The 282672-nt window shown below is 46.4% G+C and overlaps 1 protein-coding gene across 1 annotated transcript; it reads right to left on the bottom strand.

The window, feature by feature from the left end:
* Positions 1–61686: 61686 nt before the first annotated feature.
* Positions 61687–210498, bottom strand: GEMIN2 (gem nuclear organelle associated protein 2). The gene is made up of 10 exons (XM_069208611.1): positions 210207–210498; positions 187344–187428; positions 182287–182376; positions 180434–180493; positions 144394–144513; positions 125108–125152; positions 116505–116573; positions 102859–102969; positions 80013–80071; positions 61687–62943 (listed from the first exon to the last, which is right to left on the bottom strand). Exons 1-10 carry the CDS (start codon positions 210377–210379, stop codon positions 62901–62903), a joined length of 855 nt encoding a protein of 284 aa, XP_069064712.1. The 5' UTR covers positions 210380–210498; the 3' UTR covers positions 61687–62900.
* Between the last annotated feature and the right edge of the window lie 72174 nt (positions 210499–282672).

Raw genomic sequence — 282672 nt, 5'->3', positions numbered from 1 at the left:
TACCTATGATTAAGGCTGCTAGTGACAGCCGAAACGCGTCAGGAAAAGAAAGCAAGAATATTTAATTTTGGAAATAAAGTGCTCCACATCACAGTTCACCGGAGTACGGCGTTTCTCTACTGTGGAGAAGTTTGATGGAATATATTTGCGAGGGTGCTCCGTCCCTGCTATGCCGTTGCCGCCCTGTAAGTGATTAAGCTCCTAAATACGGAGAAACCTGTTGGAATATATATATATATATACACAGAATCTTTGACAGGTAAGTATGGAACTTCAACTGTCATCCCCGAGGTCTGACAGAAACAGTGTTGCAAAGTGGGACATATATTACATCAACTAATTTAGGGTATGTATCCTGGCACATGGACAGCTACCTGTCACTGATGAAATTTACCTCTCCTGTTCCAGACACATTAGTTGTACTGGTGCTCTCATCTGGGAAAATTCCCGACACTTGGTTCTGACCCATACATGCCATATGTCAACTTGCATGGACAGCTGTTCAATACATGTTTTGAAGGCTCAGTAAGTTGATTGTAGTCCACAACACCATCGGTCAACTTTTTCATGCTACAGTCTTAGTGTGTGGCTTCTGTCTGACAGTAAGCCACACATGTAAATAGGTTCAGCTGACATAACTTTACACAGTGCATGCATTTAGATGAGTTAATGGATCACAGTAAAAGTTGACATGATATATGTTATTATGGTGATTTATTTACATGTGCAAGTGTATATTCCTAACAATACAATAGCCAATTCAAAGACCCCATGAGAGATCCTGAGCCATTTGTTGTACATTCAGAGACCGGGGTCAGGGACATGTCATGAGACATGGGTAGGAAAAGTGTGCATTAGAGTGGAGGTGTCCAAATTAGCAATAGGTAGGAATTGAGACAATGACAGTCCGTAGCAGAAACGTCAACAGTGGTTGAGTGAAGAGGGCACATTGGCAGATGTCACAACACTGGCATGATCTTAAGCACAGAACTAAGGAGATACTGTCCATGTGGCACAGACATGTGCTACCGAGTGGTTTTTCGTGTGAATGTTATTCCTTCCACATTTTCATCCTCTCTGTGTGGTGCCTCCTGTGCCATGGGTGGTGCTGTTTTGAGGTTGAGAGGGCCACACATGCATCAGGGGATACAGATGTGGAGTCAAAGGTCCCGGCAGCTGCCATTTGTGGGAACACAAAAGGCATCACTGCAGCAAGGAAGAACTGCTGATTTCCAAACACTGCAGCAACATCACAGTGATAGCTGCCATGGTTTTCCTGAGGGAGGCCACTTCCTGCTATATGGCAACCAGGGTATTCTGTATAGCCCCCAGCTGATTGTCTATCATGCTGCTGCCACTTTGGGAGGGCAGTTGTTGAAGCAACTGCCTCATGACAGCAGCTATGTCGGCCAGGGACTGCTGAAGTCCACATAGCGGGGATTGGGTGCCGCTGATGGCAGCTGAGTTTTCCCTAGTTGGACTGAGGCACCTCTGCACCCCTCTAGGCTGCCTGCCATGGTCTCCATACCCACCTGCACCTGCTTGGCCAGCGCAGTCTGGCACAGACAAGCCCAATCTTCGTACAGGCGCGGTGATGATGTGGCGACCTCCATCTCGCAAAGGGTAGAACAAGAACTTGTAATGCAAGTTCCTCAGCGCTCCAGACAGTGCGTCCATGGTATAAAAATATGGAAAATTAGAGGGTGAGTAACAGCCTGAAAAAGAGAGTCAAATGTAATGGTCCCAGCCTGGCCTCTAACAGTCTGACGGGCTAAAACGAGCCCAGGCACGCACCTGGGTGCGTCCTGCTCAGCAGGCCCCCCTCCTTAATTTGTGTGCCACCTGGCACTAGCCTGGTTACATCGGCCTATCCCTGCCGCTGGAAAAATGGGAAGTGCAGACTTCAAGGACTCCCCGGTCATCGGTAAGCGCATCCCATGCAGCGGGGCCCGAGCCTTAGTCACAATCACTCAATACTCGTTGGGTTAATGGTAGTTACTTCTTTCAATCTAAGCACGGTGGTTGAACAAAATATTACCTCCTCCATTGGTAGCAAGTGGCAACGCTTTGGCATTGGCAATCTTTTAATCATTGATCGTCTGGGGCTAGGTAATGATAAAAAAAAAAAAAAGAAAGGATAGGTAATGGCATGTGAGGGAGGCAGGCATTTTCTGTAATGTCCTGAAGGGAATCTGGGTGCATCTTCACAGCACACAGGTCCAACTCCAATCCAGCCATATAATTTGTGACTAAGAAATGGTGGGGCAGCATAAATCTGACACAAACATAATGCTCCACTAGCAAATGTTTTTTTTGTGCAAAGAAAGAAATTCAACGAGAAATAATTAAAAAGCTCTATGGTGGCACTGGCATACTCGTTTCAGGAAGTTCACCCAGGTTCACACAGAAGTTGGTCAAAAACACTTGATTTTGACCAATCATATTCTTCCTCATCCTGTGGTGTTTCGGAAACAGTGTAATCATGTGGTATAAAATGCTGGTTCATTTTGATCATTGTTAATCACTCCACGTTTGTAGGTGAGAGACTGCCTCTTCTCATTGTAATAACTGCACCAGCTGCACTGAACACACGTTCAGCAAACACACTGCCTACAGGACAAGCCAGATACTTTATTGCCAACCTGCTGAGCTCTGGCCATTGGTGCATCTTCCCATACCAAAACACCAATGGGTTTTGATCCACATTCACCTCTTTTGGGTCATCCAGGTACTCCTGGAACATCCTCTGAAGTGCCATTGGTGCTGCTACTTGCTCAACCTTTTTGCGTTTGCCTCGGCACTGGACTTATGACCTCCCACTTGAAAACAAGCCAATGGAGAGATTGGGTCTGATTCTTCTGAAGCTGTTGTTGCTGGTGTTAGCTGCTTTGAGACAAGACTACCCTCTCTGGAAGTTGAAGGCGGTACCCCAGAACTGCAGAGTGGAGCTCTATGTTCCAGCCGTTCTTCTTCCAGTTCTCCAGCTTGCTCAACAATCAATCACTTGCATTTTGAAACATCTGCTTCAGAAAAAGGAATGAAAGAGGAAATGATTTTTTTGTAGCATGCATCAAGTAAGGTGGCACAGTTGTACTCTTTGGACGAGATCATGTCATTTTGCAGCCTTGCATTACAAGTCAAGCAATAGCTTAGGCTTTCAACCAAGGCATGCGCTTCTGGGTTGTTGTTCACACCTCGAGTGCAAACCTTTCAGTCGCCTTCTTTATCTGGTCCTGTAGCAGATGCAACAGCAGGATAGCTTGGCCAGTATACTATCCTCATTACTAAATTCCTGTAAGAAAACCTCAAAAAGGAGCAGCATCTGTGTCAGGCATTTGACTATGCCCCAATTGTCCACATCCATGGTCATAACTTTCTCAATTCCATCCCCTCCTCTTAGAACGACATAGTAATTGATCTGTCTGTACTGCTTTAACAGATGATGCAACACTGCCAGTATCAGGACTTTAACTGGTACTCTGTTACCACACTGAATAATCTGCAACTGTTTGCGGGCTTTAAAAGATTTGCTGAAACGAATTCAGGTCCGTCTGCAGGTGGTCAGTATGTTACTGACTATGGGGGTCATTAAGAATTTGGCAGACTCAGGACTACCATGTTTATGGTGGCGGTCGAACCGCCAACAGGCTGGCGGAGAAGACCATGGCGCTATTCCCAGAACATAGCTGTCTGCAGGCCAGCAGAGACCATCTTCCCATCGGACATTTTATGAGGCTTCACTCCACCAAGGTTTCTGCCGCAGTCTCACCACCACGGAAACCCAGGTGGAAATCAACAGTATAAAAGGAGACACTCACCTTCAGGAAGCCATACCTGTCTGGAGCAGCCATGAAACCAGAACTACACATCTTCCCGCTGCTCCTGCTTGCCCAACGACTTCAGACCCAGCGACAACTAAAGCAACTGTAAGTACACACACTTGCCTGTCATTGTGGTAAAATGTCAGAGTGCCTACGCACACACAACATAACAATCAGTAAGGGGTGGTGAGGGCGACCCACAAACGTAACCTCACCTTGACATGCACACTTATACACAGTCACATACTCACACTCACATACATAGTACTCACACTATGGCCAACACACACACAGTTGAAACACACAACAACCTCCAGATAAACAGCACAGGCACACAAAACAACACACAACACCACCAAAATACACAACTACACCACAACCGCAACACCACCAAGGCATTGTCAAGCACCCACAATACACACTTGACAAGTCATACATACAAAACAACATACCAACACCAGAGAACGAGCACACACAATCACACATCTAAGCAGTGAGGCATACGTCATACCCCGCAAACACACATGACAATGGATTTGACATACCAATCTTCACACACACTACAACCAAAGACATGCAACACTGCAAACAACACATCAAAACAAACACCACACAATACCAACACAACAACATGTCCCCAACATATACATGCCCGTCACACAATACACACAAATGCAGTGCACCCAACCACACATGCTGCCCAGACACAACTGATAGCACAACCACCAGTCACACAAAACTTACTCACACACAAAACAAAATCAGCCATGACAAAAAGTGCCTTAAGAAAATAAAAGCAGGACAAAGATGTAACCTTTGAACCAACAACAGGTTGGCCCTAATACATATATATATATATAGATACACACACACACCCCCATTATATACAAAGATGAAGGCCATAGGCCACTCCAAATCAGACAAGTGCAACTTGCACATATGGTACTTCTTTGGACCCCTAACTTGACTCCTGACTGCCATATAACCTCCACAGGTAGGGGCATCCAGGGGGCGGCAAGCACCTCAGGGATTGGGGGGGGCAAGAGAGGGTGGGGTTTGAGCTTAGGGTTGGAAGGGGGATCTTTGGGCTTGGAAGGGGGGCTTGGGTTGAGGCTTAGGGAAGGGTTGGGAAGTCTTGTGAGATGCAGACTTCTTGGTGGGGAGGGGCATGGGTACTTGCAGGGGGGGCTAGGGAGGTGGTGGAGGTGGAAGGGCAGGACTTGGGGAGGGACACAGAGCGTTTTGGGTCACACTGGGTGGGAGAGGAGTAGGCAAAAGGTTTAACTCCAAGATGAAAGCTTTCTTTGACTCACGGGGACGGTCATGGCAAAAGGGTTTGGGTGTGGAGGGAGAGGGGGTGGGTGTCTGAGGTGTTTTGGTGGATGTCTTGGGTGCATGTGTGTGCAAGTTATGCTTGTGGGTGCTGGGTGTCTGTTGGGTGGGTGAATGTGGGCCTTTTTGTGTCTTAGAAGGAGGGGGGTGTAGGTGCTGGGAGATGCCTTGGTGGATGGGTGACTGTTGGGGTGGTGACTGCAGGCATGATGGATGTGTTGCATGTAGGTGCATCTGTGGTTGTGAGGGTGGATGTATGATGGTCTGCTATTGTGCTAATTGTGGGTCGAACAGGTAGTGTGGTGCCTGCAGGAGTGTCAGGTGTTGTGTATGTAATACTAGGGGTGGTGGTAGTGTCAGAGCAGGTAGTGACTGCAAGTATATGTTGCTTTTGTGCATGCCTGTGGTGGGTCTTGTGATGCTGTGTTTGCGGGCACTAGCCTTGGATGTTGAGGTGGATGCATGCTTGTCTCCTGCATGCTGTGGCTGGGTCGGGGAAGAGGGGTTTGGGAAGAGGAAGGTGGAGGGGGGGACAGAAGACAAAGGGTGACTGGCTGCCATCAGTGTGGAGGCCAGAGCCTGAAATTATCTCTGTAGGCCAGCGAGTGCACCGTGAATGCCCTCCAGGAAAGCATTACTTGGTTGTATCTGAATTGCCAGTCCCTGAATGGCATTTAAAATGGTCAACTGACTCAGAGATCCACCGAGGCCAGCAGGGCAGTCTGGGGCAGGGGCAGAGGTGCCTGTGGCAAAGGAGACACCCACCCTTTTAGGTGAGCGGGCACGGATAACTGGGTGGGGAACTACAGGAAGGGCGGTGGTAGAAAGGGGGGTGGCAGACAGAGATGGTGCTTGAGTGGTCCCACTCCAGGGAGCACCCACTGGAGGAGGATTCTGAAGATGATGTGCTGGACCCAGTCACCCCAGTGGCACTCCCCTCACCCTCCGGTCACTGGGTCCCTCACTGTCAGTGGTATCAGCACTCCAAGTCCCGTTGCCGGCCGCATCCCCACTCACCTGTGCCCCGTTTCCTTCACATGCTGTTGCACACAGAGAGAGAGGGAGAAAGGGGGTCATTACATTCTTCACATACACACATTACAACATACACAAAAGTAGGTATACATCTCCTGGCAAGGTAATCCCATTTTGAAACTCATAGCTCCCACATCATGTCAAAACATGTTACTTCTATCTACCTCATTTGTCATCTCTCTCACCTCGTAAGGTAGCACAACTGGAGCACCCCATCAAATCACCTGTAAATCTATGTCAGCATGTTCATCATGCCCTGGCTAAAGCTGATAATCCAAGTTGTAACTCTCTATAATCTTATCACCTTTAGGCATGAAAATGCTTGGTAAGGGCAAATAGACAAACTCAGACACCCATAGTTGGATGTCTTTCCGTTACAACCTTCACATACTCCATAGTATGATAGACAATGGGGACACCTCCACAAACCCATATGAACAGTCCATTAGTGGCAATACCTATTGACTGAATGAGATGCCAGCCTCACATGGAGTCAATACCTAAACCAGAAAACAAGGTAACTAGGCCCTGTACCAAATATGTCAGGCACTTTGTAGCACATACAGCTGATCTTTACAGATGTGAGTGGTCTCACACCTTAGAGCTACATAATCATATATTTAGATTAATGGACCTGGAAATACTAGATGGGTAGGATGATACAGCAGCTTACCGACATATATATGGCTGGGTAGAGTCACATTTGTGGCACTGTCAATTGTGCATCTCCACATGCAGTCATAGATATTCTTTGACATAGGTGATCCAAACATCCACATGTGCAACCCTAAGGCCAGACCTTCATCTTTTAGTCGGGCAACTTGTGTACTATGTATTCCCAGTAACCAATATGCATGTAACACCTCCTACGTGTCACAGCTGCTAAAGTGTGACAGCAAACACCTATCTACCAGAGTAAAGTACATGGTGTCAGTCAGTAGTAGTAGTAGTAGTAATTTACTTAATTTTGGTACAAAAACCATAAAAGCACACAGATGTATAAAAAGGTACATTTGTAAAACAGTCCATAAAAAATACACATATAAATTTAATAATTTAGGACAAAAGAATATATTATTTTAAATTATTTAAATTGACGACTTTAAATAAATGTACAAATAAAAGGAGGGAATGCACATTTAAAAACAATGCTAATCTAATAGATCGTCAGCTCCCCAAGACAGAATACATCGAACTATATTAATTACCTAGAAATGTGGCATGATATTTCTTCCATTTTATTGTGCATAGGGACCCGAGATTCTACCTTAATATATAAAGGGGAAAGGGGACAATTCCCCTCCAGAATATGTTATTTGGAGATACTTAGAGTAAAACCTTAAAGTGCGTATGCAAAGAATAGACCAGGGACACATTTAGTGATAATAGAGCTCGAATATATCATCACCTGCCGGTTACTTGCCTCTATAAACACTAAAGATGCAATATATACAGTCAATTGTTTAAAAATTCCATTAGGGCAACCCCCTCCGTCTAATATGCCATGCATGCTCTGGGTATTTAGCGACTGCATATATTATCACAGCCTTTGTGTTGTATATAAGAATTCTCAGGGCCTCCCTATGATGCTTGACACTCAGAAGTTTGTAAACTGCAATTAACCCTTTTCTGAATGGCTGTATATACTGGGGGGCAAGAGAAGAGAAAATGAGCCTCAGTTTCTTTATCCAATTGACCAAAGGGGCAGAACACTGAGAAATCTTGCTTGACCCATTTGGCCCTTACGGTTCTTAAAGGTAAAAACCCATATCTAAATTGGAGATAAAGCTGTTTGGCAATGGGTGGGTAAATTTCATCCATAAACTCTTCATAAGCTGGAGAACATTTGACATTTAAAAATTGCCCGGTCAGATTCTCATTATCATAGTTCAGCAAAATCTGTTCCAGGGCATGAGTCCAATAGTCACTTTTCACTTTCTGCCTAGGTCCCTTAGCATCAACTGCTGGCAAGTTTCATGGGTCTATCATGTTTAGCTTCTTGCACTGCATCTTATGTCTGATCCATGGTGTAACTATCCTTGTATCACAGGAAATCAGATCATTAAGGGAGTCCCTATAAGGTGCTAGCTCCTCATTTGACCACAGTCTTACCCACTACAATAAGGGTTTTAAAGCTACCTGCAGGTTAATAGCTTTAAATGCTAAATGCAACCACTGTGGGATTAGGGGCATACCCTTGCCAATCTTAAATAAACCCCTTATAAAGTTATTCTCCGCCACTAAGAGGGCTGTTGCATCCACAAATCCCCAGATTTTAGCCTCAGAAGTTGCTGCTGGTAAAAATTCAACTTTATAATCTTGAAGGACCGAGGAGACCGCCCCCCTCCCCATCCACTAACTTCTGTTTCCTATTAATCCGATAAATTCTCTGATTAAGAAGATCTTTACTCTTCTCTATTTGGTGGCTCCAAGTCAGTATGTCAGACAGCTGAACCCCTAGATAGTCAATCAGTACTTACCCCTTCTGCCCTCAAACGCCCATCCAACTTAGGCTAGGCCACCGCCAAAATACAGACAATTAAGGGGTGGGGTCAAGGTCCGACGGTCATCCTTCCCTCATTGGGAGAACATCCTCAGGTAGGACTCAGCGGTCTTACGGGCCCAGCGTCTTCGGTTTTCCCACCGCTTTCTGCAATGGGTGCTCTGCTGGCTGTGGACCCCCCGGAACACACTTGCTTGGCGATGGCATACAAATTCCCTTTCTTCTGATGGGTGTTGACTTGCGTTGGATGACACAGACAAGAGGAGAAAGTCACGTACACATGTCATACCAATAGGAGTGTTCAGTACATACCAGTCACAGCAAGTAGGCACACATACCCATCATCTCTGCGCACACACCTCCACATTATGCCATCTGCATGCATCAACACTTTCACAAGTTCACATGCCTGATGCAACGTCACACAGAACACCTATAACACATAGCTAGGACATTGGACCCACCTGCTCCTCTGGTGCCCCATATAGCTGTCCATACATGGGTAAGACATCCTCCACTAGCCTCTCAAGGTCTTCCGGGATGAAGGCAGGGGCCCTATCACATGCAGGACGTGGCATGCTGGCTTCCAGAAGCAGTACACAGATTCTCACATCGTGGAGGTCTTGCTGGCAAGTGTCAGGAGTCAAGTGAGCAGTAGTGCAGAAGATGGCAGTCACGGCCGCCACATACATGAACGTCACTGCCATTGGACATCGCCATTGACCCAAGTCCACCAAAGGCAGCAATGTTTTCCAATGGCACCTTCCACCTGACCACTCCAGTAGGTCAGATGCCTGACATTTTGGGCACAAGTCATAGATGGAAGTGTTTACTAATCTGCGTCATTCACTTACTCCCCTAAAGTGCTGTATATCTGTATGTAGTCCCATCATGTTTGTGTAACATATTGTACAAATGTGAAGTAAAAGCTGTGTTGAGTGAGTAAATATGGTGATAACTATGTACTGCTAATCAGAGGTGCTTAGGCAAAAGAAAGACAATGATCGTTACCAAAACTGTGTGATTAGTGAAGGACAACTAAGTGTTACACACACATACTCTAACAGTAGTATCATATGTATAATCCCATTGTCATAGTTGCCAATGTGCACCAAGCAGGTTGAAATTGGTGCATATCTATGGGCTGTACTGTATATGTCAGATGTGCTAGGCGTCCTCTAGAGGTGTTAGGTAATAAAGTGTACAGTGTATTGTAAAACTTTGTATTGTAAAACTTTTATAGAGCGCATTCCGGCAATAGCATTGAAGCGCTAGTCCTGATGAGATATAGGGAAACCAAGACCATCCATAATAGACGGTACTTAGAAATCCAAACCTAATGGGGAAAAAAGCCACGTTTTTACTTTCTTTCTAAAGCCAAAGTATATCTCTGTCTGTCTGATTTACAGGGGTTGGGAGTTCCAAAGTCTGGCCGCCTCCACAGAGAAGGCTCTCTCTCCCCCCCACCTAACCCTATAACAGCGGGGTACCAAAATAAGTTGTCTAGAGGAGGATCTAAGAGTCCGAGCCGGTTGATAGTGCTGTAGAACTGATCTCAAATATTTACAGCCCTCTAAGGGGTGGGCCTTGTAGGTTAAGCAAAGGGATTTAAACTTGATCCTTTAGTCTAACGGTAACCAATGAAGCTGTTTAAGGCAGCTGCTGGCAGATGACGAGCGGGGTAGATTCAAAATCAGGCGAGCTGCCGCGTTCTGAATAAGTTGAAGTTTGTGACGAGCAAATTTGCTAATATTTAGCATTAAGGCATTACAATAGTCTAGTATAGATATAACTAGCACCAGGACCACAGCAATTTTCTAATTTTCATGCAAAAATTGAAACATTTTCTTCAGGGTTCTTAAAGCCCGATAGCAGCCTTTAACTGTCTGGTTGATCTGTTGCTCAGAAGAAAGGGAACTATCAAATACAATCCCCAAATTTCTAGCTGAGGTGCGTGGAACCGGGCACTCGCTGCAAGACTCCGGCCACCAGCGAGCATGCCAAAGTTTGCTATCTAGACCAAAAAAAATGATTTCTGGCTTGTCTCCGTTTAGTTTGAGCCAATTGTTACACATCCAGCTGTTAATCGCTATCATACATTGCTGAAATCTGTCCCTAGATTCCTCCCAGTTACAAGAGACCGGGATAATCAGCTGCGTGTCATCTGCGTAAGACACGATGTGGAAGCCAAAAGAGCGCACCAGGCTGGCTAATGGGGCTATATAAAGATAAAATAAAGTAGGACTAAGAGAAGACCCCTGAGGGACATCGCAAGGCAACTGAAATGGGATTGCCCTGTGGTCCCCGCAGGACACTGTAATAGATCTGTTGGTCAGGAAGGACTTGAGAATATCTAGTGCTTTGTCTCTTACTCCTGCCTGATGTAGGTGCTGGATGAGGAGTTGAGGAGATATAGTATCGAAAGCGGCGGACGAGTCCAGCAACACAAGAATGGTACCTTCCCCCTAATAAACTCTTCTGCAAATAATATCTGCCGAAGATATCAGCGCGGATTTCATGCTATGAGCTCGACAGAATCCGTGTTGGGATGAATCCAAGCTGCCATTCGCCTGTAAAAAGTCAGCCAGTTCCATATTCAGGTGCCTTTCCAGGATCTTGGCTAAGGTAGGTAACAGAGAAATCGGTTGGAGATTTGTCAGATCCGTTGCATCCTTGCCTGGTTTCTTAATTAATGGAATCACAATAGATTCTTTCCAGGTGTCTGGAAAACGTCCTTCCTGCAAGATGTCTGCATATACTGGTTCCACAGCAGTTGAAATAAGGACGGGGGACTAACTTGACAATCCGCGGGGGCAGGAATCATTCAGAGAGCCAGATTTAACTACAGCTAGTCATTCAGAGATTCTTTTGGCCAATAAAGGCTGAAAGCAATTTAGCTTATTGGCAGCATCTAGAGGTATAGAATCCTCCTGCATGCCCCACTCTTGTTCTGGAGTAGTTTGTGTAAAATTAGCCTGCAATTGCATGATTTTGTTTTTTTAAAAATATGCAACTTTTTGCCAAATGTATCTGAATTCTCAAACTGGAAGGCGGGGGTGGAAGAGTCAGACAGCGTACTACTTTTAAGAGTTCCTTCGGTTCGCTCTGTGCCTCTCTAATAATATGGGAGAAATATTCTGTTTTTGCTGATCAGATGGCAAGTTTATAGTTCTCAAGAGTACTCCTAAGTTTATCCCTCTCCGTCTTGGTTTTGTTAAGCTTCCATTTGCGTTCCTGTCTACGATAAATTCTCTGCACAATTTTGAGTTCCTCGGAGTACCACGGAGCAGATAGGGAACGCCCTTGTTTAGGTTCAAGTACAACCAGAGGAGCCATAGTATCGATGGCGGCTCTAGTTCCCGTTTCAAAAATCTCTAATCTAGAGCAGCCCAACGCTTTTGCCTGTTCCCAGCCCGACGTAAGAGCCTTGACAAGGTTAGTCTCCTGTACCTTATGCCATGGTCTCCTAAATCTTGTTGCAGGAAATGTTTTAGTGGCCACATCAGTGCCTACTACCTTAAAGTACAGCAGGTGGTGGTCTGTCCAGCACAGGGCCCTATTATCTGACCTGGTGCCATTTCCATGCCGAAAGAAAATGCTATCCACTGTGTGCCCTGCACAGTGTGATGGAGTCAGATCCAAGATATGCCATTCCAAACCCAACATCAGACTAAAAAATTCACGGATAGCTGGATCGGACAGATCCTTCTACATGAAGGTTGAAGTTGCCTAAGACAATTGCCTTGGGAGATAAAATCATAGGTTCCAGTAAAGAGGGCCAAGCCGAAAATAAATCCTTCTTGGGGCCGGGCGGTCTATATAATAGTAGTCCCTCAAGGAGAATCGTATGCTGGAGGTGAAGCTTAAAAAAAGTTCCTTCACAAATGGTCTGGCTGGTGTTAAGCCCCTCCAGCGTACAGCAAAAATAATTCTTAAAGATAACTGCAAGCCCACCTCCTCTCTTCTCCAGCCTATTTAGTCTGGAAAAAGAGTAACCTGGGGGAAAAGCCAACAGGAAATCTGGTTTAGAATCCTCTTTAGCCCAGGTTTCCGTGATAAAGAGGCAGTCAAAGTGAGCTGCTTCAATCAATTCCCTGATTTCAAGAGTGTGCTTACCCAAAGAACGAACATTAATTAATTCACAGATAATGTGGATACTGCATAACTCATAGCATTTTCACTTGTCTCAACATAGTTATCCTGCCATGAGGAGAGTGAGACAACCACTAGTGTACCATCCACTAGTAGACCTGGACACTATGGCGGAAAGGCATGTCAACCAGACAGATCATCTTAATCGTCATACTATTATGGATCTTTGTACTCACTTGGAGCAAGATCTGAAGCCCGCCATTCACAATCCAACTGGCATACTTCCCATTGTTCACGTTGGGTCAGTGCTACACTTCCTAGCCACAGATCCTTTCAGAATACAGTGGCTTTAACAGCAGGAATGTCTGGTTTTGAAGGTTGTACTGTGTACATTGTTGAGACACCTGGACAGCTACATAAGGTTTCCCCACTGTAAGGAAATGCCTCCTTGGCATGGTTACCCCCTGACTTTTTGCCTTTGCTGATGCTATGTTTTGATTTGAAAGTGTGCTGAGGCCTGCTAACCAGGCCCCAGCACCAGTGTTCTTTCCCTAACCTGTACTTTTGTTTACACAATTGGCACACCCTGGCACCCAGGTACGTCCCTTGTAACTGGTACCCCTGGCACCAAGGGCCATGATGCCAGGGAAGGTCTCTAAGGGCTGCAGCATATCTTATGCCACCCTGGGGACCCCTCACTCAGCACAGACACACTGCTTGCCAGCTTGTGTGTGCTGGTGAGGACAAAACGAGTAAGTCGACATGGCACTCCCCTCAGGGTGCCATGCCAACCTCACACTGCCTATGCAGTATAGATAAGTCACCCCTCTAGCAGGCCTTACAGCCCTAAGGCAGGGTGCACTATACCATAGGTGAGGTCACCAGTGCATGAGCACTGTGCCCCTACAGTGTCTAAGCAAAACCTTAGACATTGTAAGTGCAGGGTAGCCATAAGGGCAGACCAGGGGGGTTTTGTAGGGCACCGGGGGGGACACAAGTCCACACAGAAAGTACACCCTCAGCAGCGCGGGGGCGGCCGGGTGCAGTGTGCCAACAAGCATCGGGTTCTCTGTAGATTTCAATGGGAGACCAAGGGGTCTCTTCAGCGGTGCAGGCAGGCAAGAGGGGGGCTCCTCGGGGTAGCCACCACCTAGGCAAGGGAGAGGGCCTCCTAGGGGTCACTCCTGCACTGAAGTTCCGTTCCTTCAGGTGCTGGGGGCTGCGGGTGCAGGGCCTTTTCCAGCCGTCAGGACTTTAGGATCAGGCAGTCGCGGTCAGGGGGAGCCTCGGGATTCCCTCTGCAGGCGTCACTGTGGGGGCTCAGGGGGGACAACTTTGGTTACTCACGGTCTCGGAGTCGCCAGAGGGTCCTCCCTGAGGTGTTGGTTCTCCACCAGTCGAGTCGGGGTCGCCGGGTGCAGTGTTGCAAGTCTCACGCTTCTTGCGGGGATTTGCAGGGGTCTTTAAATCTGCTCCTCTGTAACAAAGTTGCAGTTCTTTTGAAGCAGTGCCGCTGTCCTCTGGAGTTTCTTGTCTTTCTTGAAGCAGGGCAGTCCTCTGAGGATTCAGAGGTCGCTGGTCCTTTGGAAAGCGTCGCTGGAGCAGGTTTCTTTGGAAGGCAGGAGACAGGCCGGTAAGACTGGGGCCAAAGCAGTTGGTGTCTTCTGTTCTTCTTCTGCAGGGGTTTTTCAGCTCAGCAGTCCTCTTCTTCTTGTAGTGTCAGGAATCTAAATCTTTAGGTTCAGGGAAGCCCTTAAATACTAAATTTAAGGGCGTGTTTAGGTCTGGGGGGTTAGTAGCCAATGGCTACTAGCCCTGAGGGTGAGTACACCCTCTTTGTGCCTCCTCCCAAGGGGAGGGGGGCACATCCCTAATCCTATTGGGGGAATCCTCCATCTGCAAGATGGAGGATTTCTAAAAGTTTACCTTAGGGGCTGTCCTGACTGGCCAGTGACTCCTCCTTGTTGTTCTCATTATTTTCTCCGGCCTTGCCGCCAAAAGTGGGGGCTGTGGCCGGAGGGGGCGGGCAACTCCACTAGCTGGAGTATCCTTCGGTGCTGGAACAAAGGGGTGAGCCTTTGAGGCTCACCGCCAGGTGTTACAGCTCCTGCCTGGGGGAGGTGTTAGCATCTCCACCCAGTGCAGGCTTTGTTACTGGCCTCAGAGTGACAAAGGCACTCTCCCCATGGGGTCAGCAACATGTCTCTAGTGTGGCAGGCTGCTGGAACCAGTCAGCCTACACAGATAGTTGGATACAGTTTCAGGGGGCACCTCTAAGGTGCCCTCTGGGGTGTGTTTCACAATAAAATGTACACTGGCATCAGTGTGCATTTATTGTGCTGAGAAGTTTGATACCAAACTTCCCAGTTTTCAGTGTAGCCATTATAGTGCTGTGGAGTTCGTGTTTGACAAACTCCCAGACCATATACTCTTTATGGCTACCCTGCACTTACAATGTCTAAGGTTTGGCTTAGACACTGTAGGGGCACAGTGCTCATGCACTGGTGCCCTCACCTATGGTATAGTGCACCCTGCCTTAGGGCTGTAAGGCCTGCTAGAGGGGTGACTTATCTATACTTGCATAGGCAGTGAGAGGCTGGCATGGCACCCTGAGGGGAGTGCCATGTCGACTTACTCATTTTGTTCTCACCAGCACACACAAGCTGGCAAGCAGTGTGTCTGTGCTGAGTGAGGGGTCTCCAGGGTGGCATAAGACATGCTGCAGCCCTTATAGACCCTCCCTGGCATCAGGGCCCTTGGTACCAGAGGTACCAGTTACAAGGGACTTACCTGGATGCCAGGGTGTGCCAATTGTGGATACAAAAGTACAGGTTAGGGAAAGAACACTGGTGCTGGGGCCTGGTTAGCAGGCCTCAGCACACTTTCAATTCAAAACATAGCATCAGCAAAGGCAAAAAGTCAGGGGGTAACCATGCCAAGGAGGCATTTCCTTACACTACTCCTTTGATAAGCCTACTGCTCGACCACACTACCACAAAATAGAGCATTAGTATTATCTCTTTTTGCCACTATCTTACCTCTAAGGGGAAACCTTGGACTCTGTGCATACTATTCCTTACTTTGAAATAGTGCATACAGAGCCAACTTCCTACACCCACCAAGCGGATTTGGCTTATGTGAAGGCAGACCTTTATGAGATGGGACATGTGGTAGGAGCCATTGATGGCACCCAATGAGCAGGTGTATAGAAACAGGAAGAACTACCACTCAATCAACGTTCATATGGTATGTCTGGCAGACCAGTACATCTCACAAGTCACAGCCAAGTATCCAGGATCTGTGCATGATTCCTACATCATGCATAACAGCAATGTCCCACACCTAATGGCACAACTCCACACAGAGAGGGGCCTGGTTGGTTGGTAAGTTTCCATTGTAGTGTGTGTTAGTGAGTTATGTCTCCTGTCATCACAATACAATCAGTCCCACATACATTTTTGAGTTGTTTAAACATTGTGTTCAGGGTATCCAAACCATCCTTGGCTGTTGACACCAGTGAGGTACCTAACCACGCCAGTGAAACTCCGATACAATGAGGCCCACGGGAGGACAAGGCATGTAATAGAGCATACATTTGGGCTCCTGAAGGCAAGATTTAGGTGCCTGGACCTATCTGGAGGAGCCCTCCTCTACTCCCCCCACAAGGTATGTCAAATAATCGTTGCCTGCTGCATGCTGCACAATCTAGCCCTGAGACATCCAACACCATTGATAACAGATGAGTGGGAGGCAGCTGGACCAGTGGCTGGAAATGCTAATATGGCAAATGATGAAGAGCCAGAGGAAGAAGGAGCAGATGATTCTAGGGCAGATTTCATCAATCAGTACTTCAACTGACATACAGGTATGTGAAGATGACCTTTTGTTGTGATGAATGTGCACAACTTGTAGTAGATGGCTGCCATTACACCTCCTTTCTTGCTTCATCAGGTTCGGGGTAATGAGCTTGAATGCCTATGTATGAGTTGTGGATGCAGACTTACAAACTGTAGTGTGTACAGGACAGAATGGTCTGCTTTTTAATGTATTGTTACAGTAGATGCTAACCTTCATTTCTGGAAAACACTTCTCAGATTTGAGGTATGTGTTGTGCAATGTCCTATACTCTTTTCCTTCCGCTCACTGATTTAGCTATATCGTGTTTGGCTCTGCAACCTAGGCTTAAGGTATTCAGTGTCAGTAGCCAATGTCTTGTTGACAGACATGAGAGGTGTACCTGACAGATACCTGGTAAAATGAAATTAGTTTCAGTGGGGTAGTACCTTCATAGTTTATCCTTCATACAAGTGGTGTGGTAAATACTTAGTCCTTTTGATTCAACTGTGGGTTGAGGGGGATGTAAAATGGTGTATAAAGTGTCAGGTGACGATTGTGGCACATGTGTGAGGGTTGGATCATGGCCTCTCGCTTCACAATGGGGGGAGTACTTTGTGATGGGCATGGAACCTAGCTGTGTTTGTGTTCTAACTTTGCTGTCCAAAGTGCATGTAACTGTATACTGGTATAGGTGAGTGACAATCCTACTGGTATGGGGGCCTATGTTGGTGTATGTTTTAAATACTGGGTTCCTCTGTCATGTTCTTTGTGTCTTCCGTGGAATATGTGATTTTGTAGGTATGGTATGGGTATGTGAAGAGTCACTACCTGGTGATATAGAGGACCTATCTGTGTGCCCTTGCTTTGTAGGTAGATTAGCATGAGCCTGACTTTTATAACCTGTGTATGTTCGTTGTATGACACCATGGCTTACATCCTTATGGTACTCTCTGTCATGCTCTGTTTGCAGATTGGAATACGGACTACACAATTGTGTTGATGTGGATTTCAACCTCTCTGACATCTGACCTGCGAGATTTCTGTTGTAATGTGTCCCCTGCTGAGGGAGCCTCTGTCTGATGACCATTACACTGGCTGCTCGATACAAGGGGCATGACCAAACCACAGTTGGCAAGCATGACTATTGTACATGTATTTTAAAGGACACATACACAGTAGCTGTGTTTAATTGTGATTTATTGTGCATATCAAAATACTATCAGTTACAATTAAAGTGCATAAATGAAACTAAATGTGATGATTGAAGTCATGTTGATTCATCAGGGTAGCTGCTACACCTGTTGGTTGCACAAGTCCAGAGTCCTTGTACCATGGGAAAATAGAGTTGGGTTTCTGAACAATCAACAGGGTGTATCTGTGGCACACAAGGATGAAAAATCAGGAGAGGTCTTAGCATCTGCTCCAGCTGGATGCCTGGGTGGCCATCTACGTTTGCGGGGAGCTCTTCAGCTACAGAGGGAGGGGTGTGTGAGGCATGTTCTTACCCTGTCCACCGCAGACGGGGCAGATGTAACATTGCTAGTGGAAGGGGCCTGATGTTGGGTGGTGAAACTAATCAGGGTTGTATTGATGTCCCTCAAGACTTGGGAGATGGTTTGTTGTCAGCTGTGTCCCTTTGAGGCCCCATCCTCTGGCCCACAGCATCAGTCCTGGCACAGAGTGCTCACTCACAGTGGTTGGAGGTCCATCATTGTTAGGGATGTCAAGGTTAGACTCAGGTCCCTGGACTGTGGGATACACAATAGATTGAACAGTCCTTGGGGCACAGGTTTGGGGGTGAATGGTTGCCTGTGAAAATGCTACAGTGTTGGGAGGAGTTGATGTGGGCAGTGTAAGGCTGAGAGTGGTTGACTGACCACATGTCCCAGATAGTCCAGGTTGTTTGTCAGTGTCCAGACATCGAAGTGTGTTGTCCTCATAGGGGCCCTCATCCTGAAAGGGACTAACTGTCTCAGGTACCCTCTCCTTGGTGGCAATGGCAAGGTTACCTATGGAGGGAGTGAGAAACAGAGTTCAGGTTAGAATATGTGTTTGGTTGCTTTTGTTTGAGACGCAGACAGTGGCTTAACATGATTTCCTGCAATGACATTGACGGATGCTGCACAGCATACCTTAGTTGTACATAAAACTCTATTACTTGTTTTCCTTACTCCATATTGAGAGCTGTCATACTAATTGGGTACAGAATTTTGTGCAGATTAAATCTGTTTATGTCTGATATATGACATGACTGTTCCGCACTGTTACCTAGTGTATAGTCAGACTTGTTATATGTCACACATTACATCTTCACAATGCACCATGGTGTCCTAGTGGGAACACAATATATGAGTATGCAGGGGAAGTTTTCCTGTAACTAGATGTTGTGCATGTGCATCGACTATGCCATATTACTTTCCAAACCATGTCTGTCTAATTCTGGTTAGGGATATTTGGTCAGTGGTCAATGGGAATGGTCACGCAGCTATAGCTATGTTTTACTTAGCTTGCTATTTTGAGTGTGCCAGTGCACTGCTGTCATTGCCATGTACTGGCCCTCACTAGAACAATCTAGATGATGTAGCTAGTACTTTAGTTATATATGCATAACATGTGATGTAATGTGCACAATCCAGGTTTTCACAATGATGGATTAGTGCATTCTGGGAGTCGTAGTGATCTGAATAGCCTATAGTTACCGTGCCATTTCCAAGGGCTGTGGGGGAGGTTGGGATGAGTGGAGAGGTGCCATGCCAGAGAGGGGTTTTAGGTGATTAGGTGAGAGGTGTAGCGGCTGCAATAGTTAAATAGGGAGGATTTAGGTGGTGAGAAAGTATGCAGGACTAGTCAATTGTGTGAGAATAATGTTTTGGGTACTTACCAGACTCCAGCTCCCCAGGTATTCCTGTCAGGCCCTCAGGGTTCAGTATGTACAAGACCTTCTCCTTCCATGATGTGAACTGTGGGGGAGGAGGTGGGGGCCCACAGTCAATCTTCTGCACAGCTATCTGGTGCTTGGATGCCATGGAACAGACCTTGCCTTGTAGGTCGTTCCACCTCTTCCTGATGTCCTCCCTTGTGTGTTGAAGACTGCCTATAAAATTGACCCTGTTGACTATCCTTTGCCACAACTCCATTTTCCTGGCAATAGATGTTTGTTGGACCTGTGCTCCAAATAGCTGTGGCTCTACCCTGACAATTTCGTCCACTATCACCCTCAACTCATCATCAGTGAAACGTAGGTGTTTTTGTGGGGACATGGTAGTGGTTATGTAGACGGTGTGTGGGGGTTTTGTGAGTGTAAGGGTGCAGTGTTAAGTAATTGGTGAGGTGTGGGTGCTGCGATGTGAGTTGGAGATAGCCGTTCCGGATTGTGTGTGCTAATGATGTGTGTATTGTGAGAGTTGTGCTTATGTGGAGTGTGTGCTGAGGGTGATGTTTATGTGTGCCTCTAGTGTAAAAGAGCTATATCTATATAATTGGTTTCTCAGAGTATCTGAGTGGCGTTCTGTTGGCAAAGGATTGTGGATTGTGTAGGGGTGTGTTATATAGTGCATTGAGTAGGTGTGTCAGGTGTGGGGTATTCAAACTATCCAATGTGGTGTGGTGTTCTGACTGTAGTGAGTTGTGACAGCCACGGTTCTTACTGCCAAAGGATTTCCACCATGGAAGAACCGCTTTGGTGATTTTTTTGTCTCATAATCTGGTGGGAGGATTTTTTTCGGGCTAGCGGTGGGACTGCCTCTTTTCCGTCCTCCAGTGTCTTGGCGATTTCAGATTTTTGGCTGTTTTTTTCACAGTCTTCACAGTCACTGCAGCAATCTTGCCAAAAGACCGCCAAACTCGTAATAAGGCCCTATGTCTTCTTTTTTAGAAAGTCTTGCACAACCAGGTTGGTGCAGTATGCCAAACACAGGACTCTGAAATAGCCACCGTCTGCCACGGCCTTGACTGTTACTGCCATTGTCAATGGCAACAAGTCCAATTTAAAGACCTCTGGGCCACAGCCATTCAGACACAATGCTATTAAATTCCTCCAAGATGTTTGCAGCTGTGTGTGATTTCTCCATGGTGAACACAGCTACTGTTGCATGCTGCAGAATTCTTCACTGCCAAGATGTGTAGGTAGCTTTTGCTTTACCCCCACAAAAGAGATCCAGTGTACAGCGATGTACATGTAATCAGTCGCCTGACAAGTAGTCCCCATGTCTGTCGTCAGGTGGATATTGTGGACAACACTTTGCTGCAACGTTTGTCCAACCAATTGCAGCACATCGTGAAGCAGTACTGGAACAGCAACTCTGGCAAAATAGGTCCAACTTCGAACCTTCCATTTCGGGCAGATGGCTGCCACAAACTCTAAGAATCCCACTCCTTCCACAAAAGAAAAAGGGACTGGGTCCAGCGCGAACATTTTTGCCAGCTTCCTGTTGTACAAGCGTCCCATTTGGTATTTGTGGTTGTAGGACCCCACCTGCCTAAATTTGCCCATAATTGTAGCCTGGATTTTCTTCTTTTGTGGGGCCACTGATGTAGGTGCCTTTTGAGATTAAGGTGGTGGTAGACTCAATGTGCGTCGTAGTTCATTCATCGTATGCTGTGGTGTCTCTATCTGACTCTAAGTCACCTGTGCTGTTGTGAGGTCGCTGAGATGGGTGATTCTGCTGCACTGCTGGGGACAGGGCTGCTTTGTGTGAGGATGTCACCCTCTACTTCCTCACCTTCCACTATGATTTGACCAGTTGTAGCTGATGTTTCCCGGCTCTCCTCACCTTCACCACTGCAACCACGTCCAGCCATTTTTTTTAAGGTGCTCCTCCCACCGGTTTATGTGATGTTTTTTCATATGGGTCATCTGGCCTCCAGTACCATAATGTGAACCAAGCTTACCTCGACAAACACTTGTGTGACAAATGGAGCATATTGCAATGTTCTCCTCCTGTTTGCTAATTGTAAAAAAGTTCCAAACTGGGGAGGAGAACTTTCTTATTGGGCCAATGCCTGAAGAAGAACTGGAGGTAGCTGGTAGTGTTGATTGCCTCTCTGCAGTGCATACTTCTACTGAGGTATGGGTTGGTGCAGGTCTCTGCTGGGGCCTTACAAATATGGGAGCTGGTGGTGCTGCCTGTGCCACATCCCTCGGAGAAGGTTGGATAGTAATGCGGACTCCTCTCTGCCAGCTTCCACAATGACTGGCTCGTCGTCGTCATCATCCTCCTCATCATCACCCCCTTCCGTGATTCTAGGGCTTTCTGGAATTTTTCTTTTCCCTTGCTTCTCCTGGCATCTCCCGAACTCTCCAGGGTCTACTCCATGTCCCTATCATCGTCATCAGAAGTGGGGCTTGGAGAAGATGATGTGGAAGTATCCTTCCATTTTCATGCTGGAGATCTGGGAATTGATTGATTCTAAAAGAGGAGGTTCTTCCTCAGTAGGAAGCTCAACCTCCTGTTCTGCTCCAATTTCGGAAAGATTTATTTTTGCTGGCTGCTGTTCACTTTGCTCTGTCTACAGAAATGATTGGATAGTACTTTGCGAAAGGGACAAATCCAATTCAACGTCACTGCACATCGGCACCGCCTTGATTGCCATGGCTGCCTCATTGAAAAGACATGGTCTTTGGCTTAGGTTGGGGTGGTACTGTTGATGCAGGACTGCTAATCCAAGGTTCCTCCCGAGAGGCAGGTGTGGCAGACACACGTCTCCTCAAAAAGGTTGCGGTTGACATGCCACCGGTGGAAAGCTACTTCTGTTCATTCACCACTTTCTTGAGAGCAACTTTCTTTGGGGCCATCTTAAGCTCTAAGTTGACAGTGGCACTAAGTTGCACAAGTTAAAGAGTTTGGAGGACTGAGGTAACTGTAAAGCCTTCTCTTTGCCAGTACTTCAGGTGATGTGAGATATCCTCTCTTGTGCACCTAAAACTAACCAAGCAAGAAAAACATGTAGTTAGTGAAACATGGCATTGTTGCAGGTTGTTATGATACAGACAAATGTAATCTTAGTGTGGTTGGATACTTATTTAACAAATACCAATTTAATCAAAGATTGTAAAGTCAAACCACACCACAAAATGTTATTTCAAATCAGTCAGCACAACATGCACCTATAGCTCTTTGCTTTATCTCCATCTGTTTTAAAGGAGACACCAGAAGTATTCAGAGACAGGTACTTGGGTAAATGAAATAATCCTTTAAAAAACCTATGGGGGCAAGGTGGTCCAGGGGAAAAATGATAATCACAAAAAATGAAATAAACACTTGAATTTAAAAATAATGGAATAAAAAATAAAAAATAAAATATAAACTAAAAATAAACAAATGATCAATAATTAATGATGTTTGTATATGAGCCTATGCAAAGACACACTGGCTGCACGCGCAAAATGGCTGCCAGCCACATGGTCAAAGAAGCAAGGAGACATGGCAAACAAAGAACACATGCAAACCTATAGCAAAGGGACACTGGCTGGGTTAACAAAATGGCCGCCAGCCACATGGTCAAACAACAATAATACGAAGGCATGGGGAATATAAACAGAACACATGCAAGCCTATGGCAGAGGAACACTGGATGCATGCACAAAATGGTTGCCAGCCACATTGTCAAACAACAACAAGGATTAAGGAGGCATGGCAAACAAAGAACACATGCAGGCCTATGGCAAAGGGACACTGGCTGGATGGACAAAATGGCCACCAGTCACATGGTCAAACAGCAACAAGAGGCAAAGAGGCATGGCAAACAAAGAACACACGCAAGCCTATGTCGAAGGGACACTGGCTGGTTGAACATAATGGCCGTCAGCTACACGGTCAAACAACAAGGAGCAAGGAGGCATGGGGAACAAATAAAGAACACATCCAAGCCTATGGCAAAGGAAGACTGGCTGCATGCACAGAATGGCTGCCAGCCACATGGTAAAAAAAGGAGCAAGAAAGCATGCAAACAACACATGCAAGCCTATGTCAAAGGGACATTGGCTGGTTGAACAAAATGGCCGCCAGCCACACGGTCACAGAACAAGGAGCAAGGAGGCATGGCAGACAAAGAACACATGAAAGTCTATGGCAAAGAGACACTGGCTGGATGGACAAAATGGCCACCAGCCACGTGGTTAAACAACAAGGATCAAGAAGGCATGGGAAACCTAAAAAGAACACATTCAAGCCTATGACAAAGGAACACTGGTTGCGTGCACAAAATAGCTGCCAGCCACATGGTCAAACAACAAGGAACGAGGAGAACAAAGAAGAACATATGCAACCCTATGGCAAAGACAAACTGGCTCGATTCAGAAAATGGTCAAAAAACAATTGAGGGCAAGGAGGCATGGAGGACACAGGACATATGCAAGCCTATGGACATAGACTACAAAAAATAGCCTCTAGCCACACGGCATGGAGAACAAAGACAAATGGTAGACAATGACACACACCCACACAAACACACACACAGGCCATAAGGAGGCATGTTGGTAACACTGAAAAAAACACTAACATTAACAGAACAATGCAAAACACGAAAATTGACTGAGCTATTAAAAAATGCACAACAGTACACACATCCTCCTATGCCATCAAATATTACCACACAATATATACACTTTTAGCTAACAAAATGAAATGCAAAGAAATAGCCAACATTTGAGTACGTTGTAGACGTGGACTTCAACAGTATGCTCGGGAGGAAAGAGGGGAAACAAGGACGGACAGGGGACTGCAACAACAAGCACCTGGGGGGGGAGGGAGAAAAAAACTAGTACCTCAATCAGAGCGTGACTAGATAGAAATCAGCCATACGTGGCCCATACTTGATCGAAGGAACACGCACCCCAAGACAAAAGTAAACGAGGTGCAATGACAAATGAAAAACAATAAAATGAGAGTGACAATGAAGGCAACCTCTGGTAAGGGGCCTGATCTAAGCACTTTCTAGTTATTTTTTTTGTTAAAACATTGTTGCATGTGCTGTATTGAGTGAGACGTAAGAATAAGAAAACCTAACATCTTGGCTGATGGGAACATGCAGTGCTTTGCTTGTCTACTTAGTGGTGGATGCTATACGACGGCTTGAGAGGAGTGATACAAAAACCACTGGGGGTCAATGCTGTACCTGGAGAATAAAACCCATGCATTCAAAAGCGTGGTTGCTGTTTAGGATATTTAGCCCTACTGGTCAGCGTTACCTCACTAAAAGCTAGGAACAGTCTGGTTGGTAGAATCTGGAAATTAATTTGGCTGCCGGATGACTCTGTGCAAATAAGCTTCAAGAAACACCTGTGGCACCAAAATCAGTTAGTCATATGCATCAGACAAGAGAGACTGTTACACTATTTCACAGTGTCCATGGCAGTTGGTGCAGGAGTGGTCACAAATATGCAGGTGTATTGTTTTATCAGGAGCCTGCTTTTTTAGGCCTCAGTTACAGAAAACTTTAACTCTGTTGTCAGACCTATTGTTTCCAGTACATAACTGGTAGAAATGGGGTCTCAAGTTGGCAGAGGTATGCACCCATTCCAAGTATGGGCCACCACTCTATTCAGGGTAAGTCAGATGCACACTAAAAGATAACCTGTGCCCACCCACTGGTAGCATGGCACAGAGAAGTCAGGCTTATCTTAAAAGGCAGGCCCATATTTATACTTTTACACGCAAAACTGCGTTAGCGCAGTTTTGCTTGTAAAAGTATAGCGCCGGCTAGTGCCATTCCTGGATGCTGGCCGGGCGCTATATGGCGCTTGCCAGAGGTAATGCCCGGTTAGCGTAATTTTAAATGACGCTAACTGGGTAGGGGAGGCGTAGGGGGAACCGGAGGTTGTTCACCGAATTATGGCGCTACACTGTTTAGGGGCAAAGAAATGCTTCTAAGCAGAGTAATGCCATTCCCTGGCGCACAACCCTCATGGACATGGCTCCAGTCTTAGGAAAAACAGGAGTCATGCCCACCACCCCAATGGCCATGCCCATGCAGGGGGCCCCAGATTAGGGCCCTCGAGAGGTAATAAAAAAAATATATACACTTACCGGAACCTACCTGGGATGGGTCCCCCGTCCTGCGGGGTCCCTCTGGTGTGGGTGGAGGTGTCCCTGGGGCCAGGGAAGGGCACCTGTGGGCTCTTTCCATGGCCTCTGACCATGGAAACATGCCCACAGGTCCCCTAATGCCTGCCCATACCCAGGCGTTAAATAATGGCGCTAAGCAAGCGTAGTGCCATTATTTAAGGCCCCCATCCTCCGTGCTTGATTTTAGCACGGGGGTAAATATGGCACTAGGGCCATATTGTCATTTTTTGTCCGGGAACGCCTACCCTGCATCTCATTGACGCAAAGTAGGTTTCCACATCCAAAAAAAATAACTTTGACTCCATTACTTTGGCACTAGGCTTGTCTAGCGCCAAAGTATAAATATATAGTTAGGTTTGCGCTTAATTAGCGTTAAAAAAAGTATGCTAATTAAGTGCAAACCAAGTATAAATATGCCTCGCAATGTGTAAAGTATTTGTACAACATACATACACTGTAACACAATGGAACCACTACAAAAGAACTCACACAGGTTTAGAAAAATACACAATAATTTTGTAAATCAAGACAAAAATGACAAATTTAATGAGTTGAATTTGAGATATGAATTTTATAAGAATAACAGTGTTCTAGTACTTAGAAGCAAATAGTGCTTTAGGAGTTATTTGAGGTCATGCTGCAGCGGGGCAAAGTCAACAGTTTAAGCTGACCGCGATGGAGCTCAGGCTGTGTACAGGAGCCATGTAGGACCGGGGAACAGAGTACCTCGATCCTGCTCACAAGTACGAGATGCAGGGATGATGTGTCAGTAGATGAGTCGATGTAATTCCGGCAGTCGAGGGATGCATTGATTTTTTTTTCATGTGCGTGAGGGTGTTCATTCGTTTCCGAAGACGAGTATCAAAGCTGCAATGCATTGATTCTGAAGCAGATGCACTGGATTTCTCCATGCTGTTGATCTCCCTTCAGCGATGGCAGCGATGCAGAGGATTCAGTGCTGCATCGATGTGCTGCGCCAGGTGCCACCTCCAGCAGGCTGGAGCAGGCTTTCTCAAGGTGCTGCCCCCGTCTCAAGTGCGATGCGTGAGTTTTACCCCTGCAACACAGTTGATGTGTCAGTTGTTGTTTCCAGCAGGCAGGAGGTGCGTTGGTTTCACTGTTGAAAGTTTCTGGGTCCACTTCCAGTGAACCAGGCACAGGAGAAGGGGAAGGGACTTTGAAATCCTCAAGTTTCTAGCAACAGGAGCCATGCTAACAAGTCCTTGGAGATCACTTTGGGGTGCAAGGCTAAGTTAAGCTCTTCCTCAGGACGTTCGGAGAGCAGCAAGCAGCAGGGCAGCACAGCAGAAAAGCAGTCCTTCCAGGTGAGCAGTCCAGCAAAAAAACAGTCCTCGATGCAGCACAGAAGTTCAAGAGCCAAGACCCCACACTTATACCTAAATGTGTCTTTGAAGTGGGGGAGGGTTAGGGGGGAACTTAAAAGAAGGGTCTTTGAAGTGCATGTGTCCTTTCTTCCTCAGCCCTGGCCCCAGACTATCAGAAGGGGTTAATCAGCCCTGTTTGTGGGGGCAGGCACTCCCTATTCAGGTGTGTCACCCCCTTCAGTCCTTACTGCCCAGTAAGAGCCGTCAGAATGCAGATGAATGCAGATGAACACTCAGACACACCTACCCTTCCTGTGTTTGTGGCTGTCTAGAGGCTGAAAATGGCAGGCCTGCAGACACAGTTTGCATGGGCTCCCATGGGTGGCATAGTACATGCTGCAGCCCATGGGGGACCCCTTGTGTACCAATGCCCTGTGTACCTAAGTACAACCTACCAGGGACTTACAGGGGTACACCAGTATGCCACTTGTGATGTGTAAGCAGTACCAAGTCAACCAAATTTAGAGGGAGCACTGTCACTGGGGTCCTGATTAGCAGGATCCCAGTGAAACCAGTCTAAGCACACTGACATCAGGCAAAAAGTAGGGGTAACCATGCCAGAAAAAGGGAAATTTCCTACAGGAGATGTTTTCTTCAATGTGATTATTAAGCTGAATATAGAAATATTTCTATGAAACTTGTTTTAAAATTACTTTATTTGCATTTAAAACAGAATACAATACAGCAATCTTCACAACAGGGGAGGAAGGGGGTGGGAAAAGGGACGGCTGGGGCCAGGTATAAAGGGAGAGACCAGGGCAGAGGAAGGGTAGGGGAAAGGAGGGGACGAGGGGTGGCATGGCTTAAAAAACAATTTTAGCATTAATCTGTGCATGTCTAGTGTACTCTCCCCACAAGGCTGGATATAGGTTAGGTGGCAAGCATTGTGAAAAGAAGCAAGGCTGTAAGGAGGTGGTGTGAGACTGTCATGCTAGCAAACATTTCTTACATATTGGAGGCTTGCTCCTAGCAGAATGTTGCGGTCAATCCAGGTGAATACACACTCAGTTTGGAGGGCTGACAGCAGTGACATCCACGGGTGCAAGATTATCAGGTGAAGGGTTGTTCACAAAGATCAGGTAGAGGGGATGTCCCCACCTAAGATAAGGGAGGAATGGGTCCATATGTTCCTGGGATGCAAGCACGGGATGTAAGAAAATACCCTCTTTTTGGCATTATTACCCCCACTTTTTGCCTGCTGTATTTTGACTGTATTCACTAAGATCCTGCTTACCAGGACCCCTGTGACTGCTCTCTCCCTCTAAATTTGGATACTTAGGACTTAACACACCCCACAATTGACATACTGGTGCCCCCATATAAGTCCCTAGTATATGGTACCTAGGTACCCAGGGCATTGGGGCACCAGGGGTTCCCAATGGGCTACAGCATGTATTGTACCACCCATGGGAGCCCATGCAAAATGTGTCTGCAGCCCTGGCATGGCAACAGGTCACTGCACCAGGTCACTGTAAGTCACCCATATGGTAAGCCAGGCCCTCCTAGCCGAGAGGGCAGGGTGCAAGTCACTGTGTGTGAGGGCACCCCTACATGACCAGAGGTGCCCCTACAAACTCCAGCTCCATTTTCCTGGACTTCGTAAGTGCGGGGAAGCCATTTTACCCATGTACTGGACGACTGGGTCCAGCTACATAATGGTAACTCTGAACCTGGGCATGTTTGGTATCAAACATGTTGGAATCATACCGCAATACTGTTGTCAGTATTGGATGTATGATTCCATGCACTCCTGGGGCTCCTTAGAGGACCCCCTGCATTGCTCCTACCAGTCTTCTGGGGTTTTCCGGGCAACCTGCGCTGCTGCCACCCCACAGACAGGATTACCAGCTAAGGCAGAGGAAGGAAGAACAAAGGATTTCCTTGGGAAGGGGGAGGCAACACCCTCTTCCCTTTGGAAATAGGTGTTGGGAGGGGTAGCATATGGTGCCCTCCTTGCATAAACTGGTGTGTACCGTTCCAGGAACCCCCAGTTTCTGCTCTGGCATGAACCTGGACAATGGAAAGGGGCGTGAGCACTCCCCTATCCATCACCACCCCAGGGGTGGTGCCCAGGGCACTTCCAGGTGCCCACTTGACTCTGCCAAGGTGAGCAGGGGCCCTTGGGAGTATCTGAGTGGCCAGGTCAGGCAGGTGATGTCACAGCCCCCTCCTGATAGGTGGTTAACCTGCTAATTGACCAATCCCCCTTACTGGGCTATTTAGGGTCTCCCTCCAGGGTGGGTCTTCAGATTCGATGTGCAAGATATCAGCAGGACTCCTTTGCATCATTTACTTAATCTTCTGGCCACCAGGACTGCAACTGGACCCTCAAGAAACCGATAATCTGCAACTCCAGCGACAACTCCGCTTTGCAACATTGATTCTCCGGCTCCTTCCATCAACTGCAAAATTTCCCTGGCTGTGCATCCTCTGAGGGTGATGAGACTTCAGCCTGCACAAGAAGCAAGAAGAAATCTCCCTTGGAATGAAGGAGTCACTCCTCTGCATCCGTGGGCACCAACTCCAATGACGTCTGGCTGCATGGATCTTCTCTCCTGCAAAACTGCTTGGAACCTGCAACACAGGTGGTAGTCTGGAGTGGTCCCCTTGGTCCTCTCTACCAGCTGTCCAACTCAGGAGACGGTAAGCCCTTGCCTCTCCTTGCACGACAGTACCCCTATGCACCGTGACTCTTGCAGCTACCAAGGATTGTTGGCTCTTCTTCCAAGGGACCTTCAGGCTGTGTGTCCCCAGCCTCTGGCACCCTTGCCTGCAAAGCACAGTCTCCTGCCTGCTGCTCCAGTGACGTGGGACTTCTCTTCAGACGTGCTGAGTGGGCCTCACTGCAACTCCTGTGCCTGCTACCTGTGAGTTGCCTGTGGGGGTTGAAATCTTCGTCTTCTGACTCTCCTCACTGCCGAGGATCACCTAGGAGTCCCCTCCTTGGGTTGAGTCCCCCTGGACGTTCCTGGTCCCCGGCAGCTCTGCAACTCTTCATCTGCAGCTTTTGCCTTTGCCAAGGCTTGTTGGTGTTTTTTCCACACCACTGACTGACTGCAACTCTTCTTCAGAAGTGGGACATGACCTGTGCTCACTTCTGGAACTCTTTTCCTGCTCCTGTGCTGCATAGCTGACTCCTTGTCTTCACCATCGACCTGGTACTGCATCTCCAGAAGTGGCTCCTGCCCCAACCGGACACTCCAATTCAAACTGGATCTGGTCCCCTTCATTTGCAGGTCCTCTTCTGTGAGGATCCACCTTTGGTGTCTCCCAGTCTTGCTTGATTCTTGCACAGTCCTTTTCCAAAGTTTACCTGTGGTTTTACGGAAAAAACAGATACTTACCTCTTTTGTCCTGGGTGATGGGGGGCATCCTGGTACTTACCTTTTGGGGTTCCTAGTTCCTCCAGCTCCCCTCTACAGATTCCACTTCTTTGGGTGGGGGACTGACTTTCGCATTCCACTTAATAAGTATATGGTTTGGTCTCCATTATTTTCTGTTATTTCACTGTTTTCTATTGCTTGCAATGCCAATCCCTGACTTCTAATGTGTATATAAGTGTGTGTACTTACCTGCTAGTGGGGAATTGCCTATACAGTATTTTAGTAATTGTGTTACTGTAATAAAGTACCTTTATTTTTATAACACTGTGTGGTTCTTTCATGTATGCGAGTACTGTGTGACTACAGTGATATTGCATGAGCTTTGCATGTCTCCTAGATAAGTCTTGGCTGCTCATCCACAACTACTTCTAGAGAGCCCTGGCTTCCTAGACACTGCCTACACCTCACTAATAAGGGACACCTGGGCCTGGTATAAGGTAATAACACGATAGGTGCTCACCACACACCAGGTCAGCTTCACACGCATCAATTCCCAGAAGGTGGACAATTGCTCCTGACATTACACTACATCCCAAAGCCATGCCTTTATGGTTGGAGCAGGCTTCCGACCCTAATGCATGGCTACCCTGCGCTTGGCCAATGGAAGCAGCATAGCAGTAAGCCAATGGGCCTCAGCTGGCATGTCTTTGACATAGCCCAGCAATCCCACCAGTGAGGTGCGGGGGGAGAGGGGACAAGATATGTAAAGGAGGCCTGAGGTAGAGCGCATCTGAAGCAGCAGGGATCAGGGGCGAGTCCCATTCTGAAAAGTTGCATGGGGGTGCATTATAGTCTATGGGGGAATTTTAAGTGAATGAGGCAAAGTCTGTACTTTGGGTGTAATGCAGGAAGTTGGCTGCAGCAGTAGGCCCACTGTGTGTCAGGGATGGAGGGTTCTGTGTCTCCCTCCCATGCTCCATGTGCAGCTAGAGGCGCAGAGGATTACATATTAGTGTAAAGACGAGTTACCTACCTGCACAGGATGGGGTGGTGAGAATATGTTCCAGAGCAGAAAGGGAAGGGGGGAGGCCAGGAATTAATTGTGTAGGGCTTGGCAGGTAGCTCTGAGTTAATGATAAAGTAACATGTCTAGCATTGTAGCGGGCGGTGTAGATGTGGAATCTGATGGCAGTGCGAAGTGATTCTCACGGTATAGGTCAGCATATGTTACAATATTATGGTTGCAAGCTCTTAATCTGGTCGCCATTGTAACAGCGGTCCTTGTGTGTCATTGGCAAGGGGGATGCAGGGGACATAGAGACAAGGCAGATGAGCTCTCTTTCTCAGGCCCTCCCACGCCCAACGTACCATCTGGACCGTGTCTATTATCCTTCCTCCAGGCTTTATGCAGTTCATCTAGTGCAGTGGATAAGGGCGAAGGGCTAACGTGATCTTGTTCTGTGGCGGCATGAGGTTAGAATGGTGTGGGATGCACCCAGTAATGTAAGTAGTGGGCTTGTGAGCATAAGACCTATAGCTGCATATTAGGTGCCACCACTTCTGCTTGGAAGTTTCCACTTCACTCTTGGTTGTTTGCTAGACCAAATCAAAGTAATCATGGCGAATTAAATGTTAAGGAATGTTAAGCAAGAGGTAGAGGAATTTTGGTAGGACTAAAATTTTTGCAACTGCTATTCTGCCAGCTAGTGACAGTGGCAGTTTGGTCCACACCGGCAGGCTGTCCTCAAGCCAACCACTGGCGCGACCATAAATTATTCGCAGAACTTCAATGCGGTCACTGGTAAGCCATATACTGAGATAGCGCACTGGGTCTGTAGCCCAAGTTAGTAAATGTTTGGTCTTGAAAAGGTGAGTGCTGTCCATTAAAGCAAACAGAATGGACTTGGACCATTTTATCTTGACTCCCGATATTTCACCGAAGCTCACTCAATCACCAATGTTGGCAGAGTCTCATCGATAATGGCCTCATCACTATACGAATAATATCGGCAAGAGTGGGCAGCACTATCTTGTGGCTTGTGTAATCTGGAAAGGGTCAGACAGCATTCCATTCACTCCCACCAGCGCAGTGGGCAGGGTGTACAGTAGCCTTATTAGGCAGATGAAGCATGGGCTAAGGCCAATCCGCCAGAGCAATGGGAACAGGCCGTGACCTCGAGGGCAAGGTGATGGATGGTGACGAATTACAGCATTGAAGGTCTTCCAAAGCGTAGAGGTCCACTGTACAGAGCCTACATTATGTGTGAAGAACTCTGCGATCTCCTTGTGGATATCCTCAGGGAACACAGTGTCAGCAGCGTGCCTAATGACAGCTACCAAGTGAAGGCATAGGGTATGGCTCAAGGAATCAATAATACAAGCTTGAGCAAAGCATGATCCGAGAGAGTGCTGGGTAAATGGGACACACACTCAGTCCATGTCTGAACATCACAGAAGATTAACCAATAATCAGTTCTGGACCATGCATTGAATTGTGTTGTGAAAGCATGTGCCTTCCCTAATGCCGGTGTGTGCATGCCTTCACATATCCTGCAGGCAGTTATCCTAGACAAGTGTGGTAAGGGCCAGTGCTGCCTGAGGGTGTGGACGTCTGGGGTCTCCAGAGTGATCCATCTGGTTGTCTAGAGCCACATTAAAGTTGCCACCGCAGATTATAGCACCAGGACCCAAGGTGGCAATCTGCCTCTAAACCTCAATGAAGAAGGTAGGATCATCTGTATTCAGGCCATATGTGGCTGCTGGAATCACAGGTTGTCTATGTAAAGTGCCCGCTGCAGTCATGTTGCGGCCCTTCTTATCCATGATGACACGCTCTAGGTGCCAGGGTAGGCCCCTATGCAGGCGTATAATTAGACCCCTAGCATAATTAGAGTAAAGAGGACATAGGTCTCACCACACCGACGAGTGTGCAGCCCAGAGCAGTTGAGTCTGTGAGGTGTAACTCCTGTAAGAAATAAATATCTATCTTATGTCTAGCGAGGTATGCATGAATCAAACTGGCTTTTCTTTGATCATTATGCCCCTGGATATTCCAGGTGAGGCATACCGTGAAGGTCAAATCACAAGGACAAAGGGGATTGGGATGCAACAAATAGTATTGTAATGATGGTGCTCCAGTGTGTAAAGTTATAATAGCGAGGCATGTCAAGAAAACAGAATAAAGAAGAAACATCTGCAGCAACCAAACATAGCAAACAGTACCCCCCCCTCCAACTCCAACCCATGTCGATTGTTAAGGTAATCCTGTCCCTCCACCCTCCTAGCCCTCCCGCAGTAAACTAAAAAGCACAAGTGGGAATCATCCCTTGGGTTGGAGGGATATCTGGACAAACACACCAGTCAGTCATGGCTGGGTGGCCAAATGGGGAAATCCACATTTAGTAGCACACAGCCACAGTAAGAGTCCTGAGTGTGACGGATGAGTTGCAGTGACAAGGATATGGTTCAGGAACATCTGTGTAGCAGCATGGACTATGAAAATGTCAGTGTCCATGTGGTGGTTCAGCACTGCTGGAGCAACAGGGCGCACAGTGTTGAATTGATCAGTCATTGTCTCAGAGGGGGTTGGTCTCCGACCTGTGGGGGGAGGTCCCAGGCGATCTTTTGCATTTAGTTATGTGCTAGGTGAATTTCAGGGCAGATTTTGCATCTGTGAGAAAATGCGGCTTGCCTTCAAAGGAGATACAGACTTTGTCTGGGTAAAGCATTGCATGAGGGACACCAGCCTGTTGAAGTAGTTTTTTGGCAGACAAGAAGTCTCAGCGGGCAGTTTGGACTCACACAGGGTGAAGTCTGGATAGAATGAGAGGTTATTTTCTTGATAGTTTGTCCTGTGGCGTTCACACGTGAGTTGCAATATTGCATCGTGGTCCCTGTACTTCACCAAAAGTCCAATGATGGCACAAACCGGCGCACCAGCTGGAGATCTTGCTCATAGCAACTGATGGGCCCACTTGACTATGAAAATGGAGGAAAGAGGCTCCACAAAGAGATCACGCAGCAGGGTCTCCATAAAAATCCTCTATTCTGGTTGAAGCGGTGGACTCCGGGACTTCCACTATCCCATGATTGTTGCATCTAGACCTCTCCTCTAGGTCTTCATTTTTCGCTTTACTATGTCAAGGACTTTGTCCATCTTCTGGAGATGTTCTTTGGACTCAGCAAGGTTGTTGTCCATGTCGGATACAAGATTCTCCAGCAGGTCCAGTCTGTTATCATGTTTATCAACCCATTGCTTGATGTGATCCAGGTGATAAGTAAGAATGTCCAATTTCGCATCAATGATTTTGAGAATGGTTTTAACATCAACTAAGAGCTCCTTGAGGTCGACATCATGATGGTTTTCTCCCCCAGTTCTTTCCCAAGAGGTCCCAAGTGGTGCGCCCTTGTCCACCTGCTGGGTAGAGCACTTGCCCTCAAAGCTCATTTTGGCCTGGCGGGCCTTGTTTTTGCTCATGGTCTGAAGCAGTGGAACACAGATAAGGAGACAGTGCGTAGCCCAACAAACAGCAAAGGCCACAAGGTATGGGCAGGAGGAGCCCCCGTCAGTAAAGCAGGTCAACAGAATGGATGCACAAGTCCGTCTGGGCACAGGGCCTGCGTGAAGTCATCCAGAGCTCTGCCACGCCCCAGAGCGCGCTTGAGCCTGGAGAGCATGAACAGGCCTAGAATTGGCAGGAGTCAGTTTGGCAGATATAAGTTATAAAGAAGATGATTTAACGGCATGCCCCGCTGATCCATGAGCTCCCCACAGCTTCTGGAGGGTTGGCAGGGGGCCCACTGCTGGAGGGAGGGAATGATACAGTGCTGCAGGGCCTGCCCTTTGGAATGGCATGTGGTAGTGATATGGGGCCCCTGGGCGTACGTCAGGGCACAATGAAGATGGCACACAAGTCAGCACTCATCGGTGTTTACCAAGAAGAATTGGTGGGCCCCCGGCTGTCTGGCAGAGCCAGATGGTTGACGTAGGTGCAGCTGCATCATGCGGGTCATGGGAGGCAACCAGGAATGGTCCCAACATTGGTAGCACCTTAAAACTTGTCCCAGGCCTGCCATTGCAGCCATGTTGACTTGCCATTTAAAATCCCTGGCCAAGCCTTAAACACCCATTTTATTACCTATATCACCCTTAAGGTAGGCCCTAGATAGCCCATAGGGCAGGGTGCTGTCTTAATAAAAGGCAGGACATGTACTTTTTAAGTTTTACATGTGCTAGTAGTGAAAAACTCCCAAATTCGATTTCACTACTGTGAGTCCCACTCCTCCTTAGGATTACATTAGGGATTCCGTATAATATTAAATAAGCTGTATATTGCCTAAACCAGAGATAAACAGTCTGACAGCAAAGACTGTGTTTGTCTTTGCTGTCAGACTGTTTGGTCTTTTCCTCCGAGTTGCTTCAGCCCAGGCTGGAGTCCAGGGAACATTCACATTGTTGTCATGGACAGTCTTCTTTTCAAGTATTTTTGTACAGTTTCAGCAGATGTGAACAAATGTTTTCTTGAAGGCTAGGTAGAATCCAACCATGTTGAATAGTGTGAGCGTTGATGAGCCCTTCTTTAGTGTAGTATGACAAACTTAGATGGCCTCGGCATTTGTGTTTTTACTTTTTATTGCTTTTTAACTTGAATGATGCTGGCCCTCTCTTTTAAGCTGGTCCCATGTTAACAGAAGAAGGTACTGACATGATGCATTGTATGGTGTGGTTATGTAGTCAAAATTGGGGAAATGTTTTTCCCCATTGACTTTTATTGAAGCAGAGGCAATTTCAGAGGAGCGACAGAAATAAAGCTGTTTCTGGTTTTTAAAAAAATCTCAAGTCTCCTGCCTGATTCAGGTGTGTTGGCATGTCTTCTAGTCAAATCTGGTCTGCCAAAGGTTGTATGACATGACCACACATGCTTTTACAATGCATGCCTTTACCATGCATCCCCTACAAAGCATTGCCTTTACCATGCATGCCTTTTCAACGCAACTTATTTATAAGTGAAACCCCTACATATATATGCCCCATTTTTAAATAAAACAAATATATAAAAATAAATATGGGGGGGTGAAATTCCCTCCCCCTTTTTATAACCGTACCACCATATTCCCTTACTTACCCCTAAAAACACCCTTTGCCACCCAATTCCTTTACCCGACCCTAAAAATACACTTGCCACCCAATTCCCATTCCCATCCCCATCCCCATCCCAGGACCGTAAACACACCCTTGCCACCAGTTCCCACCCCTAAACACCCCCTTACCACCCAATTCCCTTACCCACCCCTAAACCCCCCCAAAAAAAAACTTAACTACCCTATACGCTGAACCACCCTTAAACCCCCCTTATATATGCTTACCATTTCATTGTAAAGGCATTGTGTTGTAGTTCCTGCTTGGTAAAGGGTGTTTCCCCTGCCAAAATACCCACCATGGAGAATGCAGTTGAGACAGATGAGCAACACGATCTTGCTGAAACATCTAGGGAGTATGGGGTAGTTAATACCACCTGACCTCGCCATTTCCTCAGTGCTACACAGTTTAGCAGAAGCCAACTTCAGTTATGACTAGAGTGGCCAATCTAACTCCTTATCGTGGGCTTTTCCTTCATCTGGGTGGTTTGTCCCATTGCCCATAGTGAGTTGGTATGGGATGCTAAATGTACCACATATTGCTACTTACAGGATAAACAAGAAAAATAAACAGGAGACCACAAGCTGCCTGGCAGTGTTACGTTCTCTTGTTTCGGACTTATATTTGCAGTCAAGCTTTAGTCCTGGTTTTGCTTTGTCCCTACACCCACTCACCCACACACTTTTTGGTTAGATTTTAAAAAGAAAAAAAATATTTGTGACGATATTTTTTCCTTTTTTTTTTATTTTTATTTTTTAAAGATCCAACTCAGGTCGGTAACTGAAAGAAAGGGATGTGTCATTTTGCAGGCACATTAATGCCTAGTGCATTAAAAAAAAGGGTGCAGCTTATGACGGAAGAGTGTGAGGTCCTGAATGAGTTAATGAATGGTGCTCCTAGTTGTGTACATTAGTGCTGTGCTAAGGCTTATATAAAAGTGTCTCTATGAATTCAGCAGCTCTCTTAATCTGAGTGTTACTACCATAATCCTAATAGTCAGTCCCTATGACTGGTCTTTGTAGAAGTTCTCCTGAGAGGCGTATTGTGGAGTATAATTGAAAGCTGCCTAACACATGTAAAGATGAGCAGTCAAATGGTACTAGATTGAGTACTGAAGGATACGTAAACAAACATTACAACCTGAGAAGGTCCCTATTTGAGTTGCAAAAGAACTCCGTCACCCATGCAGTACCACTCACACAGTTTTGGGCAGAAGCAGTTACCATCTGGATTTTGTAAGATTTCGTTGATTCGGGTAGTTTTCTGGTGGCTGGTTGTTAAGATCCATAAAACACACAAAACGTGATGGAGGAATGCTTGCAATTTGCCTAACCGTAATCAATAGCTTGGGTTAGCATCCCAACCCATCAATCTTTTGTTCACCATGCCACCTCAGTTTGGACCTAGCCACATGCTCAACTGTTTTCACACTGCTCCAAGAGGAATAGATCAGTCTCAACTACTGCCAGGTCCTCTCTGAACCAGAACAAAAGCAACCCAAGACCTGTTTTGCCCTAATTAGGGCTCATCAGTCAGGTATAGCTTGGTTCCAATGGAACAGTGAGTAAAGGACACATGTCTAGGGATACCATTTTTTATTTTTCTTACCACCACAGTTTTCATAGTGGTGAGGGAGAGTAAAAACTCAATTGGGGGTGGGCAGTCAAATGGCTGGCTGTCATATGACAAGACAGACGGACCTTCAGTTTTGCATAAAGAGTACTCCCCCTCTGTTGTTAAGGAGTAACCTCTCCACCATGCTCTAAATCAGCCCCCCTTAGTCCTTCAAGTTCCAACCCACTACAGGATTCCAGTTCTAAAGCCCCTCAAGAGAGGCAGTTCATGATTACTGGGAGCCAGGCAGCGTCCAATGGTCAGCTGGGTACTTCCAGGAAAAAGCCTCATGTAGCTTGTGTATCCCGTAGCTTTAACAGGTGGTCAGTCTTATGACACTTGGGCCCATATTTATACTTTTTTTTAGCGCCGCATTTGCGCCGCTTTTTGACGCAAAAGCAGCGCAAACTTACAAAACACAATTGTATTTCGTAAGTTTGCGCCACTTTTGCATCAAAAAATGGCGCAAATGCGGCGCTAAAAAAGTATAAATATGAGCCTTGGAGTCCACTTCTTTGTCAAGGATACAGGAGGGACCAGGTCCTGTCCTTCAGGGCTCTTCTCAGGTCACATACAGCAGGTCAGTCCTCTGATGATCTCCCACAGCTCGAGGAAGTGTTCTGAATTGGATGCCTGGAGGTTACGCATTTATACTTGGCACTAGTTAGTGGGTGTGATGTAATCCCTACCCGCATTGGACAGTTTATTTGTTTTATTTTTTTTTAGATGGCAAAAGTCTTCAGCCACACTCAACTTGGGTACTGGGAGTGTTCTACAGTACTACAGTAATACTAATATCTTCCCACATCTAAAACTAAAATCCAGTTTGAGGTAGCCACTGTACTCACAACAAACCCAGACAGAAGTATGGTAATACAAAAACAGAGACCTTGAGCAACCAGACAGTGGATCCAAAAGAATTATTGATATCCTGTTATTTCTCCTTTCAAGTGTGCCCTAATCGTTATATGTAACTCAGCAGACCTGTCAAGTGGAATTTGACAATGTAATGTCAAAAAGGACGCCCACATCCCTCACCTCGCTTATTTTGTTTGCTTCAGTGGGGAGTCATCTCTGCCCATTATTGTCTGCCTATTGTTTGCTCCTGGGAGGCAATTCACACCTTGCCCAGGCAAATTAATGACAGAGATTAAAAAAGAAAAAAAAGTCCATCCCAGCAAATCTCTGATCCATGTCTCCCTCCAACCTATGCCTCCTCAGGACCATAAACTTTAAACAAGATATCTCAGAATGGACAACCCATTGCAGTAACCAGCTCAGTGGACTAAGAAAATAAACACCATTAGGGACCCCCAGACATGCTCAAAGTTGCCACCTTACTAAAAACCATACTAAAATGCGCACTGGTCTCACAATTCTTTTATGAACGCCATAGCAAAACTTCCTGTGCCAGATCAAACAAAGACAACATCCATCCAACCCATGTAGGGAAGCTCTTCTATGCCCCCACATAGAAATTGTGTAGGAAGCTGGCTCTTTATATAATGCACCAAAACGAGGTACACTGTGTAAAGAGTCCAAACAAACCCCAGAGGAGTTACAGAGACACAAATGACACCCCAAAATGCTCACTTTTGTGGTAGTGTGGGTGAGCAGTTAGGCATATCAGAGGATAGTGCTAAGCATGTTTTCCACACACAAAGGCAGTAAGCAAGACACACTTAAAGGAATCCAACATCAATTAATAAAAAATAACACTTTTATATAAATTTAGATACCAAGATCACCAGGATCAGGTAAGTACTTTTCGAGTTATGAATTTTTACAGTTTCCAAAAGATGACAATGCAATTTTTGGAGCAGTAATGTTATCCTACAGGGGAAAACATATACTGCATGCAGCTACTTAGCGGTGACGTACAGGACCCATCTTCTGGTGTTAGGGTAGGTATGTGGCACAGTCCAAAGCAGCACCAACAGGTCAATTCAGGAGGCCTGAGGCATCCAGGTGCAGAGGTGGTTTTCAGCCTCAGGTGTCCTAATGTTATGCTATGGGAAAGGAACAGACACAGCATATGGGTACTTTGCAACAACATACAGGACTGTTCTTCTGGACTTGAGATGAGTATGGGGCATGGTCCAAGGCCACACCAACAGTTTACCTTGGGGTGCTCTGTGGCTTTCGGTGCCCATTTTCTTCAAAGAAGATTGGTCTGGTCAGAAAGAAGGTGCAAGCATGGACAGAGTGGCCAGTGTGGGGGAACCCACGGGAGGGTGTGGGGGGTGCAGGGTAAGGCTCAATCCTTTACATCCTCAGTCATGTAGGTACACCATTGGCACACTTCTCCTTGGGCTGTGGGGCTCAGGTGCAGTGGTATCTTTTGGCATCAGGTCACGGTGCAGGGGGTCCCCACACTTGGAGGGGGCCTGCAGAAAAAGGCTGCAAGTGGCATTGGGAAGTCCACAGTGGGCAAAGTCAAGGTGAGCTTTGTCTCTGGAGATCCTGGGAATCACGTTGACAATGTTTGCCCACTTCCGCTCGGATTAGGCAGCTCAGGTGCAGTGGTGATATCCAACGTTGGGTTTTTGGCAGTCCTGGCCTCACAGTTCTTTCTTGGGTTGCCTGCAGATGTAGAGAATCAGCTCTTCTGCTTCAAGGGAGTCCTTGGCAACTTGCAAAGCACTGGTAGCTCTCCTGGTTTCTTAGATGCTGCAGGACAGGTCAGTTGCTTCTCAAAGGTTGGGTGCAGCAGGCAGGGTTGGCACCAAGTCAGTCGTGCTCCTCAGTTCTCAGGACAGCAGGCTTCATTGTCTACTCTTCCTTTTGTGTTCAGTGAAGATCTAAAGTCCTGGTATAAGGGGGTGTCCCCTAAATACTCAATTTAGGGGGGCATTAAGGGGAGTGAAGGGTAGTAGCCAATGGGCTACTTACCCTCGGGTCACTACACCCCTAGATGACCATTTCTTTGGGGAGTAGGCATCACCCTGTCCCAGAATTCCTAATTTTATCTCAAAAGATGGAAACAATTCCCAAGTGTATTTTTGTTTCAGGCTGGCCACCATAGGGATGTGTCCAGTCTGGAAAAGCAACATGCCTCCTACATAGTTAATGTTCCTACATATCCAGGTGCCAGATGAACCCTGGGGCAAGTGGATCGACATCTTCCTCTGAGGCAGGCCAGATTTGCATACCAAAGTCTCCTACCTTGGAATGCAGATTTGCACTGGTCATCCTGTTGGGAGTGGTGTGTAACACCGCTCCCAGAGAAGGCTTTGTTTCGGACCTCCAGAGAGCAAACACTCTCACCCTGGTTGGGGGGGGGGAGGGGATGTTGGGGCGGGCAGCGGTTAGTAGGTTTTTAGGGGCACTTCTAAGGTGCCCTCTGGTGCAAGTATTAATAAATCCATAATTGGAATCAGTGAGGGTTTATTAATACGAAATGTTTTATACCAAATATCCCTAGTTTCAGTGAAGCTTTCATGAAGCTGGGGAACTCATATGGACCAATGTCCAGCACATGCATTTAATATGGCTTCCCTGTACACTAACTATATCTAAGAATTGACAAAGACATAGAAGAGGCATATCTGTTCTTGCAGATATGCTCAGAAATGGAATATAACACACCCAGCATTAGGGCTGTAAGGCCTGCTGTAGGGGTGACTTACAAATATTACATGCAGTGTTTTAGGGGACGTGCTGAATGCCATGTCGTGTTTTCACTTTTGGGAGCACCTTGTCAAGTATCCTGCAATGACAGTCTGCTTGAGGTTGGCGATGGGTCCCTTACAGTGGCACAAGTTATGCTGAAGCTCTTAGGGACCCTCTTTAGTATCTAGGTACTCCAGTTATCATTTACTAGAAACTTACAGAGGTGCTAAAGGGCCTGACCACTTGGGGATCAAGTGACCAGGTGCCTTATCTTGGGCAAGGAACAATGGCAATGGGGACCTGCTTCCTTCAGGTAGTAAGTGCGATTTAAATGTTGCAATAAATACAATACATTAACGAGATGAATTCTCACAATGTCCTGCACTGGAAAGTGTGAGCACTTCCATGTATGTGATGAGGTCTTCACTTTCCTCCTCTGGAGGGGGCGTTGGTGAATGACTGAGAAACTGTGTACAGGGTGACCAGTGCTCAATGGAAGACACAGTGATTGCCTGCACATAATGGTGCTCTTTTGTCCTTCTCAGTGGATTTGACAACCTACCTGTCACTGCAGCTTGGACACTCCTCCAAAGACCCTGTAAATGTCTGAGAGGTTGAGTGTCATGTAGGAACAAGGGATAAGACAACACATTCCTCTTTCATTGCTGGTTCAATAGTCCAATCCATAGGCTGCAATGCATACTGTTATGCAGTAGTGTTTTCCTCCACTACGATCTTATCAGACCATAAAATATGACAACACAAAATAGCAGATGATCAGAGACAAATGAAGGGTGATACCCTGAAACTCGTCCCAGGATATTTGTTTTCAGTCCAGGGATGACCTGGCCTGGCAGTTCGGGCTGGACTGTTCCCATGGGGAACAAGGTCAAGACTGATTTGCATATGGCTGGTTCCAGACTGGGGGGGGTGGGGGGGCATAGTGAGGAAATGAATGATGGATTAAACCCAGCTCTGTGACTTGAGTGTTTGAAAAATCTCAGCACTCCGTCAACCATCATTTTGTGTTTGCAACCAATGACACAAAATGGGCTGCTGTGGGTTTTGGTCTTTTGTAGCAAGCTCTGTTCCAAGCTACACAAGACAATCTCAACTTCCACAAGAAGTAGCAGCAACATGAGAGGAATCTCTTCAAGGTGAGGTGTGGCAGGTAGGTTGGAGAGGTCCAGAAGTTGGGGTAAAAGTGCAGCATAGGAACTGGAGAAGTTCAGAATTTGCTATGCACATACTATAAGACTGCCCATGCTGTACAGAGTTTGAGTGTGAGGGCCAACGAGGCCAGATTATGTGCTTAACTGAACTCCTACGATCCAGACATTGCATGTCTTTAGAAGATCACAGTCGTCGTTAAGGATAGGAACAACTTATCTAGACTAGGATGCAAGCCATATGATATTTCACAGGGTTCTTCAACTAAAGCATAGGGTTTTTGATATTTGTCAAATCAGAGTGACTCAGAGCTTTTGGCTACAATCAGCTGCAACTCTTTTTATTTAATCTGTATTCCATCTATGGTCAGATTCAAGACTTCCCCAGGATTTACTAACTCTTCTAGTAGCAGTGTTCAGAGATCCACTTATTCTGGAAGGAGATTTTAATTGCATTATGGATTTGAAACTGGACCAGTTCACAATGTAACGCACACATGTTGAATATGTTTTTAAAACACTAGTGGAACTGCTAGGGTTATTGGTTTGTTGGCAGGAGAACACCTATGTTTTAACTTCTATGCATAACTAATAATCCCTTACTGGCTTATTTTTTTCCATCAGGGGATAGCACCAAGGGAAAGGTTAGACTTTGGTTCCCCCATTATATCTCTGGCAGCCTTCATCCTTCACACTGAACAAAAGTCCACATTCATCTACTCATTAGACATTTACAAAATAAATAAAAGCATTTACTCAAGGTGAGGCATTAGGACACCACTGTAAATGCTGCATCTGTATTCCTTTCCACAATTACTGACACCATGCGCATTAATAATGCCAAGATTTGGGAATGTCTTGGGATAGCAATTTTTATTCTGAGGCTCCTCTAGGAAATGGGTACTTAAGGAAATCAGGAATACCACACCTCAACTCCTTTTGTAATGCTGCAACAACTTAACCAGCTTTTAGCAGTGGGGGAAATGACCAGACACGCAGTATTTCCAACAGCTAGTGTCATTCTGTTTTTATTATGCCTAAAACAGTTTTTAGCTAAATATAGGATTATACAGCCTTATGTTGAGAAGTTACCTAAATCTGGAGTCCCTGTGAGGGCAAAGTTGCAACCACCATCTTAAGGAATACACTGAAGGTAATGACCAGATGGTTGACAAAAGCGTGGCTCAGCAGCTTCGGAGTAAAGTTTTCCTAGAGTCTGATCTTCATATGCAGTTCCAGCATGTACAGAACATGCAGGTTCAGTTAATTGTGGACAAGAGTAGGCTCTTTGTAAAAGGTAGTGATAGAGATGGCTTGGTTTGTTCCCAAATATTTTCAATTTATGCTGCCCAAACATATGCATGCCAATGCTTTCATAATTCAAGGATTTTGAGATTTGGGACATTAGTGCAAAACTGGCCACAATAGCCAATGAGACCACCTCAAGAGCATCTTCTCAAGCAGAGCTCAAAGATGTAGTTCCTTTACTTTAATGTTCAGTTACAGGTTGCTGAGCTTTCACTCTCAGGACACATACAATGTGATAAATGACCCAGGTACATGTGAATTCTGTGATCTCTCCAATCAACTTTGCCAAGTCTTAAAGGATGATTCTCTCTATACCCAAAGGTAAAACATAAAAGCAGACAATTCAGGGTGAGTTCTAAAAGCTTCTCGCAAGGTGCTAGAACCACTAATACTTCTTTATGTGAAGATGTCTTCATGGGGCAGCTACTCAGCAAATCGGCCATGGTTATAACCCTCTTAAAACAGTAATTGGATTTCAAGGTGCTGTCGAACAGCAATTTTTGTCTACTTCCAAGGTACACCTAACTAAAACATTGGTACACAAACAGCTGATGGTGTTCCTGCAACCAAAGGAAATTTTTACACAGAAAACAGTCAGGCGTCTGTAAATGCCATAGTATGGAAATTGTTCTTATGAAGGAAATGGATGCGAATACACAGATCAGAGACAAAGTAAAGTGTCTGGCCTGATTTTACTAGATCTATCAGAGGCATTTGATGCCCTCAGACTCCATTCTTTTCATACGATTAAAGGAAGTGGCTATGGCAGAGTCAGTTTTCAAATGGTTTATGTCTTTTCCTTCAGCATCGGACGCAAGCAATAGGACTTGCAAATTATAGCTTTACTTCCAAAGCCAGTACAACAGGCGTGCCTCATATTTCAGTCCGCGTGGGGCTGGTTTAGCATGTCTGAATAAATCATTTGATATCTTTCCTTTTTTTTTTTTTTAACCTATGCTGATGATACCCAGCTAATAATCAGACTGGATAAGGACCTGGAGAAGGCTGACCACTTCTGAAATGGCCTATTTCAAGTGCCCATTCGGAAAAATTACAACTCCCGCACTTTAAATGGGGGGTGATAAAGTTGATGTGCTAGTGTTTGGTCCTGACAATGCATGGGCAACTGAGAGGTGGACGGAAAAGCCAGGAACTCTAGAAATGCCCATATGATCAGTTTGAAATCTAGTGATAACTACTGACAAATACCTCCATACAGAGATACATTAAAAGCACATGTCCGACAGGGTTCTGGCTGCTCCATGTACTAAGAAAGGTTCTACCTTTCATTTCTCTTTCTTTCAGAAAGGATTAGGTACAAATCTCATTATTTCGTGCCAGAAGTCTTGTAACAACGCTACTTTGTGCTTTAAATAGCTCACCCACCGTAGCCTGATGGTAATGCAGCAGCCAGATGGATTTTGTCTCTGCCACAAAACAATTTACAATCATACTAAAACAAGAAATCCATTTATGGTAGTACAGTTCTGCTAGAGAACTAAGATCTAAACACAGTGCTTTGATTGCCAAGCCAAGGTTCAGGAAAACAAGAAGGGGATGTTCCTGGATTGCAGTAGCCACTGTCAAAGTTTGGAATATTCTTCCATTAACCATCAGGGCACAACTACATTTGCTACATTTCAGGAAACAGATTAAAACCAATTTATTCTCGTATAAACTGAAATTTGCAGGTGTTTTTATGGGCTAATATGAACCGTTAGGTGCCTACTACAAGCTGTATCACAATGTGTTTCTTTTGCTGCAGGATACTTCTTAGGCGGCGGCTGTTCACTCTTTAAACATGGCAGAACAGAATCAAATCATGGTTATCCAAAAAAACAAAAACACACGCACACCTTTTTGGTTATAGGACATGCCGACTGTCTCAATAGCATTTGATGCAAACTAGACATTTGATAGGGTAGGATGAACATTTTTGGGGATGCTGGGTAGTTTTTACTCAGGCTTTTCTAATCAATTAATCCAATGGATCAAGGCTCTGCACAAGTTGAACCACTCTCAGATCAATTTACTTAATGGTTCTTCAGCACCCATTCATATCACACTAGAAACAGATGAATGTTTCTTGAACCCACTTCATGCCCCAGCATAGTGCCATTTATTGACATATTACAATAGTCTTCCAAGATACCATGAGCGGTCTGTGTAAATATGGTCCTGAAATTCTCAGTATTTGCAGACAATGTACTAAGTTGCAGTGCAGATCCCTGTAAACATCTCCATGAGATGGAAATACTTGCTTCAAATTTTGGGTAACATATGAAATACAAAACAAATGTCCATACAATCCAGACGCAGAGGTTGGTAATTCACAAGTTTGGGATATCAGGGTTGTTAGAAATGGGGTCTCTAGTTGTCAGTCGGTCTGCACCCTGTCCAAGTAGGGACCCTCAACTCTAGTCAGGATAAGGGAGATACCCACTCAGATAACCCCTGGTCACCCCCTTGGTAGCTTGGCACGGGCAGTCAGGCTTATCTCAGAAGCAATATGTAAAGCATTTGTACATAACACACAGTAATACAGTGAAAACAGTACAAAAGGACACACCAGTTTTAGAGAAATAGCCAATATTTATCTGTGTAAAACAAGACCAAAACAATAAAAATGCAACTTACTATGCTAAAGATATGAATTTTGTAAGATTTATCTTAAAAATACAATTCCTTGAAGTCAATAGCTCCACCTCGGACTATCGTGGCATCGTGATCAACAAAACCAATAGTTCAGGTCGACTGTGGCAACGCGGGCCAGCTACGGTGTCGGGAAGACCCGCAAACAATACCTTGTATTTGCAGGGTGTCGTGATCCTCGCCGTAAGTTCCAGAGAGGGGTGTTGCGGTGTTGGTGCAGGAGTCGTTGGGCCATTGTGGTCGCACACGTTGCGGACTGAACTCCGGGCTGATGAAGTCAGAAGCCCTGGCGTGGATGGCATTGGGGCTGCGGCGTGAAACAGGATGATGCGACATGCGGTGCCAACATGTCACGGTGCAGGCAGCGGCTTGGCGACGGCATCCAGCAAGACCTGGGCTGTAGTGTGAAGCAGGACGGTGGGACGTGTGGTGGCCACAGGTCACGATGCAGGCAGCGGCGTTGCTGAACCCTGTCATCGGTAGGCCGATGAAAGCGGGACGGGACGGTGCTTAGTGACCCTCGCGAGCGGTGTCCACAGGCCACAGTGCAGGCAGGGATGCCTGGTGACGACACTGGAGTCGATGGTGCTGACGGCGGTGGACCGGGGCTGCGGTGCTTCGTGACCCTCGTGAGCGGTGTCCACAGGCCAAGGTGCAGGCAGGGATGCCTGGTGACGACACTGGAGTCGATGGTGCCGACGTCGGTGGACCGGGGCTGCGGTGCTTTGTGTACCTCACGAACGGTGTCCACAGGCCACAGTGCAGGCAGCGGCGCCGGTGTCAGCAGGAGCGTCGTCGGGGAGGCCCAGGGGGCAGTGTGAGCAGGTGATGCCGGAGGGCGGGGCCCACAGGTTGCGATGCGAGCAGTGGTTCGGTGAAGTCTGATGATGGCGTCGGTGAGACCAGGGTCGTAGTGCGAAGCAGTGCAGTGGGCTCCATGCAATGTCGGCAGGTCACAGTGCGGCCAGCGGCTTCGTCGCATTGGTTTTCCCTATTGAACACCACAAAACACACAGTTCCCAGTGCTACAGGTCGAGGAACCTGAAGTCTTTGATGCCCCGGAGGCTTCCAACATGAGGCAAGCTCTACTCCAAGCCCTTGGAGAACTTTCTCAGGCAGGACACACAGCAAAGTTCACCCTTTGTACTCTTTTCAAGCAGAAGAAGCAGCTGCAGGCCAGTCCAGCAAAGCAACACAGCAAAGGGACAGTACTCCTCCTTCAGCTCTTCTCTTCAGCAGAGGTTTCTCTTGATTCCAGAAACGTTCTAAAAGTCTGGGGTTTTGGGTCTTCTTATACCCTGTTCTGTCTTTGAAGTTGGCAAACTTCAAAGCAAAGTCTCAGGTGTTTTCAAGATCATTCCTTGTCCAGCCCAGGCCCCAGACACACACCAGGGGGTTGGAGTCTGCATTGTGTGAGGGCAGGCACAATCCTTTCAGGTGTAAGTGACCACTCCAGCTCAGATGGCTCATCAGGATATGCAGGCTACACCCCAGCTCCTTTTGTGTCACTGTCTGGAGGAGAGGTGTGAACAGCCCAACTATCAAACTGACCCAGACGTGGAATCCACCACCAAGCACAGAATGGTTTAAGCAAGAAAATGCCTACTTTCTTAAAGTGGCATTTGCAAACTCTCAATCTAAAAACCACCTTCTCTAAAAGATGTATTTTTAAATTGGGAGTTCAGAAACCCCAAACTCCATATTTCCATCTTCCCTCAAAGGGGGGAATTTGCACTTTAAAGGTACTTAAAGGCAGCTCCCAGTTTAACCTATGAGGAAAATAGGCCTTGCAACAGTGAAACCTGAATTTGGCAGTATTTCACCACTAGGACATATAAAACACACCAGTGCATGTGCTACCTTTTAAATACACTGTACCCTGCCTGTGGGTCTACCTAAGGCCTACCTTAGGGGTGCCTGACATGTAGTCAAAGGGAAGGTTTAGGCCTGGCAAGTGGGTACACTTGCCAAGTCGAATTTGCAGTTTAAAACTACACACAGACACTTCAGTGCAGGTCTGAGCCATGTTTACAGGGCTTCTAATGTGGGTGGCACAACTAGCATTTGATTTACAGGCCCTGGGCACCTCTAGTGCACTTTACTAGAGACTTACCAGTAAATCAAATATGCCAGTCATGGATAAACCAATCAACAGTAGAATTTATAGAGAGCATATGCACTTTAGCACTGCTTTAGCAGTGGTAAAGCGCCCAGAGTCCTAAAGTCAACAAAAACTGGTCAAAAAAATTTGGAGGAAGGAGGCAAAAAGACTGGGGATAACCCTTCAAAAAGGGCTAGGCGCAACCAGGGTCTTAACTAAGATTTGATACATGGGAGTAAACTCTCCCCAATCAATTTTCCTAGATACTTATTTAGTGTAATTATGGCTATTTGTTTGAAACATGAGTATTTTAATATAAGAAATAAAGTTAGAACAATGGTTCCTAAGGAGTCATTCACTAAAGTGAATAATGGATTTATAGAAAACCAGGTGTGTTCGTAGTACAATAAGACTCAGTAACTACTTACTAAGTTACCTGAATTGCAACAAAATACTTACAGAAGTGACTCAAACTAATTGCAAGGGGTCCATGTATATTACTGAATAACTCACAAGGTATCACTAAATTCGGAAACCTATGTAAAAAGGGGATGATAGCACAGTGCACTGTGATTTCTTGAGTGATCAGTTTATATGTAGTGCAGCCGAGTAGTACATGAGCATCTAAAGGGTTTATGCAGAACAGGGGTCAGTGTCTGTCTATTCAAACACTGTATCAATCTCATCACATCCAATTATTGAACTGAAACTGTTTCGACAATTGATGGAGATAGTCCAAGGGTTTATCTGGACATGAGAAAAAACACCATTGGTCAGTCTCACATCTGTGAGGTTCCCTGTTAAACGAAGACATGTTATCGTTGCAGTCATTCCATCTTCTACTAGATATAACATTGCCATTTGACAGTGGCGCTTGTGAAAGGATTTTTTCTATGATAGCAGTAATGCCTGTTGTGCATGCTGAGGAAAGCACTGACTAGCAGACTCTTTAAGAGTCCATCATAATTTCTTTGCTAGGTGTCATGTCTGCAGTCTGGAAAGGTTCTTGTACCTTTTCCTGATAGAGTGCCTTTTGAGCAACCTGGGGAACACTCCAAGCAGCACAGTATGTGGCCTTGGAATGCATTCCACTGGCACTGAGTGACTATGTGGGGTATTTGCAAATACATGTACTTTCACACTGCATGTGCAGTATTTTTGTATTAATGCACCATCACTGGCATCTGCAGTCGCTCCATTCATGACAAACTCATCAGCCACCGGTGCTTGCAATAAATTCTTTATTGATCATAATCACACAAAGTCCTACTAAGGCAACAGCATTTCCGCAGTGCTTAGTAAGTATACATCTAACCGTGATAACTTAAATAAGGGATTTCCAGTCTAAGATTACGTATGCATCCCCAACTGTCCATCAGTGATCACAAATTGCGAGGTTGCAATGGCAGCAACTGAGGACCTCACAGATCCAGGATATAAACGTCAAGAATTGTTTCAAAAACTGAAAGGAGGATCACACCTTATAACTCATTCTGAAATGTAACCTTAATGCCCAAGAACTGAAGATCCCCATTAAAGAGGGAATGCGTGAAAACTATAAACATTTTGAAAAAGCCTCACTCACCCTTTCCAGAGGCCATAACACTGATTTACAGGCTTAACGAACACAGGATCAATCCTGTTAAAGGTTACTAACAGGAGTCTTTACCAAATAAGAACATGTTGGTATGACCAAAAGTCCAGGACTAAGGACAGAACTAAGAACCAGAGACAGAAGGCAGCAGCAACTGGAGGGACGCTCAGTACCAGGACACAACCATGACCAATGCAAGAAATCACTGAAATTAATTTCTAAGCAGAAGTGGCAAGTAGAGTTTCTTCTATGGACACACCAGCTCCAAGAACACCACCACTAGGTGTGCAAATTTTATGTTATTCAAGTTATTAAAGTTGCAAAGTAGTCAGTGAGGCATTTTTAGTCTAACTTCAACTTAAGTAGACTGACATTTGTGATAACTATGTTCAGACAGATCAAATATGCAAGTTGAGATTGTATGTCGCAGTGCAGTTTTAGAGAGAAGCCTTGCTCAAATAATAAATACACGAAGAAATGCAGACAGATAATGCTGCAAGCAGGTACAACACAACACTAGTAGAAAGCCAAGAAAAGGGTGTCTTAGAAAGTACGGGCAGGCACTAGAAAGATAAGAAGGAGCTACAGTGGGCACGGAAATTTTAGTGCAATACAGTGTGTCACAGAAAGAACAATTATTGTTGGACCAAGTTGCAAATAAAATGAAAATCTACGGTACAAATGTTTTTTCCTCATGTTTAATTAAAAAAAAACATAAGTTACTACTTAACTATCATTTATGAACCATGCGATTGGCTATATCCTGTATGAATATTCTTGTTACACATTTTAGTAAATAAAAAATAAAAAAATGTATAAATGAAAAACTGAAAACTAAAATCTAGTGCACCTTAAAAGTAATTTTCACAGTAGCCCTGTAGGCACGTCTTTCTATTGCTTTTGTTGTATCCAGTCCCTGGGGTAGAAATTTAGGACAGCATTTCCCAAACTGTGGGTCGAGAGACGATTTGTAGTGGATCACAAACGTTCTGGGCTATATGTAAGAAATATTTAAAAGGATTAACCCCGTTTGTGGACCATTACAAAGGAGCTGGACTATGTCCCCAAGTACAGTTTCAAAACAAACTATTGCAATTATTCCCAAGCAAGACTCTGGGTGAACCTTCCAGTATCTGTTGGTGCTGTCTTTTTATTTCACAAAGCGAATTCAACAGAGAAAGTGCTCAGTATACATGATCATCATACACAACCATACTATTTATGCATGACTTTCAAACATAAATTGAGAAATATGGATGTGGCCTAATGGCCAGAGCTGTTGATTTCGGGTCTAAGGAATCAGGTTTGAGTCCTGGCATTTGCTCAATATCCTTTGATTCTGGGCAAATCACTTACTCTCCTGTGCTTACAAACAAATTAATCTAACTTCGTGTAATGTAATCTGGTGCCCATATAAAGCGCTCCAAATGCACTTGGGCCTTGTTTGTGCTATATATGGAAAATGTCACTTACCCATTGTACATCTGTTCGTGGCATGAGATGCTGCAGATTCACATGCTGTGCACTGTTCCTGCCATCTAGTGTTGGGGTCGGAGTGTTACAAGTTGTTTTTTTCCGAAGAAGTCTTTTCGAGTCACGGGACCGAGTGACTCCTCCCTTTCGGCTCCATTGCGCATGGGCGTAGACTCCATCTTAGATTGTTTTCCCCGCAAAGGGTGAGGTAGGAGCTGAGTATACTAGAGGTGCCCATGCAATGGAGTAGTAATGTATGTACATGGTGTGTATTAAAAATAATATTTATTTACATATTTACAATTTTCATGCAACTAAAAACGGCTACAGGCTCCCGGGGAGGTGGAAGGGCGCATGTGAATCTGCAGCGTCTCATGCCACGAACAGATGTACACTGGGTAAGTGACAATTTCAGTTCGATGGCATGTGTAGCTGCAGATACACATGCTGTGCATAGACTACAAAGCAGCAATCTCCCCAAAAGCGGTGGTTAGCCTGTAGGAGTTGCAGTTGTCTGAAATAATGTCCTTAATACAGCCTGTCCTACTGTGGCTTGTTGTGTTGCTAACACGTCTACACAGTAATGCTTAGTAAATGTATGAGGCGTAGACCAGGTGGCTGCCTTACAAATTTCTGTCATTGGTATATTTCCAAGAAAAGCCATTCTGGCGCCTTTCTTTCTAGTGGAATGTGCCCTTGGTGTAATGGGTAATTCTCTTTTTTGCTTTAAGGTAACAGGTTTGAATGCATTTAACTATCCATCTGGCAATGCCTTGTTTGGATATAGGGTTACCTGCGTGAGGTTTCTGGAAAGTTACGAACAATTGTTTTGTTTTACTAAATTGTTTCGTTCTGTCAATGTAATGCATTAGTGCTCTTTTTATGTCTAATGTATGCAAGGCCCTTTCAGCTACTGAGTCTGGTTGTGGAAAGAAGACTGGGAGTTCCACAGTTTGGTTTAGGTGGAATGGTGATATGACCTTTGGTAAGAATTTTGGATTTGTACGGAGAACCACTTTATGTTTATGTATTTGTATAAATGGTTCTTGAATAGTAAATGCTTGTATTACACTCACTCTTCTAAGTGATGTGATGGCTATTAGAAAGGCTACTTTCCAAGTCAGAAATTGGATTTGACAAGAATGGGTTCGAATGGTGGGCCCATGAGTCATGTTAATACAATATTAAGGTTCCACGAAGGTACTGGTGGTGTCCTTGGGGGTATGATTCTTTTTAGTCCTTCCATAAATGCTTTAATAACTGATATTCTAAAAAGCGATGTTGTATGTTTAATCTGCAGATAGGCAGATATTGCAGCGAGATGGATTTTAATGGAAGAGAAAGCTAGATTAGACTTTTGTAAGTGTAATAAATAACTTGCAATGTCTTGTGTTGTTGCGTCTAGTGGCATCATTTGATTAGTCTGACAGTAGCAAACAAATCTTTTCCATTTGTTTGCGTAACAATGTCTTGTTGTAGGTTTTCTGGCTTGTTTAATGACCTCCATACACTCTTGTGGAAGGTTTAAATGTCTGAATTCTAAGACTTTAGGAGCCAGATTGCTAGATTGAGCAATGCTGGATTTGGGTGTCCGATCTGTTTGTGTTGACAGATCTGGTCTGTTTGGTAGTTTGATGTAGGGTACTACTGATAAGTCCAACAGTGTTGTGTACCACGGTTGGCGAGCCCAGGTTGGATCTATGAGTATTAGTTTGAGTTTGTTTTGACTCAGTTTGTTGACCAGATAAGGAATGAGCGGGAGAGGGGGAAAAGCGTAAGCAAATATCCCTGACCAGCTGATCCATAGAGAATTGCCGTTGGACTGAGGGTGTGGGTACCTGGATGCGAAGATTTGGCATTTTGCGTTTTGATTTTTGTTGCAAATAGATCTAGGTTTGGTGACCCCCAGAGGTGGAAGTGATCTTGTAGGATCTGGGGATGTATTTCCCATTCGTGAGTTTGCTGGTGATCTCGACTGAGATTGTCAGCTAACTGATTTTGAATGCCTGGTATGTATTGTGCTATTAGGCGAATGTTGTTGTGAATTGCCCAATGGCAAATTCTTTGTGCTAAGAGAGACAGTTGTGACGAGTGTGTCCCCCCCCTGTTTGTTGAGATAGTACATTGTTGTCATATTGTCTGTCTTGACAAGAATGTGTTTGTGGGCTATTAGTGGTTGAAACGCTTTTAATGCTAGAAATACTGCTAGCAGTTCCACATGATTTATGTGAAGTATTTTTTGTTGATTGTCCCATTGACCTTGCATGCTGCGATTGTTGAGGTGTGCTCCCCACCCAATCATGGAAGCATCTTGTGATAATGGCGTGAGGCACTGGGTCTTGAAATGGCTGCCCTTTGTTTAAATTTATAGGGTTCCACCATTGAAGCGAAGAGCGTGTTTGGCGGTCTATCAACACTAGATCTTGTAGTTGACCCTGTGCTTGCGTCCATTGTTTTGCTCTGCACGGTTGTAAGGCCTGCATGTGTAGCGTTGCATTTGGGACAATGGCTATGCATGAGGAGATCATGCCTAGTAGTTTCATTACAAACCTTACCGTGTAGTGTTGGTTTGGTTGTAAGCTTGATCTTACATTTTGGAACGATTGGACTCTTCGTGGACTTGGAGTGGCAATTGCTCTTTGTTTGTTGTGTTGCTCCCAAATATTGTTGTATTTGGGATGATTGCAGATGTGATTTTTGGTAATTTATAGAAAACCCTAGTTTGTGTAGAGTTTCTATGACGTATTGCGTGTGAAGAAGACACTGTTGTCGAGTGTTGGTTTTTATCAGCATGTGGAAATACGTGCATGTGCTGTCTCCGTATGTGAGCGGCTACTACTGCTAGGCATTTTGTGAATACCCTGGGGGCTGTTGTTATGCCGAACGGTAGCACTTTGAATTGATAGTGTATGCCGTGCATTATAAACCTTAAGTATTTTCTGTGAGGATGGATGGGTATGTGGAAATACGCATCCTTGAGATCCAATGTTGTCATGTATTCCTCTTTTTTTAATAAGGGAACTACGTCTTGAAGTGTTACCATGTGAAAATGGTCTAATTTGATGAAGAGATTCAGTGTTCGGAGATCTAAGATCTAACATTTTGTCCTTTTTTGGAATGAGGAAATATAGTGAGTAAATGCCTTTCTGGTGATTGGGTACTAGCTCTATTGCTGGTTTTGTAACAGTGCTTGTACCTCTATATGTAATAGCTCTAAGTGTTGTGGAGACAGTCTGTGCGGCTTTGGTGGCACATCTGGAGGGAATTTTGGGAATTCTATGCAATAACCATGTTGGATAATTGATAGGACCCATGTGTCTGTGGTAATGTGTGTCCAATTGTGGTAGTATTTGGTTAGCCTCCCCCACTGGTGACAAGTGTTGGGGTGTTGTGACATTGATGTCACTGCTTGCTAGGGCTTGGTTTGGCGGGCTGGAATTTCCCTCTTCCTCTTGAGAATTGTCCTATATAGGAACCACGAAACCCCACTCTTTGGTATTGTGATTGATAGGAGTGTTTTGTTTGGGAGGTGGAAGGTTCAGATGTTTGTTGCCGAAACCCCCCTCTAAATTGTGGTTTCCTAAAAGTGCCTCTGAATTGTGGGGAGTAGAGCACGCCCATGGCTTTGGCCGTGTCCGTGTCTTTTTTCATTTTTTTGATGGCAGTATCGACTTCCGGCCCAAACAACTGATGTTGGTTAAACGGCATATTTAGTACCGCTTGTTGAATTTCTGGTTTGAATCCAGAACCGCGCAGCCATGCATGCCTGCGAATTGTTACAGCCATGTTGACAGTCCGTGCTGCTGTATCTGCAGTGTCTAATGCGGACCTTATCTGATTGTTCGATATGGCCTGTCCCTCTTCAACTACTTGCTGGGCAAGTTTTTGGTGTTCCTTGGGCAAGTACTGTATGATGTCTTGCATTTCGTCCCAGTGTGCCCTGTCGTAGCGTGCAAGTAGGGGTTGCGAATTTGCCATTGATTGGCTGCCTGTGATGCCACTCGCTTGCCTGCTGCGTCAAATTTTCGACTTTCTTTGTCAGATGGTGGAGCATCCCCTGACGACTGAGAGTTTGCTCTTTTCCTTGCTGCCCCTACAACCACTGAATCCGGTGTGAGCTGTTGCGTTAAACACTGGGTCTGTTGGAAGTGGTTTGTATTTCTTCTCGACCCTAGGTGTGATAGCTCTTCACTTTACAGGCTCTTGGAACACCTGTTGTGCGTGCTTGAGCATGCCCGGAAGCATTGGCAGGCTATGATAGGATGCGTGGGTGGATGCCAGAGTGTTAAAAAGGAAGCCATCCTCCACTGGCTCAGTGTGCATCGCTACGTTGTGGAACGTAGCTGCCCTGGCTAGTACCTGCGTATATGAAGTACTGTCTTCTGGTGGTGACGGCTTGGTTGCATTACACTCTGGGCTGTTATCCGATATTGGTGGATCATATAAATCCCATTTGTAGGAAGTTGGCTCTGTATGCACTATTTCAAAGTAAGGAATAGTATGCAGAGTCCAAGGGTTCCCCTTAGAGGTAAGATAGTGGCAAAAAGAGATAATACTAATGCTCTATTTTGTGGTAGTGTGGTCGAGCAGTAGGCTTATCAAAGGAGTAGTGTTAAGCATTTGTTGTACATACGCACAGGCAATAAATGAGGAACACACAATTCCAGGCCAATAGGTTTTTGTTATAGAAAAATATCTTTTCTTAGTTTATTTTAAGAACCACAGGTTCAAATTCTACATGTAATATCTCATTTGAAAGGTATTGCAGGTAAGTACTTTAGGAACTTTGAATAATCACAATAGCATATATACTTTTTACATAAAACACATTTAGCTGTTTTAAAAGTGGACACAGTGCAATTTTCACAGTTCCTAGGGGAGGTAAAGTAATGTTAGTTCTTGCAGGTAAGTAAACCACCTACGGGGTTCAAATTGGGGTCCAAGGTATCCCACCGTTGAGGGTTCAGAGCAACTCCAAAGTTATCACACCAGCAGCTCAGGGCCGGTCAGGTGCAGCGTTCAAAGTGGTGCCCAAAACGCATAGGCTTCAATGGAGAGAAGGGGGTGCCCTGGTTCCAGTCTGCCAGCAGGTAAGTACCCGCGTCTTCGGAGGGCAGACCAGGGGGGTTTTGTAGGGCACCGGGGGGGGGGGGGGGGGGGGACACAAGCTCACACAAAAAGTACACCCTCAGCGGCACTGGGGCGGTCGGGTGCAGTGTGCAAACACACGTCGGGTTTCCAATGGATTTCAATGGGAGACCAAGGGGTCTCTTCAGCGGTGCAGGCAGGCAAGGGGGGGGGGGGGGGGGGGAGGGGCCTCCTCGGGGTAGCCACCACCTGGGCAAGGGAGAGGGCCTCCTGGGGGTCACTCCTGCACTGAAGTTCCGATCCTTCAGGTGCTGGGGCTGCGGGTGCAGGGTCTTTTCCAGCCGTCGGGATTTTAGAGTCAGGCAGTCGCGGTCAGGGGGAGCCTCGGGATTCCCTCTGCAGGCGTCGCTGTAGGGGCGCAGGGGGGCAACTTTGGTTACTCACAGTCTCGGAGTCACCGAAGGGTCCTCCCTGAGGGGTTGTTTCTCCACCAGTCGAGTCGGGGTCGCCGGGTCTTTAAATCTGCTCCTCTGGATACAAAGTTGCAGTCTTTGTTGAACAGGGCCGCTGTTCTCGGGAGGTTCTTGGTCTCTTGGAAGCAGGGCAGTCCTCTGAGGATTCAGAGGTCGCTGGTCCTGGAGAAAGCGTCGCTGGAGCAGGTTTCTTTAGAAGGCAGGAGACAGGCCGGTAGGACTGGGGCCAAAGCAGTTGGTGTCTTCTTTCTTCTTCTGCAGGGGTTTTCAGCTCAGCAGTCTTCTTCTTCGGTAAGTTGCAGGAATCTAAATTCTTAGGTTCAGGGGAGCCCTTAAATACTAAATTTAAGGGCGTGTTTAGGTCTGGGGGGTTAGTAGCCAATGGCTACTGGCCCTGAGGGTGGGTACACCCTCTTTGTGCCTCCTCCCAAGGGGAGGGGGTCACATTCCTATCCCTATTGGGGGAATCCTCCATCTGCAAGATGGAGGATTTCTAAAAGTTAGAGTCACTTCAGCTCAGGACACCTTAGGGGCTGTCCTGACTGGCCAGTGACGACTCCTTGTTATTCTCATTATCTCCTCTGGCCTTGCCGCCAAAAGTGGGTCCGTGGCCGGAGGGGGCGGGCAACTCCACTAGCTGGAGTGCCCTGTGGTGCTGGAACAAAGGGGGTAAGCCTTTGAGGCTCACCGCCAGGTGTTACAGCTCCTGCCTGGGGGAGGTGATAGCATCTCCACCCAGTGCAGGCTTTGTTACTGGCCACAGAGTGACAAGGGCACTCTCCCCATGTGGCCAGCAACATGTCTCGAGTGTGGCAGGCTGCTAGCACCAGTCAGCCTACACGGGTAGTTGGTTTAAGTTTCAGGGGGTACCTCTAAGGTGCCCTCTGGGGTGTAGTTTACAATAAAATGTACACTGGCATCAGTGTGCATTTATTGTGCTGAGAAGTTTGATACCAAACTTCCCAGTTTTCAGTGTAGCCATTATGGTGCTGTGGAGTTCGTGTTTGACAGACTCCCAGACCATATACTCTTATGGCTACCCTGCACTTACAATGTCTAAGGTTTGGCTTAGACGCTGTAGGGGCACAGTGCTCATGCACTGGTGCCCTCACCTATGGTATAGTGCACCCTGCCTTAGGGCTGTAAGGCCTACTAGAGGGGTGACTTATCTATACTGCATAGGCAGTGTGAGGTTGGCATGGCACCCTGAGGGGAGTGCCATGTCGACTTACTCGTTTTGTCCTCACCAGCACACACAAGCTGGCAAGCAGTGTGTCTGTGCTGAGTGAGGGGTCCCCAGGGTGGCATAAGATATGCTGCAGCCCTTGGAGACCTTCCCTGGCATCAGGGCCCTTGGTACCAGGGGTACCAGTTACAAGGGACTTACCTGGATGCCAGGGTGTGCCAATTGTGGAATCAAAAGTACAGGTTAGGGAAAGAACACTGGTGCTGGGTCCTGGTTAGCAGGCCTCAGCACACTTTCAATTCAAAACATAGCATCAGCAAAGGCAAAAAGTCAGGGGGTAACCATGCCAAGGAGGCATTTCCTTACACCATGCATCAGCATCATCTTGGGTCATCCCAGTATGTGTGGGTGACTGCATTATTGGTGTTCCCACTGGTGACAATTGTGGTGAGTGCAGTGGGGATGGTTGTGGTGTGACCTGTGGTGTTGGTGACTTGTCTCTAACCACTTTGGCCTTTGGTTGCATTTCTGTTTCTTGAAATGCAAGTTTTCTTTTAGATTTGAGTGGAGGTAAAGTCTGAATCTTGCCAGTGTCCTTTTGGATATGTAACCTCTGTTGTCTTTGATCAGGTTCTTCTATATCCAACTCTTGGTCAAATCTATGTCTTTCCTTGAGTTGTTTGGAAAGCCCTTGCTCCTCTTTTCGGCTCTGAGGCCGCTTTTTTAGGTCCCGAAGTTTCAGATATTAGTCTTTTTCGGTTCCGAGGAGCGATTACGGGGTTTGTTCGATTCGATCACTCGGTGTCGAAATAGTTTGGTGCCGGAATCTTGACCGGAGTCGCAAGTCTTCGTCAACCCTTTGACCTTTTTCGGTGCCGATGTCTGGTAACCTTCCTTTCGGTGGGTTGAGCCATGGCCTGCTGGCGATGGCATCCCCAAGGCCTTAAGTTTTTTTGGTGTGATCCTGAGTTTGGGACGGGGCAGGTTTACTCACAGTTTGTTGCACCGTCGAGGGTCGTTCACTGTCTGATTCATCCGAGTCCGTCTCTTGGATGGAGATTCTTTCCTCCTCCTCGACAGAGCTGTTCTTTCGGTTTCAACGCCATTTGCAGTCTTCTTGCACGTCGATCTCTCAAGGTCTTTTTTGATCGAAACGCTCGGCAAGCTTCACAAGTATCCTCTCTGTGTTCGGGTGACAAACACAGATTACAGACCCAGTGCTGGTCTGTATAAGGACACTTTGGGTGACACTTAGGACAGAATCGGAAGTGGGTCCGGTCCATTAGTCTGGGACGATGGGTGTGGTCGGGCCAATCAGGCCTCAGTGAAGAGTGGAAGCCCCGAAGGGCCGCCGAAGCGGTCTTGATGTCGGTGCCGATACACTAAATCGGTACCGAGCGATAACAATACCGTCGAATTTTCAATGCTGTAGCTAACTTTCCCGATTCGAAATACGGAGCGAAGAGGAACACATCCGAACCCGATGGCGGAAAGAAAATAATCTAAGATGCAGTCGACGACCATGTGCAATGGAGCCGAAAGGGAGGAGTCACTCGGTCTCGTGACTCGAAAATACTTCTTCGAAGAAAAACAACTTGTAACACTCCGAACCCAACACTAGATGGCAGGAACAGTGCACAGCATGTGTATCTGCAGCTACACATGCCATTGAAATATATATATATATATATATATATATATATATATATATATATACATACACACTGAAAAAAGGGTATAGGGATGTTATAGTTAGGAAATTCGCCAGTTATAGTTATCTCAACTAACTATAACTCGTACCCTAAGGTAACTATAACTCGCACCCCTGCCATGCATCCTAACTATAATTACCTAGTGGCAACTAAATATTATATATAAATTTGTAAAATATATACGTGGGGGATGTAGAGCGAGGGCTCCAAGCTCTTTATTGTAAATAATAACCACTCGCACAAAGCACATGCTCTGTCACAGGTGAGACCTAAAACTAGTTTCTGAAGGCAACAGTAAAATGGTCCTAGCAGTTTTATATTTAATTACCTCATAGTAGCCAATTCATTTGGCAATGTACTGCTAAGGGCAACCAGAGATTTGTTGCATAGTTAGAAAGAACCTGCAGAACTAGGGACATACGTTACTGTAGATCCAATCAAGGGTATCTCCTCAATCATCTGGAATACTGCATCCTGTTCTGATGGCTGTTGATCAAACATGGATTAACAAAGGAGGTAGGTGTAAACTGGCAAAAAGTGAGGTCTGTGGAGAACCAAGGGAAACCTATGTATCACTAAATTAGTCTGGAGGGTTAAATGCCATTATATTGTGTTAGCCTACAAAAGCTAGCTTCTACACAACAGGGTTTTAAAAGCGACAGGGTGATATTTATGTGAACATTATGGCAGTAAATGTATATATATATTTTTTTTTGCGATGAACTGAGGCCAAAACACTTAAGGCCTGATTACAACTTTGGCAGAGGGGGTTAATCTATCCAAATGTGAAGGATATCCCTCCTGCCGTATTAAGAGTCCATTATATCCTATGGAACTCGTAATACGGTCGGCGGGATATCCGTCACATTTGGGATGGATTAACCCCCTCCACCAAAGTTGTAATCAGGCCCTTAGTCCTATCACCAATGGCTATAAGAAAGCAACGGTTTTCAGATGGCACACATATAATTCAAACAATGATAGATGTCAATGCATCAACACTTATTATCAATTAGATAATCGCTTCGCCTTTCACCATTAAAGGAGACTTTATTCTCATTGATTCAACACTGGAGAATTAATGCACCTGCTGAAATCATTAGACAACATTCATTTGGTGAAAATAAAAAATAAACCTTCTAAAAGTGCCTTTTAAAACAAAATAATAGATATTGTTTAACTCAATATTAAAATTTATTTACACAAGAAGCCCAGGCAAGCAAAATGAGCGCGTTTGGATTCAAGCGAAACATATATTCATTGTGTTGTAACATAAAGGTACACAAGAGACCAAATGTGTGGAACAGTTTCCTATGATACAAACATCTCTTATGTGATGTAATTGTAAAAAGAAGGCCTTGTAACCATTTTCAGGCACTTGTCTTGTATGCCGTCCTGCTAGTGTGAACCAGACTCTTAAAGTCACTGGAACACTCAGAGTAGCCCTTTAACATACAAAAAAGTAAACTATAAACCCAGAAAGCTTTGGAAACAAATTTAAAATAGAGTCTTGGGCACTTCTCAGTAACCCGTATGATCAGGTTATCCTTTCTGAACGTTGTTAAAATGATGGAACTGTTCAATGAAATCAAATAATTTAAAGCCAGATGTACTATGAAAGTGGTTCCAAAAACAGTTTTATTTTGCGAAGTGGCCTAAGCATTAATAGGTTGGTTCACAAAATAACGAACCACGATCCTTGTGATTGCATTCCTAAATGAAAAACTTTATTTTTCTTTTAAATGTAGCTTGTGTTCTTTAAGGGAACCAGGGCTCCTTTAAAAAAAGCACACACAAAAAAAACCTTCCATTTTGAAACAGACATAATGTCACTAGATTCCCAAAGGAGAAGGGTTATAAAGGCATCTCTTCAGCCTTTGTGAATCAGGTCCCACCCCAACTTGGAAATCTGTAGCTGAGCCAGTTGCAAACCATTGATACATAGGTTACCAATTGCAATCTGGAAGGAATGGTCGTAACAGGCCTCTTCCAAATACTGATTTGGTAATGATTCCTAAACCTATTTTGCGATTCAGAAAAACATTTATGAATCACAAAATGGGGTTAGTACATATGTACCACTTTTTAAAAATGTTGCAAATCATGTATTTTACAGAATGTGGGGGTTTGTGATTGCATAATCGTGAATCTGATCATTAATCTTAGTGAACTGGCATTGACTAAAATACTAAAAAAAAAAAAAAAAAAAACAATGTTGATGATCAAATGGACAAAGAACAAGCATGTGGTACAACGTGATAGATGGATATCACTGCAGTTGATGAGAAGTTGACCTGAAGAGTTGACTGACACTACAAAAAAAACACTGGTATTGCTTTAATATTCTTTGATGTCATTCACAAGGTCCCCTTTGTAGCATGACACTTCAGGAAGGGTCCTCATCAGCCAGATCCCGCTGGTCAAAATACCTGTAAGATGAACAAGTGCAGTTTAGCCTTCGGTTCAGCAGGTAAATATACTGAAACAACATATTTAGTTTCACATGCTGTGCCTTTATTACTCAGGTTGATGCAGTTCACATACTTTCAGAGAGACCAGCAAATACATCTGGCCCTTATCACACAAGAGCACAATGTTTGCCTTACAGTAAAATGATTCTTAACGAAACACCAACTTTGGTATATGCTATTATTCTGAGTTATTGCTGAAGTTAAATCGGGTTGTTCTGTACTGTACATTTTTGTCCACAGATGATCTTCTAGTGTCTTACTTGACAGGCTAAGATCCTTGATAAAGGATGATTAATAAAAATCACAGTAGAAGGCTTTCATGGCAGACTTATTTTCAAATGCTCACTACTTTAGGTGGGGTTTCTCCTTGTTTTTACACGACATGCAAATTGTTATGCACTAGCCATCCCTCAAGCTTTATTGCTTTCAAGCATGTCGGCTGCATAGCATCACATTGCAAGCAGATGGAAAGAAGTATATTTGTTGAACATCTCTGCAAAAGTTATGCTTCTGCGTGACATTTATATTTGTAGTATGTAACTTTGTTGGAATTTGTGCAGCAATGGGTCTGCAGTTAACATGGCCTTGTAACTTTACCTAGCTGGCGGTGCCTTAGCGTGTCATTTTGGGGTGGCTATGGCAAATCCGGAGTTAAAGTGTTACTGTTATATATTATGGGCATAGAGGTCTGGTCTATCTATAGTTGGGTAGTAAAGTTACTGTTGATGATCTCTAGGTGAGTGAGTTTGGGGTCTGCCAATTCCAGTTGTCACATGGTGTGGAATTGGACTTGGCTTCCCACAGCCTAGTGGTGCTGCCGCCCGACTTCAGCAGTCTCATTTAGTATTACTGAGAGCCAACACAACAGCATCATGTGCCATGGAAGTCCCAGAATATTTAGGAGACAGGATGATGTTTAGTTCTTCTAGTGTTAAAGACAAGCAGACTACGCTGTCCTCGTTTATCAGACATGTTAGGCAGCAATCTGAGTTATAAGTGTTGCAATGTAGTTTTGAGAAATCTTTTTAAAATATCTTACAATTCAGAAAACCTTTCCTATCAGGCTTTGAAGGGTGCCTCTCCTAAATAAACATGCTTAACTCTTCACATTGTTTGCATATAATGTTCTGGGTTCCACGCGCGTAGCAGGGAATATACTAAATTGTATAGCTATTAATGAAGATCCTAAACTGCTTATCATTTCTTAAGACAAGTAACATGCCCCTTCTCCCGTGATTAAATAAAATCTGGGTATGGTGCTGTGATGTGTTGTGGTGGCAAGTGCTGTTGAAAGCAATGTAGCTGTCCATTTTAGACGTGGTCTCTGTGCTGGATGTAAATGGGAAACTGTCCAATGTGTACTGTTGGGGAGAGGGAGGTATGAGCTGGGTGATTATGTGTGTTTTCTAAGTGGCAAGTCCTATTTTTACAACTGGGTTACTTGCATAGTGCAAACCAAGTTTGAAGTGCAGTGTTAGGTTGGGCATTTTTACAATAAAAGCATTATCACAGTATGTCAGGACCATTAATTCAGATAGTGACGTGAGCAGAAATCATGCAATATTTCCAAAGCAGGGATACAGTCTAGTGCTTTTCATTTAAGACTAATAGGAAGTATTACAACTGCAACACAAATGCATATAGTAGAATGAACATAGCCTATGCAGCCTTTTAAAGGCGCATGTGTTGCTAATTCCCCATGGACTGAGTGGCAATTTGTGCAGGGGTTAGTGTCCCCCATCTCCTCTCATGCTCATTTTCAGTTAGGGAAGTCCATGTTGGGTCAGGAAAAAATCCCTAGCCAGGCTTACGATCAGGCTTTCCACAGTGAGATAGGAAATGGGTAGCAGACTATTTCCCTGCAGTGACCACACTGATCAGACCCACCTGACTTCACTATGCTGAACTCACCTGTCCATGCAAGTCCATACCTCTATTTTCATACAATGGAAAGTACGGCTCAATGTTAATAAACTTTTGGACTGAAAAGTAATAGTGCAGACCCAGATTTTGGCCAACTAAAGGAGTAATGAAACTACTTCTGGGTCGACTTTGAACACAGAAATTGGATGTAGGCACCCGAGTCACAAATTTATTAGGGACTGCAAATGAACTGCAAACTAGAATTTGTGAAATAAACGTTATAATGCTTTATGATTTTTTGCATCCTCATTCCAATCAATGTTGTGCAGAGAACAATCCAAGAGATGGCCTGTATTTCCACTGCCTTGCCTTCTTTTGCTCTGGAAAGCTCTACAAGGGCTGACTGCGCCCTCAATGATCCTTGGTACAATCAATATAAATGTTGAATGCTCACTTAGTGTCCACACAATTGATCCACTCTGCTTTCGTAGAGGAATGAGCAACCAGTTTTGGTAGAAATGAAGCTTGGGCCCTGAACACCAACTTATTTGGGAAGAAATTGGTACAGGGTGGGTTTAGACAGAGCCTGGAGCTCTCTCGCATTTAGTCAATATATGGCAATAAGAAAGACGGTCTTTAATGGCAGGTGTTTCTAAGGATAACTATGCATCAGGTCCAAGAGACTGCACATTAAAAACGCGAGGACTAAGTCCAAGGCCCACTGAGGCGTTAGAAAGTATTTCAGCAGAAACAAACATTGCAAATCTTTTGAACATTTCATTGCAACAGGTGAGGGAAATAAAGAAGGTTAATCAATCAACTGCAAAAATGTGCAGATAAGTAGCCCTTAACTGTCCTCAGAGCAAGTCTTTGCTGCCTTGCAGGGCTAGGGAGAGAACATTTCAGACAACTCTCCTTATAATAGGACAAATTTGTGGATTGATGCGACACCCAACAAACTGACCTAACAGCTGGCATACACGGCGTGGACTTGTGGCGCGGTATGCGACTTTTGGGGTGAAGTGATGTGTGCGATAACTGATATGACTGGCCTGGATTTGCCTTTCTCTCCTGTTGTGGTGTTGCTGGGTCTGCTGGATGGGGTGCCATCGGGGACGCAACGTCTCGTTGGTATGCTGCTTTTGTTGCCAAAGCGAAGAGTGGTGGTCTGCTGGGGGAGGGGCAGGGCTCCGCGGAGGGATGACTGGCTGCGGGATGTTGCATTTTGTCAGGAGCAGCTGTCCATCTTTTGGGAGTTGGCCCCGGGCGTTCTCACCCAAGAGATATCTGGGCGCCTTTCCGCTCCTTTATGTAATCCACTGGTTAAAATTGAGAGCATCCTTCTGATGGGTGTGAGACTATGTGAAGACTGTTTGGACTGAATATTGCTCCTGTGTGAGTGGAGATTGATGCTTGCTGGGCATAGCTGCTGTGTGGACCTGTTCGGCCACCTCCGCCCTTTTATCGTTATTGTTAAGATTGATATTGGTTTCTGCCCCAAGTGCTCCTGCATTTAGGTTTCCCTGAGGGTGTGTTTTCTGCAGCCCCTATCGGCATGTATATGGAATGGTAGTTGAATTGAGGGCTGTGACCCTGCTGCGGACTTTGCTTTCGTGGGCTCCGCCTTGCTCTGTCGGCCTGCCTTGTGCACGCACGAATAGACTTCTAGCGGTCCATATGGAGCATTGGGGGCTGCTGTTGTTGGTACTATGTAAAATTGTATAAATAAATAAATAAAAAAATAAAAAACAGCTGGCATACACAGATTTTCTGGAGACATTCCTCACCCCTCAGTAGGAGGGTTGAAAGAGTTTAACAGTCACTACTCAATCTACAAGCATGGAGGTGCAAACTGCGTACACTTCCCATCCCTGCAATAGAAGGTCCTCCTGAAGCTGCAGCTTGATCAGAGGATAGATGCTCCTACTCCAGGTACCACACTAACCTGGACCAAACTGGGTGAAATTCCAAAGCACAAAAGTTTTGATACGGTGCATTCTCAGCAGTGGCGAAGAACCAGGGCTTTCCCCATTGCTGGAAGATATCTTGCATCAACTCTGGGTGCAACTGCCATTTGTGTTCGGCTAAGCGTCTGAGTTTGTCGGCCCTGGCATTTAAAGATCATGCCAGAAGTTTTACCAACAGAGAAATTCTTTGATGTTCCAGGCACGTCCAGAGTTGCAGGGCCACCTGACACAGGGTCCAGGACCCCCACCGCCCCTACTCATTGCAGTACCACATGGCGATAGTTTTGTCCAACAGTGCCTGTGCCAGACGTTCTCAGACAGTGGGGAGGAACGCCTTCAACACCAAGCAAATAGCCCTCAACTTGAAGAAACTGTAATGCACATTAGTTTTTTAAAGATACCAGAGGCCTCTGATCTTCACCTCTCTCAAACAGCCTCTCAATAATGATGCATCCGTGACCACAGTCAGCTCTGGGTAGTGTTAGGAGAGGGGGCATAAGCCAGTGACTCAGTTGTGGTCCAGTAGCCACCTTTGCAGACCTTTGGCAGTCAGCTCCAAAATGTAGATGCAATCAGACAGACTCCCTGATGTTGTGCCCACTGGCATTTTAGGTTCCCACTGCTGAGGATGCATGTGCCACCTGGTATGTTTGGACAGCAGACTAGCAACTCCCAAAGCCTCAGATACCCACACAGAGATCTAGTACAGATTATAACCGGAATGTCGCGGACCCTCCGCTTTGGGGTGTTCATACGGTTAGAGTATTCATAACAGCTTTCTTTGCCATATTGAGAAGTTACACTGTCTTTCATCATAGTTGTCAGAGTCGGTGACGAAAAGATTGTTTAACGTCTGGGTTCTATAATGTAGTAAGGAAAAAGTATCTGAATCGGAAGAGTTGCCCAAAGACCCAAAGGCTGCCTGACAATTGAATCAATGCACAATCTCAATGGAGGTTGATTCTGCTCTGAGTCAGATAGTACTATGTGCTACACATCCTCTCTCCAGTGTCTAGACTAGCGAACAGGAGGGCATCAGAACCAAAATTGACACAGGAGTCAGTGCTGAACCCGATGTGGGTTCAAGAAGCACTGAGGGTAGACCCGCTTGCGAAAGTCTGACTGGAGATCACTAAGGATCAATGGGACCTAAAGGTGTGCAAGAGAAAGCAGGCAAAATGCCAAATATACGCATCACGGTCTCTCTGAAGGCCTTTACTTACTGCAGTGTCGCAAAGAGACCTAGGAATTCAAGGTGTGCTGGAACCAAATTTGGAATCTGCTCCAATAGAGATCAAAAGTGAGGACAATAGACACACTGGCATGCTCTTTTGATTGAGAAAGGCAGATTTCAGATTCAACTTTCTTGGAGTTACCCAAACACTTCAACTGCGATGATGATATGCCATGGGAACAAATTCTGTAGTGGAAACTGGACCTTCATATTGACTTTGACCGGAGCCTGCTGCTAGTGGGGGGGCACCTAGAGTACAGAAGCATACAGGATCACAGGAGGTGCTCACGATCCTGCAATGGCCCTGGTGAGTGTCAGAAGGGGGGTGCTGGGGCCCTGTAGAGTAGCAATAAACGCCCACGATAGAGATTAAAGATATTAGGGGGTGGGGGGAGTTGCGGTGACAGCAGGAAATCCAAGCTCAAATTCGATGCATATAAAAGCTCATAGGCAACTGATACGGAGCCCCCTATGGCCCAGCTATGTACAGCAGTCAACATGGAAGAAGAAGATGCAGATGTGAAGTCCCTCATTCAAGTCACGTTGGGAAGCTTGCCATGAATTTCATCCAGAAAAGATGCTATGCTGCACAAAATGGAGAGGCATGATGCCAGGCTGCAGGAGGTAGAGCAGCCTATTTCAGACATGGTCGAAGTTAAGGGTGAATCCCTGCTCCATATGGAAAAGGAAAGATCTAGAAGCGAGATCATGTTGAAATAACACCTCTCGAGGTACCTGAATCCATGGACACAAGGACAGTTGAGGAATATGTGGAACTGATACTGGCAGCACTCCTTAGGATGGATATTGTAGGAAGCTGGCGAGGTGTGTGGTGAGCACCTATGTTGCTATCACCTTATACAAGGTCCAGATATCCCCTTTTAGTGAAGTGTAGGCAGTGTCACACAGCATGTACACACATAAAAGAACAGTGTTACAAAAATAAACACTTTATTATGGTAACACAAATACTAAAATTCTGTATAGGTAATAGCCCAACCGGAGGTAAGTAGACACACTATTATATATACACATTAGCAATCAGTAAATAGCATATAAAGCAATGGACAATGGAAAACACAATAGCAAATAGTGAGGGCCCTAGGGGAGGGCCAAACCATATACTAAAAAAGGGGAATGTGAAAGGCAGTCCCCCACCCATGGAAGTGGTATCAGTAGAGGGGAGCTGGAGGAACTATGAGCCCCAAGAGGTAACCGGGACCAGGGGAGTTAAGGTAAGTACCTGGTTTTCCACAAACCCAACAGGAGGACTTTGGAAAAGGACTGTGCAAGACCCAAACAAAAGTGGGAGAAAACAAAGGTGAATCCTGACAGAAGAGGTCCTGCAAAGGAAGGGGACCAAGTCCATTACGTATTGGAGTATCCGGCTGTGGCAGGAGCCACTACCCACCCTTCTGTGGATGCAGGACCAGGTCGACGGTGGACAAAAAAGGTCAGCAGTGTAGCAACGGAGCAGAAGAGGAGTTCCAGGAGTGATGCAAGTGATGTCCACGTCGGCGGTCATGATGCAGTTGGTCAGTGGTGTTGGAAAATCACCAACATGCCTTGGCAAATGCAGGAGTCTGAGAAGAAGGTTTTGCAAGGCTGAAGAAGACCAGCAAGGTCCCGGGGACTCGACCCAAGGAGGGGAGTCCGGGATGACCCTCAGCAGCTTGGAGAGTCACAAGAGGACGCAGCCCCCACAGGCAGCAGGCTCAAGAGTCGCAGCGAGGCCCACTCCGTACACTTAAATAGGAGTCCTACGTCGCTGGAGCGAGACAGGAGACAGTGCTTTGCAGGAAGGAGTGCTGGGGCCTGAGGCTACATGGTGCGTGAAGATCCCTTGGAGGAGGAACAAACAAGCCTTGGTAGCTGGAAGAGTCGTTGTGCACAGGGGTACTGTCCTGCAAGGAAAGGCAAGGGCATACAGTCTCCCAAGTTGGAAAGCTGATAGACCAAGGGAACCACTCCAGACCACCACCTGTGATGAAGTTCCGGAGGAGAGAGGTTTCACATAGCTGGTTGTCGTTGCAGTTGGTGCATGCAGATGCAGGGGAGTAACTCCTTCATTGCAAGGGAGATTCCTTCTTACTTCTTGTGCAGCCTGAAGTCTTGTCGCCCTCAGAGAATGCACAGCCAGGGAAATGTTAAAGCTGCTGGAAGGAGCCGGAGAAACAATGTTGCAAATCAGAGTCATCGCTGGAGTTGCAGATTGTCGTTCCTAAAGGGTCCACTTGCAGTCTCAGTGGCCAGAAGATGAAGTAAACGATGCAGGAGTCCTGCTGCAATCTTGCACATCAAATCAGAGGACCCCACCCAAAAGGAAGATACTAAATAGCCCAGGAAGGGCGACTGGTCACCTAGCAGGGTGACCACTTATCAGGAGGGTGCTGTGGTGTCACTTGCCTGATCTGGCCATTCAGATGCTCCCAGGTGCCTCTGCCCACCTTGGATTGAAGATGGCAGAATCACGTGGCCACCTAGAGAAGCTCTGGGCACCACCCCAGGTGTGGTAATGGACAGGGGAGTGGTCACTCCCCTTTCCATTATCCAGTTTCACACCAGAGCAGGGACCAGGGGTCCCTGGAGTGGTGAAAACCAGTTTATGCAAATGTGCCCTTCAAAGGTTACCGGTGGCTTGGGGAGGCTACTCCTCCCAAGCCATGTAACACCTATTTCCAAGGGAGAGGGTCTTACATCCCTTCCCCCACAGGAAATAGTTTGCTCCGCCTTCCTCTGCCTGAGCTGGTCAAGCACCAGGAGGGCAGAAACCTGTCCAGGCAGTCCAGTAGTGTGGACTGCCCCCAAAAAAATAACATAAGACTAGTAGGGGGAATGCTGGGGTCCTCCAAGGAGCCCCCAGTGTGCAAGGAATCCTACAACCAATACTGGCAACAGTATTGGAGTATGATTCTGACATGTTTGATACCAAGCATGCCCAGGTTTGGAATTACCATTATGTAGCTGGACGTAGGTAGTGAACTGTGTCCAGTACACGGGTAAAAGCACTTCCCCCCACTTACAAAGTCCAGTGAAATGGAGTTGGAGCTCATGCAGGAGTGCCCTCACACACAGGTACCTGCACCCTGCCCTCTGGGCTAGGAGGGGCTACCATATGGGTGACTTACGGTGACCTGTAGTGAAAGGGTGCATGTAACATTTCACGCAGGCTGCAATGGCAGGCATGCCGACATTTTGCATGGGCTCCCATGGATGGCACAATACATGCTGCAGCCCAAGGGGAACTCCTGGTGCCCCAATGCCCAGTAGTACCATATACTAGGGACTTATATGGGAGCACCAGTATGCCAATTGTGGGATGTGCTGAGTCCTAAGCAACGAAAGTTATGGGGACAGAACACATTCAGCAGTCAAAAAGTGGGGGTAACCATCCCAAAAAGAGGGTACTTTCCTACAGATGCCCTATCCCCACTGTTTATGGTAAAGAGGGCCCACAGGTTTTCAGCTAACAGACCCACATGTGGAGCAGCAGCTAATCTCATAATAGCCTGCTTTATCAACTTTAGCGATCGTGACACTGCCCTTTGCCTTGTCAGAGAGAAACTGACACTGACGTTCAAGTGAAAGCTAGGCATCCCTCGTCCCGGACTTTACTAGTACAGTTGGCAAGGTGAAAATTCCCTGCTGCCACACAAAATCTCCAGCAAGTAGACATACAATATGGAATGCTCTATCCGGTGAGGCTGCATAGCTCCAACCAGGGAAAAGCAAAAAATATTTCAATCCTCAAAACAGATGAATGTCTGTGCAAACTTCCTCAAGAGGAATGATGGGCATATCCCTCCGCTGTGGACTTTGTCCCGGCTGGCTGATCCAGACTAGATTGCGCACAGCAGTGCTGCGGATATCTTGTGTGGATGGTATGAACAAGCCTGTCCGATGCCTGTAGTGGCAAACCCACCTTTCTGGCGGCCTACGCCGGTGATGGCCACTACAACAATGCACATAAGATGGCTTCATACAGATGGTGGGAGGATGATCACCTCTACTGGAGCTGCTGCAATGGTACTCTAATGCTCTTTCAGGCCACAACCTCTGTGGTGCACAGCCGGCCTCTCAGCCAACACTAATAATGGCTGTTGGCACCCGATGGAGATACTATGGACTCCTTGGACACCCTCGATATTAGCTGGGGCAATGTTCCCTCTAATTTTTCTGCCCTGTGTGCGGCAGTGAATGGTCTCTGTGCACTGCAGTCAAGGCCATTAATGCCAAAGACAACTCACTAAGCGAGTGAGCTACCAGAATCAGTGGTATTTGCCAGAAGTGAGATCATTCACACTTTAAACCAAGATGATATTTCAGGGGTGACCCTTTGTCTGATCCTTTGTCAATTCACCAATAGATGGTAGCTGAAGGACTGAGGACGGGAGGACCAGGAGTGGATACTACAGAAAGTGAACAGATCGTTTAGTATGTATTGTATTGCAATTACATTCATATTTCGCTTACTAGCCTTAACAAGGTGTTGAATTGCTTGATGCCTAGCAGTACTTTGCTAAGGAACTAAGTTAAGTGGTTATGTTTGTAAAGGGCTTAGTCTAGTTCTCTCAAGGAGACCATACCATGTCTCCATGTTCATTGCAGTGTCTTTGAGGTAGATTAAAATTAGTACCAATTGTGTATGCTCTTAAATGGGGGCGCATATGAGTTAATGGAGATGGTTGTTGGGACTAGTAGATGAACTGGAGCAGATTAGGTATTTCTAGGTTGCACACTGATTTACCAAGAAGAACAGGTTGCAAGCTTTAAGATGAGGTGTGAGCAATTTGCACAAATACAATAATAGCGATTAAGGAAAACATGTGAATGAATCTGAGGGGAAGTAAGCAGAGGTTGGACAGCAAGGACAGGGTTGTTCAAAGAAAAAAAAGCAGAACTGATAATTGGAAGTTTTAAGTCAAGGTTAACATTTTCAGTGAGTGTTGTATACACAGAATCCATGTCTGACATAACATGCACTCTGAAGATACCAAACTGAAAAAAGAAGCATTGTTTGCATGTGAGATAATTCTGAATGAGGAGCCTTTGATAGACCCTAGTAATCAGTTGAAGGGTAAGTCCGTCTTTAGGCTACTGGTAGATCATTGCTTCAGCATAGATAGTTGAAAGGTTGGAAACAGAAATTAATGGTGGGAAGCATTTATAGTGAACTATTGAGCACTTTAGGTTACACTAAAATGATGCAATACCCTCGTGATCAAAGCAACATGAGAAAATATACAGGGCAAATAATGCAAACATCAAGAGGAGATTTTTGCAAACGTGGGAGCCATGTCTTCTGATGTTTAGCCTTAAAATGTGCTTCAAAAATGCTTCACCAAAGTACGAAAGGAAAGCATTTGGATGTGCCTGGCTTGGCGTGGCATAGGATGAAGGTGAGAATAGCTTTTCAGACAATGGTAGTACATTGCCTGCATTCCTGTAGCTGGATGGAGGAAACAAAGACACTGAAGTGAGAAGGGAGAGGCCAGGCTACCTTACAAATTCAATGACACTTCATTTATCAAGAAGATGCAGATTAGTCTACTTGAGCACTGCCATTTAATGAACGGCACGGGGAAGAGATCTGGTTGTAGATTGTTTTTCAAGGGGAGGACGTTTCTAGGTCAGGTATATCCTATGTCTGTCCCAGACTGCTGCTTCAGGAGGGATGACAGCCAGGTGTCAAGATCTCATACTTCCTTATGCCCATGTTGTGTGTGCTCCAGCTTAGAGACAGTCCCAGTGGGTCCTCCTATCAGAAGCATTGCTTTGGACCAAAGAGGTTTCTTGAGGGCATCATGAGAAATATTTCAGAAGTCCCAATCTAGCACAGGGTTTTTAGGGAAATAGGGAGTGCATGTAGAAGACAAGGCATGAGGTTTGGCGTGCAGAATTTAATTTAAACTCCTATGGGGCTGTACAGGTGTGGTACCCGTGCACTGTGAGTGGAGAGGCAAAGATATTCTGCATTACCAATCCTTCAGTTTTCTAAGCCAAAATCAAACCAGCCTGTATACCCTAAATCACACACACGTCTATTTGCAGACCAGTGTTGATAACGTTCCCCCTACCAACACAAACATGGTATGTCTTAATGATATTAGGTGGGAATAGTCTACCATTTTATTAATGTAATGAGAAGATAACTCTTTATTTCTAAATTTCAATGTCAACCTCTAATGTAAGGCTATGCAGGTCCTTTCTCTTTCGCACTATTTATGGCACAGGTGGGCGAGCAAACATATTTATAGGAAAAGCCGAACCAGAGCTGAGCTAAGCGTCTGGCTTGGCTCTTAAAGCCTGTGTCAGGCCCTAAAAATATTTGCTACGTAAATCATATAACAGACATCTTTAACATGTGGAGGCTTTGACATGAATAGGTCATATTATAGGAATGCACATAGAAGTTCTTATTAAAAATGATAGTTCACTAACAGTTAAAGTTTAAAAAGAAGGAGGCTACACTGAAGGTGGTCCCCATTATTACAGAGAATCATTATAGTCTATTAAATCAAACACAGTAGGTTTTTGTACAACTATCATTCTGAACTTGCATATTTGAAAGTGCTTTCATATGCAAAGAATAAAACATTTTGGTCAAATAAATTATATGCCTAAAATCGCAAGTTAAGCAGGGAATCCATGATTTTGCCCTGTTTTATGGCTTCACTTTGTACAACCAGCCACTAAATGCACATCCAGTCGCCTTTTTTTTTCCATGCTAAAGCTTATTTTCTACCTCTGTGAGGATTTTTCTGCTGTTTTTATTTACCACAAGGTACTGGAACACTCTACATGAGCACCCGTATTATTAACCAAAGTCGCATTTTATTTTTATTTAAGCATGGGAAGATTAAGTGATTTGCCTACAATCACAGTATGTTGTGCCAATGCAGAGAGAGACTCGAACTTGGTTCCACAGCCCCACATGAAAGGTCACGGACATGGAATCTGGGTTTGGAAGATCTTAAGTGCGTCTACATAAGAATGCACTTCACACCCACAGGGGAGCCGACGGCATATTCCCCCCAAACACATGCTTTCCCCTTCCTGAGGTCAGAACAGTTATGGAAGAGCAGTAGTCCCGGTCCTATAACAGTGCGCACCAAGAGAAAGCTTCCTTTAGCACCAGTGATTTAAAAAGCACCCCACAGGAAACATAGGTTGGGGGTCCCACTCTGGATCTTGATGTTACACAACGGGTTATTTCTTACACTTGATTACTGTAATTGTGTTCATATTGAGTGTTTGATTATTTGGTTCTCATGGTTGCTATAATTAGGGTGGGTGTTTTGTCATGGTGGAATATGACTATTAGAGTTGGTGGGGGAGGAAGGAATTAAGGTAACGAGAAAGTTAAGAGAGGTTATGCATGTCGACATGGTGTTGCAAAGTGACTCAGGAGTGTGTGTGTGTGTGTGTGCAACCTAATCGAAACTATGGACATTCCTTCTGTTGACATTCAACTACCTACTTAGCAAATACTCGCAATGTGGGACTTCTTAACCCACTGATATGTAGGACCTGGAAGGTGTGGGACTTAATAGTTCATGCCTCATATTGCAGGGTTTTTTCATATCTAGGTCAACATTAGATGTATATTGCACTCCTGTTGGAGACACATCTTGCACCCAAGTCATAAAATGATTTTTCCATTAAATGGGCATAATTCAAACTATTCTCATAATACTCCTCATATGCTTGTGTGGTGAACATTCTAATTAAACATGGGGTCCATTTCAGTGAAGTGAGCTATTGCAGAGATGATCTGGAGTGGTATGCTAGCACATGGGGAAAGCTAGCCACCTCAAAGAAAACATCTGTAAATTGCTGCTGCCTGAATGCAGACAACCCAGAACTTTGGGGAAGGTCCTATCCTCAAATCCTCACACATTAATCTAGGGAAAATACTTTAACTGTGTGTTACAAGAAAGAACAGATATGTTGGTTGCACGTACTACCCCAGCCACCGCAGCCTGACCTCTATGCATTTTAAATGCAATAAGGGAACATCACTTATGTTATATGTTGAGGTCCAAACATCCTGATGCCAGAGAAGATACCTTCTACTCCGAAGGGCACAGGAGATGATCCCAACTGGACTGTTGTCAGGTGACTGGGGAGGTGGCCACAGTGCGGATAATATTGCTCATGCCATTTCAGATCACTCCCCGGTGCTGCAGAAGATAGAGCTGCCTGATGCTTCCCCTGTGAGATGCAGCTGGTGACTCTCTGCCAAAACCCTTTTAGACCAAGTATTTACAGATGAGCTGCAGGCGAAAATAAGAGTTCTTTGAAAGGAATGATGAGACTGTGGACTTGCCTGGCACTATCTTCCAGGTCACCATTTGGGGCAATTACATAGCCGAACATAGTGGAATTCTCCATCCCCGAGCAGAGACTTCACACCCTTAGAGGGTGGACTCGAGTCCCTGGAGCTGACATAGGCGGAGGGGGTGGGGCACAGTGACACCTTTAGAACAAATTAGAACTAAGAACACTGAATTCAACAAGGTGGCTTAACAGGAATGCAAATTCATGGGCATATATGCACAAAGCAGACGACAGAGAGAAAGAGAGGCCTAGGAAGGCACTAGCCAAGCTGATAAAGCACACAGGAACCACTGATGACAGAGAAAGCAAACACACAGGGAGCGACCTGCCAAAATCCGACTAGCATTCTAAATGTAGTCTTAGATTACTATGTGATGCTTTCTTCTTTTGTGATTTCTACTGCCCAGTGTTGCTGCTTAATTGTGATGTCAAAATATTAACAAAACCAGTAACCAATTGGCTTGCGCTCCTCATGACCCACTTGGTTAGGCCTGACCAGTCTGGATTTGTTCTGGGGCGCTCCACAGCACATAATTTGCATACTGTATTTGCTATACTGCAGATGCATGACCCAGAATTGGATAAGGCTGCGATATTCCTTGATGCCACCAATGCTTTCGATTTCCTGGAATGGGACTTCCTATTTTGTATCCTTGAGAGAATGGGAATTCGCCACCCCTTTCTGGGATGGATACGTTTATTATACAACAAATCTGGGGTAAGAGTCCGCATAAATGTAGAGATGTCAGAACCATTTGAACTGGTGCGTGGTAATAGACAGGGCTGTCCCTTCGTTCCACTTTTATTTGCTTTGGCGTTGGCTGTGGAACCACTGATAGCTAGGTTCTGACAGCTCTATTCGGAGCATGCCCTTAGGTTCACAAACAGAAATACATTTATATCACATCGCAGAAGACATTACGCTGTACATATGAATAACCAGTGAAAGCATTACTGTTATATTGCTTGAATTTACAAGATTTGTTGCATACTCAGGTGTGCATACCAATTGGGAGAAATGTTCGATATTTCCATTAACAGCCGATACATTGCAGTTAATGCCGGATTTTCCACAGCGCTCAAATAATTTGGCATCTGGCTACATCTGGATAAAGAGGTTGTTAGGATCCAAATTACAGCAATAAGCTTGTCACCATCACAGATCAGATCTCTAGGTGGATATCACTCCCACTCTCACTAGCTGGTTGTATGGGGTTAATCAAGATGCTACTGCTGCCTAAACTACTTTACTTATTTTTAAATATGCTACTCCCACTGACGGCAATCTTTGTCACTTAAGGCACAAATGAGTTCACTTACCTTGGGCTAGAAAACCACCACGAAAAAAAATGGGGAACCATCACATTACCGTTTCAAAAAGATGGGTTTGAGGCGCCAGACTTAGAACTCTACTACCCGAGCGCACAGTATCAATGAGCACTTTTCTGGTACCGACCCACACCCTACCTTCTACACTTGGCGGTAGAGACAGATCACATGTTGCCAGCTCTGCCACAGTCCTCAACTGAAACCCCACTAACCACTATCGTCAGTCAATACACTACAGTGGAATACACCATTAGAGCATGGGACAAAATAAAGAAAAAAACTGGCACAGGTGCCCTTTATTTCCCCTCCGCCTGCTATTAACCTATCACCCACTAAAACCGGCCACACACAAAGTGATTAGTGCGATCCCAATTGCAAGAGATAGTTCTGCGGCACTGAGATAACCTACACCAAAGGCACTTTAATACTGGTAGAATTCCTGGATGGCCTGGACGCCCCCTGGCAGTTTTCACATACCATCGCATTAAAAGCAGCTCCCAGGCGAGCCCCCTGCATACACCATGCTGGATAGCTTACTTGAATCGACACCTACTACACACCTGATCACCACGCTCTACTGTAAAGCACAAGAGGAGATTGAGGCCCCTGCTCTGGGACCTAGGAGAGGCTGAAATAAGGAAGTAGGTTGTGTAATCTCAGATGAGGTATGGAAATATGGATGTAAGCAAACTGGGCAGGTGTCATCTAGCAGTAAACTTCGTACTATAAATCCCTGCAGCAAACCCCAAGTAAACTTCACAGATATAGCTTGAGGGAGGATGATTGATGCTTGGGATGCAGGGGGGGTGGATGCTGGCTTCGGCCTGTCCTGCGGTCCATAAATACTGGGAGGATGTGTTTTTCAGTCCTGGCCACAATGACTGTGCAAATGATCACCGCAGACCAGGCATTGGCCCTCTAGGGCTACGTTACAGTCATCAAAGTGTAGCGCAGGAAATTTGTACCATCGGGCCTCTAGTTGGCGAATGATTGGTGAGTACAATAATAGTGTTTGGGCGAATTCCAGGTGAGTACAATAATAGTGTTTGGGAGAAGTGTGGTTTTAAGAATTTCTGTAACTTTTGGAAATTGATCACCTTTACAGATGTGGCCATTCCTGCTATTTAAGATAACTATGTCAGAGCATCAGAAGAGTACTACTGTCCTATTTGCCTATGCTTTTTTTTTTTTTTTTTTAACTTCCTCTTTCTTGCTCATTTCTGCACTATGGCGAGTCATTTATGTATTTACTTTCTCCATGTAAATATCTGTGTATTGTCTCAGTTTGTAATGGGACAGCATGTCATTGTTTCAGATTAACTGTGGTTGTTGCCCTGCTCAAGAGAACATTGTTTGAATCCATGCATTATGATGAAATAAATATGTATATGGATTATCTGGAAAGTTTATCAAAAAATTTATGGATGTGATTTTTTTTAAATTCATGAATATGAATGTCTTCTTTAAATTATTATTTTCTAGCTTGCCAATTCTGATTACTATTATTTGATGATATATATTTTGTAAATTTTTCTTTGTGTGTGTGTGTGTGTGTGTATATATATATATATATACACACACACACACACATATATATATTTATATATATATATGAATTTTGGGATGTGATCTGTCTTATTGAAAGTGATTTATATCAAGGTTTTGGTCTTCGATTCTTATAACACGTGAATGATGTACGTTCTACATGTTACTGCTATATCTGTCACAATTGCTTAGAGTCTGAAATGGATGGTAGCGTGATATAAAGAATGTGTAACTCTTTTCAGCACTAAGACTAGAACTTCTCCAGACGAAATTAAAGTTCTGATAATTTGTCAATGGGACCTGAAATGTGCAATTTTTGTTATCAATTGGATGATAATTATAAATATTATAAAATTATTATGGCTTTATATTTGTGTTCAATTTTGTTTTCACGTGTGTAGCTCGTCTTACCTTGCTTGGCTGACTTCTATTAAGAAATACATTGGTATTTATATTATTTGATTGCTTCTACAGCAATCAGTTATATATATATATATTATTACAATATATTGATAAAAACAGTTATGGATCATAGTAATTACTGCTAGGGTAATTTTGTATTGCCAATAGGTGTATGAGCCGATCCCTAGAGGTAGGCTGAGTAAACCTTGATGTTGTAGAAAGCTGCATCATTACTTGGAGATTAAAGGTTCAGAAAAGCAGCTGTAAAAAACAAGCCATACAGATATTTACTTTCACCAGTTTACCACAGTGAACTTTTATCAAACAAATGTTAAAATTAATAATACCTGCTAACCAGACAGATTATTAAATTTAGAGCAGATACTCTTTCGTCATCTTTGTTTTCCTGAAAGACAAAAAAAACAACATGTTATACAAGTTAGAAATATAAATGGATCTTGTGCCAGTGGAAACAAGCACTGGCAAATCCAACAGGTCACACCTTTTGGCTTTACCAATTATTTGTATCATCGGCTAAGAAAACAAGCAACTGATACTTGTAGACAATTACGTTTTTTGGGGATGTTGTTTTCTGAAAGCTGTAGTTTCACTGTTGACACTATGCATGGTCTCAAAAATCTTAGGATGACAACTGATGGTGGCTTAGCAGCCAGGGCTGACTAAGGTTACATGACATGGGCCGCATGACTCTTATGAGACACCCTCCTTTACAGTAAAGTACCCTTCGCTGGTCACAGATCATAATCACTTTGCAGTTAATAATAGTCTTTCAGTTCATCCAGTGCTATAAAAAAATCAAAGTATTTTCGATTGCACTTTCAGAAATTTATCATAATACAAGAGGATGTTTCATAAATCTAATGGCTGAAGACAACTTCAACAGTGTATCACAAAAAGTAGTACTTAAATAAAAAAGAATACATCAGGCCCACCGGAGAAGCAGTTGCTCGTAATGTTGGGAGGTGCCAGGTGGTTCTTCACTTTGGATCTAGCCTCTGCCTACCATCAGGTCATATTATATGAGGATTCTAAGGATTATACAGCATTCATTACTCAACATTTTGATTCAGGAGAATGCAATTTGGTCTAGTTTCGGCTGTTTTCTTAGCTCTTGTGATGGAACACCTTATTTCTATGGGAATTTTTCTCTCTTTGCCAACTAATCAGTAGCAAGCCTTCTTTAAGTTTGATTTTGCATATGCACCCATTTCAGCATTCTAATTTCTGGGAATTCTTTACAGAAATCAATTTTGTTGATGCTTTCCTGATCAAGAACTTTCAGATCAACAATCCTGCTCAATTGTATTGGTGGATCTGACTTAGGATTCATGATAGTTCCTAGATCCTTCTGGTGGAACCAACTATTAACAGCATCTCCCTTAAATACAACAAAAGGTTTGCACACAACATATCTATTCATATATTCCTGTTCACCTTCAAAGTATCATGCTAACTATATGGGTTCACCACCATATACACGGCTGGCCTGGTCCAGTTTAATTTAAGTTTGGCACATTTTTATCTTTAAATATTTTCAGAAATAATCGTGAATTTTGCATCAGAATCAAACATATTGACTTTCTTACAATGGATAAGCACTTCGTGAGGACTGCCCCCTTCTTTCCTGTTATTTGTAACACTATTTCTTATTTTCATCATCTACTTGTTCAATTTAATTTATTTTCCCTTTGTTATCTCTACTTCTACAAGAATAACTTACTAACCTTTCTGTTTGCATACTTTACATACAGCCTTCCATTCAGAGCAATTATTATTTTTAGCCATGTGACCCGTCATACTATACCTTTAACATCTGCCTGCAAATTGTTTTACATTACAGGGAGTGCAGAATTATTAGGCAAATGAGTATTTTGACCACATCATCCTCTTTATGCATGTTGTCTTACTCCAAGCTGTATAGGCTCGAAAGCCTACTACCAATTAAGCATATTAGGTGATGTGCATCTCTGTAATGAGAAGGGGTGTGGTCTAATGACATCAACACCCTATATCAGGTGTGCATAATTATTAGGCAACTTCCTTTCCTTTGGCAAAATGGGTCAAAAGAAGGACTTGACAGGCTCAGAAAAGTAAAAAATAGTGAGATATCTTGCAGAGGGATGCAGCACTCTTAAAATTGCAAAGCTTCTGAAGCGTGATCATCGAACAATCAAGTGTTTCATTCAAAATAGTCAACAGGGTCGCAAGAAGCGTGTGGAAAAACCAAGGCGCAAAATAACTGCCCATGAACTGAGAAAAGTCAAGCGTGCAGCTGCCACGATGCCACTTGCCACCAGTTTGGCAATATTTCAGAGCTGCAACATCACTGGAGTGCCCAAAAGCACAAGGTGTGCAATACTCAGAGACATGGCCAAGGTAAGAAAGGCTGAAAGACGACCACCACTGAACAAGACACACAAGCTGAAACGTCAAGACTGGGCCAAGAAATATCTCAAGACTGATTTTTCTAAGGTTTTATGGACTGATGAAATGAGAGTGAGTCTTGATGGGCCAGATGGATGGGCCCGTGGCTGGATTGGTAAAGGGCAGAGAGCTCCAGTCCGACTCAGACGCCAGCAAGGTGGAGGTGGAGTACTGGCTTGGGCTGGTATCATCAAAGATGAGCTTGTGGGGCCTTTTCAGGTTGAGGATGGAGTCAAGCTCAACTCCCAGTCCTACTGCCAGTTCCTGGAAGACACCTTCTTCAAGCAGTGGTACAGGAAGAAGTCTGCATCCTTCAAGAAAAACATGATTTTCATGCAGGACAATGCTCCATCACACGCATCCAAGTACTCCACAGCGTGGCTGGCAAGAAAGGGTATAAAAGAAGGAAATCTAATGACATGGCCTCCTTGTTCACCTGATCTGAACCCCATTGAGAACCTGTGGTCCATCATCAAATGTGAGATTTACAAGGAGGGAAAACAGTACACCACTCTGAACAGTGTCTGGGAGGCTGTGGTTGCTGCTGCACGCAATGTTGATGGTGAACAGATCAAAACACTGACAGAATCCATGGATGGCAGGCTTTTGAGTGTCCTTGCAAAGAAAGGTGGCTATATTGGTCACTGATTTGTTTTTGTTTTGTTTTTGAATGTCAGAAATGTATATTTGTGAATGTTGAGATGTTATATTGGTTTCACTGGTAATGAAAAATAATTGAAATGGGTATATATTTTTTTTTGTTAAGTTGCCTAATAATTATGCACAGTGATAGTCACCTGCACACACAGATATCCCCCTAACATAGCTAAAACTAAAAACAAACTAAAAACTACTTCCAAAAATATTCAGTTTTGATATTAATGAGTTTTTTGGGTTCATTGAGAACATGGTTGTTGTTCAATAATAAAATTAATCCTCAAAAATACAACTTGCCTAATAATTCTGCACTCCCTGTAAGCTGGCTTTTCCCCATTCTTTTTACTTCTGACTCCAACCTTACATAAATTCTTATGCCCCACATGTATTCTTTGTTGTTTTTTCTACTCTCTACTATACACATTGAACTACTACTGGCACTATTAATATTATTTTGTAAAGTCCAAATTGGAATCAGCCACCTATTGCTGTATCAGGCAAGAATCACAGGATTCAATGCAACATAATGTGAGATGATAGCAGGGCATCACACAGAAAAACAAGGCAGCAAACTGCAGGAGTTCAGAGACATATATATATATATATATATATATATATATATATATATATAGAATGTTACTTACGCAGTAAGCATCTGTTTGTGGTATGTATTGCTGCAGATTCACAAGCTCCTGTCATCTAGTGCTGGGTGCGGAATTGGTTCAAGTAATTTTTCTTTGAAAAGTCTTGAGTCTCAAGGTATAGGGACTCCTCCTCTTTTTGGTAATGCGCATGGACATCAACTCCATTGTTAGATTGTTTTTCCGCAGCCCGTGTGAATGGAGTGAAGATTAAGTGAGAGGTGTGAGTGAAAAGTAAAAAGACTGCAACCACCAAGTAACATTTTCCATTTGATGTCATGTGTAGCTGTATACACACATGCTCTGCATAAACTGTAAATCAGCACCCTCTGTAAGCAGTGGCTAACCTGAGGGGGTTGCAGTCATTTGGAAAAGTGTATGTAGCACTGCCTACAGTTAGCATGTTGGCATGCTAATACATTCACACAATAATGTTTGGTAAATGTGTGGGGTGTAGACCATGTAGCTGCCTTACATATGATTGCTATTGGAATATCTCGTAAAAATGCCATAGTTTCTCCTCTGAATGGAATGTGCTCTGGGAGGAACAGTTAAAGGTCTTTTGGCTTTAGCACTGAAAGTTTGGATACATTTTACAATCCATGTAGCTATGCCTGATTTGGAAATAGGATTGGCTTTGTGTGGTGGCGAGAAGGCAACAAGTTGTTTGGTTTTCCTAAACTACAAATAAAATGGCAGTAGTGGTCTCTAAACACTGCACATGTAAACATACTCCCCTTATAAAAAAAGCTCTGCACAATCCCTTTAAGTTCTACCTGCCACCAATCACATGAACACATCCACTAAGGAAGGCAGATTGTATTTACTTCTTCTCAATTGACAGTATCAAGGGGAAATAAGCAATGTAATTCTATATTATTCATACTTTATAAAAATCCAAAGCAAGGTAGCAATAAAATAAAGGATTTCAAGTGATACAGCCTACTTGTGGTGCTTAACTTGCATCGGATTTGTATAAAGGATTTATAAAATTTGGAATGACATTGCTTATTCCCCCCTTGGTTTTCCTAAAAGTTTTGGTTCTTTTGATTGTAATACATGAACACTCAACATCAAATGTATGAAGAGCTATCTCTGCAACAGAGTCTGGATGAGTGAATACAACTGGCAATTCTATAGATTGGTTTAAGATGGAACTGAGATTCCACCGTAGGTAGGAATTTAGGGTTGGTGTGAAGAACCACCTTGTCTCTGTGTATTTGAAAGAATGGTTCCTGTAAGGGTAAAGCTTGGAGCTCACCAACACATCTAAGAGAAGTGAAGGCTGTAGGAAAGTCACTCTTTTTTGGCATGGTTACACCCACTTTTTGCCTGCTATCAGTGTGCTTAAACAGTTTTCACTGACATCCTGCTAACCAGGACCCAACTGATTGTGCTCTTCCCCTCTGAATTTGATTGCTTGGGACCTTTGTGCACACCACAGTTGGCATACTGGTGTCCATTTGCAAGTCCCAAGTATATGGTACTTAGGTACCCAGAGCATTAGGACACCAGGGGTTCCCCATGGGCTGCAGCATGTTATTATGCCACCCATGAGAGCCAATGCAAAATGTATTTGCAGGCCTGCCATTGCAGCCTGCATGAAAACATGCATGCACCCTTTCACCACAGGTCACTGCACCAAGTCAATGTAAGCCACCCCTATGGTAGGCCATCCTAGCCCAGATGGCAGGGTGCCGGTCTCTGTGTGTGTGGGCACCCTTGCATGAGCAGAGGTGCCCTTAGGAACTAGTAAGGGGAAGCCATTTTACTCATGTACCGGACACAGGTCACTCACTACTTGTGTCCAGTTAGATAATGGTAACTCTGAACCTGGGTATGTTTGGTATCAAACATGTTGCAATTATACCCCTATACTGTTGCCAGTTTTGGTTGTAAGATTCCATGCACTCTGGGGGCTCCTTAGAGAACCCCCTCAGTATTGCTTCTACCAGTCTTCTAGGGTTTTCCAGGCAGCCGTGCAGCTGCCACTCCATGACAAGTTTCTGCCCTCCTGCTGCTTGACCAGCTCAGGCAGGGGAAGGCAGAACAAAGGATTTCCTGTGGGAGAGGGAAGCAACAACTCTCCCTTGGAAATAGGTGTTAAAAGGCTTGGGAGGAGTAGCATCACCCAGGCCACTGGCTTGCTGTGAAGGGTGCATTTTGTGCCCTCCTTGCATAAACCAGTTTGCCCCAGTTCCTGCTCTGGTGCAAAACTGGACAAAGGAAAGGGGAGTGACCACTCCCCTGTCCATCACCACCCCAGGAGTGGTGCCCAGAGCTCCTCCAGGTGGCCACTTGATTCTGCCACCTTGAAACCACGATGTGCAGAGATCCAAGGGGATATCAGAGTGGCAGGTCAGGCAGGTGACGTCAGAGACCCCTCCTGATAGATGGTTACCTAGCATGGGGACCAAACCTTCTTTTAGGGCTATTTAGGGACTCCCTTGTGGGTGTGTTTCCGGATTCGACATGCATAACTCCACCAGGACTCATCTGCATTGTTTACTTCTACTTCTGGCCACTGGAACCGCAACTGGACTCTCCAGGAACCAACAAAGCTGCTACTCCTGAGACGACCTCACCTTGTAATATTGTTTCTCTGGCTCTTTCAAGCAACTGCAACTTTTCCCCGGCTGTGGATCCTCTGAGGTCAGCGAGACTTCAGCCTGCGCCAAGAAGCAAGTAGTAATCTCCCTTGGAGTGAGGGAGTTACTCCCCTGCATCTGCAGATACCTAAAGCAGTGACGTCTAGCTTTATGGATCTACTCTCCTCTGGAACCGTGTGGATCCTGCATCATAAGTGGTGATCTAGAGTGATCCCCTTGGTCCACTCTGCCAGCTGTCCAACTTTGGAGACGCTGAGCCCTTGCCTCTCCTTGCAGGACAGTATCCATGTGCACTGCAACATTTGCAGCTACCAAGACTTGGTGTCTCCTGCTCCAATTGCTCTTCTGGCTCAGAGTAACCCTGGCCCCCAGCACTTCTCTCTTCTGCATAGTCTCCTCTCTGCTGCTCAGCGATGTGGGTCACCTTTCCAGTTGTGCTGATTGGGCCTCATTGCATCTTACTGTGCCTGCTGTCAGTGGGTTGCCTGTGGGGGCTGTGACTGCTTTTGTTGGCTCTCCTGACTGCTGAGGGTCAGCCCGGACTCCCCTCCAAGGGTCGAGACCCCTGGACTGTGCTGGTCCTCTTCAGCCTTGAAACTTTCAGTTTGCTCATTCTTGCATTTACCAAGGCTTGTTGGTGGTTCTCCTACACCACTGACCATCTGCAACCCGACAACCGATGTGACACCATCTGCACTGCTCCAAGGACTCGTCTGCAGCTCCTGGGCTCCACAGCTGGTGGTCTTCACCCCTCATCGATCTGGTTCTTCATACACAGAAGGGTGGTTAGTAGCTCCTGCCCCCACTGGACACTCCATCGTGGACTGGGCTCTGTCCTCTTCTTTTGCAGACCCTCTTCTTCCAGAATCCATTGTTGGTTTCTTCTACACTGGTCCTGTACTTGCGTAATCCTTTTTCTAAGTCCTCCTGTTAGTCCTTGGGAAAACCAGGTACTTGCCTCTGCTCTCCTGGTCGCTGGGGGTCACTCTGGTACTCACTTCTTGGGGTTCCTAGTTCCTCCAGCTCCCCTCTAACTACTCCACATCCTTGGTTGGGGGACTGTATCTCGCATTCCACTTTTAGTATATGGTTTGCCCCCCCCCCCCCCCCCCGGGTGTTCACTGTTTTCACTAAGTGTTGCCAGTGCTTGTTGTTTCTAAGCTACTTTCTGATTGCTATTGTGTATATAAATAGTGTGTACTTACCTCCAGTCAGGGGGAACTGCATATAAGTATTCTAGTGTTCCGTTACTGTAATAAAGTACCTTTATTTTTGTAATACTGTGGTTCTTTCATGTGTGATAAGTTGCTGTGTATCCATAAGCTTTGTATGTCTCCTAGGTAAGTCTTGACTACTCATCCACAGCTACCTCTAGAGAGCCCTGGCTTCCTAGACACTTCCTACAGTTTATAATAGGGGATACCTGGACCTGGTATAAGGTGATAACACCATAGGTGTTCAAAACACACCAGGCCAGCTTCCTACAGGTGTAAGGTTGCCGACCTGTGCCCTCTGGCAGTGCCTTGCGCCAAATCACGGTAATCCATGTGCAGTGTTTCTAATTGTCTTAAAAGGTGAGGGTCTGGGGAGCGGGTCACCCGTTCTTCTAGGGAAAAGACGTTCTATAAGCACTCTCTCTTCCTCCGTCTGCCTCTTTTTTGGGCAATTTGGTTTTGGGCCCTATCTCGCATGGCAGGTTTGTAGGCTTCCCATAACATGACTTCGGGGTCCACAGAATCTACCTTTTCCTTGAAGAGTTCAGTATCTACTCGGAGGCCTCCGTCTATCTCTCCATTGTAAAGATACCATGCATTAAATTTCCTCCCTGTGCCCAGAGATCAAGGTTGCGTCCCAAGTTGTACCAATAGCGGTGAGTGGTCAGACAGGCCTCTGGCTAGGTACTCCACCTGGGGTACCTTCCCCACTTGGCGTAAATATATGGTCTAATTGGGAGCATGCCTTATGAGCCCCTGAAAAGTAAGAGTACTGTCTAGTATAGAGATGTTGGCATCTCCACAAATTAGACAGTCCCATTGTTCCCATGAAGACAGCCAGTGGGGAGGTCTGAGGGGTGTTCCCCCCTAGATTTGGATCAGTCCAACGTGGGTGCATCACATAATTAAAGTCCCCCCTAGGATATGTATGGAGCTGGAGGTCTCTAGCAAGATATCCACCACCCTGGCCAGCATGGGAGCCTGAAGACAGGGAGGCGCATAAGTGCAGATCAAGATGAGTTCCTGACTTGTCCATGTGCCCCGAATGCCCTTGTTTGTGCCCTGGGGGGTAGGTCCTGGTCAGCTTGAAAAGGGGGAGCGGGGGCGGGATATTGGATTTTTTGCCATCAGTATTGCCACACCCCTAGAACCCAAAGTGTAGCCTGAATGAGCTAGAACCACATAGGCACCCCTCCCACAAAACGGCATTGAGTGTTTCTTGTAGCATAACTATGTCAGGTTGTATTTGTTTGATATAAGTAATTACCAAGTCACATTTAATTGTATTCCCCAGTCTGAGCCCCTGAGCAGTATTGATAGACGCCACAGTGGGTTTACAGTGATGCCTTGCCCACTATCAATTGCCTCCCGCAGCCCCTTTGTCTCCGCAGCCTCGTGTTCTCCACCAACTGCCCTTACAACTTTAAAACAAATTTGTTTTAAAAATTGATGAAATCCCTCCATCACCCACCCCCCTCACAACCCCCTACAATCTCCAGGTCACATCAAACCACATCAACATCGAACTATGTGCAGGAAGATGCGGAGAGGTCGGTCACCCGACCCCACAGGACAGCCACAATTATGCAACACTAAATTATTTACAAGAAACTAAAGAGAAGAAATTTTAAGAGGGGAGGGACAAAAGGTAGGGAAAGAAGAGCATAGAACTACATGTTTAGAAAGTAGTTCACAATTAGACTGCTGTTGTGCTCTCCCAAAGAGGAGAGAGGGGTTCGTGGGTTAGTATCATCTGGTTGTTGCCCTGGTTTTTGGCCACAGATATCCACTTCAAGGGTTTGGCTGGTCCGGATCCCAGCTGTGAGTATGTAACAATTGAGCCTGGTTGGCCTTGTCCACCTCTAATGCTGTGATTTCAGCAACGAGGGGGTGTATGCTTTCTGTCTCTGAGGATGTTGTATATCCCCCCCCCCCCCCCCCCAAATTGCTGGGGCCAGACAGGATGGTCCCAGACAGCAAGCTCCCCCAGATCTTCTTGTGGGTGCACCCAATGTCTCCTTCAGAGCCTGAGGACAGTCCACCTCTATCCACTTTGGGTGTGGGGTGCCCCCTCTGGTTGGTGTGTGTGTGTCTGTATTTTTTTTCTCCACCTTCGTTGCCGGACAGTTTTGGCCCCCTACTCCCCCAGCAGTTGCCAACTAGGTCTTGTTTCCGAATCCAGACAGAGTTTGAGTCACTCTGCCAGTCAGTCCCAGACCCCCTCCGGGGAGTGGAAGAAGAGGACTTGTCCATTGTAACAGACTTTTAGTTTTGCAGGAAACAGAAGCATGTATTGGAGTTGGAGGGCACGCAATTTAGTTTTTTACTGAATCAAAAGAGAGGCAATGGCGTTGAACCTCCTGGCTATAGTCTGGGAATATCCAAATTTTAGAGCTTTCGTGGCGTAGGTCTGGCTTGTGGCGGGCCTTGCAAAGGATCATGTCTGTCGAGAAAGCTGAGAAACTATCACAGGAGGTGGTGGGACCCCGGGGGGAGGGTGGGGGGCTCATGCTGCGGGCCTTGTGTACCAACTGCACTACAAAGCATTTGGAGAATGTCAGAGGACAAGGTGTTCGCTAGCCAGTTAGTCAAGAACTTGTTGGTGTTTGCACCCTCTGCTCTCTCCAGGAAACCAACGAAGCAGAGAATATTTCTACAGGTGCAGTTTTCTGCAACCTCAAGATGCTACATTATATCCGTGTTGACCCTGCGAGTCTGTGCCATTGCTTTAAGGCTCTGAACCATATACTCCACCTCTGAAAGCCTAGTCTCTGCAGCCGTCACCCTCTTTGATACATTTTGTAAGTCTTGGCACAGGACAGAGACTTCCACACACACCCCTCCTATTACCATCAAGTGCCTCACTGGAGGACTGGATTGCCTGGTGGAGTGTCGCATTATTGGGTACTGAAGGCACATTAATCTCCTGTTCTGATGGAGGCGGTGGAGCCTTCATACATCTGTCCATCTCGCCCTGTCACAAGTGTTTGGCTTCCTTATCTCTTGCCATAATTCCAGGTCCGTCTCAATAGACTTCAAGAAAGGAGAAGACCCTGCAACGTCCCCAGCGGGGAGGGGAGGTGGATGACATGGAAGGCAGCACGGGGCCACATGAGTTTTGTGGTATCTGCCTCACGTGGGAATGCAGCAGGTGGCAGGGCTCCAATTTGGTGTGGCTTTCGGCCCAATCCCTCTCTCAATTCTCCTCCTCACCATGAAATCTGTCCCACCAACATGCAACTTCAGACTACCCATCTGGAGCGATCCTCTACTACTGTCCACCCAAACCCTACTATGGCACCAGGGCTTCAGAGGATTTAGCTGTATCAGATATGCCCCTTGGGGTTGGGGTAGGGGGAAATGTTCTTTAACCCCTTCGCTGCCAGGCCTTTATTGGCCTATTTGGGACAGTTTGCGCTTAGACCCTCCTAACTTTTTGTCCACATAAGCTACCCATGCCAAATTTGCGTCTTTTTTTCCCAATATCCTAGGGATGCTAGAGGTACCCAGAGTTTGTGGGTTCCCCTGGAGGCAACCAAGAAATTAGCCAAAATACAGCGAAATTTTCAGTTGAGGAAAAAAATATATATATGAATGGGACAAGGGGCTGCAGAAGAAGGCTTGTGATTTTTTCCCATGAAAATGGCATCAACAAAGGGTTTGCGGTGCTAAAATCACCATCTTCCCAGCTTTCAGGAACAGGCAGACTTGAATCATAAAATCACATTTTTCAACACAAGCTTGGCATTTTACAGGGACATACCCCATTTGAACTATTTTTGAGCTTTTAGCTTCCTCGCAGTTAGTGACAGAAATGGGTGTGAAACCAATGCTGGATCCCAGAAAGCTAAACATTTCTGAAAGGTAGACAAACTTCTGAATTCAGCAAGGATTCATTTGTGTAGATCCTACGAGGTTTTCCTAGAGAAAATAACAGCTGAAATAAAAATATATTGAAATTGAGCTGAAAAAAGCCATTATTCTCCATGTTTTACTCTAACTTTTTCCTGCAATGTCAGATAACTAGACACTCGAGGGATTCCAGGGAGCTGTGACTTGTGTGGATCCCCAGTGTTTTCTTAACCAGAATCCTCAGCAAACCTCAAATTTAGCTTAAAAAAAAAAACAACAAAAAAAACAAAAACAAAATTGCTCTCACATTTCTGTGTGGGATCACCGCACCAGCACAAATTTCCTACCACCCAACGTTCTTCTCAGTCTCCCGGTAAAAATGATACCTCACTTGTGTAGTTGGGCCAAGTGCCTGCGACAGGGACGAGACAAAAACATGTCGAAAATGAGGGGGGAACCAAAGTGGGTCCAAAATGGTATTTTGAGGGGGGAAAAAAACAAAACAAGTGGGGAAGACTTTTTATTGGTATAGATGCGACAATGCTGGGTGGTAGGAATTTTGTGGGATCCTGCAGATTCCGGAAGGTTCCATCACAATTTGGGAAAATGTGTGATTTCCAGCAAAGTTGGAGGTTTGCAGGGCATTGTGGGTAAGAAAATGGTGCAGGGTGCATGTGAAGCACACCACCCTGGACTCCCCAGATGTTTAAGTTTTCAGATGTGTCTAGGTCTCGTAGATTTTTCTACAAGGCAGTGTCCCAAAGTCCAAAAAGTGCAGCTCCCACCATTCCAAGTGGGACAATTTTGAGAGTTAGCCAAGCTCTCATGGCCAAAATGTAAAACCAAAAGGCAAAATAATCAAATATCCTCTTGCTTGGCATGGGATAACATGTTTTAGTGTGTGGGGCGAGAGCTGAGACTGTTACCCCCTTCAGTTGCCCATACTGGTTGGTATCCACCACTCCACTATTTTTTTTTAAATTCCCTGGCACGAAGTAGGCTATTCCCCCGCCCCTCGAGAGTCGATCACCATGCACCCACACTCTTTAAAAAAAAAAAAAGAAAATCTTCCCTGGGTCTGGGGGAGCTTTGTGCCCCCCTGGGGCTAGCGCTCCCCCTATGGCCTGGGTGCAGGATGAGCTGGTTTTGTCCTCGGCACACAGCGACCGTGTCCGAGGGCGAGACAAGCTTGTCTGTGGCACCAGAGGGGTTAAGGAGTCCTTGTAGGTGGTGTTGGTTCCAGCAGTCCCCTCTTCAATTGTATACAGCCTCTCTACACTAGGCCTCTAGTGCTCCAGCACAGGGCCCCAAGCAGACTGCATTTCTCTCCCTTGTAGTACACAGACGCTTGGACACCTGTACTGTTTGGTCCCCTATCCTTCCAGCTAGGGTGCTACTGTTCATTGGGTAGGCCCCACCTGGGCCCACCACTATCACAATGTGACGCCAGCCGCAACATCACCGAGGCACACTTATTTGCACTCCAAATCAATCCTCTGTGTCAGCAGACTCCAACTAGGCTCGCTCAGAAAGTCAGTCAGAGTTCAGCCCCCAGATCTCCACACGGCCCACCCGGGTAGCCCGGCAGTCCCGCCTCTACATGGGCTGTGCCTAGGCTGAGCAGTCCCTGTCAGCGTCTCCTCTGTGTCGGTACTGCTGACTACTCCAGTTTACGGACTGTGGGGAGGACTCAATTCTCCACTCTCTGGCCCAGAGACCGCGCCCCATGGCAAAATGAGGGGTGGGAGGGCTGGGAGGTGCAGGCCCACTCAGTTGCACTTCTGCCCCGCGGTGTACTCCAGCTTGGGGCTTCTAATGAGATCTGGAGGAGTGGCCTCGCCTCCTTTGCTGCAGGTGCCCATGCTCTCAGTTGCCCCGCCCTGGATGCTTAGGCATGTGGGCTTCACAATCCCAACCCAGGTGTGTGCCTCAATGGGGTGCGTCCACGTGCTGCTCCAACCCCAGCTCTCCTGAGGCCTCGTCCCAGCCAAGTAGTCCCTGTTGCCCGCTCTGCTGCAGCCGCACTAGAGACTCCTCCTGCCCACTGGGTACAAGTCAGTCTAGTTCTACTATTCTCAGGCTCAGGACCACCACATCGTCCAAGGGATCAGGGGAAACAGGAGAGGCACACTCACCGCCTCCGCACTGGGGCCACCTTGTTCTGGTTGGCAGGAGAACTCAGGCTGTGAAGGGGGGGTTTATGGGGCCGGCAAGCTGCTGAGCTGCCCAAATTGTGTGGAATTATGTTAAGTGGTCCCATGGCCCTAAACAGAACTGGAGAACAGACAGCCTCGCTAGTGTCCTCCTAGCAGATGTAGATGTTCCGAGTAGGCAGGATTCACCTCAGATTATTTGTTGGACGCTGGAGCTCGCAAGAAGTGCTGCTACTCAGCCATGTTGTTCATGTCCATGCATTCTTGAGACAAGTTAAGGTATCCAAATTCTACGACTGCAGGAGTAAAATCGTAAAACTTAGTTCCTTGGGATTTGGTGTTTGAAAATTCTGTATTTGTGCTTCGTTGGGATAGGTTAATCCCAGCTGCGTGTTTAGAATAGCCCAGAGGTAAGACTGGATCTGCAGAGGCTGCAGGTGAGATTTTTGGAAATTAATGGTAAAGCCTAGTTGATGCAGCAAATCTATGGTTGCTTGGGTGTGAAGTCGGAGAATGCTGGCTTTAATGAGCCAGTCATCCAGATATGGAAAGACATGAATGTTTTGTCTGTGCAAATGTGCTGCTACTATCGCTAGAAACTTTGTGAATATGCAAGGTGCAGTTGTGACTATGAATGGGAGAATTTTGAACGGATAGTGGTTGCCTGCTATTACAAATCTAAAGTATTTGCAATGTGCTGGATGTGTGTAGATGTGAAAATAGGCATCCTTTGAGTCTAGGGATGAGTGGAAATTGGTTTGTTGGAGAAGTGGCTCACGTCCTGGAGGGTAACTATGTGAAAATGCTCTAATAGGATGTAGTGATTTAATGGCCATAGATCTAGTATTGGCAGTAAGGATTCATCCTTTTTGGGGATTAGGGAAGTATAGGGAGTATACTCTAAACCCTTGATGTTGTGTAGGGATAGGTTCTATAGCTCCTCTAAGTAAGAGAGCCTGAACTTCCAGTTTGAGCAGGGTTATATTTTTCTATGGAGAGTTTGTGAATGCAAGGTGAAATGTTTGGAGGTGTGGAACTAAGCTGCTAACAGTAACCATTTTGGATAATATCCAACACCCATTGATCCGATACTCTTTTGCCAAATAGGGAGGAAGTGTTGTAATCCTTCCTCGACAGGTGTGGAATAAATAGATTTTGGGGGGGGTTGCTTAACCAGAGGAACATCAAAAGGAACGTTCAAGATGGTTTGCTGCACCTCTGGCTTAAAGCCTGATATGCGTAACCAAGCATGATGATGTAGCAGGACACTTGTGTTGACCCCTCTGGCAGCTGTGGCTGCGGGGTCGAAGGCACATCTAATAGTTATTAGAGATGATCTGCCCATCATTAAGTATCTCTTGCTCTCTTCTTATGCTCCTCTGGAAGATATTGGAGGAGTTCCTTCATCTTCCCCAATGGGCAGATCATACCCATTTAACAATCCCATAGTGTTGGCAATATACCAGTTATTAGCGGCCTGAGCCGCAACATGCTTGCCAGAGACATCCATAAGCTTCCTCTCCCTATCAGGAGGAGATGTGTCACTTGCAGTTTGGGAATTGATAGGATACAAATGTGGTCAGAGGTTGAAGCTTTACTAGTTTTTGGTCACCCTTGGTGTGATAATACAGAACCTTGCAGGTTCTTTAAAATTTTTGTCTGGATGCCTCAACATTCTTTTTCAGCATAGGGAGGTGCTGTATTGCACTATGTACAGTTGAAAGTGTCTTGAATAAACAAAATCATCCTCTATGGGCACGTTATCTAAGGGTACTTGGTGGTTTGTGGCTGCCCCACCAATAAGCTCTTGGAAAGCGGTGGTGTCATCTGGAGGAGATGGCCTAGCAGGGTATAGGTCTGGATCAGTGTCAGGTTCTGGATCGACATCATAAACTGACCAAGGACTAGAGGATTGTGGTATATTAAAAAGGAGTCATCCCTTGTACCATGTTCCCCAGTGAAAGAGTGAGGGGACCTGTAGGAAGTTGGCTCTGTATGCACTATTTCAAAGTAAGGAATAGTATGCACAGAGTCCAAGGGTTCCCCTTAGAGGTAAGATAGTGGCAAAAAGAGATAATACTAATGCTCTATTTTGTGGTAGTGTGGTCGAGCAGTAGGCTTATCAAAAGGAGTAGTGTTAAGCATTTGTTGTACACACACTCAGACAATTCCAGGCCAATAGGTTTTTGTATAGAAAAATATATTTTCTTAGTTTATTTTAAGAACCACAGGTTCAAATTTTACATGTAATATTTCAAATGAAAGGTATTGCAGGTAAGTACTTTAGGAACTTTGAATAATCAGAATAGCATACACAGTTTTCAAATAAATCACAAATAGCTATTTTAAAACTAGACACTTGGTGCAATTTTCAGCAGTTCCTGGGGGGAGTAAGAGTTTGTTAGTTTTTGCAGGTAAGTAAACCACCTACGGGGTTCAAGTTTGGGTCCAAGGTAGCCCACCGTTGGGGGTTCAGGGCAACCCCAAAGTTACCACGCCAGCAGCTCAGGGCCGGTCAGGTGCAGAGGTCAAAGTGGTGCCCAAAACACATAGGCTTCAATGGAGAAGGGGGTGCCCCGGTTCCAGTCTGCCAGCAGGTAAGTACCCCCGTCTTCGGAGGGCAGACCAGGGGGGTTTTGTAGGGCATCGGGGGGGGGACACAAGTTAGCACAGAAAGTACACCCTCAGCAGCACGGGGCGGCCGGGTGCAGTGTGCAAACACGCGTCTGGTTTTCAATAGAAAGCAATGGGAGACCAAGGGGTCTCTTCAGCGATGCAGGCAAGGGGGGGGGGGGCTCCTCGGGGTAGCCACCACCTGGGCAAGGGAGAGGGCCTCCTGGGGGTCACTCCTGCACTGGAGTTCGGATCCTTCAGGTCCTGGGGGCTGCGGGTGCAGAGTCTTTCCAGGCGTCGGGATCTGAGGAACAGGCAGTCACGGTCAGGGGGAGCCTCGGGATTCCCTCTGCAGGCGTCGCTGTGGGGGCTCAGGAGAGGGGGGGGGGGCAACTCTGGCTACTCACGGTCTCGCAGTCGCCAGGGAGTCCTCCCTGAAGTGTTGTTTCTCCACAAGTCGAGCCGGGGGCGTCGGGTGCAGAGTAGCAAGTCTCACGCTTCTGGCAGGAAACGCAAGTTGTTTTAAAGTTGCTCCTTTGAAACAAAGTGCAGTCTTGGGTGAACAGAGCCGCTGTCCTCGGGAGTTTCTTCGTCCTTCTAGAGCAGGGCAGTCTCTGAGGATTCAGGAGGTCGCTGGTCCCTGGGGAGAGCGTCGCTGGAGCAGTGTCTTTAGAAAGGGGGGGGGGGGGGGGGGGGGGGGGGGGGGGGGGGGGGGGGGATGGAGACAGGCCGGTAGAGCTGGGGCCAAAGCAGTTGGTGTCTTCGTCTTCTCTGCAGGGTTTTTCAGCTTAGCAGTCCTCTTCTTCTTAGGTTGCAGAAATCTCAGTTCCTAGGTTCTGGGGAGACCCTAAATACAGAATTTAGGGGTGTGTTTAGGTCTGGGAGGGCAGTAGCCAATGGCTACTAGCCCTGAGGATGGCTACACCCTCTTTGTGCCTCCTCCCAAGGGGAGGGGGTCACATTCCTATCCCTATTGGGGGGAATCCTCCATCTGCAAGATGGAGGATTTCTAAAAGTCCGAGTCACCTCAGCTCAGGTCGCCTTAGGGGTGTCCTGACTGGCCAGTGACTCCTCCTTGTTTTTTCTCATTATCTCCTCCGGCCTTGCCGCCAAAAGTGGGGCCGTGGCTGGAGGGGGCGGGCAACTCCACTAGCTGGAATGCGCTGGGGTGCTGTAACAAAGGGGGTGAGCCTTTGAGGCTCACCGCCAGGTGTTTACAGTTCCTGCAAGGGGGAGGTGATAAGCATCTCCACCCAGTACAGGCTTTGTTACTAGCCACAGAGTGACAAAGGCACTCTCCCCAAGTGGCCAGCAACATGTCTCGAGTGTGGCAGGCTGCTAAAACTAGTCAGCCTACACGGGTAGTTGGTTAAGGTTTCAGGGGGCACCTCTAAGGTGCCCTCTGGGGTGTATGTTACATAAAAATATACACTGGCATCAGTGTGCATTTATTGTGCTGAGAGTTTGATACCAAACTTCCCAGTTTTCAGTGTAGCCATTATGGTGCTGTGGAGTTCGTGTATGACAGACTCCAGACCATATACTCTTATGGCTACCCTGCACTTACAATGTCTAAGGTTTTGCTTAGACACTGTAGGGGCACAGTGCTCATGCACTGGTGCCCTCACCTATGGTATAGTGCACCCTGCCTTAGGGCTGTAAGGCCTGCTAGAGGGGTGACTTATCTATACTGCATAGGCAGTGTGAGGTTGGCATGGCACCCTGAGGGGAGTGCCATGTCGACTTACTCGTTTTGTCCTCACCAGCACACACAAGCTGGCAAGCAGTGTGTCTGTGCTGAGTGAGGGGACCCAGGGTGGCATAAGACATGCTGCATCCCTTAGAGACCTTCCCTGGCATCAGGGCCCTTGGTACCAGGGGTACCAGTTACAAGGGACTTACCTGGATGCCAGGGTGTGCCAACTGTGGAAACAAAAAGTACAGGTTAGGGAAAGAACACTGGTGCTGGGGCCTGGTTAGCAGGCCTCAGCACACTTTCAAATCAAAACTTAGCATCAGCAAAGGCAAAAAGTCAGGGGGGTAACCATGCCAAGGAGGCATTTCCTTACAGGACCTATGAGGGGGCGATATCTCGTGGGTCACCCTGTGAATGAGGGGAAGAGGGTGGTGGAGTAGGAGGAGAGGCTTGTAGTGGAGGATGTAAAATGCAAGAGCCTTTCATCAGTCCACTTCTTCTTAGCAGCAGGCACGTCAATGGCCTCTTCAAAAGAAAGTGGTCATTTTGCCGAAGAAGGCGTGACTATAACAGTCTTTTCCCAAAAAATGGCGGGTTTGAGGCTGTATATGAATTTGCTTGCCATCAAGTTTTTATTTCATTTTGTGAAGTATTTTTCGATGAGACACTTGAGACTGATTGTGGTGCTGGTCTAGGTATTTTTAGAGCTGAAATGGTTTTGTGTTTCAATGCCGAAATGGTTGATGCCAAAACTGAGTGTGGTCCATCTTTCGATGTCGAAGTTGTCGCCGCTGACTGATGAGCAGAAGTGGGTCGGTGTTGAAGGCCCGAGGTAGTTGGCTTGGGATTGTATTTCGGTGCCAAGCCAGAGCCTTAATTTCGGAGGACCTTGGATGTTTTTTCAACAGGCTGGGCTGGCGGGAGATCCTGCATTTCGAGATTTATTTCTACCTCAGAGTTGGAACCCTCGATGGAAAGGGCCTCTTGAGATGCATGGGCTTCTAGGACCTGTGAATGAGCACGTTGATCCGACGGGCGATGTTCCCTTGTTCCCGAAATACGAAATATGGGGAAAACACATTAAATAACAATACCAATAAATATGGGTGGATCTGGAACGGAAAGAGCCCGAAATGAGTCTTGACCTGGAGCTCAGTGATACACAATCGGCACAATATGGCAGACGAAAACAATCCAACAATGGAATCAATGTCCATGCGCATTACCAGCAAGAGACACACACACACACACACACATATATCTCGGCCGGGGGAGGGGGGCACAGTGCTCCCCCTCCCTATTTGTGTTATTATTGACAGAACTTCCCATCTTTTCTCAGGACAATGGACAGCTTACCCAACGTCACCCCCCACCCAGTGTGTTTGTTGCCTATTTTGGTGGCACGTTATTGATTGCGAAGGATATGAGGACATCTCCACAAAAAAAAGAAGCACTCTCGTCATACAGATAAGAGAAAGGACCCTGGTTTGGTGGAGATGCCCATCTTTGCAGTCTTGTACTCTCAATAGGAGGGTATATACTCAGACACACACCCAGGCACACACACCCACCCACTCACAGACCCACTCAGACACCCACACACCAACACAGACTCATTCAGACCCTGACACACCCACTCACAGGCCCAGACATTCAGACCCAAAGACTCAAGCACTCATGCAGCCACTCACAGACCCACTCAGAGACTCAAACAACCATTCACACATCCATTCAGAGACCCATGCACACACTCACGGACTCACTCAGAGGCTTATGCATGCGGAGTTGGACGCTTACAGGGGGATGGCCGCAAGACATGGCCATGTGGTCAACACCCCCGAACTCAGCCAAAGGCTGTGCGTGGCAGTGGTTGCATTAATGTATAGTAATTAAAATTAAGTTTAAAAAACATAGAAATTCACTGGAAAAAAAACTAAGGTTACAGGAATGTTATAGTTACTTAAGCTAACCATAGCTAGAACTGCTGCATTTCTATGGTTTTGTGTGCGTAAACTCAGATCCTAATTATAACTCATGCCCTAAGGTAACTGTAACTCGTGCCCTTACCATGCACTGGTAATTGCCCCAGATATTACAACACTCATGTAAGGAAATGCCTCCTTGGCATGGTTACCCCCTGACTTTTTGCCTTTGCTGATGCTATGTTTTGAATTGAAAGTGTGCTGAGGCCTGCTAACCAGGCCCCAGCACCAGTGTTCTTTCCCTAACCTGTACTTTTGATTCCACAATTGGCACACCCTGGCATCCAGATAAGTCCCTTGTAACTGGTACCTCTGGTACCAAGGGCCCTGATGCCAGGGAAGGTCTCCAAGGGCTGCAGCATGTATTATGCACCCCTAGAGACCCCTCATCCAGCACAGACACACTGCTTACCAGCTTGTGTGTGCTAGTGAGAACAAAATGAGTAAGTCGACATGGCACTCCCCTCAGGGTGCCATGCCAGCCTCTCACTGCCTATGCAGTATAGGTAAGACACCCCTCTAGCAGGCCTTACAGCCCTAAGGCAGGGTGCACTATACCATAGGTGAGGGTACCAGTGCATGAGCACTGTGCCCCTACAGTGTCTAAGCAAAACCTTAGACATTGTAAGTGCAGGGTAGCCATAAGAGTATATGGTCTGGGAGTCTGTTTTACACGAACTCCACAGCACCATAATGGCTACACTGAAAACTGGGAAGTTTGGTATCAAACTTCTCAGCACAATAAATGCATACTGATGCCAGTGTACATTTTATTGTGACACACACCCCAGAGGGCACCTTAGAGGTGCCCCCTGAAACTGTATCCAACTATCTGTGTAGGCTGACTGGTTCCAGCAGCCTGCCACACTAGAGACATGTTGCTGGCCCCATGGGGAGAGTGCCTTTGTCACTCTGAGGCCAGTAACAAAGCCTGCACTGGGTGGAGATGCTAACACCTCCCCCAGGCAGGAGCTGTAACACCTGGCGGTGAGCCTCAAAGGCTCACCCCTTTGTCACAGCACCGCAGGACACTCCAGCTAGTGGAGTTGCCCGCCCCCTCCGGCCACGGCCCCCACTTTTGGCGGCAAGGCCGGAGAAAATAATGAGAATAACAAGGAGGAGTCACTGGCCAGTCAGGACAGCCCCTAAGGTGTCCTGAGCTGAGGTGACTCTAACTTGTAGAAATCCTCCATCTTGCAGATGGAGGATTCCCCCAATAGGATTAGGGATGTGACCCCCTCCCCTTGGGAGGAGGCACAAAGAGGGTGTACTCACCCTCCGGGCTAGTAGCCATTGGCTACTAACCCCCCAGACCTAAACACGCCCTTAAATTTAGTATTTAAGGGCTCTCCCTGAACCTAGAAATTAGATTCCTGCAACAACAAAAAGAAGGACTGCCTAGCTGAAAACCCCTGCAGAGGAAGACCAGAAGACAACAACTGCCTTGGCTCCAGAAACTCACCGGCCTGTCTCCTGCCTTCCAAAGAACTCTGCTCCAGCGACGCCTTCCAAAGGGACCAGCGACCTCTGAATCCTCTGAGGACTGCCCTGCTTCGACGACGACAAGAAACTCCAGAGGACAGCGGACCTGCTCCAAAAAGACTGCAACTTTATCCAAAGGAGCAGCTTTAAAGAACCCTGCAATCTCCCCGCAAGAAGCGTGAGACTTGCAACACTGCACCCGGCGACCCCGACTCGGCTGGTGGAGAACCAACACCTCAGGGAGGACCCCCGGACTACTCTACGACTGTGAGTACCAAAACCTGTCCCCCCTGAGCCCCCACAGCGCCGCCTGCAGAGGGAATCCCGAGGCTTCCCCTGACCGCGACTCTCTGAAACCTAAGTCCCGACGCCTGGAAAAGACCCTGCACCCGCAGCCCCCAGGACCTGAAGGACCGGACTTTCACTGCAGAAGTGACCCCCCAGGAGTCCCTCTCCCTTGCCCAAGTGGAGGTTTCCCCGAGGAAGCCCCCCCTTGCCTGCCTGCAGCGCTGAAGAGATCCCTTGATCTCTCATTGACTTCCATTGCGAACCCGACGCTTGTTCTAACACTGCACCCGGCCGCCCCCGCGCCGCTGAGGGTGAAATTTCTGTGTGGGCTTGTGTCCCCCGCGGTGCCCTACAAAACCCCCCTGGTCTGCCCTCCGAAGACGCGGGTACTTACCTGCTGGCAGACTGGAACCGGGGCACCCCCTTCTCTCCATTGAAGCCTATGCGTTTTGGGCACCACTTTGAACTCTGCACCTGACCGGCCCTGAGCTGCTGGTGTGGTAACTTTGGGGTTGCTCTGAACCCCCAACGGTGGGCTACCTTAGACCAAGAACTGAACCCTGTAAGTGTCGTACTTACCTGGTAAAACTAACAAAAACTTACCTCCCCCAGGAACTGTGAAAATTGCACTGTGTCCACTTTTAAAATAGCTATTTGTGAATAACTTGAAAAGTATACATGCAATTGAAATGATTCAAAGTTCCTAATGTACTTACCTGCAATACCTTTCAAACAAGATATTACATGTTAAATTTGAACCTGTGGTTCTTAAAATAAACTAAGAAAATATATTTTTCTATACAAAACCTATTGGCTGGATTTGTCTCCGAGTGTGTGTACCTCATTTATTGTCTATGTGTATGTACAACAAATGCTTAACACTACTCCTTGGATAAGCCTACTGCTCGACCACACTACTACAAAATAGAGCATTAGTATTATCTCTTTTTACCACTATTTTACCTCTAAGGGGAACCCTTGGACTCCGTGCATGCTATTCCTTACTTTGAAATAGCACATACAGAGCCAACTTCCTACAACTCATGACAACTTTTAACACATCATAAAAAATATCAATGAAACATTGGCAGTCAAATTATTGGAAAAAAGACTATGCACAATGGGGGGTTACTTAACCATATATCACCAAGTTCCACACTAAAAGTAAGAGGTGCGACACTGAGATTGAGAGCTTATAACTTTATTAAGTTATCAAACAAAGGGGACACATTTCGGCTGGGAACCAGCCCTCGTCACACTGTGTAGCACCGTTTTGTGCTTAAATACTCTCAATAGGATAAACAAATAAAATCGTAACTTCGTCAGAGTTTTCTTAATAAGCCATGGAAAATAATCACAATATGGCAAGAAAAAATATTTGAAAAAATGCACCAAAAATAATGCCAGTCACCTGCAATAGTGTTATATACCAATTTCCAAACTGGGTGTTAAGAATACTGATGTCAGATGTCATGAGGAATTAAATCTACTAATATGGCACCTCCAGCGACTGATATTTTTGTTACCGCAGCCCTTGAATCCAAAAGATGGTGCAACTTACCACAGTGACTCTCACTTCAGAGCACCTTCTAGCTAGTTGTCGAATTAGAGAGTGAGCCTCAGGCAGCAGAGGTTTTTCCAGACATGCCAGCAAGGCATAAAACCACCTACCCTGAAACCACCAAACACAAAGAGTTAGTCAACAATGCTTCACAACAATAATTTTAGTGAAAAGTGAACTCAACTTTTGCAGATACAGGGTAAATTCAACGACTGCAGGCGAAAAACAAATAATTGCAAACAATAAAAAACAAGCACTGAAATACTAACAGGTCTTGCTTATGCAAGAAATATTGGCTTTACCAATGTCTTTTAACCATGTTGTACAGTAGGGTGGCTGCTGTTCAGAATGGGTAAAGTTAGCTGCTTCGAGTAGAGAAGAGTGGTGCCCAGAATACAGCGGCACAATAGAGTGGGGCACAGAACAGAATACTGTAGAATAGGGTGACATGGTGTAAAGTGTAGGGGCGCAGAGTGGAGTGGCACTTTACACATATGCATAGTGAAATATTGCATATGAAACGGATTTGGAGATCTTGAAGATGGGCAGGTGGACTCCCCAGCCCTCTGGAGAAGCGTTCATGGTGATTATGTACTCTGGAATTGGAGAAAGGAACATTAGCCCTGATGAGGTTCTTGGTGGCTTGCTACCAGGAAGCACCTTTTTCATAGTTGGTGTGATCTGAATGAGATCATCGAATGAACCAGTCACTTCAACCCACTGCTTGTCTGGTTCTTCTCGAATGGGTCTCATTCTGAGATAGGCACAGGGCACCAAAAGATTGGCTGATGACATGCTGAGAAGTGACTTGAGGAGACAGACAGAAGTGAATTCTCTTTTGGAAAGATTGTGTACCAACAACATGATGCTTCTTTACCTCTTTGAGGACTAGAATGCTTTGTCCTGTAACATATCAAGGGTTGCTCCTAGGAAGGTTATCCTATTTGAGTGCGGAAATAGAGACTTTTGGTATTTGCTCCAGAGTTTTAGAGATTGAAACAATTATAGGCAAGTTGAGGTAGCTTCCGACTCTTGCTGAAGGTGCTTTTATGAGCCAGTTGTCGAGGTTCGGAAAATAACTTGCAGGCCTTTTTTGTCTGAGATGTAAAGCTACTGGAGCGAGCCTTTGGTTAAGCCCAGCTTCCCGGATTTTCACCAAAAGGTAAGAGCTTTGAATTGATAATGAGTGCCTGCTACCATAAAACAGACGAACTTTCAATGTCTGGGATGGCTAGGGATGTGGAAATACGTATACTGCAAATCCATCCAGGCTGGCCATACAGACGCCATGATTGAGGAGTTATAATATATCTTTGAGAGTGACCATATGAAAGGATTTTTTATGCAGGTACTTGTTGAGTTTACTGAGATCCAGAATGGGACCCCATTCTCCAGATTTTCTCTTTACTAGGACGAAGCGAGAATAGAAGCTCATTCCCTTCTGACAGTATGGCACCTTTGATCAGCATGGCTAGCGCCTCCTTCCTGAGCAGGTGAAGGTGAGACAGAGGTGATCTTTGAGGTGGATGAGTAGTTGGAATTGTTGTGAACTCCAGAGTATGATCATACCTGATAAGACTGACAACCCACTTGTCCGCTGTAATTGTCTGCCATTGACGGCAGTAACAGGAAATGTGTGCTCCCAGAGACCAAGCTGCCAATAGGGGTGAGGCAAGCAGTAAAGTGTTGTCACTGTTTTCTGACAGTGTGTCTCGACTGTGTTGGCTGCTTTCACTGTGGTTGCTGTTTCGAGTATGCAGCCCTGGGTGGTGCACAATATGATTGGTGCTACTGATAGGTAGGTCAAAAGTGCTGATGGAGCTGGTACGATTGATATCCTTGGTAACCAGCACAAAAGGAATAGGTACCTCGTCCACTGGCTCCTCTAAAAGGGGTTTTCCTGAACTGGAGTGTTCCTAATAACCTTGTAATGTTTGTGTTCGCTTTAATTGCTCGCAAAGCCTCATCAATGTGCTTCCCAAATAACACATCACCATCATATGACATGTATCTTGGCATGTTCGTCAGGGCAGAATGTTGTTGCTTTAAGCCAGCCCTGACGTCCAGGGACCGCTGACCCTGTGTGCTGCCAAAAGCCGAGGGAAGCTACGTCCATAGCGCACCTCTCAATTTCTAATATTTTTCCTGCTATCTCTTTCTTGTCATCCAGTAAATGATCCAGCTATGGTGCGATGTCTGACCACATCTGGTGGTCACACCTGCCGAAGATTGTCAAAGAATTTGCAGCACGGACAGTAGTGCCTGAGATCGTAGAAAATCATTTTCCGATTTTATGAAGGCACCTGCCTTCTTTGTCAGGTGGAGTTGAGATGGGCACTTAAGTGTTCTTCGACTGGTGCTGTGCAGCTTATGTTATCACAGAGCCTGGCTTTGGATATCCTACCAAACATGCCGGAGAATCATTAGCTGCCTTATATTTCTTGTCAATTCTAGGAAGAACTGCAGTTACTGTAGCTGGTGTTTTCATTATCTTTAGACATTCTTCTTAGATTTAATAATTCAAAGGGACTGCCTGCCCTCACTGTCTTCCTGACTGCTCCTTGAAGTCAGAGAAGACAGTCAGACTGCTTGACTGTGATTGGAAGTTGAAACCTCGTAGCTGTTCTTTCCATCAACGTATGAAAAGCACTGATATCCTATGGTGGAGAATCTATTGGTTGCGGCGCTGGGAGAGATGGTGTGGGAATGAGGTACTCATCCCAACATTGGCATCCGACTTGATGTCCTGAAGTTCTCCCTCATCTGTATCTTTGGATGAAGATGGTTTTCCTCTTGGAGTGATGGCAGTGCTTGAAATTGGAGTCATCCTATGTGTAGGAGGTGGCAGAAGAGGCGGAGATGCCGGGGCCATAGGTGGTGGATGTGTAGGAGAGGGTGTCGCCATTGCGGTAGAAGGATAACGTTTATGATAGTCCTTCAACACCGTATCGGACACAAATGGTCCCCAAGGGGGAAGTGTTACCCTTAACTTCCATGGTTATATGTATATATAGTGTAGAAGGAAAGAGAGAAATATACAATTTTATTCAGTATCAAAAAATCTTAGAATGATATAAAAATAATGATATAAAAATAAGGAGTTCCTGTATGGTGACAACGCAGTGCAAAGTGACAAAGTGCAAAAGGTAAACTGGTGTTATATACATGACTGCAAAAAAAAACAAAAAAAACAAAATAAGGTAGTCCTGGGATATCTATCCTTTAAATATCCCCATCCACTCAATTTGAGAGCCAGTCCACAGTTATGTAGCCTCTCACCATTTCGACCCTATATCCAGATTAATCAGTGTAGGTTCATCATCAGGACGATAAAATTGAATGGAGACACCAAAAATCTTCCATATCGATTTCCTCCAATGGTCTGCACGGGGTCCATTCAGAAGGGGTATTCTTATTATTCCACACGGTATAAACAGAAACGTGGGTGTATGGTTGCCAATTAAAGGAATAGACGCCTGAGGCTGGATACACGTCTCTGGTGTTGATTTCACATTCAGGTTGTTTATTGGCACCAGTCTCGCTCGTCTGCTGGCAATACAAAGCCCGTCTCTGACTTACAGAAAGTTTGTTGCCTCAGATCACGAGAATCAAATGCACATATTTTTAACAGAGATGCACTTTGAAGATTCACCTGTCAAACATGGCAGCAACTTTTTACAACTGTGGCAAGTAGAAGAAAAGAGTTGTGAATCATTTCTCATCACACCGAGTGACAAGGGGTTGTAATGCAATTAAGGACCGCGATTTTTAGCAACTTCAGGTACATCTCCTGGATTTATTGAGGCGAGACGTGAGTGATGAAGTATATGTCCCTATGGTAATTTCAGCCTGTCTCCAATTCCCAGCTCTAGGGGCTGTACCTGTGCCTCCCGACCTACTATAAACTAACTTGATTTGAAATTTTGACAGTAAGCTCCAGACATCCCGACTACTTGAATTTAAACCTGTTGGCACTTCAGTTCACAAGGGCTATCAATAGCATGAGCAGCAGTTTTTTGGTGCCTTTTTTCATCCATTAGACCACACCTTTCTGCACAGAGCACTACTTTTAGGTGTTGACATCCGGACTCTTTGACCCATGGGGACTGTACCTTTTTCTCCTTCCTCCCTTTCAGGAGAATGTTTTTTTTTTCCATCTCGGTCCTACTCTATTCTTTTTCCCTTTATTTTCCCATCTTCTCTCTTACTATCCCTGCCGCCGGCTCATTTCGACATATGTTTTACCTGCCAAATACGGGTTGGATATTATTGATTTTCACCCATATGATTCTGTGGGGCCCTACTTTCAACCATATGTATAATGGGACAGTATTTGATGTGGTTCCCTTAACTACTTTCACGCAAGTTTTCTTATGGCCTTATGTGGATCTCACTAATATACCAATACGTGTTTGACAATGAAATGTTGACCTTTACTTTTTAAATGGACCACACCATTTTCCCTCGACAGGAAGAGATTCTCTGCCACCCAAGTAAGAAAGAATAAGAATAGCTCCAATTTCTCCGATGCATACGCAGGGTCACCCTGGACACCCTACCATTAATTGTTAATTATTAGAAGATGGGATACAGGATAGTATGATGTGATATCCGCCACAGTGATTCCTCCACAGTATGTAGACTAAAATCATTTACTCAGGGCTATAGGAGCAGTGCCGCCCTGCCCTTTCCCAAAGAATCGTAGTAAGGATGAAAAGCAGTCTACGGAACCACGTGGGATCTCGTAAAAGAAGTTCCTCTAGCTAATAAAGGAACTGGGGCAGTGATACGATTTTAAAAATGGTGGACCCACCAATCAAGGACAAAAGGCAAGACGGCACAGATCCGGATATACTCCTGCAGGTGAACTAAAACCGGCATCAGGTTGGGCAGTCACGCCAGAGTTGAAACAGGGGGCACAAAAACGCCTACATATTTAAATACATACAGTGCAACTTGAGAACCCAACGCCCAACCGAAATGTTTGGGACAAGCACTAGCCGAGAACACTGTTGACTTGGACATACTAATGTGGAGACCAGAGGTCTCCCCAAAGATTCGCAGAAGCTGCAGAACCTGGGGCCCCTAATCGTCAGGTGATATGATGAAGCCAAGATCATCATTAGTGTACAGTGCTATTCTATCCGACAGCCCTCTCCAAAGTCAAAGTCCCGCCAGTCCATTCCCACCCAGACCACCGAGGGGGGGGACAGGGGACAACCCAGTCATCTCCCCCGCTGTTTTGGGAATGGAGCCGATGCGGCGTGAGCACCCAAACTGACAATGTTAAATCAGTATCCAGTAATTTTGGTATGATACAAATCTGGGAACTAAATTAAGGTACTGCAAGACAAGCAGATATTCACAGCTCACGGAATCAAAGACTTTGTCAATGTCAGCGAAGAGAATTGCCAGACTCTCCAACCTGTCGTCAATTGCCAGTGCATTGTACAGGCATTGAATACTGTGATGAGTTGCACGGCGACGCATAAATCCTCCTTGGTCTAGATGTACCCAATCAGGAATCAGTCTTTGCAAGCGCCTTCGCCAGAATCTTCACTTTGAGGTCAGGTGATAAGAATGTTCATTGGCCTGCAGGCCAGGATTGGGAAAGACTACTAACTCTGCAGGGTGCCAATCTGCTAGAAGGACAGAGGCATGGACCACAGAGTGAAACATCTGAAGCATGTGGTCCAGATGTTTGGACATATGAGCTAAAAACAAACAAAAAAAAAACACCTTAAATGCAAACCCATTGGGACCTACCCAGCGTTTAATACCACCAGTGGCGACAAGAGTCTCTCCCCAGTAAGTGCGTTGTCAAGCAAATTGCGATCGGTCCCAGAGAGTGTCTGTACAAAATCTACAATCTGCTCCCAGGACAGGACCTCTGTCCAAGAGTAAACACTCACAAGTAAAGTGGCAAAACTGCAGGCTATCTCCTGTGGATTGGTAAGCAGAGTGCCAGAGGGGATCTGAACCAGTGGAACAGGAGAGGAATGAGAAACACCTTGACAATCTTTGAAGTATTTTTGTCTCGCCACTGATAAATGAGTCTCTAAGCTGCCTGTTAGGACAGTTTAGTCTAATCTAGCACGATCTGCTTTGATGATGCAAAAGGCCCAGTTGCCTACGAGCCACCTGCCCATTGGCCCAATGACTCTGCTCACTAATACTGCCATTTGGGTTTCAAGATACATAAAATCCTGCTTTTTGGGCCGCCATTCCCCGTTCAAGAGCTGATGCTCACCTCTTGTAAAGTGAGTTTCAGGGCCTCCCACAGTGTCACAGGTAACAATGGGGACGAAGCATAATGCATAAAGTATTTCTCACTGGAGCGCTCCATGTGAAGACGATAATCCAGATTCTGCAGGAGCCAGCAAAAAAAAAAAGAAACAGGCAGCTGTGGACCACATTGAGCTTCATATCTATCAGCAAGTGATCAGACAGTCCTCTATCTAAAACTGTAATGTCAGAAACTCTATGCTGTAGGATCATGGAACAAAGAAAATCTATTTGGGAGACGGAGCCATGGGTGACCAAGAAGAACGTATACCCTCCCCCCTCCGTCATGTGATGGGCCCTCCACACATCAATCAGGGCCAGAGTGAAAAATGAAGGACAGAAGCATCACCTCAAATTCCAGGAGCGCCCGATCCTCAGCAGGGTTCACTACGCTGTTAAAATTACCACCCAGAACTATGAACCCCTTGGAGAGATCTCCCCACAACTTTGTCAATACCTATAAAAGATAAACTAAGCGGTTGAATGTAGTGACATATGCACATAGAAATGTGAGTTATTCCCCCACTGTCCCTGTGTTAGCAATGTAGCGGCCCTGGCAATCAGTCCACGTCTTAGTGTAATGAAATGGGACAGTAGTTTTAATTAGGATACCCACATCCCTGGACTGCCTCATGAACATAGAGTGAAGACCAAGATATATCCAAAGCAGTCCAAGCACAGGACTTTGGTACCAAGTAGACTAGTTTCCTGGAAGAGGAGCACATATGCCCCTATCCTCTTGTCATGTCTAAAACCGCCACTCTCTTAAGGTTGTCCAGCATTCTGTTCATATTCCATGACACAACCTGCGAGTAGTCCACTGGACAATCTGGTAATGGATTACTCATATCAGAGGTGGGTTTGAGTGTCAATAGATGGTGTGTGGGAGGACAGACATGTGGTAGGCATATAACATGAAGACAAAGCAAGAATAAGGAGAAGAAAATACTATCATACATTACAAGAAAAATGAATCCTCACCATCCCCACATACTTTGAAAACAGGAAGTATCTGTTGTGAGGTAGGCCATCTCTGAGTTGCAACAGGGAGTCCTGTCATGTCTGACCCAGTGGCTCCCCATATCCAACAAAATGATAAAGGAACGAGTGAGGAAAGCAAATAACCACTCCAAATGTCCTACGGTCACTCATCAGCAAAAGCAAATCAAAGTTCAGAGGAGGCACCACCTGAAAAAGCAGCCTCAGCAATATTACTTTGGGGGTATCAAGGCAGACTCCTTGGAGGACTGGGTGCTACCACCAGCTGTCAGAGTTGTCAGTTATCTGGGGGCTCTTCCACGGGGAACATGATATATTACGACGCTTTACTGGGGTATATGTGGGCAGATTAAACCCGTCTCCCTGGGACATATCAGGGCCCATCGGTTGAGGGATGTGATGCTTCATGGGAACCCTCTCGTCAGTCTAGTGGAAGAATATTTAAGGTGTTTAAAAAAAAATGATTTCTCAAAGGCAAGTTTAGCTGTCTGAAAGGACTGCTGTTGTTGCTGGACCATCCTTGTGTAAATCGCTGAAGATCAAGATGGTTTGAGATTGGTACACAATTTTGCCCTAGATTCTAACATACTTGAGGATAGCGTCTCCATATAATTGGGGGGTTTGGCAATAACCAGTCTGTGTCCAGCCCCGGGTAGGGGGCACGACACCAGAGCCCTATGGGCCCACTCAATCACAAAGCAAGAGGTGTGGATTCTGGTGGCATCAGCATACAGAGCCATTGATACAAAAAACTTTCCATCGAGGGGCCATCACACCTCTCTGGGAAACCAACAAACTGCAAATTACTGCTGCAAGCCCTGCCATCAGTGTCCTCAACTTGGGTCGCCAGCTCTCTAGTCACTGCTGTAAGTTCGGTCACCGTCCACTGTAGGGATACAACTGAACCCTCCACTCCAGAGACTCAAGTTTCAGCCTCAGTTATCTGGTCAACTGTGTTTCGTATGTCCCAAAGGAGGAGAGTAACCTCTGTGCCCACCGCACCAATTTTCCAGCATATCTCGCAACTGCGGGGTGGCTCCCAAATGGGCAGCATTGTCAGGATTGGAATACTTAGGAGCGCCTGCCCCATGGTATGTTTGTCAAGAGTACTTTGCTTGGTGTCCTGTGGACCCTTATCCTTAGCTATGGCAATGGGGCAAAGCTAGACATAGCCACTTCACCTGCACTGCACCAGGGCTGACCCGGCTGACCTGGCTGACCCCCCCCCCCCCAAAAAAAATCACAGAAACCTGTGGGGGGTGGCAAGAGCAGTCAGGATCGAAGGTTCTCTGGGACCCAGGTACGATAGGCCTAAAACCATGGCCCAGAGTTGAACTGACGAATTCAGTGGAGGCAAGGGAGTACCCTGCTGCAAACTGCACCAAAACCTAATCTGACTATTTCTGCAACAAATGCAACCCTCCTTGCCTCCCAAGCACCCCACCATGCCCCTTCTAATAGGGTCACAGGCTGAAAGTCCAAGTACACCACCAGGAACATTTATAATACACTAGCAGTTCAGAGTGGCTGTCACCAGTAGAAATATATGAGGAGATTGTGTGATCTGGTTCCTGAGATCCTCCAGACCAAATTACATTGAGTTATTTGCAGTACAAGCACCCTGCATCAGAGTCCGGTGGTTCCCTACAGGTCCAGAGCTCCAATGAAAACAAATCAGGAAGCTGAGGGAGTGTGGGAACCCCTGAGCATCCCTCAGGGCTTCCGGGGAGCCCCACAGGTGGTGCAAAGATCTCCGTGTCCCCTTGGGATTACTGCCTGTGGGGTTCTCTGGAAGCCTGGGGGGTGGTGGAAGGGGGGAAATAATCGGGGGTTCCCCTGCTCCCTCAACTTCAATGGCATCCAAAGCTCCACAGACACCATGTGGGGCCCTTGCAGGTATAATGCCGGTGCCTCCTCACTGATGTAGAGCAGGATGACAGCAGATGAGTAACCGCGCAGAGTCGTTTGACACTGCAGACGACATGATCAGTGGTGAGGTCACACCCACTCCACCACTGTTCTTGATTCATTCTGCTGAGCAGTTCCACAAAGTTGTCCACCCTAAGAAGGAGTTCCCTCAGAGAAAGACTTACTGATAAATGACCCAGTGCCAAACTTCCTGAGCCAACTTCAACAGCTGTTATAAATGCTTAACCTGTTTCTAGATGCCATACATAGTGGTAATGTTGCCTACACGAAAGGGCACTGTATGGTTGTGAATCGGTTTATAAAATGCTCCAAGCATTAACTGAACCTCCATTAGTTCCAGGAGAACTGATGTGCAGACTGTTCCAGAGATCATTGGCCCTGAAATGGGAGGTATCTTAAATGTGCTCCCCACTCTATAAAGAAGTAATCTGTGTTGGTCACCTGGAGCTGGGACTCAAGAAATGACCTACTCAGTAACAGGTTCTTCTGGTTCTGGGCTAAACTAAAATAGATCCTCTCGCTGACTAGTCATTTGTAACCAATGTCTGAACACTCACTCCTGACATTTCTTTTTAGATGCACATACTTTTGTGTAGAAATGTAATCTTAAAACCTGAATCATTTTGATGACATTTAGATGGCCTCCATCTATATAGCTTTGAAGCGACCCATTGAAATGAATGACATCATCTGGCATTCATGGATTTTCTTCACACGGGGTTTGCAAGCAAAATTTTTAAATGTTGAAAGTGAAACTTCAACTACAAGTGCATAATGTGGTTGATGAAAAAATAAAAAAAATAGCTGAAGACCTGACAACACTTGTCAGCTATGGATCTCTATGCACACATACACCTATATACATATTCAGTCACTTAAAAAAAATAAAGGTTAAATGATTTCATTTCAGTTGCAGCCTTGATGTTCTCATAATGTCATTGAACATATCATGATGTAATATGTGAGGTCGTAAGTAGGGCATGGCAAGGGTGCGAGTTAGTTACTTCGGTTAACAGTAAGTGTGAATTTGCATGGTTTTTTTTTTGTTTTAACTGTTATGTTTAACCTGACAGTTTTACCCAAGTATAATGGCACTTTAATTTTTGTTTCTTTTTTAAGTTAATGTCAAGTGTTTTTTTAGGTTTTTTTTTTTAACGTAAAGTAATATTTTAATCACCATATGTACCGGTCACACCCCCTACCCCTGCAGACAGCCGCTTCCCTGCCCGGCTTGCACAGTGTGAAGGAGGCCACTGAGCCTGCCCACTAAACCTCCACAGGTGAACGTCCGGCATTGCGCATGGCCAAAGACCGTGAATTAGCGAAGGTGAAGAACATGCCTCTTGAACTCAAACCACCAGAGCCCCTGTTTTCAATACTCCGACCTCTGTTCTCGAACAGACCCTTAAATCATCATATTAGTAAAAAGATCCCCAAGCCAAGCCTCGGAGTAACAAGTGGTTAACAATCCTGGCAAAACAGTGCAGCTTTTGGGTCACTAAAAGACCATCCAAGCCCAGAGTCAGAGAGAGGTGCCTGTGCACTGGGCTCACCCCCAGGCCATCAATGTGAGTTAGTGAAATATGTTCTCAGTTTTCAAATAAATGCAGGGGTGTGGAATTCCTATAGCCCGATGCCCTAGACGTATTGTTTGGAGTCAAGGACAAGTTTTCATGCTTATTGTGTCCTTGGGACAAGGAGGCCCAACCAACAACTGCACAAACCCTTTGGCTGCAAGTTTACAGTACCACATTATGGAGCAGGAAATGGAATTGTCTGCAGTTGAGGCAATACTTAAGTCCTTATGTTAATGCTGTTTGAACTTGTATGTATTGTTCATTAATGCAAAGCTTTTATTATTAGGGTCAGTGCTCTAAATATATGTAAGCTTGGACTCCACTACGGACACTGGTTCCAGTAAAACAAAAATGAGTACGCATGTTTGCAAAGTTCACCAATATGAAGCTATGTACAATGGTCCCAGAATGTGGTTTGATGAGATGCAAATATTTGCAGAAGCTAGCAAGTACAGTTAATGATTCTTTGCTTTCAAAATAAAATGTTCTTAAAAAAATGGAAAACTAGGAAAAAACGTTTTGCCTACATTACTTTGAAATTTTAGATACCATTTCTTTGAAACATCATTGAGTAAAACGTGTTGATGCATGCTGCATTTCCAAAAGATAGTCATAGTGGGGAGGAAAAATAAATAAAAATCATTAAAAAAAAATAGTGTAACCAGTTTCAACATGGTTATGGGAAACATCAAGATAAACAAGCATTGGCAAAGCCAATAGGTCTGACATTGGTCAACCTTTTGGTTTTGTTAATGTGTGTCTTGTTTTAACATGGCTTTTGTAAAACATTATTGTTGTGGAAGCTGCTGGGCCCCCACCATTGTAACAAACATTGGCAAAAAGTACAAATATTTTTTGGTCGCAAAAAGTACACCTTGCCCACAGTAGTTCATGGCACTGATCAAAACTACTTTGTGTCCGGATATGCTCATTGTGAAACCGTAGATTGCTATCATTCATAGTGAAGCCAGCAGACACCAGGATAGAGAGAGAATTTTAATAAAGACAAAAGATCTTGTTACCACCAGACCTAATTAGGGGCTCAATTCTTAAAGAAAGTCACTGAAGTGCACCAAGAGTATATGTCTTTGCATTTGTGCAGATTTATGCATTTCACGAATTTCAAGTAACCACTTTCAGTGTTACCAGTGATAGAATGATATAAATTGGATTACATTTCTGAGCAAATCTAGTGACAGGTATAATTCATTGATTCATGGCTTAACTAAAAGGGGATTGGACTAACATGTGCAAACCGCATGTCAGTTTCTCAGGCTGCTATTGCGTTTGTCGACGTAGATATGTAAGAGCCTAAAGTGGACCTTTCCCTGGAGCAGAGAGAGGCTTTTGCGGCAAAGATGGATCTGGAACAGTGGTAGACTGTTGAGATCCTTTCAATCACAGATCAGTACTCCAGGCATGGTTCTCGAGGCAGCTCTTTGTCCTGAAGTCAAGGCTCAATTTGAAGCTGAACCCCAGAGTGAAAATTCTCTAAAGAAGTGATTGTGTACGTTAGGGCTCTGTTTTTGAGTTGCTGAGGCTTCAGTGGGGCCATGGAGATTTTCTTCGAAGCCCGAGTTACTGGAGGAAAGATAGGCTGGACTCTGACGCCCCCCACCCCTCCAGACTACATGAAGGGCCATCCTGTCACAAACTGAATATGTGCCTTCAACAGACTGCGCCCGATGGCCCAGGACAACCTTGACAGTGGAATCTGTAGTGTGTCCACTAGCAGTCCCTTCTTTATCGCATGGCCTAAAGGCTGAACAGTTCCATTCTTAGCAGTCCCTTAGGAGACAGTGGTTTAACATCCTGTTTTGGTCCGACCACAGGAACTTATTGCATTCAGGACAGAATTTGAAGGGTGCTACCTCCATAAACCCCTCCCAACCTTCTGGAGACATACTCTTATGACCGGGTCTCTATATTTTTGGACCACTCTCAATGTAGTCTGCACTCGGACAATGTCTTCATGCAGCAAGTCCAGAGTCTGGTGTCAAGAAATTTACCTCTGTAGCGAGACAGTCCAGGAGCTCCAAAAAGGTACATCCGAACCAGAGGAAGGTGTAAAAAAGCTCTCAGGTGCAGTATATGTCTTGTTGCACTGTGAGTATTGGGGCATGGTCAAGAATCACCTCAAAAATGAAACCTTGAATTCTGAGAAAAAACTTGCAACATTAACACCCAACCATAGATTGCGAGATGGTGCAGAGCATGTGAACCCAACAGCACATGCTGCAAATCTGGAGCTATTTCAAGAAAAGTAACATCATGTAGGACTGGAGCCAAATACAAATGCTTGCTGACCTGTAGCTAACAGAACTGGAGTTTGCAGGAATGAATAAGGTAGAAAGTCTCAGGAGTGAAGAGATGGAAGGCTAGTTACTATTCTTTTGCAGAGGTATTTCTTTACTGATTTTAAGTGTCTGCACCGTCTTATTTTGTTTCCATGTAGAACCCCGTTTGACAATTTCTTTTTGCTTGTTACCATCAAAGGACATCACTTCATCCAACACAGTGCCTTTTTGCCTTATGGTTCAGCATTGTTGTTGTGTTAGATTTCAATATGCTTGGACCAGTAACACCGCTGATGCAGGGCAACATTTAGACAACAGTGTAGGGCCAAGCCAGGTAAAAGGCAGTCAACTAACAATAAGATAAGGATCCTTTATTTACGTGTTTAAAATGATCTTGTTTCAGTGCAGACTTCAGTAATGGATGTCGCTATCACAGGTATACAAAACAAAGTCATACGGGGGGACTCGTTCTGAAGGTGCAGGCACAATTTCTCATTCAAATCTTTCAGCTACGAGAGTAATAATGATAAAGGACAGGGTAATACAAGTAGAAGCTTACCAACTCAGGGGTAAAATTCCTCTCTCCAAACCAGGTCATCAGATACTCTAACACGCTTGTTACTGTGGCCTTTAAATGAAAATGAAACAAAAAAAGTAAGCACAACATAAAATAAAGATTGAGTATTGGCTGTTCTAATGAACAAATAATGCATCAAGACATGGATATGGACAGCTGTGCATTTATCGGTCTGGAATGTCCTGCACCCATTTAGAGTGATCACCCGCCTCTAGGCCTCAGGCACCGTTTCCAGTCCTGGCTTTCTATGTGATAGCCTAATGCATTCTGGGAACTGGAGTCTGGTTTTGCTTCTATTAAATTGATTAGATTAACACATATGAAATATGATGTGCTGGTGAAAATACTATGGCTAGAGACGGTGCCTAATGACCTGGATAAAGTGATCAAATTACACCCATTAAAATAGTTTGGTAATTGACGTTTGCTCACAGTTACACTTCTGAGCTATACTTCCTACCTTCAAAGTTTTGTTCCAGAACAAAACATTTTCTACTCATCACTGGTTCCTATGGATGAACACAACAGCACCATAGTATTTGTCCTGACTGAATCTCAAAGGGCACAATTTATTCCCAAAGTAATGTTTGGATAAATTATCAAACAAATCTATACAATCTTATTAGAAATGCTTGCATACCGTAAGTAAATACAATATATGTAAGCACAAGACACTGTTTCCAGAAGAAGGATGCTTTTTCAATGTTCTTGTTTTTGTCCGTTACAGTCATTGTTTTGTGATGTACAGCAAACACATGTTTTGTGACAGCGACGGGAGCAAAAGTCACTCCAACTTACTCATGCATCTCTAGGAGTGAGGTAGAAAAAACAATGGCTGGCTGCGGGGCAACAGTTTTTCATAACTCACATCACATTTACAACATTTTCCTAACCAACTTGCATAACGGACAACATCACTTAAGGAAACTCCTAAAAATATATTGGAGACTTCCAACTAACAACTCATCTATTACTGAGCAAGCATTACCAAGTTGTCTGGCTTTAAAGGGATGTTGTATGGTAATGCGAAGCATTTCAAGCAGATAACATGGGAATCAATATATACAGGGAGTGCAGAATTATTAGGCAAGTTGTATTTTTGAGGATTAATTTTATTATTGAACAACAACCATGTTCTCAATGAACCCAAAAAAACTCATTAATATCAAAGCTGAATATTTTTGGAAGTAGTTTTTAGTTTGTTTTTAGTTTTAGCTATGTTAGGGGGATATCTGTGTGTGCAGGTGACTATTACTGTGCATAATTATTAGGCAACTTAACAAAAAACAAATATATACCCATTTCAATTATTTATTATTACCAGTGAAACCAATATAACATCTCAACTTTCACAAATATACATGTCTGACATTCAAAAACAAAACAAACAAATCAGTGACCAATGCAAGGACACTCAAAAGCCTGCCATCCATGGATTCTGTCAGTGTTTTGATCTGTTCACCATCAACATTGCGTGCAGCAGCAACCACAGCCTCCCAGACACTGTTCAGAGAGGTGTATTGTTTTCCCTCCTTGTAAATCTCACATTTGATGATGGACCACAGGTTCTCAATGGGGTTCAGATCAGGTGAACAAGGAGGCCATGTCATTAGATTTCCTTCTTTTATACCCTTTCTTGCCAGCCACGCTGTGGAGTACTTGGACGCGTGTGATGGAGCATTGTCCTGCATGAAAATCATGTTTTTCTTGAAGGATGCAGACTTCTTCCTGTACCACTGCTTGAAGAAGGTGTCTACCAGGAACTGGCAGTAGGACTGGGAGTTGAGCTTGACTCCATCCTCAACCCGAAAAGGCCCCACAAGCCCATCTTTGATGATACCAGCCCAAACCAGTACTCCACCTCCACCTTGCTGGCGTCTGAGTCGGACTGGAGCTCTCTGCCCTTTACCAATCCAGCCACGGGCCCATCCATCTGGCCCATCAAGACTCACTCTCATTTCATCAGTCCATAAAACCTTAGAAAATCAGTCTTGAGATATTTCTTGGCCCAGTCTTGACGTTTCAGCTTGTGTGTCTTGTTCAGTGGTGGTCGTCTTTCAGCCTTTCTTACCTTGGCCATGTCTCTGAGTATTGCACACCTTGTGCTTTTGGGCACTCCAGTGATGTTGCAGCTCTGAAATATGGCCAAACTGGTGGCAAGTGGCATCGTGGCAGCTGCACGCTTGACTTTTCTCAGTTCATGGGCAGTTATTTTGCGCCTTGGTTTTTCCACACGCTTCTTGCGACCCTGTTGACTATTTTTAATGAAACGCTTGATTGTTCGATGATCACGCTTCAGAAGCTGTGCAATTTTAAGAGTGCTGCATCCCTCTGCAAGATATCTCACTATTTTTGACTTTTCTGAGCCTGTCAAGTCCTTCTTTTGACCCATTTTGCCAAAGGAAAGGAAGTTGCCTAATAATTATGCACACCTGATATAGGGTGGTGATGTCATTAGACCACACCCCTTCTCATTACAGAGATGCACATCACCTAATATGCTTAATTGGTAGTAGGCTTTCGAGCCTATACAGCTTGGAGTAAGACAACATGCATAAAGAGGATGATGTGGTCAAAATACTCATTTGCCTAATAATTCTGCACTCCCTGTATTTGTGTGGAAGCAAAATACTGCAGAGTATTATATTGGTGTAGGGTAAAAGGTCCAATGTCAGTTGAACTGGCATGCCAGACTTAAAAATCCATTTAGGTCAATGACTACCCTTCTCATCTGTGCTGCTGATAGAGAAAACACCATAAAATATATAGTTATTCAAGATAGCTTAATAGCATTAAAATGTCATGTGGTGTCTCTGAAAGTTCAAGCTCAGGCAGCTGGATGAACAAACACAATAAACATAACACTTTTTGTGGAAGCACACAATTTTTGCCCAATCAAAACATTTACTCCTGGCTCCCAACGCGGAGCTAAAGCCCCCTCCTGTGATGATTACCGTCTGGCTTGACAGAGTAGCTGACGCCAGACAATTATGTGACTGTAAGAGTGCCTATGTCATTTACATCTTCCTCTGCCCCGACACAAAATCTGCGTTGATAGCATTAATAAGGCCTTTAAAAATGAGAATACAAGAACATTACAGGCCAGCCATAAATCGGACCAAGTAAATGACGTAAAGGGGAAAGATATAGGGACAAGTACCTTAAATGGCCCTATTTGATAGACTATATTAACATAAGACTTGGCAAGACCCCTTTATCCACATTAGAAATGCTCAAGTGAACAGCGCAGGTAGACAGTTTAAAACGATCACATAGCTAGCATCACTACTCACCTGCACTTTGGATGTATAAATAAAGTCAATACACTATGGGCCTATCTTGCCACAGTGTTAATTTCCCAAGCTTTCCAACTATTTAACTTTTTTTGTCCTGCATGGTGAGAGTGTTTCACTGTCTGTACATCATTCGTGTGTACATGTGTTCTAGGTTAAAAAAACTTAAAAAAACACGAGTCGGTTTCACTCATGTCTCGCAGTCCTTATAGTACAACACAACTATAAACTAACATGTATGATGTTATGTTCTTTTACAGTCTTGAAAAGGCCCCAGGCCTGCACACCATTAGGGGGTGATCCACATGTTGGCTGCACACCAGCAAACAATGACTGGAACAAAAAAAAAAAAAGTAAATCTGGAAACAGGGCTTGTGTGCTGATGTTGTATTTACTTACTGCATGCAAATATTTCCAATAACGTTGTTTAGAACTGTCCCTGTCCATGTGGGCAACAATGACTTACGCTGGTACATTTCCATAGTGTGCAGGTATCACTAATAACGAGGGTGAAGAAGGCCTGTAGCGCGAAGGGTCACTTCTCCACATAATAATGTATGAAATAGATCCTGGAGATCCAGTATAGAACAGTAAGGAAAGATCAGTTCATCTTAAAAACAACACTGCCTGGTATCCCTTAACATCTGAACGTAATTAGAACAACGATCTGAACTGTGTTCGACTGAACAAAGTCAATATAATAAGTACCATTGAGAGGTGTAAAGGTCACGTTATCTACAGCCCTACAAAGCTGCTAGACTGCCAACAATCTCCACAAAAAAGAAAGGCCCGTAGGCTCCAGCTTCTTTCATTGTGATCGATGCCAGGGGGCATAGCTCAGTCCCTCTAAGCACTAATCAACACAGGAGAAGTACTGTTGGACAGGGGAGAAATGGGTGGGTAGAAAGCCCAAGGAGTAGAATAAAGAAAGTCATGCGGCTGGACCACCCTGGTGTTAGGCCCCACCTTCCACAACTCAAGTCCCAAAAGTTTTTCAGGATCCACCCCTCTCCCAATTGCCTAAAACTCAAATACAATAGCCATCCCCACAGCAAGTGAGAAAATTTGGATTTTTTTGGTGTAATTTTTACACATGGGTTAACTCCCTCATTCTGCTGTACCCGGTATGCAGAAAGACTGTCTGGTGTTTGTGGAGGGGAGTTGGGGATGGGGTGAAGGGACGTGCCAGGAGTAGAACACTCAACACCTCATTCTGTTTCTCACATATTTTCAAGATCGCCTGGTGGGCTTTCTGAACTCCCACCTGCTAACCATACCAGGATGGGCAGATTGTTGATAAACACCCAAATAAGCTCACCTGGGGGCCTGAAAACCCCACCACAGCACAAGTGCAAAAACGTGAGCGAGGCATGTACAGAAGGCACTCCCTTCCTGATACAGGTCCACCTCCTGAGCACAAGACAACATTTCTGGCCCCTTGGGTGGCAGAATGGGGCAGAGGGGTTACCCCTTCTCTGCCAGACCAAATGTCAAAACTGCGCCCAGAGAAATCTAAATTTCCTCTCACTTGCCATAATGAAATGGTTGCACTATTTGAGCTTGGATCAGCCTGCAAGCAGGTAACCGACGAAACCTGGGCATTTCTGAAACCTAGCGATGCAGGGGGATCCAGGGAGGTGTGGCCTGCATGGATCCAAGCATCTTTTCTTACTTGGAGTACCCTTTGAATGTAAACATACAGATCAAAAGATGTTTTTCAATGTTTAGGTGACAGAAAAACTCAGGCAGTTTCAGCCAAGAGCAAAAAATTTTTACCACTTTGCACTGCAACACTTAATCTGTTTCAAACGCGGCCGTGTGTGGCTGGATCCTACATGCATTATAGGAACAGATCAAAACTGTTCTCACCCAAAGACCTCATCGACACCACAGGGTCCATATTTTGACTGATTCCTGCTGTGGGTGATCAGGCTATCCACACAAGTGGGGAACAGTTTCTAACTGAGGGAAGTGTGGAAACAGTGGTTGGTAAAAAATGTATTTACCTCACAGATTCCTGAACTTTCCCTCACAAAAATGCGAGGAAAATTGTGCTATTTAGCCAAGGTTTGACAACTGCAAGGTACGCAAGGTAGGTAACCTTAATGGGATACATGCATCACACCGTTCTGGACAAAGCCTCCTAGCTTTCACTGGGGGGTACATCACTATAGAGATATGGTGCCTCCAATCCTCTGCCAACCCTGAGCCCACTGCAGGCCATTCGCCTGGGGTTTCATCAGCCTTGAATTGCACATGGCGATTATTACCTTTGCTATGTTTTAATGCGTAAAGGTGCATGATGTGTGTGTGTGTGTGTATGCGTGTGGTGTGGACTGCATAAAGGTTTGTGCAGCTATTCGCTCAAGGACTGAGCTTTCCCCATCTTTCTTTAGGTTTGGGATTGGCTATGTTGTCCATCTCATTTAGGAACTCAAATCCTTCCAAAGCAGCACCAATAGGTCACTTCGGGAGGCACTGGGGTGGCCGGGTTTCGAGGTGCTTTCAGCATCTGGTGCCCTAATGTTACCTATGGGGAACGGTCTGGTTAGAAAGATGCTGCAAGCTGGAACTGGGGGACCACTCCAGCTGAACCAACAATGGGGCTCAGGTCTCACAGTGCTCGGGGACGCAGAGACACCTTTGGTCCTCTTCTCCTGAGCCCGGGAGCACAGGTGCCCTGAGGTATCGGGTTTTTGTCACCGGGTCATTCGTGGTAGAGGGGGGCCTGAACAAAGAGGCTGCAGGTGGGGTTGGGAAGTCCACAGTTGGGGAACCCATGGTGAGCTTCATCTCTGAAGGGGGACCACGCTGGCACTGCTGGCCCACTTCAACATGGGCTGGGGTGTACAGGTGCAATGGTGCTTTTTGTTGTCAGGTTTTGGCGGCCCGGAGTTCTCACAGTTCTTCTGGGGTGCCTTCAGGATGCAGGGGAGCAGCTCTGCTACTCCATCGGAGTTCCTGAGTGTTGGAAGGCTGGCAGTCGTGCCATGCTTGTGGAGGCACAGGCAGTTGCAGTACAGGTTGTCTATGGCACAACTGTCAAGGACAGCAGAGAGGCTGGCAGGACCGGAACCAAGTCAGCTACTGGTCTTCTGTTCTTTTTTTTGTGACTCTTCAGGGTTAGTCTTTTTTCAGGTCATCAGGATCTGATTTTCTAGTGCCAGAGGCTCCCCAAATACGGAATTTAGGGGTGTTAGGGGAGTGTAGGGTAGTAGCCAATGTGCTACTCACCATTGGGTTCACTACATCCTCTGTAGGAGTCCTTCCTGTGTGAAGTGGGCATAACCCTGTCCCAGAGTTTCTAGTTCTGCGGTCACCAAGATGGCAGCCTTTCAAATTTTACGTCCCATTAGCAGCTCACCTTAGGGGTGGAACTGATGAGCGTGGACACGTCTTCCTGACTACTAATTTTCCTGCCAGTCCAGGTGTCAAATAGGCTCTGGGGCGAGGGGTCAGCATCTCCCTTCTGGGGAAGCCAGATAGGCATACCAAGGTCAGTGGGCTTCTTCGAAGCCCCCTGCCTTGGAATGCAGATTTGCAGGTCATCCTGTTGGTCGGGGTGTGTTAACACCCATCAGAGTATGCTTTGTTCCTGACCACCCAAGAGCAGAGGCTCTCACCCATGGGGGTAAGAAACCTGCCTGTTTGTGAAAGGCTAGTTAAAACCAACCAGCCACCACACAGGTAGATGGTAGGATTTTCAGGGGGCACCTCTTCTGTGCCCTCTGGGTGCATGTGTTAATAAATCCATCACTGGAATCAGTGTGGGGTTATTAATATGAGATGTTTGATACCAAACATCCATATTTTCCGTGAAGCCAACATGTAATTGGGGAACTCGTATTAGCCAGTGCCCAACACATGTACTTAAAATGGCTTCCCTGACTGTTTACAATGTCTATGAATCGACAGACCTAGCAGGGGCATATCTGCTCTTACAGATATGTCCACACATGTAATATAATGCACCCTGCCTTGGGGCTGTAAGGTCTCCTGTAGGGGTGACTTGCATATATTGCGTGCATGAAGTGTTAGGGGGCATGGCACATACGCTGTGTGCCATGTAGTGTCTTCACTTTTAGGAGCACCAAGACACGCAGTCTGAAATGGAAGTCTGCATGAGCTAGGCGAGGGGACCCTGAGGGTGGCACCATACATGCTGCATCCCTTGGGTATGCTCTTTGGTACTCATGCCCTAAATACCTGGAGCACCATTTACCAGAGACCTACAGGTGTGCAAAAGGTATTGCCAAGTGGGGACAATTGCACAATTTTAGGGAAAGAGATATGGTACTGGGGACCTGGATAGCATGACGCCAGTGCACTTTGAGTCAAAATAGCATCATGTAACAGGCAAAAAGTGGGGGAGACCAAGTCAAAAAGGGGCACTTTTATACAGAACTCAATTCACAAAAATTTAAGAAAGCTCAAGAAACAATATGTTTAGAAAAAGATTAAACTAAATGATGGAAGAACATCTGATAACGAAATATAGCATTAAATTAAAATATTAATGGCAAGGCACACATTTTGGTTTTGGAAGGAAGTGGGCATCCTCCCCAGGCCCAATTCCCTTCTGAAACAAGCCTTAAAAACTTCACTGACCACCTGTCTTGATTGGCAAACCACAGACTGAAGAAAAAAAAAAAAGAAAAAAAAAAAAGAAAAATCAGTGTATCCATGACAACTAAAGTACACAAATAATTAAACCTAGGGCCTAATTTAGAGTTTGGCAGACGGAGTAAGGTCCATCGACATGGCGGGGATGTCCCCTCAACCACCTCAAAAGGTACTTAACCCACCAAATTTGGAGAGGACCACCGGGCCCGTGGTCATGTCTGCACATTGAAGGTAATTGTTGTCACAACGGTTACTTTCAATGTAGTAAAAGAGTGGTGGATGAATGCGGTCTGTTTTGACGGCAGTCAAAAAAAAACCTCTTGGCATCTTTTTATCTTTTCAGAAACAAATTCTTAAAGCAGGAATAAGTTTCGCACACTTAAAAAACAAAACAAAACAAAAAATACAAAAAACTAACAATGCCTGCACCATGGTGTTTTCTCCCAGGCTGTGAGGGCCATTATTGTTCTTTTCCTGTCTCTCACCAGCAGGTGTTTTCCTGGCAGTAAAACACAAGAATAAATGGCATTGCCCTGTCCTCCAAACTCTAAATCCGGCTGCTACTTACAAAGAGTATGACAAAATTGGACTGGTAGGTTTACAAGAAAAGTGATTATTTAAAAAAAGGAACAATTTAACTTTTTTTTTTTAAAAACATAGAATGTTTACCTGACTCATTCTGCTAACAATGCTCAGCAAAGGAGGAAAGCCAACCTAGGAACAGAAATGTTGCATTAGAGAAGAAAAAAAACTGAATGACACAAAAAATGTTTCAACAAGTACTGCTGTCTAAGCATAAAAATCTGTCTGAAGGGTGTGTTGAATAGGAGGTGAGCAAGAAGTGAAATAAAAAGAGAAAAATATTTTTTGTATGATTTCTGGACCACTGTGACATCCTCAAGCCTTTTCCTGATATTTTCTGCATACGAGTAACAGTGGCAAAATTCCTTTTATCAGTTCTAAACGTCTATACATGTACATATTTATCTCCAATTTAGTGTTTCTACAATAGGCGGAGGGGTTCATTTGTTATCTTTCCATGTTTTCAAAACTGTGCTAGGAAAGGCTGGCACCAGGTCCTCACCATGGGTGTTGCCTAGTTTCCCTAAAGATTCATAATTTAAATCTTGTTCACTCTAGACCTGAAGACCAGGTTACTGTGGTCAAATTTTATTTATATGAAATAGTAAGGTAAAACATTTATAAAAACGTGCCTGTCCATGATACCTTCATTTAAGGTTGATTTAAGTTTGCTATGAATTCTCAATAACCTTATGTGAAGGTGCAATGTCAGTTCATCTATCAACACTAAAAATGCAAGGCGAGGACTAAGATGGTTTTCTGAACTTTGCTATCAGCTTGAGGAACGCCACAAGAGAATGTCCTTCCTTGATGCACGACGGTACCCAATAGCCCAAAAAGATTTATTTTCAAATGATTTTGAACTTCCACAGACTCAAATGCAAAGTTCTAGTGAGAGGCTTTCATTTTCAACACTGGAGATTTAAAAAAAGCTGATGGTCATTACAATTTTGCTAAAATCATTACCAAACCCAACCCTCCTAAAGTTAAACCCACTTCTCTTAACTCCCTTCTGACATTCCAACTTTTCCAGCATTACCATTTGCCCCCATCAACCCCTCCCAGATCTTCTCAAAGCTCTGTCCGAAGCTCCTATCACTCAGCTACCGGAGGTTGCCAGCTATAGCAATGGGCACTCTGGAGCAAAGGACTTGTAGTCAGAAGGGACATGCAAAGCCCCTGAAATTCCAGGCTCCACTGCCTCCTTTATTCTGTTTACCCTTCCCTGTGCCATTAGGGTTAGTTTCTCCACACCTAAAATTCACCATACTTTCTTCAGCCACATGGCACAGTGGCAAATGTCACCCTGCAACAATCTGTCAAAATCACTTGTTTTGCCACTAAGGCATGTGTGATATGATAAAGCCAAACCGAATGGGTAGGGCTCAAGATGCCAGCTAAGGGCTATTCATGAGAACAGCCCCATGCACTGCACGTTTCCCAGTAGTGGTTTTATCTGTTGACTGAGTACCTATTCCCATAACTCTGTTAACTTAGGGGCAGGGTTACAGTATGTGAATGACGGTGTTCCCCCACATCCTCTCCATCACGTGTCCTCTCGAAAGTGGTCTATAGTGTGTAGTACCAATAATACTGTTTTTTTTGTTGTAAAGTGTTGCCCATCCCTATTTTTGACTGACATTTTCTCAATCCGTCAAAGGAGCTAGTTTTGGTGCCTTTTTTGACAATATCTTATAGATACAAAATATATCATAACTAGCACACCCTAGATTTTAAATTTGTGAGCTTTCTAGTACGCCTTCCATTTACCAAATTATTCTGGACTGCTCCTCTTTATGCACACCAAATCCACATTCATTTGATTGAAGATCTTGACCAGTTCCCAGATGAGATGTCTCACACTGTAACCTAGCCCTTTCCCTTCACAAAGATCAGTGTGGTTTCTGGATTTCCCTTGGTGGAATAAAGGGGCACCACTGTTTGCAGTGGAAAGGTAAGTGGTATTCTTCTTCTCTAAGCTATGCATGTTTGGCTCTCCTTACTAAGTCTAATTTTGACTGTGTTGGTGTCGGCCAATATACTCTGGGGTGAGTTGACCCAAATCTCTAGGGAGTGTGACGAGTTTACAGGGCAAACACTTGCTTCAGCTGCACCCACCCCCAGTCTGGATCTGAAAGTGTTGCAATACAGCTCAGATGTGAACAACTGAGAGGCAGTTAGCACCAGGCCTTAGTATCAGCTGCACTTGTAGGTTGTACTTGTTGTGAGACTATGTAGGAGCCCCTCTTTCTGATGCTGCTTTGTTCTTACCCTGCAACACCAACCCCACTCCTGCCACTGGTAGGTTGTAACGGCTGTGCCAGCATCTTTAAGCAGCTGTGTTTTTTAATGGGCTTCTCCCGCTATCTGCTGCTGCTGTACAGTTGATTTCTCTATTGATAGCCACTGATTACTTACGGCAGGGGCATTCTGCATTCTTCAAGCCCTCTTGACACCACCATAGCTAGTGCCACTGGTACCCAGTTGCCAGTGTGTAATGCAAATGGAGGTTAGACACCTGACTCAATGGAACTGAAAGTTTTTATACATCCTGAGATGTGTGATAATGGCCAAATACAGGAGGCCCAACTTGCTGTGATGTGATTTGGAGTAAACTATAAAGCACACAATGTTCATGAAGGAATCATTTGCATACAAATATTTCAGCAATATTATACACTATAAATGTCATAATTAACCATAAATCGTATTCCATAAATGAATAAATCTTCAAACAGCTTGTAATTAGTTTCTGAAAAAATGAAGAATTTTTACACATTCACTAATAATATATTCATCCATATCGCAAAGCACCAAAGAGAATTTTTAGTGTTTTTATACAAACGCTCTAGTAACTCCTCTACTCCCCAATCGCTTTTCATCCAAGGGACAGAAGGAGGGCACCAACCCTCCTGACTCATCAACCACAAAAGTTTTAAGTCCTATATACAGTCTTACAAACAATCAGAAATCGCTCCTAATGGACTCCATTAGCTCATGGAATGAATTGCATCATGCAGAGTATTAGGTCGAAGTTTTGGTCTCCCAAGGATCAAACCGTCCATGAGACCATCCTCAGGACATTGTGTCAAAGTGGATAAAATCACAATAATTGTTGCTCTACAGCACAATAAATAACCCACATAAATAAAACAGTATACATCACTTAAAGGCAGCAGAAGACCAAACCACGCTGTACATGCAAGTGAATCACCCACTCACAAGGCACCTCAAAAAATCTGCCTACATAAACCTCAGTGTAAAACATGCATTTTTCCACAATCCAACACAAAATCTGCACCAAAAAGTGTATATATGAACTGACAAAAGTTAAATACCCCCCAAGAAAAGTGAAACAACTAATTCCTGAAACCAATACCTAAAAATAAAGCAACACAGCATATTAATACTTGCTTCAGCATCAACTTGCTGGAAAAGCACTGCTTAATCCTTTTCACCCAGCACATCCAACCAAACAAAAAAAACATACCAAATCAAGAGTAAAGTTCTAACATCCGATCTACAGTAGCAGGACTCCCACAAGACCATGCTTACCATTAGTCATTTACTCCAGTATAAAGAAAGGATGATGTAATCTACATGAAGACAGAAAAAAAAAAAAAAAAAAAAAAAAAAAACATACACGCCAGTCCATTAACCAGATTCGTGCACACACACACTGAACTTCAGGTCGCTATGGAACATAAATCCATTAGAAACAAATATTACTTACTTCACTACAGATATGTAAACTCCTGCCAGGCTCTAATCAATCAAAGTTCAGGTGCGTGAGCCGCCAACAAACAGTCCATCTTAACCAAACGCTTGGAGAGCATAACCCCTTAGGAATCACATGGCCACTCCACACAACTACAGCGACTGTCTTGTAACAGAATAGTTCTCATCAAACCTATTGAATTCTTGATCAGTCCCAAAATTTCATACAAAAAAAAAATGGTATGATGCACTCAAACATCAAAGTGAATGCAGATCTTATTACCCACAGGTATACAGTCATAACTACCTTGGTGGTCAAATAGTCCCTCTTAATCAAACGCCTGGAAGGCCTTACCCCTTAAAAAAAAATATATATATATATATATATTATAATAATAATAATAATAAATAAATAAATAAATAAATAAAAAAAACATGACCAGTCCACAAAACTGCAGCGGCCTGGAACTGAGTATCTTTCATCAGATATAATCTGGATAAACCATCTAACAAATTCCTAAATCGGTTCAAAAGATTCAATACAATAAATGGGCAACAATATGATACACAAATCAAACATCAAAGTAAATGCGGATCCTATTACACACAGCTCTGCAGTCATAACTACCTCAGTGGTCAAATAAACCAAGCCCTACTACTGAGACCGTTGCACGGAACCACATAAAGGATCACATTCAAGGGGTGTACAAATACTTGATATCATTCAAGAAAGCAAACTACTAGTACATGAAGCCAAAGTCACCACACTCAATCTATGCCACCCTCATAACCACACAGCCAAAAGTTATCTAACCAAGAAAGAAGAGGATTTTCAGCACATCCCTACAATCATGTACCATCAAGTTACCAGACATAGAATACAAGATTGCCATCACTTGCCATTCCGCCTGTTGATTTAATCCTTCCTTCACAGTACTGGCCATCTGAATCCATCTGTTTTTACACATTGTAAGCAGATGATCCACATCATGTCTGCGTTTAGGGCATTTCACAACTTCTAACAAACCATTTCACTGCAATCTGTGCAAGATGACATTTTCAAATAGTGTTCAACAAGGGGAGCAGTCTCAATCGAAGTTGTGCCTGTGTGTGCTTAGCTACTACTTGGCATCCCTCAGGATGGATGGAGGGCTGGAAAAGCATGCATCTTTACATGGCACGCTGTTATGTATGTATGCGCGTGGCAGCAGTGAATGGAGGCTTGTGCTTGTGTTAACACTGTGCTCTGTTGTGTGTTTTTGCCTGAGGCAGCAGTACATGAAGGTTTGCACATGTATCTTTACATTGTGTGAGGTTATGTATGTATGCTTGTGGCAGGAGTACATGGAAAGCTCTTCACAGATTTGTGAGCAGCGCTAAGGATATGCGAGATGGTAGAGTGCATCAGGCCTGTGGCTCAGTTACAGAACCCCACCAGGGCTGGCTGAAGGAACATGTGGAGGTAGAGAACTGCCTGCCTGCTGTGACCAAGACTGAGAATGAGACCAAGGGTCTGCTAGTCTTCCATGCTGGGTGAGGGGGACATCCCCCATGACAATCAAGAGCACTCGCCTGAATCAAGTCCAGTGCAGTGATCGAGCGGTCTGCCCATTTGTGCTATTGCAACCTCCAATATGCCAGGTGGAGGCCACAGTGAAGAATAAGGGTCATAGATGCTGCACTGTGGTGAAAAAGGAATGTCACACTCGGCAGCACCTTGACATGAAGAGGGCCTCTGCTTCATTGGTACTGACTGAGACCCCATTATGCCAGATGGGGGCTACGGAGAAAATTAAGGGCTGTCGCTGTGGGGCATCATTGGGATGAGAGGAGGTAAGTTGCCTGGTGCAGTACTGTGATCTGAAGTTGCTGTCACTCTGTGTGTCACTGTTTGCAACCCCTGCTTTGTCAGAAGGTGGGGGCATGGTGAAGTGAAATGGCTGTCGGCCTGAGTCACCTTACAGGCATGAAGAAGGGGGCCATGGCAACAAGAGAACAGCAATGATTCAACTACCCAAATCAATTCGTACCAAAGACCTGCCGCCGGTTTCTGGAAGTCTTACCATGTTACCAGAGGAGCACCATGAATGCCTGCCACTCTGGCAGTAGGATACAGATCACTGCTCATCGCCAGGCCACAGACGTGGGCTCGGACACTCTTCCCTGATACTCCAGAGAGTGGGTACGACTGAATTTTGAGCTGCCGGGCCACGGGGGAACTTGCTCTAACTTATGTCTTGTGTGGGGGGGGAACACACTTCACCAAGCTATTGTGGAATTTTTGAGACTAACTCACTAGCAAGGTTTAACTTGGATGTCAGCTCCAGTAACTGGGGAATAACAACAAACATTAGACAGGGAGTAGGAACTTGAGGAGTTGACCTGGGGATTGGAAGTAGGCCTCACTTGAGGACTGCGTATTATTTGTGGTGTGGGCCACATTATACTTTGTGATCGCATATAAATACTGTCTTATATAAAAGCAAGTATTTGTCTCGACATGTATTGAGGTTTGTTAGATGTATTTTGATTTGTGAGCCTCTGTTCACCCTACAGGTACCTCCTCCCAGAGAAGCCTTGGACTGCTCTGCCAGCACTGCCACCAGGTGTCAAGTGCTGAAGGGGTACTTGGCCCAGTTGCTCAGAGCTCATAGTAAGCTGGGCCCTGGGACACTAAGAGCAAAAGGTTTAAGCCACCACGGTGGGCCAGAAGCTCCTGATTACCCTGTGACCCTCTGAAAGGGGATCGGATTGTGGTTTATTCCTACTTTTGGAACACACTTTACCTAGACTCAAAGATACTGGTTTGTACTCAAAACGTAAAGTCCTTGCTTTTGTCACAACACAATAAAATGAGGGCAATAAGGGTTCTCTGTAGTATTTAATTTGTACAGATTTCCAAATTTGATTATGTAGAAATCTATTTTTCAGCTTCAGTAAAGTGGGCCAGGAAATTGGTTAAATCAAGTATGTCTCTTCAAGAGAGGCAACATTTAACATGAAAGTTGGCAGTAGGGCTTTCTCTGCAGCTCTGAATGCTCATAATGCAAAATGCTTTACAACAGCTCCATGTGATGCCAAAAGGTGAAATTTTTATAACTGTAGACCATATCCCCAGTGGAAAATGTTTTTCAAATTCCTCATTATTCTTACCTTCTACTACCCCGAGGAACGAGTTAGTCATCTAATGTTCCCCAAAAGTCAGACTGGATTAGGAAAATATTAAGCAGTACCCCATTGAGCTGCTAAGTGGTGTGGTGCTGCTTCCCCTTGATTCCTTTGTAATCTGTAAGTGATGTACGCAGCTGCATTTAAGCACCACCCATGCGCCATGATCAGTGGCTTTCTAGGCTGTCTGCTACCCCTGACGCAGAGCCCATTAGGAGAGTGAATGCAACTAGTTGGCAGGTTTCTATACATAGGACCTTTTTTAGATGAAAAAAAAGGAACCCAAGTTCCCTTAACGAGAAGGTGGGAGGATTGGTGAGGAAGTTGAGGTTAGACAGAACACACACCAGAAATAGCACTGCCAAAGAAAAGAAAATTGTTCTATGATGAGTACTCCTGACCGCAGATTCTGCACCATTTGAACAGATAACAAAGCAGTACCCTCCCATGTGGTGGGTCTGTGACCTGACTCAGTCCAGAAAGTCTGCAACACCGAGCAGTGCTGTTCTTGAAGGACCTGGCTGCCCAAGCAGTAGTGTTACGTAATTGCATGAAGCAAATATTCAAAATGACAAAAAGGTTATGGCCGAGTAGAGTGAAAGAGTAACCACTAAAACTGGAAACAGCCTGAAGTGTGAGCCCATAAAATACTGATAATGGTAATACAGAACAAATCAGATTAATAATCATTAATTTCACTTACTCCAATCTTTACCAAATTCAAATAAAAGTATTACAAAAGTCCTAATGTCCAATAATGCATAAAAATACATTTTAATCAATATAATTCATTAGACAAACAATAACATAAGTATGACGTATAAACAACCCCAAGATAAATCCCACATAACAGAAATACTAGTTAGAATAAACCCAATCATACCAACCAAGGTTAAAAACAAGGTTCCTGATGTACATCACAAGCCCAGAGAAAGAGAAGAAATCAATCAGATTTTCAATTTCTCCGTTAGACCACACAACAATACACGATTAAAAAAAGTCGACACATTTCAGTGAGTCACTGTGGATATTTATTTCACCTTCATCAGGACTAATTATAAGCTAAATGATGAAAGATCATAAATAATAATAAAGTGGGGTCCAATAAGGTATGATGCAAAGATTCCAAAAGCTAACATTAAGAGAACCAGATTTCAATGCATGTTTTCATCCCATCAACTAAATACAAATGGAAATTTTGTAAAGGACATATTCTTGTGGAATGATTTTAAGCGAATGAAAGGAACTGATAAATTCCACATGGCGGTAGAAGGCATCTTCAGAATGTATTTGAGGAAGAACTGGACTTTACCTGTCCTTAGATGAAAAATAAGCCCAAAATTGAACTTGATCGTTCAAGATGAAAGCAGCACGTTGACAGAAGCAATGTCCTCAGAAATTACCACAAGGAGCAGACTCTCTACCTTAAAAACTGTTCTCGGTAACTACAAGCACACCTAAATAATGCAGCGCCGACTAGCTGCATTATACTTAAAGACACTCCTTGCATGGGAGGGATAAAATCGGTCTCTAAACAGCATCCTTCAACATGCCCAGTAAAAGGAGAAGCCGTTTTGAAGGCACAGCCTTGTCTCCCTGTGTTAATTTGTAAAGATATTTGTTTCTATTAACGGGCTGGTTTCATCTCGTACAGCTTCGGTCCAGAATGGCCTTTGGCTTCATTAAGGTGCAGCTGCTATGGGTCTTGGAGTCATGACGTCAAACACCAAAGAGAAATCCGGTGGGGATCAGTCCCAGGCATTTGCTTGAAGCCTATGGTTTTAGGAGGTAACATTTCCCTTGCACATTTAATTTTAAATGAATGTTGAGAAAAACAGGCTTTTGAAGACACAGAGGGGTAGCATGGGATCAGTGTCAGGTGGTGCAGAAACAAAGTAAGTGATGTCAGGGTGCAGAGTGGAAAGACATCAATGCCGAGCCATATGACACCACTTATCGGCGTGCACTGGAACTTCTTAAGATATTCATCTGCAGTTAGAAGTATCCCTCAGAATAAGCTTCGCAATGCTGAAATTATCATGTCATAAAATGCATACAACTGAAGGCAATACAAGATTGGCTCTACCTCTGGACTGAGCTTAATGGAATAATGTTCAGAGACACCATGGCCCAAGACATGGAGCTAATACTACATATCTGCATATATTAGTAAATGTTGAGTGATCTGAAACAATATCTTTCCTCTACAAGATGTATAAAAAGGGAAAGGGCTGCTGTGAACTTCGCCTTGCAAGATGAAATTTACCCTTCAGTCAGGCTACAGCCTTGTTACCTAATAGAATCTTACTCTTGTGTACTGTCATGTGATGAAAGTATTCTGAAGCAATAAACAACTGCACAAGGTACATTTGACATAACAGAAATCACTGCCAGCTGCAGTCAACAGAAACCTATCCATAAAGCCATTACTGATTGCAATCAGCCTCCTCAAAAATCAAAAGTATTTCTTATTCTTTATAGTAAATTATTTCTGTTTTGGTTCTAGGACACAAAATAATTTTTAACTTCTGTGTCTCGCTTGGGTGCTATTCAAATGGATCTGGACCCCAACATCTTGAGTTGATGCAAGTGGCAGGGCTTTTTTTGAGAAGCATGTTACAAGCAAATCAGGACAAACTAAATGATCATCATGACCGCACTAATCCTTCACAGTACGTATGTGAGAAGCTTAGGGTCCGGAAAACTAAGATTTGTAATTGTTATAACAGTTAACAGTGTGTGCAAGATTGCAATATCATCTCAACCATTAGCATCATAAGTCATGCTGACAAAAATAACAGAAATGCAGCAAAGAGGAAACCTTCCACTCTGATGTTCAGAAAGCTATGAGTAAAGAGCAACATCCCTATGTCATCCGGCCAAGCACAGAGCTAAGGTGGAAGGCAGCCTTTGGTTAGGTCTCTGGGGTAGTGTTTACACAGTGAAGCATATGCAACAATCTGCACCGTGGCTCCTCCTCTCCTCTTCATGGCGAATCATTGGGGCCGTTAGGGAGAAATGTATAAAGGGACCTAAGAATTTGGGAGGGATGGGCACAGAGCTTTCTTGGGGAGAATGCTTGTGAAGCAACATCTGAAGGCTGGCCTAAAAGTTTCTTAAGAGGAATGCAGGGATAATGCATGGCTTGGTATAAAGAAGTGAAGAAAGATGTTAATTATTCAGCCAATACCATAAGTAGAAGGCTGATAATAATAAAGGTTTAAACGTTAAGTAGGAGGTAGACAATCTATTTAGTAGCCATAGCAGCTTGCATGCAGAACAGGAAACAACTGTCCCTCTTCCGCTTACCAATAGTTAAAGCCTTCAGGAAAGATCTCACAAGTGTATTTCATCCCTGGATCTGCCCCTACCCCAGTGTGGAATGTTATCAGTTTTCAGCAAACCTATGAGTTCCCCTTTTCAACCCTGAAAATCTTGTCCTCAAATACCTCTCTTGGAAAGTGGCCTTCCTTGTTGCAATAACTTCTTAGTGAGTCACTGCAGCAGCCAATTATTCTGGTTCAAAAGGACAGGGTAGTACTCAGAGCCAAGTTTCACCTTAAGGTGGATTCCTCTTTTCACCTTAACCAAAAAGATAGAGCTCACACTCTTCTTTCCCCAACCAGACTCAACAGCAGTGAGAGCTCTCTGTACTCTAGATAATACATGCCCTCTCATAAATTACTTTATCAGAAATAAGCCTTTTTATTTGACAGACCAGCTATTTGTAGCACTTGCAAAACCTCACAAGGGCCTCCCTAAATCTAAAGGAGGCATTGCATGCTGGATAGTCTAGTGCACCCAAATTTGCATTCATAAAGCCAAAGGAGCGCTCCCAGTCACACTCAAGGTGCACTCTACATAGAAAAAGGCTACAGCTATAACTTTTCTGGGAAATATTCCCCTGGCTGACATGTGTAAAGCAGTTACATGGTCAACCCCACACAAGTTCACAAAACACTATTGTGTGGATATCCTAGCCAGACAACAGGAAATGGTTGGCTGACAATCCTACGAACCTTATTTCAGACATCTGCATCATCCACACGATACGCACTGCTTACAGAAGAGCACTGCTTTACAGGTTATGAAGTGCGCCAACATGCTATGAACGGAGAATGCTACTTGGGCTGTAATCATCTGTTTGTAGCATGTAGTGTTGTGGATTCACATACGGCTACCCTCTTCCTCAGACGCATGTGGCTCTGATCATAGATCACCTCCCTTTCTTAATTAAAACTCTTTTGCAACACAAACCTGCATCATACTGTGTTCACTCACAGCTCCATACTACCCTCACCTACTGTGCAAAAAATAATCTTACATGGAGAAGTCACACTATACCTCGTGCCTCTAAAGACTTCTTTGAAGAAAAACAATTTGTTAACTTCGGAGCCTAACACTAGATGGCAGGAGTATGTAGAGCATGTTTATCTAGAGCAGTTCATGCTAACTAATATTTTATCCTTCCTGATACACAATCTATGTATACCAATTATACATAATAAAATACCAATCATTATAAACACCAATTACCGAGGGTGTTTACTGTATTCAGGGATCAGGGGAAGGGTCCACAGAACTTCAAATGAACCCTGAAGATAAGAGCATCCATGACAGGGGTGTCAGACTCAACACTTTAAATCTAGAGGAGCCCAACTAGTTACTGAGAAAAGTGAGACACCTGCCTGTTTTCCTTTTTTTGAGAAGGGAGAAGGGGTGTTGGCAATAAGCAAACATCCATTAAGGCTAAATAAATCTTTCTAGGTGTGCCCCAAGATTTGGAGGGGTGGGAGTTGGTTTACCACAGAGGTAGTGCAGACAAATATTTGATTCGGAGGAGGACGTTCATACTTAGCATTACGTGCTCTGGAAATTGTTAGAATGAGAACAGAGAAGTCAAGTATACTGTCCCAGTATTTATGGGCCCTGTATAAATAGAAGACAGGCAGACACCTTATAAAACACATGGCAACTTCACAGGGACCTACCCTCAACAGAAAAGGCATTTACTACTGTTTCTGCACTAATACAGAGAAAGCTCTAATGGGATGTGTAAGCAGGAATCCTTGTGGTCTAACGTAGGAAAGTAACCATTCGATAAGGGATTGAGGCTATATGCAATCATTGGGGACTAAATCTGAAAGGTAGATATTCACATTCTCATTTGTCTTGTCCACCACAAAGGATAAATAGTAAAAAGCTCCAATTTACTTGTCTTTAAAATGGTTTCTGTGGTTGTTGATGACCAAGTCGAAGTTGTCTGTGGGTCTAGGCTGATCAGTGCTGAGCCTGTCAGCTTCTGTGACTTTGTACCAGCTGCGGCTTGGAGTGCTGAACCTGGTAGGGGTGTTGACTTGAGGAGTGTTGATTTGGATGTGGATGATGGAGTGGTCAGTCCATTTGGTGAGCTGTGCGATGGAGTTGTATTTGATGCGGTCGCTTGTGGTGAAGATGGGGTCCAGAGTGTGTCAGTTCTGTGACGAGCTTGGTGAGCTGATGTTGCTCAAGATTTTGAGGAGTGCTATGGATCAGGGGTCATTTAGATCTTCAATTGTGAGCAGAGAAAAAAAAAAAAAAAAGTGAAGCTGTTGGTAAAAGTTGTTCGGTTCCGGGTGGCCGGTAGGCAAAGGTTCCAATCAAGGTGAATTTTTCAGAGATTTGCAGCTTGAAGTGCAGGCGTTTCGGGAATAAAGCGGTATTTTCTGTGGATATTATGCATTTGATCAATTCCTTGTAGATGATATTCGCGATTCCTCCTGGCTTGTGAAGGCAGCCCTGTCAAGCGATCTTTTAGCTTGGTGGGATTGCTGTAGTCAACTTCGGAGCAAATGAGGGGTTGAGCGAGGTCTCTATGATAGAGGATATCTGGTGCGTTGCTGCTCAGAAGGGCCTGTTTTGGGTTTGCTGAGTGATCGTGTGTTGAAAAGCATGCGTGGGTGTTGACATGTGGGTTTGCTATGGCGTGTGGGGTAGAGTAGGAGTGTAGGCGTTGTTGGTGCTTGTGTGGGGTGTGTTGGGAGGGGGCATTGAGGGTGTTCGTATTTGTGTGGGGGCTGGGGTTGGGTGGCTGCTGGAGAACCAGCAGTGGATATAGGTAAAAGCTCCTACTGTGGTGAGAGGTGCAGCGCAGCAGCAGTTGGAGGAACGACGTCCTGCAGAATATCGCTGGGCAGGGGTCAGATCAGGGTTCTGGGTGCAGGGGGGGGGGGGGGTAGTTTGAGATAGTTTCAAGCGTGGATGGGCACAAACAGGCTTGCTTTTGCCACGTCTTTGGTGGGCCTGCAGTGCATGTGCTTTAAGTCCATGATGCAGCTGTCATTAAGTAGGTCCTGGGAGGGGGGAGGATTCCAGGGTGCCGTGATGTCGTGTCCTGTGCGGATGGGAAAATGTGTGTGATATGAGGTAGAAGCTGCCAGAACTAACCCACCACCAAGTTAGTGCAATGGTCTCAAAGTATGATGCTTCAAGAGCTCACGTTAATGACCTGTGGCAGGGGGGCTGAAGCATTTGGAGGCAACTTGGTGTTTCCTTTACTACACATTGGTAGAAATGTCATGTCAATTGTAGCTCTCTAAAAAGCCCAACATTTCCTGGAGCAGTCTGGTCCATCACGGAGGAGGCAGACGGGTCCAGAAAATGAACTGGTGACCGGTTTAGCACAAATAGGCAACAAGAATTTGGATGCTTGAATGCCACACCTACATTTGGGGAGATTTTTAATCTATAATTACAATGAGGATTTCTTTATCATCAAAGGGGGCGGGAGGGGGGCTAGAAAACTGTTGGCTCACTGTTCAGAAAAGATCAGCATATCATGCCCTCCAGTATTCATGTAATGGCTGTTTCATCACTGCAAAGCAGGAGTAATAGTGCCACCTTCCTAAATTGATAACCTAGAATCTAAACTGCCCCTGTTCCAGCTTGTCTTAATCGAGAACAGTAATGAAGTTCACCACGTCCACGTTTCACCATTACACCCTCACACCCTCCAAGATGGCAGACATGAGGGAATATATTTTGTTTCTGAACAGTATGGAGAGAAAGCCTGGTTGTCAAGGTGCACTTAAAATTACAAAGCAAGATTACTATCTGTTCACAGTTGTGGTCATCGTGAGCTAGGCTAAATGATGAGAAACAAAAATAAAGTTTTCAGCAGCAGTCTACAACATTTAGGAGACCACTTTAACATGTCATTCTGCAAGGTGATAACTGACCTTTTGGAGACCCAATACGGCAGAACATGTCACAGGGCCAAATTGTTCTTGATTAGGTTGGAGTGGGTGCTATGGGAGGGGTGCAATACCTTAACATCCAGCCATACCATGGCCTAATTTATATAAGTTCTGAAACAACCTGCACACTTTGTTTCCTTATTTATGTAATATTTCCCCACCCTGCTAGAACGTGAGTCACTGAACTATGAACTGGAGAAGGCTCTTTAAAAATCTGATTTTTCTGCAGACTGTTTATCTTTTTTGCTCAACCCTATATTTTTGCTTGCTGCTTTAGAACTCTGTGCACTTTAACCTCACTTTAATGTGCCCCCTTTAAACAAGGTCAAATTGGCATATTTCTGATTGGTATAGTTAACTTACCTAGAAGTCTCTTGCACATGGTACAAGATGATAGGGCCTGGAAGGTAAATGCCACTAGTGGACTGCAGCACTTATTCTGGCATCCACTACAGTGGCAGTTCAAACCTGGATTCCGTCCTACCAGCTTAGCCCTACTGTGGCAGTTTAAATACTGCAATTCGATGTCAAAATAAAAAACTATAAAGAATCAAAACCTCTGTTTTAAATGTAAAAAAATCATCCCCGTGTAGGCCTTGTAGCCCACAAAAGTAGGATATTTAATGTTAACATGTTTTTACGATGACTAGCACCCAAAAGCTATTTTCACTGTTGTATGACTAGTTGTCCCATGAAGAAAATGAAAGTACAGATTAAATTACTAGTATTGTATTTCAGGAATGGCAGTAGCTAGTAAAAAGGTTAAGTTGGGATAATAAACATTTAAAAAAGCAACTTTTAGAAAGTTACCTTTTCCGCACATGAAGTTTCTGGAGGCTAATTTGCATTTACTCGCAAACTTCTCCCATCCAGGGATTAAAATATGAATGTGTGTGAAAAAGGTGTGAAATGCTTCTCAGCAGCAAACAATACACTGACATGACTGGGCAGAAATGACTCCTCTGAACCTCACAAAACATTCAGGGCGAGGGCTGTGAAGGTCTTTTTTCACATTAGAGTGTCAAATCCTGCTCGACAGGTCTGCTGAGTTTACATGAAACACTTCCGGTCACATATGTCTGGCTGCTGAAGACATATGTGCTAATAGACTTCTGTCTCTGGGTTTTACATATGACAGTGTGTGCACACTTGAAAGGAAGGGAAACAGGGTGCCAATACAATTCTTGTATACACTGTTTGGTTGCTGGAACACACTACTTTTTTCTGTCTTTGGATTAATTGTGGGTTTAGTTGCTGCCGCAAACAGGATTTTTATGTTTAATATGTACCACGTTAGGATTACTCCTAGGACACTATATATATTACATAGTGGCGAAAACTTTGTAGTTATAGTTAGGACCTTTTTTTCCATAGACAAAACTTTTTTTGTTTTGCCTACAGCTTTGGGGCCATTTTCAAAACGTATACCTTGGTCATCTCGGCTGCTGTCTTGAACGTTTTGGGGGGTGATCTGTCAAAGGGGGGGGGGTTGCCCCAAAACACCCCCACCCCCATTCTATGTCAATGGGATTTATCAAATTTTTGCAACACGACTAAAGCCCAAACCACTGAACGGAATTATACCAAATTTGACAGAAAGCTAGCACTTAGTCCAGAAAGCACTCGTTTTTTGACGTGGTGTTAATCCGTTCAGTAGTTTGAGATATTATTATTTAAAAAATATAGATATAGTTATATAGGGAGGCGGATCCGGACCCAGATCAACGCAAAAAGCAAGGCCCTGACTGGCTGCCTGTAACCTGATAGAAAAGTTGCGGCCGCCATTTTGTCGCAACGGCTCAGGGGAGGGAAAAGAAGAGTGTAAAAACACATAAGGGGTCATGAGACAATTATCCTGACCCCATAGAAAACATAGAGGGGTCCATTGTGGGCATAAAATTGCTCAGTTATTTTTTTCCCATTCGATTCGCAGATCTACGGGTGGATCCGCTGATCCAGAGGGAGGTAGGAAAAGGAGAAAAAAATAAAAATACCCACACTGACAGCATCCAACTTCATGCTGCACACAACCAAAGGCAAGGGAGCAAGTTATAATTAACCTTAGGGCACGAATTATAGTTAGTTGTGATAACTCTAACTAGCTAATTTCTAAGGTTTTGTACATTAAAATATGAGCCTAATTATAATGTCCCTGTAACCTTTGTTTTTTTCAGTGAAGTTCCATTGTTTTTTTTTTTTTTTACATACAGTAATTTTCATTACTATATGTTAATCCAATCACCGCTGCCAACTGCCAGGCCCAGGGTACGGCCTTCAGCCATGTGCACCAGAATGTTCGTGAATAAGTGTGCAAAAAGTAGCGTTGCAATTGGCTGACTGCAACCTGACTAGAAACTTGCAACCACCGTTTTTTTTTTTTCTCCACAGGACACGGTCTACGGGGGGTGGAAATTGACAGTGGCATGGAGGAGTCAGGGTGACAGTACCCTGAACCCAGGGGTGTGATATAGGTGTGTTTTAGGGGATGATTATAGGTTTAATATAATTATGCGTCAAAGCGCACTACATGCGTGAAAAATAGCGAATTTCCATGAATGTATGTAATTTATTGGCAAAATATTTGTGATTACGGAAAACTTTGAAAGAAAACCCACAGACTAATTTCATTCACTCATACATTCACTCAGAGGCTCACACGCCCACTCAGCCACTCACACATCCATTCACATTCAGACTGACAGAGACAGGTCCTGTTGCCAACCTACGCTTTGGTTTTTTAAATAAATATATATATATATACACACATACATACATTCATACGCACCTAAGTTTAGTGAGGAAGACGACTTCTGCCATTTTAAAAATGCCCAATGTGAGTACTGTTGGACCCAGAAACATTACACCATTTGTTAGGGCATGGTCAGAAGTCACTCCCACCCACTAACTTGTGGCATAATGCGGAATCTCCAGTCACCCACTTCAGAACACTCATTGGCCTAGGGAAGGAAATAAGAGCTGGACTTGCTAAGCAGAGTGTGGGCGGACTGGACCTGCTCCCTCTTGTACCCTGGACAAAGAAGAGGAGTGCAAGGGTCATAGGACCAACCTCTTGTTCAAGCTGTGAAGATACAAGAAGCTACAAGAGGGCTTTCTGCAACTGCCCAACTGAGCAGTGGCAATTAGACTTTGACTGGATCCAGCTATAGGGCTCTGCCTGACACCCTGTGAGTCTAAATGCCTCCCCTGAGATCCTGGAGGCTTCAGTAGTGTATTCCATTGGAGGACTGGGGATTAAAGGAGTAAAGTCAGAAGGTAAAATCTTTGACCAGGACAAGCCTGGTTGGTGTACTTGATCCATATTCCATCACCTCCAGTGTCACCTAGGCTTTGGTCTTTTGCAACCACTGACTTTGATGGAATGTCATGCTTCTGGCACTGTTAATTTTTGAAAACGCATACATTTGTATCTCTGGCTTCCTTTATTGGATTTTTGTCAGTTTGTTTAATAAATTCTACTTTATTTTTTTTTATTATTATTAATTAGGATTATTGTTGTTTTGCATTTTAATTGTATTACTGTTTTCACACTGCATAAATAATTTACACACTCTCCTAAATGGGGGGGGAGGGACTTTTAATTCAGTGACTAAGGTTTCACCCTCACAAGGATTTTGAGATGGGTAGTCGACCCAATCCAATTTCTTACTACAAAGGCCCTTAAAAGTTCAGAGAGAAAAAGACAGCTGAGTGGCCTGGTCGAGGTATCCACAAATGTGGTCAGCAATACTTCTTGTGTTAGCTGGGACAGCCACAGGTGAACTGTGAGCTAGTGCCCCAAATTTAGGGTTCAGGCAACAACGGGTAATAATGAGCCCAATGAAGTCAGGGTTACCTGCAGCACAAGTGAGCAGAAAAGAAAGGTGTTCAGGAATCCTGAGCAAGACAGTCTTCTCCAGAAGATTTCTGCCACTCTTCAGAGTACACTGTTGCATACTTGGATCACAGCACTCTACGAGGTAACAAAAATACCCTTGCCTATCCCAAATACAGAAAATATTATTCTGGCGGTGGCTACTTGTATCTGAGAGGACATGGTCTTGACTTTTTCTCCTGTTACTCCAGTTTATGGAGATAATGCAATACTGGGGTTTCCACCCAAAACCTACATAGAAACATATGTCTGGAGTTTTTAGCTATGAGACACTAGGCCCGCATTTATGACAATGAGTACGCTGTTACAGTCTGAAGCCAGACTTTGACAACTTTGTCAACCTCGTCAATCTTTGTGGATTGAGCATCAGACTTTAGATACAGCAAGTTTATATTCCATTTGTATCACTGGAGGGGAAAAAGTTTTTTAAAAAAAGAAAAGAAGAAAAAAAATCTTTGTCAGAGGTCTCGAGAATGCAACTGCCTGGTCCCAGTACCAAATGAATATTGGGGAACTACATGGTATATCTCCATGAGATTAGTTCCAGTGGGAACATCAAGAAAGCCCCAAAAGGTTTAGAACAATAGGTTAACTTGGATAATGTTTGGTGTACCATGAAACATTCACAGGACTCTGGTTGGGTTAGGCCTAGAAGGCACCCCAGAACAGGTGTTGTCTAATTAAGCCCAATGGCATAGTGAAGGATGCTTGGTCTTTACAGTGCCTTGTATTCACCAATTTCCAGATTGAGGAGCCTTCCCCCGAGTGTCAGGATGAACCATCATGGAAAAAACAAGATCACCCAACAGTGTTGAATGTCCCAAGGGGCTGAAGCGGTCTCCCCAACGTATATGCCTCAGAATTCTGCTGCATCCGAAAGTCTGTCAAATCAAAATATAGGACACTATCAAAGAAGCCATGTACTCAATCATAAAGGTGGGGGAGGGAAGTGAGCTTCGGAGCGCACAGTCAGGTGCCAAATGTTAACGCTCCAATGTACATCAGCACTTGACAACAGAGTAATGTGGGCAGTGTTGCTTCAAGCCAGTCACATGCTAATTATCAGAAGTGTGACAAAGTACATGGAAGCTAGTGGTTGGACCAACCTATCCATAGGGTAACATTCACCCATAAGTCTTCTGACATGGGCCCCGTTAACAGGAAACTGCAGAAGCTCAGTGTCATTATAGTAGTCAGCGGATGGGAAAAAAAATAATGTAACATTTGGCAGGTATCTTTGAATTAAAATCAATAGTAGCACTGAAAATGCCTATGCGTTAATGTCTGAAAAATGTCAAACATTACTAAAAAATGTTTTTTGTTTTAATGTTTTACTTACGTTGGAAGAGGGTTCTACACACCTTTATGTAATCAATGCCTGGGTTTTCATTCTCAGTGTTCAACAACGAAGAAGCAAGATCAGAATTAATTTTTTCACCCAGGCAAAACGTTTTCCACCTTTCTTCATCTTGTAGCTGTGGCTAAATGTAGGAAATATTTACAGTCATAAAATTATCACAGTGCTTCCATTATTATTAACAGAAGTGACCATATGCATACACAAGTTCTTACCAAAAAAATAAAACAGGCTTAAATTGTTACATACAAATACAGTAGCTGCAAAGTGAACCGACATAGATGTGTTTTATAGTACAGACCTGAATTTCTAGCTACTATCATATTTCATGGGAGCCGCTGTGCTCCTGACCTAGGTGCGCTTCGGAAATCAGGAAGCCAGCACTCGCCATAAACTATCCACCTCTGTTCATGATGGTGGCAGCAATGAATTGCTTAAAACTCTTTTTCAAGTATTTGAACGCAGCAAGCTTCGGACCTTTTTGTTCATGAATACTGGCTAAAGGCGAAGGGGATATATATGTGTTAAAACTCATGGATCACAGGTTACTCTTGCATTGTCTGAAATTCTTGCAGTCAGTCAGTCCACCTAGATGAGCAACAAATATGCATCATAAAAGCCATATCGAAAAAAAAAAAAAAAAAAAAAAAAAACTGCAAAGGGCACACAATTTTGGTTCAATGTTTAAAATACAAGCGTTTACAGTGCAAGGGTGTCTATCTTTTAGTCACTTTCCATCTTGACCTGACTTTTGATCACTAGTTCTCACAAGACATCAGAACATCACGCGTTAATCACCGATTGTGGTTCACAGCCTTTCATTCTATGGTTCACATTTTCCTATTTTATTTAATGTTTATTACCCCTTTCTCTTTTGGTGTAACCCTACACGTTTTATTCACTTGCAAACAGATCCTTCCTATTATATTTACACTTCAGTGGCTAGCTACTTTCTCAGATATTACCTCTACCCGTTATGTATGTCTGATTATTATCTAAACTCCAGGGGCCAAGTGTGGTAGTAGATTACATATCCTTCTCTAGTACATTTTCACTACTTAAAGTAGGTTGTGAATGATGCTCTTTTCTTCAGACTTCACTTCCACTTGATTTTCGGAACTCAACATGTCTTGTAGAGTTCTGAATGTGGATCAGTTTTTCTTTAGATCTTGACACATCCCATTTAAAATTCAGTATCTACATATAATCTATCAGAACTCAATGACTTTGAAACACAAAAAAAAAAAATCAAAGAACCTGAGACTCTTAACGACGATCAATACAATACATCTGAAAAGGCTGATCTTTTCTTCTTCTCTCAACACCTCTGTGTTTTAGGGGAAATTAAAAAACGCTACAGATATAATAAAAAAAAAAAAAAAAAAAAAAAAAAAGAAGATCTCTCCCCGACCACGTTAGAAAGCTAACCTTTCATTTTCTATACCAGGAAATTATTATTCACACCTCTGGTAATAACATCCGCTGGGGCCCACATCTTTCGCTTACAGAACAAACTCCATTATTTGTTCTTCTCTCTTTTCTCTGCTCTAAACCATCATACAGAACTTCCTCCACAACAATGCTCTAATCCTCCTACTACAGCAGACTCTAGTGTCCTACTACTACCTTGTTACCTTTTAAACCTATCTGACATACATCTTCATCCTTGGTCTCACACTTCAACGCATCTACTCCTTCCCCATCTACCACTAATCTCAATGTTTATTTATGCCACCTAGTTGTGTCTTAATCACTCTATCACATTCTTCTTATATCAACTAGTCCTTTCCTAAGCCTGTACAAACTGCCTCACGTTATCTCATACCACCCCTCATAATCAAATACATTTATTCCATTTTCCTAGATCTCCTTCATTACAATCAACATCTACGTCACCTACTCCTTTCTTAGTCACCTATGACACTGGCTAACCATCTACTTCGGAACGGTTACACAAGTCTTCTCTTTTATACCACCTTTTGTCATTGTCACCTCGGATGCTTGCCCAAACTCCCATCCATCTCTGGACTAGGGCATTACTGGCTGCGCCTGGCACCCCTGGTTCAGGGCACTGTAATTCAGTATGTTCCCTTTGCTGGTGTGACAGGAGTTATGCCGCTCAGGACCGTGGCTGCCACATGTGCTGCCTGGATATACCCCCCCCACCCCAAATTACTACCATAGTCAATCATGTGCCCATGCAGGTGTGCCAAAAACTATGATGGGATGCCCCAGCAGAGAGGCAGGCTAAGCAAGGATTCAAAGATGCACCGCAGGATCAGAGAATCCCATCACACCCAGGACGTGGTCAGGTGCTTGGCTTTCCTCCCTGCTGATAAGAGGAAGCCTGTGCTTGGAGTCTGCCTTTCACCGGTCTTGCTGGCTCTCCAGCTGAGATAATCTTCCAAATGGACTCCACCTTGAGGCACATAATCTTCTGAAGCATAATTTCGAAGAACTTCCTTGGAATGCCAACCTCTCCCAGCACTGTCTTCAGAGGCTTCGGGTTAGTAATTAGGTAGAGAGAGTTAGATATATTGGTTTGGATTGTGAAACTACTCTCGGATTGTTGAACTGGTCCATGCATCTACATACTGGAACTCTGCCTCGCATTCAAACAAAACCAGACAACCTTTGTTTCTTTTCAGTGCCTTAAATTGTGGAACAGGACCAGTATCACAACAATTTCCTTAACTATAGCAAGAAAAAGGTACTCCGCCATTGATACATTGACTATTTACTCCACATTGAGAATTTATTATAATGCAACTGTTGCTATAGTGGTTCTTGAATATTTTTTCAGTTTCTGAACAATGTTACCATTCACGTGAAATCCATGTAAAAGAAAACAACGGCATGCAACTGAAACTGATGTTAAGAGCAGACTGCTTGTGTTCTGTATAGGTCAAAAGAACAGGTTACTTACCTTCGGTAATGACTTTTCTGGTGGATACATTAACTACCTTTGGATTCCTCACCTAATGAATTCTCCCCCATTGTGCCAGCATTCGACGGAAATCTTCTTCCTAGCTTCTGCACGTCGACGAGGATGTCACAGTTGCCCACGCGACGCCGTCTGACGTCATACAGGCAATAAGAAGTCCTCGCCGACGTGCTGACGTCATTACCAACATTTTTTACGTGCCTGAGAACAATAATCCAATGAGATGAAAGACAAAAGCAATATTTCATGACATTGTAAACAACACATCATTGCGAGAAGATGGACTACAATTTTTTTTTTTAAATAAATAAATATATACACTAAAGATAAATATATATACACACACACACACACACACACACACACACACACACACACACACACACATACACATGCACATATATACATAATCTACACCAGTCCTCAAAACCAAGAGGAGCACACTCAAGAATTACTTGGTGAGACCAAACAGGCAACGGGGAGGCGGGTGGGACCGTGAGGAATCCACAGGTAGCTAATGTATCCACCAGAAAAGTCGTTACCGAAGGTAAGTAACTCGTTCTTCTAATGGATACAACTACCTGTGGATTCCTCACCTAATGAATAGAGTCCCAAAGCAGTACCGCGTCCGGTGGTGGGTGCCTGAATGGTCAAACCAAGAAATCCTGCAGCACTGACCGTGCAAAATGGCCGTCCCTTCTGACCTCAGAGTCCAAGCAGTAATGTTTCGCAAAAGTGTGAAGGGACGACCAAGTTGCGGCCTTGCAGATGTCGACCACAGGAACACCTCTGGCCAAGGCCGAAGTGGCCGACTTAGCTCTGGTGGAATGAGCTCCAATACCATCAGGAGGATCCTTCTTTGCTAAAGAGTAACACATTTTAATGCAAAGAACAACCCACCTGGAGAGTGTTCTCTTGTGGACTGCCTTTCCTCTCCTCTTGCCCACGTATCCGATGAAAAGCTGATCCTCCAGCCTGAAATCCTTCGTCCGGTCTATGTAAAAGCTTAACGCCCTCTTTGGGTCCAAGCGGTGTAGTCTCTCTTCTTCCTTTGAAGGATGAGGCGGAGGATAGAACGTGGACAGAGTAATTGTCTGGGCCAAATGAAAGGGTGAAACAACCTTCGGAAGGAAAGCAGCCTTGGTCCTCAACACCACCTTATCCCCATAAAAAGTTGTATAAGGGGTTTTTACCGATAAAGCCTGCAACTCACTTACTCTCCTTGCAGATGTTATAGCAACCAGGAAGACTGTTTTAAGAACTAACAACCTTAAGGGGCAAGAATGCATAGGTTCAAAAGGGGACCCCATAATTAAAGTTAGGACTAAGGACAAATCCCATTGACGCATAACGAAAGGATTTGGAGGGAATTTATTCATAAGGCCCTTTAAGAATCTAAGTACTATAGGAGATTTAAATAACGAAGGCTGGTCTGGAAGACAAATGAAGGCTGACAAAGCAGACAAGTAACCCTTAATAGTAGCCACTGCACAACCCCTCTGTGCTAAAGACAAAGCAAAAGATAAAACATCTGACAAATGAGCACGTAAGGGATCAATCGGTCTCTCTCCACACCATACCACAAATTTAGACCACCTATTAGCGTAGATAGATTTAGTGGAGTGTCGCCTGGCCGCTAAGATAACATCCACTACATCAGGCGGGAGAGAAAAGGAACTCAGGTTGCCCCGCTCAATCTCCAGGCATGAAGGTGCAGACTCTGGAGGTTGGGGTGTAAAACCTGCCTCTGCGACTGCTAGAGGAGGTCTGCCCTGAGAGGGGGACGGAGCGGAAGGCACAGTGAGAGTTGGAGAAGGTCGGAATACCACACCCTCCTTGGCCAATCCGGAGCAATTAAGATGACTTGGGCCCGGTCTTGGCGAATTTTCCTCAACACTCGAGGAATCAAGGGTGGGGGGGGGGGGGGGGGGGGAGAAACGCGTAAAGCAACTGGTCGCTCCAGGTTCTCTGAAACGCGTCCCCCAACGCTCCTTGCACCGGATACTGGAGGCTGCAGAATAACTGGCAGTGCGAGTTCTCCCAGGTGGCAAACAGATCTATCCGAGGAAACCCCCACAACTGGAAGATTAGACTGACTTGATCTGGATGGAGACGCCACTCGTGGTCGGCCGAGAAATGGCAACTGAGACTGTCCGCACGTACATTCAAGACTCCGGCCAGATGATTTGCTACCAAGCAAATCTGATGGTCCTTTGCCCAGGACCATAGCCGAAGAGCTTCTCTGCAGAGAAGGTACGACCCCACTCCTCCCTGTTTGTTTATATACCACATCGCGGTAGTATTGTCCGTCAGGACCTGAACCGACTGACCGCGAAGGGATGGGAGGAAGGCCTTGAGAGCCAGACGTACAGCCCGTAACTCTAACAGATTGATATGAAATATCTGTTCCTCTGGAGACCAAAGCCCTTTGATCTCCAGGTCCCCCAGATGAGCTCCCCACCCTAGAGTGGAAGCATCCGTTATGACCGTGGTCACTGGTGGAGGCTGCGTGAACGGCCTTCCCTGGGAAAGATTGTCATCCGCAATCCACCACTTCAAATCCGTGGCAGCATCTCTGGAGATCTTGACAGAACCTTCGAGGTCTCCTTTGTGTTGAGACCACTGCTTTCGGAGGCACCACTGAAGAGCCCTCATGTGCCAGCGAGCATGCGTGACCAACAGTATGCAGGAGGCAAACAGACCGAGCAGACGTAGGACCTTGAGGACTGGAATGACCGCTCCACTTTGAAACATTGGAACCAACGCCTGAATGTCTTGAATCCGCTGAGGCGGAGGAAAGGCTCGATCCAATGTTGTATCCAGTACTGCCCCTATGAACAGGAGGCGTTGAGGGCTCTAGGTGAGATTTGGGCACGTTCACCGAAAAGCCCAGGTCGAACAACAACTGAGTTGTCGACTGCAGATGATGCAGCACAAGCTCCGGGGACTTGGCTTTGATCAACCAGTCGTCCAAGTAAGGGAATACTGCTATCCCCTTCCTTCTGAGCTCTGCCGCAACCACCGACATCACCTTCGTGAAGACTCGAGGTGCTGAAGTAAGACCAAACGGGAGGATAGTGCTGCGACCCTACCACAAACCGGAGATACTTCCTGTGCGACTCGAGTATCGGGATATGAAAATAAGCATCCTGCAAGTCGACAGACTCCATCCAATCTCCCTTGTTCAACGCCAAAAGCACCTGAGCTAGGGTCAACATCTTGAACTTTTCCTGTTTGAGGAACCAATTCAAAATCCTCAGGTCCAGGATTGGTCTCAACCGACCATCCTTTTTGGGAATCAGGAAGTACCTGGAATAACAACCTTGACCCTTTTGCTGCTCTGGAACCAACTCCACCGCGCCCTTTAAAAGGAGGTCTTGAACCTCCTGTTCTAACAGGAGGTGTTCTTCTGAACAATAAGATGGGCGGGGCGGGATGGGGGGCGGAAACTCTCGAAAGGGAAGGGTGTATCCTTTTCCTACAATGCTGGTAACCCAGGCGTCTGATGTGATGACCTCCCACTTGTGAAGAAAATACAGTAACCTTCCCCCTACAGGAGAGGAGTGAGTGGGAATTGGTGGAAGCCTAAGGCTGCTTCCCCTGCTGCACCCCTCCACAGGAAGAGGCAGAGGCAGAGTGCTGCTGAGAGGCTCCCCTGGTACAGACCCTACCCCTCCCTCTAAATGATCTATAGGTGAGAGAGGAGGTAGGCTGATCGAATTTCCCCCGAAAGGAAGAGGAGGATGAGCCACAACCAAATCCTCGAAACCGCCTAAAAAATCTGGAGGAGGCAGAAGAAGTGGCTTGCAGTCCTAACGACTTGGCCGTAGCCCTGCTCTCTTTAAACCTCTCCAAAGCCGAATCTGCCTTGGCACCAAAGAGCTTGTCCCCATCAAAAGGGAGGTCCAACAGGGTCAACTGCACATCTGAAGAGAACCCTGAGTTGCGAAGCCAAGCCTGTCTTCTCGCAACCACAGCCGTGCCCATCGCTCTGGCCACCGAGTCAGTTGTATCCAACCCAGATTGGATAACCTGGGTTGCAGCAGCTTGAGCGTCTGACACGAGATTCAAGACCCCTTGAGGAACCTCTGTATGCGAAGATGTTATTTCGTCCATCAGAGCATAACTGTACCTCCCCAAAATACACATGGCGTTGGTGGACTTTAACGCCATGCTACATGACGAGAACACTTTCTTTGACTGCATATCCATCTTTTTTGAGTCCCTGTCCGCGGGCACTGATGGAAAAGATCCAGGCGCAGATCTTGTAGAACAGGAAGCCTGGACCATCAAGCTTTCAGGCGTAGGGTGTCTGGAAAGAAAACCAGGGTCATTTGGTGCAGCCCGATACCTCCTGGACACAGACCTATTGACAGCCGAGGAAGATACCGGCTTCTTCCAGACCTCCAATACAGGTTCTAGCAGCGCCTCGTTAAATGGCAAAAGAGGTTCTGCTGATGTAGAGGCCGGATGTAAAACCTCAGTCAGCAGATTTTGTTTCGCCTCAGTTACCAGCAAAGGCAGTTCCAGGAAGTTAGCTGCCTTCTTTATCACAGCATGAAAAGTGGCCGCCTCTTCAGTATACTCCCCTGGAGATGACAAGTCCCACTCAGGGGAAGTATCAAGGCCACTAGCTGTGTCCAGTCCATGAAGACCCTCGCCAGAGTCCTCAATTTCTCCTTCCTCCAGGACCTGCTGATACTCTTGTTCCTCCAAGAGACGGAGAGCACGTCTCCTCGAATGTAGCCTCTCCTCAATTCACTGGATCCGTCCGACGCCGGGTCAGGCGCCACAGGTAGCTTCGACACCGAGCCAGGAGTCGGATGAAGAGAAGTCTGCCTCGGAGTCGCAGAAGGCCCTGACGGTGTCACTGGCCGAAACACCGAAGCCGATGAAGCCGAAACCTCCGGAGCCGAAACCTCTGGAGCCACCGGAGCAGACACCGGCGCCGAGCCCACGTTCCCCAAGGGGAGAAAGGGGATGAAGGGTGCTGGTCGCAGCGGCACCGGAGCACCCAAACTGAAAGCCAACGGACCCGAAGGCCCAGTCGGTGCACCACCTGGAGCCATCTGCTGAAAGATGGAAAACATTGCATTTAAAAATGCAGTATTATCGGCTCCAGGGGCCGGGAAAGCCTGATACTGGGGTGCCTGGATCGAAGGCGACTCCGACGCCAGCCTCGACGTGCCGACGTCGGTGAGAACACTTGAGGCTGTGGCACCTCAAATACTGAAGGCGGCTGCCCGGGCAAGGTAGGCAAAGCTGGAGAAGGCAACGGCATCGATGGATGAGGAGTGACTGTGGGACTGACCTGCCAAGTCTTCCGACGCCGAGTCGATGGCGACCTCGACCTCTCCTTACTCGACCGGCGCCTTGATTCACGACGGCGCCGGGAGTCTCGATTACGTCAATGAGACTTCGGCGAGGAGGATTTTCTATGGTGCCTCTTCTCCTTTCTCTTCGACTTCGCCATAAAAGGTTTGGCCTCTCGCTCCTTCAGGGCTTTCGGATTCATGTGTTGACATGAATCACACCTGGCCACATCATGGTCGGAACTCAAACACCACAAACAGTCCGAATGTGGGTCAGTAACCGACATTTTACCCCCATGTAAGGAAATGCCTCCTTGGCATGGTTGCCCCCTGACTTTTTGCCTTTGCTGATGCTATGTTTACAATTGAAAGTGTGCTGAGGCCTGCTAACCAGGCCCCAGCACCAGTGTTCTTTCCCTAACCTGTACTTTTGTATCCACAATTGGCAGACCCTGGCATCCAGATAAGTCCCTTGTAACTGGTACTTCTAGTACCAAGGGCCCTGATGCCAAGGAAGGTCTCTAAGGGCTGCAGCATGTCTTATGCCACCCTGGAGACCTCTCACTCAGCACAGACACACTGCTTGCCAGCTAGTGTGTGCTAGTGAGAACAAAACGAGTAAGTCGACATGGCACTCCCCTCAGGGTGCCATGCCAGCCTCTCACTGCCTATGCAAGTATAGGTCAGTCACCCCTCTAGCAGGCCTTACAGCCCTAAGGCAGGGTGCACTATACCATAGGTGAGGGTACCAGTGCATGAGCATGGTACCCCTACAGTGTCTAAACAAAACCTTAGACATTGTAAGTGCAGGGTAGCCATAAGAGTATATGGTCTGGGAGTTTGTCAAACACGAACTCCACAGCACCATAATGGCTACACTGAAAACTGGGAAGTTTGGTATCAAACTTCTCAGCACAATAAATGCACACTGATGCCAGTGTACATTTTATTGCAAAATACACCCCAGAGGGCACCTTAGAGGTGCCCCCTGAAACTTAACCGACTGTCTGTGTAGGCTGACTAGTTCCAGCAGCCTGCCACACTAGAGACATGTTGCTGGCCCCATGGGGAGAGTGCCTTTGTCACTCTGAGGCCAGTAACAAAGCCTGCACTGGGTGGAGATGCTAACACCTCCCCCAGGCAGGAGCTGTGACACCTGGCGGTGAGCCTCAAAGGCTCACCCCTTTGTCACAGCCCAGCAGGGCACTCCAGCTTAGTGGAGTTGCCCGCCCCCTCCGGCCACGGCCCCCACTTTTGGCGGCAAGGCTGGAGGGAACAAAGAAAGCAACAAGGAGGAGTCACTGGCCAGTCAGGACAGCCCCTAAGGTGTCCTGAGCTGAGGTGACTGACTTTTAGAAATCCTCCATCTTGCAGATGGAGGATTCCCCCAATAGGGTTAGGATTGTGACCCCCTCCCCTTGGGAGGAGGCACAAAGAGGGTGTACCCACCCTCAGGGCTAGTAGCCATTGGCTACTAACCCCCCCAGACCTAAACACGCCCTTAAATTTAGTATTTAAGGGCTACCCTGAACCCTAGAAAATTAGATTCCTGCAACTACAAGAAGAAGGACTGCCTAGCTGAAAACCCCTGCAGAGGAAGACCAGAAGACGACAACTGCCTTGGCTCCAGAAACTCACCGGCCTGTCTCCTGCCTTCCAAAGATCCTGCTCCAGCGACGCCTTCCAAAGGGACCAGCGACCTCGACATCCTCTGAGGACTGCCCCTGCTTCGAAAAGACAAGAAACTCCCGAGGACAGCGGACCTGCTCCAAGAAAGGCTGCAACTTTGTTTCCAGCAGCTTTGAAAGAACCCTGCAAGCTCCCCGCAAGAAGCGTGAGACTTGCAACACTGCACCCGGCGACCCCGACTCGGCTGGTGGAGATCCAACACCTCAGGAGGGACCCCAGGACTACTCTGATACTGTGAGTACCAAAACCTGTCCCCCCTGAGCCCCCACAGCGCCGCCTGCAGAGGGAATCCCGAGGCTTCCCCTGACCGCGACTCTTTGAATCCTAAGTCCCGACGCCTGGGAGAGACCCTGCACCCGCAGCCCCCAGGACCTGAAGGACCGAACTTTCACTGGAGAAGTGACCCCCAGGAGTCCCTCTCCCTTGCCCAAGTGGAGGTTTCCCCGAGGAACCCCCCCCTTGCCTGTCTGCAGCGCTGAAGAGATCCCGAGATCTCTCATAGACTAACATTGCGAACCCGACGCTTGTCTCTACACTGCACCCGGCCGCCCCCGCGCCGCTGAGGGTGAAATTTCTGTGTGGGCTTGTGTCCCCCCCGGTGCCCTACAAAACCCCCCTGGTCTGCCCTCCGAAGACGCGGGTACTTACCTGCAAGCAGACCGGAACCGGGGCACCCCCTTCTCTCCATTCTAGCCTATGCGTTTTGGGCACCACTTTGAACTCTGCACCTGACCGGCCCTGAGCTGCTGGTGTGGTGACTTTGGGGTTGCTCTGAACCCCCAACGGTGGGCTACCTTGGACCAAGAACTGAACCCTGTAAGTGTCTTACTTACCTGGTAAAACTAACAAAAACTTACCTCCCCCAGGAACTGTGAAAATTGCACTAAGTGTCCACTTTTGAAATAGCTATTTGTGAATAACTTGAAAAGTATACTTGCAATTGAAATGATTCAAAGTTCCTAATGTACTTACCTGCAATACCTTTCAAACAAGATATTACATGTTAAATTTGAACCTGTGGTTCTTAAAATAAACTAAGAAAAGATATTTTTCTATAACAAAACCTATTGGCTGGATTTGTCTCTGAGTGTGTGTACCTCATTTATTGTCTATGTGTATGTACAACAAATGCTTAACACTACTCCTTGGATAAGCCTACTGCTCGACCACACTACCACAAAATAGAGCATTAGTATTATCTATTTTTACCACTATTTTACCTCTAAGGGGAACCCTTGGACTCTGTGCATGCTATTCCTTACTTTGAAATAGCACATACAGAGCCAACTTCCTACACCCCACATTCTCGACAGGGCTTAAAACCAGACTTCCTCTGAGACATAGTAACCTCAGAGAAAAAACACGCTGTAACTGTCGAACAGCAACAGTAGCTCCCTCGAAGATAACCGTTTCGAATGGCACGGAAAAAAAGGGAACTGACGTCGGCACGTCGGTGAGGACTTCTTATTGCCTGTATGACGTCAGACGGAGTTGCGTGGGCAACTGTGACGTCCTCGTAGACGTGCAGAAGCTAGGAAGAAGATTTCCGTTGAATGCTGGCGCAATGGGAGAATTCATTAGGTGAGGAATCCACAGGTAGTTGTATCCATCAGAAGAAATGTTACTTGTCAAATTAAGCTTCCCCATTCTTTCACAAGCCCCTTGGTATGACTACAACCGAATGCATCTTGAGTATCTGCTCTCTTTTCCCTGCCCCATTCACTGCTAGTACTGAGCACAGTCTTTGACGAGTCTGGCCGTTCTGACGGGGAAGGAGTCTTGTGTGTTCCACATCATTACAGCACCAACAGTCAGGTCTACAGGTCAGTGAAAATTTGACTGACACTCCAGACATTTTACAACTCAACAGGTTACTGAGAGCAAACACTATTATTCCTCCATGGAAAAATTATCAAGTCTTGGGCCACGCGTGAAGCATCGTCAAAGCCCTTTGACAGGTTCATGTTACCCATGAAGACTGTTTTGCAAAATACTATCCTTTCTAAGAAGAATTAAGTCTCAGAAATCCACTTGATGACGCAGACATCTTATTTCTAGTTTCTATCACACACAAGATTTACTCGATCTATCATACATTGCACCAATTATCATTGTTCGCAGCCTCTGTAGATGTATATTTTCACTCAAAACCTCAACATGTCCATAAAGTACCATTTTTTAATGTACCGTGCTTGTTCAAATAAAGGAACTTCGTTCCACCCTGGACTCTTCCTGACATCTCCAAACAGGACATACTTGCTTTTCTGCACGACTAGGGCTCTCTTAATAATTATGCTTCCATCATTATTTCGCATCCACTTCCATTGCGGCAGGACACACACTACAGCACAAGAAATGTGTGGTGATAAACGTAGTATATACCCAATCAAGCTCTTTCTGAACCCAATCCCTGCACCAAGTATCAAAGTGATCTCACAATTCAACACATTTAAAACTAGTGGCACAAACAAAAATATAGATCTTGATCTTTTAATCTTGACAAATGTTGCAAACTGATTCGATTCAGATTGTTATGAAATTTCAGGAGCACCTTGTTAATTACTTTATTTGCTGTGATCGGAAAGACAGGCTTTGTGATGGAGTTGGGGAAGTTCACAGGAAATCTCTCCACTATGCGGGCCATCCTACCTAGGCGTAAAACTAATCCCATTGCATGTTGTTTTTAAAATCAAAACTACAAGCTCAAACTCAGCCATCAGGAGACCACTAAAATTAAAGTGAAGTTTAAGGCGTTTGGCACTACCTTCTACACAACAGCAGCATATGCTGATGATATCTTAATCTTTACCTCGATCATGCAGAAACCCATCCCTGAACTGGTTCAAACCATCCAATTATTAGGACTATGTGTCAGCTTACACAAAAAAAGACCTAGGATGGCTCATGTATAGTCAAGGGATTAAAACCACTATAGAACTGTGAAATTTCATATGGAAATACAAACGTTTGTCTAAGCGTGGCAGACCCTTAGTGTAGATTCTGGTCTATCCACAAAGCATGCTGGTAAGCAGTCCCTGTTTAAGCTGTATTTATTTCCTCTCCGCTAACAACTGATTAAACTGTCAGGAGGTCAAAGGTCACTTAGGTCATATGCTCTACGAGTGTAAACGTGTTTTCTTATTATGTGCTAATAACAAAAAAATTCTGAAGAAGGTGCATAACTTCAATATGACTAATACAGCTTCTTCGGTGGTACTGGGGATCTTTGCAATAATAGCCTAATCGAAGTTCCTAAGACGAATCACACAAACTAGCTATTCTCCATCAAAGCTTTTGCTCGGACATGATAAGCTGTGCCGAGCTTGAAGCCACTTCTCTGCACTGCTCAAGGAGCAGCCCCGAATGAGGCCGATTGTCACAGCAAGCTGGTACGACTTCTGTCCATCATGTAACTTCCAAATTAATGGTCAGATACCAGAGTTTCTAAAGGATCTGATCGCTGATTTTATCTCATGTTCATAGGTTTAAAGACACTCAGGTCTCAACGTGGCAAAATAAATATGGTAATAAATAAGTCATCTCCATGTACATGTAGGTAATCTGCGACTATAGCTTAAACAAACATTTCAGCGACCATAACAGACAGAAAGTTGCCAATCTCGATGGGAGGCAGACATGATGCTAACATTAATGCACATGTCTAAAACTTCACACCTTTTATTAGAAAGAGATAAGAATCTGCAGGCAAGCACATAAGAATAAAAAAAGGAGTCTCAACAGGACTTGACACAGTATTCAGAACAGCATGATTTTAAAAAGTTGCTGAATTTTCTCTATATGTACAAAAGGGGTAACTCAAGAGTCCCCACTGCCTTGTGCATAACACCTGCAAACCAGCTAACCTCCTGTGAAGAATATTGAATGCCTCCTTCAGGAGATGTGTCAAAGTTACCATCATTCTGGAGAACCAGGTAAAGTTCACATCCTTCATTAAAAAAATACATATGTCTATATTAGGCATGTCTAGACCATCTGAGAGGACTAGTTAGGTTGAGCATAGCAGCACGCAACCAGTGCTTTTCCGACGTGTTGGTAAGTATCTGGGCTTTCACGCCCATCACTACCACTTGTTTGTGGGCTTGCCCTTCAAAAGTCCTTTGATAAAACTGGTAAATGGTTTACTTTTGTCCCTCCTTGGGGAGGTTTAGTTACCACCTTGCCCATTGCCGCTGTTACAAGGCTAATTACAATTTTGCCGATAAGTTCGACTGCGAGCGAATTTCTTTTTCCTTTTGTGTGTCTCTTCACACTGATGCTCATGGCAGCCGTGGAGCTGTGAATCGGCTCGCTTGTGTGAAACTGTTACTTTTCATTTTCAATTTATGTGGCAAGAAAAGTCGGATTAGGAGTTTACAACACTAATAACTAATTCGAGCAAATGTGAAACCCATTGCATTGCAAATGCTTGTTTTTTTGTGCAACGAATCACTGGGCGTGTATGTGGAGAGATGCAGAAATGAACTGGCCTCCAAAAGGAGACCTTTAACTTCTTTAGCCACTATAATGATGTTTTCTGATTTCAAGGGCTAGGATGGCAATGAAGACTGCAAGCGGGGCTGATGTTGGGCCTGGTGTTAAGGCCAGTAGGACTAGCACAGTGTACAATGGTGTCCTTCACTGAAGCAGTACCAAGGTCAGAGCCTGTGGAGTTACAGTGTACAGTGGAGCTTGGGGCAGTGCCTTGGGAGTCATAGAACCCAGATGATTGGGAGGCAGCCCTAGAGAGGGGGAAACAAAAACGAACAAAAAAACAAAACAAAAAAAACAGCATGGCCTGTGGAAATCTGGACTAGAGTGGCAGATGGGGCCGGGACCTCAGATTTAAGATACTTAAGAATCAGGATCAAGTATTTAGAGGACGACAAAGAGACTAGCAATTGAGAACTTTACACTAGATCTCTGAATGGGAGGGACAGCATTTCCTAGAGGACAGGGAGGACTTCTTCTAAAAGTGTTTATAGGAGATGACACACTGGCTGATCACTCACTTTGGGAGACTAATCGGAGGGAGTGGAAAGGGACAGTTTAGAAGTATCATCATGGGCTCAGATTCAGAACTTCATTGGCTCCCTGCTGGCTTTCGAGTAAAGGGATGTACAAAGGTCAAAAAACGAGTGGTCATGGCAAGGACTGAGACACCAAATACAGATGTAGTATCGTTCTGGCAGAGATAACTTGTCTGGTTCCAAACAGAATGGAAAGCAGGCCCTTCGAAAGGACAAAATTGAGTTCCTCTCCAGCCTTCACAGGGACTTCTTCCCTTCACTACACAAGAGCGAAGAGGCAACCAGCACCTCTGCTGGGGAAAGGCAATGGACACTAGCAATGCCAGAGGACTAGAAAAATCTGCTATTCTCCTCCTCACGTCCTTTTCTGATGCAAAACAAGGACGTGTGTAGTATATAGTATACCAAAATGAGGTATACTGTGCAAAGAGTCCAGGGGTAGGTTCCCTTACTAGTGGATAGAGGCTTGCTCGAACAATCCCAAGGTGCTCTCTTAGGGGGTGGTGTGGTTGAGCAGCCTTAAGCTTATCAGAGAGGAGTGTTACTGTAACAACTGAATAAGAAGATCCACACCAATTTACAAAAGTAACAAGTATCTTTATATATGTTTAAGCACGAGAATCAATACGACCAGGTCAGTATGTTTTGAAAAATAAATATTTTCAGTTTTGAAACGTCGACAGTGCAATTTTCTGAAGCTGCAATATTATCCTACGGTAGAAAAACAAATAAGGCAAACAGTAACTCAGTGACTTTCAGGACCAATCTTCCAGATGAGTATGGGGCAGGGACCTGGGCACATCAACAGGTTACCTCGGGCAGCACCTCGGTGGCCGGAGTAGAGGTGTAGTTCAGTGTCAGGTGCCCCACTGAAGTCAATGGGGATTGGTCAGTCAGAAAGATACTGCAGGCAGAGACTGGAGGACCAGTCAGGACGAGCCAACAAGAGGGTTCAAATCAGGTGCAGGTGTGCGGAGCAGTTGCGGTAGAGGGGCTGCAGATAGAGGCTGCAGGAGTGGATAGGGGGGGGGGGTCCAGCCTGACCAAGCAAGCAGGCTCAGGTCTCACAAATCGGGGAGATGTGGGGACACCCTAGGTTCTCTTCTCCTCAATCTGGTGCAGAAGTGTCCTGAGGCATTGGATCTTTGTCTCTATGTCAGAGGGGGGGCGTGCAAAAGAAGGCTGCATGTCCTCTGTGGGAAGGTGTGAAACCCATAATGGACTTGGTCTCTGGAGAGGCTGGGGGTCATGCTGGCACCGTTGGCCCACTTCAAGTTGGCGGGGGGGGGTTAGGAGGGCTTTGAGATCTCCCTTCTGAGGGAAGCCAGATCTGTATACCAAGGGCAGCAGACGTCTTTGAAGCCCATCGCCTTGGATTGCAAATTTGCAGGACATCATGTTGGGATGGGTGTTCTAACACCCCTGCCAAACCAGGCTTTGTTCCTGTCCACCAAAGAGCAAAGGCTCTCACCCTTGGGGGGGGTCAGAAACCTGTCTCTATTGGCGGCAGGCCAGTTAAAACTAGTCAGCCAGCACACAGGTAAATGGTAGGTTTTTCAGCAGGCATCTCTAAGGTGCCCTCTGGGTGTAAGTATTAATACATCCATCACTGGCATCAGTGAGGGTTTATTACTACGAGATGTTTGATACCAAACATCCCTATTTTTCAGTGAACCATCATGTAGCTGGGAAATCCGTACTGACCAGTTTCCAGCACATACACCTAAAATTGATTCTGTGTTCATTCACTATGACTAAGAATCGACAAAGACATAGCAAGGGTATACCTGCTCTTGCAGGTATGTCCTCACATGTAATATAATGCACCCTGACTTAGGGCTGTAAGGGTGACTTACATATATTGCATGCAGTGTTAGGGGCATGGCACACAAGCTCTGTGTTATGCCGTGTATTCACTTTTAGATGCACCAAGACACACAGTCTGCAATGGCAGTCTGCATGTGCTAGGTGAGTGGTCCCTGAGGGTGGAACAAAACATGCTGCAGTCCTTGGGGACCCTCTTTGGTACCCATGCCGTAGGTACCATTTACTAGGTACTTACAGGGTCGCAAAAGATATTGCCAATTGGGTAACAATTGCACAGTTTTAGGGAAAGAGATCCGGCACTAGGGGCCTGGATAGCAGGAACTCAGTGCACTTTCAATCAAAATTGCATCAATTACCATGCAAAGAGTGGAGGTGACCATGTCAAAAAGGGGCACTTTCCTACAGGTTAAGGCCACAATTATCTTTTAATGAAGTGGATGTGGGGGCTTGAGGAAGAGGGTGCACTGGGTGCTGCAGGGGGCAATACTTAAACTGTAGTGAGGTGGAGGAACTAAGAGGGTTTCTGAGATATTAGAGAGTAAGAGGGAGAAACTGTAAACTTCTCACTTGTATAGCGCACTACTCACCAGTTAGGGTCTCAAGGTGCTGTACGCATACCGCTGTGGAACCCCTCCTGGCTTTTCCGTGTGAGGCACCCACTCCTAGGCAACCCCCAGGGTGAAGCCAGGCATCCAAGCGCTGTCAGGGCCATTGTGGAGATTATGCAAGCTATTGCCCAGAGTTACAGAGTGGGGCCCTCAGAGGCCAGGCCTGGTCAGAGAACTGGGCATAAGTAAACATCTTAGACAAGGCCAGGCAAAGGGCGGAGTTTCCATCTTTCTTGTCTGGAAGCATTTTATGTAGCAGCATCCGTCTTGAGCACACCTATCCCAGTTTATAAGCGCAACCGAGTTTTCCAAGAAAATACCCAGCAGATCATACTAACTATGCAAACCTGTAAAGGGTAGTGGATGTGTTCTCAAAATTAAGATCGCGGCTTTATCAATTTCCAGCTCCATTCAGACAGGTAACTGAGATTTTAATGTACAGCAAATACGACTTTGAGCTTCCTTTGGCTATTATGGTTGCAGGGACAGGTTTGTTAGGTAACGACGTTGTGATGGTTTGATAATTTAGATAAGACCTGACTTTATTAATTCAAGAGGTTCGTATTTATTAGGGAAAATACGCCCCTTTCATGCAGGTTCAAAAATATACTATGTACAGGTCACCACCCAGACGGCTTACGGTCACTTCCCACTATTGTAATAATGTTACTGCACCGAAACTGGTTGGAATGATGGGAGCATCAGAGCGTGGAGTAGATATAACGTCATTTATTACGTCTGAGCCTCATGGCACCACCAAGAGCACACAATCTGGTGGCACGTGCTGATGGTAAGACATGGCACAGCCGCTGCATCGAAAAGAGAGCACGTTGCTCGTTTAGGGTGGATAGCACCAGGAATCACAGGCCAAAATTGGACAGCCTTTGCTAAATCAGAACGGCAAAGGAAGTTGCACAGGTCATGCAGGATGGTGCGAAAGATGCTGTGGATACTTACTTCCTTCTAAGTAGAAAATCAGCAAAGACAGCATGGGCCAAGACAGAAGAGAGAGAGGGAAAAAACAAAGCAAAAGCAAAAAAGAGAGAGCACACATCACAAAGGTTCAGCCTTAGCAATTCACACAAGCTGTGGCCAGGGTAGGGAGGGAGGAAATTCCACACACCTCAGAGGTGGAAACCTTCAGAACCTTCTTCTTCAAAGCTGGCACCATGTATAAATAATGGTGCCTAACTCTTCAGTACACATCCGGATTCCGGATCAGTGGAAGACTCAGAAGAATGACTTCTGTGCTGCTCTGCTGCAACTCCATCTTAAACTCAGGACCACTACAGTGATTCCTAGGCCTAGCTGACTAACTTCCTGGTCCAAGAGTCAGCAACAGAAAAGGTTCCAACCACCTTGAACCCTGCACCTGCACTCTGTCTGCTGTGAGTCTTGCTCCTCATATGGTGCCACCCCAATCCTGCACCCTTGGAAGTGGGCCTGAAAGTGCTCTGCCAGCCCAGCTGTGGTCTCTTGGGCAGTACCGATGCAGCACAATGCATGTCCTTGCAGCTCTTCTGAACTGCAACTGCAACTGCACAATGCATCTCCGATACAGGATTTAGAATTGCAATTCTTCGTTGATGGTATCCTTGATGACGCGGGACCTCACATCATAAGTCCAAGTGACGGCTTCATCAGAAGCACTGTGCCCTGGACCTCGCATCACAGCCCACAGCTTCTCGGACTGCCACCGAGTGAGGTATTTCCACCTCAGGATCCCGCAACACTCCGCAACCAGGATTTAAGGGACTTTGTTCAGCAGCCCTAATTTGGCCCATGTATCTGGCCTGATCTTCATCGTGGTCAGCCCGAACTTGTGACTTTGTGACTTTGTCCCAGTCCGGTGCGATCACAAACACAGCAGGTGCTTTGTGCTTCTCAGCACTGTTTTCACTTAAATCTTTATAATTGCACACCTCTGGTTCTACTGATTTGACTCGTTTTGGCCTCAAATAGTTTATTAAATGGTACTATGTATTTTTTTTTATTTTTAATTACTTGTGTTGTGTTTTCACTTCATTACTGTTTGAAGTACTGCATAAATACTTTTCACACTGCATCCAAGTTAAGCCTGACTGTTTTTGTGCCAAGCCACCAGAAGGTTAAGCACAGGTCAATCTGTGGTTTGCTTGAGTTTCTGCCTGACAAGAATTGTGGTTGCTGCTTGAGTAGGGTCTCATCCCCCCCCACCCCCCATCAACAAGTATCCCAATTTCCTACACATCGGTTATGAGAAGGTCCACAGAATGTGGACCTGTATACTCCACACACAAAAAATCAGACTTGGAAAGAGAAGCAATAAAGGAAGTGATAGTAAGGTTGGCTTACAGGTGATCAATTCAATAGAAAAGTGGCAAGAGCAAACTAGACCAAGCAAACATAGTATCGAGTGAAGTACTGGTCATCACATGGGTCAGAAGAACTTTAAATACTAAGTGGGTGCACACTAGGCTGTGGGGAAAAGAGCTGGAACTCGGAGATCAGCAGAAATGTAGGCCTCGGGGAGCGGTCAATGGTGGGAGGAAGGGGTTGTGTGAGAAGTGGCAGTAATTTCTCATCTGCAATATTCCATCAAGTGATGGGAGGAATTGGGAATCAGAGCCATGCAGCATATGAGACTGAACACCAGGCATTGTCTGAGGCTGCATGGGAACAATGGGAAGCCCCTTCCACCAAATAAGCTGTACCTTGGAATAAAGGTGGCAAGCATATCAGGTAGTGGAAGATGAAAAACATATGGACCTGCATTGATCTTTTACTAAATGTGGAGTTTCACCAAGGGGCACAGCATGGAGCAGGAGGCCATGCAGGGACCAAAAGGCACTGCTTCACTTCACACTGTTCTTTATTATGGAGCATTCGGTCCAGATGTTGGAAATGCAGATGCTGCAGCACGGACCCAAAAAAAAAGATAGCAGGCCGCTACCAATGTTCTCTCCAATTTTTTTCCTCTGTGTGCAGAAGTGTGAGGTCTCACGTGCACTGCAGCCAAGGCTGCGTGCACCAAGAAAATTACCATGCATGTAATGCAAGAAGTGGCAAGTAGTGCAGGCTTAAGCTTATTGTTTAGAACAACAACGATGCAGATTGGTAACAGCAAGTATTGTAGCAAAGATGCCACGGGCCCTGGTGCACGTAAAGAAAGTTGCCCCTTTAACTGCAGTTTGGATAGTAAAATACACAAATTTACTAGGCCTGGGCAAAATTTTAATTATGCTGGTGTAATAAGAGTAATTTTAGAAATTCTGCATTACTGTTGTGATCTGGAATTACCGATAATTATTTGAGCAGGCATAACTGAATAATTAAGAGTAATTTAAGGTAAAATGGACACAGAAACACATTTTTGGGGAAGCTCCTGCTGGTGTGCATGGGTTTTTGCATTTAGTGCTGTTTTCTTACTGCAAAATGCATCCTGTGATCCATTTTGGATGAAAGAGTGCATTATGTGTTAAGAAAATAGCAATAAATGGTGGGAGTACGTTGGTAGAAAAATCCTATCTCAAAAGCACCTTTAGCGAGTGTGAGTAGCTGCTCACACTGCTGTTCATGTTCTGGTGCATTTAGCATAATTTCTTAGTGCAAATTACATCTGCAGGTCCATTCTGGACACAAGGGTGCATTTTTTCTGCTAAGAAAATAGTGCTAAATCCTGGGTTACACTTCTTGTATAATTCTGCGTGATCTTGTGTAATTTTGCTGTAATTCTGTTATAGCAAATTATGTGAGTTACAACTACTCCTACAATTTACACAATTCAATGAGCCCTAGTGCCACTGAACCTACTGAACGAATGGTAGCTACACTGCTGGTATTAGCAGCAGCTCATGCACAGTACATGAAAACAGTGAACAGGTGCCCTCAAAAGAAAATGCTACAATTAGTGCTGTCCAGATGCATATCTTTCATTGCGGCACCACGTGCTGTGACAATGGGGCATGGAGAGCTGACGGACCTACTAAAAGTAGATTTTTTATGTATTTTACAGTGCAAACAGCAGCCAAGGGGCCCATTTTCTTCCTTGCACTAGGTCTTATGCCATACTAGCTATGCCACTGGTGCTGTCCATCCCAGTAAATTCCACTAGCATTCTAGGATAATGGTAATAACAACATTAACAATATATTTAACAATCTGAGATATTTTATGTTTCCCTTTCAATACAAACTGGTACAAATGAGATGGAAACATGGAAAGAAACAGTATACCCGTCTGTCCAGGGCTTCATAAGCAACGTAGAAATTATGCACATAAGAAAGTAGCTTCAAACGCATGAGTTCAGAATAGGAGGTGTTTATACGAGGCTTGTTTTTTATTTAATAGACTATAATGGTGCACTGTCTATACGTATATGGGCCACATACATGGTGCACATGGCAACTTGCTTGCCTCTCAGCTGAAGGCAGCATTGTTAGGAGGGCAGGGTAGGAATGGTTCTAAGTTCATGTTTGAGAACTGTGACTTAATAAGTGCATCTTAGTGCAGTGATATAATGTGACCTATTAATATCAAAGTACTGCATGTTAGACAAAGGTGCTTTTTGAATTTAATGTGACTTCATTATATTTTTTCTGATGCATGGTTTACTGCTTAACATTTCAGCACTCAGTTCCTACACGAGCGAGCTAAAAAATAAATTAGCCAGCTGGGCCTTTGCACTGATGCAGAGAGAGTGAGCTGGTTCATCTTTATCTTTTGTTTATTATCAGCCCCAGAAGTGAAAATGGGTTGCCCAATAAGAGCAGAAGCAATCCCTTCAGCAACAACTGCCCGTAGCAAACACAAGAAAATGCCCTGTGCAGGGACTTAAAAAACAAACATTATAACTGTTAGAAATGGGGTCTTTGGTTGACAGTCAGGTTACCCCCTGTTCAAGCAAGGACCCTCACTCTAGTCAGGGTAAAAGAGAATCACCCTCAGCTAACCCCTGCTTACCCCCTTGGTAGCTTGGCAGAGCAGTAGGCTTAACTTCAGAGCGTTAGGTGTAAAGTATTTGTACCAACACACACAGTAACTTAATGAAAACACTACAAAATGACACAACACCGGTTTAGAAAAATAGGAAATATTTATCTAAACAAAACAAGACCAAAACTACAAAAATCCGACATACACAAGTCAAGTTATGAATTTTTAAAGATTAAACTCAAAAATAGCGCTTAGAAACAAAAATGCTTCAATGAGATGTTAACACGGCGTCGTGACGGAGTCGTTCCCAACAAGCCAACACCAGCGGCGCCGGACACGGAGTCGTGTAGACCCCCAAGTACAGTACCTTTGGTGTAGAGTGAAAACAAGCCGAGGCGTGAAGTCAGGAATCGCGGCGTCTGTGAAAAACGTTGAATCCGTGCACTTCAAGCGGCGTCAGTCACGACGTGGTGCGGCGACTTCCACGGAGTCGCGGACTTCAGCGGGGCTGCTGCAGCGACGGGCCTGCGAAGAGTGTCGTGTTCCAGCGAAGGTCACGGCGTCAGGTGCAGGCGGCGTTACCGGATTCAGCAGCGGCGGCCCTCTTACTCTGGCAGAAGCAGCACTGCAGGAAAGCTCCACAAAGCACAGTCACAGGCAGGGCAGCACTTCTTCCTCAGCTATCAGCTCTTCTCCAGGCAGAGGTTCCTCTTGGTTCCAGAAGTGTTTCTAAAGTCTGTAGATATGGGTGCCCTTCTTATATCCATTTTAGTCTTTGAAGTCACCTTTCTTCAAAGGGGACTCACACCTACTTGTTAAATCCTGCCTTGCCCAGGCAAGTCATCAGACACACAGCAGGGGGTTGGAGCCGGCATTGTCAGAGGCAGGCACAGTCCTTTCAGATGAGTGACCACTCCACCCCTCCCTCCTAGCAGAGATGGCTAATCAGGAAATGCAGGTTACACCCCAGCCCCCTTTGTGTCACTGTCTGGTGTGAGGTGAAAAACAACCCAACTGTCAAACTGACCCAGACAGGGAATCCACAAACACGGCAGAGTCACAGAATGGTTTAAGCAAGAAAATGCTCACTTTCTAAAAGTGGCATTTTCAAACGCACAATCTCAAAATCAACTTTACTAAAAGATGTATTTTTAAATTGGGAGTTCAGGGACCCCAAACTCCACATGTCCATCTACTCTCTAGGGGAATCTACACTTTAATCATATTTAAAGGTAGCCCCCATGTTATCCTAGGAGAGAGACAGGCCTTGCAACAGTGAAAAACGAAGTTGGCAGTATTTCACTGTCAGGACATATAAACCACATTACTATATGTCCTACCTTATCCATACACTGCACCCTGCCCTTGGGGCTACCTAGGGCCTACCTTAGGGGTGCCTTACATGTAAGAAAAGGGAAGGTTTAGGCCTGGCAAGTGGGTATACTTGACAAGTCGAATTTACAGAGTAAAAATACAGACACAGACACTGCCTTGGCAGGTGTGAGACATGATTACAGGGTTACTTGTGTGGGTGGCACAACCAGTGCTGCAGGCCCACTAGTAACATTTGATTTACAGGCCCTGGGCACCTCTAGCGCACTTTACTAGGGACTTAACAGTAAAACAAATATGCCAATCATGGAGAATCAATTACGTACACATTTTAAACAGGAGCACTTGCACTTTAGCACTGGTTTGCAGTGGTAAAGTGCCCAGAGTAACAAAAACAATAAAATCAGAGTCCCGCACCCATCAACAACCTGGGGAATAGAGCCAAAAAGTTAAGGGAGACCACGCCAAGGATGAAAAGTCTAACAATAACCAAGACCTTGCTAGATGTAAAACATCCCTCAAAAAAATAAGTGCTGCTATCATGAGCACATACCGAGGCAATGACGAGCGTCATGCCCATACACTGAATAATGCCAATTAGTCCACTGCCGTAGAAAGAATATTCTTTAGAGGCGCCGCTGCTACCGCCTGTGTACCCATGTATCCCCCGCTGCCTATCTCTAACATTAATGCAGCAAGTGGCATGTGCTGCTGCCACTTTGTAAGGAAATGCCTCCTTGGCATGGTTGCCCCCTGACTTTTTGCCTTTGCTGATGCTATGTTTACAATTGAAAGTGTGCTGAGGCCTGCTAACCAGGCCCCAGCACCAGTGTTCTTTCCCTAACCTGTACTTTTGTATCCACAATTGACAGACCCTGGCATCCAGATAAGTCCCTTGTAACTGGTACTTCTAGTACCAAGGGCCCTGATGCCAAGGAAGGTCTCTAAGGGCTGCAGCATGTCTTATGCCACCCTGGAGACCTCTCACTCAGCACAGACACTCTGCTTGCCAGCTTGTGTGTGCTAGTGAGGACAAAACGAGTAAGTCGACATGGCACTCCCCTCAGGGTGCCATGCCAGCCTCTCACTGCCTATGCAGTATAGGTAAGACACCCCTCTAGCAGGCCTTACAGCCCTAAGGCAGGGTGCACTATACCATAGGTGAGGGTACCAGTGCATGAGCATGGTACCCCTACAGTGTCTAAACAAAACCTTAGACATTGTAAGTGCAGGGTAGCCATAAGAGTATATGGTCTGGGAGTCTGTCAAACACGAACTCCACAGCACCATAATGGCTACACTGAAAACTGGGAAGTTTGGTATCAAACTTCTCAGCACAATAAATGCACACTGATGCCAGTGTACATTTTATTGTAAAATACACCCCAGAGGGCACCTTAGAGGTGCCCCCTGAAACTTAACCGACTATCTGTGTAGGCTGACTAGTTTTAGCCGCCTGCCACAAACCGAGACATGTTGCTGGCCCCATGGGGAGAGTGCCTTTGTCACTCTGAGGCCAGTAACAAAGCCTGCACTGGGTGGAGATGCTAACACCTCCCCCAGGCAGGAATTGTCACACCTGGCGGTGAGCCTCAAAGGCTCACCTCCTTTGTGCCAACCCAGCAGGACACTCCAGCTAGTGGAGTTGCCCGCCCCCTCCGGCCAGGCCCCACTTTTGGCGGCAAGGCCGGAGAAAATAATGAGAAAAACAAGGAGGAGTCACTGGCCAGTCAGGACAGCCCCTAAGGTGTCCTGAGCTGAAGTGACTCTAACTTTTAGAAATCCTCCATCTTGCAGATGGAGGATTCCCCCAATAGGGTTAGGATTGTGACCCCCTCCCCTTGGGAGGAGGCACAAAGAGGGTGTACCCACCCTCAGGGCTAGTAGCCATTGGCTACTCACCCCCCAGACCTAAACACGCCCTTAAATTTAGTATTTAAGGGCTACCCTGAACCATAGAAAATTAGATTCCTGCAACTACAAGAAGAAGGACTGCCCAGCTGAAAACCCCTGCAGCGGAAGACCAGAAGACGACAACTGCCTTGGCTCCAGAAACTCACCGGCCTGTCTCCTGCCTTCCAAAGATCCTGCTCCAGCGACGCCTTCCGAAGGGACCAGCGACCTCGACATCCTCTGAGGACTGCCCCTGCTTCGAAAAGACAAGAACCTCCCGAGGACAGCGGACCTGCTCCAAGAAAGGCTGCAACTTTGTTTCCAGCAGCTTTAAAGAACCCTGCAAGCTCCCCGCAAGAAGCGTGAGACTTGCAACACTGCACCCGGCGACCCCGACTCGGCTGGTGGAGACCCGACACCTCAGGAGGGACCCCAGGACTACTCTGATACTGTGAGTACCAAAACCTGTCCCCCCTGAGCCCCCACAGCGCCGCCTGCAGAGGGAATCCCGAGGCTTCCCCTGACCGCGACTCTTTGAATCCTAAGTCCCGACACCTGGGAGAGACCCTGCACCCGCAGCCCCCAGGACCTGAAGGACCGGACTTTCACTGGAGGAGTGACCCCCAGGAGTCCCTCTCCCTTGACCAAGTGGAGGTTTCCCCGAGGAACCCCCCCCTTGCCTGCCTGCAGCGCTGAAGAGATCCCGAGATCTCTCATAGACTAACACTGCGAACCCGACGCTTGTTTCTACACTGCACCCGGCCGCCCCCGCGCCGCTGAGGGTGAAATTTCTGTGTGGGCTTGTGTCCCCCCCGGTGCCCTACAAAACCCCCCTGGTCTGCCCTCCGACGACGCGGGTACTTACCTGCAAGCAGACCGGAACCGGGGCACCCCCTTCTCTCCATTCTAGCCTATGTGTTTTGGGCACCACTTTGAACTCTACACCTGACTGGCCCTGAGCTGCTGGTGTGGTGACTTTGGGGTTGCTCTGAACCCCCAACGGTGGGCTACCTTGGACCAAGAACTGAGCCCTGTAAGTGTCTTACTTACCTGGTTAACCTAACAAATACTTACCTCCCCTAGGAACTGTGAAAATTGCACTGTGTCCACTTTTAAAACAGCTATTTGTGAATAACTTGAAAAGTATACATGCAATTTTGATGATTTGAAGTTCCTAAAGTACTTACCTGCAATACCTTTCGAATGAGATATTACATGTAGAATTTGAACCTGCGGTTCTTAAAATAAACTAAGAAAAGATATTTTTCTATATAAAAACCTATTGGCTGGATTTGTCTCTGAGTGTGTGTACCTCATTTATTGTCTATGTGTATGTACAACAAATGCTTAACACTACTCCTTGGATAAGCCTACTGCTCGACCACACTACCACAAAATAGAGCATTAGTATTATCTCTTTTTGCCACTATCTTACCTCTAAGGGGAACCCTTGGACTCTGTGCATGCTATTCCTTACTTTGAAATAGCACATACAGAGCCAACGTCCTACATTGGTGGATCAGCGGTGGGGTACAAGACTTTGCATTTGCTGGACTACTCAGCCAATACCTGATCACACGACAAATTCCAAAATTGTCATTAGAAATTCATTTTTGCAATTTGAAATTTTTCTAAATTCTTAAAAGTCCTGCTAGGGCCTTGTGTGTTAAGTCCCTGTTTAGCATTGTCTTTTAGAGTTTAAAAGTTTGTTAAAAGTTTGAAATTAGATTCTAGAAACAGTTTTAGATTCTTTCAAAAGTATTCCAACTCTTAGCAGAATAATGTCTGATACAGAGATGCAGGTGGTGGAACTCGACACCACACCTTACCTCCATCTTAAGATGAGGGAGCTAAGGTCTCTCTGTAATATCAAAAAAATAACCATTGGCTCCAGACCTACCAAATTTCAGCTCCAGGAGCTGTTGGCAGAGTTTGAAAAAGCCAACCCCTCTGATGATGACATCACAGAGGAAGAAATTAGTGACTTGGAGGCCAATGTCACTCCTCCAGTCCTAAATAGGGAGAACAGGACCCCTCAAGTCCTGTCTCCAACTGTGTTAGTCAGAAATAGTGAGTCCCTCACAGGAGGGTCCCACATTTCTGAAATCACTGAGGATGCTCTCAGTGAAGATGACCTCCTGTTAGCCAGGATGGCCAAAAGATTGGCTTTAGAGAGACAGCTCCTAGCCATAGAAAGGGAAAGACAAGAGATGGGCCTAGGACCCATCAATGGTGGCAGCAATATAAATAGGGTCAGAGATTCTCCTGACATGTTAAAAATCCCCAAAGGGATTGTGACAAAATTTGAAGATGGTGATGACATCACCAAGTGGTTCACAGCTTTTGAGAGGGCTTGTGTAACCAGAAAAGTGAACAGATCTCACTGGGGTGCTCTCCTTTGGGAAATGTTCACTGGAAAGTGTAGGGATAGACTCCTCACACTCTCTGGAAAAGATGCAGAATCTTATGACCTCATGAAGGGTACCCTGATTGAGGGCTTTGGATTCTCCACTGAGGAGTACAGGATTAGGTTCAGGGGGGCTCAAAAATCCTCGAGCCAGACCTGGGTTGACTTTGTTGACTACTCAGTGAAAACACTAGATGGTTGGATTCAAGGCAGTGGTGTAAGTAATTATGATGGGCTGTACAATTTATTTGTGAAAGAACACCTATTGAGTAATTGTTTCAATGATAAACTGCATCAGCATCTGGTAGACCTAGGACCAATTTCTCCCCAAGAATTGGGAAAGAAGGCGGACCATTGGGTCAAGACAAGGGTGTCCAAGACTTCAACAGGGGGTGACCAAAAGAAAGGGGTCACAAAGACTCCCCAGGGGAAGGGTGATGAGACAACCAAAACTAAAAATAGTAAAGAGTCTTCTACAGGCCCCCAAAAACCTGCACAGGAGGGTGGGCCCAGAGCCTCTTCACAAAACAATGGGTACAAGGGTAAAAACTTTGATCCCAAAAAGGCCTGGTGTCATAGCTGTAAACAGCATGGACACCAAACTGGAGACAAGGCCTGTCCCAAGAAAGGTTCCACTCCAAACTCCCATCCAGGTAACACTGGTATGGCTAGTCTCCAAGTGGGATCAACAGTGTGCCCAGAGCAAATCAGGGTCCACACTGAAGCTACTCTAGTTTCTGAGGGTGGGGTGGATTTAGCCACATTAGCTGTCTGGCCGCCTAACATGCAAAAATACAGACAGCAACTCTTAATTAATGGGACTAGAATAGAGGGCCTGAGGGATACAGGTGCCAGTGTCACCATGGTGACAGAGAAACTGGTTTCCCCTGGCCAATACCTGACTGGAAAAACTTACACAGTCACCAACGCAGACAATCAGAGAAAAGTACATCCCATGGCAATGGTTACTTTAGAATGGGGAGGGGTCAAGGGCCTGAAACAGGTGGTGGTCTCCTCAAATATCCCAGTGGACTGTCTGCTTGGAAATGACCTGGAGTCCTCAGCATGGGCTGAGGTAGAACTAAAAACCCATGCAGCAATGCTGGGTATCCCTGAACTGGTGTGTGTGAAAACAAGAGCACAATGCAAGGCACAGGGTGAACAAGTAGAGCTGGAGTCTGGAAGAATGGCCCAGCCTACCAAGAGAACAGGAAAGTCAGTTGGGAAACCAACTACAACACAGCCAAAGAAAGGGAACCTCTCTTCTCAGGAAGAAGTTCTGCCCTCTGAGGGAACTGAGCCTTTGGAGCTTGAACCTTACCAGGTTGAGCTCTTGGGCCCAGGGGGACCCTCAAGGGAGGAGCTGTGTAAGGGACAAGAAACCTGTCCCTCTCTTGAAGGCCTTAGGCAGCAAGCTGCTGAAGAGTCCAAAGGCAAGAAAAATGGAACACATAGGGTCTATTGGGAAGATGGACTCCTGTACACTGAGGCCAGAGACCCCAAACCTGGTGCCACTAGGAGAGTGGTAGTGCCTCAGCTGTTCAGGAAGTTCATCCTAACATTGGCCCATGACATTCCCCTTGCTGGACATTTGGGACAAACCAAGACGTGGGAGAGGTTAGTCAACCACTTCTACTGGCCCAATATGTCCAACATGGTTAAGGAGTTTTGCCTCTCCTGCCCCACCTGTCAAGCCAGTGGTAAGACAGGTGGACATCCAAAGGCCCCCCTCATTCCACTTCCAGTGGTGGGGGTTCCCTTTGAAAGAGTGGGTGTGGACATAGTTGGTCCACTAGAACCTCCCACAGCCTCAGGAAATATGTATATCCTGGTAGTAGTGGATCATGCTACCAGATATCCTGAAGCTATTCCCCTTAGGTCGACTACTGCCCCTGCAGTAGCCAAGGCCCTCATTGGTATCTTTACCAGAGTGGGTTTCCCTAAGGAGGTGGTGTCTGACAGAGGTACCAACTTCATGTCAGCATACCTAAAGCACATGTGGAATGAGTGTGGAGTGACTTATAAATTCACTACACCATACCATCCACAAACTAATGGCTTGGTTGAGAGATTCAACAAGACATTAAAAGGCATGATCATGGGGCTCCCAGAAAAACTCAAAAGGAGATGGGATGTCCTCTTGCCATGTCTGCTTTTCGCTTACAGAGAGGTGCCACAGAAGGGAGTAGGATTCTCACCCTTTGAACTTCTGTTTGGTCATCCTGTAAGGGGACCACTTGCCCTTGTTAAAGAAGGCTGGGAGAGACCTCTCCATGAGCCTAAACAGGACATAGTGGACTATGTACTTGGCCTTCGCTCTAGAATGGCAGAGTACATGGAAAAGGCAACCAAAAACCTTGAGGCCAGCCAACAGCTCCAGAAGTTTTGGTATGACCAAAAGGCTGCACTGGTTGAGTTCCAACCAGGGCAGAAAGTCTGGGTTCTGGAGCCTGTGGCTCCCAGGGCACTCCAGGACAAATGGAGTGGCCCTTACCCAGTGCTAGAGAGGAAGAGTCAGGTCACCTACCTGGTGGACCTGGGCACAAGCAGGAGCCCCAAGAGGGTGATCCATGTAAACCGCCTTAAACTCTTCCATGACAGGGCTGATGTGAATCTGTTGATGGTAACAGATGAGGATCAGGAGGCAGAGAGTGAACCTCTCCCTGATCTTCTGTCATCAGACCCAAAAGATGGCACAGTAGATGGAGTGATCTACTCAGACACCCTCTCTGGCCAACAGCAAGCTGATTGTAGGAGAGTCCTACAACAGTTTCCTGAACTCTTCTCCTTAACCCCTGGTCAGACACACCTGTGTACCCATGATGTGGACACAGGAGACAGCATGCCTGTCAAAAACAAAATCTTTAGACAGTCTGACCATGTTAAGGAAAGCATCAAGGTGGAAGTCCACAAGATGCTGGAATTGGGAGTAATTGAGCGCTCTGACAGCCCCTGGGCTAGCCCAGTGGTCTTAGTCCCCAAACCTCACACCAAAGATGGAAAGAAAGAGATGAGGTTTTGTGTGGACTACAGAGGGCTCAATTCTGTCACCAAGACAGATGCTCATCCAATTCCAAGAGCTGATGAGCTCATAGATAAATTAGGTGCTGCCAAATTCTTAAGTACCTTTGACTTGACAGCAGGGTACTGGCAAATAAAAATGGCACCTGGAGCAAAAGAGAAAACAGCATTCTCCACACCTGATGGGCATTATCAGTTTACTGTTATGCCCTTTGGTTTAAAGAATGCCCCTGCCACCTTCCAAAGGTTGGTGAATCAAGTCCTTGCTGGCTTGGAGTCCTTTAGCACAGCTTATCTTGATGATATTGCTGTCTTTAGCTCCACCTGGCAGGATCACCTGGTCCACCTGAAGAAGGTTTTGAAGGCTCTGCAATCCGCAGGCCTCTCTATCAAGGCATCCAAATGCCAGATAGGGCAGGGAACTGTGGTTTACTTGGGACACCTTGTAGGTGGAGGCCAAGTTCAGCCACTCCAACCCAAGATCCAGACTATTCTGGACTGGGTAGCTCCAAAAACCCAGACTCAAGTCAGGGCATTCCTTGGCTTGACTGGGTATTACAGGAGGTTTGTGAAGGGATATGGATCCATTGTGACAGCCCTCACTGAACTCACCTCCAAGAAAATGCCCAAGAAAGTGAACTGGACTGTGGAATGCCAACAGGCTTTTGACACCCTGAAACAAGCAATGTGCTCAGCACCAGTTCTCAAAGCTCCAGATTATTCTAAGCAGTTCATTGTGCAGACTGATGCCTCTGAACATGGGATAGGGGCAGTTTTGTCCCAAACAAATGATGATGGCCTTGACCAGCCTGTTGCTTTCATTAGCAGGAGGTTACTCCCCAGGGAGCAGCGTTGGAGTGCCATTGAGAGGGAGGCCTTTGCTGTGGTTTGGTCCCTGAAGAAGCTGAGACCATACCTCTTTGGGACTCACTTCCTAGTTCAAACTGACCACAGACCTCTCAAATGGCTGATGCAAATGAAAGGTGAAAATCCTAAACTGTTGAGGTGGTCCATCTCCCTACAGGGAATGGACTTTATAGTGGAACACAGACCTGGGACTGCCCATGCCAATGCAGATGGCCTTTCCAGGTTCTTCCACTTAGAAAATGAAGACTCTCTTGGGAAAGGTTAGTCTCATCCTCTTTCGTTTGGGGGGGGGTTGTGTAAGGAAATGCCTCCTTGGCATGGTTGCCCCCTGACTTTTTGCCTTTGCTGATGCTATGTTTACAATTGAAAGTGTGCTGAGGCCTGCTAACCAGGCCCCAGCACCAGTGTTCTTTCCCTAACCTGTACTTTTGTATCCACAATTGACAGACCCTGGCATCCAGATAAGTCCCTTGTAACTGGTACTTCTAGTACCAAGGGCCCTGATGCCAAGGAAGGTCTCTAAGGGCTGCAGCATGTCTTATGCCACCCTGGAGACCTCTCACTCAGCACAGACACTCTGCTTGCCAGCTTGTGTGTGCTAGTGAGGACAAAACGAGTAAGTCGACATGGCACTCCCCTCAGGGTGCCATGCCAGCCTCTCACTGCCTATGCAGTATAGGTAAGACACCCCTCTAGCAGGCCTTACAGCCCTAAGGCAGGGTGCACTATACCATAGGTGAGGGTACCAGTGCATGAGCATGGTACCCCTACAGTGTCTAAACAAAACCTTAGACATTGTAAGTGCAGGGTAGCCATAAGAGTATATGGTCTGGGAGTCTGTCAAACACGAACTCCACAGCACCATAATGGCTACACTGAAAACTGGGAAGTTTGGTATCAAACTTCTCAGCACAATAAATGCACACTGATGCCAGTGTACATTTTATTGTAAAATACACCCCAGAGGGCACCTTAGAGGTGCCCCCTGAAACTTAACCGACTATCTGTGTAGGCTGACTAGTTTTAGCCGCCTGCCACAAACCGAGACATATTGCTGGCCCCATGGGGAGAGTGCCTTTGTCACTCTGAGGCCAGTAACAAAGCCTGCACTGGGTGGAGATGCTAACACCTCCCCCAGGCAGGAATTGTCACACCTGGCGGTGAGCCTCAAAGGCTCACCTCCTTTGTACCAACCCAGCAGGACACTCCAGCTAGTGGAGTTGCCCGCCCCCTCCGGCCAGGCCCCACTTTTGGCGGCAAGGCCGGAGAAAATAATGAGAAAAACAAGGAGGAGTCACTGGCCAGTCAGGACAGCCCCTAAGGTGTCCTGAGCTGAAGTGACTCTAACTTTTAGAAATCCTCCATCTTGCAGATGGAGGATTCCCCCAATAGGGTTAGGATTGTGACCCCCTCCCCTTGGGAGGAGGCACAAAGAGGGTGTACCCACCCTCAGGGCTAGTAGCCATTGGCTACTCACCCCCCAGACCTAAACACGCCCTTAAATTTAGTATTTAAGGGCTACCCTGAACCATAGAAAATTAGATTCCTGCAACTACAAGAAGAAGGACTGCCCAGCTGAAAACCCCTGCAGCGGAAGACCAGAAGACGACAACTGCCTTGGCTCCAGAAACTCACCGGCCTGTCTCCTGCCTTCCAAAGATCCTGCTCCAGCGACGCCTTCCGAAGGGACCAGCGACCTCGACATCCTCTGAGGACTGCCCCTGCTTCGAAAAGACAAGAACCTCCCGAGGACAGCGGACCTGCTCCAAGAAAGGCTGCAACTTTGTTTCCAGCAGCTTTAAAGAACCCTGCAAGCTCCCCGCAAGAAGCGTGAGACTTGCAACACTGCACCCGGCGACCCCGACTCGGCTGGTGGAGACCCGACACCTCAGGAGGGACCCCAGGACTACTCTGATACTGTGAGTACCAAAACCTGTCCCCCCTGAGCCCCCACAGCGCCGCCTGCAGAGGGAATCCCGAGGCTTCCTCTGACCGCGAAACTTTGAATCCTAAGTCCCGACACCTGGGAGAGACCCTGCACCCGCAGCCCCCAGGACCTGAAGGACCGGACTTTCACTGGAGGAGTGACCCCCAGGAGTCCCTCTCCCTTGACCAAGTGGAGGTTTCCCCGAGGAACCCCCCCCTTGCCTGCCTGCAGCACTGAAGAGATCCCGAGATCTCTCATAGACTAACACTGCGAACCCGACGCTTGTTTCTACACTGCACCCGGCCGCCCCCGCGCCGCTGAGGGTGAAATTTCTGTGTGGGCTTGTGTCCCCCCCGGTGCCCTACAAAACCCCCCTGGTCTGCCCTCCGACGACGCGGGTACTTACCTGCAAGCAGACCGGAACCGGGGCACCCCCTTCTCTCCATTCTAGCCTATGTGTTTTGGGCACCACTTTGAACTCTACACCTGACTGGCCCTGAGCTGCTGGTGTGGTGACTTTGGGGTTGCTCTGAACCCCCAACGGTGGGCTACCTTGGACCAAGAACTGAGCCCTGTAAGTGTCTTACTTACCTGGTTAACCTAACAAATACTTACCTCCCCTAGGAACTGTGAAAATTGCACTGTGTCCACTTTTAAAACAGCTATTTGTGAATAACTTGAAAAGTATACATGCAATTTTGATGATTTGAAGTTCCTAAAGTACTTACCTGCAATACCTTTCGAATGAGATATTACATGTAGAATTTGAACCTGCGGTTCTTAAAATAAACTAAGAAAAGATATTTTTCTATATAAAAACCTATTGGCTGGATTTGTCTCTGAGTGTGTGTACCTCATTTATTGTCTATGTGTATGTACAACAAATGCTTAACACTACTCCTTGGATAAGCCTACTGCTCGACCACACTACCACAAAATAGAGCATTAGTATTATCTCTTTTTGCCACTATCTTACCTCTAAGGGGAACCCTTGGACTCTGTGCATGCTATTCCTTACTTTGAAATAGCACATACAGAGCCAACGTCCTACACACTTGCTTTGCAACTTTTGACCCTCTGCAGCCCCAGGCACTGCCATGGAAGAGAAATGCTAAACTACTGCTGTCCTTTACCACATTGGTCTGCTCTTCTACTGAAAGCGCCGCCACTTCTCCCTGTGCATTTTCAACATGAGTGTTATTGTACTGCTTGTGTTTTTAGAAAAACAGCAGCTCAAAATGGTTTCTGTATGAAGTGTGCGCGCTTCACATTAGAGATTGCGCGCTACGGGAAGTTTGTGTGCGTGCGCACACACACCTTACAGGAAACACTGGCAGCTCCTACGTAGATGCTGAACAGATCGCACCGCTACAGCACAAATTCAGTCAACAGCATACCCACAGATAGAAGTCAGTTTAAGAAGTCTGACGCCAAATGGATGTCAAACAAGAGTCTCCAATAAGAGATGCAGAGTAATTGTTGACCAAGGAGCTAAAAATATTGCTTGTAATGTGACCAGGCAGAATGGTGGTATGAGAAACAGAGCAGAGAAAGAAGGGCTGCAATACAGTCACTGAAATTTCTCAAATGAAACAACCACTCACACGTAGGTCAGGACATTCAACCAGAAGGTGACACAACGAAGATAAACAGCAGGAGCATGGGCACTCTCCGTCTATGGGTCATCTGGGGGAGGGAGTACAACAAGTGCAACAATACTTGCAGCAGAAGCAGGGACCGACACCTTCACATTAGGTTGCAGTTCAACTAAGATAAAGGGTCCACTTATTTTTTTGTTTTGTTGATAAGGAAATCGGGGCTTGGATATCCAGGCTTCTGATGAAAGAGCACCCTTTCATACCTTCATCTGCAGTGCATGATACAGGTGTGAAAAGAGTAAGCTACAAAGGAGTCAAATAATATGCCTCTTATCGAGGTCAAACAGAGAGCTCTCCATCTTGCTTTTCAGTGCCTGAACTTATATTAGACCAGATAAATGGGTGATAACAGTTGACAATTTTAGGCCACTCAAGTCATCAAACAGGGGTTGTAAATGCAAATAAGTCAAGTGTTTCGCAGAGAACATTCAACGGGTGTCATATGATTTTATAGCAAAATAATGTTTTGTGAAGGATAGGTATTTAAGCGTTTGTCATGAACAACGTGTGTTTTAGTAAGCACGTTTATTATACACAATGGAGGATTTATACATAAAAGCAAGCCAGTCTGGCAATGTCTTATAACAATGCATTGTAACACAACAAGCTTATACATACCATTGCCACATTGCTATCCAAAGGTTGCGACTTCCAATGACTTCTGTGTTTATGCAAACTCTGTGTTATGGAAAAACAAAACAGATTCACATTGGACAACTCTATAAAGCGTTTTTAATTCCCTCCACTCACCACAAACATTTGCACTTTGGCTGCTATAGTAGCTCATATTTGCATTTCTACACACCAAGATCAACATCAAAAGAGTATGCTACAGTAAAATTAGCAGTCTATTAAGGAAAGAGGCAAATCTTTATTGCCATACCAAACTCACACTCATACAGTGGCAGAAACATTTTCATTGGAAGACCTGTCTTCCATATAAAGGTTTCAACTGAAGCAGATCTGTTTTGAGCCTAGGGTGGATCAAAATCATGCAAGCACTCGTACCACTACCACGATTTTACAGCATTCCCATTTATTTGATGGCATATGCATGTCAATAGGACATTGATAAGTGAAGTGCTTTAAAAAAAATCCTGTCTGCTGGCAAGCGGCAGACAGTGAACACATGGTAGTTTTGTCCGACCAAAGACAAGAAGCACATCCTCCAGTTTGGACTGACCAGAGCTGGTGCAATGGTCAGAATGGCAGTCTAATGTACTAGCCGTTGGCATGATCGATCTTAAGATTATTTATTTAAAAAAACAAGAAAAAAAAAAAAAATCAAGCCAACAACTATCTGCCTGTAATAAGGGGAATTATGGGCATGAAGTTAAGTTGCAGTGATAATCAAAATAAAGTGCAGTGAACAACTGCTATTATTGCAGCGCTGAGACCAAAATGATCATACCAGACACTTTATGCTTTTTTAAAACTGGCAAAAAATGAAGGGACTAGTAGAAGTAGTAGTAGTAGTAGTAGCAGCAGTAGTATAAAAACAGACTAAAACCACAAAATAAATCATTATACAAAATGCATCAAAAGGAAAACAAGAAACTGAAAAACAGTTTTCAAGATTTCAGTAATCCTGCTTTTGTTAGGTAGGTGTTTTGCTTTTACTAATGAACGAGCTAACAAAAATCTCTGGAATGCACTTCTCAGTTCAAAGAAGACACATTATTATTCCACCACGAGGTTCCTAAAATGGAGGTTAGCATGTTAAAAGCACACATTTAAAAATAGTCACAGCAATGAAAAGAAAATATACTAAAATGATTCTCAACTGCAATGTACACAGCAAATATATGTAGTTATGATTATGCAAAGCAAATAATGAAGCCACAATTTATAATGGGGAAAAATATGGGCACGTTATAACAGAAGTGTCTAAAGCTATGATAAAGTCAATAGGGAGTTAAACTGAATACAAAATGTACTCTGCAATTGGTGAATACTAGACAGCTAATCCAGGTGCAAAGTGGTGCAACACAAAGTCAGTGGTCAAAAACACATTTCACTACAGTAGGTAAAACGAATCCATAAATGATTTAACTACTTTAAACTCCATTGCTGGGTCACCATGTTCACAAAGTTTATACAAACATCAAAGGCAGTGGGCCCAGGCTTCTTCATAAGTAACAGGATGTCTGCTAACCTCGGTAAAGAGAGTACACAGAGCCACCAGCGGTCAGAATTCTCTACCATGGTAGCCCCCCCCCCCCCATTTCCTGCCAGGCATGCTCCTTCGCGATTATTGTTAGTGCAGATTCATTTCTTATACTCTCCATGTACTATATCAAGTCTACAGAAAAACAGGAGGCTAAATAACACCACTGTGTTTCCCCTCAACTGCATTTGTAATAGCCTTAGATCCAGTTAACCCTATCATTACTTTTAGTAGGGAGGCAATGAAGGTGGCAGGTTACCCTCACCAGTTACTAGTGTGGAAATGTAAAAATGTTCATTCTTACCTGGCGAACAGCTGAAAACTGAGCCACTTGCTGATGCTGCCATTTCAAACTTGGGCAATATCCTTCAGGGGCCGGCTGGCATCCAGAAAGCTACACAACAGAGGTTACAAATGGTTTGTCAAGAGAGTCATAGCAATGCTTTCTTTTATTAATCAGAGAATTACATTAGAGAATATCTATAGCTTAGAGAAATCTGTTTAAGGGAAAGCTGGAAATTAAACATTTTGGCTACTAAATCTCCTCTATGCTACAAAACACAGATTTAGAGCATTAAGTGAAAATCGAACAATGTTGTAAATAAGAATACATGTGTTAGAAATTACTTAACTGAGCATCTGATCTTAATCTCATGCCAGGCAAGGTTTTCCTTAAAAATAGTGCAGGTGGAGATCCAAGATGGCCGTGGGTCCCAATACTCCCACGGACTACCAGTTCCTAAACCTGCACATACAGCTCTTCATTGTATTGCTTCTTGGAGGCTATGGAAATAAAATCCCCAAAAGGCAGATGGTGGGGAGGCAGCCCCTTGTTGGCTTTAGTGCAGCGAAGAATCGGGTCCTTTTTAATTCTTTTGACTGTTGGTGCCATGTGTTCCATTGTACCATATGAACATCAAAGAACAGGCAGATGAGTGGGTATGGGTGCAGACAATCTTTTTTTTCATGCCCACAGATGAACCACAGCCCCAATCAGTGGTTCTTCTTGGGAAAAGGGGGAGTGAAGTGGCTCGGGGTGACAGACTGTGTGGTCTCAGGAGACCTGTTCTTAGTGTGTGAGTTCTAAAAGTAGAACACAAGTCAGTGAGTTCTACCATCCATCCAGGCTTTGGTAGGTAAAGGGCATGAAAACAATATGCCACTGGAAAACATGCATATATGCAGGCCCTACACAATTAAAAGGTGTGGTTGAGCTAGATCGCAGGACAGCAATCCTAGGCAATTTGAGAAGGGGTGAGAAACATCGGTCTGGGCACAGCCAAGTCACTTGATACAGATTCACTGAGTGCATCAATGGATAAATTGATGGGTGACATTTGGAGTTCCAGGGAAAAGGGAAGCCATGAGTCATGTGGCTACACGTTACCCTTGAGGCTGAAGTACATCTACTTTCATTTTGGAGGATCTCGGGTGGTCATTTAGTCATTAGCAAATATCCACAAGGTGAAGCCACTTCTGTTGTTTCTGGAGATGTTCCTCGCTACCTTTGCCAGGAAAAAAGCCGATGGAGATTTAAATAGAGCTGTGCACAAAAGGCACTTTGAATTCAGCTATATTCCCAAATGTACTAAAAACGACCTCTAGAGCATGAGATGTGTGTTTTTGTAGGTGAAAGCAGACAGATCCTTCTACAGACGAATGAACAAGGGAGACAGATGACTGCTGCACTTGAGTTATTACTCTAGGCCTAAGTTACAGTGTTAAGTTTGGAGAAGGGTGTCTACGGAAAGTCTGGCAACTTGTAGACTTTTATGAAGATATTTTGACCGTTTCTCTGCAGTCCCCTTTCTTGTGCCTGGAAGCTCTTCTGGAACACTGTAGCTCCGTATACAGTAATATAGGTTTTTTAATACTAATTAAGTACAGTTTGTGGTTGAATACATAACCTGTGCTTTGTTTTACTTGTTTGACTAATAAAAATGGTTTAAACCTAAATATAGTGCAGCTTGCAACAGGGTTTGACTTAATAGCCCTTTATGAACTTCTATTTGTAACCAAGTGTTCAGGACTTTACAACTAAAAAGTATCAGAAAGTTCGCAAGGATTCCAGAATCTAAAAAGGGAAAAGTATGCACCATCTTCATTAAAAAGTACTCAAAACTAAACAGAAAAGGATGCAATCAGAGAGCAACTGCAGACACAAAAGATTCACTTCAGTTCTAAATATTTACAGAAAGCCAATCCTTGATGTATACATACAACAGGAGCAAGACTTAGTTGTAGGATTGAGAATTTGCAATAGGGAGGGCTGTGGCTGTGCAGACAGCGTTCAAACAACCCCCTCTATGTTTAAAGATGGCTTGCACAGCCACACGACCGGTGTGAGGTGATGTCAAATCCCTAGCAGCAGAGCCCTGCCCAAAATAACTAGGGGATCACTTAAAAAAAGTGGTCCTGTTCCGCCCCTTCCTTACCACTAAGTATCAAGCACCAACTACCATGCAGTTTACCTCTATGTCAACTAGTGAAACTGTGCCACCCCTTCTTATGCTACATAATTTTCTGTAAAATCAAACTCATCTACAAATGAGATAGCTGCTTTTTTGGTGGAATATCTTTTGGAGGGAAAGTGGAATGAACAACCAACAAGATGAAATTTAAAGCTGACAAAGTTTCCTGTACCAAATCTCATGCCTGGTGTCAATATTTAAAAACATACCACTACCACGACCCCCCCACAAAAAAAGACATTGTTTATGGGGAGACCAGAGCAAACAACGTTAAACATCTCCACCTTAATAATTGAAATTGTGTTCTCCTCCCACCCAGAGTATTTCTGGGAGACACATTCCAGTCTAAGCACCAGGAGAAGGAGACTTCGATGTACAATCGTATGTTTTGCTTGGTGCGCACCACCCCTGTAAAAGTACAGAAGCCAGCTTCAAAGTATGCAAAGGTGTTGAGTATTTGAAGAGAGCAACCTGCAGCTTGCATTATATAACCAAGTATCGGGAGTCCTGCCGATCCTCAAAAATTGATCTATGCTGAGGGTCAGGTTGTCTTTCTGCTCTGCAGCATCAGCAAGCCGATGCAGAGCACCTATTGCCCCAATTAAGAGATGGCCCCTTTCAGCGGTACTGTCTGTTAGAAGCAGAGATGGCAAGGGAACTGTTGTTTTTATGCAGCAGCTAACATGCGTTTTGCTTTCTGCACGAACCTATCAGTAGCGAGACAGTCTGTACACTTTTCATTAGTTGTTTTAACTGTACATTTATGTGAAAGCAGGCCCCAAGTATACCAGTGGATTGCAGAAGGACATGGAACAAATGAGCCAGGATAACAGCGAGACGGAAGAAAGAAGGAGCTGGGGGCTGGGAGGGACAAACAAAAGGGGTGGAAAGGCTGCAGAGGAGAAAAGGCAAGAGATAGGCCAAGTGAAGTGAAAGAAGGATGGAGACACGAGGAAAGGGTGGTATATAAAAAAAAAACTGAGTGGAAGAAAATAACATAAGACGAGCAAAGGAAAAAAAAGGGTAAATGGTTGAGGGGACATAAAAGATACAAGATATGGCTTCTAGGAAAACCTGGGAGAAGAGGCCTGACTGAAAATGGAGAAGGCGGAGAACAGGAACAGAAAATAAAAGAGACAACAGCTAAGTGAAGGGCAAGAAATGATAAGAAGAGCAAGGACCGATGTTAGTCTGCTTGCCTACATCAACAGGGTAAACCACTATTCAGAATTTCCTTGAGCATTCTGTAATTTGAGACTGAAGTCCGTTATTATTCCTATAATATATATCTTTAAACCCGCAATTATGCTTGATGACAGCCAAAGACTGTCAAGCCATGTACCATACATGTGCTTTTTTGTTTGGGGGGGGGAGGGGGGAAAAACAGTTTATGTATTTGACTGGCGTCTGTCAGGGAATGGATTCAAGTGACAAAGATCACCTCCGTGGTGTCACTTCGGCCCATATCTAGGGCAGTCACAACACCCCATTAGCCTGTGCTAAACAAATCAGTGCTGGTGAGCAATATCTTCTGAGGTGGGCTTGAGTCGGACTGAAAATCTCCCTACAGCCAGCACGCGTGTTACATGATTCGCACATGATGAGTGAGAAAATGTGAGAGGGAGAAACATTATGTTCTCACTTTCTTGATTAAGGATCATCACACTTCTTCCTATCTCCCAATGCCATAGCTTGAGGCTACAACAAAGGACTACTTTTCTGGGACCCTGCCCCTGTCAAGTTTCAAACTACCACCCCTGAAAAATCCAAAGCGGTTTTTAACATTAATCAAGGGGAAGGGAGTCTCTGATCAAACTCCCCTCCAGTCATTCTTTGTGTGAAAGCGGACGGCTTCTGACCATTGAGCAATGCTTCTCTGTGTGTCAGAAGGCTGTCAAATCTGGTCAAAGGAGGTTCATTGTTCCTGGGAGATAATTATGCAGGCACTCCTCCTCCGCACCTTACCTGGCTGGCAGGAGTAAGAAGGAACCCAATTATAACTTACTGCACGTATTCTACAACAAGTAGCTAAAATCAGCAGACCAGTTTGGTAATTAGAATAAATTATCAACATTTCTGACATTTGTACTACAATTGTAAGTTTGCCAAACAGTTATTTTTCAATAATTAATACAATATCATAAGAATGGTATTTCTAAGCAGTTCCAAGCCAAACTTATAACATAAGGAGGCTCTCAAAACAAAGCAAACACACTCCTAAAACATGCAAGCTGTGCATTTTTCATATCTGAATCAAAGCATTAAGCCACTGGCTTTTACACCTGACTTATTTACTGCCTGACAAAATTACTATTTAACTGTGAAAACAGGTAATTTCACACTGTGGCCGACCCAAAGTTTCAGAACAATAGGTTATGTATGCAAATTGTAACATTTTTGCACGCAATGCATTTTAGGTAATAGTTTTAATAACTGTTTGTGTTTTATGTTGCAAAGCACACAGGTGTTTAAAGTCGGATATATGAGGCAAGCTTCTTACAAAAATGTCACTCTATAATTCAACTCGTGGCTCCCCACTATGTTGTTGCCGATTTAGTTAATACATTGAATCGTTAGGACTTTCCACTACTTAAATACCACTAAGTTTACTTATGCGTCAGTTTGACCTCAGAACATTTGGAGCGTCCTGCATTTGTATTGCAGAATGCAATGGGAAATGCAGGAAAGCCTAGTGAGCAAATAAATAGCAGAATAAAAAGGATGCCACTTTTGTACCTGGGAGTAGTTTAGCAAACTAATACAAATTTCACTATTAAACTAGAACTTCACCAGCATACAGTGCACACAATTTCTATTTTGCACGACTAGAATTGAAAGTTCTAAATTAAAAATTAAAAATAAAAACCCAGAAACAAACAAAAACCATTACCGAAACGTTCACAGTTTGCTTCTTTCTCAGTTTCTTTGGGTCTATCTGTGCCACAACCACATCTGGGCATTGGGCTGCTTCAATCCTACAAAGGATTGAAATACTTCATTATTTTCATGCATGTTTGTAGCATCCTTGAGCCAAACAATTTTTTAACTTGTTATAAAGAAAAGAATGGCACACCAGCTACGCACAATGGTATTCCAGAAAACATATAATCAGAAAAGAGGCTTTTTAATAGGCAAACATTTTCATTTCATCTGCTAACGAGGCCAGGACAAAGTCGTGCGCAGGGAGGTTATCTTACACATCTTCAGTTCACAAACTTTTCAAACGGATATAGATCACACATTTCATGTACTAAATGTGATACACAACTAACTTCATTCTATACAATTTCATTTCAATCTAGTATATTTCCTACCACAAATATGGCAAAGAAGAAACCAGCTTTCTTCTAGTGAACTATCTTCACACTCATATTGGATTTCTGTTCAAATCGCTAGTCAAAAATATAATTGTCAGAAATGTACAACATAGCAAATCCTAGCACCATACACTGCAGGGTTTTAATGCACCTGATAAATCCTTATACAACAATACCTAACATGGCACACTTCTAAAACATATAATGAACAGGCACGCAAAAAACACAACCTGATTCCAGAACAACTAAAGTATAAATGGGAATTTCGTGATGAATTTCTAATAAGAAATAAAGTATGAAGACATGTATGCCTCTCTACTCCACCCCCTCTAGCATTCTACCTCCTTGCCTACAGTTTTACCTCACCAGATCCATCTCTTTTTTTATCTGCCTTCTAACATCTCCTGAATTTCTATTATGATTTTACACTGCACTTCGTTTTGACTTTTCTTTTACATTTTTAGGGCTGGTGTTAGCAAAGAACATATGATTTTACTAAAAGTATATGCGTGTGTGTGTAGATATGTAGTGAATCCTAGTTTGTTTTAATGGGATAACAGGAGTTAGCTTAGCCTCTGGCTTCAGACTCGTGCCCCTGTCACCTAGTGACTTTTAACCTACTTAGCTTGCTCTGCCTCAGCCATTTAATTATTTAATTCATCTAAGATGACTGCCTTGTTTATAGTTAGGCCACTTGTTATGTATTGCGTTATCAGTGCCACCGCGCTAAGGCGTCAAGATCATGCAGAAAAAACAAACAAACAGTAGGTGTTCACACTTAGGGACTTTATACTTCCGAGGGATTGTTTATTATAATTGCCGTCCCAAGCATGTCTGTTATCTATTGTTTGGAAACACACCTACGTCAGGGGTCCTGGTAGATCTGTATAAATACATCGCACTTTAGACCGATAATCAGAGGGATTCCGACCAGAGGGCATCACCACCATCGCCGATATCGATGCTGCACGTAGTCTTGACGCTGACCCAGTCTTCGTGTCCCTGTGGAGTCTGAGATAGAGACCTCATTCCAAGGTAACGAGGGTTGGGGGCTCCTCTCATGGACCTGGCATTGGCAGATTAGGTTTAGCAAACCCAGCTCTCCTTTAGGTAGGAGGTTAGGCCCATCACATTAGGGTATTAGGGCATATTACATCCTGTATGTCTTTTACATGCATTGCAAGATGGTGGGGGTCTTTGTAATACTGACTCTCGTCTTCACAATTCTGTTCCTTGCATTATTCATTACCCTAATCGTTGCAGCCCATGCAATTTATCACAAATTGCAGTTGCGTTAAATAAAAATTATTGAAACTTTACTGCATCTTTGTCATTGCCTGTGTTTGTATGAGACATGATATATCTGTGAGGATGGGGTAATCTCTGTTTAACCACAACACTCCCTGAGAAATCTTATTTTCGAGTCCATTCGTAAAGGCTGCCACAAATCATCTTTTTACTGTTGTGTTTCTGGTGAGGTACTGCTAGTAAGCCGGAAAGGTTGGGATAACAGTTGCGATTTGTTGTAGGATAGGCATAGTCATCTACAAACAAAAGTACTGTCCTTTAACCAGCAGTCTTGCCTAGAGCAAGAGTCCAAACTACGACATGGCGCCACCAACAATGGTGTTTAGGCACTAATTTACGGATACCCCGACTATCACTGTCTCACAGACAACAGGTACGCTAAGTACTATTATACGGAGACGTCCGTGGTCTTTGGGAAATTCCTCGTCAGCTGAAAAGGTGTTACCTGATTAAGCTGTAGGTTGTTCGAGCTCAAACTCATAAAAAGGACTTTACTCCCCATTTTTGGTGTTCCGTTTTCTAAACAAAAATGGCTGCTGCCATTGATATTCCTGAAAATGCTAGACAAGCTCCAACGCAACATTTATTAACACATGGCCTTAGAGATGAGGGCGGGGATGTTACTCTTATAATAGAAGCTAATGAAGCATACCAAACAAACATTTTACTGTGGGGTCACCTTTCCTGAGGTGGACCAAAGAACACATACATTTTACACATATGAGATTGCGAACGTACCTCAACAGTACCAAGCATACCAGTATCATGAAATATCGCTCACATACCAAGAGCACCAGAACTGGTTTGAAGGCGCCCTACCACATGTACTACAAAGAGTGAGGCTAGGGCCCTTAAGTAATGACGGACCAACGTGGTCTATGTTTGCCACATACACACCTCACCCAGGCATACAGAATATGTCGATAGCAGATCTGCAAGATTTATATAATGAGTTAGTGACATTATTATATAGACTATTAGTTCAGTTCGTAATGCAGACTTTGAACACCAGCGCGTCCAGCACCACCAGTACCTGGTGGTTATCAATTCGCTACTGGGATTAATCCACAAACAGTGCATATTATCATGGGTAAGGTACCCGCAGAATGGGAAAAAATACTGTTCGGGAATGCCCAGAAAACTAATCAGCTGGAAGCTGTGTTTCCCCATACGGGACCACAGGAAAAACAGACTGCTCACTATGTGCTTGCCCTTTGGGATGGTTCCCTCAGTGGAGGACTGCGCCACATGGGGGACAGTCTTTGCAGCCATATATACTACCACACATGGTACCCCGACACTTGCCAATTTACCGGAAGTGTTAAAACAAATACAGAATGAACACGGGGCTGCCCCAGCCTTGGATTTGGGAATTCAATTAATGCGTAACTGACGCAGTTTCCTCAATAATACTCAGTAATATTAAAGGGGAGGAGGTAGCACTGGCAATACGCCAGCTTCTCCAGGAAACTCCACACCAGGAACAAGAGAGACAGCTGCCGAACATTATTTCAGACACCTATACTAGTATAGGCCGGGATAGTTTGGGAGCCAAGCCAAAGAAATTGGAGTTACAAGGTACCGCCCATATGGAGGCTACAAAGCAGGCACAAGAGGGTTCTAAGAAGCGCTGGGAAAAAACAAAAGATTTCAAAGATAGAAGAAATAAGAGAGCTGATTCTCCACACCCAGAGAACTCCGAAAGGAGATACAATCTAAGAAATAGGGAGAACATTAAAATTCCAGACAGATATACTGATTCACGTCCCTCTCGTTCCTTTCAGGATGCACCGGAAAGACTTAGCGGGAGAGAGGGCCGTCCAGATCAACGTCCTGAATACGAGAAACAAAAGAAAGATTCGCCGCAGTCTACCATTAAAAAAGAAGAAAAGACTCCTCAGCAAAAGCCACAGTTTAAAGAGAAAAAGGTGGCAGCACTGACAGCTAAAAATGCCAGTATACTTGAGAACACTGTTAAGGAACAAGACGTGGGCAGTGACTCTGTTAGACGGCGCAGCAGAGGTTACGATATGTCGCAAGAGTCTGAAAGATCATCTGGATGTGACAGCAACTAGCGATTTTATCGCAGTTGAAACTGCGGACGGCCGCGTTCTCCCACCCAACAGGGTTTTTGACTTGAAAATTCAGATAGAGGGAGACGTGGAGCGCACGATTAGTGTGATATTTTCGGATGAGCTTACTAGTGATATCCTATTGGCCGAAAGAGACTGGCCGCCTGAACATGGCGCTCCTGCATGGGGAAGATGTCATTTTGCCTTCTTTCTCCAATCTTGTTCCTGAAGCAGAAAAAGAAGCCTATGTTGTTGAAAGGGCTTTAGTGCAGGCACCTGCGTTATACCGCAATCATGTAGGTTGGGACAAGGAGTCTCCTTGTCATGTTATTTCCGTTAGGTCTACACCCCAACCGCAGCCACAATATCCTGTCAAGCATGAAGCGAAAGCTCCGGTGAGGGAGATCCTCACCCAGCTTGAATACCAGGGGGTAACTGAGCCCTGTACATCTGCAATTAATAACCCGTTATTCCCTGTTGCAAAGCCAGACCACTCATACAGAATAGTCATTGATTATAGACATTTAAATAGTCATACACGTATATACGCTATACAAAATTCACATAGCACAGCACTAATAAACAATATAGTGGTAAAAAATTTAAAACAACATTAGACATATCGAATGGCTTTTTCTGCCAGAACTTAGCACACGAAAGTTGGGACCTGAGTGCATTCTCATTTGGCTCTCAGAAACGCTTTTGTTGTTTACCTCAAGGCTATAAAAACAGCCCAGGGCTGTTTTCAGCCCGTGTAACATCAATATTGCATGATATTGATTCCGAGGCGTTATCCTATGTGGATGACATATCTCACAGACGCCGACCTTGACATTCATCTTGCAAGGGTCGATCGGATCATTTTGGGATTTGCAGGCCTCGGTTACAAATTAAACTTTTAAAAAAGTAAGATTGCCTTTCTCAGTGTACTGTTCCTGGGATATGAGCTATCAGACGCTTAAGAAACTACAGTCATTACTAGTTTTTATTTTGGCAGAACATACATTCCAGAATATGCACAACGTATCAAGCCACTTTATGACTTGGTTCAGCCCAATTTTTCCAGCAGACACTGGACGGCTGAACACACACACATCCTTAGGGAAATGCAACAGGACATGCTAGAAGCTAAACACTTACACACACGTGACAATAAAACAAATTTGGTCATCAGAATAATTGCTGGTGCCATTGGTTTTACTTATGTCACCTTCAACGAGGGTAAGACAGTACCCATAGCATATAAATCACATTTAAACTCCAATGCAGAACAGCGTTTTGCACCTACAGAAAAGATTCAGCCGGCAGTTCAGATGGCCGTCATAAAAGAGAGGCCACTTGCCCAGGGGAAATTTATTTTTGTCTCCCCGGTGCCGGCCTTAGAGGCTGTCACCAAAGCAAGCGTTCCCAACGCTAAAGCATTACATCCACGCTGGATTCATTGGGCAACGTCTCTGACCGCCACTGATGTCTATTACATTTTTGATCCAAAACTTCAGACACAAGAGTTTCTCCAGTACGAACAAGAGTACCCCGCTCCTCTAAATATCTTGCCACTAGACAGATACCAAACGGTCATATACACTGATGGTTCAACACAACCGGCTGTAGGTACTAAACATCAATACTCCGCAGCTTCCGCAACCGTGAGCAGAGTGATGGAAGATGGAGTCTTCCTCCCTCACAATACCTACACACAGACCTTAGGGGACTGCACAGCCCAATTGGCTGAACCTAAAGCTCTCATCCTAGCGCTTGAACATACTAAGCCAGGAAGACTGACTTTAATAGTCTGTGACTCATACTACTGTGTTCAGTCATACAATGATTATCTCAATCATTGGAAGCTGAACGGGTTTAGAGATTCTAAAGGGAACACCATTAAACACAAAATATTGTGGGGGAGGGTGGCTGATTTTAAGGATAAGCTACCGTATCTCCATGTAGTACATACATTGGGCCACCAACGTGTAGGAGTACACGTTACTGGCAATACATTGGCTGATGAAGCAGCCAAAGCAGCAGTAGCTACAGCTTCTGTGGCTGCAGTGACTCGTTCACAAACGAGATTGGATAATGAAATACTGATTTCTGTGAAAGCTTCGGCTGCAGGCAAGCGCCTTCCAAAGGGATAACCTATAAACCATACTTACCATATCAGTGCACAGAATGTTGCCTACGCAACAATTCCTGGGGTTGGAGATCGTGTGATCCCAAACGAAGACCAGAGATTAGATCTAGTAAAAGCAGCACATGAGGGTGTCGCTTCAGCACATGCTGGCATATCTGCCACAATAACACTCTTACAGAAACGTTTCTGGTGGCCTGGTCTATGCAGACGAACAAAGCAGTATGTCCTTTATTGTGACATTTGCCAGCAGATAAAGGGCTCTAATATCAAACGCCCACCGCAGACATCCCTCTTAATGTCCAATAGGCCACTACAGACCATTGTGGTCTCTTACAGCCTGATGGTGCATACGAATATATTCTAGTCACTGTAGATTCTTGTTCTAGATTCCTGTGGGTATGGCCCAGCAGTCGGCTGACGCCCGGATTGTTATAAAAGACTTGCTGATCTTTATCGGTACATATGCGGTTGCAGCATACCATTCGGACCAGGGCCCTGCATTTGCCTCTAAGGCATTAAGGGACACCATGGGGACGATGGGTGTTGAACTCCATTACTCCTCACCATACCATCCCAAGGGAAATTCGGTCGTGGAGAAGCGGAATCGTGATCTAAAGCAGTCCTTAACAGCTTGAGTACTAGGTTCAGGCCGCAGTTGGTTACATCACCTATATGGGGTCCAGAGAGCACTGAATAATCTCGCGAGATGGTCCTTGGAGGGACGCACTCTTTATGAGGTTCTCTTTGGGATACCTATGTATGTCCCAGATCTTGATGCCTCTGGTATGGTGGCAGCAGAAAAACCATTTGACATAAATGAACGTCTCACTGTGTTACAGGAGCTACAGAAATTTTGTGATGATAAATCATCTACCAGTGCTGCCACCTTAGGAATAAGGGATTTAGCGAAAACTTAGACTGGCTGGATTTCTAAAGCTGGGGATCTGGTTTGTGAGAAGATCACAGTGAAGAAGAAATTCGGCCCATCGTACAGAGCACCTGTACCGGTCTTGAGAATTCAAGGTACCAGGACTGTCATCTTACCACCACTGTCTGGTTCTCGAACGAACAGATTCATTTCCATTGATGACATCAAATTACACCATGTGGCCGAACCATTCACAATATACCAAGAGGTCCCTTGGGTGGTTCCTGATCCCCTCTCACTACCCAACAGGACATACATCTACATAGTAGGATGAACAACACTACTACGGACTATGCAACAATGTCCAATGCTGTTCCAGACACCTCCTCGACCATGGGGAGGGCGGAAAATGAACTTTTGCTGGTTCCAGTCACCACTTCGATGACCACTCCTGTCCAAGATTTGACTGTTTTTTACACAAACACCTCACAGACTAATGACACAGTCTACCAAGAGCCTCCCACAAAGTGGACCAAAGTACAAGTAATGCACCAGCTCCTGTGTTTGCAGAGACTACCTCTGGCTATTTCATTGACATTGATGACTTTTCTTCAGACTCATCCACTACTGTGATTGACAATGTTTCAACAAGAAGTAAGCTATGTCAATGGCTTGAAAAGAACTATTTGATATACATGTTGAACTATTTATGGTTCTGTTTGACATTTTCAGGATTATTTTTATGGATTGGTTTTGTGACTGTTTTGTTTTTGCTCATAAATGGTCACTATATTCCTGATCGCTCCTCTGTTGAGCCTGTTGATGAAGTTTTAACTCCATATCATTCCTCGCATAAGGTCCGTAGAGACTTGTCCCTTGTAAATGTTACAGCAATACCGATTTCTGATGGGATTGTGTGGGACGAGGTTCCCTTTGATATATACGGGCCTACAGAGATTATTCAAATACCATACATGTTCAAAATATCTATGACAGATGTAATTACACCTGATGTTGTCTCTGATGATTGGGACGTCCAAACAGTTGATTCCATGCTAAATGAAATGAAGGACTATTCCGCTTTTGAAAGTGATGATGTATAGGAACATACAATGAATTATGGAGAAATGTTCTGCTATTATAATTGGGGACATTACTACCTACACCGTGCCACTAGATACAGGCCAGTATTGAACCACACACAGTGGGAACGCTGTTCTACACCACCAGTGGGGAGCCCAAAATACTATAGTGATAAATTTACATATTTTTCTGGGCATGACACAAAAAAAGCAGAGTTGTATTATTTTAAAATACCTCCAGCACAAATTAGGAAATTTTTGCTAACTGACACAAAACTGATTTATTCAGATCCCTTTGTTTCCTGGCTCGCAGTTGAAGGTTACGAATACTGGAAGAGCACTATTGACTTGAAAAGTGTATGGGGAACACAAGATTGGCAGATACACGGTAGGGAAGCTTTATTTTGAGCATGCCTGATTCCTGTGCAAATGATTTTTTAAATGACACTATTCAGCAGACATCCTGTCTAGGGTTAGCAAAAATTAAAGACATGAACACGCCCAGTATCCCCACTCCGGCAAGGTTTAAAGATTGGCAATACTTCCTTAATATCACAGAGGAAAGGCTAGATGCAATGGTTGAAGCTGGTACCTATAATTCTTCACTTTCCAGTCCAGGCGGGTGGTTAATATGGCCCGCTGACACTAATGTGTCAAGCGCGTTTCTTGAACTCTTCAGGGGTTTTTTCAATTAACAGGCCAGACCCTCGCTTTATATCGGGTCAACATACAGGTATAATTACGACATAGAGTGTGGGTAAATTGTGCCAGCAATGGGTACAGTCTAACACGTTAGCTGCAGTTAAGAAACATCTGAACACTCTTTCTGAAGATGTAGACTTGCATGATTTTCTGCTGGGTCCTAGAAAACAGCGCTTGAAAAGGTTCCTATATGCTATGTACAATTAAATTTGGAAACTTTCACAGACTGAGGCTGCTGCGCGTTTAAGGCAATTGGATAAGGAAAATTTAGAGAAGGCTTTAGCAGTTGTCGACAACGGCATGAATACTATGTCCAACAGCATTTAGTCACTATCAAATATAGTGTTGTCTGCTTTTGATATCACTCAGACAGACTTGTCCCGGTTATATCATGGACAGACACAGCTATGTTGGACTCTACAGACACTGAAAAATTGTCATATTCCATGGAAGTACATTAACGGGAGTTAATTTTTCACTGCTTTTAAATTTTTCCAGAGAACAACAGACAATGGCTAAAAGGGAGGCTAGTTTCACCATGCTTCACGTGGAAAAACTAGATAAGTTGCCCTTCACGGGAGCAGAGAGTCCTTCAACTATCTGGCTCTTACATGGCATAATTAATTTATCTATTTCGACCTTTCGTTTCTCAAGCTGCCTGAAACATCTTGCAGTGGGAAGGTATGAGCAACTAAGAGATAGCTATATTAGGGAAGAGTGGGAGTTGCCCTTTGATTATAAATGTCTGAACAGCGAAACGGAGATCTTTCTTAGCGGAAGCAAATGTGAGACTGCTGGTAGTCATTCAATGATATGCAAGCAGGTGTCCCTTCACAGTCCTTGCAATGCGGGGGTCGCAAACTTAGCCTGTTTTCTGAAGGGTACTCCCGTCCCTTTGATTCGCCTGTTATTTCATGTACTTTCCAATGGAAGTTATGTGGTACTGAACGATCAAAGTTGTTGCGAAATGCGACCAGGAACTGCCTACGCAATCTCGGTCTTGAAGGTCGTTAGGTGTTGTGGACATGTTTTATTCCCCCCCACACGAGAGATAAAAGTATCTGACATATGGCCCCACATAGATACTATTAATGTGAACTATGACAAGCTAAGCAGGCTAAAGGCGCTATTGTTTCGAAAACAGGTCGCCTTGACATCGGCAAAGGAGACGTATGCTCTCCAGATTGCAAGATCATCAGCCGAGATACAATCCCTATTAAATACCAACTTCCCCAAGCACTTTGGAGAACTGGTATCCAGAATATTCAATGCTTCAAGCACTACTGGGATTGTCCATTTCTTTTAGGCTGTCAGGTTTGGTTTTGTGTCCATCTTCCAGACTGTCTTCGGAGTCATCCCGTCATCCATCCACTTGCTCTTTTCAAGTGTGTTTGGTGGTTTTCCAATTATTTGGGCTTGGACTGGCGGACTACTACTGCTATTTCTTCTGATTCACAGTGGTTGTTTCTTTCCAGCTACGCAGAGCAATTGAGCCGCTCCCACCAACTCCGCTGCGCCATGAACGCATGGTTCGGATCTTCGGTGCACCCTTGCTGGTGGAACTGGAGCATGACTGGTCGTTGGCATTTCGGCCCCTTCTCTGGTGCGTACAACCAGTTTTCCGCTGCATATGGTGCCTCTTTGAACATCTACTATGGTCTGTCTTGCTGTTGCACTGACATCGCCTGTGGACCACGAACTGCTTATGTCCCTGATGAGGGTTCATACATGGTCATGCCCCTTGAGACTGAGGTTGCTCCGCGAGGCCACCTATGAGCCTTCCGTTTTGAGATCTACCATGGACGAGGACACTGCAACAAATGACTTTACACCAGAAAGTACTGCTCACTACTGCTCTGTGGATCAGTTTGTCCGCCCAGCACTCGATTTAACATCCAATGATGTTGGCTCATTTTTTAGGTCCTTGGTTGGTGACTTCGATGACACTCTTAGAGATCATGCGTACAGTAAATAATTTGATGAATTGGCTTGCCATTCCCAATTATAGTTATGCATTTAAATTAATTTGCTTTGGCACGCTGTGCTTGTCATAGTTGACATTAACATCTCTGTATGTATTTTAACTGAACTATTTTTATTACCTTAACATATTTGTAAGATTTTTTTAGCTAGTTTTTATGCTTTTAGCTTTTTAGTTCAGAGCAATTTTAGCGTTTGGGTTCCTGTACCTTCGTCATACCTGTTACGGCAATGGGGAGGGTGTAGTGAATCCTAGTTGGTTTTAATGGGATAACAGGAGTTAGCTTAGCCTCTGGCTTGCAGACTCGTGCCCCTGTCACCTAGTGACTTTTAACCTACTTAGCTTGGTCTGGCTTAGCCATTTAATTATTTAATTCACCTAAGATGGCTGCCTTGTTTATTGTTAGGCCACTTAATATGTATTGCATTATCAGTGCCACTGCGCTAAGGCATCAAGATCAAGCAGTAAAGACAAACAAACAGTAGGTGTTCACACTTAGGGACTTTCCCTCTCTATACTTCCGAGGGATTGTTTATTATAATTGCCGTCCCAAGCATGGCTGTTATCTGTTGTTTGGAAACACACCTACGTCAGGGGTCCTGGTAGTTCTGTATAAATACATCGCACTTTAGACAGATAATCAGAGGGATTCCGACCAGAGGGCATCACCACCATCGCCGATATCGATGCTACACGTCATCTTGATGCTGACCCAGTCTTCGTGTCCCTGTGGAGTCTGAGATAGAGACCTCATTACAAGGTAACGAGGGTTGGGGCTCCTCTCATGGACCTGGCATTGGCAGATTAGGTTTAGCAAACCCAGCTCTCCTTTAGGGTATTAGGGCATATTACATCTCGTATGTCTTTTACATGCATTGCAAGATGGTGGGGGTCTTTGTAATAATGACTAGTCTTCACAATTCTGTTCCTTGCATTATTCATTATCCTAATCATTGCAGCCCTTGCAACTTATCGCAAATTGCAGTTGTGTTAAATAAAAATCATAGAAACTTTACTGCATCTTTGTCATTGCCTGTGTTTGTATGAGACATGATTTATCTGTGAGAAAGGGGTAATCTCTGTTTAACCATGACACTCCCTGAGAAGTCTTATTTTCGAGTCCATGAGTAAAGGCTGTCACAAATCACCTTTTTACAATTGTGTTTCTGGTGAGGTACTGCTAGTGAGCCGGTAAGGTTGGGACAACAGTTGCGATTTGTTGTAGGATAGGCATAGTCACCTACAAACAAAAGTACTGTTATCCTTTAACCAGCAGTCTTGCCAAGAGCAGGAGTCCAAACTACGACAGATAAACACATCTAATATACTTAATTATAGAATTTTTCTGCCAGTTCATTGGGATACTGTTGTGTCGTGCACATTTGTTTCTGCCAATGGGGCATTCGGCATGGACCACTGAGTGAGACAGTATTCTGAGGGACACATTAAAACATTAAACATGTTTCTCAAGTGACAGGTACTAGTATGGCGACATGTTTTTGAGATTCAAAATATTTTTGCTCATAGCCACTTAAATGTGTTGATAAGGGTCCAGCCATCACCACCGCCCCCAAACAAGTTTTACAAAAAACAAGACAAGAGAAATAAAATTGACAGTGCCAAAAGAATGGAAGTCAATACCAGACTTATTGACTTTGCTAGCTGTTTGCCAGACAATATGTAGCAAACTTCTGGTGCAGATTGCTAGCCAAACAATAGGTAGAAAACATCTGATGTAGAGTGGCCAACTCAAATGATACCAAACAGAATGGGAAAATGTATTGCAGACTATATTCCCCTGAAATATTACTGAACTAATCTCTGCAAACATTTAAAAAAGTTAAGACCTCAAAAAGAACTAATTGTTTTGGTTGCACTTTTTAAAAATTTGTCAGTCATGTTTTACTAATTCAATTTCTATAGTTGCATACAACCTTAACTCAGCAGCTTTGCAGATGTTCCAACAAAAATACCTTCTTCAGCTACAGACCATGACTAGTGTGCAATGCATATTATAGTAAGTGGCCAAGTGTTTGAGAAACTGTGTTTAAACAGCTGAGCACGTTGCATACCCAAAGCACATTTCATTGCATCTAGATAAAAAGTATTTGTAAGGGCTCTTGACAAAACATTTTGTGGTCCTTGCTGTTACACCCCCACATGCTTTTTCCACCTTGCCAACAGTCGATAACTAGAATCAAATAACAATGTGGTCTATTGCATTGGTTTACACTTGTTTCCGCACCTTTATAGAGCGCTCATTCATCATATTTTCCAAATCTGCGCTTTCGCAGGACACCAATAAGGAAAAGAAGGCATGCTGAGCAAATAGCTAGACTACCATGCCCCAAATAATGAACATATCAAAAAACTAAGTCAAATTAGCCAACCCAGGAGGATATAAAGAAGGGGTTCTCAAACATGTCCTGGGGTATTAGGAGGACGCATACCCCCACTAAACGGTGCTGCTGAAGGAGTCGCACATTACTAGAACAGAGAGGGAGCGTTTGAAAAAGGAGAGAGGGGAAAAGTCTACTCTACTGACTACATCATTCGCTAGGGGCACTTTCATATGTGTTAGTCGTATCTGAGGACATCAACCCTGAATTTCGCTTTGTTTTACTGGAGGCCAGACTTGATGGCTCCCGTGTACCATTTACACCCTGAACTCTGATCAACCCAAATTTCTATAGCGCCTCGCAACCCACCTGGCTAAATGGGCACATATGGGGACTGAGGATTTAAATTATGTCTTTGGACAGATCTCATCCCTCCCCCCCCTCCGTAGGGTACCTATGGTCTCTAATGCACTCAAGTGCTCTCTTCCTGGCTACAACAGTGGTCACTGTGTGATGCCATATATTAATCCCAGGTGTCTGCTCTATTCATTCACCTCTCAAGTTTACAAGATTTTTGTCCGACTTGATAGAATAGCCTCCTCAGCTTCCATATGCATGGTTTTATTCTCACAAGAGTGAGAATAACGTTGTGCATATGGGGGCTGAGTTATAGCCGTGCATACAGGGGAAGGAGTTATCAGATTATAATCAACTATTGCTGGCACTCTCCTGGGTCAAGGCTGCCTCTTCTATTCCTACATGGCACTTGTAGCCTGCAGACTCAATAGGGCCGCTTTGGGATATCCTAGCAGATAACATAGGTGAGTATTTTGAAGCTAATTAGGGGGACGGCCTCTTCCTCAAAAATCTACTCTGACACCAAACGCCAAAGACCGTGCGCAGCATGGGGTAGGAAACATATTACTTTACGTAAAAAAAAGCAACAAAAAAAAAGATTTACTGAAAAAAAAAAATTCAAAACCAAAGGCATATAGAGAGAGGGGGAGAGAGAGGAGAAAGTCGCACACAGTATGTTATTAAAAATAATAAAAACAGAAAGGCTGGATAATGCCAGACCAAAAAAGTTGTGTACGTGCTTTGTTTCGAAAAGATGATGCAAACTATAGACACCCAAACTTCTGGAAAATGCTGCTGCATTTTTTTAGAGGCATGGTACAATCGGAGCCACAAGTTGGATTCAAAATATATATACTGGTCTTAGAAAGCAAGTAGCTCAAACAAGCATTGGCATAGTCAATATGTCACATCGATGCAAGAGCTATTGGCTTTGCCAAAGTGTTTTAGCCATGTTGTACCCCAACGTGGCTACTGTTCAGCATGACTAAAAGTGGTGTAGAGGAGAGTGGTGTAGAGCAGTGGTTCCCAAACTGTGCGCCGCGGCTCCTTGGTGCGCCGTCAAAATTAGCCAGGGGCGCCGCACACAGTCTGGAAACCACTCGGAGGTGCTTTTAATCGGTAGCTTTTCACCGTGGTTTTGGAAACAAAACCCCCTGCATTAATTATTGTGACCAGCGGAGGGCGCCAGAGTACCATTAATAATATCCCTATGACAAAAGAAAAGAAATAGTTTAAAATAAATGGTTTTCAGGAACCTGAACGAGAGAATAAAGAAGTCAAACTGTAAATAGTGTAGGTACAGGTACAGGCTGGGATTACGTTCCCCCACCCGCCAAAAAAAAGTAACATAATGGGGAGCCGTGGCCAACACGGCCAATAGGTCAAAGGAGCCGGGGATCGAAAAAGTTTGGGAACCACTGGTGTAGAGTATCGTAGAGTGGAATGGCAAAGAGTGGAATAGAGTGCTGTGGAGTGGCAGAGTGTGTCGTTTACTGGAGTGGCACAGTGTGGAATTGTGTAGAGTGGCATACACTGGGATGGCAGTGGTAGAATGGACTGGTGTAGTGGGCACGGGCATAGAGTGCTGCAGAGCTTAATGGTGTAGAGTGCAGTGGCATTGAATTGAGCAGTGCAGAGTTGAGTGGCGCAGTAGAGTTGAGTCAAATGGCATAGAGTGCAGTGGCGCAGAGTTCAGTGGCGCAGAGGAGAGCAGCACAGAGTGGTCCAGATTACAGTGCCAAAGAGTGCAGGGGCATAGAGTGCAGAAGTGCAGAGTAGAGTGGCGTATGGTTCAGTGGTGGAGAGTGCAGTGTTTTCAGAATATAGTTTCAGTGTGCAATGGTATAGAGTAGAGTGGCATAGAGATCAGTGTGCAATGGTATAGAGCAGAGTGGCACAGAGATCAGTGTCGAGGAGTACACTGATGCAGAGTAGAGAGCACTGGAGTAGACTGCAGTGGTTAGGTGTAGAGTGGTGTAGAGTGCAGTGGGAGAGTGGAGTGGCACAGAATGGGGTACAATGAAGTGCAGTAGAGTAGACTTTCAGAATAGAGTGACGTGGCACAGAGTGGAGTGGTGTAGGGTAGAGTGCAGTAGCGCAGAGTGGCAGAATGTAATTGTGGTGTGCACGATAACTACAGAAATAAATCAGCCTTGTATTTTAAATAAACGTGTTACTAGACTAAAGAAACAGGAGAAACACACAGCATGTAAAATGTATGAACAAAAGTGCAGCTATAGAAAACAAGCATTTGCAATGCAATGGGTATCATGTTTGCTCGAGTTAGAGCTATTTGCGTTAAAAATTACTAACTAGACTTTTCTTGCCTCACAAACTGAAAATAAAAAGTAAGACAGTTGACATAAGCAAGCCCATTCAAAGCGCAGCAATGAGCGTGAAGGACACAGACGAAAGTAAAACGAAGTTTGCTGGCAGTCAAAATTATCGGCAAACGTGCAATTATCCATGTAAAAGGGTCAATGGCCAAGGTGGTAATAACCTACCCTACGGAGGGACAAACATAAAGCAGTTACTAACGAAAAGAAAGGATTTTTTAAGGCAAGCCCACGACCAAGTGATAGTGATGTGCATGAGGTGGTCGTGGTTAACAACCCAGATATATACCAACACGTCAGAAAAGCAGTGCTTGCGAGCTGCTATGCTCAACCTAAAATATACTTCAACTAAAGTATCAATTTGCCAAAAACTATTGGTGCACCAATAAACAGGTGCATGAAAATTTGCACAGCTGACCTTCAGGCAAATGGTGGTCATGTTATGTATGTATTGATTAAGCGCAATATGTTACACTAGAAAGGAAATTCTAGTGCTAGAAGTTGAAACTATAAAGCCCCCAACATTAGAGGGTTATTACTATTAGAATAACCAATGTCTTCAATCCTTGTCTGAAAAGAGAAAGGTCTGACAACTGACAAAGGGACAAAGGCAGAAGATTTCATTTGTTGGTAGCTAAACTGGCGAAAGAGTGTCCATCGGTACTAGATGGATAGATGGGAATGATGGTGAACAAGACTGAGTAAGAAGAGTAAGGCAAGTGAAGGTTCTGAGTAGACTGGTAAAAAGACATTTTTTTCCTTGACATAAGGACCTTGATTATTTAAGGCATTCGTGGCCATACAAAGAAATGTTATGTGGGACCTTTTTTTATTTTTAACAGGAAGTTCAGAAAAATTAGCCAAACTGTAAGCTTTCCTAAGGAGATTCAAAAACAATTGTGCTGCTGAATTCTGCAGTACTTGCAGCCTATGTAAATAGAAGGTTGAAATACCAAGACATCGTGACTTCCTGTAATTAAGGCACAATGTAATAAGCAATTACATTACTGCCTTGCAACATCATAGTGGGTGATAAATGAAGATTTTTCTCAATATACTTAAAAGCTCAAAACGTGTGGGCAACTTGGATTACTTGTTGAGGCATAGAAAGTGCTTGATCAGTTAGAAAGCCTAGATTTCAAGCAAAGGTGGCAGGTGTAGGCACTGGTCGTTCACGGGTTCGGCACAAGGACCAGGTCCTGGAACTATAATGTTTGCCAGACATAAGCATCATAGTTTTGTCAGAATTCAGTTTCAGACAATTCTCTCATTCAGATGGCCAACGCAGACAAACAGAACAAAATTTAGTCTAAGTATCCAGATAATTATTAGGTATCTGCACAATCTGCATATTACCCACGAATGATACAAATTAGAAATCAAAGGAGTACCAATTTGGCCTGTGGGATCATGTAAATATAAAAAAGGGCATGTTCAATGAGGATCCCTGAGAGACTCTACAGTCACATGACTGATGGGGACAGTTTGCACTGCCTAAACCTTTAAGGCAAGATTAAACAATTTATAAGACACTGGATGTACCAAATGTTGCCAAGAGATCAAGTAGGACCATGCTGACAGAGCCATCCTGGTCCAAGATCATCTGTGACTGCAAATAAACCTATTTCAGGACTATGTTTGGGCCTAAGGCCCAGCGAAGAATTATCCAGCTGGATTCCAGATATCAGAGATAGTGCTATTAACATTGTATTTTAGTCATACCAGTAAAAAAAAAATGCTTTTTTTTTGGGGGTGGGATTACTAACTTGTACTTCCGTCAAGAGCAATAAAAGCACAGTACTAAAGTGGCATCTTGGCAAGGGGGACAGAGGTGAGTTAAACAATCCCTAAATTATTTACCCTAAGCAAAGTGCAAGAGTCAGGACACTAAAGGTCATGGTAATTTATGTCAAAGGCACAATCATTACCAGAAAATGAACATCGAGGTGAGGTCAATCGTAGAATACGTAGGCTAAGCTTAACAACAAAAAATTAATTTGATGCCAAGTAGGTGCAAATTACCTTTGTTATGCAAGCAGTGAAGAGGCAAAACAAAATTGACCATTAGGGTGTCCATCAAAACAGCAATCATAGAGGCAAGGCAGTACAAGTTTATCTTAAGAGGCACAAAAGTCATTTGGTCAAGAAAACAAGTAGAAAGCAAAGTCAGGACAGTCAACTCAACAAAACACTTCCTTTCCAAAAATATATATTGGAATATCAAGTGTATGGAGAAGTACTGTATGCGGAAATGAAAAGCACCTACTGTTTGAAGAAAATGACATCTTGGGTTTAGGTACTATTTGGCGGCTTTCATGACAACTCATACTAAAGCACTGGAGCTGCATAAAGAAGACATACCCCCATGCTTTTTTTTTTTTTAACATATACATTTATGATTTCATGACTACCTGCATGAGCTACAACATTACTCCAGTCTTCGAAACCAGTTTATTCAAGCCATGAGTGATAGAACATCTCTATACACACACACACTATAGAAATGTCAAAGGCGGTGGCTCTTCTAATGCTTGGTTGTTAGTGCAGCACAGGCAACCTCCTTTAACATCAGCTCACTGCCCAGGTGACCCATTTTAACATGAAAGCACGCGATTGTAAACCTTACAAAGCAACTCTTTGGGAATGCCAGAGCTTACTTCGGTAATTTTCTTTCTCTTTTTGTTCACGGTTTCCTGTGCAAGATATTCTTTACCAATAAAAACCCATCCATTGACAATGTGAATAAGAAAAAAGCATGGCCACGAAAAGTCAGCGCCCATTAAGATGTTTTTTGTCCAGGTGGCAGTTGCTGGCCTTCTTTTCACCTCCGTTTCTGGTGATGGTGCTGTGGAAGCAGCATGCAGTGTTCCATTTGGGAAATGGCACCAAATGTTACCCGCCAGAAGATAAAGTAAGAGGTTTCTGAAAAAGGGGAAAAAAATCCACGACAGCCTGAATTTGTGATTCTGACCACTTTTTAAGGTGATCATTGCCCAATATAATGAAGGTCACAAGACCAACACTGGCCCAAAATAGCCTATGATCTACAACGTAATTCCTGCAGAATATTACGAACACATATCTACAACCTAAAGCACTAGACTAAAAGGCAGTTGTATTCACTTGGCGGAATTATTGTGAATACTACGTACTTCAGATTGAGCGGGTTAATTAAAATACTCTACGCACGATTAGCATCTATGACACAAAGGGGTGGAATGTCACTACATTATTGACCTAAGATTAGCGTCCTTCTCTTGCACTCCTTGCCTTGCATGTCCACGGTGGTCAACACGCTGTGCCCCGCGTTGCATGAAGGACATAATTACATGCACAGCTAATTAGCGTTGGCTGGCTCATACGCGGTAGTAAAATGAGAGACAGATATTTATGGTATAGAAACATGATTGCTAGTACACACTTTTCTACTTAGAATACACACATCTATGCTTTCCTTAGTAGCAGTTTTTACTCACTGGTGATGGATTAAGGGTGACTGGACACAATGCGTGGTTGATTGTGACAAACGTGAGTCGGGAGGTGATGATGAGTAAGCTTTGATTAATATATTTGTAGGTTCCCTAAATTCAGACAGGACTCTTATTTACGGTGACGTCTCCATGACGGTGACAGTATGTCCGTGAAATACTCTCAGTGGATGAGTGTTTCAGAGGTCTTGCATTTGTGCGTTGAGCTTTTGTTGGCTGTGGTGCAGAGTGACTGACGAATTGTCCTGGGTTTCGGTCTCCAGTCTTATGCAGGTCCTGAGCCAGATGGCTCAGTCCTGAAGAGACCCTTGTAATCACTTAGGGTTGAAACGTCGACACCACCCCCCGCCCTTTATTCTCAGATCGAATGTGATCAACATGAATGTGCAATAATTCACAATCATACCTTTTCAAAATCGTGCATTTAATCAGGGGTCTGCACAGTGTTCTATGTAATGTGTTGTATGTATTTATGCACTCACTTGAGCACTGCGTTGTCTGCATTTTGTACATATTTTCATACTGACTATAGCATATGTGTTGGAGAATACACTGTCATCCCTCTCATTAGTTTTATTTATGTATGTACAATCTAAGAAAAAAAACTAATTTTTGGATTGCTGAATTAATACATTGATTGTTGGACTCCCCAAACAATATATGGGGTTTCCAACTTGCTAAATGAGGCCTGCGGCACATTGTATACATATATATTCCCAAGACAAAGGAACATCTGCTTCTGTGTAACTCTCTCTCCATCTAGGAATGCCTCTTCCCTCTAAAACTGTTGAAATTAACCCGCAGTTGGAAACCACAGACAAATGTATGGGCCTTTCACTGTCAGCTTCTGGGTACATCTCTCCCCTTCCTTCAGCAGAAGATCTTAATCCTCATGGAATGGGTCTATTGTTTACTGAGACCTGTGAATTGCCAGCTGGTGCAGCAGACTAATTACCTTACTCAGCTAGGCAGCTCAAATGACTATTCTAATTCAAAGCTGGTTGATACTCTTTCATAAATCACAAGAAATAATCTAGTTATACCAAAAATGACATTGTCTCTCATCCTTCCATCATGTCCCAATGAGGCGTTACAGCTCAATCACAAATCATCACAAAGGATATATTGTGCACAAAGTAAAAACACTATACACTTGAAACAAAGGGAGTGGTGGAAATCCCTTATATTCTCCATTCACTCATAACAATACTGACTGGACGCAACGTGACCTAGTGCTACCTGTATGCAGGAAGGAAAAAATATTCCTCGCTTAGATTTCATGTGCGTGCACAAGTCATACATGACCTATTTAGAGTCCCTTACACCAGCTGTACTAAGTACCTGACGGGCACCGCAGGTGGTTGTTCAAATTAATTTCACTGGGTGAGATTCCGTCAGGTGATCCAAAAACAAGTTTGAATACGAGAAAAATGGGGGATTTTCAACGGCAGAACCCAGCCACCTACAGAAACATATTTCTAACCAAAACTTAAGACTCGTCTATTCTATGTGGTTTTCAAATAAAGGCACAGTAGTCGAGGGCCAGCACCTACAGAGAATGGTGTCCTGACAGCACCTACTGCAGAGAAACCATTGCCCCGAAACCCATTTTAACGGGTGGGAAAAAACAAAATCGAAGGGCAAATGAGAAACACACCTTTCGGCGACATTAGGAGAGTAAGATGACGGATAGAGTCAACTTTAGAGTATGCTAAGACTAGCATCAGGTTAGGGTCCAGTTAAGTTTATGGTTACAGACAATGAGTGACCTCAGTCTTGGGTTTAGCATTTGAGCTAGGGGCAAACGGTAGACTAACAGTTGATGCGTTAATACACGTGATAATGATACATATAATTTATGAGATATGGGGTATCGTCGTCACTAAAGGCTATCAATTCAAACAAATTGTCAACCAATTAGCTTTCATTGAAAATCATTTTAAAGCAAATCGTAGGAAATGTGAGTTATCACTGAAATGGCTTTCAATTAATAAGTTTCTCTATTTTGCTCTCACCAGTGGGATTCCATTTTGGAACATCCACCTCGGGATGCTGGGAAGAGCTTACCCAGCAGCCTGTGACTCCTCCTGGGCAAAAGGGAGAAAGGGGGAGAAGAAAACGGGCGACAAGAAGGAAAACGGTAGAATGTTGTAGAAGCAAAAAAGGGGAAAAGGAAAGAGGAAGAAGAAAAAAGAAGAGTAAGAAGACGAAAGAGTGAAAAGAAATAAAGAAGAAAAATACCTAAGAGGCAGTCCAGTAACCCTTTAATATTGGTACCCTTGAGCATCCATATAATTATATTACAGGTTGAATATGTGCTCTACAAGGACGGGACAGTAAGCCTAAGGTCATGTTATATGTGGTCTTATATGTCGAACTACTGGGAACAGGACTACTCTGAAGAATGACCTTGTAATAAGAGACATCCGAAGAAGTCCTGGCGAAAGCCTTGGACCATTTGTGGCCAAGTTGCGAGGGCTGAAAAACGCTGACCTTTGCATGGCGTATTGATATCGAATCCCTTTCACACCCACCTCCATTTCATTTAAAGATACCAAAAGCACCCAATAGTATTGGGATACTGGGGGTGTCCTTTAGCTGTTTCTTCTCTAGACAAAAGACCTTGTTGGATAAATATGGAAGGTGTTCCCGGGAATATAGTTGAGCTATTCTGGTTTATAGAAACCAGGATACGACCTGAAGAGTACGCATACCACTACTAGATTGGCGAGGGCCTACCATAACAACAAATAAGGTTTTTTATCCCCCTGTTTTGGGTTCGTTTTGACAGCGATCCAAAAGTGTGGAATCATAGGATACGAGCATATATATTCTGAGCATTACCATTATCAAATAGCTGGTCTTAGAGCCCTTACAAAACAAAGCCTCGGTGTGAGATGAGTTTGTGATTAGTCAATATTTTATATTTTCTGATCCAATCAGACAGGTGGCATAAACATAACCTTGCTGTAATACAAACCCTGACTCATGGAGAAATTATTAAAAGTACTTGCATATAAGCACACTGGTGTAGTTTGTCATCCCATTGCGTGTCCCAGATGGGACAAAAAGATTTCCGTAGCATTTCGACTCTTGGAGAACAAGCAGATATCTCATCAAATATACACACCTCTGTGACGGATAAACCTCTCATTGTCACACACTGGTGATAGGAAGTCTTCTGGTCTCACGCACAAGAAGAGCCTCTTTCTAGCATACACTAGCATGGTTTGTACAGTCACGCTGCCACACGTATATACTGACGCACGGTCTCATTCTTAGACATGTCGTAGGGTGATGCCTTCCCTAGACTCGCTCTGTGCCATGGAGAGACACTCTGTCAGAAGCATACAATGGGGCATGTCCTCGCTGTGCCATACAAAGTCTTATGAAGAGGCATGGCAACGCACTGCACTGTGGGGAACAGATGTCCGCATTATGTCACACGCCGCAATTATGGGGAAGAGCTGCGTAGTCATGGTCAGGTGTCTGCCACACACAGTCGTCTATATTAGGTAAAGTTACCATCTTTAAAATATACTCTAAAGGAATTTTGTTATAAATGTGAAAATGCTAAAGCCAACAAGGCCAATGTTAATTTAACTATATGCCATAGCGTGGCAAATATATAAGGACATACACAAAAGACGATAAAAATAAATAGGGATTATTTCTGGAAAATCATGGCACGTAGCAATCACTGCACAGGTGGAAATAACTGCAATTTACGGATGATCCCACGTCGTTTGGGGTTTTTAACCTTGTCACTCACTGGACACGCTTCAGATACTCCTGCGGTGTCCTAGGTGGGACGGATGGGTCGAAGTCATCAGCAATGTCACAGTTCTCCACAGGAAGTAGCCGTGGCATCATATCCTCGGCATCGGACTCCATTGCCGCCACCGCGCCTCTACCGCCTCGTGCGCGAGCACAGGGCTGTGCCATTTCACAAAAACAAGAAAAAGAGTAGCAGCCTAAGTCCTAACTTCATAAAGAATCCAGAAGCACGACTCTTCCCGCTAGCAAGCAGCCATATTGTTTATGTGCTTTTGTAAAACTGCTGAAGATTGGTCACGAGTAGTCCCGCAGAGACGCCTGTAATTGGTCCGGATAAGTAACCAATCAGAGCATTCTTGATTCGGATTGGACTTTCTGATTTTAACTCTAAACTGTAGTTCATTTCAGCGAGGTGTAGCTTAAGCAAGTGGACGGTTTGCGTGGACGTTATAACCCAGACAGGGTTGCCAGATTGGGCTAGATCACGCCCAAGTGGGTTGTATGTTCTTTTCAGTTGTGCGGTAAAATATTGGTTTGTGCGGTAAAATATTGGTTTGTGCGGGTTGCCAAATCCCCTCCCTGCAAGGACGAGAGAAGGTATACAGTTCTCAAGAGCAGACATTTTGCGCTTACCACTTCTAAGACTGTGCAGACACAAATAACCATCTACTGCTCCATCTAGTGCCTGCCACTGCCCCATCTTCGTTAAAATAGCAACATTGGACTACTTTTTCGTTGGCTTTGGGCTAGAGAATGCTAAAAAAATCTGGCAGACAGAGGGACTCTGGTAGTTGGGGGGCCGGTGGATATTAAAGAGGCATGCCAACGCCGGGCACCTCGCGACCCTGAACATTTTGAACAGGTGCAGTACAGAGGCTGGGATTGCACATAGCAAGGTGCGCGTGCGCTCAGTGCTGTGCGCCTGTCTGGAGCATAGTTAGGCTGACGATGGGCTGCAGCAAAGAGCAACGACCTAGGTAACACCTACACCTCAGCACGCTAAACCCCAAAACAAACACCAGTAATTTGTAAATGCCCCCAAACTTTCATTTTGGTTCAATTTCCCAAATAAATAACCACTTTTTAGCTTGAAATAGTCACTGCATTGAATATGGCACTGCATAGGATTTTCTCTTTAGTTGTTTTCTGAAGGGCTTCTAAGTCATTATTGAAAAACTGTGGATCATAGCCTTGTTATCACCATCTGTGATAGGGACCTTAAAAGCATATCCATTCTTAAGTGTGTGTGTGTAATAGAGGGAGTGCTTGAGAGAAACAGGAGGTGAGAAAGAGAATAATACTGAGCAAGAGAAAGCTCTAAAGAAGGTTAGGTGTATGTGAAGGGCGAGTAAGTGGGGGTTTCAAGGGAAAGCAGGATTCGAAAGAGGGAATGGAATGTGTGTATGTTTTTATGAGAGGAGCATTTTGTTGAGAGGTGAAGGTGTGAATGAAAATGAGATGGTAACGACTGCGTGGGCCAGACAAGAGGGTTTTTGAGAGAAGGGTATCAGAAGAAGGTGGAACTAGAAGATAAGTGACAGGTGCACGCTAGATAGGAGTCTATGAGATGATAGTGAGATGGATGTCAGGAAGAGTAGTGTGTGTGGTAAGCTTGAGGGAAGTGAGAAGGATAGATAGAGCAGGGCATCAGAGGATGGAAAGAAACGGGTGTACGAATGAAGTGGGAAAACATCGAGAGAGGACAGTATGTGTGTGATAGAGGAAGGAGGTGGATGGTTGCGAAGATAAAGTGTGACGCTTATGCGGTTAAGAAGAAGGGGGTGGATGGAAAACACGGAATTCAAGAGTATCTGTGTGAACAGAGGGAAGTGTGAGACACATGAAGGCAGAGGGAATTTTTGAGAAGGGAATACTAGGTGGATGCTCATGCTGCCACCCTAAGGATTACATTTCCACTACAAGCAGCAAATGTGATACCGTTGCTAGAGTGGATGGTACCAAATATGTACCTTGAACTAGAAATGGCAAAATCCTTGTCCTGACCCTTGGGGATGCCGACAGAGATAGAAGCAGTAGAGACAAGAAAGAGAGGGGGTAAGTGAAATAGAGGGGAGAGGGAGTGGGTAAATTAGAGAAGTGTGACACATCTATGTATAGTGTAGTGAGAAGAGGGCAAGAGAGGGGCTGATATTAATGGAAAGCATGAGGAGATTTGGGGTAAGGATAAAATGGTAGAGATACAAGTGAAGATGGAGCAAGAGAAAATGAACATGAGAAGAGGCTGATAGAAAAGATAGAAATGTAAGCCACAGAGTTGCACATGGGAGAAAGGGATGGGAAGAAGGAGAAAGAGGAAAATAGATAATGGATAAAGGTAGGGGACAGATAGAAAGTAAGATAAAGTGAAGACTATCTAATAAAGGTGGAATATAGAAACATAAAGGGCAGTCGTGGGGTGGGGGCACAAAGGTTTTTTTTGTTTTTGACATTTGCTCTTTAAACTGGACATACTGGGCAGATATCGCTCCCTCTATCCCCTTTCACACCACAAGTAGGCTATCGCAAAATAGCAATCTTTGACAAATGTGAATATGAATGGCAGCAGCTGGATCTAAAGGAAATGTCAACAGCAAAACTGCAGGTTATGACACCAAGATTTAACAGCAGTGACAACAGATCACCAAGTAGCAGTAGGGCTTTCAGGCTGCTAATTTGGGATAGCACCTAAGTAAGAAGAGTGTGGGAACCGTCATATTCACTCACCTACACATTCCTCCCAGTGAGTTAAGCACCCTCTTCAGAGATCTGTCTGTAGCTTACAAGTCACTCGTGCCTTAAATGTGCATGCTTTCTATGAGCAACGCATGCTTACACGAGGCTCCCCTGCTGAATCTGTTCTTCAGGGTATGGAAGATGGCACTTGCTATTTTCTACGAGAAAGCTTGCTTTGGTACTGCCATGCTGTACCTGTCCTGTGAGGATGGAAAGCTAGCACTGCTCCTACCTGATTTGTTCATGTCCTCTAATGAGGAAAGCTTGTGCTGCTGCTCCTCTTGTTTTACTTGTCCTCTAACAGAGGGAAGCTTACACTGTTTCTACCTAAGATGTGGCTAATCTGTGACAAAGGGTTATTTCTCCTGTTATTGCACCATCCTATGAAACCACAAAGGATATATTTAATGCAATTGCATAACATGCGATTAAAATCAGGGACTGTTTCACAATATTTGATGTTTTTGATGTGAGATACAAAGATCTATACTCCTGAGGAAGGTGCCTGACCTTGTGCTGTTAATATTCAAGTGCCGAAACAAGGTTGCCTGACCCTCGTTTTTAATCCTGTAGCCAGGAAACACCCATGAAAAACATTTTTATCTCTCTCTCTCACACAATTTGAATATAGGTCTTTTTTTGTATTTATTTATTAGTATACCGAGTCATTCAAATTCCAACTAATTAACTCGTAAGGAGCAAGAAAATTGTAATTTGCTGTTGCTTTATGTGGAACAGTTGAAATATGAGGCAGGAGTCATACCATCAGCCTTGGTATACAATGCACCGTGAACTCAGCAGACCCATGACGAGCCATGAGCCATGTAAGTGGAGTCCCAGACTAGAACAGGGACATCTGTGGCTGTGCCTGTAAGTGTACTTATCACCCTTGGGGTTGGGGGGGGGATGCAGCCTGTCAGGCATCTAACGTTCTCTCGCTACTGTTGTGGGGCAGTCTGTTTGATGTATCTTGTAGATGACTGTCCTTCTTCTAGTCCTTATCCCTCTCATCAGTTTTGTTGTCTGTGGCTTGAGAAAGCTTATGTATAACTTCTGCCCATTGTGCAATTTCGTCCACGGCGTTATCGTCTGTTCTGACCTCTCCTAGGTGCCTTTCCTTCGCCAATACCCATTCTGTTATATCTTTCAGTGAGGTCGCATGTGTGGGTATTTTTAGGAGAGATCCAATGGATTGCCATACCCCCTCCTCACAGTACCAACCCCAGGGCTGCAAATTTGTGTGGCATTTTGACCGTACCAGGCCATGGCACATGACAGGAGTCCCTACACAAACTGCTTTGCTGTAGCAGTGAACAACACACAGTTTTAAGGTCACAACAACCTCTTCCTAATAATGCCGCACCTTCTCACATTCCAAAAACATGTGGATGAAGGCTGCACTGTCTGTGCTACAACTTAGGAGAAATTGGAGGGCATTATGGGTAGATTTTGTGTAGCCTAAGTGGTGTTAGGTAGGTGTAGGTAGTATCTGAAAATGTGTCAATTTAAACCTTGGATTGCTAATTATTGTTTGGGCTAATTCTACGGCAGAAGGCCATTCCTCATCTAGTAGGGGTTCCCAAGGCCTTGCTCCCATCTTTTCTAGGCCACCATTGATTCCTTCATTCTGTCCCCTTTCAGTGCTTTATACAGTCTGGATATTAAGTGGCGGACCTCCTCCTAGACAGCATTGATTCCAGTGGCGGCTCCTCTGCAATGGCAGAGGAGCGATGTCCCCCGCCAGCAGCAACCGATGCAAAGCCTTAACAAGGAAAGGATAATATACTGAGTTTATTGAGTTTATTATCTTTTCTTTGTTAAAGGGGCGGGCATGTGGGATGACGAGCACTGAGGGGAGTGCACTGTGCACCCCCCTCACTGCACATGTATGATTGGTCGGCCATCTCGGGCCGCCTAAACAGACATGCACAGTGTCATTTCTTGGCTGGAGAGGGCAGGCACAGGTTCCCAGTCTGCCTGGGAGCGCCCTGGCTGGGCGCTCCCAGCTAATCCTAACGCTGCTTTGAGCAGCGTCAAGATTGGCCACAGGGTATGCTGGGAGCCTGTGCCTGCCTGGCCGGGTGCGAAAATAACAGAGGATTGGCAGCGCGGTGCAGAGGTAAGTTTTTAAAAATAGTTTTTAATGTTATTAATGTTCCCACCCCTGCACGCCGCCCCACCCCCTGTAACTCCTGCAAGCAGCGACTGATTGATTCCTTCATTCTGTCCTCTTTCAGGGATTAATACAATCTGGATATTAAGTGACTCCCCCTCCTAATATTCTTTCCAATGTGACTGACCCCTTAGGCATGTTCGGGAACTCTCTCTGGACCTTTCTGGCAGTTTTACTCAATTTCGCAAATTGCTGGAATTTTTACCTGGCCTACCCCTAAGATCGCACAGGCATCAGTATATGACATAAGCATATCAGCTGGATATAAGTCACCCAAAGAGGTACAGGCCATCTCCTGCTAACACTCCAGGGACATGACTCACGCTATGTCTCTGAATGGCTTTATTCATTCCAGTTGTAACACCCTGGAAAATGGTGATCTTCAAAGCACCTTTGTGACCGCTATTCCCCATGCTGCTGTCACTCTCTGGACTTTTGGGAGTCACTCAGTTTGATGGGACCCCTTCATCAAGTAGCGGGGCAGCATTCCCGGTTCTACTGTGCCTAGCAACAATGTCTTTTCCTGGTTAGCCCTTTCCTCACACCACTGTGCCGCTTGTTGGAGCTGTGCCGCTATGTAATTGCAGTTGGGGGGGGGGGGGGCGTGGACGCAGACCCTGACCAAGCACTCTGCTGCCCCCACCCAAGCTTGCTGCACCTGCCCCCGCTTCTTGCCATCCATTGCCCAAGTTCATGCCCTTGTTCAGCCCTGTGTGGCCATTGTTCTGCCACTGCCCTTCCTGCCTGCCCTGAACAGTTAGCGTGCTGCCCCATCCACCTCCTCTCTACCGTCTGCTGTCTGAGTCCATGCACCAGCCACCTCCCGCCTGCTCTGCGTGGTCTGATGTGTTGCCACTGCTCTCCATTTAGCTTGATGTCCCTGCCCATTCCTCCTGCCCTCCATTGGCCAGTTCTGTGCCCCATCATTGCTCTACTGCTTAGCTTGCTGCCCCTCCCCTCCCCTGTCTGTGTGCATGCCCCTGCTCCCTTCCTTTTGCCCACCACATTCCATGGACCTGCCACTGCCCATCCTATCAACTCTGAGTGTTCTGTTGAACTGCCACTGCCCCTCCTGCCTGCCTAGAATGGTCAGATGGCTGCTGTCTGTCCCTGCCACCTCCACCCTGCCAGTCTGAGATCCATGCCTCTATCCCCTCCATCCTGTCCTCCATGGTACAGTTTGCTGTCACTCTTTTCTACCCTCCATGCTCTTCTTTGCTGCAACTGCTCCTCCTACCTGCCCTGTATGGTCTGTTGTGAAGCCCCTTCCCTTGCCCTCTCTTGTCTGTGCATGTCCTGCACCCTCCCTTTTGCTCACCATGGCCTTTGTGCTGCCACTAACCCTCCCGCTTGCCATGCATGTTCTTCTGTGCTGCCACAGCCCCTCTCACCTGCCCAGGGTGGTCAGCTTGCTGCTCCTGACCCCCTCCCACCTTCCCTCTATTGTCTGTGTGTTTGCCATTATAGTCTCACTGTTGCCCTCCATGGTGTGTTGTTCTTCCAATGCCCATCCCACCTGCCCTCCATGGTCAGCTTGCTGCTTCCAGCCTGCCCCCTTACCCCCTGCCCTCCATTTTCCATGTGCAGGCCCCTATCCCCTCCCTCTTGCCTTGTCTGGTCCGTTGTCGTGGCCCCCTACCCCCTCCCTCCTGCCCTTCATGGTTTGTTATGTTGCAACTGTCCTTCCTGTCTGTCCCATATGGTCAGCTTGCTGCCCTTGCCTCTTTCCCCTCTGCTCTCTGTTGTCCATGTGCATGGCTCTGTCTCCCCCCCATTGCTTTCCATGGTCCATTGTGCTGCACTGCCATCCCACTTGCCCTGTGTTGTATTGTGCTGCTGCAACCCCAGATGCCTGCCCTGTAAGGTCAGTTTTGTACACCTGGCCATCTCTCACCTGCCCTCTGTTTTCCGTGTCCATGCCTCTGCCTCATTCCTCTTGCCCTCCGTGATCCAATGTACAATACTTGCCAATATTTTGAACTTGGTAAGAGGGAGATTTTGGGAAAAAATAACAGTGAAATTGATTTTCCTCATTGACTTACATTGAAAAAGATGAGGTTTTAGGCAAGGGACAGATGAAATAAAGCCCATTTGGGCTTAAAAACATCCGAAGTCTCCTGCCTGAATCGGATAAGCTGGATGTATGTTTGTAACTGCTTCTTGCCTTCTACCCTTAACAATCTGTTATACTGCCACAACCTATCTTGCCTCCCCTGCATGGTTGTTTTGTTGCCCCTGCCCACCCTTCCCCTGCCCTACATGGTCCGTTGTGCTGCCACTGCCACTTCCACCTGCTGAGTGTGGTCAGCTTGTCCCCTCTGCACCCTCCTCCCTTCCCTCATTTATCCAAGTCCGTGCCCATGACATCTGCCTTCCCACAATATTCTAATGAACAATTGCTAACATGCTATATTTATTACAAAAGTGTGGCACGCCTGACATCATCTTGATGTATTCAAAACTGTAATACCTAAAGCATTTCTTTTAAAAATTATAAAAATGAGAGGGTCTTATTCCCATAGGAATTATGGTTAGTGCTCTAAAAACCTAATTTGAGGAGATATTTTCTGAGTTGTCAAATAGTAGCAAAGCACTTTAAAATTATTTGCTATCATTATGTTTTTTTTTAGCCAGTTGATCACTTCATTGTATGTTACACTTAGGGGAGAGCATGTGGCGTTACGGCCAGAGCTGCAGACTATGCAATTGGTGAACCAGATTCAAGGTTCAGCATCAGTTCGACATCCTGTGATTCTGGCAAAATCACTTAATCTCCCCATGCCCAAAAACCAAAATGAATGTGTTCTTGTGTAATGTAACTGATGCTCAAGTAAAACACTCCAACACCTTTGGTTCAAGTCTGTGCTATATAAAACAAAAAAAAATACCAACAAAATTACGTGTTTTGAACACTTCTGTCATTGGGCTATACTAGGGCTTTTTTTTTCTCTGGTGGCCATCTTGGGGGACTTATTTGTTATGAAGCTCCATAATTTCCTCATCTACTGCAGTATCCTCAGTAGAAAATGGTTTCTGTTTTTCACTTCGATTCCATCAAGATGGCGATCAGATGTGCCACTCTTTTGGCATAAATTCAGAACACGTTAGCTGCTCATTAGCACACTGTAGTAAAGCTGCAGATTACCAGTCTGCTGCTGACGTTGAAAGTGCATGTTTCAGTCTGCATATCAGAATGGTTTAATGAAATAGAAGAGGAAGATATTTAAAAACTCACTTAAAACATGTCATATTTTTCTTTGTAAAGCATTAACTATAATTTCGAGGACAAAATGAACCCCCACATTTTGTTCCTTTCTAAATTAAATGTTTTAAGTTTACTTGATTCAATCAAGCTGCCTTCAGGTGTGCCACACGTTTGTCATAAGTGAGACTGTTAGCGCTCTAGTTGTTCTTTAGAACACTCTGGGAGGCTGCAGTACAAAACAAGGTAATGAACTGACAGGCTTCTCCTTTTGGAAGTACATGTTTTACTGAGAAAGTCAAGCTTCATTCTTTTATGGCTGAGAAAGATATTGTGAATTTACGGCAAATATGCTCACATTTCAGCTACTGTGGCACCTTCTATAACCACTATGGGAAAATTAATATGATACCATCAACAAATGATTTATATTGTAACTAAAATCTGTTATCACCCTTTATACATTCTCCTTTCTGTGACCCTCAAAACCTGCCATTCACGACAATGCATTTCAATGGGGACCATGACTCAGAGTCCTGTAAGTGCTGCCACTGCATGTTGTCCATTTGGTGGCCAGACAAGAAAGGGGGGATCCATTTGGGCCCTCCATATTTGCCCTTTGGTAACTGGGTGTGCTCACCCTGCCCACTTATATATTTTATTAATTCATTTTCAGGACACAGGGTCTAACTCCTTAAGTCTTGTAATGGCTGCCATAACATATTGTTCAGGTTGTCACCAACCAATCAGGATTGACTAGTCTTCTTTAAATTGCCCAATCAGAGCATATCTGAACACCAGCTGTCCACATATCTATATTTCTTTTTCCTTTAGTATCTCAAAAACTACTGAATGGATTTATACCAAATAACAAAAAGCAAGATCTGTACACTAAGATATATCTTCTTACCAAATTTGGTGTAATTCTGTTCAGCGGTTGGGGCTTTAGTTATGTCTAAAGACCCTATGGGAAAATGCATGAGGAAAATGTGTTTTGGAACTTTCCCTTTTTCTCGGCCCCCACTTGAGGGATCACCCCAAAACCTTCAGGGCAGCAGCCATTCATAGACGCATTCAGACACTCACTCAGGCACTCATGCACCCACTTACAGACCAACTCAGAGACTTGTGTACTCACTCACAGACACACTCAGACTATCACACACCACTCACAGATCCACACACTCCCCCACACACCCACTCACAGATCCACACAGACACTCACATGCCCCCTCACAGAGACACTCTCACACCCACTCTCACTCCCAGAGACACCCTCATACACCTTCTCTCACACCCAGACAGACACTCTTACACCCACATGGACCCTCTCATACCCAGACACTCTCACACTCACCCTCACACCCAGAGACACCCTCTCACACCTATTCTCACACCCAGAGGGATAAGCCCTGTCGACAACTCTCCTTCGGCCATGTGATGGTGCGGGATTGGGTACTTATGGAGGTTGGTAGCAGGGCTTGGCCATGGTCCAGGCCCTGCGGACAACCCCAGCAGGTGGTTATAGGGGGTTGGCTGCAGGGCCTGGCCACAGGCTAGACTCTGCGGCCAGCCGGCGCCGCACATGGCCAGAGGCCGTGTTCAGCGGTGGTTGGATTAACGTATAGTAATTGAAACGACTTTACGTTAAAAAACATAGAAATTCACTGAAAAAGGTTACAGGGAAGTTATAGTTAGGAAACAGAATTTAAAAAACATAGAAATTCACTTATAAAATCCAAAGGTTACAGGAACATTATAGTTCGGTTCTGAATTTGCTCGCACAAAACCATAGAAATTCAGCAGTTATAGTAAGAGCTATTTCAAGTAACTATAGCTTGCACCCTAAGGTAACTATAACTTGCACCTTTGCCATGCACTGCTAATTACCCCAGATATTACAGTACTCATTACAACTTTTATAATGTCAATAAAAATATAAATGAAACATTAGAAGTCAAATTATTGAAGAAAAAACTGTGCATGGCGGGGGCGCGAGTAATAGTTACCCTAGGGCACGAGTACTCGAGTATGAGGTCTCATGAGGCTCAGGGACGTAGGGACACAAGTGATTCTCTTTTCCTCATTCCAGGACATCCAGGTGTAGAGGTGTAGTGGACAGTCTGGTTTCCATCACAGGAGGCAGTCGCAGTAAAGGGCATGGGGGTGCCTACACAAAGAGGTTGCAGGCGTCGGCTTGAAGGTCGCAGTGGGAAGACCAATAGTGGACTCTGTCTCTGGAAGGTCTGGGGACCACACTGGCACCATTGGCTCACTTCATCTCGGGCTAGGAGACACAGGTGCAGTGGTGCTGTCCAATATTGGGTTTTGGCAGTCTGGAGTCTTCACAGTGTTTTTTGGGGTGCCTGCAAGATGCAAGGAAGCAGCTCTGTTGCTCCACAGGAGATCCTGGACCTTGTGACTGTCCTCCCAGGCTTTTGGAGGCACAAGCAGCTGCAAGACAAGGCATCGTTTGCATGATTGCTTGAAGTCATCAGGCAGGGTTGGCGCAGAGTCCATCACTGGGTTTCAGTTCTCGCTTTTGCGTCTCTGGAGTGTTCTTCTTCAGGTCAGCAGGATCTTATTTTCTGGTGCCAGGGGCTCCCCTAAACACTGAATTTAGGGGTGTATCTGGGAGTGTAGGATAGTAGCCAATGAGCAACTTATCCCTATGGTCACTACACCCCCTATATGACCACTTCCACTTTTTAAAGTTCTTTTTATTGAACAATTAGACAACATAAACTGCGATGGCATTGGACATTGCAGATCAGTTAGAAAAAACAGCAGCAGCCATTAGGAAAGACCCTGTAGGGCCGGTGCGTTACAGCATTGGACCACTGCGGCAACATTCCCCAATTTGGTGGTTAAATCAACAACAGTTCTATTACAGGACATCATCAACAGTATTGTCCAGGGTTTCACAGGTGTTTCCTCTATACACATTCCATTTACCCCATATTTTCTTACATTTATTTGGGCACCCCCCTTCCTGCGTACACCAGCCTCTCAGCCAACATGCACCATTCCATGTCTTTTTTCCAGTCCCTTAAACTCTGACTCAATTCGGATCTCCATATGCGGGCTATATTTTGTTTGGTCACCATCAGTTTGAAGGTGAACCAGAGTCGGTCCATTCGATTATGGTCTGTTTCACCCACATATTAAGAAGGCACTATTTTCTGACAAATCTAGATCACTTCCCACCTCTTCATTGAGGCAGTTCAGCACTCCCCCCCCAGTAACTCTGAAGTGCAGGGTAGACCAGGGCTTCCGGCCTCTACCCTTCCTCCAGGTCCCCTAGATCTTGTTACCAACTCAACAACAATTTAGCCGTGGGATCAAGGAAGTTAATAATGAATTTTCGGTAGGTGAGCAAGATTGCCTTTCTCGGCATGTATTTGTTTAATAGTTGATCCTCAAGTGGAGAGGACTCGGGGTGATCCATCCCCCTCAAAGGGTGTTCCTAATCTGTAGATATCAGAAGGCCTCGGAGAGAGCCAACTGGTACTCTTCCTGTAGCTGTGTGAAAGGAAACACATCACCCTGGTTTCACAAATCGCCTACTCTGAAAAAACCTAGCAAGTTCCATTTGTTAAACCCTCTGTGAGTGGCCAGGATGCCTAACCACGCTGTATTCCACAGGGGGGTGGCCATTGTGATCTTGTCCTTCCACCCCATGTCGTGATGTGCGGTGTGCCAGAGAACCACTGTATTGACATTGAGGCTAAGTGTTGGCGCAACATTGGGACCTCCATGTATAGCTCTATGAAGGCCACTGGTCCTCATATTGCCTCTGTCCATCCTATATGCTGGTTCCCCCTCTGGGAGATGGACCCAGCGGTTATCCACCATTAGCTGTGCCACCCAATAGTACTTTTTTTTTTATCAGGAAGGGCTATACCACCCTCAAACCAAAACTGCATCAATTTTCGCAAAGCAATCCGTGTGGATCCCCGTCCCAGAGAAGGCTGCGGACCTCACTGTCTGTGATCTGGAAATAGGTTGCAGGGTCTGCATATGGCATGTTATGCAGCACATATTAAAATTGGGGCAGAGCCATCATCTTGAAGGGCCGCCCTTCCCAAAAGAGACAGCGGCAGTGACCTCCAGTGTCAGACATCCACTCTTAGCCTGTCCAATTGTGGCTCTAGATTATGGGTGTGAAAAACCCTGGGATCAGGAGTGACAAAAATCCCCAAGAATCTGAAACCACCTGGGACTCGCAACCAGTCGGCAGCACTGAAATCTCTCTGCTAAGTACATATATTAATGACTTGTGCCAATTGATGGGGTAGCCTGAGTATTTTCAATATAATGTAAACATGTACATGACTCTCTCAAGGGAGTTGGTGGGGTCAGCAATGTATAGCAGAATATCATCGGCATAAAAAGGGAGATTCTATCTTCCCACGCTGCGGTCCAGCTCACCCCTCTAATTAGAGCATCGGTTTTCACCCAGGCCGACAGAGGCTCCAGCTCTAGGGCAAAGATTAGGGAGGAAGACGACAGACCTGCTACATGACTTGTCGCAGTGAAACCAGACCGGACATAATCCCCTTCACTGCCACTTGGGCAAGTAGATCAGAGTAAAGGAGTCGGATCCATGACAGGAAGTGAGGGCCATATCCAAGTTGTTCCAGCATTGTGTAAATAAATGGCCATTCCACCATGTTGAAAGCCATGCACGCGTCCAGGGATAGTATGATTCCATTCTCCTTGACCTTGCCTGCTCGCCCTAAGACACCATGTAGGTGATGCAGGTTGCGTGCTATGTTCTTGTTTGGCATGAAGCTGGACTTATTAATATGGACCAGTGGTTTGATCACTTGAATCAAGCATGAAGCCAGAAGTTTCGCCAGTATTTTATCTTCAGCGTCTGGTATAAAATGGGCCTGTATGGGGCACACTCTTCCTAATGTGTGGTAGGTATTACCCTGCAAATGCGTCTCTTGAAGGAGAACTATGTCAGGGGAATGCCTCCTAAGGTACTGCAGCATTACGCCCTTTAAAAATTTGTCTCCAAATCCACTGCATTTCAAAAGAGGATCTTAAAGGTTGGAGATGTCAATGACTCGGCCATGGAGCGCAACTATCCAAATGGAGCCAAAGGCACTAGTGGCTAATTTCCCTTCAACTGCGCATATGGAGTCTGCTCTAATGGAAAGTTGCAAGGAGTCTACTGCAGCTTGCTCCCTGAAAACACATGCACGGGGCACACCTATTTTTGGCTACTGGTGGCAATGGCACACAGGAACAAACATTGGGTCTAGCTAGTCGCTGCAGAGAAGAAAGGACGTCACAAAAGTAAAAACAAAACAACATAGCAAGAAAAAACTTCAGTACTAAAACCCCAGCATAACCCACCCTCCCTGCCACCCAGCATGACAAACTTAAAACTGCCCGCAGCCCCAACTGTGCAGAGCGCCTGTGGCCCCAAAACATTTGACTATCTTAGAGGAACTGTGCATCCCACCATACCTTTGTACACCACTCCACTCATAAACATACATAGTAATTTTACTGCTGACAAGTTCAGAGCGCCTTACTGGCACAGTTCAGAGGAGCCCTCGAGGAGACATGGAGAACCAGGGCCTCCTTGACCCCGACAGGATTCTCAGGGGCTGGAGGGATGGCACCTGCTTCTAGACTTACTGCTTTTGAGCCAGGAGGGATAGCCCAGGCCTGAAGGGCCACTACCCTGCCCGTTCACAGGGTGGTGATCCCCTGACCCTTCTCCAGCCCTCCAACCAGTCCCAGGCCTCTGCCGGCATCCTGAAATAGATTGTCTTTCCATCCGTCACCATACTCAGTTTTGCAGGAAATATCATAGAGTACTTCATCTCTTTCTCTCGGAGCGCCCTCTTTACTTCCAGAAAGGACCGACATTGTCGATGGACCTTGAGAGTGAAATATGGAAACATGTGATAGTGTGGTGGTCGTATTTAACTGGTGGAACACTACGAGTGGTCTGAAAGATGACATCCCTATCTGTGTAATTGAAAATGCGTGCTATAATCGGGCGCAGGGGCACTCCTGGTTTTGGTGGAGGTCCGGGGATTATGTGGGTCCATTCAATGGAGAAATAGTTTGAGACAACTCCGGGCTGTAGTTGCTTAAGTATGAGGTCTTCAACAAACAGGTCGACTGTTGGCTCTTCCGCACATTCTGGGACCCCTATTATTCGGATGTTGTTCCTTCTGGTACGTCCTTCATAGTTCTCTAGGCGGGCCTCCATAGTTCCTGTAGTCCCACTCAATTCTGCCACCTCGGCTGTCTGCATCATTGTCTCCACTTGAAGTGCAACAATGGAGTTCTTGTTTTCTTTGACTAGTGCTCCCATGTTGCAGAGATCCGCCCTTATCAGGGAGACTTCATTGGATAGGATGTCTATTTTTCCTTCAAGTGCAGTGCAAACCACCTTATGGCTTTCATGATGTCTGTTAGAGTGGGGTCACCACCGCCTCAGCTGGTCGTTCCATGGGCGAATACCCGCTGATTCTCAGGCGGTGATTTAGAAGCGGCCTCCTTTGCCAGGGCAAATTTGTCCAATTTTCTTTGGTGAACAGCCCAGGCTCCCTTGCCACCTGTCATTTTTGGGGACAACAGTTCCATCATCCCCGCCGGTGGTCACCTCTATTCACTGGAAAAGGGTTGTGAAATGGGGAGGGTTGAGTCAGTAGTCAAAATCACCTGCCAAGGCACAACAGGGTGGTCCCAAGCGGCCTGTCTGGTTTTCCTCATCCACCCCGTACCCTCTGGTGACAGGGCCGGCAATGTCATGTCTATGGGATATGCCCTCACTCAGTGATAGACTGGCATGAGGAGGAGCTCCCACTCCCCTAGTGTTTTTTCAGTGCCCCCCCTCCCGGCTGAGCAAGGCATCCGCCTGAGCTCTCAAACAGCAGGAGCTTCTTGGACTGGAACCTTCCTCTAACTCTTTGCCAGTAGGTCAGCAAGACGCTTAGGGGTCAAATCAACAGTAGTGCCATGAGCTATCTCTCATTAGCCGCAATGCTTGTGTTTCGTGGAGGCAGTTTCTGCAACATAAAATAAGTTTATCAGTGTTACTGGTTGCTTTATGCAGAGGTCTGAGGTGGGGCCACTGTCAGTATCCAGTCATAATTTCTGTTCTCCAAGAAAAGGAGGGGGATTGTCCCCCTTTGTGTCCGAGTCCCATACTTTTTATGCTTTCTCCTCCTCCCACTGGGGCTGTCACGTAGCACTGCAGCAATGTCTTTACCTGGCCGCCACGTCACCTTGCCAGGGAGTGGGAATCACCCCTTCTGCATTCGGTCGCCTCCTCCTCCAGGCACGGGGCGGTCCAGAGTGATGTTGTGGGTCCCGCAGCTGGAGGTCTTCACAGCGCGGACAGAGGCGGCACCACTTGCACGACCCACTCCAGGCCCGGGATCAGGCCGATGAGTCTCCCCGAGCCCCTGCGCGGGCCTCTCACCTGTAATAGTTGCCACCTCCTCGCTGCGTCCTCCAGAGATCTACTTCCCCTAAGGCACTCGGCTGCAGAAGTTCTGGCGTCTGATGCAGGCCATCGCAGCCCGGGAATTTGTGTCTCACCGCGGTCACCCCTTGCGGGCTCTCCACCCTCTCTCATCCATTCCGGGTTGCCGCCTCAATCCGATGTGCAGGCCTCACAACTATTTTTGCTGCAGATGCATCTTAGAGGCCCCAAAATAAACTGTCTCTTTATCAGCACAGGCAACAGGATTCAGAGGCAAGTTTAATGCAGGTGACAGATGGATTTTGTAGTGGATGAGAGGGGATTAGTATGGCTGGCTACAGGAGCAGCTTCAGAAAGCAGCCATATTCCATGCCGATAGGCCACGCCCCCCCCACTCCTAAGATGGCAAACTTTTAAAATTTCATGTCCACATCAGGCAGCTCACCTTTGGGATGGAACTGACCTGAGGGGTGGACACGCTTCTCTGACTACTACTTTTCCCACCTGTCCAGGTGCCAAATGGGGCCTGGGACAGGTGGAGTCAGTATCCCTTCTGAGGGAAACCAGATCTGCATACCAAGGACGGTAAGCTTTTTGAAGCCCCCTGCCTTGGTATGCAGATTTTCAGGTCATCTTGTTGGGAAAGGTGTGTCAACACCCCTGCCAGAGCACAGCAGGCTTTGTTACTGATCACCCGAGAGTAGAGCTTTCACCTTTCAGGATCAGAAACCTGTCTAATGGTGGCAGGTTGGCTAAAACTAGTCAGCCAGTACACCAGCAGTTTGTAGGGTTTTCAGGAGGCACCTCGTACCAGGCAAAAAGTGGGTGTGACCATGTCAAAAAGGGGCACTATCTTACACCACATAAATGTCACACTTTTTGTCAGGGTCCCACCCCGAAAGACATAACTGAATCATCAGTTTAGACAATAAAAAAATCTTTCATCCTGTCTGAAGGACTATTAGCCTGCCAATTTTTCCTTTTTTTACGTTACAATACACATGAAATTCATTTTGAAATGCAGCAGATTCTGAGCCCTTTGCAGTTTCCACAGGCTGCTGCCAGTAAACAAAGAATTGTTTTCTGGCTTTTCCTTTGTAACACTCTATGCCAGTGATTCCCAACCTTTTGACTTCTGTGGACCCCCACTTTATCATTACTGGAGCCCGGGGACCCCCACAACATTTTTATTATAATCCGGGGACCCCCTAATGAGTTATTACTGAAAGCTGGGGACCTAATCTGTTGATATTATTTAATTTGTCTAAGCAGTCACAAACCCCCAGAGACGGCTTTGTGGACCCCCAGGGGTTCCTGGACCACAGTTTGGGAACCACTGCTCTATGCCACTTGGCTTCCCTTCGTATGTTTCCAACTTCAAATCCAATGTTACACCAAGAAAATAATCTCCTCTTTTGGCTATCTCTTCAACGAGACCAAGGACTCAATGGGGTTGAGACCCAAATTTACTTTTCTGAACAGATTTGATATGCACTGGTGAGCAGGGTGGGAAGATTGTACATCTAGGCAGCAGGAGAAACTAAAATAGCTATTAATCCAGGGACAGGATGCATATTCTACCTGTCCCTCTTCCCCATCTTGCTTCTATGTCTCCAGGTATAGATACTTTGTATGAATGTAGATATCAATGTTGCAGCAGGTGCAGTGGCACTAGTGCCTCGAGGCCCTAGGGGCCCACTGACTGATCCTTGATTATTGCTGTATTTTGCTACCACACCTACATCCAGGATTGTCACATATTCCTTGCTTGCATTGGGGCCTGTGGCATTCTTGCTATACCACTGGTGCTTCTGTGCTTTCATCTCCTCCCACAAGAATTGGAGATCCAACTGCAGGACACTTCTCACAGGCAGGAACAATGGTCTATGCACTTGACAGACTTTGATTGAGAGAAGCCAGAATTTTGCAAAAACCTCCCTGTCCAAAGGCCACTTTCAGAGCTCTACATGTAATGCACACACTCAAAGTATATTTGAATGGCTTCTAGGGCTGTCAAAAACCTATTCCTCTCAATGGTCCTTAAACCATTCTTATTTTCTGTGGGCACACGGTGTTTTCAAAGCTTCTTGTCCCCACATTTGGTGGGACAGTAGGCAATTTAAATGAAAATTCTCAATTTATTCTACAGTTCCACAGTTAGCATTTATTAGAACAGTTACCATATTTTTATCAGGAACATCTGGGACAGACTGATTCAGTCAGACATTGTAACTGACATTTAGTATACCTATGTGTGGCATTTGAATTTATTTATTTAGTTGTATGTTAGGCATACAGACCATAAACAATTATGAGGATTAGATAATATTTTAGCCAATTGTCAGTTCAACATTTGCTTTCCTGATTTCAAGGTTATTGCTGATTATTCTTTTTAATTCGACACAGAGTTATGTATGTTACAAGTTTCTTCAGAAAACAAGTATCCATTTATGCAGGTTCTTCCTAATGGGGTGGCTGTTTTTTAACTAAGATTTCTCCTTAGGAGCAGCCTATAAGTTTGGACAGCATAGAACTAGGATAAGGACCAAAGATCACTCCGTGGACAATGCATAAAGGGGGTCATTACAACCCTGGCGGTACAAGACCGCCAGGGCTGAAATGACGGAAGCACCGCCAACAGGCTGGCGGTGCTTCCCTGGTCATTACGACTGCGGTGGAAGCGCTGCGGTCGCACCGCTGGGGCCGGCGGTTTCCCGCCACAATGGCCCTAGCAGCGCTGCCCAGGGGATTACGAGTCCCCCTACCGCCAGCCTTTTCCTGGCGGTTTGAACCACCAGGAAAAGGCTGGCGGTACGGGGAGTCCCGGGGCCCCTGGGGGCCCCTGCACTGCCCATGCCACTGGCATGGGCAGTGCAGAGGCCCCCTGACAGGGTCCCATGCAGCTTTTCACTGTCTGCATAGCAGACAGTGAAAAGCGCGAAGGGTGCAACTGCACCCGTCGCACGGCCGCAACACCGCCCGCTCCATTTGGAGCCGGCTCCTATGTTGCGGGCGAGATCCCCGCTGGGCCGGCGGGCAGAAACCAGGTTTCCGCCCGCCGGCCCAGCGGGGATCTCATAATGACTGAGGCGGGGGTGCGGCCGCATTGGCGGCCGCCCGGAGGTCAGATCTTGGCGGGCGGCTGTAGCCGCCCGCCAAGGTCATAATGAGGGCCATAGTCTTGACTGTGATTCTTCTTGTGATGGGTAGCCAGTGCAGGGACCTCAAGGTCGGAATAAAGTAGTTGCGTAAGCTCAGGTACACAACTTGTCTGATAGCTGCATTTTGGATTTATTGACGTTTGCTGATTAGGTCCTTCATTAGCCCAATGTACAGCCACTTGGCACAGTCCTATACCAGGACTAGCAATGTTGAGGCCTGGATCCTTTGGAGGAACCACAGTAAGGAAAGATATCTCCTAGTGCTGTCATGGCAATGAAGATTCTTTTAGTCATTTAGTTTATCTGGCAATGGAGTAAGAGTTTAAATTCTATGAGCACACCAAAACTCATTACTCATAATCATATTTGTTCCATAATTCACATTTAGTATCTGTATTTTTGAGGAGTTTAGTTTCAAGAGATTTTCAGTATCCACTTGTCTGATGCCTTTAAGCAAGGGGTGAGCTGAAACATGTCCATGTCCCAAGGCTTCTCAATTTTAGGATAATTTTGGTGCGGTCAGCTTATTTGTAACAGGCACGCTTGTAAGAATTGACAAGCCCAGGGAGGTGGGCAAGAACAGATTGAAGCCAAGATTGATGAAGTTTGTGACACTTTTATTGTTTTAACCACAAAGTACGTATCCATCTATTGATACCAGTTATGACAATCAAGATTTTGCAGGGCCAGTTGGGAATTGTTACTGTTACCCTGGACTGTATGAAGTAACCTGTCATACTTGCAATAGATTTGGAGTTCCTGGTACTTCAGACACTCCTGTGATTTGAGACTTTGGGCCTGATTTAGAACTTGTCTGAGTGATTACTCCGTCACAAGGATGACGGATATCCTGTCCGCCGATATCAAATTCCCATTATGTCCTAAGGATTTAGATTTCAGCAAATGGGATATCCGTCACTGTCACCATCCCAGAGCCATGGAAACAAGCAGAGGTCAAACTGCTCCTGAAGAAACCTCCAACCGACCCCAGCGAGCTCAAAAATTACCGCCCCATCTCTCTGCTCCCCTTCCCAGGCAAGGCCCTGGAAAAAGCCATCAACAAGCAACTCTCTGAACAGTTTTAAAGACACAACCTGCTAGACTCCTCCCATTTAAGTTTCCGCTCCAACCACAGCACAGAGACCACCCTCATCGCCGCAACAGACATCATGACCCTCCTGGACCACGGAGAGAAAGCGGCCCTGATCCTCCTAGACCTCTCCTGCGTTCCACACATCTCCCATTTCACCCTCACCTACAGACTCCACCACATCGGAATATGAAGCAACGCCCTCAAGCGGATCCATGCCTTCATCACGTGCCGCAACCAAAGGGTCCGCCTCCACCCTTCACATCAGAACTGTAGAACATCTTTTTTGGAGTCCTGCGGGGATCCTCCCTCAGTCCCACCCTCTTCAATGTCTACATGACGCTGTTAGCCAAGCTTGTCCGTCCCCATGGACTTGACATCATCTCCTACGCTGACGACACACAACTATTACTCTCCCTCTCCAAAGACTACATCACTACCAGAAACAACTTCAGCAACACCATGACACACATTGCTGAATAGATGAGATGCAACTGCCTGAAGATGAACACTGACAAAACAGAGTTGATCATCTTCAGAAGCAACCCCTCCCCCTGGGATAACTTGTGGTGGCCATCCATGCTTGTACAACCTCCGACCCCTACGGACCACGCACGCAACCCTGGCATCGTCATCAACAGCAAACTTACCTTCAAACAGCAGATAAACATTGGCCTCCTCCAGTTTCCATAACCTCCATTTGCTATGTAAGATCTTCAAATGGATCCCCATTGAAACCAGAAAGATGGTCATCCAGGCCATTATCACCAGCAGACTAGACAACGGAAAGCCCTTTACGTCGGACTCCCCACCCATCTCCTCCACTGCCTCCAGCCCTTCAGAACACAGCTGCAAGACTCATCCTAGACCTCCCCAGAATGGCTCACATAACCTTCTAACTCAGAGAGCTACACTGGCTGCCGGTGCACAAGAGGTGCAAGTTTAAGGTCCTCACCTTCGCATACAAAGTCCTCTACAACATCAGACCCAAGCTTATCAACCACAGACTCTCCTTCCACCAGCCTACCAAGGTGCTTCATTCTACAACCCTTGCTTTTGCGCAGGTACCAAGAATCCAATGCAACCGCAGCGGAGATTGCTCCTTCTCCTACCTCGCTGCCAAGTCCTCGAACGCCCCCACCTGTGCACATCGCACACCCCCATCAACTTCAGGAAAAAGCTTAAGACATGGCTGTTTGAGGAGTAGCCACTGGCACACAATAAACATCCCAGAGCACCTGAATACCCCCTAGGGAGACAAGCCGTGCTTTACAAAACCATTGATTGATTGATTGAAATGGTATTTTGTAGTGTTTTTCTTACATCTGAAAATTAGGGCCCTCTTTATGACATTGGGGGTAAATCCCGCTTACCACTATGCCGACTGCCACCAACATAACGCCGCCGCTGCGGATAACCGCCAAGCATATTATGACACACACATACCAATCCGTCACTATACAGCCACACATACAAGTCTGCCAGCCCAAAGGTCAGTGATAAACTGGCGGTGGCAAAACCCACACCGTTACGCCAACAGAACTACGCCCACAGCATTATGACCCACGAATCACTGCAGCGGACATTCAATAACGGTAAACCATTGGCGTTACATACCGCAGCGCTCAAAATACACACACTCAAACAAAACTACACCACATTGAACAATTCAAACTACACACACCTGACACACATACACACACCACTATAAAACACACACCCACAATACCCACAACCCTTTACGAAGATAAACCATTGCCAAAAGAGAGAGAGCAAGAGCACCCACACAACCAGAGCCACATAACATCATCACCTATGCACCATCCACGCACCTTACATCACACACCCCAACACATCACCCCGCACACCCACACCACTCACACTACAACCATGGCACCACAACAACACCCCAGATTCTCTGAGGAGGAGCTAGGGGTCATGGTGGAGGAAATCATCCAGGTAGAGCCACAGCTATTTGGATCACAGGTGCAGCAAACATCCATTGCTAGGAAGATGGAGCTATGGCAGAGAATCATGGACAGGGTCAACGCCGTGGGACAGCACCCAAGAACAAGGTACGTCATCAGGAAGAGGTGGAACGACCTACGGGGAAGGAGCGTTCCACAGCAGCAAGACACCAACTAGCTGTACAGAGGACTGGTGGTGGACTCCCACCTCCTCCCCCACAACTAACAACATGGGAGGAGCAAATCTTGGCAATCATGCATCCTGAGGGCCTGGCAGGAGTAGGAGGAGGACTGGAGTCTGGTAAGTCAAATCTCTATTACTATCACCCCCCCCCCCCACCTGCATGTCATCATAAACCTCCACCCTTGCCCTCACTCCCATCAGTTCACCACCTCCCACATACCCCACCATCACAACCCACTCATCCCAATACCAAGCCCTGCATGTAACACCAATGCATGGACACCCCTCACAGACCTGCATGGACACCTATCACAGGCCACTAGCCAAATCGATGAACAGCCCTCCACCTCCGCTGCCGCTAGTGGACAGGAGGCCCCGCCACAGGACCAACAGGCCACCAGCACCCCTCCCCCTGCAGGAGAACCACCCTGCAAACGTTCCCTGTGATCCAAGCAGAAGCCAGAGACTATTGCCAAGACCCCACCAGGAAATAAGACTCTCCTGATTGTCACCCTTGTGTCCCACTCTGACACCCTGTCCACCTTGAACTGCTATTGCTCATCTTCCTATGCCCCCTTGGACAATGCACCTGTGATACAAATAGACTGGACTCTAACCTGGACTTTCCTCCACCATCACCCCAGCCCATTGCACATCCCCCTCTTCTTCTTAGCACTTAAATAAACAACCTTTGAAAAAATACAAGTATGGAGTATGTCAAATGATTTAAGTATGTATTCGTTTAACAAGGTTTAAACATTGAAAATCAACTGTACAGTAATCTATACATAGGAATGACCTGTAGTTGGCTGCACTTAACACACCAGGAGCGATAATGGGGCACAAATATCTGCAAATAGAGATGCCAAAGGGTACAGTGAGTGGCCATAGAAGTGGGAAAATCAGCCTGCCAGTGACAATGTCAAACACAAAACAGTCATTTAAATGTGAAGTTACACTATCTTACCTGTGTGTCATTGGAAGTATTGTCGAATTATTGCCCTTCTGTTGTCCTCATCCTCATCCTCTGCCTCCTCGTCTTCACTGTCCACAGGGTCCACTGATGCCACATGCCCATTTCCAGCCTCATCTTCCTGCAGAAAAAGCACCTGGCGATGTAAGGCAAGGTTGTGCAACATACAGCATGCCACGATGATCTGGCAGACCTTGTTGGGTGAGTAGTATAGGGATCCAACTGTTAGATGGAGGCAATGAAACCTGGCCTTCAGGAGGCCAAAGTTCCTCTCTATAATTTTTCTTGTTTGCCCATGTGCATCATTGTAATGTTCCTCTGCCCTTGTCCTGGGATTCCTCACAGGGGTCAGGAGCCATGAGAGGTTGGGGTAACCAGAGTCACCTACAAATATCGAGGGACGACTGTTAGCCACACACTAACCCCTAGGACCCACACCATACCCACACACCAACATGTACTGGGTGGGAACCAGGGCTCACCTATTACCCACACCCTGTGCCTCTGGAGTTGAGCCATCACATTTGCGATGCTGCTATTCCTCAGGATAAAGGTATCATGCACAGATCCAGGATATTTTGCATTGACGTGGGAGATGTACTGGTCCGCCAGGCACACCATCTGCACATTCATGGAGTGAAAGCTCTTTCGATTTTCTGAACACCTGTTCATTTCGCTCGGGGGGAGGGACAAAACCAATATGTGTACCATCAATTGCCCCAATAGTGTTGGAGATATGTCCCATTGCATAGAAATCAGCTTTCACTGGGGGAAAACAATGTAGCTGCGCATGTGTTTAATCAGGGCAGACAACACTCTGGTCAGCACTATTGAGAACATTGGCCGAGACATTCTTGCTGCCAAGCCCACTGTCACTTGGAAGGAGCCAGTTGCAAGGAAATGGAGCACTGATAGCACTTGCACAAGAGGGAGGATCCCGATGGGGTGACGGATAGCAGAAATTAGGTCAGGCTCCAATTAGGCACACATCTCTGTGATTGTGGCCCTGTCCCGTCTATAGGTGAGGATAATGTGCCTGTCCTCCATTGTTGCCAAGTCCACCAGGTGTCTGTACACGGGGGATGTCTCCATCTCCTATTCATCCGCAGTGGTTGCAATCTATGGGGTAAAATGGTGAGCAGCTGGTCAGTATCTCTTATTTCCAACCACTACACTTCAATGCATGTTGTGATTGTAACAGTATTTTGTTGGAGAGGTCCAAATCGTGCATATGTGTACTGTGACGCAGTTAGGAGCCATGGCCTGCACCCCCCCCCCGAAATGGCATCCGCCTGTCCTGTTTGGAGGGACAGGTGGAAATGAGGTAATTGTGCGCCATTGCGGTAGGCGGTTGAAAACCACTGTGCAGCTCCTCATTGGTTAACATTGGGCACTATGGGGTACAGTGGCCAATGGTGATGTACGCCGGCGGTGACGGTATGCACCGATGCGGACGTCACCACCATTTTCTATCTGTTCACTCACTTGCTACCTGACCTTCAACAGGAGAGGACCTACACTTCATGTGCTGCTGTGACCTGTGTCTAGAACCGACCATGGCTCGTGTCACTGGGGAAAAGGCCCCTGCCTTCACCTCAGTGGAGTTGGAGAGACTGGTGGATGGGGTCCTACCCCAGTACCGAGTGCTGTACGGGCCTCCAGACCAACAGGTGATTACACCGTGAGTACGATGCAGGGGGCGTGAATGTATGGAGTGCCGTGTGTGAAGGCCTCATGTGGAGGGGTGGATGGGCTTTGGGCCGCGTTCAGCATGTATGGTGGGCCATGTCTGTGCTACTAGGGATGGGAAGGGGCATGGTGGGCCATGAGTGTAATAGGCAGGACGGTCAGATTAATACCTTTCCCTGTGTCCATTTCCCTGCAGGTCAGCGCCCATCAGAAAAAGGGTACATGGCGTGCCATCGCCAAGGACGTGCCGACCCTGAGGGTCTACGGCAGGCGGAGCAACCACTGTTGCAAACGGTGGGAGGACCTGAGACACTGGGCACGGAAGACGGCGGAGGCCCAGCTGGGGATGGCCTCCCAACGAGGAAGGGGTGCCTGTCGAACCCTGACCCCCCTGATGGCCCGCATACTGGTGGTGGCCTATCCAGAGCTGGATGGGCGCTTGGGGGTATCACAGCAGCCACAAGGGGTTGAGTACAGTGCCCCAATATAAACTTGCGCCTGGCGGGGCGGTATCCGGGTGGGGATGTGGGCCTGTGGGTGTCCCTAGGCTAGGCCTGACATTGCAGAGTAGGAAAACTGGATTTTGTTTATCTTCTCTCCCCTCTTGGAATCCAACGGTCGAGTTGAGATTTTTTGGCCATTTTACTATGGTCAATAGTTAGTTTTGTCGCCTCCCATGTTTGGCTGTTTGTGGCCATCACAAGATGTGGTGTGGCCTTTTGACCCAAAATTAGAGTGAGATGTTCAGCCTTTCAGATGAAGATCATTCTATCCAATGGCTGTTCTGTTGGATCAGCTAAATATCCCTTTGGCTCCCTTCCTTTTCCCTTTTTTCTTTTTTCCTTTTTTCTTTTCGTTTTTCTTTCCTTTTTTCTTCTTTTTCTTTTTTCCTTTTTTTATTTAATACTTTTGACCATTTCAAGATGGCCGCCATTGGTTGCTGTTTATTCTTGGGACCGAGATCCCATGCATATATGAGACATCTTGCGGTCCTTTGACCATAATTTTGACCGCTTCGAGATGGCCGCCATCGGTTGTTGTTTATTCCTGGAACCGAGATCCTGTGCATATATGAGACATCTCGCGGTCTCCCGACCGTGATTTTGAGCGAGATGCCTGACTTAAAAATGGAGGGCTCTCCATTTACCAATCTTTGGCGTGTCACCCGCGTTTTGCGCTTTGGAGAGACCAGTTAATTATAAGGTACGTCCTTGAAAGAAAAACCGCTTTTTCCATTTAACAAAATAAGGGCTGCTATTTTTCGCCGTCAGGAATTCAGTTTCCCTCATTTGATTGAAATACCCGTAATACGCAAAGGCAGAAATGTAAGAATATATCTTGATAGGTTGTAATGTTGTATTGACATAAATTGTCAGTCGGAAATAGTAACATCAGTGTAACCGATAGGAGTTAGGGTAATTTCTTCCTTTTGTGTTAGAATGGTTGATCTTATAACACTAGGGCTAACTTCCTTGTTGGTGAACGATGGGGCTCCCTGGCTTTCGAGGACAAGTCTTTTGCGTTAACTATGCCAATTTATTAATTGTAAAGAATGGGGAACGAGTGACAGTCTGTTAAAAGAATATTGGGAATTAGACATCGTAGATGACTCTTGGGTTTGCGTCCATTTCTCTTTCCTCTTAAGATGGAGGGGCTATGAGATTTGAAATTTATGTGAAGGATGCCCTGAGATATTTTCACCATAGAAATTATCTTGGTAAGTTAAGCAGAAAATGTCTGTTCCTATTGATAGAAGAACGTGTTTTTACAGTCTCTTGTCATCCTAGGGTCTGTTGGTTGGAAACTTGGTTAGATCATTTTTGATTTTTGGTTGTGTATCTACTTAAGGAGTCGTTTGTGAATGGATGTTGAAATCAGAGAACTGAGTCCCTTTTTCATTGTGATTTTGGAAATCCATCCACACCTGCGTATGGTATTTATCTATTTTTAGCATAGTTAATGTTGGTATTGGTTTTTTCCACTCACTGGTGGTCTGCATGTATGCATGCAAATTTTTTTGTTTACATTTTTTTTTTAGGTCACTTTTCTTGGGGTTCTTTTTGTCTTATCTTTATTTTAAAAAAATCTTTGGATTGGTATTTTCCGTTCTTCCTTTATTATTTTAATCACTCCGTTTGTTTCACTTCCACTTTGCCTTTCTTTACCTTTTTCATTTTTATTATTGGTTTTGGACTTGCATTGGGTATGGTTAATGGTGGTTCACTGCATCTCAAGAATTCGGATCGAATCAATTAATTGATTATTTCTTTTTGTACTCTGCTTGTATTAGGATGTATATCAACGGGAAGGACAATAGAATTGATGAAATTTATGGCATTATATATATCAAATTCTGAAAAGTAACTGCCCTGATGAAGGCGGCCTCATAAATTAGAAGGTCACTGCCGAAACGCGCGTATGCTTGGTTCCTACTGTTTGTTTAGATGGACTATGAATCTATGGTGCCAAAATCTTCCTTTCTATGGGATTAAGTAAAATGGAGACACAATTAGGATTTGGACATTAGAATGACATCGTTGTGACCATCAACAAGGTTTCAAAAGAAGAGAATTTGTACATATTTAGTTTGCATTCAGATATATTTATGAAATTTAGAGTTATATATCTTTTTCTGTTAATTGTTATGGTTTGATTACTTTCACTGTCTTGTGTGGCACCCTGTTTTTGTGTACTAATTTTTTTGTATATGTATATGTATTCATTGAGCTTTTTTGTATTAGTATTTGTTCTTTTTTTCCGTGTAAATATTTGTATTATTGTATAAATTTAGATATTTGTGTCTGTTTTTGGATGTACATACATTTGTAATAAATATCATTTTTTTAAATTTATGTCATCGTTCTTTGTTGAGTTTATTGTCTTGGATAGTATTTAATATTGGTTGTAGCTCATTTTTCCTTCTTCTTGTACTCAAATATTTCTCCCTGGATGGGCTACTTATCATACCAGGGACCCTAGATAGTTTATTTCCTATTGCAGAGTAGGTCCAATGTTGGGCAGCGTTCTGATGTAAAATACCTCCAACCAAGCTAGTAGGCATCCACTACTGGGCAGGGGTCTGTGGGTCTCAGGTATGCTGCAATTGCCATTAGGTGTCCCTATCCATGGCCTGGTGACTGGTAGTGCATTGCCTAGTGAGTAGGGCTGTTCCCTGTGCGTGTGTGTCATGTACGCCAACGGTGGTGTTGTTGCCGCCATTGACCAAGTGTATCCTTTGTCTCTTCCCACACCCTTTTTGTTTTGTCACCCTGTCCTTATGTGCATTAGCATCATCTGGCAGAGGAGCAGAGGCACCAGCGATGGAGGGAGCTGCTTCCCACAGAACCCAGGAGGCCGAATCCACCGACGGTGAGGGCACCAGTGGGGCAGAGTGCGAGGGGAGCACCACGGCGGAGACAGGAGGGGACAGTCGGACACGGATTCCTCCTCCAATGGAAGCTCCCTGGTGGTGGTGGACACCTCTGTGCCCACCCCAGCTATAGGTACAGCCGCCACCCCCGTACCAGCACCGCCCTCCCAGCAGCCCCTCAGCTAAATTCCCGTGCCCGCTCACACAGGAGAGTGGGCATCTCCTTCGCCCCAGGCACCTCAGGTCCTGCCCCAGTTAGCCCTGCTGCCCTGAGTGAGGAGGCTATTGACCTCCTGAGATCCATCTCTGTTGGGCAGTCAACCATTGTGAATGCCATCCAGGGGCTGGCAGACAAATGCATTCCTGGAGGGCATTCACACTGGCATGGTGGCCCAACATAGATCAATCCAGGCTCTGGCCTCCTCTCTGATGGCAGCCATTGTCCCTGTTCCTAGCCTCCCCACTCCAACTTCCTATACCCAATCCCATTCCCCTCAACCCCAACCTATCCCAAGCACACAGTCAGACGAGCATGCACCCAGGACAACACACAAGAGTGGACATGGCAAACACAAGCACCAAACTTCATCACACAGGCATTCACACAAACACCATCCAGAATCAGACATACCAACATCCTTTGCCTCCACTGTGGCCCCCTCCTCCTCATCCTTCACCTCCCTCCCAGTTGCGTCTACACTCACACCTGCATGCACTACATCATCATCCACTACCCCCATCACCAGCACACCTAAAAGCACACGCCCCTCACTGGCAGTCACCACCCCCACTTCCTGTGTCCTCTTCCACTGTGTCTGTGCCTCCTCCTCCCAAAGTACACAAACGCAAGCACTCAGACACCCAACAGCCATCCACCTCACAACAGCATCCAACCCATGCACTTGCACCCAAACACAGCAGAATGACACCTCCCACAACCACTCTCTCTTCCTCCACTCCAAAACCATCTCCCTCTTCCCGCCCCAAAGTCCCTAAGAAGCTTTTCCTCGCCAACATTGACCTCTTCCCTAGCCCTCCCCCGCAGTCCCTCATGTCAGGCCAGGGTGGTCAAAACCCTTGCAAGCACCTCAGCCAACCAGTCCAGGGGCAAAGTAGTGTTCACAGCTACACCGGGTAGGAAAGGATCCCGGGCACCAGGCAGCCACACTGATAGGGTGCCTGCACCAAGTGCTGCAAGGAAGGGCAAGGAGGCACCCCCAGCTGCAAAAAGGAAGGGCAAGGAGGTACCCACAGCTGGTAAAAGGAAGGGCAGAAAGCAATCCCCGGCTGCTGAGAGTAAGGGCAAGGAGCAGTCCCCAGCTGCTGCTAAAAGGAGCAAGGAGCCATCCCCAGCTGCAGGCAAAAAGGACAAGAGGCCTGGTGCTGGGACTCAGCTGGAACCCCCACCACCAACCATTGTGGTTCAGCGGTCCGAAGCTGCAAGGGAAGGGCTGGAGCCTCCCCCCACCACTTCTAGCACCAGCACCGCCACCAGCACTGCGACCAGCACTGCGACCAGCACCACTGCCAGCAGCAGCAGCCCCAGTGGGTAGCTGTCCGAGGCTGTAGGGGAAGGGCTGGAGCCTCCCCCACCACTTCTAGGGCCGCCACCGCCACCAGCACCACTGCAAGCAGCAGCAGCCCCAGTGGGCAGCCGTCCGAGGCTGCAGGGGAAGGGCTGAGGCCTCCCCCCACCACTGCCAGCACCGCCACCAGCACCACTGCCAGCAGCAGCAGCCCCAGTGGGCAGCCGTCCGAGGCTGCAGGGGAAGGGCTAGAGCCTCCCCCCACCACTGCCAGCACCGCCACCAGCACCACCACTGCCACCACTTAGCAGCCGTCAACGCCGGCGGATAGTGTGTAGTCCTGCGTCCATGGGCTGTAGTGCAGCCTAAGCCCCAGCAAATCCTGTGGGTCTGACACCCAGGTGAGAGACTGTGACCTTGCACTCCCCAAGATCTGCATCACAGGGCATGTTGCCCCCTCCAGAACCACTGGAGATGCCATCCACTCACCCCATCCTTCCCAGGATGAAGCTCACTGGCACAATGCCCCCTCCAGAACCAGTGGAGAAGCCATCCACTCACCCCATCCTTCCAAGGATCAATCAATCAATCAATCAAAAAAATTATAAAGCGCGTTACTCACCCGTGAGAGTCTCAAGGCGCTTGGAGGGGTTAAAGGGGGGGCAGGAGGGTCACTGTTCGAACAACCATGTCTTGAGATTCTTTCTGAAGAGCAGGAGGTCTTTGGTTTTGCGAAGGTTGGTGGGGAGGGAGTTCCAGGTTTTGGGGGCGAGGTAGGAGAAGGACCTGCCTCCTGTGGTGGTGCGTTGGATGCGGGGGACTGTGGCTAGGGCGAGGTCGGCTGATCGGAGGTTCCGGGTGGGAGTGTGGAAGTTCACTCTTTCGTTGAGGTAGGTCAGGCCGGTGTTGTGGAGGGATTTGTGTGCGTGGATGAGGCTCACTGGGCACAATGCCCCCTCCAGAACCAGTGGGAAAATCACCCACTTGTGGCCTTGCACTCCCCAGGAACAAGCACAGGGCATGTTGGTCCCTCCAGGACCAGTGGCATTGTACCGTCTTCCAGCTGAGGTGCCCCCCATTCCCCATCCCCCTGAGGTACCTGTCTGTTTTTGACCTGATGCCCCTGAAGTGTTCTCTCCGTGTTGTTGCAGGTGTGAGGTTGGGTCTTGGACTTTGTGATGTGGCCCTGTGGCCAACGGACATTGAGGACTGGGCAGTGTCCCTTGCATTGTAAATATGTATATACTTTTTGCTTTGGATGCACGTATTTCACCTATATTTATCTTATTACAGCCTTTTTACACTATATAGTTGTCCATTCATTATTCCTGAGGGGTACTTGGTGTATATGTTATTTTACTGCATCTGGTTGTGTGTGTGGGGTTGCGTGTGTGTCACTCTCTTTTTCCTCCCCACCTCCCCTGTATGCTAGGCGGTAGTACTCACCGTGGTCGTCTTCGTCGGCGTTGGTGTTCGTAATGGACCAGAAGGTAGAAGAACATGGGGAAGACATGCAGCTCGGGCTCCATGGCGGCGTGGTTCTTCCCTGAATCTCCAGAGGTGTTGTTTCCCTTGTGTGCAGTGTTTCTGCCAGGCTTTTGATGTCATGGGTACCGCCCCGGAAAAGGTGGCGGATAGGTGTGTCATATAGCTGTGGGCGGTACATTGTTTTCCATCTGGCTGTTGGAGGTTACCGCCGTGGTGCCTGTTGGTTTCGCCCTGGCGGTTGGTGTGTTAAAGTGGCTGTCTGTCTGAGCGGTTTCCGCCGTGGTCATAATTTCATATTTATTACCACCGGCCTGTTGGCGGTATTACCGCCGCTTTATCACCGACTGCCAGGGTTGTAATGAGGGCCTATATGTTCAGCCCCCACAAATTGAGCCCACAGCGGTGTTTTTCCAGTCCTTACAAAATTTAGGTACACATCAGATTGTTGCTGTAGCAGGACCACCATGGCCATGGGGAGCTGTAGGAAGGAGCTTTCAGTTATATTTTGAAAAGGTAACTGGATGCTCATAGACAACATCTTCGCTATTATGAGGAAGTGAAGAATGATAAAATACCAATGGTTTCCTTTTCAGCATCATCTCTGTTTTTAGAGGGGGCAAGGCAGGTGTTAACAGTAGAACACACGTGCGAGAGGTGCTCATAGGGCTCCATATATATCTTCCTCTTTAGCAAGAGAATCTGGGAGCAGAACAGAATCATGCCAGTCACTCACGGAACTTTATTGTATCTGTTGCTAACCATTGCGCGTAACATGTAGGTGACAGGTTAACAGGATAATGCATGTGTTCTTCTGCTGTTTGGTAGAGTGATGAAACAGAGCAGCACGGCGCCTCTGGCATGTTGACATTCGAAATGTTAACAGAAAGTATCACCTTTTATTTGCTGTCAACAGACTGCTGAGCCAGGATAGTTTTGCAAATCGAAAGTGACAAAGCCATTCGACTAATCTAATGCAAGCATTGAACTAAAAAGATTTGGAAGGGGTGCAATTCGAAGGCTCATTATAATACAATACAACTGTAGAAGATGCTGTGAAGGATGCACAAGTTTGTACATCCGAAAAAGACCTCCGGTGAACTAACAAGTTTAGTGCCAGTCTCACCTACAGGCTCCCGATATGTGGCAGTTCATGCACAAGCAGTGGGACCCTGGACAGCCAGTCCCAATGCACTTTTGCTAGCTGCACCACTGTGCACCATCAGGGAAAATTTTGGGCAATTTGGATTTGGATTAAAGTCAAATATATAAACGACAACCCACCAAATAGTGGATGCTGGGGAATGCCGTGAACGCAGCGCTTCCTGCCAAGCGACAGCCATATGCGAGACGCTCCAACAGGTAGATGTTACTGTACTCATTCAGATCCACCTGGTGGCAGCGTCGGTGGACTGTTGTACTTGGAGATAAGCTACTTCGAAGGCACAATTAGAGGATGTATTCCGACGAGGTTTGTGGCCAATGGTGTCTCTAGAAAGGAGAAATGATTCCGGGGGGCGGGTGTTGTTTACACAAGAGCCACTGATAGAAATGGTGGCGTCACATACATGGGGCAATCATGAAAATTATATATATATATTATTATATGCAATCACCACTAGGTAGAAATATTTAGGACCTAAATTTTATGGAAAAAATGTTTTTTACTTGCCTTTATCTTTAGCACTGGTTGATGAGTCTTCAAGAAATTTTCACCCAAAATTTGTCAGTCATGTCAGCTGCTGTCTGGAAAGTTTCGGAGTGATCCGTCAAGCGGGGGGTGAGAAATAGGGGGGGGGGAGTTCCCAAAATGCGTTTCCCCATTGATTGTTCCATGGGGAGTTTGAACAGCGATAGCGCCGAAACCACTGGACACAATTACAACAAATTTGGCAGAAATGTAGCTCTTGGTTCAGAAAGCAACCTTTCTGTTATTTGGTGTAAATCCAGTCAGAAGTTTTTGAGACATTAAAGAAAATCCAAATTTGTATATATAGGGATGCAAAGAATTTGCGACCCCTCCCGATCTCATGCTGAGAGCTGATTGGCTGTCACCACTTCATCAAGAAAGTGTTGGCAGCCATGTTGGGACCTGCCTTCGGCCGAGTCCCAGAAAAAAATGTAAAAAATAAGAAAAGGGGTCAGGGTAGGGACACCCTGACCCCTTTGCTCTGGTGCTGGGCTAAAAAGCATTTTTTTAAAAACAACTTGCTGCGGAATCGCAACGGGTTTGCAAATCCACGGTAATGTTTTAAAAAAATGAAGTGCAGGCTTGTGTTTGTCATTCAGAAGCCCCTGGGTGGGCCAAGTCCCAGGAGCATTGTTATTCGTAAGGCTGGGGAGCCAACAGGACCTCCTGCAGCCCCGGGGACAACCACCTCCCTGGGTCACAGATTTAACTGAAGTGGGGGGCCGATTGGCCCCCCACAAACCTGGGGACCACCACCCCTGCAAAGCATTGAGTAAATGGGTGAGGGGGGTCCGTGCACCCCCTCTGCATCCCCGGGGACCACCACTTCCCAGGAGCATTGAGTAAATTGATTGCGGGGGATGCAACCCCCTGCAGCCCTGGGGACCACCACCTCCCCGGGGTAGTCAATAAATTGTATGCGGGTAGGAGCACAAGCCCCCCCCTCCACATGCAGCACCATGGACTAACCCCCTTCCCGGGGCAAATAGTAAAAAATGGAAAAGGGGTCAGTTTTGGATCCCCGTAGACCTGGGAACCACCACCTCCCCAGGGCTATTATCATTGGAGGGGGACCATGCAGCCCCCCTCAAGAAGCCACTGATGGCCCTGGGGACTACCCCCCCCCCCCCCCCCCTGACCAGTTCCTGCTATGTCCCAGGGTGCCCACCCCCAGGACATAGCTGTTTGCTGTGGCTTGGCTGCAGCTTTACAACTGCTGCCAAGCCACAGCAGACAGTCTGTTCTGATGAAGGGAGAGCTGTCAAACAGCTCTCCCTTCATCGGAGCAGAGGTTTCCTCCATCTGCCTGCCTGTGGAGATGCAGGCAGGCACACAGAGGAAACTGCTCTCACAGAGAGAGAGATGCTTTAGCCGAGATCGGCCGGGGGGGGGCAGGGGGGCATATGGCCACTCCCCCCCAAAAAAAATTAGGTTGCACCCCAGGGGATGGGGTCCCACAAAAAAAATTAGGCCAAGCCTCGGGGATGGGGTTCACGGAGCTGAGATCGGCCTGGCAAGAGGAGCCGTGCAGCTCCCCAAAAAAATGTATATTTTTGGCCGCGCCCCAGGCGATGGGGTCCCCAGGGCCAAGATCGGCCTAGGGAGGGGAGCAGCGCCCCCCCCCACCAAAAACAAAAATAGGCCAGGCTTTGAGGGTTTGGGTCCCCAGGGTCGAGATCGGCCTGAGGCCCCATTCCCCACAAAAATTAAATGTTTAGGCCAGGCCCTGGCGGATGGGATCCCTGAGCCAAGATTGGCCTGGGGGGCCACGCAGCCGACCCCTCCCCTAAAATTCTAAATGTACGTTGGGCCCCGGGGGATGGGGTCCCCGGAGCAGATATCGGCCTGAGGAGGGAGACATGCGGGGTTTGGTGTGTTATAGGGGTTGGCTGCAGGGACTGGCCATAGGCCAGGCCCTGCGACCAACCCCATCTGTGCACGCATGAAGGCTGTGCACAGCAGTGGTTGGATTAACGTATAGTAATCAAAAGTACTATACATTACAAAACCATGGAAATTCACTGAAAAAAACAAAGGCTACAGGAACATTATAGTTAGGAAATAGAATGAAGCTAAACCAAATAAATTCACTTAAAGGGAGCGGAGCCAGCCGCCGGTGAAGATGGCCGCGGGTTAAACGAGCTCTAACATAGCCTCGGACAAACCCCTCAAATCATTTAATTATCCTGCCCCACCAACTAAGGGGACCCCTACAAGGATCTAGCACAGCATGGACACGGTGTGACAGGGTTGGATTGACGGCAATCAGCCTGCCTCCGGGTGGAAGAGATCCGACTTCTTGTGTCGCCTAGCCAAAATAGCGGCCGGAGTAGAATGGCACGGCTGAACGGGAAGCGAGTGGCGACCTGCTGCGGCGGTGCACAAGGAGAAGGAGGGAGAGCGGCCGGGTCTCGCCGGTGGAGTGGCCAGTGGCAGTGGTGCACACGGGAAAGGAGAGTGAGCTACGGTGTCTCGGCCTGGTGGAGATGCCCGGGGCAGTAACTGCAGCGGAGTGTCGGAGGGGGCATCAGAGGCCCCATGGCAGGTTTGGAGGTGGGGGCGGAGGAGGTGAGGGAGATGGGATAGTTGGGGTGCAGGAGAGTGGAGCCCCACCGCCCCCCTCTTCGGGGATCTGAGCGGCTGGACGGAATGACGGATTGCGGCCCTGGGGGCCCAGCGAGGTTGCGGAGTGGAGACTATGGAGGAAAATGTTGCCCGCATTGGGCCCGTGGATCCTTCCTGGATTGGGCCATTATTGGGAGAGGGAGCCACAGTGAGGGAGCTGACTGGTGGCACTTCAGGGGACCTAGTGAAGAGCGGCTCAACTGGGGGGTAGGGTGCTTCTCCCCGGCCCCCTCCTCCACCACCCAATACTTTCCACACACAATTGGGCCTCCAGTGGTGATACAGGTGGATACCAGGCCTGGGACAGTCTGATGAACAGTGCAAGAAGTGACAGTACCACTGAATCATGGTTAAGGGCAGGCAGCCCAAATCCTTACATGCTAATAAACTGGACAGGTACGCAGTGAAGATGGCCTCTGGGGGACAGCTCCCGGACCCAAGTGACAAGACTCTGGTAGTAGAAATAGCATAGAGTGGTGAACCCTCTCTCAGGTCCATCATGGCGGCCATTCAGGATCTCCGGGGCTCAATCTCGCCCACTGAGCCTAAACTGGACGCAGTGACACTGGACGTCGACCTATTGAGGGCAGATTTCGGGAATATCTCCGAAAAGGTGGCTGTGGCAGAGACACATATTGAGGGCTTGCTCTCGACCATGAAGAGTTTAGAGGAGCAGGTTCAGTCCCTCACAAATCAAAGCTCGGTGATGGCAGCACGGCTGGAGGACCACGAAGGCAGGGCCAGACACAATAACATCCGTATAATAGGAGTACCGGAGGGAAAGGAGGGGCCCCATTGTGGACCTCTTTGTGGAGGATATGGTACTGAACAAGCTGCAGCCAAAGCAGGTGTCAAACGTTTTCACTGTCAAGAGGGCACATAGGATGCTGGGCTTGCCTCCTAGGCCGGGAGACCCACCATCGACAATTGTTGCTAGAATCCGGAACTACAGAGACAGAGACGCAATACTACAGGCTGCTTGGTCACATGGAGACCTACAAATAGACAATGCAGTGATCCATCTTTATCTGGACTTCACTCTCCAAGTGCAGCACCCAAGGAAATGCTTTGAAGATGTCAAAAAGGCACTGCATGCCAAGGAGGTGAAATACAAGATGCTGTTTCCGGCAAGATTGCGAGTAGTAGCAGATGGGAAGACGTGGCATTTTGCATCACAAGAGGAGGCATGGGACTAGATTGAGGGCTGGAGAGTGGCAGACAGGAGTCGACCTGGAGACAAGCACTTGCCTGGAACTGCTGAAGGGGGGACTGAGGACCCTCCGGCCCAACCGGAAAGGCGAGAGATGAAGCATAACACAAATGATACATGAGGGACATCCTGTTGGCAGCCGGGGGGGGTGGACAAAGGGGGACTGCGTACATTGTGGATTTGCTGCCGGAACAACAGTCAGAGGAGGCGGATGAGCCACTGAAATACAAGTTTAGTGATTGATGGTGGAGGGACGATATTCTAACTTTCTAGGGGAAATAGACTGGTAGATTAGATGCTTTAACATCCGTAGTGTCTCGAGCAGGCGAAGGCTCACCCCCAATATAGTATGTATAGTTTGGGGTGACAGGCACTCTGCAAGTTGGGGGGAGTGGGAATGTTATAACTCACCCAGCAGGGTAGCAGGGAGATGGGAGTTTAGGGGAACTGTTTTGTTAAATGTGTTCAATGCGAGCAGATTATTGATCTACTTAACCTCAGAGCTGGAGGGGAATTACATGGCAATTAGACATAGGTGGTCATTCTGACCCTGGCGGTCTTTGACCGCCAGGGCGGAGGACCGCGGGAGCACCGCCGACAGGCCGGCGGTGCTCCAATGGGGATTCCGACCGCGGCGGTAAAGCCGCGGTCGGACCGGCACCACTGGCGGGGTCCCGCCAGTGTACCGCGGCCCCATTGAATCCTCCGCGGCGGCGCAGCTTGCTGCACCGCCGCGGGGATTCCGACCCCCCCTACCGCCATCCAGATCCCGGCGGTCGGACCGCCGAGATCCGGATGGCGGTAGGGGGGGTCGCGGGGCCCCTGGGGGCCCCTGCAGTGCCCATGCCACTGGCATGGGCATTGCAGGGGCCCCCGTAAGAGGGCCCCTACATGTATTTCACTGTCTGCTGCGCAGACAGTGAAATACGCGACGGGTGCAACTGCACCCGTCGCACAGCTTCCACTCCGCCGGCTCGATTCCGAGCCGGCTTCATCGTGGAAGCCTCTTTCCCGCTGGGCTGGCTGGCGGTCTGAAGGCGACCGCCCGCCAGCCCAGCGGGAAAGTCAGAATTACCGCCGCGGTCTTTCGACCGCGGAACGGTAACCTGACGGCGGGACTTTGGCGGGCGGCCTCCGCCGCCCGCCAAGGTCAGAATGAGGGCCATAATACTTTAGACCGCAGCGGTGGGGGGAGAAATCACATTTAGAAAACCATCTCTGATCCTGGACGGGCATCAAAAACAACACTGCACATTATGAATACAAACTTAACCATTTGGTCATGGAATGTCAATGGCCTTGGTAGCTCGGTGAAATGCACACTGGTCCTACAATACCTGAAATAACATGCCCCAGACATTGTACTTCTGCAGGAAATGCATCTCAAGGGGAACTATTTTAAAGCCTTAGATAGGTTTGGATATGTACTAAGAGCACATTCTGGATACACCACAAACTTGAGAGGGGTGGAAATCCTAATTAAGAAATCCGTGGCTTTCACCCCTTATCGAGTGTGGCAGGATGCTGCAGGGAGGTATGTGGCACTGTCAGGCACTTGGGAGGGTACAACACTGAACCTGTGCTCAGTGCATGTCCCACCACGACTCCAGGATCTACCTTTCCCGGAGGTGGGAGAGCTTCTGGTGAACTTCCCTGCAAGGGGGAGGGTGGTGGAGGACTCTGGGGATGGGGAGGGGGGCGATGTCGGAGACCCCTATCAGTGCCAGGGAAAGAATTCCTTGGCACTGATAGTGCCTACCGCCATGGTTTCCGTGATGGTACAGAAACCACGGAAACCATGGCGGTGGGCGGGGTCAAAATGCCATGGGCGGCCTAGTGATGGCCGCTGGGCTGGAGACTGTAGTCCCATGGCCAAGGTATTGCGGGATCTGGTTGAAACTACCCCGGGAATCGCAAAATGACATATCACAAAGGAATGGGGCAGACAAGAGGTTCCAGAATCGTCTGCATGGGAAATGGATTTAGATTGGTGCCAGAGGGTGATATATAAAGTGAGGGGTTGCACTAAAATGTGGGAAAAGATCTGGGGGACATGGAAGGCCTATAGAGACTCTGACCTGGTGGACACACTTGGAGGGCATGAGGAGGGAGGGAAAGAAAGCCAGGCTCACTGAGGATGTAATACAGTGTTTGGCCATATAAGCACCAGTGAGATTGAGGGGATAGCAGCGGAATCAATAGCAAAGGAGTTTTGGTCATGGAATGTACTGTATGCAATTACATGTCCTGCCATGAAATTCACTTAAAAGGCCAAAGGTTGCAGGGATGTCATAGTTAGGCTCACATTTTAAATCTACCAAACCATAGAAATGCACCAGTTATAGTTAGAGTTTTCTCAAGTAACTATAACTAGTGTCCTAAAGTAACCATAACTCGTGCCCTCGCCATGCGCAGTTGTCTCATCAATAATTTTATTGCAAATGTTGCAATAAGAATATGAAAGATGGCATGGAATATGTCATCAATAATATAATATGTGTAGTAATTAGATGTGCATGGCGAAGGCGCGGGTTATAGTTACCTTAGGGTGCAAGTTTTAGTTACTTGAAAGAACTCTAACTATAAGTGCTGAATTTCAATGGTTTTGTACAAGTAAATTCAGAACCTAACTATAACGTCCCTGTTTCCTTTGTTTTTTTCAGTGAATTTCTATCTTTTTTAATGTATAGTAATTTTCATTGCTATAAGTAAATCAAATGCGATGCTGTGCACAGCCCTTTGCGCATGCATGGAGGAAGTTGGCCTCGGCCTCTCCGGGTGCGTGAATAGGTGTGAGAGGCTATATCTGGGGGTAAGAATGCCTGTCAGAGTGTTTGTCTGGGTGTGAGAGAGTGTACATCAGTCTTTTAGTGGGTGCGTCAGTATGTGCGTGGGTCTGTGAGTGAGTGCATCAGGGTGTCAGTGGGTAAGAGAGAGGATGTCTGACGGTCTGAGTGGGTGTGTGAGTGGATGCGTAACTTCATGAGTGGGTCTGATAGGATGTGTGACGGTCTGACTGGGTCTTTGGGTGAGTGCACGAGGGTCTGAGTGGGTCGGTGACTGGGTGCGTGTGTCTGAGTGGATCTGTGAGTGGGTGCATAAGTGTCTGATATGGTGTGTGAGTGGTAGAACTGATTGAAAGAGAGACAGAGTGAGAGAGAAAGAAAGTGAGAGAAACAGAGATAGTGTTTTTTAGCCTTTGATGTCTGATATACTTAGAATGAGTTATTTGTCTCCAATTTAAAACACCAAAATGTATTTTTTTTAAATATAATAATTTGTTTTTTTATTTAAAAAAAATAGAAATGAGTCCAAGTGGATTCGAACCCCCAAAGCGCAGTGTGAAGGTCACAGACCTTCACACTGAGCTATGGGGCTTTATTATTATTATTTGTTTTATCCCTTTATGGCCTTTCTGGGACCGGGGGAAAGCTCTCAAGGGCGACCTATTTTTTAAAAATTATTTATTGTTTCTTTTAGTATTTTGTTTTAACAAAGAAGCCCTTTACGGGCAACCTTACACTGCGGGGGAAGCTTTAAGTCTTCCCTCTTGGTGCCAATGCTTCATCAAGCAGAGAGCTGCTTTGACAGCAGCTCCCTGCTTGCTGAAGCATTTCATTTCTGTCCACTGCACGCGGACAGGGGACAGAGATGAAACTTCAGATTTTGACAGCGGGACCTGCTTTACAGTGTTTTTGCTGTGCTTGGCAACAGCTGTGTCCCGGGGGTTGGCACCCTGGGACATAGCAGGAGCCGGCCCTGGAGGGTGGTGGTCCCCAGTGCCATCAGTGGCTCTTTGAGGGGGACAGGGGGGCTGTGCAGCTCCCTTTCAACTAGGACATAGCCCTGGGGAATGGTGGTCCCCGGGGCTTAGGGGTCCCAAAGGGACACTGCTTTCTTTATTTAAATATTTGCCCTGAGGAGTTGTGGTCCCCGGGGCAGCAGGAGGCCAGGGGCCTCCCTGCATATTTTAAAATGAAAGCCCTGGGGAGGTGGCGGTCCTCAGGGCAGCGGGGGGGGGGTGCGGGCCCCTGCATATTTTAAAAGGAAAGCCGTGGGGAGGTGGTAGTCCCAAGGGCAGCGGGCGGTGCGGGCCCCTTCACATATTCATAACGGAAAGCTCTGGAGAGGAGGCGGTCCACAGGGCAGCAGGGGGGCCGCAGGCCCCTGCATAGATAAAAAGGAAAGCCCTGGGCAGGTGGCGGTCCTCAGGGCAGTGGTGAGCGGGCCCCCGCATATTGAAAAAATGAAAGCTCTGGGGAGGTGGTGGTCCCTGAAGCTGTATGGGGCCGGGAGGCCATCTCACACTAAATTTGTAATGCCCTGGGACCTGGCCCACCCACGGGCCTATAACAAAACAAGCTCAGGAGCCCGCGCTTGTTTTTTTAAAAACAATTGTTGCAAATTCGCAAATATCGTGAACTTGTGGCAAAAAAAGAATTAAACATTTTTTTTTTGCTCTGGGGTGTCCCTTTGGGACTCCCCGCCCCCACCATTGCTAAGGAGTCAGGGTCTCTCTACCCTGGCCCATTTTCTTTTTATTTTTGTTTTTTTACTTTTTTGCTGGGACACAACTCAAGCCGAATCCCAAGATGGCTTCCAACACTTCCTGGTTTGAAGTGTTGGAGGGCAATCAGAGCTGTGCATTTCCGTGAACAAACTCATCTTTGTTCACAAATACTTCGCAGCCAGAGTTATAAAAATTTGAATATCCCAGCCAGAGATATACAAATTTGAATATGCCTTAATTTCTCAAAAAATACTGAACATATTTACACCAATTAACAAAAAGCACAATTTGCATACCGATAGCTAGCTTTCTGCCAAATGTGGTGTAATTCCCTCCAGCGGTTCGGTGTGTAGACGTGTTGACAGATCCTATGGGAATTAACATGGGAAACACAATGTTTTTTTAGCCCCTTTTTTCTCAGTTTCCACTTGAGAGATCACCCTGAAACTTTCCATGTGCCCCAAGAATCACTGGGTCACCTTCTTTGGAAATTTCATGAAGATTCGTCAAACGGTGCCGAAGTCAAGAAAGCTTTATCTGTGGAAACAATGGTGGTCATTACAACCCTGGCAGACGGTGATAAAGCGGCGGTAAGACCGCCAACAGGCCGGCAGAATTTTTTTTGCTATTACGACCGTGGCGGAAACCGCCAACAAAGACAGCCACTTTAACACTCAGACCGCCACGGCGGTACAAACAAACAGCTTGGCGGTCACCGCCAACAGACAGGCGGAGGACAATGTACCGCCCACAGTATCACAACCTACCAATCCGCCACCTTTTCCGGGGCGGATTCACCGCGGATAAAAACACGGCGGAAACAGGAATACCAAAGAAAAAACGCTCACCTCTACACACCCACCGAGGAACGAGGACGCCAGGGATCCGGAACTCCAAATTCTACCTGCAAAAGTCTTCCTGCTCCTCTACCAGGAGCACGAACGCCGGCGGCGAAGACCGCGGTGAGTACTGCACCTACGACAAAGGGGAGGGGGGAGGGAAAAAACAGGGACACACACACGCAACACCCCCACTCTCCCCCACTACAACACACACACTAATGCATATCAGTACATCACAGTTACACCCCCGAAACCCCCTGGAAGAATGCAAAGACAATAGAAAATGAGTGTAACCACTGTAATATATTAAAAGCAAGTAGGCAGAAATATATGTATACACCATGTACAAAATATATACCAAGCATAGTAGTCCAGGTAGTACTCTAATAAAGTCCGTGTAACACTGGGACCACACGGTATGGGCGAGGCCCACACAAGATCCCCGATCATGACGGAGAGAACACTGCAGGGGCATCAGAGAGCAACTAAATAGGCACCTCAGGGGGAGGGAAAAGGGGGGGCACCTCAGCCGGTTGAGTGCACGACGCCAAATCCACGAGGGGGCCACATGCCCACTGTTCAATCCTGGGGAGTGCAAAGCCACAGTCTCTCAAGTCTCTACAGTGGGTGGTTTGCCCACTGTTCAATCCTGGGGAGTGCAAAGCCACAGTCTCTCAAGTCTCTACAGTGGGTGGTTTGCCCACTGTTCAATCCTGGGGAGTGCAAAGCCACAGTCTCTCAAGTGGATGACAGTCTCCACTGGTTCTGGAGGGAGCATGGTGCCCAGACTGCTTCATCCTGCTAAGGACAGAGGTAGTGGATGCCTTTCTCCACTGGTTCTGGAGGGGGCTTTGTGCCCAGAGTGCTTCATCCTGCCAAGGACAGAGGTAGTAGATGGCAATATCCACTGGTTCTGGAGGGGGCTTTGTGCCCAGAGTGCTTCATCCTGCCAAGGACAGAGGTAGTCGATGGCAATATCCGCTGGTTCTGGAGGGGGCTTTGTGCCCAGAGTGCTTCATCCTGCCAAGGACAGAGGTAGTGGATGCCTTTCTCCACTGGTTCTGGAGGGGGCATGGTGCCCAGAGTGCTTCATCCTGCTAAGGACAGAGGTAGCGGATGCCTTTCTCCACTGGTTCTGGAGGGGGCATGGTACCCAGAGTGCTTCATCCTGCCAAGGACAGAGGTAGCGGATGCCTTTCTCCACTGGTTCTGGAGGGGGCTTTGTGCCCAGAGTGCTTCATCCTGCTAAGGACAGAGGTAGTGGATGGCAATATCCACTGGTTCTGGAGGGGCCTTTGTGCCCAGTGTGCTTCATCCTGCTAAGGACAGAGGTAGTGGATGCCTTTCTCCACTGGTTCTGGAGGGGGCATGGTGCCCAGAGTGCTTCATCCTGCTAAGGACAGAGGTAGTGGATGCCTTTCTTCACTGGTTCTGGAGGGGGCATGGTGCCCAGAGTGCTTCATCCTGCTAAAGACAGAAGTAGTTGATGCCTTTCTCCACTGGTTCTGGAGGGGGCATGGTGCCCAGAGTGCTTCATCCTGCCAAGGGCTGAGGTAGTGGATGCCTTTCTCCACTGGTTCTGGAGGGGGCTTTGTGTCCAGAGTGCATCATTCACCCCGTGACGGACTCAGTTGCGTCAGTGCCTTTGCCGCTCATGGGCCAGCGGTGCTTGAGACAGGGGTGCCCTGTTCAGCGGTGCTTGAGACGGCGGTGCCCTGTGCAGCGGTGCTTGGGACGGTGGTGCCCTGTTCAGCGGTGCTTGAGATGGCGGTGCCCTGTTCAGCGGTGCTTGAGACGGCGGTCTCCATTGCAGGTACTCAGCTGCTGGTTGTCCTTCATGGCCCAGCGGGGCTTTTGCTGGCGGTCCTTCATGGCCTAGCGGGGCTTGTGCTGGCGGTCCTTCATGGCCCAGCGGGGCTTTTGCTGGCGGTCCTTCATGGCCCAGCGGGGCTTTTGCTGGCTGTCCTTCATGGCCCAGCGGGGCTTTTGCTGGCGGTCCTTCATGGCCCAGCGGGGCTTTTGCTGGCGGTGGCCTCCTAGGCAGCTGGGCCTGTGCTGGCGGTGGCCTCCTGGGCAGGTGGGCTGGTGCTGGCGGTCCTGTCCTGGGCAGGTGGGCTGGTGCTGGAGGTGGTCTCCTGGGCAGCGGGGATGATGGCGGTCTTCTCCGCCGTGCTGCTCTTCCCAGACTTGCTGGGTTTCTTGTGGCCCTTCCCCACCTTGGAAGGTGTCCGAGCTGACTCCACACTCCCACCGGGACCCCTGGGAGCGGCTTTGGTGGCTGGAGTCTTCCCCCTCTCCCACCGGGCACTGGCCAACTTCTGATGCTTCACAGGTGGGGGACTGTCTGTGCTGTGGCTCCGTGCCACACTGCCTGCCCTGGTGGCCGGTGCACTCCAGATTCCGGTGACTACAGGCACCACTGGTCCCGGAGATGTTGTGGCTGAGGTGCTAGTTCGGGACGTAGGAGATGGACGGGGTGGGGATGTGTGGGAAAGAGGTCAAGGTTGGACAGGAAAAGTTTTCTGGACACACTGGGACGGGTAGCTGGAGGGGGTTTGGGAGTGGAGGAAGAGGTGGTGGTTGTAGGAGGTGTTCGTTTGCTGACTTTGGGTGAAGTTGCATGCGCTGGAGGCTGTCGTGAGGCGGATGGCTGCTGGTTGGGTGTGTGCCTGAGTTTGTGTACCTTGGGAGGTGGCGTCACAGACACACTGGGAGAGGACACAGGGGAGGTGTGAATGGTAGTGGGGGTGGTGACTGCACATGAGCGGGGTGTGATGGTGGGTGTGCTGGGCAGGGACGTAGTGGCTGTAGAGGTAGTGCATGCAGGTGTGAGTGTAGACGAGACAGGGAGGGAGGAGGGAGACGATGATGATGATGACACAGTGGAGGCAGTGGATGTTGTTGTGTCTGCATGTGTGTGATGCTTGCATGAGTGCCTGTGGGATGTGTGGTGCTTATGTTTGCCTGAGCTTCCCTTGTGTGTTGACGTGTGTGCATGCTGGTCTGTAGGTGTGTTTGGGATAGGCTGGGGTACAGGGGATTGGGTCGGGGTGGAGGAAGTTGGAGGGGGGAGGCTAGACACAGGGACAATGGCTGCCATCAGTGCTGAGGCCAGAGTCTGAAAAGCTCGCTGAAGGGCCACCTGACCAGAATGAATGCCCTCCAGGAATGCATTTGTTTGTTGCAACTGCCTTTCTACACCCTGGATGGCATTCAAAATGGTTGACTGTCCAACAGTGAGGGACCTGAGGAGGTCAATGGCCTCCTCACTGAGGGCAGCAGGGGTGACTGGGGCAGGGCCTGAGGTGCCTGGGGCGAAGGTGATGCCCACCCTCCCGGGTGAGCGGGCACGGGCAAAGGCTGAGGGGCTGCTGGGAGGGCGGTGCTGGAAGGGGTGGTGGCGGCTGTACCTGTAGATGGGGGTGGCACAGATGTTGCCGCCACCACAAGGGAGCTCCTATCAGAGGACGAGTCCGTGTCACTGGTCTCAGCTCCTGTCCCCGCAGTGGAGCTCCCCTCGCACTCCGTCCCACTGGTGAAGTCCAAGTCCGTAGTGTGGCCCTCCATGGCCATGTGGGATGCAGCCCCCTGGTGCTCCGGTACCACTGCTCCTCCGCCTCATGATGCTAATGCACACAAGAACAGGGAGACCACAAAAAGGGGGGGGGGGCGACAGAAGAAAGGCATGTTGAGTGCATGCATTATCGCTACCGTTGGCAGACACAACAGACACAGAAGCCCCCTGCACTACGCCGCGCTCTTGGGCTCCACTGTTCAATTCCTGGGAAATGGCCTACAAGGCTACGGACAACATCTGCACACATAGATGACACAGGGGCATGACTAGGTGTACTTGGCACTCTACAGAGGTGGGGTGGGGTGCCACATTGCCTGCCTTACGGAGGGACCTTGCCTACGGAACTCGCCCTGGCCTAGGGAAACCCAAAGCCCACCTCCCCCACCCAGACCCCTCCACTGCGCGCAAAGTCAGCAGAATGAGAGTGTACTCACCCCCTTGTTGCTGCTGTGATGCCCTCAAGCGCCCATCCAACTCCGGATAGGCCACCGCCAGGATCCTGAACATCAGGGGGGTCATGGTGCGACGGGCACCCCTCCCACGTTGGGAGGCCATCCCCAGCTGAGCCTCCGCTGTCTTCTTGCTCCAGCCGCGAATATCTTTTCCGGCAGTGGGTGCTCCGTCTGTGGTAGACCCCCAGGGTCCGGACGTCTTTGGTGATGGCACGCCAAATATCTTTTTTCTGGTGGGCGCTGACCTACATGAAATGTACAGGGGGAAGAGTAAGTTATTACCAACTGCACCGTCAAAGTGATTGGCCCCCATCCCTACCCTTGCCATGTGGCACATGCATTCACCGTCGTTTCATGCACGCTACACTCTCCCCCCTTCCTTCTTACATCCAGCCCTCGCCACACAGGCATAGCCCAGAAATCATGCTCCCTGTGTACTTACCTATTTGTCTGGAGGACCGTAGAGTAGCGTGTACTGGGGGAGGAACCCATCCACGAGTTTCTCCAACTCCTCCGATGTGAAGGCAGGGGCCCTTTCCCCAGACACTCGAGCCATTGTCTCTTCCAGACCAAGGTCACAGCAGCACTTGCAGTGTAGGTCCTCTCCTGTCGAAGATCAGGTATCGAGTGATTGAACAGATAGAAAATGGCGGTCACGTCCACGGCGGTGCGTACCGTCACCGCCAGCGTACATCGTCATTGGCTCCTGGGACCCATATGGTCCAATGTTAACCAATGCAGCATTGCGCCGTGGTGTTCGACCGCCTACCGCGACGGTGTACAACACCAGCGCAGTTACCTCACATCCCATTGTCCCACTTTAGAGGTCAGGCAGTCGCCAGTTCAGGGGCCCACATGGCTTCATTTTCAACTGCGTCACACATACCTAGGCCTAGACTCAACACACATACAGGCCACTTTTTGTGTATGAATGGTGTTCTGTGTAAACTTTGTGTACGTACCTCTGAGTTGTTTGACTCTGTGCTCGCTGCTGTCCTTCGTAGGCACCGTCCGCTGGGACATGTGAGGAGATGGCGGCATCCTCCGGTGTACCGACCGTTGGTGGACCTGTCGAAAATGGAGGAAAGACATGTGATTATCACATACAGGTTTGACCGTGCCACAATCCAGGAACTGTGTACCCAGTTGGAGCCAGACCTGATGTCAGCAATCCACCATCCCACAGGAATCCCCCCTCAAGTGCAGGTGCTGTCAGTGCTCCATTTCCTTGCAAGTGGATCATTTCAAACAACAGTGGCCATAGCATCAGGGACGTCCCAGCCTATGTTTTCCAACGTGTTGTCCAAAGTGTTGTCTGCCCTTCTGAAACACATGCGGAGGTACATCGTTTTTCCTCAGGTGGAGGATTTGCCTACAGTGAAAGGTGATTTCTATGCCCTGGGACATATCCCCAACATCATAGGTGCCATTGATGGGACCCATGTGGCTTTGGTACCCCCCCCCCCACAGGAGTGAACAGGTGTACAGAAACTGGAAGAGTTATCATTCAATGAATGTACAAATGGTATGTTTGGCAGACCAGTACATCTCCCATGTGAATGCCATGTTCCCTGGCTCAGTGCATGACGCCTACATCCTGTGGAATAGCAGCATCCCTTATGTGATGGGTCAACTCCAGAGGCACCGTGTGTGGCTATTAGGTGAGCACCTGGAAGCAAGACAGTGGGAATGGTTGTCTGGGTCTGGGGATATCCCTACAGGTTAGTGCATGTCTAACAGTTGTCCCTCGCCATTTGCAGGTGACTCTGGTTACCCCAACCTGTCATGGCTACTGACCCCAGTGAGGAATCCCAGGACAAGGGCAGAGGAACGCTACAATGAGGCCCATGGGCGAACTAGGAGGGTGATCGAGTGGACCTTCGGCCTCCTGAAGGCCAGGTTCCGGTGCCTCCATATGACAGGTGGATCCCTATTCTACTCACCAAAGAAGGTGTGCCAGATCATCGTGGCCTGCTGTATGCTTCACAACTTGGCTTTGCGACGACAGGTGCCTTTTCTGCAGGAGGATGGTCCAGATGGCGGTGTTGTGGCAGCTGTGGAGCCTGTGGACAGTGAAGACGAGGAAGCAGAGGAAGAAGACATGAACAACAGGGACTCAGTGATCCAGCAATATTTCCAGTAAGACACAGGTAAGAGTACAGACCTGCCTACTACATGTACTTATACAGTACTGCCTCTCTACTGTCTGTCGTTTTCACCCAGTGTATGGTCACTGAGTTGTCACTTTCCCTTACAATTTCACAGATGTGGTCCCACTGTGTGACATCTGCTTAGATTCCTCATGGACTAGAGCTGTGTGACATAGGTATGTTGACATTACAATTGAAAGAGCATTTTGTCACTTTAATTGCTAATACACTATTTCGAAATCACAGACTCCAGATTGTTTTGTGCTTTAAGTGTGTTTATTTAAGTGCTCAATATTGGAGGGGGTAGTAAAATGGTAAGGGGTGATGGCGGAGGAATGTCCATGGCAGAGTCCAGTCTATTAGTCTCATAGGTGCATTGCCCATATGGGGATAGGAAGTGGAGCTGGGGCAGTTTCAGTATGGACAGGGTGACAAAGTGGGACAGTAGGATGACAATCAGGGTGGTCTCATTTCTTGGCGGGGGTCTTGGCATTGTGCTCTGTCTTTCGCCTGGATCTCAGGGACCGTTTGCGGGGTGGTTCTCCCTCTGCAGGGGGTGGGGTGCTGGTGTGGTGGTCCTGTGGCGGGGGGCATCCTGTCCACTAGCGCCGGTGGAGGTGGTGGGCAGTACATCGTCCATGCTAGTGTCAGGGGCCCCTTGTAGTGCCACAGTGTCCCTCCTGGTGTTGAGTACTTCCTTCAGCACCCCTACAATGGTGCCCAGGGTGGAGCTGATGGTTCTGAGTTCCTCCCTGAAGCCCATATACTGTTCCTCCTGCAGGCGCTGGGTCTCCTGAAAATTGGCCAGTTCCGTTGCCATTGTCTCCTGTGAGTGGTGGTAGGCTCCCATGATGGAGGAGAGGGCCTCGTGGAGAGTGGGTCCCTTGGCCTGTCCACCCCCTGTCGCACAGCAGCCCTCCCAGTTCCCCTGTGTTCCTGGGCCTCCGTCCCCTGGACCGTGTGCCCACTGCCACTGCCCCCAGGTCCCTGTTGGTGTTGGGGTGGTGGGTTAGCCTGGGTTCCCTGTAGTGGTGGACACACAGCTGATTGACGTGTCCTGGGGACGGAGGTATGGGCCCGCTGGGTGGGTGCTGTGCTGGTGTTTCCAGAGGGGGGAAGCTCTGTGGTGGCCTGTGACTGTGTGATGGGAATCGACTGTCCCGAGGTCCCCGATGGGCCGGGCTGGTCATCTAGATCCAGTTGGACAGAGCTGCTTTCATCACTGTGGGCCTCTTCTGTTGGTGGTGTGGACCCTCCTGTCGGGTGACGTTGGGTAGGGGTCCTGAAGGGGTATAAAAGGATGTTTATTACATCTGTGTGTGGCATGGTGTGCAATGGGTGGGTGACCGTGTACCCCAGTACTTGCATTCCTGTGTGGGACCCTGTGTGATGATGGTTTAGGGGGGTGTATGGGTATGTGCAGTGGTCATGCTTTAGTGATGGGTGCCCATGCTTTGTTGTTGCATGCAGGGCTTGGTGTTGGGATGGGTGGTTTGTGATGTTGGGACATATGTGAGGAGTTGGAGTGCTGAGGGTGAGGGTGGGGGTATGTGCTGGCATGCAGGTAGTGTGGGGGATGTAATAGTTAAGATTTGTCTTACCAGAGTCCATTCCTCCACCTACTCCTGCGAGGCCCTCAGGAAGCAGAATCGCCAAGACCTGCTCCTCCCATGTTGTTAGTTGTGGGGGAGGAGGTGGGGGTCCGCCGCCAGTCCGCTGAACCGCCAGGTGGTGTTTTGAGACCACGGAACGCACCTTCCCCCGTAGGTCGTTCCACCTCTTCCTGATGTCCTCCCGATTTCTTGGGTGCTGTCCCACTGCGTTGACTCTGTCCACTATTCTTCGCCATAGCTCCATCTTCCTTGCAATGGAAGTGTGCTGCACCCGTGATCCGAATAGCTGTGGCTCTACCCAGACGATTTCCTCCACCATGACCCTGAGCTCCTCCTCCGAGAACCTGGGGTGTCTTTGCCGTGCCATGGGGTGGTGTAGGTGATGTGAGGGGTGGAGTGTGGGGTGATAAGTGTGCTGATATGTAGTGGGGTGTTGTGTGAGGTGCGTGGAAGTTCTGTGGGTGATGGTGTTGTGTGCCTGTGGATGCTGTTATTCTTGCTGGTGCTGTCGCTCTCTGGCTTTCGTTCGTGATTTGTTGTCGTAGGGGTTTGTGGGTGATGTGGGTGTGTGTTTTATATTGTATTGGGTGTGTGGGAGTGGTGTGTGTATGTGTATCAGGTGTGTGTATTTCGATTTGTCCAATGTGGCTGTGTTTTGTACGTGCATGTGTATTTTGAGCGCAGCGGTGTGTGCCGCCAATGGAATACCACGGTTGAAAGACTGCCGCGTGGATTCGTGGGTCGTGATAGTGTGGGCATATTTCTGTTGGCGTGACGGTGGAGGTTTTGTTTTCGCCAGTTTATCACTGACCTTTGGTGTGGTGGACTTGTGTGGGTGTCTAGATTTTGGCGGATTCAGAACTGTAGGTCATAATTGCTGTGTTGGAATTCCGCGGCCGCGGCGGTGTGTTGGCTGTCTTCTGCACGAAGGTATGCGGCTTTTACCGCCAATGTTGTAATGAGGGCCAATATCTTAACTATAACTACCTAGTGGTGACCGCCGCTCGGTAATATACACACATATATATGTATATATATATATATATATATATATATATACATATGTACACATATACAAAGTCATTTTAAGCAGACTATGAATTAAACATTACTAAGGTTTGTGGAGAGATAGTGTTTTCAGAGTGCTTCAATCTCCTCAGTTCTCCTTGACATATCACTGCTCAAATTTACTATTGTTTCGCGCAAGGCAGTATAACAACCAAAGTTGCTCTGTTGCCTTGTGTCAACAAGAGGGAAAAAAGCCCATATCAACTATGTAATAGCACATTGTTTCTCTCCCCCAGCGGTAGTACACTTTTGGCTGCCACATGTCAATGCACACATGCATGTGCCATAGTGCAAGGGTGTGTACATTCTCTAACGCATCGGTTTTCCTACCATAGGAAAGGCTAGGCAAACACACCTGCTCAGCACCAGGATACACATGCGGGTGATAGTGCGCTTTACAAATACACATTACTCATTACTGCATTCTTGTTGTCCTTGCATTATTATGCTGTGTGTCGTGTGCCATTGTTTTTCATCTGCAGCTGTTATTTGTGTATGGTGTGTGTTGTGCGTGTGTGTGCCACTTTCCTTTTCCTCCCTCCCTCCGTTGTGTGCTAGGTGGCTGTACTCACCGTCGTTGTCTTCGTCGGCATTGGTGTTCTAGGTTGAGCATGGCGTAGAAGAGCATCGGGAAGACTTACAGTTCCGGTTCCATGGTGGCTTTGTCCTTCTCTGTGTCTCCGATGGTGAGTCTTTCATCTTCCGTGATGTGTTTCCTCCAGGCTTTTGATGGCGTTGGTACCACCCCGGAAATCGTGGTGGTTTCCTGTGTCATGATATGGTGGGCAGTACTTTGTTTTCCACCTGGCTGTTGATGGCTACCGCCGTGGTGGGTGTTGTTAACGCCCTGGCAGTTGATGTGGTACATTGGCTGTCTATGGGAGTTATCTCTGCCATGGTCATAATTTGGCAGTAATTACCGCCAGTCTTTTGGAGGTATTACCGCCACTTTATCACTCACCGCCAATGTCATAATGAGGGCCCTAATGTCTTACAGCTTAACAGGGGTTCAACATAATCCAAGCAAGGCTTCCTGCAATTAGAAACTGCCCCAGCTTCCCAAAACACATTATTAAGTACAATGCTTAACACTACAGACTCGTACAATGTTATAGGGTAAGCAAAGTGGGGAGGCAAAGTGTTCTCATCTTGGTTGCTGTCATGTTTTCCATTTACCTTCCACAGTAGGCTGGCAGCTTGGAGAAGCTGTACAGGTCCCTTTATGGTATTTCATAGGCTCATAGTCTACTTAGCAGGTTATTGCAGTGGGATGTCCGGTGTTTGACTTTTTTGGTCTTGAGCAGACATGGTGTAAGACAGAAGTGGTGAGATCTGCTGGGATGAGCCTGTGCCTCCTTGGTGGTAGACCTTTTCTGACTGAGGACTTGTGAAGTTTGTTGTTTCTTCTCCTGACTCGTAACCACTGGCCCCTTCGTTAACCACACATCCTAGGAGATCTGAGAAGTAAGGTAATAGGAGGCCAGAGATAAGAGGTGGATAACTGGAGGCAAGCAATACCCAGGGTACGCAAGGCTCAATGAAAAAACAGAGTAAAAGAAAATGATAATTGCAAGAAATGTATTTGGAAATGGGGTCTGTACCTCCTCAGACCTTTTCTTCTACATTAGTGGTATAATTGCAGGTGGTAAAACAGAAGCAACAGATGATCTTAATAAGTCACCCAATATAGAATCAGATGCTCCAATAGACCAACTCAGATGCTCTCAAAGTTCAGTCACAAAGAAGTCCTACGGTTCTGAGAAAGGAAAACAAGACCAATTTGACAAGTGTTTCAGGAACAAACATGATAGGCCAATGATACATGAGTCATATTTATAAAGGATCTGAACCAATTAAACAAGAAAGTTTACAATTTCCTCATCTTCTAAAGCAGGCCTTGTGAGGTATATTCTGAATGAGGCCTTGTGAAGTTGGTTGTTTCTTCTCCTGACTGGTAATCACTGGCCCCGTCATTCACCACACATCCTAGGAGATCTTAGAAGTAAGGTAATATGAGGCCAGAGATAAGAGGTGGATAACTGGAGGCAAGCAATACACAGGGTATGCAAGGTTCTATGATAAAACAGAGAAAAAGAAAATGATAATTGCAAGAAATGTATTTGGAAATGGGGTCTGTCCCTCATCAGACCTTTTCTTCTACATTAGTGGTATAATTGCAGGTGGTAAAACAGAAACAACAGAGGATCTTAATAAGTCACACAATATAACAACAGATGCTTCAATAGACCAACTCAGATGCTCTTAAAGTTCAGTCCCTATGGTTCTAAGAAAGGAAAACTAGACCAATTTGACAAGTGTTTTAGGAACAAACACGATAGGCCAATGATACATGAGTCATATTTAAAAAAAGAACCGGATCTATTAAACAAGAAAGTTTACCATTTCCTCATTTTATGAAGCAAATAAAAATAATTTCTATTAATACCTCAAGCCTCAAATCAGGTACCCTTTTCAACGTAACATTATTATAGATAAAGATATCTCTGGGCAAATACAGGTCAAACATGGTAAGGATTTGTATATAATAATACAGAAGGGAGTGATTAATATGACTGGTCCACATCTCAACTTTGTGATAGTTCAGACAAGGCTTATACTTCTAATGGCAACCAAAGTTCATTTTAGGAAATTCTGTCCAATTCGCAAATATTTAATTTGCTTCAAAAATTACTTCAGCAAGTTCAAACTATCTAAATATTTCAAGGCAAACCCCCTGCAACAGTCCAGATAAAGACTAATACTGACGGTTCTCTGGGGACAATCTACGGGACCCAGTGTTCCGGGGAGAAATTCTAAAATCCATAGAGGAATACTTCCTGTAAACAACTGGCACGGTCGCCCAACAAACCACTCTGTTGGAGGCTTTCAAGGTCTATATACGAGGCGTTTTTATGTCCAAACGTGTCAGAGTTCTACGTGACATTCGCTCACACATGCAAAAGGTAGAGTACAAACTCAGAGACACTGACAATGCCTCTGCGTCGGGCGGGGAGCTGTGGTTGCACCAAAGCTCCATCTTACTGACGGAATTCCGCAACCTTGCCGATACAGAACTGGCATACTTAGGGAAAAACGCCAAAGCCCGCAGGTATGGTGAAGGGGAATGCCCGGGCCACACACTTGCGTGACTGCTGCGCATCAGAAGATCGAATAACTATGTTTCTGAACTGAGCGCAGATGATGGGAGATGAATTATGGGTGGTGCTGAGGTTCTCGCTGGATTCTAGCGATATTAAAAGCAACTCTACACATCTCACATTGGCAATTTCCTCCTATCTGGACAGAATCACAATGGTTTGGCTCACAGAGGGCCAGCGCCTTTTCCTAAGTGAATCCATCTCACTTGACGAGGTCGCGCAGGCCATAGAGCCAAGGCACCGGGCCCTGGTGGCCTAACAGGAGCATTCTATAAAGCTTATAAAACCCAACTGGCATCCCTTCTCGTAGCGCTATATGCTGAGTCACTGTCCTCTGGCACATTGCCCCCCACACTATGTGAGGCTGTCATCACGCTGCTGTCCAAGCCCCGCAAATACTCCCTTTTTTGTGCTTCCTGTCGCCCACTCTCATTGTTAAACCTGGATAAGAAAACACTAGCCAAGGTCTTATCAAACCGGCTGTCACTCTTGATGGAACATCTTACATCGCCAGCCCAGTCAGGTTTTGTCCCTCATTGATCAACTTCCCTCAACCTCAGAACCGTATTTGCAGTCTTGCACCGAATAGCATGCACTGTTCGTGCAGTGGTCGCACTATTAGATGCTGAGAAGGCATTCGATTCGTTAGGATGGCCGTTTTTTAGAGCAGTCCTGAGCAGACTGGGCATCCCTCACATTTTTCAGTCTTCAATCATGCTGCTATATACTGACCCAGTGGCTCGTACTAGGGTAAATGGTTTGATATCTGTAGTAAGCTGGCTCTGTATACACTATATCAAAATGAGATATAGGGGGTTATTCTAACTTTGGAGGAGGTGTTAATCCGTCCCAAAAGTGACGGAAAAGTGACGGATTTACCACCAGCCGTATTACGAGTCCATTATATCCTATGGAACTCGTAATACGGCTGGTGGTATATCCGTCACTTTACCGTCACTTTTGGGACGGATTAACACTCCTCCAAAGTTAGAATAACCCCCATAGTGTGCACAGAGTCCCCCCAGAGGCTTGACAGAGGCAAAATTAGATAATACCAATGCTCTTTTTGTGGTAGTGTGGTCAAGCAGTTAGGCTTATCAGAGGGTAGTGTTAAGCATTTGTTGTACACACACAAGCAATAGAAGAAACACACTCAATGACTTAACTCCAGACCAATAGTATTTTATAAAGAAAATATGTTTTATTAGTTTATTTTTAGAACCACAAGATTCAGTTTGCAGGTAAGTACATAAAATGAAACGTACTTTGCATATATATAATGAGAACTTTGAATGGAATCAACAGTGTATTCAGTTTTCTTTAAAATGGCAAAAAGCTATTTTAAAAGTGAACACTGCAATTTTCAACAGTTCGTGGGAGAGGAAAGGATAGTACAATTTTACAGGTAGGTATTCAACTTACAGTTCCTATCTCCGGGTTTTAGGTAGTCCATCGTTGGGGGGGTTCAAGTTAAACCCAGACAACCACTACCAGCGACACGGAGCCGGTCGGGTGCAGAGGTCAAAGAGGAACCAAATTAACTTGGGCTCCTATGGAGACAGGGGGTACTCTAAATCCGGTCAGCCAGCAGGTAAGTACCCACGACTCGGGCAGACAAGGGGGGTTTAAGAGAGCGCAGGAGGGGCCCCAAGTAAGCACCAAACGCGCACCCTCAGTGGCACTAAGGTGGCAGGATGCAGGGTGCAAACAGGCTGTCTGGTTTTCAATGCAACTCTATGAGGGGACCCCAGGGGTCACTCTGAGGCTGCAGTCGAGGTCCAGGCGAGCATCTTGGGCGAACCACCAGCTGGACAGGGAAGAGGGCCGCCTGCTGGTCGATGCTGCACTGGCGGTCAGGTTCTCCAAGGCCTAGGGGCTGCGGGTGCAGTGTGTCCTTTAGGCATTGGATATCTTCGTCCAGAGCTCGCGGTCAGGGGGTCCTCTGGATTCCCTCTGCAGGAGTCGTCATGGAGGTTTGGAGGGGTCAACCCAGGGTGGGGTCTTGCTCTCAATTGCCTGAGGACCCTTTCTTGCTGGGTGGACCACCTGGACACGGGCCATGGGCGTCAGGTGCACAGGGGTCAGGACTCATACATCTGGAGTGAGGTGGGAGGTCCTTAGCTGTAGGTTCCTTTTGGACAGAGTCGCTGTCCTCAGGAGTTCTTGGTCCTTTTTGGTGAAGGTTAGCCCTCTGGAGTTGTCAGAAGGCGCTGGGCCTGCTGGACACACTGCTGGTCTTCTTGCAGGTTCTTTGAAGCAGGAGACAGGCCGGTAGGACTGGGGCCAAATCATTTGTCGTCTTCCTTTTTTCTCTATTGGGATTTTCAGCTTAGCAGTCCTTCTTCTTCTTGTAGGTCGCGAGAAATCTGGTGATCTGGGTTCAGGGAGGCCCTTAAATCCTAGATTTAGGGGCATGTTAGGGGTCAGAGGGCAGTAGCCAATGGCTACTGTCCCTGAGGGTGGTTACACCCTCCTTGTGCCCACTCCCTTTGGGGAGGAGACCCATTCCTATCCCTATTGGTCCCTGTCCTCCAAACCAAGATGGAGGATTCTGCAGGGAGGGGGGTCACTTCAGCTCTGGACACCTTAGGGGTGGTCCTGGGTTGGGTGGTCAGTCCCCCCTGTTTTCCCTCATTTCCCCGCCGGACTTGCAGCCAAAACTGGGGCTTTGTCCGGGGGGGCGGGCATCTCCACTAGCTGGTATTGCCTGGGGCACTGTAACCTTTGAGGCTCACCACCAGGTGTTACAGTTCCTGCAGGGGGATGTGTGAAGCACCTCCACCCAGGACAGGCTGTGTTTCTGACCACAGAGTGCACAAAGGCACTCACCCCATGTGATCGGAAACTCGTCTGAAAGTGGCAGGCTGGCACAGACCGGTCAGTCCTACACTAGCAGTTGGGCTAACATACAAGGGGCATCTCTAAGATGCCCTCTGTGTGCATTTTTCAATAAATCCCATACTGGCATCCATGTGGGTTTATTGTGCTGAGAAGTTTGATACCAAACTTCCCAGTATTCGGTGAAGCCATTATGGTGCTGTAGAGTTCGTAATGACACACTCCCAGACCATATACTCAGTATGGCTACATTGCACTTACAATGTCTAAGAATGGACTTAGACACTATAGGGGCATAGTGCTCAATCAACTATGCCCTCTACTGTGGTATAGTGCACCCTGCCTTAGGGCTGTAAAGCCTGCTAGAGAGGTGACCTATCTATGCCACAGGCAGTGGTTTGTGGGCATGGCACCCTGAGAAGGGTGCCATGTCGACTTTGTCTTTTTCTCCACACCAGCACACACAATCCGCTAGGCAGTGTGCATGTGCTGAGTGAGGGGTCCTCTAGGGTGGCATAATATATGCTGCAGCCCATAGAGACCTTCCCTTGCCACAGGGCCCTTGGTACCATGGGTACCTTTTACAAGGGACTTAACTGTGTGCCAGGGCTGTGCCAATTGTGGAAGCAAAGGTACAGTTTTAGGGAAAGAACACTGGTGCTGGGGCCTGGTTAGCAGGGTCCCAGCACACTTTCAATCAAAGTTGGCTGAAAATAAATTTCTGCCCTCCATGTTCCTTCTACCAGTTAGTACCCCCCTCACTCCCGTTACATTTGATTTGGGACTAAATCCAATACACTGTGTAATAGATTTGAAACCTCTTTTATATTGGGTGCGCCTGTGGTATTCTGGCGCACCTGGGGCCATGTAGGATGGCAATGATGGAACTTTTATCCTTTGATAAAGTGGCATCAATCCCATGGCTTAGTTACATAAAGGACTTGTTCTACCAGATTAAAATGGAGGAGGTATGGAGATGCCCATTGAATATTAAAAAGGGTATGGCATACCGTGTATAAAGTTATGTTGGGAAGCTATACTCATTCAAACTTGGAAATACAACATACAGGCAGTAGAACAGATCACTTCCTTAACCATAAATGTCTGCCTAAGTTTGAACATTACATGGATAATATATATCCGGCACAAGCAAATAACTTTTTTATAAAATTCAGACTGGGAATTCTGCAACTGAATTCCCTCAATTCTAGATAGGAAAAAAGGAAAAGTAGTGGTGAGATGAGCTCTTGCCCCTTTTGTCCAGAGGAAGTTGAATCTTTAGCTCATTTTTTCTTTTTTTGCCCGAGGTATCTAAATCCAAGGAAGAAATGGATTGTTCCGATGTGCCGTAATCTTGGAATTAAAAATTACAAGGAGTCAATATGTGTGCTGTTAAGCGACACTAGCAGAAAGGTAGTGTTTTCAGTCACTGTCTTTCTGAGAAGTGCCTGGATCGCGAGATCTAAGAATGGCCCCTTTAACTTGTAGAATATATTTTGATATTATGGTCATTGGTTTATACGTAGCAACAACAGTGAAACAGTATGTTTTTTTTTTTGTGCCTGATGTGGCAGCTCCCTCCGTATAGAAAGAGTATTATTATAAAGGAGGACCCTGCAGGATTTTATCTGGGGTAAAATTACTGAAATAATTATAAATCAAGTATGGATTATAGCGACATGTTTATTTAAATGAGTATTTATTTATCTGATTTTATGACTTTAACTTGGTAATGAGTTTAACTATTGTAAAGTATTTGTAATAGACTATGGGCCTGATTATGGCCAAGGTACCGCCGCTGAATGACCGCACCGCGGCCAAAAGACCGCGGCGGCCATTTAGACATTTCCTCTGGGCCGGCGGGCGCTCTCCAAAAGAGCGCCCGCCGGCCCAGAGGAAATGCCCCTGCAACGAGGACGCCGGCTCAGAATTGAGCCGGCGGAGTTGCAGGGGTGCGACGGGTGCAGTTGCACCCGTCGCGTATTTCAGTGTCTGCTTAGCAGACACTGAAATACTTTGCGGGGCCCTCTTATGGGGGCCCCTGCCGTGTCCATGCCATTGGCATGGGCACGGCAGGGGCCCCCAGGGGCCCCGCGGCACCCCCTACCGCCATCCTGTTCCTGGCGGGCGAACCGCCAGGAACAGGATGGCGGTAGGGGGTGTCAGAATCCCCCATGGCGGCGCAGCAAGCTGCGCCGCCATGGGGGATTCTAAGGGCAGCGGTAAACCGGCGGGAGACCGCCGGTTTGCCTCTTCTGACCGCGGCCGAACAGCCGCGGTCAGAATGCCCTGCGGGGCACCGCCGGCCTGTCGGCGGTGCTCCCGCCGACCCTGGCCCCGGCGGTCTTAGACCGCCGGGGTCAGAATGACCCCCTATGTATTTTTGTTATTGATAGGATGTTGCTTTTAAGGCTTATGGCCGAAAGAAAGCCGATAATGATTAATGTCCCCATTTATTTGGGGTGGGGGTATGGCCATACCCCCACCCTCTTTTCTTGAAAAAGAAATCGTCCCTGGTCTCAGGTGGGCTTTCTGTCCCCCTTGGGGGGCAGAAGGCCCTTACAAAAACAGGCCGATCAGATATGGCCAACAGTAATGTGCCCCTATGGGGAGCGACCCTTGCCCAATCGGCTGCCCCCGAAACAAAACACAAACATACACACACACCAATCCCTTGTGCCTAAGTGGGTTTTGCCCGCCCGGGGCAGATCGGCCTAATAGAAATAGGCCGATCTGCTCATAAAGGGGGCAGAAATGGCCTAAAATAAATTCCTCCCCCAGGGGAGCGACCCTTGCCTAAGGGGTCGCTCCCCTTGCGTGAAATTGACGCAAAAAATTACAATCCCTGGTTTCTAGTGGTTTCTGCCCCGCCTAATAAAAATAGACCTATTCGCCCCCAAGGAGGGTAGAAATGGCCTAAAATAAAATTGTCCACCAGGGGAGCGACCCTTGCCTAAGGGGTTGCTCCACACTTGTAAAAAAATAAAACAAAAACAAAATGATCCCTGGTGCTTAGAGGTTTCTGCCCCCCCCCCGGGGGCAAATCGGCCTAATTACAATAGGCCAATCTGCCCCCAAAGGGAACAGATATGGCCTAAAACAAATCCCCCCCCCAGGGGAGTGACCCTTGTGTCTAGGCCTAATGGGTCGCTCCCCACGTCTAAAAAAATAAAACAAAAAAAATGATACCTGGTGCCTAGAAGTTACTGCCCCAACCACCCCCCCCCCCGGGGGGAAGGAATGGCCTTAAGTTAATTAACCCCAGCGGAATGACTCTTGCCCTAGGGGTCGCTCCACACATCTAAAAAACATAAAACAAAAAAAATAAACATAATCCCTGGTGTCTAGCGGTTTCTGCTTCAACTGGGGGCAGATCAGCCTAATTAGAAAAGGCCGATCTGTCCCCAGGTTGGGGCAGATAAGGCCTAAAAATAATTTGCCCCCCTGGGGAGCGGCTCTTGACCAAGGGGCCGCTCCCCTTATACATAAACAAAAAAACAAAAACTCCCTAGTGTCTAGTGGGCATTTCTGCTGCCCAATCGCGATCAGGCAGCTGAAATGCTGAAAGAGACATCAAAGGAAAGGAAAGGCCACGCCAAAGCATTTCTCCTCCGTGGGGGCAACCTCTGATGATGTCAGCGCATGATCGCGTGCTGATGTCAACAGACGCCAGGGGTTATCGGGGGAGGTGGAAGTGGAAGAGGAAGTGATTCCCCTGCCATCCCTGACCAGGCGAGGGGGGTGCCAGGTCCTCAGGGGGGAGCGCTAACGCTCCCCGGAGAGCCCATAGCAGGGCAAGGGAAGAAGGATGGAAGGGGAATGAGAGGGAATACATACAAAATGCCTGCTAGCCATAGGATTCACATAGCATCCACAGCTCTGCAATTGCCAATTGCTCTGCATCTCCAAGCATAATTGAAGATGGGGAGTGTTGATTGGAGACACAAACAAATCCAGCCAGGGCAGCACCAACATCTCTGACCTGTTGGAACGGCGCAACTATATCAGTTGAAAACACACTAAAGGGCAGATATTCCGGCTTAAGCTGTCTGCATGAAAGTTGTCTTCCCCTAATATGTAGCATTCTGGGAGAGGAGATGAGGCTCAGCCCAGACAAAAACTGATCTTGCTAGAATTGCCAAAGACTTTACTCTGGTTGCCCACTCTCGATTTATATAACTTTTGGTGATCTGGTTGTCAACCTGGATGGACTGCCACTGCCTTCCTCTCTAACTTGAAGAACATCTTTGGAGGGCTCTTGGAACTGTGCAGCGCTCTTTCTAATATGAGGTCTGAAAGAATCTTGGCAAGACAAACCTTCTTTTTTCTCCAGTCCTTCCAGTGTGGCCCTTCAACCCCATTGACTTGCTTCGGTTGTTAAAACTACAGGACTTGGGGGAAACAAGCGAAACTCCTTTTCAGAGATAACCTGGAATCAACAAACAGTTGAGAAACAGGAGTTAAAGTTTCGTAAATCCCGACTCTGGAGACTAGTGGGCTAGAAGGTGATGAAAGAGCTGCTTTAATTGAGCATGTGCCCATGGAGCTACAGTGGTTGTAGCTAACATTAGACCTTGGAATCTGATCCAAAGCACCTCCGGAAGAGGCTGCAGATATTGAAAAGTCACCATTCTTGTTTCTGTCAAGAAAACTCAACTCTTCTTTGTGTCAAACAGAACGTCAATAAGCAGTCTATCTTGAACTCAGACCAGATTTGATTTCTGCAGAGTTCACACAAACCTGAGACTCTAAAGGCAGCTGCTGACTCTCTCCACATCGACCTGTCCCTTAGAAAAAGAAGAAGCAGTGTGCACATCTGTCTCCCAGTTTACAAAGATTCATTGTCCTCAGTTATATAGGATGCAGTGTGCTGTACCCGGAGAATGCTGTAAATTCTATACGTTTCTTACACAAGCAGGCACTTTCAATAAAAAAGATTCGCAAAACATGGGAGGGAAAAGAAATTTGCCACTCATCAAAATAGGAAAAAACGTTATACTCTTCAAATGAAAAGAAGCCACCACCAGAGCAAGAACATTTGTGACTACTCTCAGAGCTAATGCCATACGAAACAACAAATCTTTGTACGGAGCCTTTTGACCTTCCACCGCAAACCTTGGTAATGGCTTACTTCTGCGGTGAATGGGAATGTGGAAATAAGCATCTTGAAAGTCAAGCTTCACCAGGTGAATCCCCTGCGAGGTCAAGGGGATTACAGACTGAATGGTGGTCATTTTGCAAGGAGTGTAACATACATTTTGGTTCAGCAATTTCACATCCAAGACTGGACAAAATCTCCCATCCATTTTCAATACAAGGAAGAGTATGACATATGTTCCTTGCTATCTCTGTGTATAGGGGACCTCCACAATTGATTGTTTCCAGATTAAATATTGTCTGCTTCCAAGTAATGACTCACTTTTCATGGATTCTTTGGGGGCAAAGTTTCTTGAAAAATTGGATCTGGACCTTTTAACTTGTTAGAATAACCATTCCTTACGAGAGATAAGCCCCATCTGCCTTGCAGTAGCTCATGCCACTGATTGAAGAACTTTGAGATTCTTTCCTCGCTATCACAGCCCCTTGATTGACAAACTTTAGGGATTGAAACTGCTGGAGCTGGGATATGTCTGCAAATGCAGCTTACTGGCTATAGCTTAGTCCTGAAAGGGCAGATGGAATTGATGAGTATTCTGAGCCAGTTGCCTCTGAATTAAAAATTTGTCTGCTGGCTCGAACCTAATGGGCCACAAAATGCTTTTTCTTCAGCTGTTTTTTAAAATAAATAAATTGTTCCGTTCAGCACTGAACAGCTTCAGGCAGAAGAATGGAAGGTGAAGTCTTAAAGACCTCTGGCTTTCTAGCTTCCACAACTTGACCCACAACAGCATTTTAGCTGCAATAGAACCGCAGCTGAGATTGCAGAGGATCATGAGGAGTCAAATGTTGTACCTGAAATACATTTGCCCAACAACTCCATGTTAACCAATATGGCTGTAGGTTCCTGGCTATCCTGCAGGCAATCAAACAAGGTCTGAAAATCTTTTAACAGAGTTTATGCTGCATAGGCTGCCCAAGACGGTGTTTTAATAGCAAAGTTTGAGGCAGCATAGAACCATTTCAGAGCACTCTCAAACATTTTACCACAGGGGTATGACAAAAATCTATTCTCAGGCCAGAGAAGAGGCGGACGGCATGCTTGATAAACCTGAACTTACTTTGGGTGGTTGAGGAAAGGATACATCAAATTTTTGAGGTGGATATCTCTTATTGAAAAAGCAAGGAAAACATTACATTAATATCTCACCTATCTTTTAGTAGAATGTGCAGGAAAGTACCTGCTTTTTGGCATGGTTACCCCCACTTTTTGTCTGCTGTCAGGGTGTTTTGACTGTATTCACTGGGATCCTGCTAACCAAGACCCCATGACTGTGCTTGTTCTCTCTAAATGTGGTTGCTTAGGACTTTGTACACCTCAGAATTGGCATACTGGTGCCCCCATATAAGTCCCTAGTATATGGTACCTAGATACCCAGGGCACTGGGAAAGAGGGGTTCCCCGTGGGCTGCAGCATGTACTGTGCCACCCAAGGGAGCCCATGCAAAATGTGTCTGCAGGCCTGCCATTGCAGCCTGCGTAAAAAGGAGCATGCACCCTTTCACTACAGGTCACTGCACCAGGTCACCGTAAGTCACCCCTATGGTAGGCCCTCCTAGCCCAGAGGGCAGGGTACAGGTACCTGTGTGTGAAGGCACCCCTGCATGAGCAGAGGTGCCCCTATGAACTCCAGCTCCATTTTCCTGGTCTTTGTAAGTGCCGGGAAGTCAATACCGGTGTCCAGCTACATAATGGTAACTCCAAACCTGGGCATGTTTGAAATCAAACATGTCGGAATCATACTCCAATACTGTTTCTAGTATTGGTTGTATGCTTCCATGCACGCCGGGGGGCTCCTTAGAGGACCCCCAGCATTGCTCCTACCTGTCTTCTGGGGCTTTCCGGCCAGCCCTCACTGCTGCCATCCCACATACAGGTTTTTGCCTTCCTGCTGCTTGACCAGCTCAAGCAGAGGAAGGCAGAACAAAGGAATGCCTTTGGGAGAGGGAGGCAACACCCTCTTCCTCTGGATATAGGTGTTACATGACTTGGGAGGGGTAGCCTCCCCAAGCCACTGGTATGCTTTGAAGGGGACATTTGGTGCCCTCCTTTCATATACAGGTTTGCACCAGTCCCTGCTCTGGTGCGAAACTGGACAATGGAAGGGGAGTGACCACTCCCCTGTCCATCACCACCTCAGGGGTGGTGCCCAGAGCTCCTCCAGGCGACCACTTGATTCTGCCAACTTGAATCCAAGGTGGGCAGAGGTCCCTGGGAGCATCTGAGGGGCCAGGTCAGGCATGTGACGTCACAGCCCCCTCCTGATAGGTGGTCACCCTGCTAGGTGACCAATCCCCCTTCCTGGGCTATTTAGGGCCTCCCTCCCAGGTGGGTCTTCAGATTTGACATGCACAATTCCAACAGGACTCCTCTGTATTGTTTACTTCTTCTTCTGGCAACCTGGACTGCAACTTGACCCTCCAGGAATCAACAATCTGCAACTCCAGCAATGACTCCGCTCTGCAACATTGTTCCTCCCGCTACTTCCAGCAACTGCAACATTTCCCTGGCTGTGCATCCTCTGAGGGTGACGAGTTTCAGCCAGCACAAGGAGCAAGAATGAATCTCCCTTGGAGTGAAGGAGTCATTCCCCTGAATCCTCAGGCACCAACTGCAATGACAACCGGCTGCGTGGCTCCTCTCTCCTCCGGAACTGCGTGGATCCTGCATCACAGGTGGTGGTCTAGAGTGGTCCACTTGGTCCTCTCTACCAGCTGTCTCCCTTGGGAGACAGTAAGCTCTTGCCTCTCCTCACAGGACAGTACCTCTGTTCACAGCGACTCTTGCAGCTACCAAGGCTTGTTTGTTCCTTCTTCACGGGATCTTCAGACTTCGTGTAGCCCCGGCCTCCAGCACTCTTTCCTGTAAAGCACAGTCTGCTGCCTGCTGTTCCAGCGACGTGGGACTCCTCTCCAGGTGTGCTGAGTGGGCCTCACTGTTACTACTGTGACTGCTGCCTGTGGGGGCTGTCTCCTCTTCTTGTTACTCTCCCAGCTGCTTAGGGTCATCTAGGACTCCCCTACTTGGGTCAAGTCCCCTAGGCCTTGCTGGTCCTCTTCAGCGTTGCAAAACCGTCTGCCCCAACTCTTGCATTTGCCAAGGCTTGTTGGTGATTGTCTAGCACCATTGACGACTGCATCATGACCGCCGATGTGGGACATCATTTGCATCAATTCTGGAACTCTTCTTCTGCTCCTGTGTTGCACTGCTGACTTTCTTCATCCACCATCGACCTGGTACTGCATCCACAGAAGGAAGGATAGTGGCTCCTGCCACAGCCGGACACTCCAACTTGAACTGGACTTGGTCATCCTTCCTTTGGAGGTCCTCTTCTGTCAGGATCTACCTTTGATTTCTCCCAATCGTGTCTGGGTCTTACGTAGTCCTTTTCCAAAATTCTCCTGTGGGTTTGGGGAAAAACCAGGTGCCTAACCTCTTCTCTCATTGGTGGTCCGCTTGGGGCGTGAGGGGCCTCTCTGCTGCTGCTACCGGCCTGAGATATCTGGACGCCGCCCGGGTGCGACCAGGTAGGTACCGCGCTGCTCCCCGTGGAGACTGCCCGCCAGGAGGCGGGCCTGCGGAGGGTGGCCTACCGTAAGGAAATGCCTCCTTGGCATGGTTACCCCCTGACTTTTTGCCTTTGCTGATGCCAAGTTATGATTTGAAAGTGTGCTGAGGCCTGCTAACCAGGCCCCGGCACCAGTGTTCTTTCCCTAAAACTGTACCTTTGTTTCCACAATTGGCACACCCTGGCATCCAGGTAAGTCCCTTGTAACTGGTACCCCGGGTACCAAGGGCCCTGATGCCAGGGAAGGTCTCTAAGGGCTGCAGCATGTCTTATGCCACCCTGGGGACCCCTCACTCAGCACAGACACACTGCTTGCCAGCTTGTGTGTGCTGGTGAGGAGAAAATGACTAAGTCGACATGGCACTCCCCTCAGGGTGCCATGCCAACCTCACACTGCCTATGGCATAGATAAGTCACCCCTCTAGCAGGCCTTACAGCCCTAAGGCAGGGTGCACTATACCATAGGTGAGGGCATAGGTGCATGAGCACTATGCCCCTACAGTGTCTAAGCAAAACCTTAGACATTGTAAGTGCAGGGTAGCCATAAGAGTATATGGTCTGGGAGTCTGTCAAACATGAACTCCACAGCACCATAATGGCTACAATGAAAACTGGGAAGTTTGGTATCAAACTTCTCGGCCCAATAAATGCACACTGATGCCAGTGTACATTTTATTGTGAAATACACCCCAGTGGGCACCTTAGATATGCCCCCTGAAAACATACCCGACTTCCAGTGTGGGCTGACTAGTTTTGCCAGCCTGCCACACACCAGACATGTTGCTGGCCACATGGGGAGAGTGACTTTGTCACTCTGTGGCTAGTAACAAAGCCTGTACTGGGAGGAGGTGCTTCTCACCTCCCCCTGCAGGAGCTCTAACACCTGGCGGTGAGCCTCAAAGGCTCACCCCCTTTGTTACAGCGCCACAGGGCACTCCAGCTAGTGGAGATGCCCGCCCCCTCCGGCCACGGCCCCACTTTTGGCGGCAAGGCCGGAGGAGATAATAAGAAAAACAAGGAGTCGTCACTGGCCAGTCACGACAACCCCTAAGGTGTCCTGAGCTAAGGTGACTCTGACTTTTAGAAATCCTCCATCTTGCAGATGGAGGATTCCCCCAATAGGATTAGGGATGTGCCCCCTCCCCTCAGGGAGGAGGCACAAAGAGGGTGTAGCCACCCTCAGGGCTAGTAGCCATTGGCTACTAACCCCCCAGACCTAAACACACCCCTAAATTGAGTATTTAGGGGCCCCCAGAACCAAGCAAGATAGATTCCTGCAACCTGAAGACGAAGAAGGACTGCTGACCTGAAAGCCCTGCAGAGAAGTTGGAGACATCAACTGCTTTGGCCCCAGCCCTTCCGGCCTGTCTCCCCACTTCAAGAAAAACTGCAACAGCGACGTGCTCCCCAGGGTCCAGCGACCTCTGAAGCCTCAGAGGACTACCCTGCATCTAAAAGGACCAAGAACTCCTGAGGACAGTGGCTCTGCTCCAAAGAAGAAACAACTTTGCAACAAAGAAACAACTTTTAAAGGACTGCACGTTTCCCGCCGGAAGCGTGAGACTTTCCACTCTGCACCCGACGCCCCCGGCTCGACCTGCGGAGAAACAACACTACAGGGAGGACTTCCCGGCGACTGCGACCCTGTGAGTAGCCAGAGTTGACCCCCCTGAGTCCCCCCAGCGACGCCTGCAGAGGGAATCTAGAGGCTCCCCCTGACCACAACTGCCTGCTTCTAAGAACCCGACGCCTGGTTAAGACACTGAACCCGCAGCCCCCAGGACCTGAAGGATTCGACCTCCAGTGCAGAAGCGACCCCCAGGTGGCCCTCTCCCTTGCCCAGGTGGTGGCTACCCCGAGGAGCTCCCCCCCCCTTGCCCGCCTGCTTCATTGAAGAGACCCCCGGGTCTCCCATTGAACTCCAATGCAAACCCGACGCCTGTTTGCACTCTGTACCCGGCCGCCCCCCTGCCGCTGAGGGTGTACTTTTTGTGCTGACTTGTGTCCCGCCCGGTGCCCTACAAAACCCCCCTGGTCTGCCCTCCGAAGTCGCGGGTACCTACCTGCTGGCAGACTGGAACCGGGGCACCCCCTTCTCCATTGAAGCCTATGTGTTTTGGGCACCACTGTGACCTCTGCACCTGACCGGCCCTGAGCTGCTGGTGTGGTAACTTTTGGGTTGCCCTGAACCCCCAATGGTGGGCTACCTTGGACCCAACTTTGAACCGTGTAGGTGGTTTACTTACCTGCAAAACTAACAAATACTTACCTCCCCCAGGAACTGTTGAAAATTGCACTGTCTAGTTTTAAAATAGCTTATTGCCATTTGTGCCAAAACTGTACATGCTATTTTGCTGATTCAAAGTTCCTATGATACCTAAGTGAGGTACCTTTCATTTGAAGTATTGATTGTAAATCTTGAACCCGGGGTTCTTAAAATAAACTAAGAAAATATATTTTTCTAAAAAAAACTATTGGCCTGGAATTGTCTTTGAATGTTTGTTCCTCATTTATTGCCTGTGTGTGTACAACAAATGCTTAACACTATCCTCTGATAAGCCTTCTGCTCGACCACACTACCACAAAATAGAGCATTAGAATTATCTCTTTTTGCCACTATCTTACCTCTAAGGGGAACCCTTGGACTCTGTGCATGCTATTTCTTACTTTGAAATAGTACATACAGAGCCAACTTCCTACATTGGTGGATCAGCTGTGGGGTACAAGACTTTGCATTTGCTGTACTACTCAGCCAATACCTGATCACACGACTAAATTCCAAAAATTGTCATTAGAAACTGATTTTTTAAATTTGAGCTATTTTTATAAATTTGTAAAAGTCCTGCTAGGGCCTTGTTTTAGTCCCTGTTAGCATTTCCTTTAGAGTTTAAAAGTTTTTTAAAAGTTTGAATTAAGTTCTAGAGATAGCTTTTGATTCTTAAAAAGTATTCCAACTTTTAGAAACAAAGGCCCTCATTCTGACCCTGGCGGTCGGTGATAATGCGGCGGCCAAGCCGCCAACAGGCCGGCGGTCCAAAATATGCAATTCTGACCCTGGCGGGAACCGCCAACACAGCCCGCCGCATTAACACTCCGCCCGCCACGGCGGAACAAACAAACAGCGCGGCGGTCCCCGCCAACAGCCAGGCGGCAGACAATGTACCGCCCACCCTATCACGACCCACCAATCCGCCACCTTTTCCGGGGCGGGAGCACCGCCGATAAAAACACGGCGGAAACAGACTACGAACGGGAAAACGCTCACCTCTACGCACTCCACGCGAGATTCCGGCAGTATGGAACCCGAGCTGCAGGTCATCCCCGCACTCCTATACCTGCTCATATACCAGGAGCACGCCCGGCGGCGCGGAAGACATCGGTGAGTACTGCACCTACGACACAGGGGAGGGAAAAGATTACCGGCACACACCCACCCACCCACACCCACTACAACACACACATCAATGCATTCCCACAGATCACTGTCACAACCCACAAACCCCCCCCCCCCGAAATAATGCAAAGACCAAAAGAAGAGATCATAAACGGGCAGATATATTGAAATATGGACACCAGTAATCCCAATAAATAAATAAACTATGTACAAAATATATACAGCTACTAAATGTAGTCCAACCACTGTCCGTGGACCACAGGGGTCCTGTGCAAAGGGGCAAGGCCCAGTCCCACGACAAGAACTCCACGGAGAGAACACTGCAGGGGCATCAGAAAGAAAATAGGACAGGCACCTCAGGGGGAAGGGAAGGGGGGGCACCTCAGCCACTTGAGTACACGACGCCAGATCCACGAGGGGACTCCATGACCACTGGCCCATCCTGGGGAGTGCAAAGCCACAGTCCATACAGTCCATACAGTGGGTGGCCTGCCCACTGGGCCATCCTGGGGAGTGCAAAGCCACAGTCCATACAGTCCATACAGTGGGTGGCCTGCCCACTGGGCCATCCTGGGGAGTGCAAAGCCACAGTCCATACAGTCCATACAGTGGGTGGCCTGCCCACTGGGCCATCCTGGGGAGTGCAAAGCCACAGTCCAAACAGTCCATAACAGACCCCACTGCCACTGGAGGAGGCATGTTGGCCAGAGGACATCCTGCAGCCCTGCCCGAGACAGATCCTGCCCTGCCACGTCTGCCAAAGGGCCAGCGGTTCTTGCCTGGAAGGGCCCAGTTCAGCGCCTCTTGCCTTGAAGGGCCCAGTTCAGCGGGTCTTGCCTTGAAGGGCCCAGTTCAGCGGTTCTTGAGACGGCGGGGCCCAGCGGAGCGGTGCTTGAGACGGCGGGGCCCAGCGGAGCGGTGCTTGAGACGGCGGGGCCCAGTTCAGCGGTTCTTGAGATGGCGGGGCCCAGTTCAGCGGTTCTTGAGACGGCGGGGCCCAGTTCAGCGGTGCTTGAGACGGCGGGGCCCAGTTCAGCGGTTCTTGAGACGGCGGGGCCCAGTTCAGCGGTGCTTGAGACGGCGGGGCCCAGCGGAGCGGTTCTTGAGACGGCGGGGCCCAGCGGAGCGGTGCTTGAGACGGCGGGGCCCAGGGGAGCGGTTCTTGAGACGGCGGGGCCCAGCGGAGCGGTTCTAGAGACGGCGGGGCCCAGCGGAGCGGTGCTTGAGACGGCGGGGCCCAGCGGAGCGGTGCTTGAGACGGCGGGGCCCAGTTTAGCGGTTCTTGAGACGGCGGGGCCCAGTTCAGCGGTTCTTGAGACGGCGGGGCCCAGTTCAGCGGTTCTTGAGACGGCGGGGCCCAGGGGAGCGGTTCTTGAGACGGCGGGGCCCAGCGGAGCGGTGCTTGAGACGGCGGGGCCCAGCGGAGCGGTGCTTGAGACGGCGGGGCCCAGCGGAGCGGTGCTTGAGACGGCGGGGCCCAGCGGAGCGGTTCTTGAGACGGCGGGGCCCAGCGGAGCGGTGCTTGAGACGGCGGGGCCCAGGGGAGCGGTTCTTGAGACGGCGGGGCCCAGCGGAGCGGTTCTTGAGACGGCGGGGCCCAGCGGAGCGGTGCTTGAGACGGCGGGGCCCAGCGGAGCGGTGCTTGAGACGGCGGGGCCCAGGTCAGCGGTTCTTGAGACGGCGGGGCCCAGTTCAGCGGTTCTTGAGACGGCGGGGCCCAGTTCAGCGGTTCTTGAGACGGCGGGGCCCAGGGGAGCGGTTCTTGAGACGGCGGGGCCCAGCGGAGCGGTGCTTGAGACGGCGGGGCCCAGCGGAGCGGTGCTTGAGACGGCGGGGCCCAGCGGAGCGGTGCTTGAGACGGCGGGGCCCAGCGGAGCGGTGCTTGAGACGGCGGGGCCCAGTTCAGCGGTTCTTGAGACGGCGGGGCCCAGTTCAGCGGTTCTTGAGACGGCGGGGCCCAGTTCAGCGGTGCTTGAGACGGCGGGGCCCAGCGGAGCGGTTCTTGAGACGGCGGGGCCCAGCGGAGCGGGGCTTGAGACGGCGGGGCCCAGCGGAGCGGTGCTTGAGACGGCGGGGCCCAGTTCAGCGGTTCTTGAGACGGCGGCCGGTCTATGGCCAACTGCTCATTGGCTGGTGGTGCCCTCCTGGGCAGCGGGGATGGTGCTCCTTCAATGCCCACCTGGGCTGTGGGTGGTGGGGCCCTCCTGGCCAGCTGGGCTGGGTCCTCCCTGGGCAGCGGCTATGGGGGTGGTGGGCTCCTCCTGGGCAGCAGGCCTGCTGCCTGACCTCTCCGACTTGCTGCCCTTGCCCTCCTTAGTCGGGAGTCTGTGGCCCTTTCCTCCCTTTGGAGCTGTGGCTGGTGACTGTCTCTGGGTGGTGTCCGGGGGGGATGTAGAAGCCGGGCTCCTGCGGCGCCCCTTCCGCCTTCTGCTCCTCTTCCCAAGGGGTGGGCTGGCTGTCCCCTTGCTGCTGGGCGAAGATCCAGACATGCGGGCTGGTGGGCTCCAATACCCCTGCACCCTTGTCAAGGGGGCTGCAGGGCTGGTGGTGGCTGAGGTGCTCTTCTTACCCCGACGAGAAGGAGGGGGGGGCTCAGGGTCAGGAAAGAAGTTAGCAGTGGCGAGGAAGAGTTTCTTGGGACAATGGAGAGTGGTAGGTACAGTGGGAATGGGAGTGGAGGGAGAGGATGTGGTTGTAGGTGAGTCACGTTTGCTGTCTTTGGGTGCAGGTGCAGGAGGGATAGGCTGTCGTGAGGTGGATGGCTGTTGGGTGGGTGGGTGGCTGCGTTTGTGTGGTGTGGAAGAGGGGGTGACAGACACAGTGGGAGAGGACACAGGGGACGTGTAAATGGCAGTGGGGGTGGTGACTGCACGTGTGCGGACTGGAGTGGAGGGTGTGCTGGTGATGGAAACACTGGCTGATGGTGAGGTGAATGGAGGTGTGAGTGTAGACGTCACAGGGAGGGAGGAGGGAGACGAGGAGGTGGGGGTCACAGAGGTGGTAGTGACTGTTGGCATGTCTGCATCGGAATGTTGCGTGTGTGAATGTCTGCGTGATCTGTGGTGCTTATGTTTGGATGAGCTTCTCTTGGGTGTTGAGGTGTGTGCAGGCTGGTCTGATGGTGTGGGTGGGACAGGCAGAGGAACAGGAGACTGGGAGGAGGGAGTTAGTAGAGGGAGGCAGGAGACAGGGACAATGGCTGCCGTCAGTGCTGAGGCCAGAGCCTGGAACGATCGCTGATGGGCAGCCTGACCCGAATGAATGCCCTCCAGGTACGCATTGCTGCGATGAACCTCCCTCTCCACCCCCTGGATGGCATTCAAAAGGGTAGTCTGCCCAACAATGAGCGTTCGGAGGAGGTCAATGACCTCCTCACTGAGGGCAGCGGGGGTAACAGGGGCAGGGCCTGAGGTGCCTGGGGCGAAGGAGATGCCCGGCTTCCTGGCAGAGCGGGCACGGGGCGAACGCTGAGGGGCTGCTGGGAGGGCGGAGATGGTGCGCTGGGTGGCGGCTGTACCTGTAATGGCGGGGGGCACGGATGGTGCCACCCCCGCAAGGGAGCTCCCTTCCGAGGACGTGTCCGTGTCGCTGCAGGGT

The sequence above is a fragment of the Pleurodeles waltl genome, chromosome 9 (genome assembly GCF_031143425.1).
Source record: "Pleurodeles waltl isolate 20211129_DDA chromosome 9, aPleWal1.hap1.20221129, whole genome shotgun sequence".
In the NCBI taxonomy this organism is placed as follows: Eukaryota; Metazoa; Chordata; class Amphibia; order Caudata; family Salamandridae; genus Pleurodeles; species Pleurodeles waltl.
Note: the sequence above shows the minus strand (reverse complement) of the source record. Positions and strands in the feature narration are given on the sequence as shown.

Bases quoted from the DNA above. Each gene is read 5' to 3' on its own strand.
- GEMIN2 (XM_069208611.1), bottom strand. From the start codon at position 210,379: ATGGCACAGCCCTGTGCTCGCGCACGAGGCGGTAGAGGCGCGGTGGCG. The intron at 116,574-125,107 runs GTAAACATTCTA...TTTCATTTAAAG, and splicing joins TTGTTAGCAGAATGAGTCAG to GCCACAGTAACAAGCGTGTT. The intron at 80,072-102,858 runs GTAAGTTGCACC...TTTGTCTTTCAG, and splicing joins CTGAAGTGAGAGTCACTGTG to GAAAACAAAGATGACGAAAG.